The sequence below is a fragment of the Agelaius phoeniceus genome, chromosome 3 (genome assembly GCF_051311805.1).
Source record: "Agelaius phoeniceus isolate bAgePho1 chromosome 3, bAgePho1.hap1, whole genome shotgun sequence".
Taxonomy (NCBI): domain Eukaryota; kingdom Metazoa; phylum Chordata; class Aves; order Passeriformes; family Icteridae; genus Agelaius; species Agelaius phoeniceus.
The window spans coordinates 4120943-4403191 of NC_135267.1; the positions used below are offsets into that span (position 1 = coordinate 4120943).

The window sequence follows — 282249 nt, forward strand, 5'->3', positions numbered from 1 at the left end:
TGGGGATATTCCAGAATTGCCTGGACATTGTGAAAAATGCGCGTATTTTGTGATTGGCTTTTCGCAAATATTAAAATGAATATTGTATGTGTTGTGTTAGAAAGTAATGCTGGATTAATTCTCTTAAGTACTGTGTTAAATATAGTTTTAGGTTATAAAAAATGTTAAAATAGAAACTATGCTATGTAGGATACTTTTTTTAAAGAAAGGACTCGCACTGAGATAGCAGCCACAGGACACCTGAATCTTTCAGAGAAAAAGAATTTATTGCCCTCTTATCAGAAGAAAAGAACTTCTTCCCACCTGAAGGCGCTGTCAGGATTCAGAGGAAGAAGTTGAGGATGGCCAGACAGAATCCTGTGTTTGAATGGAATTTATGCATCATGTATGAAGAGTATGAATATGCAACAGGCTATTGCTTTTAAAGGTTAATCTTTTGTTAATGTGTGTCCTTTTTCAGGCTTGTGCTGCCCAGAAAAAGGTACCCGGACATCCATAACTCTTTGTCTCTATTGTCTCATATTGTCTTAATTCAAATTGTCCAAATTATTATTACTCTAATTGTATTACTATTTTTATAACCATTTTATTACTATTAAACTTTTAAAATTTTAAAAACAAATGATTGGCGTTTTTCACAGACATAACCCTGTGCTCTGGCATGACCCTTCTTGAGCAGGGAGATGGGACCAGATGGCCTCCATTGGTCCTTTCCAACCTGACCCATCCTGGGACTGTGGGAATTAGAAATTCTGGGATTTGGGAATCTGTGACCAGCCTGTGTTGTACAGCGGCTCAGCCGGTGAGTGCTGACCAACAGGAGAGATGGCGAGGGACTTGGAACAAGACCATGGAGTGGCAGGAAGAGGGGGAACCTTTCCCGCTGCCAGAGGGCAGGGTTAGATGAGATATTGGGAAGGAATCGTTCCCTGTGAGGCTGGGGAGGCCCTGGCACTGGGTGCCCAGAGAAGCTGTGGCTGCCCCATCGCTTGCAGTGTTCCAGGCCAGGTTGGACAGGGCTCGGAGCAACCAGGGATGGTGGAAGGTGTCCGTGCCCACGGCAGGGGATGGGATGAGCTTTAATGTCCCTTGTCCCCGTGGCCGGGCACCGCCCGCCCTCAGCTCCTGTGGGGCCGCCGCGCCCCGCCCGGCACCGCCGCCCCTCACGGCGCGTGACATCACGCCCGTGTGACGTCACCGCCCAATCCCCTGGGCGGCCGCCGGCTGACGTCAGGCCCCGGCTCTGGCGCGAGCGGCCCCGGCTGAGGGAACGGGGCGGCGGCAGCGGCGGGAGCGCGGCAGGAGCGGGGTGAGCGCGGGCATGGACCGGACCGGACCGGGGGCTGCGGGGCTTTGGGGGATTTGGGATGGCGGGGCCGCGCCGCTCCCGGCACGACAGAATGAATGGGGTGGGGGCGGGGCGGCTCTCCCCGGCACCGCGCTGTCCCCTCCTCTGGGGACACTCTCGGGACACTTCGGGACCGGGGTGCTTCGGGACCGGGTTTGGCGCCGGGTTTGGCGCTTTGGTGCCTCACCGCACACTCGCTGCGGGCGGGCGGGTTTTGTTCGTGCCCGTCACCCGCCCCGGCTCCGTGGTTTCATCAGCGGGGGCTGTAGCGCCAGGGAATCGGGGAATGGTTGGGGTGGAAGGGACTTTAAAGATCCTCCTGTTCCAACCCGTGCTGTGAGCAGGGACACCTTCCACAATCCCAGGCTGCTCCAAGTCCCGTCCAACCTGGCCTTGGACACTTCCAGGGGTCCGGGGCAGCTGCAGCTTCTCTGCAAGCTGTGCCAGCTCCTCTCCATGCTCACAGCCAAGAATTCCTTCCCAGTAGCCCATCTAAACCTACTTTTTTATGTTTAAAGCTGCTACCCCTTGTCCTGTTCCTCCGTGCCTCGTCCCTCTCCAGCTCTCCTGGAGCCCCTTTAGGCTCTGGAAGGGGCTCTGAGCTCTCCCTGGATCCTTCTCTTCTCCAGGTGAGCACCCCCAGCTCTCCCAGCCTGGCTCCAGAGCAGAGGGGCTCCAGCCCTTGGAGCATCTCTGTGGATTCCTCTGGACTCTCTCCAGCAGCTCCACATCCTTCTGCTGTTGGCCCCAGCTCTGCAGGTGGGATCTCACCCGAGAGGGGCGGAATCCCCCCCTCCCCTGCTGCCCACTCTGCCCAGGTTACACTGAACATTCTGGACCAATCTTCCTTACCTCTTCCAGGAGTTTCACATTTCACGCTGTTCAGCAGCTGCGTAATCTCCCTTTTTTCTTTTTTTTTTTCCTTTTGTTTATTTTTGGTGACTGAGGTCAGGTTCCCAGCAGGTCCCTCACGGCTCGAGCTGACGTCTCCTCTTGGAGAGGGGCTCGGCCTCATCCCCGGCCGTGCGTCACCCCTGGGACAGCAGCTGGGCGTGTGTGTCAAGGTTATTCCAGCTGAGCTTGGCCAGCAGCTCCCTGCCAGAGGGAACAGCTCCAGCCTGGACACCCTGGCACATCTCCCCTGCCAGGGGACACCGGCAGGGACGCAGCGTCCCAGCTTGAGGGGTCTCGGAAGCAGAGGAATTGCCAGCAGGGAATGTGAGGTGCATTTGGGTCCAACTATCCAGGCAGCAGTGGCTGGGGTTGAGCTGAGGTTATCCCTTACTTGTTGCAGCTTGAGTGCTCCCAAATGCAGGGATCTGATGGAGTTTCCACTTGGCAGCACTTGAGCACCATAGAGGCTCTCCTGTGAGCAGAGTGGCTTGTGCTTCATCTTCTGGATGCCCAAGGAAGGTGCTGTCTCACTCCTCAAGCTCTTGATACAGTTGGGAAAATTAGAGGAGGTTCCCAATGCATAAGCAAATCTGCAGATCTGAAGCAGAAGCTGTGGGGTTTGGAGCCAGTTGGGAGTTGAGAACTTGGAGCTCAGTGAGTTGGTGTGGACCATGTTCCCGAGGATGTTGCTGGGAATCTGTGAGATCCTGTGCCCTGCAGAGTCCCTTGATTTTCTTTGAAAGAAGAAAGTTCTGGATTCTTTGGTTTAGCTCCCTGGAGGGGCGTCCTGTGGCATCCCAGCAGCTGTGCAGCCCCAGAAGTCCTGTGGGACCTCTGGGGTTTGGTTTGACCTCTCTTTCCTCCCTCTCTCCCATTTTCTTTGAAGCTTGCAGTGGGACTTTCCAGACAAAGCCCATGACTTTCCTATCTTTCTTGTCACTGTGACATTCTATTAATAACTAATTCAAAAGAGCTGCTGGTTTCCATAAACATTTTTGACTTTTATGTGAGCAACAGGTGTTGCTGCTTATGTAACACCTTGGAAACCTCGCAGAGTATCAGCAACTGGCAGTTCACTCACTAAATGTCATTTTATGAATGTGTCTCTCTTTTTTTTTTTTTTTTCTTTATTCCCTCTTTTCCCTCTCCCAGTGCTTTAATCTTCTTACAAACCCCAGAAATTTCCTGCTATCCCAGGCTGATTATTGTTCATTGGGACACGTGTTTGCTTTCTACTAATCTTTTTGCATTGCCACTAATTAATTTAAACTCTGTCCTTCAGCCATGACCCGAGGCTGGCTGGTTCTGGGACTTGGAGAAGCTGCTTGTGCACCTTCAGAGCCCTTTCCCTGCCTCTTCCAAACTTCCAGGCATTTCAAAATCAAGCAGGAGAGAACAGTGAAATCCCTGGCTGCTGCTGCTGCTGCTCTCACACGCTTTTTTTTTTTTTTTTTTTTTTTTCCTTAAGGTGTGGGACAACTCCTACTCTCTGCCAGGTTTTGATTGGCTTTCCAAAGAGGCAGTGTCCTATAAATTGCCTTCTCTGCTCTGCTTCTGCCTTATCACCAGCTGAGGCCCAGGTGAGTACAGGAGAGGGAAAATTCCAGCTGCAATTCCATTGCCTAATCCTTGAAATTAGCTTTGGTTATTGGTTTAAATTACTGGGATGGGGGAAATAACTTTGATGTTTCAGAATAAAACTTCCTCATTTTGCTAATACTTTCTAATATCAGCTTGAGTTGATAAATGAGATCAGGGACTGAGAAACTATTCAGAAGGGGATGTGTGCAGGTGTTTGAAAATCTATTGTGGAATCATGGAATGGTTTGATTTGGAAGGGATCTTAAAGCTCATCCTGTTTCATGGGCAAGGACACCTTCCACTATTAATTATATCTATATATTATATAAGTAATTTTTTCCTCTTCAGTTCCCAAGGGAACAGAAAATATTCCCCTTTGGGATAGTAAAAAGGGAAGCCTATAAAAATATAAGTTATTTTACATCAGTTAAATTAATTTTTTGTATGTGTTCAGAGCTGTTAATAACTCCTGGAAGTTAATTAAGGTGAAAAATTTGGATCTAGGAGAATGGGCTTTCCTGTATGAGTTGCTTTTGCAAGTTAATCACTGTGTGGGGCTGACTTCAGCTATTTGGGGAAGTGTTTTTAAGGCATGATATTGATTTCTTTATATATCTGTGCATTTATGGCAACTTTAGTAGCCAGTCACACCTGTTTTTTCCCCCTTTGTATTTGAAATAGAAATAAATGCAATCAGTGGAGGTTTTTGCAGCAGCTCTGCTGCCTGGCTGTTTCAGTTCCTGGTATAAAATGCATTTACTGTTCTGACTCAGACCTGGGAGTAAATTCTAACCTAAGCCTTTGTGGTTTCACTCTAAATATGTTTGAAAACCAGTCCAGTCACTGGGAAACAAATTTTAGTCACAGCCAATTTTTTTTTTTTTTTGTACTTTGCAAAGCTCAAAATGCTTTTTCAGGTACTTGGAGTGGAAATTTTTTGTCACACAGACCAGTGAGTCTCTCTCAGTGCTGTAAGATTTTATTCTTCAATGCTGAAATAGGAAGGGATTATCATGAGAGCTGGTGCCTGGGTCTGTGTCCAGATGGAATTTGGATATTTCCAAGGATGGGCACTCCCATCTCCTCTCTGGGCATCTCAGACCAAGTCTTTTTGATCAGTTTAAATGTATTTTTTTTCAATAATGCAATTTTATGGGGCTGTCTTACTAGACAATATTTAGTAAATCTGTATTTAAATAGCATAACTCCCTCAAGTACCAGAACATTCTGTCAGATGACTGAGAAGTGAAAGGAACACCCACATTAATCACTTGTTTGCTTTTCTCTGCAACTGGAATTCATCTGCAGCAATGAACTGCTGCAGTTTCTTGTGGAGAGCTTCCATCTACCTGACTCTCCTTTTTAGAATATATGCCCCAAGAAAAGATTTGACAGGGTAACCTCATCAGGCAAGTTTGAAATATGCTTTCATCTGGGAATTTGCATATTCTAGATATTGGGAAATACTTAACAATTGTTCAGAGGGGATAAGGAAAAAATGACTGGCTGTGCCTTGAGGATTTTATTTGAGAGAATTAAATTTGCACCACAGAAACGACCAGTTGTGGCTGCAGGTGTCATTTATTTGGGGTACTTTGCATTTCCTTCTGCAATATGAAAGATTTGGAGAGCAAGAACCCAAACTTGAATGCAGCACAGAGTAAATTATAATTATGTGAAATAATTAGGACATTTTCCCGAGGCCTGGCTAAGCCCTGCCACTCCTCTGTTTGCTTTCTGGGTCCTGTCCATCTGAGTGTTAAATCAGAGTAAATGTCCCTTTTTTCCCAAGATATTTCCTGCTGCCTCCTTGGCTCAGCTGCTCTTGCTGATGCAATCCTGAGGAGTTTTGCTTACACACAGCAGCCTGCAAAACTTTCACTCCAAACGTGGCATCACAGCAGCTTTGTTCTATTCTGTATTTATCCTTAAAATCACACTTCCAGGTGAAGTTTTAAAAAAAGTTTAAAAAAGTTTAAATTAAGCTTTTCAGCGTTCTCCCATTTTTCTGGACTGTGGATATTTTCCTGAGCTCACTCCAGGGAATACATTACCTCTGCTCATGTTACATCCCAGGCTGCTTTCAGCCCTTGCTTGGCACAATCCCCCAGCCCTGGGATGGCATCAAATTCCTCTGGATCCCTGCAGAGTTTTCTCTTTTAGCAGAGTTTTAAAAGCCGTTTAATGGGATTGAATCACTCGTGACTCATCTTTTGTCTCTCTCCTTCACAGCACACCTGAAAGGGGAAGATGCCAATCGTCAGGAACCTGGGCAGAGCTGCCAGCCAGCTGCTGCAGAGCTCTGGCTGTGGCTGTGGGGTGTCCCTGGTGCCCGTCAGGGCCATTGGGGTGTCCCCACGCCAGGTGGCCTCCGACGCCAGCTTCCACTCGGTGACATTCTCCGAGTCGGATCATCCCCGGGTGCTAATCACAGGTCAGCACTCCTGGCACAGCTGGGTTCCTGCTTCTCAGCTGAGCTTTCCCTCTGCTCTCCTCCCTCCCCAAAGGGCACAGGTCTGGAAGCAAAAATACCCCAAACATCCTGGAATTGGGGTGATCTTTGCCATCAGAGTCCTGTGTGAACTTTCCTATTTTAATTCCAGAACTCCTCTAAAACCAGTTCCTTGAGAAAAAAAATGTAAAAGCTTCCTGACTCATTGAGAAAATCATACTAATTCTTGATGTGAAACAGATAATAATGGAATTCTGCATTCTGACCCCCCCCTTTTCCTCTGATTTTTGTCTCTTAGGTGGTCTTGGTCAGCTCGGGGTGGGACTTGCAAAGCTGCTGAGGTGGGTCACCATTCCCTGGCTTGCTGTGAGTGAGGAATTCCAGCAATAGTTGTCTGGAAAGTTGTTTATAAAAGAAATCCTATTTTTCAAATGCTGTTTTTGTCTCTTGGCTTTGTAAATAACATTAATGGCTAGACTTGATTATCTTAAAGGTCTTTTCCTTAATGATTCTTAATGATTCTATAATTAAATTTTCACCATCATTTTATTTGTCCCTCCAGTGCTTGCTGTGGGTTTCTGACGTATTTTCTGTGTGTCCATTGGTCACAATTCCCAAAATAGCAAGATTTTGTCTGAGGGACTGTCTGCTGAGTTGTTTGCTTCCAGTTAAATGGGAGTATTCGGAGTCTGAATCCTCAGATTTTTCCTTCTTTTTCCTTCTCCTTTTCCCTACCTCAAGCACAGTTACCTCCTTTTTTTATGACATCTTTTCAAGAAGTGTGAAATGCTCCAAGAGCTCTCCCTGATCCATGTCCTTGTCCATATCCAGCTCAGCTCCAGTTTATCATTTGCTCACAGTCTTTGCTGGAGGGAATTTAGACCAAGACTAAATGTGAACAGACTCACTGCACTCAACACTGTAGCAGTTTGAACATTTTCTACCATTTCTATGATATATTTTAAAATTACCCAAATAATGGAAGGCCAGAATGTGCTCCAATGCCCCCAGATCTGCTCTCTCCAACAGCCTTGTGTTGATTAGCACAAGGTCACAATTTCTTTCTTCTGTTTGCTTAGTTGATATAAAAGTAATTGCAGTTACAACAATCCCAGTGGCTTTTTGTTGTCTGCAGGGGAGTAAATTATCCCTGGGTAAAATTTTCAGTAAGAAAAGTGTAGGAAAGTCTCTTTTCCCAACATATTTTCACTTTCTAAGAAATTTCTCTGTCTTTAGGCAGAGCTTGGCTGCTACGAGATGTATTTGATCATTTTTCAAGATGCTGGGTTGATATTTAAAGGATCGTTGGGGTGTTTTTTTGTTTAGTGCAGTAACTGATTTTATTGTGGAAAATACTGTTCCTCTGCTATCACTCCTGCAAAACAAAATAACAACTGATGGATTATCTCAAAAAGCTGTGGACTCACTGTTCCCTGTGGGTGTTTTTACACAGGAAACGTTTTGGAAAGAACAATGTGATCTTGTCTGACATTAGAAAGCCTGCAGATAATATTTTTTATAGTGGTAAGTGACTGGGGAAGCACATGGAAAAAAAAAAAACCTTGACTTTACCTCAGATGTTCATAAACTAATTATCAAAGTGATAAGTGGATTACACTGACAAGCTGCTGTTGAAACCTTCTGCATAATGCCTCCCTGCTTTCAAATCTTGCCAAGATGTTGGTTTCTTCTCTTATTCCCTTTTCCTAAATATTTCTCTTTGCATTTTTTCACTTCAAAGAGAAATATTTAAGAAAATATTTCTCTTTGCAGTGAAAAAATGTGCCACTTTTACAACTTGAATAACTATTTGAGGCACCTTGTGCTCCTGCTGAAAAATAGGTGCTTTTATTCTCTTGGAGGGAGGAGGTTGGAAATGAAACTTGTGCTTTGTTTTTACATGCTCAGGGAATTTTTACTATGAGGTGGATATAGAGTAGGATTTAAGACACCTTGTGCTTCTGCTGAAAAAGAGGTGCTTTTATTCTTTTGGAGGGAGGAGGTTGGAAATGAAACTTGTGCTTTGTTTTTACATGCTCAGGGAGTTTTTCCTATGAGGTGGATATAGAGTAGGATTTAAGACTCTTTGATTTTCACTGGAAACTTACGAAAACTTTTCCTCAACCTCGATGTTTAGTGATGTATTTAGGTGGTAGAAACAGCAGCCTGAGCTTCATGTAGGACCTTCCTTCCATCCATTCCTGACATCCAATTTCCCACTGCTTCCACCTCCTCCAGGTCCTTTCATCTTCGCAGACATCTTGGACTACAAGAACCTGCGGGAGATCGTGGTGAACAATCGCATCACGTGGCTCTTCCACTACAGCGCCCTGCTCAGCGCCGTGGGAGAGGCCAACGTGCCCTTGGCCAGGGCTGTCAACATCACTGGTGAGTGCTGCCTTGGAGTGCTTAAAGCTGTGTCAGGGCAGGTTTGGAAAGGTTCTTCCCCAGAGGGTGTGGGGCATTGGAACAGCTCTCCTGTAGGAATGTGCTCCCTGTTGACGGAGACACAAAAGTGTCTTTTGTCCCCTCAAAAAGGAAAGAAGGCCAGAAGTTTCTTGTAGCCATGATATTTTTCTGAAAAATCCCTTTGCCAGGATTTTTCTCCTGAGAAGCTGAGAGGCCTCAGGAACAAAATGTTTACAAGAATTATCTGCTGCTGTGGAATGCAACAGGTGGATCTGTGATTGGTCTCATGTGGTTGATTCTAATTAATGGCCAATCACAGTCCAGCTGTCTCAGACTGTCTGGTCAGTCACAAGATTTTATTATCATCCTTTCCTTTTCCTCCTTTTCATTTTCCTCCTTTTCCTCTTTTCCTTTCCTTTCCTGCCTTCTGATGAAACCCTTTCTTCTATTCTTTTAGTATAGTTTTAATATTTCATTTACTTTAAATATAATATAAATATATGTATCATAAAATAATAAATCAGCCTTCTGAAACATGGAGTCAGCATTCTTTTCTCTTATCCTGGGACCCCTGTGAACACCACCATAGTTTCTCTCTTTGGTTAGGTGAAAAAGACACTTCATAGGACCTTAGGGACTTCACCTCAAACTTAAGGGTAGCTAACTGGACAGAAGCCAAAAAGTCCTGCTTGGGCAATTTATTAGAAAAAGAAGAGAACAAAGAAACTAATCACTTTTGTGAGGTGTTTTTCCAGGAGCAAGAACCTCTTGCACTTGGCTCAGTTTTTCTCTGTTTCTTATTTTGCCTTTTATTAAACCTTTTTCTTTCCAACACTGCAACAGAAGCCATCCTGCTGATTTTTATGCCTCTAAGGGTAGCTGAGTGATCTTAGGTGTGTTATAGACCTCCAAGAGCTTATGAGACCTAGCTCAAGGAGGCTCCTATAACACTCCCCAGTGAATGGTGACATTCCCAAGGCTGTCAGAGCTCCAGGAGTGTTTGGATAATGCTCCCAGGGTGGGATTATTGGGATATCTGTGCAGGGCCAGGAGTTGGACTGGATGATCTTGATGGGTGCCTTCCAGATGAGAATATTCTATAATTCCCACAATGGCTTGAGAAAGCAGAAATATTCTGATAAATCCTATTGTTTTGTGGTTTTTTTCCCAGGTTTACACAATGTTCTGGATATTGCAGCTGAACATAATTTGAGGCTCTTTGTTCCAAGCACCATTGGAGCCTTTGGACCCACCTCTCCTCGAGATCCAACTCCTGATCTCTGCATTCAGAGACCAAGGACAATCTATGGAGTCTCCAAAGTCCATGCTGAGCTCATGGGAGAAGTGAGAATTTTTTATTTTAGTCATTTCCTAAAAGGTCTGGGAGAACTTCACTGAAACAGGTTTCTCAAAGAAGCTGTGGCTGCCCCATCCATGGCAATGCCAGGTTGGACAGAGCTCAGAGCAGCCTGGGATGGTGGAAGTTGTCCCTGTCCTTGGCAGGGGTTGGAATGTTCTTTAAGGTCTCTTCCAACCCAAGCTATTCCATGATTCTATGATTGGAACGTCATTGCTTTTGTAAGATTCCCCACTCATTCTTTCCCCCATTTTTCCTTAATTCAGCCTTTACTACTCAGCAATAGTCTGAGGCAGCTCTGAAAGTCAAATATCTTTTGAGTTTTGTTGGGAAAAGCAAAAAACAAACATGGGAAGCTGGCAAACAGCTGACTTTGAGTGTCATTTCTTTCCTTGTTTTCCATGGCTTTGGCCTCTGTGCCAGTGTGAATGGCACTGCAGAAAGGACAGTGCACAAAGCCTTGTGACAGCAGATACACAATGATGACTTTTTGCTCCTCCTCTACAAAAAAAGACTAAAGTCTTGTGAGTCTGCACATGCACAACTTCTGTTTTGGCTTTGTAGTTACTTATAAAAAACATTTTTAAAGCTGGTATTTTTATATAGTTTCCAGGTCTGAGGTCTGTATTATCCTGGAAAGTCTCACAAACTTGGGAATGTTCAGTTTCTGAACATTGTAGACCCTACATGAGTAGCATGACAATCCATGTCAAAGATCCATGTTTTCTGATGTGGATGTGAGCTGGAAAAAGACAAGCAGGGAGATCAGCTGCCAGGCAGGGAATGGGCATTGTTCAATAATTCCATTCCTTTCAGCCCTGTCCTGGGACAGCTGAAGGTTCATCCTGTGTCAGATTTTTCCTGTGAAATGAGTGGGTGTGTGACCAACTCTTGGTGTGTAACTCTGTGTTTCTCCCCCCTCCCCAGTACTACCACTACCGCTATGGCCTGGACTTCCGCTGCCTCAGGTATCCAGGGATTATCTCTGCTGATTCCCAGCCTGGGGGGGGAACAACTGGTGAGTGACTGGTACATGACAAGAGGTCTGGGGAGGACTTTTCACAAGGACATGGAATGACAGGACAAGGGGGAATGGCTTCCCACTGCCAGAGAGCAGGGATGGATGGGATATTGGGAAGAAAATCTTCCCTGTGAGAGTGGTGAGGTTGCCCAGAGAAGCTGTGGCTGCCCCATCCCTGTAAATATTCAAGGCCAGGTTCAATGGGGCTTGGAGCACCCTGGGATAGTGAGTGGCATCCCTTCCCATGGCAGGGGATTGGAACTTGATGATCTTTAAGCTCCCTTCCAACCCAAACCACTTTGTGATTTCATGCTGAATATCTCACAATCCTGCCGCCAGATTTGAGACAGGAGACTTTGGGGTTGATCTGAGGTTTGTTGACTGTCATGAAGTGCACAACACAGATCATACACATCCATTATTCTCTTTCCCAGATTATGCTGTCCAGATTTTCCATGATGCCATAAAGACTGGCAAATTCAAGTGTTACCTGAGGCCGGACACCCGGCTGCCCATGATGTACATCGATGACTGCCTGAAGGCCACGCTGGAGGTCATGGAGGCCCCTGCAGAAGCCCTGACCATGAGGACCTACAACATCAGTGCCATGAGCTTCACTCCTGAGGAGCTGGCCCAGGAGGTGCAGAAGTATGTCCCTGAGCTCCAGATGACCTACAACGTGGATCAAGTCAGGCAGGCCATAGGTTAGTATGTTCCCTGGCAGCAGGTAAGGAAAAACATCACCAGAGCTGAAATAAAGTCTCTCTTCTTTTTAGGAACTGACAAATTGCTCCTGTGCAGTTCAAGTCTTATGGTTCAAAATTCAGCTTTAGTAGTGATGAAACATCTCAAAGTTCAGGGAGATTTTTTTCCTAAACCTCACCTTTCTTGGTTCTTTTTCTTTTTTTCTCCTGCAGCTGACAGCTGGCCCATGAACTTCGACGACAGCAACGCCCGCAGGGACTGGGGTTGGAAACACGACTATGACCTCCCTGAGCTGGTGACCACCATGTTTAGCTACCTTGGGTCTGACTCTAGGATTGCCCAAGCTAACTGAAATGCTTTCAGATGTTTCCAGATTTCCACAGAGGACCAGGAAGAAATGGCTGCATTTTAGTTTCTAATTTTCTGAGTCTTAGAGCATGTCAGTTACTAATTTTTGTAAGTAGTGACAGAGTTGGGCAGAAATGTCCTGTAGCTGGAATGTCCTTTAGATAAACAACAGCACTGGGTGCTGTCCCCAAACACAGCACTGCTGGCAAACACAGAGTTCTTGAACTTTCACACTTAGGGAAAAACACCAAAATAGCACTTACTCCTGGCTGATGGCTCTCCAATCATTCCTGCCTCTTCCTTGGCAAACAACGTGGGATAGCATTGTCCAACTTTTAGGCATATCCCAAAAAGCTAACAATAGGTTTTGCTTTTTGCTGGTGGAGGATGTTAGGTTGTAGCAAGAACCTTATTTTACTCTTTGCTTACAAAAGAGACATCAGAAGAGCTGTTTCATGTTTCCAAATTGCAGGGGGGTGTTGCAATTCTAGTTTGAAATCAAGCTTTGCTTGATAGCTCCTATTTATATCTCTCTTTAGTGCTGTCTAAGCATACACTTTTCTATACCTAGGGCATACAGAGTAGCATTCTTATGATGCTATTTATAAATGTGAAGTGGAATAGGACTTGAATTCTCATCATGCTTTAAAAAAAAACAGGGTTTACAAGCAAAGCTTTCTCCTGTTCTCTGCAAGTGCCGCTGCCTTCAGTGCAGCCTCGGAGGGAGAGCTGAAATCTGAAGAGCTGTTCCATGGATGTGAGTCTGGGTGAGATTTCAGGGAGGGCAAGGCTCTGGCTGGGGTTTCTAGCAGTACTTTTGGTTCTCCCAGTTGTTTGGAGTCCCTGCACAGTGTCATTGCCTGGAACAAATTTTAAAGGTAGGCTGAGGATGGAGCCTTACTGTAGAGTCTGGTCAGCCTTGGAAATCTTTCCTGTTCACCCCATTTTCCACATGCACTGTGTTTGTAGATGCTGTTTATATGTAACTCATACCCTTTTATTCTTCAGAGAGGGATCCAGAAGCTGAAGCCATCTTCTAGCTACAGCTAAGGGCTGTTCTGCTCGTTTAGTTTCAAGCACAGGAGAATTTTGGGATGAACAAGGGAGTTTTAGTAGATGTGTGAGAGGAAGAGGTGTCAGTTCAAAAGCTACTTAGGAGACTTCAGGAAATGACAAACTGGAGAGACAGGAAAGCCATTGTAGGTAAAATACCAGTTTCCATGGATGTGAGTCTGAGCTGTTAGCTACTCCAGCTGAGAAACAGCTTCTGGGAGCTTTGGACTTTTATTTTTTTCAAAGAAAAATACCTTTCATTTTCAAAATGACTGGAAATTCCCTACAGGAAGCTCTCTTTTTTTTTTTAATTTTTTTTTTTTATCTTGTATACTCCAGTAGTGTGTATAGGTAAAAACAAACATTCAAGTTTTTTTTTTTTTTTTTTTGCTTACAACTTGTTTGCTCTATTTTTTGTGACGGTGCTTTGGTGGTTGTGAGTCTGTTGTGTTCTCTGTAACCCTGCCATGATCAGACTTCTGTCTCTTTGTGCAGGAGTTCTCCTGCAGGGAATATGTTTCCTCACAAAAGTAACCTTCCAATGAAGATTCTTTGGTGAAACCCAGTTATTTGCAACATTTGTTACACTTGTATCTCTTGGTTTTGTATGTATTTTACCCTTTAATCTGTGGGCAAAGTAGGAATTTCCCCGGTATTTAAGCTCAAGGGTCGTGGCTGTTACTGAAACATTTTTATATTGTTTACATTGCTGAAAGGACAAATTTTTAAACTTTGGCCACTTTGTAACTCTCATGTAGCTCAATTGTAATTTTTGGCTCAATGGGCGGTGAAGTCGGCCCTCCCTTCCCACCCTCTCAGGAGAGACTGGCTGGGCTTTGTCCTCTGTCCAAAAGGATGGGATCCAGACTGGATTATCTCCCAGGGACCTGGAGCCAGCAGATGAAGGGCTGGAAAGGAGCTGAAGTGTCTTGTCCACTCCGCAGTGCCTCTGTTCCACTTTTGGGAAGTGTAAAATAAAGAGTTTTTGATGAGTCTCACTCCATGTCCTTACATCACTCAGAGTCCTGGGCTCTGATCCCCTCACCCTCATTTCCAGCTCCAGTTTCATTGGAGTCAGCAAGAGTGAGGAACAGGAATGTTCTTTCTTCTGAAACACTGTCCTTGGTGGTGGAATTACACAAAAGCCTTGGAACAGGTGTCATGGCAAAGGTGGAATTCAAACCTATGGCATTTTGAACAGTTTTGTTTTTCCTGCCAAGATGTTACTGGCCTCATTTAGGAGCAGTCATTTAAGCAACTTAATTTTTTTAAAATCTGAAATAAACCATGTTCCTATAAAGAGTGGTCTGAAGGAAACTGTGGTGACAATCAGGGAATGTTATTAAATGTGTCTGCAAGGTCTGCATCCTGTTTGAAATTCTCATTTTCAATCTCGCCAATGATCTGTAAATTTTTTCCCCCCATGTTTTCCACATTAATGATGTGTAATGATGTCACAATTTTTTTTTCTGTATTAAACCAACTTGATGTGGTGCAAAATATCTACCTTTTTCTACCAGCTGGAAGTTTGACTTCTGGGCAGAGATTTCCCTTATGACACTTGAGCACTGTGGCTGTTAAATTACTTATTCAGGACAAAAAACATTAAAAAAAAAAAGGTTGTTAAGAATATTTTTTCAACTATTGTTAGTTGTGGGTGATGCCTACTTTAATAAAATCCTTTGCAAATGGATCCTTGGTTTGTCATTGGTTGGAGCAGGTGGGAAAAGTGACACAGCCAGGAGGGAAGAGCCCTGCAGGCTGAGTCGGCAGCTGGGGTGTTAAATGTGGCATCGATGCTTGGAGTAAATGAAGTCACAGGGAGAGTTTGTAAAGTGAAAATCCACATGGAGCAGCTGGGGAGAGTCCAGAGGAGGCCATGGAGATGCTCCAAGGGCTGGAGCCAGGCTGGGAGAAGCTCCTGCAGGTGTTCACCTGGAGAAGAGAGGGATTCAGGAAGGCCTCAGAGCCTAAAGGGGCTCCAGGAGAGCTGGAGAGGGACTTGGGACAAGGGCTGGAGGGACAGGACACAGGGAATGGCTCCCACTGCCAGAGGGCAGGGATGGATGGGATATTGGAAAGGAATTCCTGGCTGTGAGGGTGGCGAGGCCCTGCTGGGTCCCTGTTTCTGTGTCTGAGCAGGTCCTGCCTCCAGGTGTTGCACAACCTGTGATGGGTCAGCAAGAGAAGCTTGGCTGAGGATATGACACCCATAACTCCCCCACAGCCCCACCCTGCCTCCTTAATCCATGGATAAACCCTCCCTGCAGGTGAAAGGAGGCCTTGCCCTCCTCCCACACCTCGGCTTTCCAGCGATGGGAACCTCTGGTGGAGAAAACATTGCTACTGATCATGGGAACCTCTGGTGGAGAGAACATTGCTCCTGACAATGGGAACCTCTGGTGAAGAGAACATTCCTCCAGACTGTGCTTTAATGGGAACCTCTGGTGGAGAGAACATTCCTCCTGATGATGGGAACCTGTGGTGGAGAGAACATTCCTCCTGACAGTGCTTTAATGGGAACCTCTGGTGGAGAGAACATTGCTCCTGAAAATGGGAACCTCTGGTGGAGAGAACATTCCTCCTGATGATGGGAACATCTGGTGGAGAGAACATTCCTCCTGACCACAGTACAATGACTAACGTGGCCATGGCGCTTCGGAGAGTGTTGCTCTTCCCAGCTACTCCTCTTTGATCCTTGGTCTGGGTCTTGTTGAGTCCTGTTTGATACAAGCCCAGCCTGGCTTTTAGAGGTGCCAGAGGTGAGGGTGCTGCCTCCAGAGGTGCTGCAGCTGGAGCCAGGCTGGGAGAGCTGGGGGTGCTCACCTGGAGAAGAGAAGGATCCAGGGAGAGCTCAGAGCCCCTTCCAGAGCCTAAAGCGGCTCCAGGAGAGCTGGAGAGGGACTTGGGAACAAAGCATGGAGGGACAGGACACAGGGAATGGCCTTAAACTGAAAGATAGTGGGTTTAGATGGGATATTAGGAGGAAATTCTTGGCTGTGAGGGTGGTGAGGCCCTGGCACAGGTTGCTCAGAAAATCTGTGGCTGCCCCTGGATCCCTGGAAGTGTCCAAGGCCAGGTCGGATGAAACTTGGAGCTGCTTTCTTCTTTTGGCTGTTTAAGACATCAGACAGGTGCAGAAAGAGGAGGAAGCTCCTTCCCTCAGTGGAAAGGTGTGTGGGATGTGGGGGATTAACCCCTGTGCTTTTGGAAAACCCCTCCTGCTGCTCCTCAGGTTGGAATCAAGTTCCCAACTGTTTGTCAGGAGCTCTGCATTCCTGCAGGGAAGAGAAGTGGAGCCCAGGGAGGTGAAGAGAGGAGAGCATCTGGGTTATCCAGAGGGAAATCCAGGGGCTGGGATCCCCACCTTGCAGCCCCCTCCCCACACTCTGTGTTTCAGCCAGGCCTGGTGGCTTTCCTGCCCTGCTGCAGGCAGGTTGTGTCTATTTTAGGGAACATCAGCTGACATTTGCCCTTCTCCTGGAGCCTCAGGCCAGACAGATGCTCTCCAGGCTATTTCTGGCTTCATACCATAACTGTATGTGATCCTAAATTCCCCGTGGGACTGAGTGCCTGTGGCATGCTGGGGCTGAGGGGCAGGGAGGGGGCAGCTCCTGGAACAAACCCAGGAAATTCAGGATGACTGGGATGACACAGAGCAGCTCAGAGCTGGCACACAGAGTTGTGGAGATGCAATTCAAAAGACATTCATGCCTCAGCAGCACCATTATGGAAGCTAAATCTCAACTAGGCATTGCTCAACCAGGAAAGAAAGTTGTCTCCTGCCCTTGTTTCTGCAACTGTGAGTAGTTCAGGAGGTTTTCCTGCCCCTAAAGTCCTTGTGCAGCCTCCTGGAGCTCCTGAGAAGGTACAGCACACAGGTTAATGTTCACTTTTGAGAGGATTTAAACTTTTTAACCAAAAATATAGACAGTCTTCTGCCCTCTCCCCCCATTTCATATGGACTCCCAGAGTAGAAAAGACCTAGGGTACAGGATAATACTTCTTTTGACCTCAAGCAGAGCTTTGATATCCCAGTTTGGAAAAGGGAAGGATCCAGAGAGAACTGAGAGCACCTTCCTGTGCCTAAAGGGACTCCAGGAGAGCTGGGGAGGGACTTGGGACAAGGGATGGAGAGAAAGCACAAGGGGGAATGGCTTCCCACTACCAGAAGGCAGGGATGGATGAGATATTGGGAAGGAATTCTCAGCTGTGAGAGTGGTGAGACCCTGGCCAGGTGCCCAGAGAAGCTGTGGCTGCCCCTGGATCCCTGGAAGTGTCCAAGGCCAGGTTGGACGGGGCTTGGAGCAACTTTGGATAGTGGAAGCTGTCCCTGCCCATGGCAGGGCGTGGAACTGAATCATCTCAAATTTCCTTTCAACACCAACCATTCCATGATTCCACAATTCTGTGAACCCTTCCACAGGTGAATGTGAAGCTGAATGGAAAACTGGGTTGGGAATGCATCCTCAGGAACTTCTCTGATGAGCTTTGGACCAATCCTAAAATAGAGGAGGTTCTTGGCAGGGCACAGCCGGCTCCAAGGACACCGATGGATTTTTGACACGGCAGGAGCGTTGCTGCCAGGGTGATGTCACCTCACCTGTGTGATGCAACAGATCACACACCTCTCCAGCCTTTCCACTATTCCAGGTTAAAGATCTGTCACCAGCAGAGCTGTTGCAAAAAGGATGAGTCAGAGGAGAGAAAGTAAAGTCCAGAGTTCATCCCCTTTGACCCAACGTGGCCCAAAAGTGCCCAGATTTGGGGCATTTTTAAAGTTCTTCTTCCTGGACCCTTGTAATGCTGAGAGGCTCCTAGGAGGTTTAGGAAAAATCTTTACCTTTCTAGTTCTTGTAATTTTAAGGAAAAAATTATCTTCTAGAAATTAATATGAACCATGTGAACTCCAAAATTTGTAATTAATTTTTAAGACAGTTGAGTTTTAATATTTTATCACTATTTTATTTATAAAAATTACTTATCTTATTATCATGCTTACTTTAGTGGGATCAGCTTTTCACTATATCCACAGCAATATTCCTTTGATAAATACAGGAATTTACATCATAATTGCTCAGATACAGCTTGGCAACATGTCCTAAATTGATAAAATGACATGTGATAAACTGCTAAAATGACATTTTTTGGTAGGATGTCTTGTAGGGAACTCATCACAGAGTGTCTGAGTGTGTTTGGCTGCACACAAACACCACCCCAAGGATGCTGTTTCATGGGATAAGTGGTTTACTGAGCTCCAGCTCTAGGGAAATTGATTTGGTGTGGATTCATGATTGGTGTGGGTGTCTAATATTGAAATAAAATATGTTCCTTTTGCCTGAGTCCAGCCCCCTCCTGGAGGCCACACATGTGCTTCCACACTTTTCCCAGCTGCACTTGCCTTTGGGGAAGGTAAAAGGAGGAAAGGTCCATAAATTGCCCATTTATTTTTTCATGTGTTTTTCCATGGTTAGATGTGGTTTAAGCAGGTCTGAAGTTGAGGCAGGGATGAAGAGATGTCACACTTGGCCTTGTTGGAGGGAAATATACATTGGAAACCAGGGATAACCCCAATTCCTCCTGCAATCTTTCCCCCACCTCAAGGTAGTGTGGAAGCTGACAGATAAAACAAACAAAAGTAATTCCAAGTTGGGTCAGAGCTGAATTTGCCAGAACAGAGAGTGGCAGGAGGAGGAGGAGGAGGAGGAGGGGTCAGTGAGGTGCAGATCCTGCTCATCCAAGCCCACGTTTGATCACAGAAACAGGGAATGGAATGTCAGCATTAAGGTGGGAACAAACCTCTCAGATCATCCAGTCCAGCCTTTGACTGGATCCCATAATTCCCACTAAATCACATTGTGAAGAACCTTCTGGTTCCCCCCACCACCTCTGCTCTCACTTCTCCATGAATTTTGCCACCTCCATGGAAAGCAGAGGCCTTGCAAAGCCCCAACTGGCACAGGGCCCACCTGGAAGTTTGTTGAGCTGTTTTTAATATGCTGTCTGGCTGAGGAGATGCCAAGAAAACAGCAACACCTCCATCCATCCATCCATCCATCCATCCATCCATCCATCCATCCATCCATCCATCCACCCATCCATCCATCCATCCACATCCATCCATCCATCATCCATCCATCCATTCATATCATCCATTCATATCCATCCATCCATCTATCCATCCATCCATCCATCATCCATCCATCCATCCATCCATTCATATCATCCATTCATATCCATCCATCCATCCACATCCATCCATCCATCCATCCATCCATCCATCCATCCATCCATTCATATCATCCATTCATATCCATCCATCCATCCACATCCATCCTTCCATCCATCCATCCATCCATCCATCCATCCTTCCATCCATCCATCCACCCACATCCATCCATCCATCCATCCATCCATCCATCCATCCATCCATCCATTCATATCATCCATTCATATCCATCCATCCATCCATCCATCCTTCCATCCATCATCCATCCATCCATCCATCCATCCATCCATCCATCCATCCATCCATCCTTCCAATCATCATCCATCCATCCATCCATCCATCCATCCATCCTTCCCTCCATCATCCATCCATCATCCATCCATCCATCCATCCATCCATCCATCCATCCATCCATCCTTCCATCCATCATCCATCCATCCATCCATCCATCCATCCATCCATCCATCATCCATCCATCCATCCATCCATCCATCCATCCATCCTTCCCTCCATCATCCATCCATCCATCCATCCATCCATCCATCCATCCATCCATCCTTCCATCCATCATCCATCCATCCATCCATCCATCCATCCATCCATCCATCCATCCTTCCATCCATCATCCATCCATCCATCCATCCATCCATCCATCCATCCATCCATCCTTCCCTCCATCATCCATCCATCCATCCATCCATCCATCCATCCATCCATCCATCCATCCATCATCCATCCATCATCCATCCATCCATCCATCCATCCATCCATCCATCCATCCATCCATCCACATCCATCCATCCATCCCTCAGCCCTCCTGGCTGGAAGAGCTGCTCCGTCCCTTGACCAGAACCAGCAAGGTCCCTCTGGGCACCCGTGGGTGACAGAGCAGACGTTTGGGTGCTGATGATCACAGGGCTGTTTGCTCTGTTGGCAGCATGTCCCAGGATCAGTGCCAGGAGCAGATTTCCCACCTCCAGCCTTCCTGCCTGGCAACAGCAGCCAAGCCCATTGGCCTGAGATAATCCTGAGCCTCTGGGGGACATTTCCCACCCATGCCTGGGCACATGGACCTGGCATTGTCCCCAGGGCCTCAGCTGGCAGGAGACTGAGGCCATCAGGGTCAGCATTCCATGGGAATGGTGGCACCTCAGTCCCTGGGGATACCCCACAGCCCTCTCAGGACAATGTCTCTGTGCAAGGGCCTGGGGAGCTTCGGGGAGGTTTTGTTTTTCCAGAGGTGACAGCCATGGTGTAAAGGGAGTTGTGATGGAGGAGGGCTGTGCACAGGAGGAAGAAGGCATTGCTAGGCTGGGATCCATGGAGGAACTGCAGTCCACAGCCCCCAAGCTGTTGGATGGAGGCAAATAAAATAAATTGTAATTTAATTATTTAAAAAACCCACATTAAAATAGTAGAACCATAGAATGGTTTATGTTGGAAGAGATCTTGAAGACCATCTCGTTCCACCCCCTGCCATGGCCAGGGACAATTCCCACTATCCCAGGATGCTCCAAGCCCCAATGTTCAGCTTGGCCTTGGACACTTCCAGGGATCCAGGGGCAGCCACAGCTTCTCTGGGCACCCTGTGCCAGGGCCTCACCACCCTCACAGCCAAGAATTCCTTCCCAATATCCCATCTATCCCTGCCCTCTGTCAGTTTGAAAGGCCTTATTTCAGTTTTCAGCCCTGATTCAGACTCTGAATGCAGTGATGATGATGATGATGATGATGATGATGCAGTGACAACAGAGCCGCTCACACTGAGCTCAAAGCCTGGATGCTCTTCCAACACTGTTCCATTACTGCCAAGAAGATTCCACTCACGGCTCCGGCTGATGCTTTTTAGTGATGGCTTTTTTTCCATGGCTGAGGATCAGATATTTGCTGGGCTGGAGGCTTGTGCCTCTCTCCTGCCAGTTCCCAAATCCCTCCCCATGGCAGCCACCTGCCACTCCACCAGAAGCTGCCTCTCCATCTCTTCCAAGACACTTGGAGCCAGACACAGCTTTACTTGTCTGGCCAGGGCAGGGGTCTCCATCCTGCTGAGGTGCCTGTTGAAGTGGAAAGTTTAATTTGAGGCTTAACTTGTCCTCTCCCCAGAAGCCATTAAATAACTGGAGCTGGTTTGGCTGGGAGGCTGGAGGGGAGGTGGTGGAGGTTGCTGTGCTGTGGGGCATTGAAGATGCAGCAGCTGCAGAAATTTGGGGTGTGCCTGGGGCAAGCAGCACTGCTGGGGCAGGAGAAGTCTTTGGAAAGAAGATGTTCCAAGGGCTGGAGCCCCTCTGCTCTGGAGAAAGTCTGGAAGAGCTGGGGTTGTTCACCTGGAGAAGGATCCAGGGAGAGCTCAGAGCCTCTTTCAGTGCCTAAAGAGGCTCCATGAGAGCTTGAGAGGGACTTGGGACAAGGTATGGAGGGACAGAACACACAAAATGGCTTTAAGTTGAAAGAGGACAAAGCTAGATGGGATATTGGGAAGGAATTCTTGGCTGTGAGGGTGGGGAGGCCCTGGCACAGGGTGCCCAGAGAAGCTGTGGCTGCCCCTGGATCCCTGGAAGTGTCCAAGGCCAGGCTGGATGGGGCTTGGAGCAGCCTGGGATAGTGGGAGGTGTCCCTGCCCATGGTAAGGGGTGGAACTGGGTCGTTTTTTAAGTTCTCTTCCAACCCAACCTGTTCTGGGATTCTATGAAAAGTTTTTTCCATGTCCAAGCTTGGTGTCAGAGAAACATCTGACCCAGGATTCTTCTTCAAACTTAAAGAAACTGCTCAAAGAATGATTTTGAAGAAGGGAGAAGGTGGAGGATTCTCCATCCTCACTCATTGAGCCCAGGCCAAAAATCTGCTTTGCTTTATCACATCCTCTCTCCCTTGCACCCTGGATTTTGAGGACCTTGTACATGACAACATCAGCAGGCAAGGTTTTGAATCATCAAAACTCTCCCGGTACAGGATTTTGTTTGGATATTTGATTGTTTAATATTTTCAAAAGAAAATGGTAGTTATGTACAATTGGGATACACTCATTTATGTGAAAGCAGCTCTCCCCTCCTCAAATGTGTTGTTATTTTAATGGAATCACAGAATCATGGAATCATAGAATAAACAGGAGGAATGGGAGACAGGAAAAGAGAGAGAGAGGAAAGAGTTTCTTGACATAAATCTCAATTAATTCCCAATAATGGGAATGGGAAGTGGTGGGATGGGAACCAAATCTCTCCCAAGAAGGTCAAATTCAGGCAGGGACCATAGCCAGGTGTTCTGCTGGGACAGGATCCATGGGACCAGCATTGCTTTTTAATTTTTTTTTCCTAAAGGTCTTGAAACCTGGCCATTCCCCTTTTTTCTCTCCCAACCTCCCATGCTACAAATATTTTCCAGCCTTCTTCCCATGGAAATGAAGCATTACACACCTGGGTGTTATTCCATTTGCCCACCAGCCCTTCCCTAGCAATGTTTGCACCCCAGGATTTACCTCACTGAGAGGTAGAGAAACAAAAAAATGCCAAATATATGGAAAATTTGAGGCAGTAGCAGCTGGAGGGAGTGAGAGAGATGCCCTGGGGTGAGCTGAACCCCATATGAGACACAAGAGGAGCCCCACTCTGGCACCAGTGGCTCCCACATTTCTCTCCCACTCGTGGTTACTTTAATCCCAAAATGTGGGCTCGTCTTGCCATCTGCTGGTGCAATCCTGAGCCTGTCAGAGGAGCAGGGCATGGGCACAGAGGACATCCAGGACAGGGACAAGGGCAGGACTGAGCTCTGGATTGTTGTTGTCACCCCCAGAGGGGACAAGCCTGGTCACGAAGAGACCAAACACTGCCTTGCAAGGTAATTTTTTGTTTTCCAGAGGATTTCCTTGCTCCTGGAGCCACTAATTCCTCTTTAAATGTATTTATCCCCATGATGCATGTCCCCCCTCCTAAATATCCTTCAGGATCCCTTTCCTGCACCCCAGGCTTGGCTCTGGGATGTTCCCTCCTCTGCCTCATTGCTGCTGCTGCTGCTGCTCTCCTGGTTCCACCTTCCCAAGGATGATCTGGAGGTGGCCTGGCACGGATTTTGTTGGAATTAGGAGGGCACGGAAGCCATCCCAGGATATGGGATGGACACCAGGGCTTGGAGAAGCAAAAAGGATCTGTCCCACATTAAAGCACAGGTACACTGGGAGGAGATGGACATGGGAGGCTCTCACTGTAGGTCTGGGGGATTTGTCCCAAAAATGCAAGGCTTGGCAAGGTGCTGGTGGTATTTTGATGTGGTCCAACAGGTTTAACAGGGTTTTTTGGAGGAGCTTTGGAAGCACATTGCACCCTGTTATTCCTTCAGAAACTTCAGTGGGTGAACCATCTCCACAACTGGATTTTGGGGACAGCTGAGCCACTCGGAGGTTTTGTTTGTGCCCCTGGCCTGGATCTGATGGGTGAAAAGCAATTCCAGTGCCTCCCCCACCAGCTTTTAGAGGATGGCTGGACCGGTAAAAGGAGTCAGGAGAGGGAGCCAGAGCCTCAGCTGAGAGCTGGGAGAGCTGCAGGGAACAGACCTCACTCCTGCAGGGACCCCCCAAATTACACAGCTACCCCTTTGGAGCTGGTCCCAGACACACTTGAGGATGTTCAGAGCATGTCAGGGCCCTAATTTTTGGAGACTGTCCTTGTTTCATAGAATCACAGCTTGGAAAAGCTCTAAGATCCTTGGTTCCAGCTGTTTTGGCTGGGATAGAGTTAATTTTCCTTCTAGCAGCTGGCAGAGTGGCTAAATCAGGATGGAGACACATCCCAGGGTGGTCAGGACAATAATTCTGAGCCCTGTGTGAGTTTTTCCTGGAGTTTTAACTGCATGGAGTGCTCTGTGCTGTGGCTGGGGTGTCCCCTTGTCCCTTCCCCTGTGGCATGAGGAACCCACATCCCATTTTTACCTGCCTCAACAAATGCAGTCCCTCTGTTTTGCTGAGTCCACACAGAAGCTCAGCCGATGGGAAATGCATCCAAGGATGGGTCGAACTCACAATTTAGCAAAATACACCCCATGTGATGTTTTAACTTCAGCTTCAGGCTTCTTCCTTCCAGTTTTCCTTCCTCTTGAATTTAAGGGATGCTCAGGAAGATGTGGCAGCCCCAGCCCAGTGTCTCAAGGATGGGAAGAGAGAAACATTTCTGGCCATATGGATACTCCAACCCCAACTCATGGATAAAACCCCGTTCTAACAAATTCAAAATCTCACCCAGGGCAGAGAGAAGTGCAGGGCTGAGTGTGGGAAGAGGTGGTGAATGGGACTTGTATCTTTTTTTGGGAGGAAACCTGGAGTTTGGTGGCTTGAAAACCAGAGAAAGGCAGGATCCTGCCAGCTTCACTTGCCAGTGAAGCAGGAGGAGGAATGGGGAGCCTGAATTTGGTGTCTGGCCCTGGAAATGCAGAGGTGGCAGAGCTGCATCCCACTAATTCCCAGTGATTTGGCCACCCTGACCCTGGGTGCTTCAGGCACTGAATGGGCCCTGTCCTGCCACTCCTCTCCAGCTCCATTTCAGCTCCCTGAATTATTGATGGCTCTGATGCAGGAGTTTATAATTAGCTCTCCAGACCTTCTCCCTGTGGGCTGGAGCTGGGAACACGCTTTCCTTTTCAGTGGTTTTGCTCAGAGTTGAGCAGATTGAGGAGGGAGGAGGGGAGTAAGGGGTGGATGGGGACCTTGGGGGACACTGAGGATGACTTTGAGTGCATGGGGTGGTGATTTAAGAGTGGCCACCTTCAGGGAAAGGGCTCTAGGGAGAGCCTGGGCTGTCTGAGGGGTCTTAAACCCAACTTGATCAGTGTGGAAGCTGTGCCAGGAGCTGGGAGAAGGCAAAGGGTCTTTGTGTCACCTTGAGGGAGCTCCTCAGCTACAGTGCTCATGGATTTACAGGTCACAGGGAGAAAAGCACTGAGCCCCAGCTGCTCAGGCAAAGCCAGGCTTCATCTGGAGGGGACAAAGAGCTGTGTTTGTGTGTGTCTGGATATAGAAAATGATGGGTTAGAAGCACAGCTGGGCAGAAAAGGGGCAGTTCAGTATCTCAAAGCTCTTCTTTAAGAGCCATTCATAGCCTAAAAATGGCTCCAGCGATTTCTATGAGGTCTGGGTGCAGCAGCACTCATTTCTTCAAACCCCAATCCCAATCAAAAAAGGAGCACAAATTCCCTGGCATTCTGAGGTCAGAGGCACCAGCCCTCAAATTTTAGTCTATGAATGGCTTTGTGAAAACCAAGCAGTTTGAGCTGAGTTTAACCCAGACTGAGCTGCAGCAGAGAGTGGCACCTGCAGAGTGCCTTGGCTCCCAGAACTCTAATTCTGAATTAGTTGTGCTGGGGATATTTTGTTTATACATTTATAAGACTTCCCTGGAAGTGTCCAAGGCCAGCTTGGAGCAACCTGGGATGGTGGAAGGTGTCCCTGCCCATGACAGGGGGTGGCACTGGATGATCTTTGAAGTCCCCTCCAACCCAAACCATTCCATGAGAGGCCTGGCCAAGGACTGCTGGAGACCAAAGGCCCTCTCCAGCCTGAGGTCTCCCTTTTTTTGCTGGTGGAAATCGCACTGCACAGTGCCAGTGGGAAAAACTGGCAGGTACAGGAGGGCAGGATGTTTTTGGTAGCCAGATGAACTGTGAGGTTGAGTCTGAGGACAATCCTCTCCCCCTGACCTCAGCTGAGCACAGAGCAGAGAGGAGAGCCAGGGCCAGCAGCAGGAAGGGCTCACAGTGAGATTTGTGCTGCCAATGCTCTTGTGGGTCTGGGGGTGATCAAAGCCCTGCCAGGAGAGCTCCCATTCCCAAATCCTTGTGTGGTTGTTTTCTGGGGTCCCCGTGGCAGGAAGGAAATGATGAATCCGACTCCATGTTCTTAGAAGGCTAATTTGTTACAATCTTGTGTTATATTGTGCTATATTGTGTTATGTATATTATATTATATTATATTATATTATATTATATTATATTATATTATATTATATTATATTATATTATATTATATTATATTATATTATATTATATTATATTATATTATATTATATTTATTACATTATATTACATTATGCTATACTAAACTGTACTAAAGAATAGAGAAAGGATACATACAGAAGGCTTAACAAGATACTAATTAAAAACTTGTGACTCTCCAGAGCTCTGACACAGCTGGATGGTGATTGGTCATTAAGTCAAAACAATTCACAGCAGACACCAATGAAACAATCATCTGTTGGATAAATAATGTCCAAAACACGTTACAAAGCAGAAAAACACACAAGAAGCAAATGAGATAATTATTGTTTTCCTTTTTCTCTGAGGTTTCTCTGCTTCCCAGGAGAAGAGTCCTGGGCAAGGGGATTTTTCAGAAAATATGATGGTGACATCCTTGCTCCAAGGTGGAATCACAGAATCACAGAACATTTTGGATTGTAGGAGACCATTAAAAACCACCTCATTCCAACCACTTGCCATGGGCAGGGGCACCTTCCACTACCCCAGGCTGCTCAAAGCCAACTAAACCTGGCAAGTAATTCTCTGGGCTACTTTAAAAAATGGATGGAGATTAAGGAATTCCCTTTCTTGGATAAGACAGGCACTTGACCTTTCATCAGGACTCTTCTTCCAGGGAGATGCAGCAAGTTAAAGGGAATAAAGACAGGGAATTATCACATCTCAGCAAGAAGGAGATGAGTTGTCTTCAATCCCAGAAAGACTTGGATTCCCCAGCACCATGGCAGGGGCTCTGCCTTGGGGAACAGCTGGTGCTGGGGTCACCTGGGCAGCACTGAGGGCCACTCTTGCCTGTTCCAGGTCACCCTCCACTTTCCTTGGGGACTCCAGCATCAAGATCTGGCTTGAAACAGCAGCAACCAGGCTCTAGCAGGAAACTGCATCTATTTATAGGGTATCTGCATAGTTTAGGGCAGAGCTGACCCGTGGCTGACCCTTGTGTCCCATTCACAGGACAGACGGAGCAGGGGACAAGTCACTTTCCCCCAGCACCACCAAAAGCCCATCCTGCTCCAATCCCAACCCCTTGGACAACCCTCATTCTGCTCTCAGATGTCTCACTATCCCCTGCTTGCTTCAAGGTGTTCATTAAATATATATATATTTAAGCACATTCCCTAGAAATTGTCCCTTTTTTGAGAAACCTGGCATAATTAAAGAGTTGATTTAATTTCAGGCTCAGGGCTGTGCTCCTGCTCTGTACCTGCTCACCCCAAGCTTTGGGCAGAGCTTTGGCCAGGATGAATCCCACTGACCCAAACACTCCCTGTACCTGTGCACAAGGGGGTGGTGGACTGAAAATAATGGGCTTTTTGGGGGGAAAAGGAGGATTTTCCTGATGCCACCTGCAGGGTTTGGGTGGAGAATTCTGATAAAGCCTGTGGCTACCCCATCCCTGGAGGTGTCCAAGGCCAGGTTGGATGGGCTTGGAGCAACCTGGATAGAGGAAGGTGTCCCTGTCCATGGCAGGGGGTGGAATCGGATGACCTTTAAGGTCCCTTCCAATCCAAACCATTCTGTGATCCTCGCTCCACAGCACAAGCATCATCCTGGGGTGGAAGGACAGAGATAAGGATGTGCAGCCATGGAACCAAGCAGGGATAAAAGGATTCTTCAGCCTGTGGCACAGGAACCCCAGGGCGGCTGGGGCAGAAGGTGATGGACACGATAGGGGTGTGGAACTTGAGACCCTCACGTGGATGCTGCCAGCTTGGATTTATGTGTAATTTCTGCTCCCTCAGGGCAGCGAAATAATTGGAAAAACCTCTCAAGGCACTTTGCAGATCTCCTTATCTGCATTTCTGAAGGGCCTGCCAACCCACAGCCTTCCACCCAGCCAGGAAAAACCCAGAGATGAGTGGATAAGGGAGCAGAGGGGGAGAAGTTCAGGGCACAGGTCATGGGAGCCCATAATAAATAAACAAGGCTTGTTTAGGAGATGATTTATGCTGCACTAACGTTGTCCCCAGTCTCCCACTCATCACTGAGAGCTAATTACCCTTCCTGGAGCCATCAGACTTCCCTTTGCATTTCCACACACTGGACATGACCTGGCAGCTGGAGGCTGGGGCTGACCTTTCTCTTTCGGTTCCTTTCAGCTTTTCTGCTGTAATTGGTCCTGCAATTCCACGCTAATGAACTGTGTCCTGCCCTCTGAGGAGCTCTGGGTCCTTGCCACGCTTCCTTCAGGGAATGTGGGGTTGATGGGAGGTGAAGTCCCATATAAATCTTATATAAAGCTCTGTGCAAATGGAGTGGGGGTCATTACTGTGTTTGTGTCAGCAGAGAGGGCTTCTGAAGGCTGGGAGATGGATGTGGCAGACCATGGACATCTCCAGCTGCGTTGTTTTCACTGTCACGTTTTCTGAAATATCTCTTTTCCCAGGATTTCTTCTCCTGGGAAGCTGGGAAGCCTCAGAAAAAAATGAAAACAGGAATGATCTGATTTGCTTCTCCTGTGTTTTTCTGCTTTGGAATGTGTTTGGACTTTGTTTGCCAACAGGTGACTGTTTCATTGGTGTCTGCCGTGAATTGTTTTGACTTAATGGCCAATCATGGCCAAGCTGTGTCTAGGCTCTGGAAAGAGTCACGAGTTTTTCATTATTATCTTTCTAGATTTCTGTCTGTATCCTTTCTCTATTCTTTAGTATAGTTTAGTGAAGTATTCTTTTATATAATATAGTATCTTAAAATAATAAATTAGCCTTCTAAGAACATGGAGTCAGATTCATTGTTTCCTTCCTTCATCTGGGAGCCTTAATCATTTTCCTTCCCACATCTGGGAACAAATACAACAGGTTGTGACACTTCCTCACATGGTTTTGATCCCACTGCACGCAAAACAAAGGGGTTTTGCCTCAAGTCTTGAAGGGAAGGATGGTAGGGAGTCTGGGAACCAGGACTGCTTCCCCATGGCTGGTCTGTGTGGGCTCTCAGATGTGGAGCTCCCTTGGCCAAGCCAGGCTCTCACAGAGCCCCAGCATGGCTTGGGTTGGAAGGGACCTTTAAAGGTCATTTACTCCAACCCCCTGCCATGAGCAGGGTCAGCCTCAATGAGATCAGGACCTGCCTGAGGACACATTTCATGGTGGAGAGCAGCAATCCCTCCTCTCTTTGCCCTTTAACTTGGTGGAAGGCCAAGGCTCCTCGGGCCACCTTTGCCGTGTGGTGTTGGTGGGGAAGGTGGGTCCCTGAGCAGGGAAGGGTTTGCTTCATGCCAGACTTACATCAGATGGGATCAGTGGGCCAAATTCCCTCCCAAAATCCATCCCATTGGAAAAGGTCCCCTTTTCTGACCTTAACAACACCCCATAGCTCCTAAAAGCTTAATTTCCACCAACCCACCGTGCTCCCAGGGCCAAAGACTCCTGAAAGTTTGCGGGAAAGACAAAATCCAAGGATTTCTTGTGTGTCTGCATCTGAAAGGGGTTGATTTGAGGTTTTAGAGGCTGAGGGGCAGCCCTGACCCACCTCACTGGTGTGGGTGCAGGGTCTGACTGGTGGAGAGGAGCCTGCACCAACCTGGAGAACATCCTTGCTAACCCCAGGGATTTATTTAGCCATCAGTGGAGGACATTTGGGAATTGCAAATGTAATCCCAACCTTGTTTTAGCTCCAGTGCAAAGAGCTACTTGGGCAGATGGAAATCAGGTGCATGGGAACAGGGATGGGACTGGTTTCCTCTGTGGTGGGAAACCAGGAGGAGGCACAGGAATCTCTGGAGCTGCATGAACTGATCTCACCACTCTCAGGAGCCAAGCACAGCTGAGAACATTCAGATGTCTCATTTGGGAGACATTATCCCTATAAAGACAAACCACAAAGCCTTGTTAATAGGAACAGACCAGGCAAGGCATACAGAGCTGGAGAATGGATTGCAGAGAATTGTGGAATCATGGAATAGTTTGGATTTGAAGGGATGACTCTTTTAAAGGTGATCCAGCCCAAAAACCCTGCCAGGGGCAGGGACATCTTCCACGTTGTTCTGTGCCCTGTCCAACCTGGCCTTGGACACTTCCAGGGATGGGGCAGCCACAGCTTCTCACCTTTGCCAGTGTTTTACAACCCTCATTGTAAAAAAATACCTAATCTAATCTAATTTAAATCAACCTTTTTCAGTTTAAACCCATCCCCCCTTGTTCTGTTACAACAGGAGGAGGCAAAGTTAAAATATTCTTCACCAGGAAGGATTTGGCTGTGCCTCAAAATATTCCTGAATTTATCTGTTGTTTCCTTCTGCTCATTCGCCAACACTGAATTTCACTGCCACAAAATAATCCAGCATCCCAACAATTTCATATCAGCCTTTAGCAGGAGCAGCACCTTGCAGCAGGGAGTTGCCCCGTTTCTGGGAAGTGAGTCCATTTTTAAGCACTTTCCCAGCTGAGTTGAGCCTGGGTGGAAAACAGGGTTCCAGTCAGTCTCTGGGAAATACCAACACCTCCTCCAGCTCCTGGACACAGCGTTGGCTCCTGTCCCTCCAAAATGCTGCCGCCTCTGAAGCAAGGATGGGGACACTGCCTCCTTTCATACTGCACAGGAGAAGGAAGGAGGGCCACAATGCAGAACACCCGGATTTTCCACTTTTCTGGGCCAGACAGGTGGAAAACAGGACTTCCTGCAAAGCAAGGAGGGAAACCCAAACACCTTGGGTGCAGCGTTTCATGGTGCTCCAGCCAAATTTGAAATTCTTGCCCCTGATGGTTTAAAATTGCTCTTCCTGAGGCAGGAGATTGATGGGTTCATTCTTTCCCTTGCCAAGTGTAATTTTTCTTATTCTGACCGTATTGTAGCAGCTCCAAGTGTTTAATGTCTGGGATATTTTCCAGGTAGTTTAAACATCAACTTCAGGGACTGACTTGAAGCTTCAGTTCATGCTGCAGTGGGATACAGGAATGGGTGCAGGTGATTTCTGTCTGGCTTTCTCCATAGACTAAGAGGTTTCCATGGAAAAATGTGAATTTGCCCCTCCTCAGAATTCACTTTACCCTTTCCACCTGTAACACCTGCTTTGCTTTTGCAAAATTGCTCAAATATGAAAATTGCTGAATCTGAGCAGCTCCCAAGAGATCCCATTCCCACCTTTGAAGAGCCTCCTGCAAGGCTTTGCCAGGACCTTTCTGTGTGAGTGGTTCCCATTTATTCCAGGTTTTGGTGTCACTGAGGCTCAAAAATGATCTGGAAAAGTTTATCTTAAAAAGAAACCAACCACCAGATGCAGCCCCCAGGGTGAGAGTTTGTTCCTGGCCTGGTGGCTGGTAGTAGTTATTTTATTAATACAAACCACAGCAGCAATTTAAACTTGTGGAATAATTCAGGTTGGAAGGAATTAACGGAGCTCATCTCATCCCATGCCTTGATCAGGGCAGGTCTAATTAAATCGGGTGTTCCAGATTGCAATGCAAGATGTATTCTATTGCCATCTGTATGGCAGATTATCTTTTGTCAAGTGGGCAGTTTTCCTTATCTCTCTCTGAGTGATCACAATCACTACTCCCTCAGGAGGGGACATCTGCTGATAACAGGCTATTGAATGTCACTGCATGGCTGATAAGAACTACAGCATCCCATTGGGAGAGGTGAGCCCAGAGGGAGGAGCCAAGCATTCCTACCTGGATATAATCTGGAGATCCTGGAACACCAGCACAGCTTCTCCACTGGATTCCCCAGAGGAACAGCAGCTGCCTCTTTCTTCCAGGGGATCTTCAGAGGAAGCCTACCCCTGTTCTACAGGATCCCTGCTCCAGCAGAACCACACCTGATACTCCAGGAGGGCTGCAGCCACAATTCCAATTGGACTGCTGCCAGCACCCTGACCAACAGGGTGTCAGGTTGTGTTCTGACTCTGTCAGTGTTGTCCTAGTGCACTGCATTGTTTATTTGATCCTTTTATTTTTTTCTTTTCCCTATTAAAGAACAGTTATTCCCTGCTCCCATATTTTTGCCTGAGAGCCCCCTTAATTTAAAATTTATAGCAGTTCAGAAGGGTGGGGAGGGTTTACATTCTCCATTTCAGGGGAGGCTCCTGCCTTCCTTAGCAGACTCCTGTCTTTCCAAACCAAGACATCAGGTCACTGAGGGCCATGTCCAGGTGTGTTTTAAACACCTGCAAGGCCATGAATGAGGATGAAGAAAGGCCTGACCATGTTGTGTGAGGTTTTGGGGAAGGAAGGATGCCTGTTCCCCAGGTCTGGCATAGTCTCCCTGGTCTAACAGAACCAGGCAGGGGCAGTGATGAATACATGCAGCTCTGGTACTCCAGAATTGGGTGGGGAAATGGTAATTTAAATGCTCTTCACAGTCCTGGGCTTTGGAAACTTGTCCTCAGAGAACTGGGGGTGTTCACCAGGAGAGGAGAAGGCTCCAGAGAGACCTCAGAGCTCCTTCCAGTGCTTAAAGGGGCTCCAGAAGAGCTGGAGAGGGACTGGGGACAAAGCATGGAGGGACAGGACACAGGGAATGGCTTCCCACTGCCAGAGGGCAGGAATAGATGGGATATTGGGAAGGAATTGCTGGCTGTGAGGGTGGGGAGGCCCTGGCACAGGGTGCCCAGAGAAGCTGTGGCTGTCCCTGGATCCCTGGCAGTGTCCAAGGCCAGGTTGAACAGGGCTTGGAGCAGCCTGGGATAGTGGAAGGTGTCCCTGCCCATGGCAGGGGTTGGAATGGGATGAGCTTTAAAGTCCTTCCCAACCCCAAACATTCTGGAGTCAGACTGCAAAGGCCTAATATCCCTGACAGGAAATATCCCCTGGGGTTTGTCCATCCAGGCCCCCTGGGGCTGGACAAGCTGTCCCAGAGCTCTCTCCCTGCAGGGTTGGTTTCCAAGGGCTGTGGCAGAGGGAGGGGTGTGAGTGGCATGTGCTGGATGGGAGCCACCAACCTCCAGCCAAGGGACGTGTTCTGCTCCACCAATCTGTTCCCTCTGTTTCCTCATTAATGCTCCTTCCACGCTCAGCAGTTGTGATTTGAATAATTTGGACTGATCGGTGTTTACACAGCAACACTGGGAGGAAATGAAACCACACCAGAGCCAGCAGCCAACTCCAGGCCCTGAGACACCATTTTTGGGGGTATTTTCTAGAGAAAACAGCCCACAAGACCTGAAGACCTTTATCACTTGCTTGCCTGCAGGTTTGGTCACCTGAAATAGGTGAGAAATCACAGCCAGGTCTGATCTGGGGGTGCAGCTCTCAAAGAGAGGCGGTTTTTGAAGGTTTTAAGTAAAACTAATTGCTGGCTGAAGGGCAGGAGATGTTTCAGTGTTGGCACTGAAGGAAGGGCAGGGTTGGCAGTGCCTGAGATGGTTTGTGTTCCTTAAAACACAGATCCAGCAGCCAGGGGGTGCCTCTGCCCACCTGCTCAGCACCTGGAACTTTCCAAATGAGGGCAGGATGGGGGATATTCACAGCCATGGGCAGCAGACAGGGTCAGAGGAGAGAAAGCAGTGAAAAATTGCACCTGGGAGATAAAAGGGACTGAAGCAGAAAAGATAAGGATTGTGTGGAATATCTTGGAGTCTTGTGTGAATGGGTAAAAGCAGCCTTGGAGCTGTGGGACACAAACATGAGCTCTGAAAAAATTCACCCATTTAATGGAGCTTCTTTGCCTTTCTTCCTGATCAGAGGTGATTTTTCAAAGGTTGCTGGGGATGCAGAAACCCTGTCAGTGAATCCTCTGCCTTCCTTCATCTCCGCAGGCAGAGAGGCCTTACAGACCTTTCCCTGGAAATGGATGTCCTGCCCCACCTCCAAAGGTGCTGCTGGAAACTGTGATCCTTGAAAATGTCGTGTGCAAGGCCAGGAAGGTTCCTCCTCCTCGCTCTGCTTTGGGCATTGACCACTTCTGCTTTTTCCTGGTCTTGCACTTTGTTTGAGCTGACTCAGGTGATCTCAGAAATGTCCTTTCAGATCCAAATTGGGGGTGTCCACTTAGAGAAGGCCCCAGAGAGACCTCAGAGCCCCTTCCAGAGCCTAAAGGGGCTCCAGGAGAGCTGGAGAGGGACTGGGGACAAGGGATGGAGGGACAGGACACAGGGAATGGCTTCCCAGTACCATAGGGCAGGGAGAGATGGGATATTGGGAAGGAATTCTTGGCTGTGAGGGTGGTGAGGCCCTGGCACAGGGTGCCCAGAGAAGCTGTGGCTGCCCCTGGATCCCTGGCAGTGCCCAAGGCCAGGCTGGATGGGGCTTGGAGCAGCCTGGGACAGTGGAAGGTGTCCCTGCCCATGGCAGGGGTGGCACTGGAGGAGATTTAAGGTCATTTCCAACCCAAACCATTCCATGGCTCTGTGAAACTCCCTCAAGGAACACTTGCAGGGGAGATATTTCAATTCAGGGGGAGAATCTGAATAACCTCAGTGGAGCTTTGGAGCTCCACCAGTTCACTCAGTTTGAGCTCTGGGTGCAGCAGCACTGGTGAGATTCCCTGCACAGGATTCCCCACCCCAGAGGGATGGGGATGGGGTGAACATGAAGATTTGGGGATCCTTCTGTGCTTTGATTCCTGTTGTATTTTCCCCTCTCCTCCAAATCCACCCTGCAAGCACTGACATTCACCTGATGAGAGCATTTCCAGCCACCCTCCCTCTCCTGTAAGCTCCAAGCAACCATGAAAACAAGGAGAGGATTGAACAGAAACTGAAATAATCAAACCCAAAGTCATACAAAGCTGATATTTCATCTGAGGAAAGGAGCAGCTCCCGAGGCCCCTCAGTGCCTGCTGGGAGTGTGATCCAAGCATTGACATTATCCAGGGGATGCTCTGATCTCTGTCAGTGAGCTGAGGGCAAAACCCTTGGAGAACTAAAGAAACCTCCCTGTATTTGTTTATTTATCTGGCACCGTGTGCGTGGGCAGGTTTGTTTGTGTGTGTAGGGATTTCTGAGGGAACAACAGCCTTGGGTTTCCTTGCTGGCTGGGTTTCTTGTTGATTTTATTTTTTTTTTCTGAAAAGATCAGACTTCAGCCCTCTAATTTAGGAAGATCTGAGTGTTGGCAGTGACCAGACCCCCCCAGCATCCCTGAGGATGGCTGAGCAGCCTCTGGCCATGGCTGCATGTCCAGGTTGTCTTTAAATGAGGGGAGAGCCCACACTCCTGCCTTTTCCTCTCCTGCCAGCACTCCATACTGCCAAGGAAATGCAAAATCATCCCTTGCTGGCTGCAAGGATTAATAACCAGCTCATGGAGACAAACAACACCAGGCTCTGCCTGTTCATGGCTCAGCGAATGCCGTGATGCACACGGAGCTGGAATCTGCTCCCGGGGGAAAATCTGATCCCATGAGCTCTCAGCCCCCTCAGTTTTCCAAGGTCTCTCCCTCCCTGCAGGATTTCTGAGCACTGTGAGACGTCTTTGTCCTCCCCCATCTGCCTCCCTGCTCCCCAAATGAGATGTGGGGTTGATGCTTCAGGTTTTAGCTTTTGTGTTTTTCAGATTCTGAGCTGCTTTAGTGTGAAATTCTGAGCTTCATATTAGGGGATGGTGAGCTCTCTGCACAGAGTAGGGAGAAAAAACAATTCCTTCTCTAGCTGGGGACCAAGGATAAATGATCCAAATTTCAGGCCCCAGAACATAACAACAGTGGAATGAAGAGAAAAAAACAGGAAGGATGGGACTTCATAACATAAAGCTGTAATTGGACAATTAACTCCAATATGCAAATGGACCAGAAATTATAAAAAAATGAGACATCCTGTGACTGGTCATCCGTTTTGTGACCATTTTGGTTCATTTTGGGTGCAGCCCTGTCTGGGCTCTTGTGCTGCCCAAGGTGTATCCATTGAGGCCTTCTAATAAATCCTTGCTTTATTCTTTACCTCCACCTAGTCTCTGTTCTAGCTTGGCCTTCTCAAGGCATCAGGGCCCCTCAGGATGTGATTGCAGACAATTGAGGAGGAAGAGCATCAGCCCCAAGAGGGACTGTGAGGATCAGAGTGCTACAGGCAGGAGTGGATGTAGAAAATCTCTCCAGGGTCACAGCACAGTCCCCCGAGCCCACACTGGCCAAAGAGATGCTTTTTAGGGAGAACTTGTTAATCCATGGGCAGGAGCTCCCCATGGGCCCATCTTTGAGTGCTTCCTTAGCATCCTCATCCCTGGAGAGGATGATTCCAGGAGTTAGGGATGCCAAAGAGGACACCCCAGCCTGGTCTTTAACATACATTTATGGCCTTGCTGTATTTCTCACCCTTTCCCCTGTGGTGATCACACATCCTCTGAACAGAGAGGGACACAGCTCTCTCCCAGGATTTCCTGGGAAGCTGTGAGAAAGCTCAGAAAAAAAGAATGAGAAACAATTCTTATCTCCACTTGCTGCACCTGTTGTTGTGCACATGTAGAATGTGTTGTGGAGGTTTGTTTACCAAAGGGTGATTTCTTAACTGGACACTGGTGGTGGTGTTTAGATTTCAATTGACCAATTGGATCTGTCTGTCTGTATCAGACTCTGAAAGGCCAATGTTCTTTTCTTAATAGTATAGTAAAATAAAGTAAAATAAAATTAATCAGCCTTCTGCAATCATAGAGTCAATGCTCATTATTCCCCATTCAGGGGCCCACTGCTACAATATTCTCCAACATCCTGATATTTTCTGATGCCCACTGTGCCAAGAGCCAATTCATGTTACTTGCCAAGAGCTAATTCATGTCACTTATTAACAGCTAATTCATGGTTTTAAACTGATTCCCTGAGGGTTTCATCCCTTGCTCTGAAGGATTTGGGGGAAGATGGGTCTGTAGTTGTTATACCCAGCTCCTCTGTGGCCACTTGACACATCCAGGGGCGAGGGGACAGGACCAGGCAGTGGTCATTTCACTGGTGTGGATGTAGTCAGTGTCCAGCACGTGTTAGATCCTGGAAATATGGAATATTTTGTGTTGGAAGGGAAAGTAAAGATTATCTTTATATAACCCCCCTGCCATGGGCAGGGGCACCTTCCACTATCCCAGGTTGCTCCAAGCCCTGTCCAACCTGGCCTTGGACACTTCCAGGGATCCAGGAGCAGCCACAGCTTCTCTGGGCACCCTGTGCCAGAGCCTCACCACTCTCACAGGGAACAATTCCTTCCCAATATCCCACCCAAATTTCCCCTTTTCCAGTTTGAACCCATTCCCCCTTGTCCTGTCCCTCCATCCCTTGTTCCAAGTCCCTCTCCAGCTCTCCTGGAGCCTCTTTTGGCTCTGGAAAGGGCTCTGAGATCCCTCTGAAGCCTTCTCCTCCCCAGGCTGGACAGCCCAACCCTCTCAGTCTCCTCTGGAAAACTGCATTGATGGAAAAGCACTTGAGAAACATTTGTGGGAATGTGACAGCTCTGAGCTTCACTGCTCCATCAAGTCTGGCTGGGGTGAGGAGGTTCCAGAGTGGTTCGGGGGGAAGAGGGGGTGGGCGACAGCAGGATACACAATCAGCATCATTCTCAAGTGCTGTAGGAATAAAACAAACACTCCAAAAGCAGCTTGTGCATCAGCAATCCAAACTGACACCAGGAGAAGGGAAACCAGGACGACTGGGAAATTTCTACAAGGCGCAATTAATCAGACCCAAAAAACAAACCACAGCTCTGCCTCTGAGGCAGCAGGAGAAGCAGAGAAGCAGAAAACGAGGCTGAGCCTCTCCCTCTCCCCACACCCAGCATGCAAATCCATCCTGAGCAATTTCTGGAGCAGCAGAAGGTCAGTAATTGATTTGGAGATCCGAATTTCTGACTGCATCACCATGCAGATGTGCTTCCCAGCCTGGCTGGCGGCTGTGCAGCTCCCACTGCAGCAAATGAGCTCAGAATACCAATGGAGAGAGGAAGGAGCACTCTCTTCCCTTGATGGAGGAGCAGTGGGGAGATGCTGGGGAAGGTGAAACAGGAAAGCCTTATAAATATGATTGTCTGGCAAAAGATTTTGAGAATATGGAAACTGTGAGATTGAAATGAAAGCTTTGAGATACCTCAGTTACTGAACAACTGGAAAACAATGGTGTGGCCAGCTGAACGTGATCCCCTTTTGATGAAACAATTCCCTCTGCTTGCAGACAGCTCCAAGGGTCAGAGCAGACCCTACTAGCTTGGCAGAAGGGTCCAAAGAGGAGTTTTTAGGGTTTAAAATGTAACACAGCATGGTAATGCAATGATTCTTATAGGCTGTATGTAAATGCTATAGGATTTGTATCTTGTACTAGATTGGCTAGTGAGAATTAGAATATTCAGCACAGAAGTTGTTTTATGGTATTGTAACGAGAACCTCGCTCTCTTACCTTTTTTACTCCCTTACCCTCTCATCCTCTCTCCCCCTCTCTTCTCTGGGGCCTGCTCTGAGCTGTGGCTGGCAGCTCCCAGCAGGGCCCTGCACCCAAGCCCTTTGCAATAAACCCCAGGATCCACCACCTGGCTGCAGAGATCTCTCCTCTCTCCACCATCCTACCCCCCAACGTTCCTACAGGGAGTCAAAAACCTTTCCATGCTGAATTAACCCAGTTTTGTTTGGGGTTGCAACCCCCCTTCCCTGCCTCCCTTAACTCTTCAGAGCAAAATGCTTGTTCAGGGTTCCCTTGCTGGGTGAAAGGGAACTGGGAATGCTGGAGGAGAAGGGGGAGGAGCAGGGAATTCACCTGGGGTTGTTTTTAACTTGGTTTGGGAGCTGCTGGCCTTGGAAATGATGCTGCTGTTACAAAACCCAGAGTGGCTCTGGTCCTTCCCTCTTCTCAGCCTCACAGCTCAGGCATCCTTTGGGAAGCACTGGGAGCACAGTGGGCCCCATTCCAGGGATGAATCCATGGTGTTGTGGTGGGGAATGGCTGCTCCTGGCTGGGGAGGCTGAGCACTGGCCCAAGGACCTCATCTCCCAGCCTGGATTTGAGCAAAAACCTTAAAAACCTCCTGGCTCCTGGAGTGCCGCATCCTCCCCAGGGGTTGTGGAGATTCAAGGAAGGGGTGAGAGAAATTAATGCAGGCTTGGTCTATCCATAGGAATTGAATGAAATCTCCCTCAGGAAAACCTCACAATGATGTCAGAAGCTTAAAAGTGGGGTCCAGGGTGAAGATGAGATCCTCCAGAAGGAGATCCTGAAGAGGCAGGATGCCTTCAGCCCTTCCCACTGAAATCCTTGGCTGTTGCCTTGATGAGGATTACCCCAGCTGAAGGGCAGCAAAGGCTTTGGGGTGCTGCCACTCATCCTGCAGGAGCTGGAAGGAGAACCATGGGTTTGTGCAGGGTGATCCCAACCTCTGGATTCTGGGCTCTGGCACCTTGAACTCCACAACCTCGAATTCTAAAGCAGCAGCCCATGGAGGTGATGGCATTGGGAGATTTTGCTGTGGTTTAAGAAGTTCAGGGGGCCTCTAAGCCCAGTTTTGTGGGTTTTAAGCCCAGCCTGGCTCCTTAGCAGTCCTGGATTTTGCTGCAGCGGATTTGGAGGAGCATCTCAGAAGCCATTATGGAAAATCCAGGAAGAAAAAGGAATGTGGTGCCCAGAAGAGCTTTGGGCACTGGAGTTTCCAACCCTCATCAGCCTTACAGTGTCAAAATCAGCTCCTGTCCTGCTGCAGGCTTAGAATTTACATGTCTGTGGTGCTCCAAACCCCACAGCAGCCAAGAGGGATTTCCTGGGATACAGCCAGTGCAGGATGAGCATTAAATGAAGCAGAGAAATAACTGGGAACACGACTCAACAGCAGAGTAAGACCAGCACAGTTATTCTTTATTTCTCCTTTAATTATGTCCTTTATTTTGAAGAGATCCACTGTGGACAGATGGGCTGGGTGAGCTGAGACCATTCCCCACTCCCCCTCATCCCTGTCTGTACAAAGAGATGCTGCAGGGAAAAGCAAATATTTGACTGTTTGGGGTGCTGAGGGAAAAGAAACCAGAACGTGAGCCAGCAAGCAGCTCCTTACTCAAGCAGAGCTTTCTGTGGCAGGGATTCAGCCCTCCAGAGGGGCTGGAGCAGGGGGTCCTGGAGGCAGCTGGAAGGCAGCATGGAGGGAGAACATCTGCATCCTTTTCAAGGATGTGCCTTTATCTGAGTCCCACAGCTGAGGGTGTTTCAGAGGAAAAATGGTGTTGGAGGAGAGGGGAGGAAACCTCCCTGGGAGGAAAGAGTGCAAGGAGTAGGCTTGGAATGCTGGTTAAAGGAGGAATTAAAGGAGGAAAAGGGGGTTTGGGAATGAAATATGCCACGAGGATCCATCTTCTGGCAGTTGTTTCAGTTCCAAGGAGATGCCCTTCACCTGCTGTCCCCAAGGACAGCCAGCACAGATCTCCTGCCTGCAGCCTGCCTGTGCTGGCACGGGCTGCCAGGAGCAGCAGGGCTGTCCCCTGGCCCTGGGCATCCCCTGTGGCCACAGAGGCTCCGTGCAGGTGGGGACAAGGTGGCTGAAGGTCACAGACACACGGGACAGCCCCACGGGGAACAGGTGCCCAGGGCTGGTGTGCAGCCCCACCCCAAGGAATGGGCATAAAATCAGAATATTTGGATAATTTAGGGTGGAGAAGAGCTTTGAAATAATGGGGTCCAACAGTTCCACCAGCACTACCAAACCCACCACTAACCCATGTCCCCAAATGTCACATATACAGGGCTTTTGAACACATCCAGGGGTGGTGATTCCACTCTTTCCCTGGCAAGTCTGTTCCAATCCTTCTCACAGAACCTCTGTGCACGTCAACATCTGTCCCAAAAAGTGTTCCAGGGAGAGAGGGAGGGCTACAGGCTACTGAGAATTTAATTTTAAGTATTTTTATATATATATTTATTTATAAAATAAAATATTTATTTATAAAATAAAAATTTTAAGTATTTTATTTTAATTTTATAAAATAAAATGTTTTATAAATATTTTATAAAATAAAATGTTTTATAAATATTTTATAATAATTTTATTTTATAAATATTTTATCATATTTTATATTTTTCAGGCTGCTGAGTAGTTTGTCTATTTGATGTTTTTCATGTTATCTGAATTTTAAGGGTTTGTTTGTTGTTTGTGTTTGGGTTTTTTTTTTTAATATATAAATCTAGGTTTAAGAGACTGCAAATATGAAAAGCCACTCTGAAGTGGAGGAATACTGGAAATAATTTATGTTGAAAAAGTGCTTTAAAATCCTTGAGTCCAACCATTCCTCCAGCACTGCCAAGCCCACCACTGACCCATGTCCCCAAGTGCCACATCCATCTTTTAAGTCCTTCCAGGGCTGGGGACATCAGCATTGCCCTGGGCAGCCTGTTCCAATGTCTGATCCCCATTTCAGTGAAGAAATTATTCCTAATATTCAAGATAAACCTCCCCTGGTTCATGTTCAGCTCCAGAGCCTGGCTCTGCCCCTCTGGTCTGCTCAAGGGAACGTCCTGAAAACAGCAATAAAATGTTGGGGGAGCCCCAGGCTCAGTGCCAGCCCCCACACAGGGGCACAGTGAGACACACGCAGGTTTCCATGTGTGCACCCTTACAGGAGAGCTTTGGAGGCTTTTCTGGGCTCTGCAGATGTCCCACAGCTCACACAGACACCCCAAAATCCCCAAATTTCCCCTTTCCAACACCCACACCCCAAACGTGGCAGGATCCAGGTGAGGTCTGAACCACAGCCAGGAACGAGGCAAAGGGACATCATTTCCCAAAATATCCCAAAGTACCAGCGAATTTTGGCGCTTTGCTCTGGCACATGCACTGGGCAGATGGTCACAGGACACGGCTCAGGTAGGGAGGCAGCTCCTGCACGCTCAAAATCCTCCCTTTTCCCTCTGCTTCCCGGCAAGAAAGGGGCTGATTAGCACAAAATCCATGGCAACCCGGCCAGCAGCCTCGGAGCCAGCCCCTCATTCCCTCCCCTGCTCGGGGAGCCTTTGTCTGCTGCTGGCACCTCCCTCAAACCCTCACGTTTTGCTCTCCTGGATTTTGGAGGGAGCAGATTTGCTCTTCTCAGCCCCTCTGGGCAGGGCTGGCTGGGGAACAGAAGATTCAGGTTTCCCCCTTACCTGTAAGGGACAATTTTACTCCTTTTTCTATTCCTGGGGAGTTTCTGAAGAAGCCTCAGGACTCAAGCTTGTCCTAGAGATGGGTAAATAGCCTGGACTGATTCCCCTAAGGAGATGATTTCCACCTGCAAACAGCACAGGGGAAAAAAGATCGGCCTGTGACTGCAAAAATCTTTGCAACAACCACCTGGCAATTACTGATCAGGGTTTTCCCTGAGGAAAAACCCTATGGTAACAGTCAGGTGTGGTCTCCTTTGGGGTTAAAGGCACTTCTGGAGTAATGAAGCAGCATTTTTTCCCTCTGGGATTCACAGAGCATCCTGGTTGAAACCAGCCTGGAGTCCAGTCCGTGCCTGGCCTGAAATCTGCAAGTGCAGCCTGCTAAGGGTAAATCAGTAGGAAGAGGGGAGTTTTCCTTTCCAAGCAAAGCCAGGTTAGAGGGAATCCCCCCAGAACCTCTGATCCCTCTCACCAAGCCCACTCCACACAGGAAAACCATTTTAAAAGCAGCCCTTGAGTCCACCCATGAGGATTTCCTTTCCTTCCCTGAGGGAATCAGCCCCTGCAGGGCGTGGAACCCGCCAGGTACCAGCACAGGGTGAATTGAACCTTTACATCCCATTTTGGCAGAAATTCCTGCAATTCCCCTGAACCTTTACATCCCATAAAGGCAGAGATTCCTGCCATTCCCCATAACATTTACATCCCATTTTGACAGAGATTCCTTCCATTCCCCCTGAACCTTTACATCCCACACTGGCAGCAATTCCTGCCATTCCCCCTGAACATTTACATCCCATATTGACACAGATACCTGCAATTCCCCTGAACCTTTACATCTCATTTTGACAGAGATTTCTGCCATTCCCCTGAACATTTACACCCCATTTTGGCAGAAATTCCTGCCATTCCCCCATAACCTTTACATCCCATGTTAAAAATAGGTCAGAAACTGTTGTAAAATGGTTGATAGATGGTTAAGCATGTACTGTTAGTTTGGTTATTATATTTTAAAAGGGGTTTAAAAGGGTAGTTATAAAAAATATGGTACTCAAAGTACAATAATACACTTAAATAAAGTGCACCACGAGCCTGCGTGGACAGAACTATAATGGGCCAATTAAGTGCCCTAAACCTTCCTGCAAATGAAGGATCCAAAAAGAAACCGAGTCAAAGGGACAAAAACCAGGATAAAAAGGGGCTTCTGACCCAGGGAAGCTGTGCCACTCCATCCCCTGCTCGGCCCGAGGGTCCCCTTGCTTTAGGCCTTGCTTTTTCATATAATAAATGCTGAAATCACTTGAGAGGAATAGCTGATTTGTGTTTACAAACAAGCTGTGGGTCTGCTGGTAGATAAAACTGGCACTGAGAGATAAAAGAAACAATGGGAAATATTCCACTGATGGATGAATGGAAAAAGATATTTGCTTTTACAAAGAAACTTTGGGTTTGTTGTTAAATGAAATTGGACATTGAAAGGTGAAAGAGACAATGGGGAAACCCCTTAAATTCAGTAAGAATTAAAAATTAAAAGGGAAGGTTATACATTAGAGGGAAATCTCTGGTATCAGGTGTATCGGGAAGTTTGTACCTCTCAAGTACCTCAGCCAATGGGGAAAGAGAGAAGGGAAATGTGGCCGGGAAATTGGGATAAAAAGGAGGCTGCATCCTCCAAAAATTTGAGCAATCCAAGCGAATGCCCCATAGCCTCTCCCTTTATTTGAGTAAAACCAGAAAGGACTCCTCTGTCTCCTTTTTGGACATAAACCTCTGGTGTTTGTGGATTAATCTTCCTAACACCAGGAAAATTTTTAATTTTCCCAACACCGGGAAAATTTTAGTCCTGGGAGCTTGCTCTCGTTTTATTGTCCCATCCTGGCAGAAATTCCTGCCATTCCCTCTGCTCCCCTTGGCAATCACTCTGGGAGACCGGGGCGAGCCCCCAAGGCATCCTGAGCTGGCCAGAGCTTCCCAAATCCTGCCCAGGCAGCCCAACATCCTCTGGCCGGTGCCAGGGAGGGGTGGCAGACCACCACAGCAGCAGGAGCATCTTTGAGTGAAAATGTGAAAAACAGGCAATGCTCAGCAGTGGGGGCTGGGGCAGGGAATTTTTTGAGTGCTGCAGGAGGACCTCGGATGCGACGCCGGCGCTGGGGCTGCTCAGCAGCGATGGCCCCGATGGAGTGGCGCAGGTTCAGTGGGTCAGAAGCCCCTTTTTATCCCGGTTTTTGTCCCTTTGGATTGGTTTCTTGTCGGATCCTTCATTTGCGCTTGATTGGCCCATTACAGTTCTGTCCGGGCTGGCTCGTTTCGCTGGGGGGTGATGCACTGCACTTAGGTGTATTATGGTACTTTGAGTATTTCTTATATTTCTTATAATGCCCTTTGAAACCCCTTTTACAATATAATAACCAAACTAACAGCACATGCTTAATGATCTATCAACTATTCTACAACAGTTTCTGACCTATTTTTAACATGGAATGTAAAGGTTCAGGGGGAATTGCAGGAATCTCTGACAATATGGGATGTAAAGGTTCAGGGGGGATGTAAAGGTTCAGGGGGAATCTCAGGAATCTCTGACAATATGGGATGTAAAGGTTCAGGGAAATGACAGGAATCCCTGCCAAAATGGGATGTAAAGGTTCAGGGAGGGGGTGTAAAGGATCTCTAGGACAAGCCTGAATCCTGAGGTCATATCCCTTGCCTGACTTCTTCAGAAGTTCCTCAGGAATTAGGAGTTACTCCTTAGGAAAAGGAGTAAAATTGTCCCTTACAGGTAAGGGGGAAACCTGAATCTTCTGTTCCCCAGCCAGCTCTGCCCAGAGGGGCTGAGAAGAGCAAATCTGCTCCCTCCAAAATCCAGGAGAGCAAAAAGTGAGGGTTTGAGGGAGGTGCCAGCAGCAAACAAAGGCTCCCCGAGCACCCCCGAGCCATGCCACGATCCGCTCAGTGGTTCTGCTGAAGGCTGTAAAGCTGGCTCTGCCTAAAGATAAGCTGAGCCTGCAGGCTGGGCTGGCTGGAGCCCAGACCAGCACAAAGAGGGCTTTGTGCGAGCGGGATGCTCAAGGGGATGGGGCAGAGCTGCTCCAGGCGGGTATTGAGAGCCCGGAGACAAAACGGGGAGAAACTGAAAGGGGACCTTTCTTTCTTTGCTCTCCGGGAGATGGGAGGGAGCTGCACACGGGGATGAAAAAGCCGCAGGTGATCAAAGCCCCGCGGTGCAAGGGGAACAAAGCAGCGCAGGGGGGAGCGGGAGAGGCAGAGTCAACATTCCACTGATGGGATCTGATGGGAAAGAAAGGAGCTGCGATGTGACCGTGTTCACAGGGGTCCCAGGATGAGGGAAGAGACGAGGATCTGACTCCATGTTTCAGAAGGCTTGATTTATTCTTTTATGATATAGATATTATATTAAAACTATACTAAAAGAATAGAAGAAAGGATTTCATCAGAAGGCTGGCTAAGAATAGCAAAAGAAAGAATGATAACAAAGGTTTGTGTCTTGGACAGAAAGTCTCAGCCAGCTGGACTGTGATTGGCCATTAATTAGAAACAACCACATGAGACCAATCAAAGATCCACCTGTTGCATTCCACAGCAGCAGATAACCATTGGCTACATTTTGTTCCTGAGGCCTCTCAGCTTTTCAGGAGGAAAAATCCTAAGGAAAGGATTTTTCATCAAAGATGCCTGTGACACTGCGAGGCTGAGCTGGAGATCATTAAAAGCCGCGTTTCATCTGGGCTGTGATGCCAGGGGTGAGGTGATGAAGGGTGGGAGGAAGGCAGGGAATGCAGGAAAAGCACATCCCTGTGTCCTGTACGGGCTGGGATGGGCACACACACACACTCAGGGGGATCTGGGATGTGCAGAGGGCCCATCTGAAATCCCCACGAGCAGCAGCTGAAGAATTGCAGCTGAACTTCTGGCAAGGGCAAGAGCTTGGCTTAGGGTCAGAGTCAGGTTTGGATTGGAAGGGACACTGGAGGTCACCTAGCCTGAGGTTTCCCTAGAGCAGGTTACTCAGGGTTGTGTCCAGATGGCTTTTAAAAATCTCCAGGGAAGGATAAATCCAGAAGCACAGAATGGTTTGGGTTGGAAGGGAGCTGAAAGTTCATCCCATTCTGTCCCAGGAAGTTCCACTATCCCAGGTTGCTCCAAGCCCTGTCCAACCTGGCCTTGGACACTTTCAGGGATCCAGCAGCAGCCTCAGCTTCTCTGGGCAGCCAGTGCCAGGGCCTCACCAACATCACACTGAAGATTTTCTTCCTAAAATCTAATCTAAATATCCCCTCTTCTAGTTTAGAACTGTTCCCATTGTCCTGTTACTCTCTGCCCATATAAAAAGTTGCTCATCCTCTTTTTTATAATCCCATTTAGGCACTGGAAGGGGCTCTGAGCTCTCCCTGGATCCTTCTCCAGGTGAGCACCCCCAGCTCTCCCAGCCTGGCTCCAGAGCAGAGGGGCTCCAGCCCTTGGAGCATCTCTGTGGCCTCCTCTGGACCTGCTCCAGTGATTCCATGTCCTTATCAGATACTCCAGGGGTGGATTCAGTGCTCCAGGCTGGATGAGTAGAGGGAGGGAGCCCTTGGTCAGTCCTGTCCACACCCACCAGAGTGTTTGACCTGCTGTTCATAAAGAAAAAGGGGTGGAGGACAATTGGGGTCAGGGGTGGCAGGTGGGGCTCTCAGAGCTGTGAAATAACTGAACTTGCACCTGGAGAGGCTTGAGAAGCTCTTGGCTGTGGAGTTGAGATTTCAGGAGAGTTGATTGCAGCTTTTTGGGCAACTCTGAGGTTGCTATGAAGGGGAGAAGGTGTCCAAGACAGCTGGCTGATTTATTTTTAAAGAAAACTCATTCAGAGCTTGGGAACAAACCCTGCCTTTGCTCATGAAAATCAGGAATTTCAGCACAAAGCCTCCTTGGCTAATTAAGACACTTCTTAGTGAGCTGAGCTTTTAAAAGGGAGCATACAAGAAATGGAAATAAGGAGGGGAAATGAAAGAAGAGTGCAAATGCAAGGCTGGGCTACTTAGGGATGAAAGCTGGAGGGCTGAGGACCAGCTGGAGCAGAAAGTGGCCAGGGATGCTGAGAGTGACAAAAAAAGGGGGTTGTAAGTGTTTTAACAGCACACTTCAGGGAAAATGTGCGTGGGTTGTTGGATGGGGGGACAGCCTCACAAAGGGTGATTATGGCAAAGGTTGGATTCCCTTCTTTTCCTCAGTTTCTATACGCCAGACTTGCTCCAAGATTCTGCACACAACAGCAATGTTTGGGAGGAAGAATAACCAGCAGCCAGGGAAATAAAATTTTAGGGGCTGTTTTAGTGGAATTAAATCTATTTACATCCATGGGACTGGATGAGAGTGCTCTAATGGAACTCTGTGGTGGAATTGTGGGGCTGCTGCCTGTCAACTACAAAAAACTCCTGGTGTCTGATCTCTGCCCACCCTCAGGTGCCTCCAAGATTTATACACACCTTAAAAAAGGAATAAAGGAGGATTTGGAGAGCTCTGGAGGTCAGCCCCACCTTAGACCCTGGAAAAATCATGGAGCATGTCCCCTGGGAATTAATTTCTGGACATGAGAACTCACAGATTCCAGAGAACTAAACTCTGGAGGCTGGTGCATAAGGAGCTCTGCAGAAATGGAATTCCAGGTGAGAGGAAGCACACAAAGCAATCAACCTTTCTTCTTCTTCTGTGCCAAGAGCTTTGACCTGGGCTCAGGAGGAAGGCTGGCATTTTGAGGGTGTGAAGAAATCCCTTAGGAGTCAAATCCTGGTGCTAAATCCTTTCTTTCCCTGCCAGAACTGGAAAGAAATAATGAACAACGAGGCAAATTTCACCTCACCCTGTGGCACGTGGTAAATCTCAAGATTTTTGCACCAACATCACTCCCTGCCCTTGCTTGTCCTGCAGGTGGGATGGGAAAATAGTAAAAAACTCCAAAAAAGGGCTTTTCCCAGGAAATGTGGCTGGGTATATACAGCCAGCCCCAAGCTTGAAATGTTCCTTTTAGCTCAGGGCAGGGGCTCAGCCTGGCTCTTGTGTGACACCCTGGCTTTTCCCACCCAGGAAGATTTTTTGGTGGCTGGACTTTTCGCCCAAAGGAAGGATTTCCAGGAGCACCACAGCTTGTGATCCTTCACAGAGGTGCTGGAGACTGAAGCTCCTCCCTGTAGAGCCCCTGGGACATCCTTCCTCTGCCATCCTCTCCTCCTGCATGGCACGGAGCTCTCTGATAAATAATTCCCTTTATTTTTTTTTTTTTTTTTGGCTGATTGCATGCTGTTACTAGGAAACCTCCTGGCATCCCTGGGACTGTAACTCAGAGCAGGCTGGCAGCTAATGGAGATAATTAAGATTTTATAGCCACCTTTCTGAAGGGGCTGGCCAGTGGGGGCCTCAGAGGGCTGGGGTCCTCTGTCTGTGCTTGGAAGAGACCCAGAGAAAAGAAAATAACTTCTTCAGGGCTTTGCTGGAGCTGTACTGGGGCTGGGAGCAAACCAAAAGCTGAGGAGCATTTCCAGGTGCTGGATTTCAATGGTCATCCCAGTCTCTGGCATGGGTTAGGCACAGGACAACAACTCCCAGGCAAAATTTGGGAGCTTTCATGGATCAGGGACATTCCTAAGATGTGGTTTGGTGTGGCTGCTGTTTTGTAATTAATAATATGGGCTTGATCAGATTGGGGACTTGGCTTCAGGCCCCAGGATGGGTCCTGGTTGTTGGTAAAGACACAGCTCCTGCTGTTCCCATCCAAATGAGTGATTCCACTGCTGGGGGAGAGGTTTGTGTGTCACAAGTCAAGAAAACTTCTGCTCTACAGCCTTGGCTTAAAAATGCACTGGGGAATTGTCCCTTTGCACACTGGAATTGTCCCTTTGCAAGATCCCTGAGAGGTTTGCGTGTCACAAGTCAAGAAAACCTCGCCTCTACAGCTTGGCTTAAAAATGCACTGGAATTGTCCCTTTGCACTGGAATTGTCCCTTTGCAAGGTCCCTGAGTCCTCAGTGATTTCTCTCTGTAGGAAAGGATTCTTGAACTCTGTCCTGGCTGGGTTTCCTTGGCTCTCTGAGTGAACTGAACAGCACCAGGGTCACTCCTGTGCCCAGCATTCCAGCTGGTGCAGCCCACACAGGTTGATATTGTGACAGATGAGTATTGTCATGATTGACTCTCACAATTAATGGGCAAATATCATGTATATAGGTTAAATAAAGTTTTACAGATTTATAGTTATGCTGTACCCCCCTCATGTGGTTATCAAGGGACAGCTGGGGTTGGGACATCTGGGAGGGCTGGCTTGTCACTTTGGTGACATCTGACCTCCAGTCAGGGTTTAGGAAGAGATCTCCACCACTGGACAGCAAAGAAGGGGTTGATGGACAGAACTTTGGGAGGGGTTAAAGGGTTAAAAAGGGAAAACCTCCACTGTGAGGGAGCTGAGCACATAGTGGGGGAAATCTTTTGCTCCCAGCGCTGTAACCTTTTTTCTTTATTGAATCTTCTGTTGTATTTTTGATAAGGTTTAATAAACCTTCCTAAACTATGAAAAGTGAGCAGCTATTTCTCTCAATATGGTTAAACCCTCATGCCCCCAAAGAGGATAGCAGCACCCAGGCTGGCAGTTTGGGATGATCCCTGGTTCCTACAACTCCTGAACACATCCTGCTGGTTGGGCTGGACCCACACCATGCCAGGAACCTCATGGAGCAGGCAGAGCCCACCCTTGGCAAGGCATTCAAGGCACCAAATCTTGGGCTGGAATTGGCAGCCTGGGAAGGCAACAGCACACTCTGAAAAGCTGCTGCCTTCACAGGATGAGTCTGAGAGAATTGAGAACTTGAGCTCTCTGATCTGGTTAGAAGCCTTGCAACAGGCTTTCAGTTATAATTCACCTGCAGGACAAGATTTTCTCCAAAGCCCCAGTCCCAGCAGCTCCCAGGGTGGTGCAGGATGTGCTGAGCCTGCCAAGGTGTTCACACCTGGGAGCCCGGGAGGGGCTCAGCTGCATCTCCAGCTGAGCACCCACAGCAGGGGCCATCCCATGTCAGGACCCCTGACATCCCTCTGGCCGTCCTGAGCAGCCAAGACCCCTGCCAGGGGGCTCAGAGACCCTGGCACGGAGCCCAAAATGCCTCTGGTTTTGATTATGACCCATGGAGCAAGTTACCAACCTTAGATGAAGATTATGTAGAATGATAGTGAGTTTATCACAAGGTGAAAAAGTAGATTTTGGGGTTTTTAGAATGGGGGTTCAGGGGGGCAAGATGGAGGGATCTGGCTGTGTCCAGCCTTTGTCCTTCTTCTTCTTGGCCTCCATCTTCTGCTGTGATGGTGGCACTTTTGGATTGGTTTAGAGTAGAAGCTCACTGTCTAACATAGGTGATAGGTATTGGAAAGTAATTGTAAATATTGTACACGTAATTTTTAGTATAAAGACATAACACCACCCTGGGGGCAGGCAGAGTGCCTGGACTGACTTGCAGGATGGACCTTGGCTGGACAGGAGAGAGAATTTTATAGATAAGATACAATAAACAACCTTGAGAACGAGAAATCAAGAGCTCTGACTCCTTCGAGCATTGGGCTGGGAAAAGAGACTTTCCAACCCTTCTCGGGGTCACTCTGACAAGCCAGAGACCCCAACAACCCCACATCTCATTTCCCACCTTATACTCACAGGATAATCCCTCCAGTCCTCTGCCTGGAGCTGACCTTTGCAGATCTCCATGGGGCACTGTCAGCAGCATTCCTGCTTCCCCCTGAGCTGCCTCCTTGGCTACCCAGGCCGGGAGCTGAAACAGTCGAGGGCAATTCCCTGTGTGCCCCCCCTGAGCAATCCCCACACAGGAGAGATCCCCTCAGAGCACATGGCATTTCTGGAGCAGCTCCTTCCTGCCCCCATTGTTCCTGGGAAAGGCAGACAATGATCTAAGAATGCAAAACTCCTGAAACCCCTCCAGAAAGCCGAAATTTATGAGCGGCCTGTTCCAACTGGCAGAGGGAAGCTGTCAGTGGAACAAAAACATTGTGTAATAACCTCCCTCCTCCCCCTCATCCCCCTCTGGGGGGAGCTGAGACAGCCACAAGGGAGAGGGGGGGTCGGGGAAGGAGCAGTGGTGAAGCCCTGATCATTCCTCACTGAGAATGGACTGGGTTGGGAGGGAAAATAAAGATTATCTCGTTCCAACCTCCACCTTCCACCATCCCAGGTTGCTCCAAGCCCTGTCCAGCCTGACCTTGGACATTTCCAGGGATGGGACAGCCACAACTTTGGCACTGCAGACCCCTCTCAGTGGCTGCCCCAGAGCATTTTAAAGCACATTTAGGTGCTGATGGCAACAGTGACCAGAATGGTTTGTCTGACCACAGGAGCTCTGTAATATCCACCTTTTCCAAGGATAGAGCCAGTCCAGGTCTTGGCTGCTCTGAATGATGGGTGAATGAAGGTGGTTTCTTGATCCTTCTCCATAAAATAGATTGAAAAGATGAAAGGCTGAAAGCAGGAGTTTGGCCCAAATTCAATTGTTGCTTACCTTAAATTCCACATTTCACTTTAACTTCCCAACCATTGGAACCTGGGGCTCCCAGGAGTGAGTGTGGTCATCCAGGAGTGTCCCAAGGAATGTCATCAGGAGAGTCCTGAGCCTGCAGAGGGGAGGGAAGTGCTGCCCTCAGCCTCCCAGATTTCCCAGGTCACACGGAGATGAGCGAGGATTTTTGGAGTGGTTTGCACATCTTTGGGTGCTGCATCTGGTTTGTGAGTGATGCCAGAGGGGTGGTTCCTGCTGGGTTTTGGGCTGTCTCACTCGCATCCCCTCAGACACAACACTTGGTTGTAAAACGTGCAGCAGGGGAAGCGAGCCTGGCTCCGGTCCTGGTGTGGAGCCTGCCACCTCCTCCTTGCAATCCCTTGTTTTTGCCTTCCCCCTCCTCCTGTCTGCCTTGATCTGAAGGAAAACCCACTCAGCAGAGAGTGCCAGGCTGTGAAATAAACCCACGAGGTGCTGGGAATACTCCAGCTGGGATTTGTTCCCATATGCATCCATATCTATATCATCTACATCTATAAAAAAGGTTAAACTGTGACAGTTGAAATCCTGTGTAGCAGAGCCAGTCTGAAAATTCAGTCTTTAAATCCTTAAATGTGTCATTCTTTGGCTTTCCTGGTGCAAGGGGACCCAGTGTGGCTTTCTGTGACAGAGTCTCCACTGAATTTAATTAAGGTTTTATGGGGGTAATTGTGAGAGACCCTGGATCACTCACTGATTATGAGAAAACACTTCTCATGCCAAAAGAGTGAGGAATGAGACACTTTGCTGGGAACAATGACCCTTTTAATCATTTCTGCTTTGGGGCTGTGGCAGAGGAGCAAGGTCCTGTCCATTACCAGGTCGTGGCAGCTCATGCCAGGGACAGCAGCCAGCTGAGAGTGAAGTAAAATGTGTAAAATTGCTTTGTGCTTCCTCTTAATTGACCCAAAGGAAGTAAAAAGAAAAAAGAAACCCGGGCCAATTAATTTTTAACTGATTTTTTTATGGTGAGAAATGTAGAGCTTTGGACTGACTAAAACTTCAGGGATTGGGTCTAGTTAAGAAAGAGAAAGTGGAAAAGTTTTATTAAGGCTCCTTCAAGGAAAATTTTTTAACAGTTAACAGCAAAACAGTGTTTGAATGAAAATGAAGTGTTAATGTCTCAGCTGTAATTTAAAATTTTTAGAACTATTTTTGCAGAATCCCAGAATGGTTTGGGTTGGAAGGGACCTTAAAGTTCATCCAGTTCCAGCACCCTGCCATGGTCAGGGACACCTCCCACTGTCCCAGGCTGCTCCAAACCCCATCCAGCCTGGCCTTGGACACTTCCAGGGATCCAGGGACAGCCACAGCTTCTCTGGGAAACCTGTGCCAGGGCCTCACCACCCTCACAGGGAACAACTTCCTCCTAAGCAAAGAATTTTAAGTGATGCATTTGAGTTTTGAGTAATAGCAAAGTTTATCTCATTAAAATGCTAGACCGATTCCTCCCCTTTAAAATTTGCGTTGAGATTTTAGGGGCAAGCAAAAATAATCTGAAATTTTATCTTCCAGTTAGCCTGGAGAAATCCATGGTCCTCCAGCCTGGCCACCTAAATTAAAACTGCAGTTAATTATTCCCATGGATTAATTCTCAAACTGGCTCTTCCATTTCACGAGCAACGTGTCTCACTGCTGGGTGGCTGAGGACAGCACTGGAATCAGTGCCCAGAAGATTCCTGCTTCCAAGAAATGGAGCAGCAGCCACTGGTGCTCCAGATGGAGATGCAGCTTTGATTTGTTGGTCTACAAAGAAGCATTTTTTGGATGGACTTCAGCAGAACCAACCTTGATCTCCACCAGCTTTTCTGTCCAGGCATCTGGGAAAGGGAATGTGGCTCTAAGAACAGGAGAGAAACCAGCACTCGAGGGTTTGAATCATCCCATTGTGGACAGCTGAGACCTGCAGGCTCCTGTCTGGGAATTTTGTGGTGGGAGCAATGACCTGTCCTCATGTTTCTCAAATCTGACCCAAAAATTGGGTGACTTTTAATTTTAAATAAAATTTAGCAAAAATCAGACCTATTTCTATTTATTTTTTCCTCCCTAGCCTGATATATTTGAAGTGCCTGGACCCACTTTTCACTCAGTGGCTAACTAACATAAAACATAATTATTTTTTTTTTGTCGTTGTTTTTTATTTCTTTCCCATAGGTTTTTGTCCAAACACACCATATGTGCTCCAACCTTATTTTCCTCCCATCTCTCCTGGACTGCCAGGTGGAGCTGATGGGCTTGAATGGATACAAAAACCTGCCAGGAAAAAGCCTGGCACACCTGTAACCCTGGAACACACCATCTTGGTGCTTCCCCAACGCAGTGAGAGACCAGAGGCAGAAATCAATACAGACAGAGGTTTTATAATTAAAAAATTGTGCATTTTGACAAACAGCTGGCAGTTACACTCATTCCTCTTCCCCCTTAATGCAGAAAATAAATGTCTGGAACCCAGACGTCTGATTTTCTACTGCCACGTGTAATGATCCACTAAGACTGTGCTTGAATTAACCCCTGCTTTTGGCTACCAGACAAGAGCCCAAAGGCAGGCCCACACTGTACTCCACTCCATTTGAACCTAGAGAGAACCAATCCCCCTTTCCAAGGCATTATTTTAATGGAAAAACCATAATGTCTTTCTTCTGATTGAAAACGCCTCTGAAAATCAGCATGTGGGACACAAAACTGATTTATTTTTATGAAAAAAGTAAACAAAGAAGAATTTTAATGAGGTGGGTTTTTTTTTTTTTTTCCAAGATGTCCATGGGGAAGTAAGGCTGTTCCTAGTAAACTGAATGGCACGGTGGCTGGTTGTCTTGTCCAGAGGCCAAGTGACAGTCTGGTCACAACCCAAAATAAACCTTCCTCACCTGGGGAGCACAAGAATCAGCACCCAGGCGTGGTGCTGATAAAGCTCTGGTGCCTAAAATTCCTTCTTCCTTAGCAGAAAGAAAAGATGCTCAGGGAGCTTTGGGGTGGATGGGGAGGCACCACCCAGGGGTTGTGGGGATGGAGGACTCAGCTCAGAGCCCATAGCCCCACAGGTCTGTGAACCCCTTAATTCATCCCTCCTGTGCAGACCTGTGGAGGAACACAAATTATCTGTCCTCTCTACACCAATCTGGAGCTCTTTGTGGAGCTCCAGGTGTGAAAACCTCCTTGCATCCCCCCAGGCACGTCGGATCCTCGCTGGATCGTGGTTCCCGTCGCGTTTCAGAACAAAGGCGTGAACCCAGCCCGGAGCCTCCCGGGAGAGGCATCCTGTGGGCTCAGATGGACACACAGCAACTGACACACACACACACAGAGCTCACAGACAGCTACAGGCACATCGACACAGCCACAGCTTCCAGAGCAGTGGGGTTGCTCCTCCTGCTCCTCCCCAGGCCTTGGGCACAGCCAGGTCTGCTCAGCCAAGAGCTGCTCCTGCTCGGGCACATGGGGAGGAGCAGAGTTGGGCTGAGATCCTAGAATGGTTTGGGTTGGACAGGACCATAAAGATCATCTCATTCCAACCTTCCTGCCATGGGTATGGGCACCATGAGCAGGATTGTTCCACTCTGACAGGGTCAGGAGCGGGGTGGGCACAGGAGGGAGAACCTGAAGGCATCCATGCTTGATCTGCACTGTCTTGGGTGCCAGGTGTCCCAAAATTGCCATGGCAAGACCTCTGGAGTCCCTTGCTGGGCAGCACCAGAGGTCTCTGCCCCCCGTGCCAGGTACAGGCAGCTGTGTGCACTGAAAGGCAAGAAAACACAGCATCCATCTCACATTCTGCTGGGCAGGGAGGGAACCCCCTGTGTTGCTGAAGGTCCAAAGCTCATCACAGCAATTTCTCCCTTTAATTTTAAGTCCCATTTTGAGTTTGTTACCCAAAAGTCACCTTTCTCCTCTTGAAGTCCCTCTCTCAGATGGATGGGTGCTGCTACAGAGGATCCAGGGTTTGCTGGTGCTGCTGTTGGGGGGCGTCAGCCTGGGGATTTCTCTGACAGGAAACATCTTGGGTACAACATTTCCTTGTTTGCAGGGTGAACCACAGCGTGCCTTGGGGCTGACAACAGGATCCAACAGGATCAATAATGTGTATTGCTCTGGGTATGACTTCCAGGGCACACAGGAGACTTCTGGTCAGCTGGAATGTCTGAATGTGCCCATGGTGAGTCCATCATCTATACCACAGGCAAAATGAAGCTGTAGTGCCCTGGACTCTATGGAGCAATCCAACAAAACATCTTCTCACCACTTCTTGAGGCTGGTACCATTTAACCCACAGTCCTCTGCTTGATGGGAGGGCTCCTTCCCACTGGAAATCAACTTCCCATCTGAAACAGCCCCATGGATCCCACACTTGGAGCAGCAGAGGCTGAGGGCTGGTGCCCAAGGGGACATCCATGGAGGAGAGCAATGTTGCTCCAGCCTGGGAGGAGGGGAAGGGGAAGAGGGATTTTGCTTTGTGGCTGATTTTTGACCCCTCCTTGGATTTTTGAGCACAACCACCCACACCGGGCTGCGTCCTGTGGGAGGAAGAGGAGGAGAAGGGGCTTGGCAAAGGAGCTGAGTGCGTGTGTTGGGTCTGGATGCTCTCCAGGCTTCTTCCACGCAGGTCCTGCCTTCCCCACGAGCATCCCCAGGCCGTTCCAGCGCCAATCTCCACTCTGCCACCAAGACCAGCTGCAGCTTCCCAGGGAAGCTCTCTCCTCATTGGCCTCTCCTCACCCAGCCATGAGGCAGAGAGAGCCCTCTCCCCTTTCCCATCCTTCCCTCTCCTTCCCCCTCCCCGTTCAGCACAGCGAGAACCGGCGGGAGTTGATGTTCATCTTGGTGACCCCGATGAGCTTGAGGGGCGTGGAGAGGCTGAAGGAGCTGACGAGGGGGAAGTCGCAGAAGAGGTCGGCGAGCTCGTCCCTCTCCTCCAGCTCGAAGGTGGCATCGTTGAGCATGCGCTGGTGCAGGTGGCACGTCTGCTCAATCTTCAGCTTGTTGATGTCGCTGCGCAGCCGCATCAGCTGCCTGGCCAGCTGCTGGTCCTGCAGGCGCATTTCTGCCTGGAAAGGGGAGGGGAGAGGAGTTTTAGTGGAGAATTTGCAGCCTCCCTGCTTGAGGCTTGTGCCAGATTGCAAGGCAATGTTGGAATATTACCAATATAGCTGGATGGGACATGCTAGAACTTGTCTGGCCCTTGGTGCTGAACCAAATAGTGGCACTGTGGTGTTTTCACCCCAGAGACGCTTTTGGCTAGCTGGATGCTGCAGCTGGGTGCGTGGAGACAAGTCCAGGTTTGCAGGAGCTCTGGTGGTGGCAGGATGGAGCCTCCTCCCTTAAGAGGGGCCACTCCTCAGGTTTACCTCTGACAGAGAAGCTTTAAGGCGATGGTGAAGGAAAGGAGTCGGTGGGTTTGGATCCAGAGCTTTATTCTGGCCTACAGGCCTCTGAATCCAGCAACAGCTCCAACAGAACTCCCCAAACTGAATGGTTGCTGTTCCTTTTAACCCCGGAGAGAAGGGGAGGGAAGGGGTAGGAAGCCACCAACCAGGTAGAGGAGAGGAGGTCTCAAGGGACAAAGGACACCTGGATGGCCCAATGGCCCCCCAGGGGTAGAGGGCATCCTTTGAATCTGCCAATCACTCGACAATGCCCTTCTGGAATGCCAGGATTGACAGACAGTGCTGGGAGGGGTCAGGGAGGGGAAAGGAGAGATGGCTGACACACCTGGGGGGGAATTATCAGGGGAGTGACCCGGTTTCTGAGGTAAACCCTAAAATCACACTGCAACAAGGCAAGATGTGTTCTATGTGCCATCTGTATGGCAGTTGTGTTTTGTTTATTGGGTAGTTTTCCTTATCTCTTCCACAGCCACTCCTCCCTCAGGAAGGGACATGTGCTGATAACAGGCCATTGAATGTCACTGCACAATTGATAAGAACTACAGCATCCCATTGGGAGATGTGAACCCAGAGGGAGGAGCCAAGCATTCCTACCCGGATAGAATCTGGAGATTCTGGAACACCAGCACAGCTTCTCCACTGGATTCCCCAGAGGAACAGCAGCTGCCTCTTTCTTCCACTGGATTTTCAGAGGAAACCTACACCCTTTTACAGGATCCATGCTCCAGCAGAACCACACCTGACACTCCAGGAGGGCTGCAGCCACATTTCCAATTGGACTGCTACCAACACCCTGACCAACAGGGTGTGAGGTTGGGTTCTGACTCTGGCAGTGTTGTTTTAGTTTACTGCATTATTTTTTTTATCCTTTTATTTTCTTCCCTATTAAAGAACTGTTATTTCCTGCTCCCATATTTTTTGCCTGAGAGCCCCTTAATTTAAAATTTATAGCAAGTCGGAGCTGGGGGGTTCACATTTTCCATTTCAGGGGAGGCTCCTGCCTTCCTTAGCAGGCACCTGTCTTTCCAAACCAAGACAAGTCTGCACAGGACTGTGGAGAATGGAAGGATGTTGAGGTGCTTGAATGTGTCCAGAAAAGGGTGACAAGGTTGGTGAAGGGTCTGGAGCACAAGCCCCTATAAGGAGGAGCTGAGGGGGGCTCAGCCTGGAGAAAAGGAGGCTCAGGGGAGACCTCATCACTCTGCACAGCTCCCTAACAGAAGGTGCAGCCAGGTGGGGGCCGGGTTCTTCTCCCAGGGAACTGGCAACAGGATGAGGGGACACAGCCTTAAGCTGCTCCAGAGGAAGTTTAGGCTGGACAGTAGGAAAAAGTTCTTCACAGAAAGAGTGATTGGGCATGGAATGGGCTTCCCAGGGTGGTGAGAGTCACCATCCTGGAGGTGTTTAAAAAAAATGTGCCATGGTCTGGTTGACAAGGCGGTTTTAGGTGTTAGGCTGGACTCAGTCTCAAAGGTCTTTTCCAACCTAGCTGATTCTGTGAACTCATCTAGAGGTGCTGGATCTGTGAGGGAGACAGGGATCTTCCAAGCCAGCAATGTATCCCAAAAAAATACCAGCTCAGGAGGGGGAATTTTTAACAATTGAGAAATTCTGTGCCTGCTCATGTTTTCAGGAGCACCGGGAAAATGGAATTAAAGCTGTGCCAAGGCTGTTGGCTTGGGTATCTGTCAGGCTTCAGAGCCTCCATCTCAACATTAAACAAAGCCCAAATTAATTTTGCTCATAAGGCAGCAGCCACAGAGAGACAGAGCAATTAGAGGTGGAAAGGACCAATTAAAAGAACACCAAATAACTGATCCCCAAATACTCAGCCTGGGTTTCCAGCCTGAATAAATCAGAGCTGGCCCATGACAGAGTCCACTTCCCCTGTGATTTATTTTATCTCAGTGATTTGAAGTGGCTCTCAGGATGGGATCTCCATAGTTTCCCACAGGACAGAGAACTACAACCTCCAAGCTAATGATCTAAGTGTTTTGGAGGTATTTTTTTCCTCCCCTGGCACCTGGCTTGGGAAGGTGGAAGATTCAGAAGTAATGAAGGAAAAAAGGTCTTTTATTAAAAAAAGAAATTCTAGCTCATAATTAAGAAAACTCATTGCCACAGGATGCTGTAGGTAGTGAAGGAAGGAGTGAACACTTGGTGTGGGAATCAGCCTGGCAAACAGGGGAAGGCAGGGCTGGAAAAGCAAAACAAGACAGTTCCCACTTCCCACCCCACTTCCCCCCTCACAGAAAAGCAACAAAACCACAAAAGCTACAAAGAAAAAAAGATGTGAAAGAAGCCAAACAGGCTCACCAGAAGAGGCTGGAACAGGATGATCTCAAAGGTCCCTTCCAATTCAGCCAGTTCTAGGACTCTATGATTCTACATTTTGGGATAAATTTTCCTTTCCTGGATTTTAGCAGCATGGATGTGATCAGACCATATCAGTTTCCCTCCAGGCCTGGAAATGAGCTGCTCAGTTTGTGGGTGCAGATGCAGCTCTGAGGAAAGGGAGTGAATTACTCCTGGCCTGGTGGGTTGTGCATGAAGATGCAGAAGGGAAGTGAGGAAGGAAAGTTCCCCTTGAGAGACCTCACAAAGACTCTGATATTCCCACATGAGACCTTTCCATGACCCTTTTCCAAGGGCTGCTGCAAGGATGGTGTGAACCAAAGCAGCCTCAGGGTTGCTTTAGCTTTTGCCATGATCCCTCCTCCTCCAGGCAAGCAGAGAATCCCAGAATGGTTTGGGCTGGAAGAGACCTTAAATCTCATCCAATCCCACCCGCTGCCATGGGCAGGGACACCTTCCACTATCCCAGGCTGCTCCAGACCCCATCCAGCCTGGCCTTGGACACTTCCAGGGATGAGAACCTGTGCCAGGGCCTCACCACTCTCACAGGGAAGAATTCTTTTCTAAGTTCTAAATCCCTTCAAACCCAAACCATTCTGTGATTCTCTGACACTACAGAGGTATCCTGGAGGACCTTGCCTGATGAAATAAGACTCCAGCTTGGCTGTCTGGAGAGGATTAAGTCACCTTTGTACCAATCTCTGAGTGAATCTCTCTCTCTCTCTCTCTCAGGAAATCTCTCTCAAATTGTTGTCATTTATCTTTATCAAAAAAACCCCCATTATTTCCTCTCAGACCTCATCACCTGTGCCCCCAGCAGAGCAATGCCACTTGGCAGTTTTTATTCTTCCACCTGAGTTACAATAAAAAAAACCAAACCTATTCTGTTGATATTTTGCCCTCACAACAAATGCTGACATTTTATCAGGAGGGGATCACAGGTGTTATTGAAGTGACCCTGGGTCATTCTTTCTTCTTGGTGTATCAAGTTACCTAAGAGATGCCAACAAAGGCTTCCATTGAATATTTGGAAGAATGTGGGATTAAAAAAGCCTCTGCTGCCAAAAGGCCATTGTGCAGAGAGCTGTGATTTATAGGTGCTTTTTTTTCTCTTGCAAACCAGCTTTACATTTTTTGACTGGCTCTTGTTTTCCCTCTTTTGAGGAATCCATTTGATTTCACACAAGCTGGAAGGCAAAGCCCTCTAGAACATAAAGAGATAAGGAACAAAGCCTGGCAGTGGTTGACTAAAACCATGGGAATGTGGCATTTGGGGACATGGTTTGGTGGCAGCCTTGGCAGTGCTGGGTTAAGAGCTGGACTCAATGATCTTTGAGGGCTTTTCCTTAAGAATTCCATGTTTCTATGAGGGGATGATGTGCACAAGGAGGGGATGGAAGATGGGATGAGGGCTGGCACTGCCTGGGCTCCTTGGAAGGCTGCCTTGTCTTCCCAAGGGCTTGGGAGTTCCTTGCTTGGTGACAGGTCCTGTGGAGGCAGCTGGGCAGAGGGTGGAGCACCAAAGTGGAGCTGCTCTGCAGGGCATGAACTCTCACTCCCCACACTCATCCCTGGGGCTTGGCTTGAGATACAAACCCCCTTCCTGCACCCATGTCTCATTAAACACTGCTCTGTTCAACCCCCCCCCCCAGAATATTTAGAGAAATTTCAGCCAGAACCCAGAAATCCTCATTCTCCTTCCCTTTCCCACAGGCTCTGCACAAATACTAAAGCCATTCCCCCCATCCCATGCTGAGGACCAAACAATCACTGGAAAGGATGAGTGATGTGCCTTTAAAAGCAGCAAAGTTGTCAGGCCAGCAGAGCTCCACAAAGCTGCCTGGCAATGAATAATGGGATTACAGGGGCCACACCACGGGGAGCTGTGGGGTTTTTGGTTTGCAGAGTTCACCCAGGAGGTAACTCCACACTCCAGTTTATCCATGTGAGGCAGCAGCAGGATCCCACACATGGGTGCAGCATCCTGGAGAAACCCATGGGGAGCATCCAGCAGAAGCCAGGCTTTGGATTTCCTTTGATCCTCTCATGGCCAGGGCAAGAAGAGCCTTAGGTGTGTCTTGCTGATGAAAACCAACATTTTAACACATTCTGCCCCTCTCTGCACACCCAGCTGTTTCTCACCAGCATGGGTGGGGAATGTTGTTGGAATGGACAGAATGCCAGGTTGAACTTCCCAGGATGGAAGGGGAACCAAACTCAGGTTCTTCCTGGCAGGGAAGCAATTGCTGGATTTAAATACAAAGCTTGACCACCAGATCTCAGGAGCCTAGGGAGGATTCTCTGCTTGGATTGAGCCTCAGAGTCTCCCAGGGTTGTTTAACAGGGGTAAGGGAGAGAAAGCTCTGGATGCATTCTTTCCTGATTTCCAGTCTAGGTGGCTCATCCTAAATAGCTACAAGCAATTGCCTTCAATTTTGCCTTCAGCAGACAGGAAGAGCAGTAATTTTCCCATTTCCAGCAGCCCATCTTTCCTCTGCATTGCTTTTGGCGGATTTTCAGCAGGTAGCACCTCGAGGCATGGAGATGAGGAGCTCTTTGAGATTTCCCTCTCTTCCCAAAAGAGAAGAATCCCATGGATAATCCCAGTCCCGGCCTGGTCCATGAAGCTCAGGGGGATGGTCTGTGGAGAGGCAGCTGCTCCCACAGGGCCAGCCCTTTTTTATTTCCAAAAGATCAAAAGAAACTGAAATGTCAATTGGCACTTTCCTGAGTGCAAAGGAAAGCACAAAGAAGCACAGGCCACTTGTCAGATCCTTGCCAAACCCTTCAGACAAGCCCACGTTGTCTGTGTTTTGGTTTGGGGCTTCTTCAGAGTGCTCAGATGCCACCCTGTCATGGCTAGTTTTAGGTGCTCACACCCTTATGGTGCAACCCACAGCCCCAGATGAGTTATCCCAGCTCCTTCTGGAGCGCCTGGGAGTTCTCCACCACCACCAGGAGAGCTTTCTTTGCCAGCTGGACCATGTTGTGGGTCCCAAATCTCACTCTTCCTCACTGCTGGCTCCCTCTCTCCCCAAAACAGAGTGGCTGCACCCAAACTGACCCTTGGGGACGGTCCTGTTCATAATAATAAATCCTAAACTCTTCCCTAGTTTCAGCAATTTAACAGTAGAGGTCACAGAGTCACACAATGGTTTGGGTGGGAAAGGACCTTAAAACTCATCCTGTTCCACCCCCTGCCATGGGCAGGGACACCTCCCACTATCCCAGGTTGCACCAAGCCCTGTCCAGACTGGCCTTGGACACTTCCAGGGGTGGGGACACCACAACTTCTCTGGGCATCCTGTGCCAGGCCCTCCCCATCCTCATAATGAGGAAATTTGGTGCTGCATTGTTGTTTAAATTCACTCAAGCACTTGTTCAGCCAATGTGAGTATCCCAAATGGAAATAACAGCACTTAATATTTAATTTTTAAAAATCTGACCAACAGGACACAGATGCTTTATGATTTCCCAGACATCTGTGTTCCTTTTCAGGTCTTTCCTACATTCTGGCTCACACCCCTCAGATTTCACTGCCAAACTGGTGAATTTGAGCTAGAAAACTGATTTTTCCTAAAAGGACAAAGTTAGAACTGTTCTGTCTCTGTTCACAGCGTTGTAATTTAGCCATACTTAGGAGGGAGAGGACTTTGAATGCTTAATTTTATAACTTGTAAAACCTGGCAAATTTCAAAAGCAAAGAGCAAAGTGTGACCCCTCCAGCCCTCGAGTCTGTCACCATCCCTGGGCTGGTGATGGTTTTGCTCTCAGCACAGACGAGGAGCTGCCACACTTGACAGTGCAAAGGCAAACACAAGGGCAGAGAAGAGGCAGGAGGAGCTGGGGAGGGAAACGCTCCAGCCCCGGGGCAGCTCAGCACATGCTGAGAGCTGCAATTTGCTCCTACACCTCCACAGAGCCTCTCAGCACAAAAAACAAGAGCAGTTTGCATGTCTGAATAAATCAGCTTCTCGGGGGCAGGTTCCCAGCAGGGCCCAGCTGAGGCTCTGTGGGTTTGTGTCAGTCCCACAAACCTGGCTCTGGCATGGGTCACCTGAGGTGACAGGCCCAGAAAAGCAGATTTTTGGGTTTGTTCTTGCTGGAATGGCTCTTGAGGTATTAAAAAGTCTTTTTTTCTCAGCTTTGTGCTTGAAGAAGAAGTCAGGATTCTCCGGCTCTGGTTTTTAAGGTTGTTTATTTTCTCTTATCTCATACATTTTCTTTTGGACTTGTGGAGGTCTGTCCAGCAGGTCAGGTTGAGGCACACTGACTGCTCTCAGGGTGGTGTTATCTTTTTATACTAAAAACTACATGTACTTTATTTACAATAATTTTTTTGGTACTTATTACCAAAGTTAGACAGTTTGTCTTTATCTGAAACTAATTTAAAAGTGTTACTGTCACAGCAGAAGATGGAGGACAAGAAGAAGAAAGATAGGACATGCTTAGATTCTTTGATATTGCTTTTTGAACTTCTATTCTAAAAACTTTAAAATTTTACTTTTTCACTTTGTGATAAATTTACTATCATTTTATTCAAATATTTGTGGCTTGTAACTTTTCCCATAAAGTTGGTAATTGTTTCTATGGGTTAAAATCAAAGGCACAGCTGTCTTTGACTCCATGCCAAGGTTTCTGAGCCCCCCTGACAGGTTTCATGTCTTTTAGGGCAGTTAGAGGAATGTCTTGGGTTCTGACAGCAGATGGACAATAAAACCTTGGGTTTTGTCTTTTGCTTCACTTCTTAACCTGAGCAGCCTGAACCTGGCTGAAGTCAAAGCAGATCAGACTCTGAAGACACAAAGGAAAATTCCTTGCAGTGTCAGATGATGGCTTTTGTGTGGATGGGGAGTGATGAGAGATAGGGCAAGAGGAAATGGCCTCAAATTGCACCAAGAGAGGTTTAAATTGGGTATTAAGAAAAAATTTCTTCAGCAAAAGGATTGTCCAGGGCAGTGGAGGAATCCCCATCCCTGGAGGGATTTGAAAGCTGTGTGGATGTGGCTTGGGGACACGGTTTAGTGCTGGCCTTGGCAGTGCTGGGGAGTGGTTGGACTCAATCTTAAAGGGCTTTCACAACCTAAACCCTTCTATGATAACACCAAATTTACTCTCCTGCCTCTGCTGCTTTTGGCTGGGATAGAGTTAAATCCAAAACTGGGTGGTCCTGTACCAGCTGCCTGATGGGAACAGTCATCAGCATGTGCAAACTCCTGAAGCTCCAAGTGCTTGGCAGGAGCTCCCTGGGACAAGCCAGAACCATTCCAGGGTGAAGCTGTTGAAACAACCCAGCCTGAACAGGCTGGGAGCTGTGCTGAGGGGTGATGGAGCTGCACACTCTGCATTTCCCTCCCTAAGGACAGGGCTGCTGCTCTTCCCTGCATGGGAAGAATCTCCACATTCACCAGCTTCTGCCTCTCCATTGGATAGGTGAATCCTACAGAGCCCACGTAACCGCTTTGTGGGATCACAGGATCATGGAATGGTTTGGGTGGGAATAGACCTTAAAGCTCATCTTGTTCCACCCTGTCATGGGCAGGGACACCTTCCACTATCCCAGGCCACTCCAAGCCCTGTCCAGCCTGGCCTTGGACACTTCCAGGGATCCAGGGGCAGCCACAGCTTCTCTGGGTGCCCTCCTCACCCTCACAGGAGGGAATTCCTTCCCAATATCCCATCTAACCCTGACATCTGGCAGTGGGCAGCCATTGCCCCTTGTCCTGTCCCTCCAGGTCCTTGTCTAAAGTCCCTCTCCATCTTTCTTGTAGGCTCCTTCAGGAACTGGAAGGCCACAATCAGCTCATCCCAAAGCCTTCTCCAGGCTGAACAATCCCAATTCTCTCAGCCTTTCCTCCCAGCAGAGCTGCTCCATCCCTCTGCTCATCCTGGTGCCTCCTCTGGACTCTCTCCAGCAGCTCCAGGTTCTTCCTGTGCTGGGTCAGCTCTGCAGCTGGGGTCTCACCTGAGAGGGGCAGAGAGGCAGAATTCCCCCTCCCCTGCTGCCCACACTGTGGGATCAGCCCAGGATCTGGTTGGTTTCTGGGCTTCACGCTGCTGTGGAGCCTCCCTGATGGCTCTGCTACCACAACATGAGGAAAAAATCTTGTCTTTGTTGGGATCTTTGGAAGCTTGTTTCTTTATTTGACAAGAAACTGCATTTCACTCTTGAAATGTAATGTGAAATGCACCTTTTGGTTCCAGCACCATGTGATGGGATGGCCTGGCTGTGCTCCCTCTGCCTGCTGGCAGCTCTTGCCCACACTCGTGCCTCCAGCTCAGCTATTTCACCCTGTGGTCAGTCAAAAAAATTGCTCTGTCTTTTGGGGAAATTGGTCTAAATTACCAGTCACATCCAGATGATACCAGACTGGTATAATTAAGTGGCTGGGAAATGGAGAGTGAGGAACAATTAGGGTTTGCTTGGCCTTTTCTCATCTTTAATTCAAACTTTCAGTTTTTGACAGATGGTGGTTTAGATACCACACCCCAGTCTAAGGGGTAGAGTCAGATTCTGAGACAATTTGTACTTCCATCATGGGCAGAGATTGAAAGAAAACCCCAAATCTTTTAAAATCCAGGGTTCTGAGAAGGAAAATCTGCTTCTTACTCTCTTCGATCATCTTGAGATTCAGGGTTTCCATCAAGTGTGAATTTAAGATTAGACCCAGATTCAGGTCACAGATCTGGAGCTGAGGTTCTCCAGAGCACTGAGGGGTTGTAGGGGATCATCTCAAAGCTGTTCCTAGTAGTCCTGAATTCCTGAAATCATGATCCTAAGAAACAAACTCACCAAAGTGTAATATCCAGAACCACCTCTGTAAATAAATCCTCAGGGGGCCGGTGGAGTTGGGAGAATGCAGCAACAGAAAGTTGACAAATCAACATTATCTGAAGCAAAAGTCACAGAGAAATCTTTAAAACTGCTATTCATTTTTGTCAGAAGCTTTCCTCAAAGATTTCAGTGCTTCTCAAAAACAAAGTGTCTGCACAGGAACATTTTCACAAGTGCTGGCCACAAGTGATGTCCCGGCCCCTGCTGCGAATATTCCTGCTGGGACTCACAGGCAAAATTCCAACTGGGCAAGAGAAACAAAGCCACGTGTCATGAGTCACTTCCAGTGATTTGGGCCAAATAATAAAGAATTTTCATGCCAGCGAAGAGAAGGGAAGTGTGGTTTTGGTGTCTGATTGCTTCTACTCTTGTGAAGAGCACCTGAGCTCAGCCTCCAGCTCTGACTTCAGCTGCCCTGACAGGGACATACCCATCCTATCAACCTCCAGAGAATCACAGAACACCCTAAAAGGGAAGGGACCCACAAGGATCATCAAGTCCAACTCCTGGCCCTGCACAAGGCAACCCCAGAATCACTGGATGTGCCTGAGAGTGTTTTCCAAACATTTCTTGAGCTCTGTCAGGATTGGTGCATCCACCTGGGAATTATCCCCAGGCTATGCTGACTCCTGAGCTCAGCTGGGAGCTGGGTCAGGCCCAGGATAAATTTGTGCCAAAAATCAGGATAGCAAAGTGACAGAGAAAAGGTGAATTCCAGCCCTGGCTCTGTGGATTTTCCTAGCACAGGTTCCTAGAAAATATAAAGGATTTTTGTCCTCTCCTTCTCTGTGAAATATCCAGCACATAAAAACCAGAAATAAACAGATGTGTGAGACAGGGCCCGGGGCTGGGATGGGGGGGATGACTGAAATGTGGACTGGGTTTGAATCTAGAAATAACAACAGAGGATGGGCCTGGAAGAGCCAGGTGTGGAAAACAAAATGAGTGATGGAAAATTCAACAAGTGATGGAAAACACAATGACTGATTGTTGCCTTTCCACCTGGGGCTGAAGGCAGGTAGCAACAAGGAGTTTCCCCACTCTTTCATTTTTATGCCTCTTGAAAATTTGTGCTAACAGGGACAGGCAATCACTCACCAGCTCCTTCCTGAGCCACGTCAGAGCTTCGTCGATGCTCTCAAAGCCACCTATCCTCCCCGAGGTGACAGTCCCCTTCTCCTGGCCAGGGCTCCCATTGAGGTGCAGCTGCACCTTCCTCATGGGCACAGTCTCCCCTGGGCTCTTTTTGGCCTTGGTGGCCTCGTCCTCCCTGTCTCCCTCGGCCTGGGGGCTCTTCCAAGCCTGCTCCTCCAGCTTTGCCTTCCATTCCAAGTAGGAAGGGCGCCTGGTCTCCAGTCTCAGCTTCTCTGTCAATGCCTTGAGGGTTCTCAGGTGATCATCTGGAGGAGGAACCCCCCCAGAGCCAGCATCCATGCTGTCCAGAGCCTCTTCTATTTGGATTTGGGGCACAGCCATCCTCTCTGGCAGTCCAAAGGCATAGAGGTGGGCTGGGAAGGACCAGGGATGGAGATGAGAACCCTCAAGGTTTGTCACGAGGTGCTCAGCACAGCTCCCTGGAGGACAGCTGAGGTGTGGGCCCCTCCTCAAGCACCAAACCAGCCTTGGATGAACACCTAGAAGAAAAAAAAAATGATTGATTTTGAGAAGGAAAAGGGAGTGAGGAAAGAGAGACAGCTCCTGTGAGGGTTTTGGGAGAGGCTCAGTGCCAAGGTGCTGCAGGGGAGGGTGACCTCACCTCGGTTATCTGAGTGCTCTGGGGCAGGAACAGACAGGCTCTGGCTTTTAGCAAAGCTCTGGTTACCTACACCTCCAATCTTAACTCAAGGGGCTACAGAAGGGTGGCCAAGGAGGCCAGGACACATTCCCAGAGCCCAAAGTCCTCTGGAGACAGCAGTGGCTGCTGCTGGATGTTGGGATGTCTGGTTTTGCTGATTTTCTGCCTGGCAAACCCACATTTCCCCATCTGGGCAAATCAGGTCCAGATGAAATAGGACAACCTGAAAGAGGGGAAGTTTGGATTAAATATTAGGGAGAAATCCTTCCCTGTGAGGGTGGGGAGGGCCTGGCACAGGTTGCCCAGAGAAGCTGTGGCTGCCCCTGGATCCCTGGAAGTGTCCAAGGTCAGGCTGGATGAGGCTTGGAGCAACCTGGGATCATGGGAGGTGTCCCTGCCCATTGTAGGGGGTGGAATCTTTAAGGTCCCTTCCAACACAAACCATTCTGGAAACTCAAACTTCTCCTAAGAGTTTGAGTCAAAAGGAGAACTGGGAAAAGGGATTTATTCTTCACCACACCACACTTTAGGATCCAGTTTAAGATCTGGGTTTGCCAAAGCTGCAGCCTGAGGACTCAGCTCCCTCCTGGCCCAGTGGCTCCAGTCAGGAATGTGGTCCCAGCCAGGTGAGGAACTAACCTGGGGTGCTGGCATGGTCTGGGCTCAGACACCCAGGGAGGCTTGGACTTGTGGTTTCCATCACTGGCCACGTCCAGTTTGTCCAGTGGGAATGGTCCCTTGTAAACACCCTTAGGAGCAGCAGCACAGAGATGCCAGGAGCTTCCTCCCCACTTCTCCTCCTGTCATGGGAGCTGTGCCCAAAGCTGGTCTGACAAACCCTGGGACCTGGAGGGGCAGAGAACTCCTCAAGAGTTAAGCTCAGGCAGCTTCTGTACTCGTTTGCCAGCAGGATCAGATAGGAGACATTCTCAAGGTCGTGTGCTCATCTATAGCTGAGCTAGGAATAGATCCAGAGCTCTCCTCTGAACGTCAGGCACAAAACAAAATACTTCTCTGCCTGCCTGGTGAGGTGCCTGGAAAACCAGGCAGGATGTGTGCAGCTTCCTAGAGTTACTCAGCCATTCTTGTCCCTGCCATTCCCCCAGGGGCACGTGCAGCTCTGAAATCCAGACCATAATTACGCCTCTCCAACCTTTTCAGTGAGAAGATTCAATTTGAAATAAACACTGAGTGAGAGCAAGACTTATCCCAACAATTGTGTGTGGGGGCACATGAGCTGAAGGAGGAGTTGAGAGCGTACACACAGACAGTGTGGGGGTGGAGGATTACTCATGTTGTGGTCTCCTTCCTGCTCTTATTTATGTTAATGAGAGTTTTACAGGGAGAGGGAGCACACACAGACACTCTGGCAGGTTGGAGCCAACAGCTCTCGTGCCTGGAGCAGCAACAATTTTCCTTTTTTCTGTTGAAAAAGAGAGGGGAGAGCAGTGAGCTGCCCTGGTGGAAGAGTTCTCTGCAGGGCTCCGGGCATGTCGATGAATTTACCTTTCCTCCTGCTCCAGCCTCCCCAAATCAATAAAGAAAAACAAGTAATGACTCTAAAGACCTCATTTCTGAGCTTTTTTCTCTATCCTATGAGACCTCTGTGCAGATTGCTGAGGGTGGCCCAAACCCAGCAGCCCCAGAGTCTGCTGCAGTTCCACACTGGATTTGCTAATCCCCAGCAAAGATCATATTTTTATCATTTTCTGAATGCCACAGCTCCAAAACAGAGCCCCACACAAACTCTTTTGTCCTGTTTTTCAGCGTGTATGGAATCCTCAGGGTGGCAATGGCCCCTGGTATTTGAGCCCTGGGCACAGCTCAGTTAACATTTAGAGCACTGGACCATGAAAACAGAACAGCAGCTTGGAGCATCCCCTTTGTCACAACCCTGCTGCCATCTCCCCCTCCCTGTCACCACAACTCCCAGCAGTTTTGGAGGGGATTTGGTTTTTCTGCCCTAAAAGCAGCATTGATTCAGCCCATCCTTCACTTTCTCTCCGGTGTAACATGAAAAGTCTCAATCCCTCTGCAGGGACACCCCCTAAATTGGCAGCATTCCCCAGCCTGTCCAAATTCCAAAGTGACAGAAGGGAGCCACCTCTAATTTCCTATCAATACCTTGGACTTGGATCAAAGACCTGCTGTGGAGAAAGAGATCTAAAAGTTGTAAGTGTGAGAAAAATGCCCTTGTGCTGTAACACAAACCCTGAGAGTTACCAAATTCCCAGGAACAAACCTGCCTCTGGCTCAAATCCACATCCTCCCAGTCTCCCTGCCCTAGGCTTGGCTCCCCCTAGGCTGGCCTGTGAGAGGGGATTTAAGTGATTAATCCTTGATTTGTCTCATTATCACACCTGCCACAGGGAGTTTGTGCCACTCTTAATTAGGGGTAAAGAGTTCAGCCCCAAAACAGGGGGAGGATGTGCTCACACCTCACTAAGAACTTCTGCTCAAGGATGAATCCTGAAAGCACAGAGCACAACAGGCCACTGAGACAATAACAAAAAACCCCTTTAACTTCTTTTTGGTGTTAGATTTCCACTGGAGAAGTCAACTGACCTACCCCAAGGGATCAGCAGAAGAACCAGCCTGGGATGGAGAAATAACAGGAATGTTAAACTGGGACTTCAACAATTAGCCAAGGAGGAGCTGTGGAAAGCAAATTATTCTTCTTCCTTCGCTGTTCCTGGTGGACTGTGGATTCTTGTAACACCATTTATTATTGCAGAGGAGCAGCAGTGGCTGCAGGAGTCTGTGTTAGAGGAATTCTGCTCCTCTGGAGGCTGGGAGGACAAAAAAGCCTCGATAGGAAACAAAACCTCAGCTGACAGAAGCCCTTTTGCCACACACACACACCATGGGTGACACTTCTGGCATGGAGCAAACAGGGCAGAGGCAATGCTTCAGCCTGTGAATGACCCTCAAACAGCACCTCAGCCCCTCTGTGCCTCAGTTTCCCTCTCACTGGGAAGTCAGCCTGTGCAACTGGCCTTCAGGAAAAATGCTCTGAGGGTTTTCAGAGATGTACAGAATTCACCTCTGATTTATCCAGGTCTCACCTGGGTGCTCATGCTCTCACTCCAGTGGGTGCAGGGACATCCCCCATGATCCATGGAGTTTGGGATGTGCTTCCCCTGGCCATTTGCTCTGAAGGTTTGCACAGGGATCACCCAGATAAGCCCTGGAGTAAATCTGAGCTGCCAGCATCACCATCCAGCTCTGCAGCTCCCAGCAGCAGAGGAGGACCCTGAGCCTGGAAAGGTGGGGTGGAGGAACACTGAGGTGGGGGACAGTGCCTGGTGTGCAGGGAGAGCTGTGTTTGCCTCCCTCCATGCACAGCAATGACACAGGGATGGGGTGGGGGTGACTGACCCCCCTGGGGGTCTCTGACCCCCCCCCGGGTTTCTGCTGCAGGTTGGGAGAGGGGCAGAGAGGAGGAGATGCCTGTGAGAAGGGGTTGCCATAGCAATGGAGTATGGCTGAGGGAGGATGGATGTTCCAGAGCATCCTCAGGGCAGCAGAGACTCAGAGGCCTCAGGAATGGGGTGAGGGAAGGAGAGACCCATCAGGATCAACACTGCAGCTCCCTGGAGCTGCTGGATCCCTTTCAGGGTGGTTGCACATCACTCATTCCCTTCCCCATGCCAGAATGAGCTCTGTCAGGAGAGGAGCTGCTGTGCTGTGTGGATTTGGTGAGCTGGGGGGTTCCTCACCCTGCCAGAGCCCCCCCATCCTGCTGGCTCTGCACAAGGGCTCTGCAGAGGTGGAGAACAAATCCCTGGGCACCCCGCTGACCCCGAGGAGAGCTGTTTTCCTTGGATTTTATTATTCAGTGTTTACCCACCCAATCCTTTTCTGTAGCAGCTGAAATCCTCTCCTGCAGAAAAGCAGCCTGGTCCCAAAGTGACCTTCAGCTTCCCTCCCTTCCAAAGGACAAAACCCCAGCGCCAGGAAGAGCTGTCTGATCCTGAGGAGCCAGGACACGCTCCAGGGCTGGAATTGGTGCTGTCAGGATCAGATGCTCTCTGCCTGCTCAGGATGGCTGGGACAGGATGGAAAGGGCTCTGCCCATGCTGGAGGAGCCATGGCAGAGCCCTCAGTGACACTGAGCACGGTGCCCATGGAGACCTTCTGGCCACGCTCCTGTCTGTGAGCTTGTTTCTTTCTCCATGGAAAAATGACAGCACTGATGGGACCAAAATGGGCATTACAAGCATAATGTGGCCATGGAATTCACAGAAAAATGGGGAAAAGGGAAAAAGATGGGCTTTCCATTCACATATGACCTGGAGCAAGATGAGGGTTTGCTCCAGCACATCCTTCTGCCCAAATGGCCTCCAGAAAGAGCCCTGAACACTGCAAGGGAGGAGGGGAGGGCAGTGGGGGCTGCAGAAAACCCATCAGAGGAGTGGAGGGATGCAGAGATGGCTGCCCCAGCCCTGGCAGCGTCCAAGGCCAGGCTGGACAGGGCTTGGAGCAACCTGGCATAGTGGAAGGTGGATGAGCTTTATGGAAGGGACCTCCCTCCCAGCCCAAACCATTTCATGATTCTGTGAGATTAGAGGGGACCAGTTTGCACTCCCTGCCCCAAGGCACTTCTCCCTGGCTGATTTCCAGCATCACAGGCAGAGTCAGAACCTGTTTCAGTAAACACATCTGCACCTTCCTGCCTGACTCCACCTCATCCCTCCTGCGTCCCCCACACAGCTTCTAGCAGGCTCCTGGTGAGGCAGCGGGGCCCTTGCAGCTCCATTTTCAGACCGGTTAGGCTCCCCTGGATCAGCAGATTTCCAGGCTTTGTGTGGAAATCCTTGGCATTCCAGCAAACCAGTCTTCTAGTCGGCTGGAAGTGGCTGCAAACTGGGGAGCTGAACGGGGTCAGTGCTTACAACCCACCAGCCCAAACCAGGTGGGATTCCTCTCGGGAGGAGAAGGATTAAGGAGCAGAAGCAAAGGCAAGTTTTCAGGCTCTTGGTGAAGTCACCATGTCCACCTTCAGTGTGTTCTGAGCTCTGTAGAGCCATGGATTATGGGCAAGGGTTTCATCTCCACTCTCTGCCCCAGGCTGCAGGCAGGTTTTGGAGCTAAATTTGGAGGTGGCACAGCCACCCTGTTCCCCGAGGTGCCCCCAAAGGATCTGTGGCTTGGCACAGCTGGTTGTTCCCCCTTTTTCCCCACTGCCACCCCAGGCACGGCCACGTTTCATTACCCTGCCCCTGTGCCCAGGGTTATGAAAGGGGCTGGGATTCCTTGGGAATGAGCCAGGGCAGGCTGAGAAATGCTCTCTTCCCAGGAGACTAGCACGGGGAGCTATTTTTTCCCCAGATGCAGCATGCAAGGGTGTGTTTTCAGAAAGAAAAAAAAAAAAAAACCAACCCAACCTTTTTGTTTTGTTTTGTTGATCTCCAATCTGCTCAGCACCCAGCTCAGCCCCTGCAGGGACAACACCAGGGTCACTGGAGACCCCCAGGCTCCAAGTTAACACGATCAGGGGAGTGGGGTCAGCCCCTTGGTGACCCCCTAATCCCCTTTACATGCCCCCTGTCCCATCCAATTATCCAAACCATGATCATCCAACCCCTGTCCCCAGACCTGTCTTCTCCCAGTGCTGAGCTGCTCTGTAGCATTTAATACCATTCAAGATCAGCTGGTTGCAAACAGACCCTCCTCTCCCTCCCCCCAGAAGGGCTACGCTGCTCTGAGGCTGATTATTTTTATTTTTTATTTTTTTTCTCTTTTCCCCTGCAGTGTCTCTGCTACATTTGCAAACACCTAATGGCTGCGGGGCTGTTGCAAGCCCAGAGCCCGGCAGAAGCCGGATTCCTCCCGTTCTGGTGGATTTTTGTGGTGTACAGACCCCCCCCTCCATGAAGGATGGGGGGTGGAATTTAATGGGCATTCGAAAGCAGAGAAGAGCTGGGATGCAGAAACCCAGCAGCATCTCCCGTGTGCTGAAATGATGGCTGGCACAGTGCAAACTCACGGCAGCCAAAACAAGCTCGTTCCCGCTGGAAAGTGGGGAATTCCTGGGATACAGGGGACGAGCAGACAAAGCCAGAGGAATCAGCTCCTCGCTGGAAGCCAGGAACTTGCTTTCCATCCATTCCCACCTCCCCTCCCGCCTCTGCTGAGATCTCCGATGTAGGAAAGCTCCGGATTGTGGAATAACAGGGGGAGCATCGCGGGGAAACAGGGAGGGATGTCCTTAAAGAGGTGCCTGTGGTGGGAGAGGTGCCAGCCCTGTGGCTGTGGGATGGGGATGCTGCACACCCCGGGGTGTTCGGGCACAAACACTCGTGCTGCAAGCTGGCGCTATTATTTTAACAATTAGCCCCAGGCTGTTATGAAGGGCTCTGAAGAAGTTCTGTCTGTTATTTTGTTGGGTTTTTTTCCCCCCTTCTCGGTGTAAACGTGAGCTGCGAGGGCCAGACCCGAGCAGGTGGAAACCTGCTCTGCTCAGCACAGAGGTATTTTTGATTTTTTTTGATTCAAAAACCAGAGGTAGCAGGTTTTTGTTGGGTTTTTTTTTTTTATTTATTCAAAAAACCAGAGGTAGCTACGCCCTGCGAGGCTCATCCCACCATGTCTGCACTGCACAACCCCACCAACCTTTCCAGGTTCGGGAAGGTTTGCAGGGCTCCCGAACATCTCAGGCTGGGGGCAGAGGGAGCAACAGGTGATGGTCCCGAAACCCGGGCAGCCTCTCCCCTGTCACACCTCACCCAGCGAGGAAAAATCCTCCTGGAGAGGGTGAGCAGCCCCACGCTGCTCCCAGCTGAGAGAAAAGCCACAAACATCACGGGGAAAGGAGGATTCAGACATTCCCAGTCAATGGGGAGCCATCTCCAGGGAATGTCGGCGGGGCAGGGGGGGACGCTTTGCAAACCCCACAGCAGAACCGGCTGGCCAGACCCCGCTGCGGTCCCCATCGCCCCTCTCTGCTGCTCCTGGGGTCCCCCGCAGCCCCCGTGCTGGGTGTCCCCAGGGTGGCTCTGTCCCCCCCAAGCCACCACCAGCACCAAAACTTACCGGGGCTGGAGTCAGGCTGGGGATTATTGCACGGACATCTCGGCTCCCTCCTTGCACCTCGGGTCCCCAACTTGGTGTTTGCAGAGCGGTGTCACCAGTGCCTCCTCCTGGAGTCTGTCTCATCCTCCTCCTCCTCTGTGTCTCGCTCCAGCAATCTGTGCGTGTGGTGGTTGGTTTGTTGTTTTTTGCTTTTTTTTTTTTTCATTTAGGGGACTCTTTTTTTTTTTTCTTTTTTTTTTTTCTTTCCCCAGCGGTTGCGTCAGGGCTGTTGCCTGGAGACAGGCGAGCTATTCCAGTTTGAGCTTTTCAGCGCCGATTTCCTCTCTCTCTCTCTCTTTCATTCATACCACCGAGCCCTGAACCTACCTCCCACCAAGCAATAACCCTGGAGAGACCTGGAAGGGAGGAGGAGCTGCACAGCCCGGGTCCTAAACATCCTCCGGCACCCAGGAGAGGGAGGAACATCCGCGATGCTTTCGGCGTGGAGAGCAGGGATGCAGCGGTCCGGAGGAGGGCAGGTACCCTCGAGTCTTGCAGGAGATGCCCGAAGGAATCTGTGGCTCTTCCCGACACCACCCTGCTGCTGTCCCCATGCTGATGGTGTTTCTTAGCACGGATATCAGCCCCACCACAAAGAGTTTGGGGTCTTCTGGCATTCGGGAGAGCTTTGGGATGATGTTTTCCAGGTTCCAACAGGGATTTTGCAAGGATGCATCAGCATCTCTGGGAAGCCCCAGGGAGGTGCTTCCCTGGCTGGTACCATCCATCCCCGGGCAGAAACAAGCTTAGGAACCAGCCTGTGCCTGAATTTTGTGCCGGGGAAGCTCCTGTTGCTCCCACAGCTGCCCCAGAGGGGCTGGGAACAATTTTAGCTGCTTCTGAGGAGGGACGGAGAGAGGCAGTGCCCCGGGACAGAGGGGGCTTCCTTCCTTCCTTCCTTCCTTCCTTCCTTCCTTCCTTCCTTCCTTCCTTCCTTCCTTCCTTCCTTCCTTCCTTCCTTCCTTCCTTCCTTCCTTCCTTCCTTCCTTCCTTCCTTCCTTCCTTCCTTCCTTCCTTCCTTCCGCCACTTCCGCCACTTCCGCCACTTCCGCCACTTCCGCCACTTCCGCCACTTCCGCCACTTCCTTCCGCCACTTCCTTCCTTCCTTCCGCCACTTCCTTCCTTCCTTCCTTCCTTCCTTCCTTCCTTCCTTCCTTCCTTCCTTCCTTCCTTCCTTCCTTCCTTCCTTCCTTCCTTCCTTCCTTCCTTCCTTCCTTCCTTCCTTCCTTCCTTCCTTCCTTCCTTCCTTCCTTCCTTCCTTCCTTCCTTCCTTCCGCCACTTCCTTCCTTCCTTCCGCCACTTCCTTCCTTCCTTCCGCCACTTCCTTCCGCCACTTCCTTCCGCCACTTCCTTCCGCCACTTCCTTCCTTCCGCCACTTCCTTCCTTCCGCCACTTCTTTCCGCCACTTCCTTCCTTCCGCCACTTCCTTCCGCCACTTCCTTCCTTCCTTCCGCCACTTCCTTCCGCCACTTCCTTCCTTCCTTCCGCCACTTCCTTCCTTCCTTCCTTCCTTCCTTCCTTCCTTCCTTCCTTCCTTCCTTCCTTCCTTCCTTCCTTCCTTCCTTCCTTCCTTCCTTCCTTCCTTCCTTCCTTCCTTCCTTCCTTCCTTCCTTCCTTCCTTCCTTCCTTCCTTCCTTCCTTCCTTCCGCCACTTCCTTCCTTCCGCCACTTCCTTCCTTCCGCCACTTCCTTCCTTCCGCCACTTCCTTCCTTCCGCCACTTCCTTCCGCCACTTCCTTCCGCCACTTCCTTCCTTCCTTCCTTCCTTCCTTCCTTCCTTCCTTCCTTCCTTCCTTCCTTCCTTCCTTCCTTCCTTCCTTCCTTCCTTCCTTCCTTCCTTCCTTCCGCCACTTCCTTCCGCCACTTCCTTCCGCCACTTCCTTCCGCCACTTCCTTCCTTCTGACACTTCCTTCCCTCACTTCCCTCCCTCCCTCCTCCTTTCCACCTTGGCCATCAACCCCCAACCACCCAGGCCCCTTCCCCCATTCCCAGATTCAGCTTTTTTTCTGAGAGAAACCCCTTCACAGCCTTTTTATTCCTTTTTTTTTTTACCCTTCCCTTTTGCTGTCTGATCCATCCCCCCTGACCCCCTAAGGGCAACGGGGAGATTTACAGCCCCCTCCTGAGCTCCAGCATGGGAGGGCTGGGATTTCCGACCTCACCTCCCTCCGAATGCCAGGGGTACCCCAGACCCCCACAGGAATTTAGAGGCTGTGCCTGCACAGGGTTTGGAAATCTGGAGTGCAGAGAAGGGGGGTGTCCTGGATGCAGCAATGCAGATTCAGAATGAACAGCAGCATTTCCACATTTCTGATGAAAATGCAAATTTTTTTGCAAATTTTTTTTTTTTTTTTTTTGCTTTGCCAGCATCTATTTTTTGTCAGATTTCAGATCTGCATATGCAAACTCAGCCTGGTGATCAGCTCTCGCTGTGCTGCAGGGAGGCACCTGAAGGCTGATGATGATGGAGAGGCACCAAGGGAGATGGAAGAGCTCTTGGCTGCCTGTTAAAACTGTCTGATAAAGACCTGCAGGAGCTTTTAGCAGCAAAAGGAATCCCAGAATCCCAAGAGGGGTCAGGTTGGAAGGGATCACAGTGGGTCAGCTGGTCCAGCCTCCCCATCCCAGGGCACAGGGTTGTGTCCAGATCATTCTGGAATATCCCCATTGAGGAGACTCCACTCCCTCTCTGGACTATCTGTCCAGTGCTCAGTCACTGCCCAGAAAAGTTATTCCTCATGTCCAGGTGGAACTTCCTGGGCATCAGTTCCTGCCCATTCCTGTTTTCCTGTTGCTGGGGCCCACAGAGCAGAGCCTGGTCCATCAAGCAGATGGAGGTTCAACATTTTCAGCAAGATCTCTTCCAAATCAAAACTGAGTCTGTGCCCATGAACCAAGCAGCGCCAGGGAACAGACAGGCACAGGGTGGAACAGCCCCTGGCCTGGTTTTGGTGTGGGATGAGCAATCCCAGGACATGGCTTGGGAATGACCACGACTGGGGCCCCTTCCTGACAAACAAGTTGGATTCAGCCACCCAGCTTTGATAGCCAGGAGCTTTGAATCACAGGGATGTGGCCAGACAGGTCAGCTGGCCTCAGGGCCAGCAGGTCTAGCAGGGGGAGTTCACAGCAGAGGTGTTGCTCCCAGGGCTGGGTGTCTGTCTGTCTTTCTCCTCACAGGAACAGACCACACACTGTCACCCGCTCCCTCTTCTGAAAATGTTTATTTTTAATTCAGTTGCATAATGGATTTCAAACGAGCTGCCATAAGATAGCAGTGAAAGGCTGCAGCCACATCCCTCTGAAGCCAGTCCATGGCTTTGAATGTTTTTTGGCCTGGATGTATCTTGGATAAATTGTCTTCATCCAAAAAACACCAGTGGCGAGCTGCTGAAGAAGAGTGGTGCTCCTGCTGGTGATGCTCTAACACCAACTACCTGCAATGGACACCTGAAATTAGTCAAAATAAACCTGTGAAACACCACTGCTGTCCACACCTATGGCTCAGCATTTTTGTTTCTTTTTCTCAGACACAAGGAATCCTTTCTGCTGCCCACAAGGATTCTGATTCCCCCAAGGAATCCTTTCTGCTCCAGAGACTGCCAATTCCAACAGCATCCCTGGGCACAGGAGCTTTCCCAGAGGACTCTTGAATCCTTGGGAACACACAGATCCAACCCTCAGTTTTGCTGGGATGAGGTTTTGCAAAGCCCAGGCTGGAAATTCCTTGCTGTAGTGGTAGTTTGTAGAATCATGGAAGGGTTTGGGTTGGAAGGGACCTTAAAAATCCTCTCATTCCACCCCCTGCCATGGGCAGGGACACCTTCCACTGTCCCAGGCTGCTCCAAGCCCCATCCAACCTGGCCTGGGACACTTCCAGGGATGGGGCAGCCAGACTTCCTTGGGATGCCCTGTGCTGATCTGAACACCACAAACTCTGTAAGGTGCCTTAGAGCCCCCTAAATCTTACCTGGACTTTCTGAGCTACCTCTCACCACCCAAAATGAGCAGAAATGGCCATTCCTTTATCACAACAGCAGCAGCTCAACTCAGTTTGGACTTGAACCTTCTTCTTCTTGCCCTTTCTGCTGGATTTGGGTGGTTTCTCCCTGCAGGTATCCTGCCAACAAAGCATGGAGGAGCTGGATCTCCTGGCAGGGTTGTGTGGCCATTCTGTGGGACCAGAGCTGGAATCTTGGAGAAGCATCAATGGTTTCTCCTCAGCTGGTCCTCCAATAAATGCTTTTCCTCTAAAGCAAAGTCCCTGTAGGGAAAAGTTCCTGAAGTACCTATAGGGAACATATAGGATAGCTGGGACAAGAACATGGAGTAACAGGACAAAGGGGAAAGGGTTCAAACTGGGAGAGAGTGTCTTTAGGTAAGATATTGGGAACATGTTGAGATATTAAGGGTGGGGAGGCCCTGGCTGTGGTTGCCCAGAGAAGCTGTGGCTGCCCCTGGATCCCTGGCAGTGTCCAAGGCCAGGTTGGACAGGGCTTGGAGCACCTTGGGATAGTGGAAGATGTCCCTGCCCATGGCAAGGGGTGGAATGAGGTAATCTTTAAAGTCCTTTCCAACCCAAACCATTCTGTGATCCTACAATTCCTTGGGACTCAGCTTTCCAAGCATGGGAAGAGGAGGCTGTGGTGCTCCCAACCATCATCATCCCATCCTGGGCAGGAGCAGCCTCCGTGTTCTCCACAGGGACTGGCACCAGGAAAGCCCTCTGGCATGGCTGGAGGATCACCTGGGAGCAAATCAACCTGGACACGTGGCAGAGGCACCTCCAGAGGGCAGCAGGTCCCCAGGTGATGCTGTCCCCTGGTGTCCCCATGGGCTGCAGAGGTCAGCTGTGCTCACCTGGCTGCTCATCTCCACGGATCACTGAGGGACCTGGCACTGGCCTGGGTCAGTCTTCACAGAATTGGTGAATGGTTTGGGTTGGAAGGGACCTTCAAAATCACCTAATTCCAGTCCCTTGCCATGTGCAGGGACACTTTCCACTAGATCAGGGTCCTTCCTTGGGTATCTACTTTATTTTCTCTATGGGTTTCTCTCAGGTGAGTCAAACATCAAAGACCTAACAAAGGACAATTGTGCCTGAAATCCTATCAAAATCATGGTGGGAATTTTCAGCCCATTTGGTTTTTTTTCAAAGGTAAAAGTAAATCCATTTGGTGATTCCATAACTAACTTTGTGTGTGTATTACTGAATAATTTCTCCCTCAAGTCAAAAAAGTTTCCCCAAGACCTGAAGAACTAGAAATAATTTCCAAATAAAAGCAAGACCCGTTCCAAAGATTTTGACTGATTTGTGATGGCTTTCCTTTGATAAACCTACTAACCCAATTCATTACAGCAATTCATAAATAAAAAGCTTTTAAAAATCTCAGGACTGATATATGTTTTTTCCACCTCTCTTCCTTGCTGGAAAAAAAAAGGGATTTCAGTTCTACTTTCACTCAAAATATTTCTTGTAAATTAATTCCAGGAGTGCTAATGAATAAAAATGCCTTTTCCGGTTTTACCTGTCCACCTAGTAAGGCTTCATCACCAGAACCCACAGGACTGGAGGGGTCTTTAAAAAGGCTGTGATTGCCCTGAACTTGTATCTTAGGCTTTGGGAGGAAGGGAAAGGTAAGAAAAGCCCATCTCAGACTCTTGCTTTAAGCTGGGGTGAATGAAGGGTGGAGTCCAAGCTGCAGCCTCCCTCCCTTGTCACCCCAGGATCACTTCCTGCAGCAAGAGCTGGGATGAATTCCCTGGATTTGGAACTGATGGTCAGGGAACACAGTTCTACTTCAGCAGCTGGTGCCTTGACAAACAGAATCTGGACAATCTCCTCAACCCAGGACAATAAAATGAAAGACCAATAAATGGATTTTTTTTTTCTCTCACCCCAGCTGTTGGAATTTTTTTCTATTTCTAAATAAAACTGAGTATTTTGGGGACCTTAAAATGTGAACAGCACTTAAAACGTGTTTGCCTGTTGGATTCCTCTGCTTTGCTGTTTGTTCAGAATGATGAATGAGCCATGAAATCAAATGTTTGCAACACTCCCAATGTCCCCTATTCCAGAGAGAGCCATGCTTTGGAATTTGCCTCCAGACAACTTCCTCTGCAGAAATTCATCACAAGAAGGGTGTTATCTCAGCCAGTGGTGATCCTTGAAACTGCAGGATCAAGAGTGAAGATCCAACCTTCTCTTAAATAATATTTTCATCCCTCATCTCAAAAAAAAAAAAAAAAGCTGATAAACCTCCCATTGCTCAGCCAGTCTCAGACAGGATCCTGTTGTCCTGTTTGATGAGGCTCTGCCTGGTTTTCCTTTCTCCTTGTCTCAACGGGCAGGGGTGTCACAGACATCTTTTATGAAAAATCCTTTCCTTAGGATTTTTCCTCCTGAGAAACTGAGAGGCCTCAGGAACAAAATGTAAACAATGATTATCTGCTGCTGTGGAATACAACAGGTGCGTCTGTGACTGGTCTCATGTGATTGTTTCTAATTAATGGCCAATCACAGCCCAGATGGCTCAGACTCTCTGTCCAAGACAGAAGCCTTTGTTATTCATTCCTTTTCTATCCTTAGCCAGCCTTCTGATGAAATCCTTTCTTCTATTCTTTTAGTATAGTTTTAATGTAATATATATGATAAAATAATAAATCAAGCCTTCTGAAACACGGAGTCACATCCTCGTCTCTTCCCTCATCCTCAGACCCCTGCGAACACGGTCACACAGGGGCTTTATCCAGAATCCAGCAGGATCTGGAGGTGATACTCAACATCTTCCTGGCCTTCAAATGAGTTGGTGGGGTCTGGAACCCTGGGGTGAGGGTGGAAATGAGGATGATGGAGCTTCACAGCATTGCATGGTGAAAACAGGAAGGATCTGGAGTGATTCCAGAGGAGGCCACAGAGATGCTCCAAGGGCTGGAGCCCCTCTGCTCTGGAGCCAGGCTGAGAGAAGCTCCTGGGGGTGCTCACCTGGAGAAGAGAAGGATCCAGGGAGAGCTCAGAGCCCCTTCCAAGGCCTAAAGGGGCTCCATGAGAGCTGGAGAGGGACTGGGGACAAGGGCTGGAGGGACAGGACACAGGGAATGGCTTCCCACTGCCAGAGGGCAGGGATAGATGGGATGTTGGGAAGGAATTCTTGGCTGTGAGGGTGGGGAGGCTGTGACACAGGTTTCCCAGAGAAGCTGTGGCTGCCCCTGGATCCCAGGCAGTGTCCAAGGCCAGGCTGGACAGGGCTTGGAGCAACCTGGGACAGTGGGAGGTGTCCCTGCCCATGGCATGGTGGAACATGATGATTACTTTCCCTTCCCACCCAAACCATTCTGTGATTCTCTGGTGCTCTCCTTGGGAATGGAAGGCACTGAAATGCCCCAGAGCAGTGAGGTTTGCGCTGGGCCTCACCCACAGCAGCTCCAGATGTGCTCTGGGTGCTCAGCACAGGCAGAGCTTTGTGCAGTACCACAGACAGTTAATGGCACAAAACAGAGGGAGGGCAGATCTCACAAAATCTCTCACACAAGCAGTAGAGAGATACCAGGATGTGCTGTCAGCTGTCTCCTGTGCTCTTCCCCCTGTGCCCTAAATGGCATCAGCTGTCTTGCACTCGTTGAAGAAAGGAGGAAGAACATGACCTGTCTCTTTAGGTGAGATCTGAAGCAGAAACAGAACCTCAAATGGAAAGTGAGTGAGGTTACAGCCCGTAACCCAGCTGATTACAAAAAAAGAAACTTCTCAGACTCGAACCTGACTGGTGATAAGCTCTCTGAAAGTCAAGTGCAATAAATAACCCCACCCCTTCCATTGGCTCAGACTGCTCTGAGCTGTGAATGGGCCAATTTACACAACCCTAGACCCATATTTCTCCTCCCATTTTCACGCCAGCTTTACACCCTGAGGCTCCAGGGCTTGACTTTCACATCACTCCAGCCTGAATGAGGGCAGCTCAGGGCCCTGTTTGCAGCAGGACTGCACTTCTTTCAGCCTGAGGAGCCTTTGCGGGTTCTTCTAAGGTAGACCCCATTCTAATATTAGTAGGGTGTGAGAAGTGTGGTCACACTGCCAGCCCTCCGCTGCTCTAAGTGTAACAAACCAGCTCCATTTGTAATTCAGCTGTTGGCAACAGGAAACCACCAACAGCAACTCAACACACGACAACAAGAAGAATTAGGGTTTTGTCTTTCTGCATGCTCCAAGGATTGAAACTCATCAGAAGGAGCTGATGGTCCCAAGCTGATGATCTGGAAGGGGGTTTTTCAACTCTGGTGGACAGCTAAGATTGAGTGGGATATGATTTAATCTGAACACAGGACTCTCAAGGTAAGTGCAAATGATTTTCCTAGCAGTCTGTTTGTTGTCTGGTGCTCCACTGGGCATATTCCTTTAGGATATTTAAAAATTTGGCCCAGTAATTACAGCCTTTAGGGTGGGATGTCCAATGAGCCAAACTGCTGCTGTGGACCAGGATAGGGGGTGTGTCTGTCTTTCCTTCTGGCAGCTTCCCAGTGCTGGAATTGGGAATGCTCTGAGGTGGGGCTGATGCTCCGAGTCGGATGTTCTCTCTCTCAGGCACGGGTCAACCTTCTTCCTCATAAAAATAGTGAAAGTAGATGATAGCCAGGAGTGAATGAGTTTCATCCAACTGAATTTCTTGGAGATGAGAGTGGCAGGAGAAGGTGAGATCAGGGACCCAGCTCTGAAGTTGAGCGGAGGTCGAAATTTGGGTACTCGGCTTCCAACACAGCAACCTCTGGGTGCTGCAGTCAGTGTGGGGAAGGGTCGAATCTTTAATTCACCATTTGTGGAGATGCACATTTGGGATTTTTGAGAGTTTTTGCTTTCTTCCACCCCACAGATGGTTTAAATGGTCTCACTGGATGCAATATTTTGTTTTCACCAGCTCCTCCGCTGAAGCTGGTAAAACCACTGCAAAGTTAATGCTGGTGGTAGACAAATCTTCTGGCAAAGTTGGAAATCTCCAGCAGAGCTGTAGGAAGAATGGACTTGCTGCTTCTATCCTGGTCATTTCCCAGAACCTGCACTAGGCCCATAACTTTCATTCCTGATTGAAATTTAGGTCAGGCTTAAAATTGCAGAGCTCTAAGTTGGAGCATGGATATTTCAGGATATCTGTGCTTGCTGTGGCACTTTTGGGAGGGAACAGCACTTGCTGTGTTGTGGAGTATTTGCATCTCAGACCTCCTCAGGTGTTTCCTCAGGGCTTTGTGGCCAATGATGCCCCACTGAACGCTCTTCAAAGTGTTTTAGTTACCCCATTCATGATTTGGGGCTATTTCTTGCCTCTCGTGACGGGCTGCTCTGATATTTAATTGATTATGAATCTTTAACAGTGCAAAACCAGGGCACTGCCAGCAGTGAGGGTTCCTGCTGCATGCAGAGCACACGCACATGGTCCCGGCTCGGGGACGTGCTGGAGATGGAGAAGGCTGATGGAAATGAGGAATAAGAAAAGGAAAGCTGCAGGGCAGCCCAGGCACCCTCATTAATATGCTCAGTCGGTCATTCTGTCAAGGTTTAAGTCATTTTTATCAGAAGATTTGGGGGCTGCAGAGCTTGTGGTTTCTCGTTCATATTCTGCTTTCTTCTCCCAGACCTCCTGCAGCATTTTCATTGTATTGGTACCCAAAAGTCAGTGAAAAAACCCTTCTGGCCCATTCTTGTTTTGTTCTGCCAATACAGGGCTATTGTGAGGATTGCAAAGTCAAACCCTGAATTTTCTGGTGGAGGAGGAAACACCCAAGGCATATTTAAGTGAAAATTTTGCAAAAGTGCTGCTGGTTATTCTTCATTTTCTCTTCCAACAAATTCCCATGTTTGATTTAATCAGCATGGAGTGTTCTGTGATGCTGTTATACCCTGGGCTTTCAGCTTAGATGGTGTGCTCCCAGCTCCTCATAACTAAACCCACAATATCCCAGGATGGGCATCCCCCTCCCTCATCATTTGGGCTGTGTGTCCCTTTCAAACACAGCTATCAGCTCCTTTATTTCTGCCTTGTGGCTTTCTTCCTGACCCATATTTCAACCTTTAATTCTCTGTGGCACCTTGATGGCCATATCAGCATCCGAAAATGACCTTGAGGATATTTTCAGAAACAGCCCAGGCTTTTTGTCATCTAAAGCAGGTGTGGAAAGGGGGGATTCACATGGATGGATTTCACAGGGATCACAGGGATGTGCTGAGCAGAGCAGGAGCTCCTGGGCACGCTGTTACTTCATCATTATTTGCCGTCCTTCCTTCCTTCCCCTCATTCTTTCCATTCCATCTGTGTTAAAAAAGGAGTTTCCTCACCGCTCCTCCACGGTTCACGAGCCTCTGGAGGCACCCAAGCATTGCCTCCATGTGGGTGAGCTCCCTTGTAGCCAATCATTTCCTGCGGGGGTTCTATCACAGGCAGAAAAATCTTTCGGGGCACTTGGGGCTAAATCCTGCTGGAATCCTTGCCAGCCCCAAAGTTTCCATCCATGTCTTAATTCCATGTGGTGCAAGTCAGCTTTTTTCATTAGGCTGACCCCACATTGCAAGATTAGAAATAGCTGCGGGGGGGGTAAAAAAGGATGAAATTCTCCCTTGAAGAGGTCTTGGCAACAAATTACAGCCCCAGGGTCCTGATGCTGCTTATGGAAGGAGCAGTTGCACCAATGGACATCACAAAACAGGCTGTGCAGGGTTATGGTTCTTGCTTAAACATAAATAGGAATGTAAACCAGAATTCCAATATTTCACGCTGGACGAGACATTTACTTCTCACAGGTCAGCCTGTTTTCCATACCAGGTTTAAATCCACCACAATATCCAACCAAAAATATCTCCCCCACCAAGCTCAAACCACAGCAGCTCCTTGTGTTGAAGTAAAAAAATGGGTTTCAATTATAATTTTTTTCCAAGAAAAAGCTGCAGCTGAGCAGGAGAACAATGTTCCTGTGGTTTTACAGAGCAATTTTGTCTTTGTTAATGCTGGTCAGTTTTAATTTCAAAAACATTGTGGCCTTGCCTATTCAAACGTCCAAATCCAGTGATAAATGCCTGGAGGAGAGGGACACGGTTGAGCAAAGGTGTGGGAAGTGTGAACCGTGTGGAATTACTGCAAGAAATGATGTTGCCTCATTTGCTGGAGACACAGCAAAGAGGGAGGGAATAAACTTGCTGTCCACCATGGAGTCATGGAATGGTTTGTGTTGGAAAGGAACCTTGAGGGTCAGCTTACTCCAACTCCCTGCAATGGGCAGGGACACCTTCTACCATCCCAAGTTTTTCCAAGCAATGTCCACCCTGGCCTTGGACACTTCCAGGGATGGGACATCCACCATGGGCAGGACAGGCAGTTGTCAGTCTTTCAGTGAAGGAAATTAGTGGTGGTAGTTAGGAAGTCACTTTAAGGGCTTTGGGAATTGGAGGGCTGGGATAGACTGATAGGAAGCAGTGGCAACTTCCATCACTGAGAGCTTTGAAGTACAAGTTAGGGGGTCTCTGAAATTAATGACCTTCATGGTGCCAGTCCCACATTTCTGCCATCCTGTGGAATACACGTGGCTTCTGAACTGAAATGCACTTTTCAAAATCACCCCCCTGCATTTCCCCCTCTTTATTTATTTATTTATTTACTTATAAAATAATTTTCCAAACTTGACCCAATCTCTCTGATGATTTCTGCTCCTCTGGAAGCTGTGGAATGCGTTACTGATCAAAAAGCAGCGAGCGGCACCCCTGGGGTCCTGTGTGTCAGGCACGTAGGAGACACAGCAGAAATAATAAACACATGGCTCACAAATGAATTCCTTGCTACTTAACGAGCAAAGAAGAATGAAAAATTTACTCAGTGTCCTCCAGGATGTCTGGTCTGTCTCGGTGATGGCAGAATCAGGAATGGTTTTGGTGGATGAAGGTCGGGTGAAAAACTCACTTGATAAAGGGACCTTACAGCCAAGAGGTAAAAGAGGTGCTTGGCTCCATGCCCAGGTCCCCATGGTCCCAATTTACTACAGGAGGGTGTTTCCTCATTTATGGATAGTCTCTCTTCTCCATGAAACCTGGGGTGGGAAAGAAAAACTGTAATTACAAAATGCTTGTGCAGAGGAACTGCCGGACTTCTTTCAGCCCAGACAGCTCCTTGCCCAACACCTGAGCCTTGGTGGCATCCAAGGTTATATGAACAACTTGGGACCATGAAATCTGGGGCAGAACCTCTCAAAACGTGTCTGTGGGAGGATGATGATTGAGAAGTGGGCTTTGAATAGAGGTTAAATTCGACCTGTGGAAAAATCAAGGCGTCACCAGTAATGCATGATGGAAAGAGGGAGAAGTGATGCCAATCTAAGCAGGCAGAGAAATTGATAGAAAAGCTTTAAATTGACTTTTATCTCGACTTTTTTTCCTGGCTGTCTCTTGCATATTTGGCCTTGACCATTTTAGAAGCAGAGGAAGAAGAGCACAGCTGCTTGAGACATTAATGCAGCAGACTTGCCCAATTATTATTCTTTTTTTCCAGTGAAAGGTGCCAATATTCGTGGGGTTTCTGTGACAGAACCTTTTGAGAGGTGGTGATTTCCCATGGAATGCTTTTTTTTCCCCCTGAAAATTGTGGCAAAAAAAAAGTTGGAAAAAGCATTCTGAAAGTCACTGAGTGGTCTGCCAAGGAATAATAACTGTGAGTGGAAGGGAATTGTGAATGTGGGACTGTACAAAACTGGTCCTAACCAGGTGAGAAGAAATCCTGGCTTAGTGCAGTACTGCTGGTGCCAGGCCGAGGATGGGCACTGGCAAAGCAAGAAACTTTAGGAAATAGATTTTCTTCCATCTCTGAGACAATAAATTCAGGCCAGATCAAATGTGAGGTGACCTGAGAGTGGATCAGCCCCATCAATTCAGTGCCATAAATGATGACTTTCTGTAACAAACCTGGTTGTGAGGTTTGGCTTTGTTCTGTCACATTTCTGTCTCTTTTGAGCACGTTTCAATATTATTTTAATTCTGAAAATCAAGTTAATCTTCTAATTTTGGGTAAGGTATTAAAAAGTAATGGATTTCTTCTTTCTTTACCAGCATCAGGAAGGAAATAATATTGAGACAAGGTCTTGGCTGCTGCAAGTAGTCAAGAATAGTCATGTTGTGAGTGTAGGACAAGCTTGGCAGGAAGGATGGCCTGGGCAGGAGTCACTTTCTCTTTCCAAAAAGGCTTTTCCTCATGGGATCCAGATAAAATCTCTTTGTGGCAATTACTAGCAGAATATCTCCCAACTGCCATCAAGCAAAACCTGCATTTTCACCCCAGTCCCTGGACATATCCCTGCAAAACCAATGGGATTTAATAATAAATAATGGTAGTGAAACAAGAGGGAGCCCATTTTCACCCTGCACTCAGGGTGGTGAAGGGTACCTGGTGCCTGTGTCTGAGTGTTATCCCAAACACAGGGATGGAATCAGGGAAAATCCTCTGTTTTCCTTCAAATCAGGGAAAAAGGGATAGCCTGTCTCTTGCAAAGTAGAGATCCAACAGGAGGGCCAGTGGAATCAGGATAGACTTTAAATAATCATAATAAACATACATGGATAATTATAATCTAGGGGCCACCACAGCTCCTGTAGAATGGGGATCACCAGGGGTTTGGATGCAGCCACCAAATTTTTAAGAGGAGGAGGAACCCCAATATTGCCTGTTTTAGTAGTTGAGATGCTGCCTCAGAGTTCAAAAAGTCCTCGGACAGCTCTGAAAATGAACTCTCAAAATGGAGTCTGGTGGGTTGGTTATAAGACATCAGCATCTTCCAAGACACTGTAAATAAGTGTCCTGCTGCTAGAGGAGTGGGAACAGGGAGGTTCTGATGGTAAAGGAGACTACTCATTCCTAAAAGGGAAGAGAAAAGCTTGGCCAGCCCATGAAAACAAAGTCTAGAGGAAATGAGCTGCCCATTTGCAGCAGCAGCATGGGGAAGCAGTCCTGGGAGCCAGCTGGGAAAGCAGAGGGACCTTCATCCTCTCAGTTCAAAGCTGGAGATGCCTCTGCAGCAGAAATCCCAACAAGAATGCCTTTGGTTCAGTGTGAAATGGATAAAATGCCATGGGGTGGGCACTGCTGCACAAGGAGGCTGTGCAGGGGCCACCATTACATGAGTCTGGCTGTGGGGTCATCCTGGTGGGCTCTGGGGTCATCCTGGTGGGCTCTGGGGTCATCTGCAGGGAGGCTTTCCCAGGAATGGCTTAAAACTGACAGAGAATAGGTTTAGGTTGGATATTAGGGAGAAATTCTTCCCTGTAGGGGGGGGAAGCCCTGGCACAGGGTGCCCAGAGAAGCTGTGGCTGCCTCTGGACCTCTGGAAGTGTCCAAGGTCAGGCTGGACAAGACTTGGAGCAACCTGGGATGGTGGAAGGTGTCCTTGTCCATGGGAGGGAGTGGCACTGGATGATCTTTAAGGTCCCTTCCAACCCAAACTGTTTTGTGATTCCATAATTCCATGATTTCACACTTGTGTCAGGGCCTGCAAAGACACTGGAGAACATCTGGGGACTGACTTATGAGAACAAGGTGGAAGCCACCACCAGAAGGACCCTGCTTGGCTGGGTGAGATCCCAGCCTGTGCTTTCAGGTCAGGGGAACAGGGACAGATGGAGCCCATCTGGAGTGACTGGGAGCTGCAAATGAGAGACTTTTTCCCTTTTTAGTGCCCCTTTTCACAAGCTTTCTCAGGGTTCCCCCTCCAGCTGCTTTCAGAGGACATCCCTGGGCTGAGGATGCAAATTTTCTGGGCTTCTGGATTCCAGAAACTCCATCTCATGGCTATGAGATCCCAGACTGGAAGAAACAGAGGAGGCCCAAGGATGAAGGGATGTGCTCCAGGTGACACGCAGGACACCTTAGATACCAGAAAAACCTCCCTGGGATGCAGCAGGGCAAACCACACCACATCCACCCCTTTTTATTTTGAATTCTTGCTTTTGAGCTGCGGCCATCCCTGGGAGAGCCTCTGCAGCAGGCGGCTGCAGCTGCCGGGTTTCCCCGCTGTCAGCAGTGGGAATGTGTGTCAGAGCAGGGGCAGGTTTCTGTCTGGAGCTGCCACGCTGTCACCCTGCTCCCAGGATGACTTGGCAGACACTACAGCAGAGCTCAGCCTCTGCTGCACCTCGTGGTAGCTCCTCCTTCCCACCTCAGCGGTGGATGACAGCAGCTTTCTAAAAGAGCAACTTCCCTTTTCATAGGGATAGGAAGTGAGGCTCATTTAGCAAAGAGAGGTCGCCCACCAAATGCTGAGGGCCTGTCCTAAAGCTCAAAGCACTCCATCTAACCTGACACTGCTTTTTTCTTCCCCAGACCCAAACCTGAGGAGCTCCACCTCCATCCCCTGCCCTTAGCTGGAGGAGAATTGGGAAGGGAAAATGGGAATTGGCAAGGGGGAAGTTTGGCAAATCTGCAAGGGCTTCCTCATTTCTGTGTCTCCAAGAGCAGGCACACCTGGCTGAGGCCTGCTGGGCTGGGTGTCTGTCCTGGTTGTCTTGAGTGTCACCCAGGCTTGGAGGGTGTCAGAGGATAGTGCCAGGCTCTTTTCAGTGGTGCCCAGCCACAGGATGAGCAGAAATGGACATAAAATAAACCACAAGAAGCTCCACCTCAACCATGATGAAGGAATTCTTTATGTGAAGAGTGTCAGAGCACTGAAACAGCTGCCCAGGGAGGGTGTGGGGTTTCTTCTTTGGAGACATTCCAAGCCCACCTGGTCGTGTTCCTGTGTCACCTGTTACAGGTGATCCTGCCTTAGCAAGAGGGTTGGACTGGGTGATCTCCAGAGGCCCCTTCCAATCCCAAACTATTCTGGGATTCTGGGATTCTAGGACTCTAGGATTCTGGGATTCTGGGATTCTGGGATTCTAGGACTCTAGGATTCTGGGATTCTGGTATTTAGAGATTCTGAGATTCTGTGCTGACCCTCCAGGGTGATGGGCTCAGTGTGACCCCCACAAAGGACCTGCAGACCCCTGTGTATGGCCCAGATAGCCTTGCAGCCCTCCATGGGGTTGTCTTCCTTTGTCAGGGGCACAGCTGCAGAGCCAAGGCTGATTCCCACCCCATGTTTCCAGAGGGGGCACCAGCCACATGAGCCCTGGAGCAGCTGCCCCCACCTCACACATCATCGTGTCCTCAGCCACCCTCTTGTTGTCCCTGTGTCCCGTGGCTGGTAAAGGTCCTCTGCCATGACCTCAGCTCAGATCTGCCCCGTGGAGCTTTTCCTCCTGTAAACACCATCACCAGCGTGGGGTGACCTTTAGCTTGTGCATCACTCCTGGCAGATGTTGGCTCGTGTTTGTCCTGCTCAGTGGGGGCAGCTGAAGTGTAAACGATGTGAGGTCATCCCAGCCTCGGGCTGGCTGAGACCAAGTGTCATTTTCCCCCCTGCTGCCTCTTACAACTCAAAGATGACGCCATGCAGTTACCCACAGAGGTCTACATGGTGGTTTTTTGGGGGCCTTGTGTTTGCAACAGCTTAAAAAAATACACTGGAAACACCACAGATGAGCCAACATTACACATCCACCATGGGAAGCCTCTGTAGAAACAAATTCTGCTTCTTATACAACATTTATCTCCCAGGACAGAGTTTCAATCTCTCAATTGAACATGCTGAGGCAAAGTGAGAAAGTCACTTCCTCCGAGCCACCCAGAAGTCCCTGACCAGGTCTTAATTCGTTAGACCACGCTGCTATGGTCGAGTAGGTTCATAGAGGGATGGAGCTGGCTGGAACAAGATGTGTTTCATCAGTAAAAGGTCCTTTTTTTTAGTGACAGAAAGGAAAGATCATTGCAAAGCCAGTTTGTTGGGTTGTTTCCTAAAATTTGGTGGTTTGCATAGTGGAAGTACAATCCATTCACAGTCATTTTCACTGCTTTTAACGACAGCTGTTAATAGCCTGTGGCATTTGCTGGGGTTTGTGTCTGGATTCGCTTTGTGTTTCTCGCCTTCCTCATTGTTATTTTCATTGGCCAGGTTGCCTGGGAAGTGCAACTCCCACCCCCTCCCAGGTGATCATTTTTATAAGCAAAATAGAGCAAAGAATCCTTAGGGGGGGAGAAAAGAGTCAGTTCTGACACAAAGACCTGATTAAAAAAAGAAATCCCATTAAAAGCATTTGCAAAAAACCAGGCTGCTCCTGCGGTCCGGGGGTGTAAAGCTGTTGGTCTCATGGATGGTGTGGATGTGGTGGAAGCCTGAGGCCTCTGAAAGAAAAATTTGGGAAGGGCCTTCAGCCCCATGGAGCATCTGTCATGGGTCCGGCCAGCGGCTCGCGCGTCCTCGGATCGTGTCCCCAGGAGCAGCAGCGTGGGAAGCAGGCAAGTCAGGAACATCCCACCCCCATCCACCTTCCCCTGAGGGTTTTTCTCTGTCTTCATCCACCCTCCCATCCCTCCTTGTCCTATTTTTTCTCCCCACAATCTGTGGGTTAAAGACATGATGGAGGCACTTCCCAGCTCCTGCTGGATCCGGCGCCGAGGGATGGTTTGCAGGGATGTTGTTCCCTCTGTCTGCTGCAAAAGAGGGGAGGACAAAGAAGTGCCAGGTGTGCACATCCTGGCACTCCCATCCCCCACATTCTCCCAGGGCCTGGAGGGGAAGAGAGGATTTATGTGTGGGGAAGGTTGACAGGAGCTGGACATGGCTGTAATGAGTAGGGAAGTGTTCTGACATCCCATTGCTATTCCTGACACGCAGCTGGAGGTGTTCAGGTGGGGAATTGGAGATATTCATCTCATGATGGAGGTGAACATCCTTCCCTATAGCCCTTTGCCTCTGCTGAGTGTGGTGGGAGGGAGCCTCATTCCCTCTGAGACTCAATCCAAGGAACTGAATTCCTGAGCTCCAGCCTGCCACCAGGTTCATTTCTCCTCCTGTCCTATAAAATGTTTTCTTCTTCCTAGGAAAAGTCATCCTCTGGGATGTAGGGCCTCCTGGAAGGGCCTTTCCCAGGGCAGAAGTTTTGGTGGTCTAATACAAAGGTGTAGAGCCCATCCATCTCCTCATGTTCTCTGGGCTGGGAGGACCAGGACCTCCCTACATCCCTCCAGATTCCTGATGTGTCCTCCAAGTGCTGTGGAATGGAGCATCAGGGATTCTGGCCAAGGGACCATGGCCTGTGCCCGCTTCCATAGGGTTTGGATGTCAGATAGGGGTGGCCTGCAGAGGGGATTTCTCTGTGCCCCTGCTCACCCAGGACCCATCCACAATTTGGCCAACACCAACATTGGGCAGAGAGAGGTTTGAGTTGAAATTTGGATTGGAATTCCAGGCTCTGCAGGAATGTGCAGTTTTGTCATTAAACCTGTCCCTCCTGAAGAACCCCAGAGTGGCTGCAGGTACCCAGAGGGATGTGCCTCATCCTCCTGGACCCATCCTCCTCCTTGCCCACTCCCACTGCCCCCAAGTCCTGCAGAGACATTCCCAGCAGAATCCCACCTCGCTGCCTGGGCTGAGCTCATGAGGGAAGCACGAAGGGAGGTGGGATAAGCAGTCTGCCCTCCTGCTTTTCCCCTCTCCAAGACCCTGATCCCTGGCTCTGTTTCCTGGCCCACAGCCTCCTGCAGCACAGCCGAGCATCCGTCGGCCTCCAGCGGGATGCAAAGCTCAATGTAAGCAGCCATTTTTCCTCCAGACAGATGTTTTGATTAGGGAATGACCACTCTGGCAACAGGAGGCTGTTTTCTTCTTCTGGAATGAGCAAGAAGCTTTTATTATCTTCTTCTCTTTATTTTTTTTTAATTCCCTGTCAAAAGACTTTCTGCATCTGCTTAAGCTCAAGGTTCTGGAAATCTGTGCTCTCCCACAGCCCCCCAGCCTCACATAGCCTTCTCCCAGAGATTGTCCCAGCTCTTCAGAAAGGCCTGGAATAGATGGATTTTCTGCTTGTTTCGCTTGCTTGGGCCAGGCTCACCTGCAAATCATGGCCTAAGAAAAATGGTAGATTTTGTGCAGATATAAATTGTAATAGAAATGGAAAGCTGGCTTGGATTGTGGCAGGAGATCCTAAAATAAGCTAGTGGGCTCCAGTCTCTTTCCTGAAATGTGTACCCCTCACTTAGGGATAAATCACAGGACCACAAAGATCCTGGATTTGTTCATCTGCCCTGGGCTGCTAGGGAACAGATATTTCCAAGGCAATTTGGCCACACTGGCTGTGCTCAAGTCTGGGGCCTGGACAGAATTCAAGCCAGGGAGATGGGATGCACTGGAATGGGGAAGGAGGAGGATGGGGCCAAGAGAAGGAGGCAGCTGCAGCTGCTTTGGGGTTCTTTGGGTGTGTGAGAAGGTTTTATGATGGCTCAGCCCCAGCATCAGCACCTCACCTCAGCAGGAGAGCCTGGCTGCTCCTGGGGGTTCTTCACCTTCCCTTCGAGGACCTTTGGCATGGACCAGAGTGTTTGACAGAGTCCTCATTGTAAAATAAAACCAGGTATCCATCAAAGATCAGGACTGGAATGGGGTCTGAACACTGTCAATAGGACATTCCCAGTTCTCCAGTGAGGATGCAACATGGAAACCCCACATCTGCTTCACTCCCCAGCAAGAACCAGGACGCTTCTTGCTCTGGGCTCTCCAGCTCTTCATGGGGACTTCCTGCAGTGCTGGAATCATGGAATCACAGAATGGCTTTGTTTGAATTGGGAAGGACCTTAAAGCCATGGGAAGGGACACCTTCCACTACCCCAGGCTGCTCCAAGACCCATCCACCCTGGCCTTGAACACTTCCAGAGATGGGGCAGCCAGATTTTGGCCACCACACCACAGAGGATGGCTGTAGCCTCCACCTTCTGCCTCTGAGAAAGACCTTGCTCATGGTTTCAGTGCTCTTTATAGCACAGCACGTTGGTTCAGAGTTGTCTTCTTACCTTCTCTTAGCAATGAAGCTGCAAATTATTTCAAAATATGAGCTAAAAAGGACTTGACTGAAACCCAGCAGAAGCAGAAAATGGTCATGGCAAAAACTGCTTCAGTAGCAAATCTTCCTTCTTATTTAAGGAGCTGATCCATCAAGATCTTCAGTAATTCTTCAATTTTATGTCTTGCAAAGCAATCTGAGGGTGCCAGGTCAGGAAATGTTCTGAAGAGCTATTTTATTGAAGGGAAAGAGAATTGAATACATCTGTGATGTGCTGAGAACTGGAGGAAAAATTTTTTTACTGAACTTTTTCGCTCCTCGCTGATGCAAAAATGCAAATCTGGAATACTTAAATTATTGCATCTGAAGTGAATTGATTTCAGCAATTCTTTCAGGAGAGGGGAGGACTTGCAAAGAGAAATCCAGCATTTAAAACCCTTCATAATAGGCTAGATCTGCATTTTCAAAGTAATTTTTTAGGGTTTTTTGAAGCCATTTCCTTTTTAAAATGTGTTCTTTAAAAAATAGACGTTCATAAGTTTTAAAATTAATTAACATATCTGATCTAGCTGAACTGTTAAAACACTTTGTTGCGCCCACCACAGAATTTGGATGGAAAGGGGGCTCATTTTGTGATTTCAGTAGGCTTAGGGGGTTTTTTTTGGAGCTGCCCTCAGAGTGAAACTCTATTGGCTTACTTGGGTATTAACCTCTTTTTCCATGGCAGTTTCATGGGGTTGAGGCAAATGGTGAGCCAAGACTTCTGCTTTTCTGCTCAATTTGGTCTTGTTTCCTTTCCTATACCCGCCCATGCAATCCCAAGGCTGCCTGTCAGTGTCCCCCACATCCCTCTTGCAGAAGGTGCTGGATTCTCATCAGAACTTACTTTAGATCTCTTTTGCCCTGGTAGAGCAAAGCAGCAAATGGCAGTAGGTGGTGCAGGGCTGCTCACTGTAAAATGAGATGGGCAAAGCTTTGAAATGACAGAACCTGAGGCAATGGTGTGAAGGTGGGTCCAGGGGGGTTTGGGTTGGATATTAAGGAAATTTCTTCCCTCAGAGGGTGGTCAGGCACTGGAACAGCTCCGCAGGGAATGGCCAAGGCTGCCAGAGCTCCAGGAGTGTTTGGACAATGCTCTCAGGGATGCACAAGGTGGGATTGTTGGGATGTCTTGGGTAGGGCCGGGAGCTGGCTCAATGATCCTTGTGGCTTCCTTCCAGCTTAGGATATTCTGTGATTCCATGATCTTCAAAGAGCTCCCTTTGACTCATTCCTGCAGAAACACTTGAACCTGCACCCACCTCTCTGTAGCCAAAATGCCACCTCAGCTATCTCTGTGAAGGCTGCTAAAATTGCATTCTATCATTCCCCAACGTGGGCACCCAGCTTGAACCCCAGTTTTAGAGGTTCTGCTCATACACCCAGTGCTCCTGTGACCTGCATGTCTGTCCCACAAATTCAGGGCTGGCTGCACCACAGAGCTCATTGTCCTGGTGTCTAATGGCTTCTTCAGCTTGGCTCTTCCAGGAACATCTAATACTCTTTACTCATGACCTAGCAGCAGCTAAGCTGGACTCCTAAAATTGTAGAATATCCTGAGTTGTAAGGGGCCCATAAGGATCGTCGAGTCCAGCTCCTGGACCTGCACAGGCCCGCCCCAAGAATTCCATCGTTCTGTTTCTGAAGCTGTTTTTTGCTAAATGTTTTTGTGCATATAGAATCATAAAATCCCGGAATGGTTTGGGTGGGAAGGGACCTTAAAGACCATCCCATTCCTCCCCTTGCCATGGGCAGAGACACCTTCCACTATCCCAGGGTGCTCCAAGCCCCATCCAGCCCAGCCTTGGACACTTCCAGAGTTCCAGGGGCAGCCACAGCTTCTCTGGGTACCCTGAGCCAGGGCCTGCCCACTCTCACAGGGAAGAATTTCTTCCATATATCAGACCTAAATTTCCCCTCCTTCAGTTTAAATTACTCCTTGTCTTATCACTCCATTCCCTGATGAAGAGCGATATGGAAAAAACTTCGTGTTGCCTTAAAACTTTTTATTCTGCTTGTTCCGCTTTGAATTTTGGTCACTTTAAAAAGAACTTGTTTTGGAAGCTTGAAGAAAAAAAGTTTCCCCGCTCATAGTTATTAAATAAAACCCACATTTTTAGATGAGGAACACTATAAATTCACAAAAGGAAATTTCTATGATTTTCTTAGTTATTGTGCCCTCCCCAGCACTCCTTTCCACTGGAAAAAAAAGTAAAAACAGGGTTGGACAACTACTCTAAGTAGCTTTTCTCATTTGTTTTTTCTTGTGAAGATAATTTCTAAAAGCATTAATCAGAAGTGAAACACATTGTCATGACACTCACTCAACTCAGCCGCTTTTATTTTTGAAAATAAAATTACTTTTTACCAATCCAAGGTTCCACCAGCTGTGAAATAGGAACCAGCAGCTCGCTGTATCCAGCAATATTTGCCTGCTATTTTGGGTTCTGTAAAACACATTTTGGGACTATTTTGGGTTTTGTAAAATGCCTGCTGGCCCAAAGGATGGTGGCGTTGTCTGCCAAAGGTGTTGGAGGCAACTGGGAGAGTGGGACCAGTGGATTTTGTAGGCACTGTTGAATCCCCAGAGCTGTTCAAACCCCCTCTGTGTGTGGGTGGGAGAGAGTGACCTTTGTGGGAGGCTTGACTCGAGGTGGGCTGTGTTGTTCCCCTCTCTGAGCTGCTTTTGCACGGCTGTGTCTCCAACACGTGCGTGGGGACAGAGCTGAGCCTGTGCAAGGCTGCAGAGAGGTGTTTCCATTCTCAGCAGGGTGCAGAACAGGCTGCAATGTCCCCATGGGGGGCACAGGTGGTCCCCACTCCTCTCAAACCCTGCCAGAGGAGCTGGGATGGCCCCAAGCCCCTGGCTGGACTTGCTGAGGTTGATGTTCCTCCAGGCCTTTCCCGTTCTGCCCCATCAATGCCACCACTGGGTACCAGAGTAGTAAAAAGAAGATTCTTGGCCCAGGGGGAGAAGAAGCACACAAGACTGGTGTGGATGTTTATGATTAGATTTATAAATAATACAACAAATATTGCCAATGGATATCTAAATAGTAGCTCCATCATCTCCTGCAGTGGTTATGGTGTCACCAGGTAGTTTCTCCTGTTGAACCATGAGACCTCCTCACTTTCTAAACTGCTCAAAGAAATCTAACTGTGGCTCACTCCACTTAGTGTCAGATTTGGCCAACAGCCTGTGACTAAAGCATCACAGTCTAAGCAAGCTCAGCTAGAAATGTACAGATTTTCAGTCTTTGGCCCTGCAGAATTCACAATTGCAAAGCACCTATGGAGCTACTTCAGAATTTATCTCTGTATTTTACCAGAACTGACAGCTTTTACTCACTCACCCAAAAGTTCCCCATCTTTGGGCTGGATGTGCTGCAGGTGTCCCTGCCAGGGTGAAGACCCATCCAGAAGCTGCCTTCCCTCTTGGAAGATCAGTTGGTCCAGAGGGTCCAATCTCCAACAGTATTTTATACCCTTTTGCAGGCCCCCAAATCATTGCAAACATTTATTATTATTATTATTATTATTATTATTATTATTATTATTATTATTATTATTATTATTATTATTATTATAATTATTATAAATTTTGTGAGCACTTGGTGTTCCTATGATTGGACAAATCACATTGCCTGACACAGAGCGGAAGGGGAGAGGGAGGATGTGTGTGGGAGGATATATTTGATGGCCAAAATATCTTTCGTTGCCATCACACATTGAGAGCAACTGAAAACCCCAAAAGCAGCATCCATGATCCTGTAGATGGTCTGTCAATCCTCCCATAAGATCATCATTGTGACACAGCTGGCAGTCAAAGCGAATTGCTGACTCGTGCTGCATCTCACATTCCCTAAATCTGCCAAAAAATATATGGCAGTTGCATGAATTATCTCTCATTTGGGAGCAGAGTATATCAGAGACCCCAGGATTTTCCAGGGAGACCATAACAAGGACAACAAATCAATGCCAAATATGTAGGTGGATTTTCTGTCTTTCACAGTTGGTAATGAGTGGTAGCTGAAACTTATCCATCGTCCAGCCTTGACTTTAAATGATACTTTGCTCTTTCCTGATGCTGGAAAAAAAAATGGAAAAAAAAAGAAAATTCCAGCCACTCTCGTGGCAGAAAACCCCCATGATCCAGAATCTGAAATCCTGGCACAAAGTTGAGAGTGGAAAAGCAGGAAAAGTTCCCCTAATAAATCATGTGCCATTGCACCACCAGATCTGCTAAGCAGAGCAAAGCTCTGGGTACAACCTGGAGGCTGCCAAATGAAAATAAAATTGCTGCAGGAACTGCTCTGGTTGATTTAATAGGTGAAACTCCCCCTCCAACTGTGCTGTCAGTGCCTGGAGCGGAGCTGAGGCCTGGGGACAGATGGATGGGCCATCTGTAAACCCAGGTCAAAGGAAATCTCAGAGATGAAAACTTTTGGATGGAGGGGGGGAAGTGTGCATCAGGCTATCCTGAAATATTTCACCAATTCCTTCTATTTTGCACACCTTATCAGTAATAATAGAAAACAAAGCAGAAGGGAGAAGACATTTAAAAATTAAAATATTGTGGTGGTTCCATTAGAAACCTCATTTTAGAGTCCCAGATTTTGAAATATTGGATCTGTGCTAGAAAGCAAAAGAAAAAAGTAGCTTTTACTGGACTATTTTTCCCTGTGAGTCTGGCTGACTGGGAGCTTTTCTGAACACACTGGTTGGAATCTGACTATCAAAAAACAGTGCCAGACTGACATTTGGGGGTGTCCCTGGACCTGTGGTCCCTGATCTTGCATGATCACTGCAGATCTTGAGATATTTTGGCAGAAATAGGAGTCACTGTGTCTCTGCACAGCTAAGAGTATTCAGGGTTTAATTTTTGGGGGGTTTTGGGCATGTAGCCCACACCTTCCAAAGCCTTTGGTTCAAAGCAGGAGTGGGGCAGACTTTGGCACTGGATGTTGCACTTCAGCAATGCTGGCTTCATCTGCTCCTTCATTTTTGAGGCTCCAAGAAGAGTTTGGCCATTTTGGCTACCCAGACCCATTATTATCCTTGAATTCCAGACTGGAGCTGAAATTACATTTCTAGGATGAAAGTCAAACAGTCCTCAAGCCCATGTTTGGAAACCTTAATGCAGACCAGATGATGATCCATGGAAAGGGTTTGATTCATTTGTGTCTAGTGATCCTTGGGGTGTCCAGGAGGTCTGCGACATCCGTAGGGTGTAGGGAAACCTAATCCATGATTTCTGGAAGAGCCACACCTTGTGAGGACCCAGAGCACATCAAAAAGTACCAGAGTGCTGCAGATGGATGAGACGAGCCCTCAGCTTGTCTTTACAGGCAGGATGGATGCAAGCTGCACCACATTCCTTGAACTTCTTGCACTATTCCAAAGGGCCAGAGAGGTCCTGTGGCTTCCTGGAGAGCCCAAGTGTGAGCCTGAGCTGCTGAAACGTGAGGAGCAGCAGGCCTGGTTCCGTGCATGGCGCGGCCACATCCGCGCGCTGGCCCTGCTGCGTGGGAGGGACAGGAGCTGCAGAAAGCCCTGAGCTTCCTGAGGTGACTCCTTCTCAGGCCAGGGACCCTGTGACTCTCCTGAGGCCCTGGTGCAGCTGAACAGCTCAGCACAGGGCTGTTGATAAATCCATCTTCATCCCTCTGGCATCACCCAGCTCTGGGTGTTCGATATCAGATGGAAATCTCTGAGTTGGAGAGGGGACATGTCCGAAGCAGTCACTTGAGCCTCTTTTTCTTGTTTTTCTGGTGACTTGTAGTGTCTGTTTGAACCTCTTATGCAAAGTGTGAAACACCAGAGTCATGTGGGAACAGAAACCATGGGGTGCACAAGGTCCAAGGCAGCAGAGGGCTGTAGACAGGATGGTTTTCGACTCCTCTCTTCACTGTCCCATCGTCCTGCATTCTGATCCTCTCCAGCTTGTTCTAAATGAATGGAAGGACTTTGTGCCTCAGTGCCTGCACCTTTCCCCAAAAGCTGTCTCATTAAAGACGATTTCTGCTCTTCCTTCCAGAATGGGGTTGTTTGGCAGCAAAAATCAGCTGATGCCCAATGAGAAACACACTTCTGGAGGCAACCCAAAAACCAAGGGCAAACCTCCTCCTGCCCCACCCAAGGTAAGCCTGCAGTTTTGTGTCCTTTTGGGATCCCTCCACAGCTCAGTTGGTATCTGGGGTGATGCAGGCAATATTTAGAATCATATAATCACAGAATTATTTGTGTTGGAAAGAACCTGAAAGCCCATCCAGTTCCACCCCCTAAAATGGGCAGGGTCACCTTCCTTTATCCCAGGTTGCTCCAAGCCCTGTCCAACCTGGCCTTGGACATTTCCAGGGATCCAGGGGCAGCCACAGCTTCTCTGGGAAACCTGGTCCTCCCAGCTGATCCCTTTTGGAGAGGGGTGGGAAGGGCTCCGAGGAACCTCTGTATATTTCAAACCCCTAAAATAGTGTGTATTGAAATATCTTCTCATCAGCACTTTGAAACCCAAGCTGATATTGCTGACTTGCAAGATGGGTCAGATTCAGGCTAAGATTCAGAGCTGCAAACCACAGTGGAAACTTCACCACTGTGAGTCCTCAGCGGGTTCAGTGAAGAGGGTCTGCAGCCAGTCTGTGTTGGGCTGAGCTGAAAATCAGAAATCCTGGGCACCTGCTGCTCCCTTTGCATTCCCTCAGCCTCTGCTGCCATGGACACAGAACAGGAAGGAACTGGGGAAGGATTTAGGAGACCTCAAATGACAAACTTGTTTAAACTTTGTAAGTCACTTCGCCTCTGTTGCTGTCCTAAGGAGGTGAAGTTGTTTTGTCTTTCCTTGCCCCTGCCAGCACTGCAGCCAGCACAAGAAAAACTCGAGGTGCAGCTCTCATGTGAAGACCATCTTGAGCCCTGGGAGAGGGGAGGAATTGCAAATCATTGCTTTTTATGACAGCTGGAGATGTTTTTCACTCCTTTACTTTCATTTCTGAGTTCTCCCACGGCTATTCAGTCCAGTTTTCATGACATCAGATTGACCAAGAAGATGTTATTTTCCTAAATTTCATCCTCTCCAGCTCACTGGAGAGGAGCCACTATCAGTATAAATACAGTATCACTGGCCACCTTCTGCCATTCATTATTTTGTGCCACAGGCACTCAGCTCTCACATGTCAGGGGAAATCCAAATTTCTTCCACTTAAATGAGAAATGGCAGCAGATGAGCAGCTCTCCCACCCCACACTGCTGCTGAGCTGGGGTGAAAGGATGGTGCAGGCAGAAAACACGAGGTGCTTTTAGTTCTGTTGTCTGTATTTCACCACTTTTGCACGTGTATAAAAATACCCAGTGTGGTCAAACACCCACCATGGGAGCTGTGAGGTGGTTGAAGGCCAGTTTCAAACTGTTATCCCCCAAAACAAGGTGGTTCCATCCCAGCTCGCTTGGAATGATCTATGGACAATTTGCCGGTTCCAGCAGCAGGGCCAAACCAAACCAGGAGCAAAGTAAACATTTTTAAATTGTGCCCAGATGAGCTGCAGCAACTTGTTGCTATTTAATTTCACAGTCTGCAATTTCCTCCTGAGGGACAGTGGAGGGGCAGCTGCAATCTCTGCTCCCTGTGACCAGTGACAGAACCCAAGGGAACAGCTGGAGCTGTGTCAGAGGAGATTTAGTCCCAGCTGGGATTTGGGACTAATTCCCAAATTGGGAATTTTTCCCAGTTTGGATATTGGGAAAAGGTTCTTCCCCAGAGGGTGTTGGGCACTGAGCAGGGTCCCCAGGGAATCTCCCAAGGCTGCTAGAGCTCCAGGAGCATTTGGACAATGTTCCAAGGCACAGGGTGGGATTTTTGGGGTCTCTCTGCAGGGCCCAGAGCTGGATCAATGATCCTTGTGGGCCCCTTCCATCTCAGGAATCATGGAATCATTGGATCATAGAATATCCTGAGTGGATATCCACAAGGACCATTGAATATTCTATGATTTCTACAGTTGTCTGATTAATTAGCTGTTGCAGCCACTGCCTCTGTTTTTTTTAATGTAATCTTGAGCAAAGGATATACACCCATGATCCTTGGGACAATTATGGCAGACAGTGTCTCTGGTTTTCTGCTTCAAACAACTCTGCAATTGCCATTTCTCAATTGGACCATTCATCTCTCACCCCTCATTGATCCTAAATCTGGCATCAGTGGACAGGGGTTGGATGGAGCAGGCTCCAAATGAGGGGGCAGCAGATTTCTGCTTTAACTCAGAGGGAAGCCAAGGCTTATTGCAGCTTTTCTGTGAAGACAGCTGCGAACACCTCACGGCAAAAATGTGCTAAAGCCATCACAGCTGTGCAGCCAGGCACAGGGGCTGCAGTGGTCTCTGGACCAGACTCCCACTCGTCTGTGAAGCTGAAATAAGTTCTTCCTGAAACACAGCAAAGTGATAAATATCTCCTTTTTCCTTTCTATTTCTATCACAGGGGAGACAAGTTATCAACAGCCCTCATCTAAACCAGGCCTCTGCACAAGGTAAGGCTCTGTTTTCTTTGCCTCCCCATGGGGTTTTGCAGGGTGGTGGTCCCCAAATGTCAGGGTTTGAGGACAAGCCATCACATCGCATCACAGGCATGTGGTTTCTGTATTTGCAGCCATGCCAGGCAGGGAGTTTATCAGAGTGGTTCAGAAAACTCAGTTTACATCACCAAGTCCTTGCAGCTGCCAATTCTCCCCTTGCTCATCAAAGAAATCCAGAGGGAAAAGCACTCCCTCTCCTTTGGAAGCCAGGTGATCTTTAAGGTCTCTTCCAATCCTGTGATTCCATGATTGCTGGAGCAAAGGGAGATCTGAGCCTGGAGCTGTGTGAGATTTCTCTGCCCTGTCTGCAGTGTGACAAGTCATGGATGCTTTATCCAGCCAGCTGAAAATTTCAGAGGAAATAGCAGGCATCAGAGAGCCCAGAGAGGCTACAAAGAGAAGAAGAAGAAAGGGAGGAGAATAAAATAAGGGTACACAGAGCCCCTGCCTGGAGATGGGCTGTTGGCTTCATCCACCTCTGCAATTATCTGTGGGTCACAGATGGTGTTTGGAGATTATTGCCTTTTATCAGGGAGCCCTCAGCTCCCTCTGCCCAGCCTCCAGCACCAGCTCATGTGAGTTTTTGTCAAAGAAATTCTGCAGATTAAGGACAGAGGGAGAGATAATTAGAAGAGGGGGTGAAATAGAGGAAGCTTGGAAGAGGGCAGTTAGCAAAACATGAAAGTTCTACATGTGGATGAAAGGGTAGGATTAGGGGAGATGGTGTGAGGGAAGAGAAAAGGGGGATGGTGGATAAATGGGATGGGTGGAATAACAGTGTTAGGTCTTCTTAGGTCTTATGAATGGTGATGGAGGGTCCCTACCAAGGGCCAAGCACAGGAACTCCTGCAACATCAAAATGTCCTTCAAATTTGGCTTTTGTTATGGAGATCAAATTTGTGGGAGGTGAATATCTTCAACAACGTGATCTGGGGTGTGTTTTCATGGAAATGCCATTTTTCCAGAGACTGTTTTCTTTTGCAGAATTGTTTTCATGGCACGTTTCCAAGTGGCCATGCTCTCCCACCTCCCCAGCTGAGCAGGGACCGACAGTTTGTCACACAATTTTTATCACAGAGTTTTTTTCACAGGGTTTTTATCACAGGATTTTTATCACAAGGTTTTTTCCACTCTGGTCAGAGTCAGAGCAGAAATTGTGATCAAGGAGGCGGATTTTACTTCTCCTTCATGCCCAAAGGCAGAAGTTGAAAGATGCTAAAAAATGGATTAAGTACAATATTAGCCATTTTCAGCTCTCAAAACTAATTTTGTTCATTAGATTCAGTTCCAGTTCTGGAAGAATATTCACACTGACAGTCTGGAAAACTTCCTATTTTTCTCTGCCAGTGTCTGAGTTTCCTGAAATGATGGTACATCTGACTGTGCCCTGTATGGCAAAACAGGCTGATAAGAACCAAGCAAGATATTTGAGATACCAGAGATCTTCTCCTAAGTGACAGCAATTCAAGTAAATTGAAAGAGAAAGCACAAAATCCAGGCACTCACATCATATAAAAAAATTAAATTCAGAGACATAAATTAAATCCTGTGGGAGCACTTTAAATTCAATCAGGGAAAATTATTGGCTATGGAAGTGTGGCACATGATGTAAAATCAACCCTTTCTTTTCCTGTTTTTTTTTTTTTTTATTTTTGTGAGTTTTTTGGTTTTGCTCTCCTTGAGTTTTGAATGATTTTTCGTTGTTTTTTTTCCTGATCTGAGTTTTTGAAATTGTCTCACACTTTCCAGCTTTCACACCTCTGTCTCAGAAATAATTCCTTTATTTATTTTTAACAGAAACCTAATTCCTCCTGACATTATTTATCCTCATGGAAATAACACAAAGGCAGGCAAGGGGTGCAGATCTCTGGATTCAGTGTGGTGCACGTGGCATCACCAATCCTTTTTTCACTTTGGTGATTCTCCCGTGGTGTGAGTCTCCCATTCGTTTTAACACCATTCCCTGAGCAATCACAAAGTTTTTAAGGCTGGTTTTAAGTCTCTGTGGAGTCAAAATTTTAATTCTGAGCCCCCAAAGCCCCCAACACTGCAAAGTCCTGGCCCCTGGTGGGCCCCAAATCTAAGGATCCCATGGTAGGGCTGCTGTCTGCTTGCATTGGATAGATAAGACATAAAAAATAGGTAGAATAACCCCTGCGCTTGCCCTGCCAGCTGCTCACAGCTGGATTTAAATCCCACTGATGGAAAGGGCTGGTGGGTTTGGTGCTTGTCCTCAGGCATTTCAATAACCTGCAACATCCCGAGGAGTCGAAGTCCCTGCAAGGTCATTTCTTCTGGTGAGGAACCACCACTTCTTCCACCTCTTCACTTGCTTCTTGCTGACCAAAATATGAACAGGACTGAGTTTCAGGGTGTGGAAGTTTAGCATGGTCTTGAACTCGAGATCTTCTGTGGCATCTCAAAGTTAAAGCCGAAATTCTTGGTTGTTTTTGTTGTTGTTACTTGAATGTGGATTTGAGTTTGAAAGGAATGCTGTCAGAAACGTGAGTTTGAGCTGAAGTGGGAGAAGGAAGGGTTGTTTCTACTGGAAAAAAAGGGCTGAGTTTTCTGTGAGAAATTAAAAAACTTCTAACCAAAAATGTTTGCATTGATGTGGAGCATGTCTGAGGATGGGGGACTGGGGGACTCAGCCAGGAGAAAAGGAGGCTCATGGGGACCTTCTGGCTCTGCACAACTCCCTGAAAACAAATTGTAGCCAGGTAGGGGTTGGGCTCTTTTTCCTGGTAAAAAAATGAAAGGACAAGAGGAGATGGCTTAAAGTTGCACCAGGGGAGGGTTAAATTGGATACTAGGAAAGAAATTTTCACAAAAAAGTGTTACCAATCTTCAGATCAGGCTGCCCAGGCAATGGAATCACCATCCCTGGAGGGATTTAAAAGCCACAGGAATGTGGCACTTGGGGACATGGTTTAGGGGTTGCCTTGGCAGTGCTGCATTAAATGGTTGAACTGGATGACTTTAGAGATCTTTTCCCATTTAGGATTCAGTGATTCCAACCAGCCCATGCTAGGCTGAAACAGAAAGCTGAGCTCATTTCCAGTAGCAGTAAGCCATAACTCAGTGCACCCAGCTGGCCAACATGTCCTGCAAGTTGTCACTCACACCCTGACCATCCCAAAATGGCCCCAAACCAATGGATGATCCTATGGGACACCCTGGCACAGTCTCAGCCTTGCTTTGGGGTTGCCTTGGCAGTGCTGGGTTGATGGTTGGACTTGATGACTTTAGAGATCTTTTCCCAGTTTAGAATTCAGTGATTCCAACCAGTCCATGCCAGGCTGAAACAGAAAGCTGAGCTCATTTCCAGTAGCAGCAAACCATAGTTCAGTGCACCCAGCTGGCCAACGTGTCCTGCAAGTTGTCACTCACACCATGACCATCCCAAAATGGCCCCAAACCAATGGATGATCCTCTGGGACACCCTGGCACAGTCTGAGCCCTGCTTTGTGGCCATGAGGTGGTTGCAAAGACTTTCCATTCAGGACAAGCCAGCAGTGGGAGGACGGGTTGAATCATTCCTATTGAGCCACCAAACTGGCACTGAGCCTCTGCAAACCCTGCTGGTATCAGAGTTTGCTGACAGCAGCTCTGAGCCAGGATGTGTTTGGCTCCCAATCAAAGTCCTGGGGCTGGCAGCTTTATCTGAGAGCTCCTCACAGCCCCAGTGAGCCTTTCATGGCCTGAGTGGATCAAACTGGTCCAAGGCGGTGTAATCCACGTGTTTCTCATGGGGTGATGGACGCAGGAACAGGAAGAGCCCCTTTCATCATGAGATGGCAACTCCTGCTAGCTCAGGCAGAGAGAGCTTTTCTTCTGGCTCATTTCAGTGTGCCTGTTGTGGGATAAGAGGTGATAAAGTATTTTTTCAGCATACAAACCCTTTTTGTCCTTGTTGTATTCTCTCTTTTTAATTTCACTTATTTTCACTTATGTCAGTTGCTTCGAGATCAAAACTCCATTTTCATTTTCTGGAGTACACAGCCACTCTGGGCTTGGATATATTTACACACTTGCTCCTATTTTTCTGAGCACAAGTGTGATCGCTGCATTATTTCCCTTTCAAGAGGACCAGGAGGGTGTGTGTGTGTGTGGATGGCAGGCTGGTTGTGGACACCTCATGCCCCAAACCCTTTCATGTCTGAGCAGATGTGTGATAACAACTTTCTCAAGGAGGCAGACAGAGTTTGGGTGCATTGCTAATTCGAGCTGCCTCAAGGGGAAGCCCCCAACCGTGCCAGCTATTTTCAGACTTCAAAGCATTCTCCCTCCTGACTGATCATCCTTTTCCCATCCTGGGAGAGAGGCTCTGCTGGAACCTCTCATGGATCTCCGATTTCCTTCTCAAAAGCCTGAAGGGAGCTGCTCAGGGCTCTGCTTTCCAAAGCTGCCTTTCCTCCCACGCTGACCCTTTCTCCTCCCTAACAAATTGCCATCGGAGCAGCAGCCAGCCTTGCACAGACACAAACCCCAAGTCACCCCAGAGACACGGTTATCTTGCAGTGACAAAGGGCCAGTCTGGCTCTCTTGCTGGTGGCATTATTTGAAAAGGTCACCCAAAGACAGTGGCTTGACAGGCTGTTTTGAAAAATGCTAATAATAGGCTGTCCATCGGTCTCAGTGCATTAATTAGGCTGAGCACAAGCTGAAGCCTTCCTGCAGCACAGTTAAAATTCTCTTTTTCTTTTTCTTTTTCTTTTTCTTTTTCTTTTTCTTTTTCTTTTTCTTTTTCTTTTTCTTTTTCAGTTTTCTTTAAAATTTTCTTTAAAATTTTCTTTAAATTTTTCTTTAAATTTTTCTTTGTCTTTTTCTTTTTCTTTTTATATAATTTTTTCTTTTTATTTAAATTTTTATTTAAATTTTTCTTTTTCTTTAAACTTTTATTTAAACTTTTATTTAAATTTTTATTTATCTTTACATTTTTCTTTTTCTTTTTCTTTTCCTTTTTATTTTTATTTAATTTTTTCTTTTTATTTAAATTTTTATATAAATTCTTCTTTTTCTTTTAACTTCTATTTAAATTTTTATTTAAATTTTTATTTATCTTTACATTTTTCTTTTTCTTCTTCTTCTTCTTCTTTTTTCTTTAAGTTTTTCTTCCAATTTTTCTTCCAATTTTCCTTTAAATTTTTCTTTTTTTTCTTTTTCTTTAAATTTTTGTTTCTCTTTAAATTTTTATTTTTCTTAATTTTTTAAATTCTGTTTTTGCCCTTCTCCTTCTTCTTCTTCTTCTCCTCCTTTCCCTCCTTCTCCTTTCTTTTTCTTTTTCACCCTGGCATTTTGGTTTGATTTCTGTGATCCTGCGCATGTGCTGATTCTTTTTATAAACTTTGATTTGCCCCAGAATAGCTGCTCTTTTCTGCTTCAGCAGCTCCGAGCGTGCAGAGCACAGGGGAAAGGTTGCAGCGCTTCCCCGAGAGCAGCCCCGGCACCTCTGGGGTTTGCAAACCAAGAGATTCAGCTCCAGCACACAGGGACCAGCCTGGGCTGGGCCAGAGCATCCTGGCACGTGGACAGGGCTCATAAAAATGAGAAAGAGAGGGATTTTTTATATGGGCAGAAAGTGACAGCACAAGGGGCAGCATTTTAAACTGGCACAACTCAGGTTTGGGTAAGATGTGAGGAAGGAATTGTTCCTTGCGAGGGTGGGGAGGTCCTGGCACAGGGTGCCCAGAGAAGCTGTGGCTGCCCCTTGGAAGTGTCCAAGGCCAGGTTGGAAAGGGCTTGGACCAACCTGGGATAGTGGCAGGTGTCCCTGTCCATGGCAGAGGGTGGCACTGGATGAGTTTTAAGGTCCCTCTCAACCCAAACCATTCTGTGATTCATTCACTGCAAGGAAAAGTGTTCAAGAGGGAGGGATGACAAGATATCAGATGAGCTCAAAGCACAGGCCATGAGCCCAAGGAGGGCTAAATCCTAGAAACAGCCTCAACAGAAACTGCAATGACTTTATGCTTTTTTCAATTGAAGAACCCCACATCATTTTGAGTCAAATTCCACAGCCGCCATGAGAAATGTTGCAGTTTTCATTTACCACTATGTAAAACTCAGGCTGAACTCTGACAGGTTATTTATAACCCTTCTAATTCCACACAAACCCCTTTTTCTTGTTGACACTCTGGGTTTTGTGGACTGGGGGGTGGTTCTGTAGTGTTTTAAAAATACATACACAGGAAATGCTTTGTTGAATCAGTGTTAATCCCTGAGCAGAGGTTGTGTTGATCAGGAAAGCTGGGTTGGTGGAAAGGTTGGATTTGGGGGTGGGAGGATGACAGAGCCCCATGTTTAGGGGCTGAAATGCCCCACCACACACCCAGGTGTGCATCAAGCCACTCAAGGAACAGTCTGGATGCAAAGGAGTTAATTCTTCTTTCAGATCACTTGTTTGTGGTTGCACTGTACGATTTTCCTGCCTCAAGTGACCGTGACCTGGAACTGGTCAAAGGGGAGAAACTCCAGGTCCTCTCCAAGTAAGTGACCCAGGAGGAAGTTCAAAGATGAGCACAGGGAGGCTGGGAAAGGGGAAACCTTGGGGTCAGCCACCACTTTGCAGCTGACCAGAGCTGATCCTGTGCCTTGGCTGTGCTCCAGAGCGTGGATGTGGGTACCCTCTTCTCTCTGCAGGGTGACATTTCCGTGGGTCACAGAAATGTCTGGGGCTGGGGACTGTCCCTGCCTGGGTGGTACTGGCACCCTCTTTGCTGTCAGTGCCTGTGGGTGCAGAAGTAGCATAAATAACAACAACAACAAAAAAACAAAACAAAACAAAACAAAACAAAACAAAAAAACCCAAAAAAACCAGCTCCTGTCCTGTGTTTGTGCTGATTCTGCTTCTGCAAAGGATGTGGGTTGGGTGTAGTCAGAGGAAAGGACAGAACTGAGCCAGACATTTGTGAGGTTTCATTTCAACTTCTCAAAGTCACTACAGAAGAGGCCCAGTCCATAACAGGGCAGAGGTGAGCTTGGGGCCCCCAGGCCTTGGAGGGCTGCTCCATCCTTGACTGCTGGAGGTTTGAGGTGGCCCCCAGAGGTGACATTTCTCACCCACATGCCAGGGGCTGGGACCTGTGGGACAAGGAAGTGGAGAACCCCCTGCATGGGGATGGCTTTGGGTCATGGCTGGTGGCTCAGTCAGCAGTGGGACAGCAAGGTGGGGTGTCTGGAACACAAAGGAAGGAGCAGAAAGGACCCCAATGCATTGTTCAGGAGACAAAATAAACCCCGTGACCACTCGAGGTGTGTGGCAAAGATTTGGGTCTGTGGTTGCTCCACATTCATGGCAAGAGATTGTCACCTCCACAAGTCCCTGAAACACCAACAGCCACCAACCTGGTTTTGGTGCTTGGGAACCCAGAGGGAACTGCAGAGGGGATTATGGAGTCCTGGTCTATCTGCAGTGCTCAAACCCCACAATCCACATCCCCACAGCCTCAGCTTGTCACAAAACCTCCTCTGGGCACTCACACCTTCTCCTCTGCTCCCTTTGCAGAGAGGGGGACTGGTGGCTGGCAAAGTCCCTCAGCACTGGGAGGAAAGGATACATCCCCAGCAACTTCGTGGCACAAGTGGACAGTTTGGAAGAGGAAAAGTAAGTGGGAAAGCTTTTGAGAGGTCAGCATGGATGCTGTGCCCTGGATCTCAACGAGCTCCAGGAGGAGCTTTATTGATGGCAGGAAGATGTCACTGCTGGGCTGGATGGCAGGAGGTCTTTCCTCATGCCCAACAATGCTGACCAAAAGCTCAGGACAAGTTTTTGATCATCATATTGGTGTGGAAAGGGAGGATGAGGTTGTTTTGGGGAAAGTGGGCAAAGGTTCCTGTCCCATTGATTGCGCCCACTGTGGCAAACAAGGATTTGGGGAGAAAGGTTATGGTGGCAGTGCCAGGGACCATCCTCTGGTCCCACTGGGCCAGTCCACCCACACAAATGGCTTCAAACCTCTTCACCTTCCACGAGAATATCCATAAGTAAACTGGAAACCTCTGGATGGGGTGCACTGATCCAGGTCTTGGATCTGCCAGGGACCACGCCAACAATTGAACAAGACAGAAAACTGGGTGCCAGCACCCAGACCCACAGAGCTGTTTTTCACATGAGCCCAGATGCAGCCTCCCTGAAAGCAAAATTGAATGAAAGACTGGAGTCCAAAGAGTTTATTTTGCTATAATACAAACAGGAGGAGATTTTTTTTCCATGAGTTATCCTCCTCTATGGCATTCAGCTCTAAATGATCAGTCCTGCCTGCAATCTCTTCTTGGAGGGACCCAACCATCACTGAGTTCAGCAAATATTTAGCAGGGCACAGAAATGTGGCTGAGACATAAAGGCTCTTTGTGTGGGATACTGCACATCCCATCTACTCCCCACACTATCCGAATTTCCAGGCTGTGAAACAAGTCCAAAGTGATCCAAATCTGGTGTTAATCTACCCAAAACAGTCTATTACTGCCACTTTCCAGTAGATAAAAAGCTACTTGCTAATAAAAACAACCCTCAGTTTCACGGTGTAATGATTAATTAAAAAAAAAAAAAAGAACTAACTGGGAAGAATTCCATTTTTTGTAGAGTTTTTCCTTTTCAAGCCATGCTTTTGCCTTTTCTGTCTCCCAGGTGGTATTTTAGAACTCTGAGCAGAAAAGATGCTGAACGGCTGCTGCTGTCTTCTGGGAACAAAGTTGGCTCCTTCCTCGTCAGGGAGAGTGAAACCACCAAAGGTGAGATCCATGGAGCAAAGGTAATTCCTCATTGTTGCCCAGGCTTGGAAAACCTTCAGCAGGGCTTTAGGAGTGAGCTGGGGGTTTGGAGGGCAAAGATTTGCTCATGATCTACTCATTTGTGCAGCTCTGGCTGTGGTAAGAGTGGCTCTTCCACCAGAGTTCATGGCAGAGACACAGGAACACAAATAAGCGGATTTTCTAAAATAGTTTAGGGGGTTTTCTTTTTCTTTTCTTCCCAAGGAAATGTCTCTCCCTCTTTTTTTTTTTTTTAAGATATTTGTGCACACTCTCGAAGGACTATTTCTCCTGTTTGCAACAGAAACTTGCACATTTGGAAAAAAGCCATTTTCCTAGGGAAAACATGTTTTTCCTGATAGTCTGATAGGGGAACTCATACAAACCAGAACTTTTGGAAGGAGAGTGACTGGAGCAGGATAGATGGATTTCATCCACTTTCCTTCCATATGAACATGTCTGATTTTTGAAGAAATTATTCAGTGAGGATGGAAAGGCCAGAGAATGCTCCAACTCCTCTTGGGCAGTGGATATAGTTATTAATATAACTATAAATAATAAAAACCCCATGCAATTTCAATTTCTTTATTCCATGCTATTAATTGATAGAGTCTGGAAGTTAGTTTAGGTTTTCCCATGGGAATTCCTTCTTGTTTCTTTCCTACTTTTTTCTCCTTGCTTCCTCTGGGCCATCATGTGTGTTTACAGCATGGAGATGCTCGTGGTTCTGCTCTGAACCAGATCCATGGAGTAGTTCAGGAAAGTGTTTCAGTCTTGCTGTCATTTGGTTCCTTTCCTTCCAAATGGATGCAGGAGTCTTTCCTTGACATGTGGGAAAAGGTGCTTTGTGTCTTCCCAATAGAATCAAGGAATTGTTTAGTTTGGAAAGCCTCTAAGGTTGTGGTGTCCAACTGTGACATGATCAGTAGAGAGTTGGATCATCCATCTGAAATCATATGGAACCTTCTTTTCCTTGACTTGTTTCCCAAACACTTCCAAAGTCCCAGGCCAAACCGTAAGAGAGGGAACAGTCTGGTTCCTCCATCCTACAAATGACTCTTGCCTACTGCAACATCTCCTTCTTCCTTCCTTGTCTCTTTTTTTCTCATATTCGCAAGGGAGATCTCCAAGCCAGCACCTGTTCCTTCCACCATGGAGATGCTCCTTCCACCATTGCCAGAAAATCAAACAGTGCCAGGGTCTGGATGCAGCAGCTGGAATCTCATCCTCCTGTAGCTGTCTCCCTCAGCCCCCAAGCAGTGGGGCTGTGTCAGACTGTAACATCCTACTCTGAATTTCCCCCTCTGCCCCATGCCTGGACTCACCTCCACACATCCCTGCTGAGCTGATGCTAAGCAGGAGGGCTGCTATCCATAAGAATTTTCAGCTTCCAGAATTTTTAGGGAACATTCAGCTCAGGAAACATTTCAGATATTTGTTTCTAAGCATTTCACTTTATAAGTCACTTTTTCTGCTGTATATCAGTTTCCCTCCTACTTTTGTGGTGCTTTTGCAGTGATCAGGCTTGGACTTAAAACCACGTGCTGCTCTTCTGTTTATCCCATTCCCACTCTCCCTTTGTTTGTTGGGATATTTGGGGTGTTCATTGCACGCAGGAAGGGCAGGGAGCGCCACAAAGCAGACACTCATGTGCTGTGTCTGAAGCTCTGTCCACACATGATCCTGGTCTTTGTGGCATCTCTAGGTGCCACACATGCATGGGATCAGACCTTTCCCTACACTTGTTCAGGACAATTGTCCCCAACTTCTGCAATTATCTGGAGTGTGGTTGGGTCTTAGTCACACAGGGCTCTAGCAGAGGTGCTGGAGTCCTGAAATCCAAGGAGAAATCACCAGATCCTCAGTTCCCTGTCTCTGCTGTCAGAAGAAGAATGAGGTGTGGGATATCCTGCATTAGCAGATGTGGGTTCCACTCCATGGAAGCCCCATGTGAGTCCTGAATGCTCAGATGTGTCTCTGCCCTGTGACTTTTCTGATATTTAGGATAAAATACGGGTGTTATTCCTTCGAACACCTCATCCTCTGAATCATCCAGCTGCTGCCTGAGCACTCTGTGCTTTGGGCTGCCTGAATGGCCATGTTTGATCCATCTTAGCCACAGCTTCCTCCTCCCTAAAGAGAAAGGGAAAAGACAAAGCCAGGTATCTCCAAATGTGCCATGAGGCTGAATTCCCTGATGTGAAGCACCCTGTGGCTCACCAAGAGATGTGCAGAGCAATGCCATGGAATTAACCCTGCCCTTAGACCCCCACCGTTTTTTCCTGGTTTTCCATCCCCATGACGTGTGTTTTCATTCACTTGGCACATCACCAGCAAAATTTGACCATCAGGGACAAATTTTAGTCACTGGGCTGAGCTAAATCCCATTAATGACTTAAACTGGGAGGTGGTTGCCTCATACTGGGATGTCTCAGGCACAGTGGGATGGGTTCTGCACCCTGACTTGGAGTAGCACCTATTCCCAGCCCATCCTGAGAAGAGTCTCATTTTCCTCACGGTTTGAGATGCAGAAATTCTGCAAATCTTCAGAGCCAATATTTCTCAGAGTCCCCAAAAGGCACATTCAGCATCCTGGGAAGACAGGGACAGTGTGGGAAGCACCGAAATCATCGAGAGAGCACTGTCCTTGCTGAAGCTGCTGCAAATAAACAAAGTCCCCCTGAAGTACCAATCATTCCAAAAGCTGCAGGAGCACATTTGCCCAGCTGTGCTGAGCCACGGGCTCCTGGCTACCAGCACCATTCCTGCATCTCTGCTGCCAGCAGGAGGGACCTCACTGAGCTCAGCCTCTGCATCCAGCTCAGGTCCTGCCCTTCCCTTGGGAAGGATTTTAGGGGCTGGTGAGAGCTGTAGGAGCAGGAAATGGACTAAACACATGTCCCCAGGTACCACATCTACATGGCTTTTAAACCCTTCCAGGGATGGGGGCTCCATCACTGCCCTGCAGCTGTGCCAGGACTGGCCAACTTTTTGACGAGGAAATCGTTCCATAAATTTTGTACTCTGGACTCTTTACCAGTCCAGGTGTGTGCCAGGATGCAGAACAGGTGAATGTCCCTTGAGGCTGAGGAGCAAGAACTCCTTTTGGCTATCCTGGATATCATCAGAGGGAATTAGCAGCCAATGATTTTTATTTTCTGCTGTCACTGGGAGCAGGGACCAGGTTGGATGGGGCTTGGAGCAATCTGGTTTAGTGGAAGGTGTCTCTGTCCAGGGAACAAGATGAGTTCTAAGGACCCTCCCAACCCAAACCATTCTGTGATTCTGTGAAGGAAGAATTGAATCTTTCCCTTCAGTGCCCTTGCCTCTGCACTGCAGCTCCCAAGGGAGGAGGACAGGGAAGCTCCACCATGCTCCCTGCAGCAAATTCAACTGTGGCTGGGGCTGAGATGCAGTCATTAGCTTAATGACAGGGTAAGAATTGACTCTGGCACCTGAGAGATTGGCCCTGACTCTGTCTGAAAAATGTAGGAGAGTTTAAAGGGTTGGTGGGGCCTGGAAAGGAGATCCTGTGGGAGAAGAGTGTTTTGGGTGCAACCACTGGCAAACAGGGCAGGTCTCCATTCCCTGCTGACTCTCAGCCCCCGGACACCCCCTTGCAGAGGTGTTTGTCATCAATTCCTGGATTTCCTTCTGCAGAATCATTTGGCCTCAGTGCAGCTGCCTTCACACCAAGTTTGGCTCCTTCCTTGAGCAGTCCTCACCCTGTAAAAATCCCACACAAACCCTAAGCTGTGTCCCAGGCACACCAAACACCCTCCTGGTGCCACAGGAGCCCAACTCTCCTGCGCTGCAGCCTGGCCTGGGCAGTATTTCAGTCTCTTTGAAATTAAAACAATGTCATCACCCTCAACAGCAATAATGAAAGATAATAACAGTTAATAGCAATAATAGAAATAATAAAATAATAGCTATAGTAATAATAGAAATAATAGAGATAATAGAAATAATAATAGAAATAATAATAGAATGATGATGATGATGATGATGATAATAATAATGATGATGATGATGATGATGATGATGATAATAATAATAATAATAATAATAATAATAATAATAATAATAATAATAATAATAATACTAGTGTTGTGTGGTCATCAATGTCATATTCTTCTTCACAGAATCACAGAATCATTTAGGTTAAAAAAGATCTCTTAAGATTATCAGGTCCAGCCTTGGGCCTTGATGATTATTATCATTATTTTGGAGTTTAGGGCCACATAGGTACCACAGAGGAGCCAGCAGAGCCATTTCTTTGCTTTTCCCTCGAGGTTTTATTGCCCCACTGAAGGTGTTTCAGGGCTGTTTCTCAGCTGTTCAGCTGCAGGACTGATCAAATCAAAAAGGCTTGTTAATTTGTCTTCTGCCTGACATTCATGGTGAAGGAAAGAAAACCAGAAGAGCTTCCTCTGCTGAGGAGACCACCATGTCAAATCGAGGTTCTCTGGCTCTGCATTTAAACCACCAGGTTTTTCCATGAATTTTACACCATCAGATCTGGTCTCTGCAGGAAGGGAGTCCCCTCAAAATGATTGCTGGCGCTTGGGAAAACTTCAGACTCTTCCAAACTCTGCTTGTAAAGATTTATGATCGCTCCAACAGAGCAAATATCCACAGAAGTGGGGAGTTTTTGCTGCTTTTTATAAATGCAAATGGGTTTCAGGCACAGTGTAGGGAAAACTGCTGGTGCCGGGATGGAGAAACACCAGGCAGTGAGGATTTTATGTTAATAAATTTTCCCCTCACGTGCAGGATTAGGGTTTCAGAGTTGCTGTTGCTTCTTTTTATGATCCTGCATGAACAGATACACCCTTTTAAACATGTATAGCCTTGCCTTTTCATTAAAAAAAACATCAAAAATGGGCAGTTTATCAGACCAGGTGATATATTAGACTTAGAACAGCCCAGCAGGCTTGTAACAACTCACTCCAGAAATACAATCCAGACAAAGGGGGGAAAACACCACTGCTAAGCTGCCTTGAACCACACTGACACAGGTTGGAAGTTCTGCTCTGCAGCAACATCTAGTGATGCTTTTGTGCACTGAAAACCAGCCTTGGTTTAGATTCTCATGGAGGGAATAGCAGGTTGGAGTGGTGGAGGGCTGAGCAGCTCCCTTGAGGCCCAAAAGGGACAAGATTCTAGATGGGAATTCCTGGATCTGGTTTAGCCATGGTCACAAGTTTGTGGCTGAACAAGACAATTCTCCTGAACTCACTTTCTGTTCTCCTCCTCAGCTGAACCACTGACCTTGGCACAAGGTTTAATAATGTTTAATCCAGAGGAAGAAGGCTTTAAATGGCTTTAAGTTAAAAGAGGGCAGGTTTAGATTGGATGTTGGGAAGAAATTCTTCACTGTGAGGGTGGTGAGGTCCTGGCACAGGGTGCCCAGAGAAGCTATGGCTGCCTCTGGATCCCTGGAAGTGTCCAAGGCCAGGCTGGACAGGGCTTGGAGCAACCTGGGTTGGTGGAAGGTGTCCCTGCTCATGGATGGGCAGGGCTGGATGAAATTTAAGTTCCTTTCCAACCCAAACCATTCTGATTTCATGATGCTGAGGTTGGCAGAGCTCAGACGGGAACATGGAGCTGTGGAAAAACCATCCTGACCTGGGGAACATCTGACTGCTCTGCCTGCAGAGGTGCTGCTGGTCCCCACAGGGCTTCCAGGGGGCTGTTGGCCACAGCACAGGCAGGGGTGTTACTCCTGGAAACCTCACTGGATCAATTAAGCTTCGATGAACTTTTATCCTGTCCCCTTGCCTTGCAGAGAGGGAAGCTGTAAATTCTGGGGGATTTGCCCTGGAAAGGCACCAGCCAGGGCTGGTTTGGAGCTGTTGATGGAAAGAGGAGGCAGCTGGTCCCTGGCTGGGGTGCAATTTGTCCTCACAGCTCCTTCTGCTCCTTCTCCAGATGCCTATTCCCTGTCTGTGAGGGACAACACCTCTGCTCACGGGGACATCATCAAACACTACAGGATCCGCTCCCTGGATGGAGGGGGGTACTACATCTCCCCCAGGATGACTTTCTCCAGCCTGCCAGAGCTCATCCATCATTACAGCCGTGAGTTGCCTGCCTTCCCTCGTGGGTTTGTGCCCTGGAAGAGGGTGGGGACAGAGGGAGGATAGGTTTGGGGGACACCACAGCTGCTCACAGGGCGGGTGTGATCCTACAACCAGCACCCATGCCCTGGTTTCCATCTTAGGGAATTGCAAGGGTGAGCTCTGCCCCCAGCCCTAAAGTCAGGGAGTGTCTCCCATCAGGAAAGGAAGGAGGTGAATGTTGCCAGGATATGCAGGAGGGGTGCATGGGAAGCAAGGTTTGGAATAACTGGGCAGGATAATTTGTTCCTCTATGTCTCCCTTTGAGCTTTCCTCTTTGATTGGGGCCATTCTGGGTGCCTTGACCCCTGTGGCTGAAGCTTTTCATGAACTCATAGAATTATAAACATTGGGAAAACCCTCTAAGAGCACTGAATTCCCCCTGAACTGCCAAGGCCACCACTAACCCATGTCCCCAGGTGCCACATCCACACAGCTTTAAACCCCTCCAGGGCTGGGGGCTCCACCACTTCCCTGTGTGGTTGTGGAGGTTTCCATGGGTTGATTTCTCCTGGATGGAGGAGGAGGAGGTTTTCTCTGCCATCCCACTGAACTCTCCTGTGCTTTGTCCTCCTCCAGAGAAAGGGGATGGGCTGTGCCAGCGCCTCACAGCTCCCTGCACATCCCTGGTTCCCCAGAGACCCTGGGCCCGGGACGAGTGGGAGATCCCTCGGGAGGCCCTGAAGCTTGTCAAGAAGCTGGGCAGTGGGCAGTTTGGGGAAGTGTGGATGGGTAAGTGGAATTCCTTCCATTCCAGGAAAAAAAGACATAAAGAGAGGAGATGGAAAACCCTTTAATTTCCCTGAGGCAAGACTATTCCAGGAGTGGGGATCCTTAAGGACAAACACATATTTATGGACACACACACTCACACACACACACACAGAGGATTCCTATGGACAGCTCATATTGCAAAGATCAGGGATTGAGCAAGGGTTTCACAGGGGATGGGTGTCAAACTCATTATTTACTCATCTCTTGGGATATGCACTCATTCTTCCTGGGAATCCTGGGCACAGCTGCAGTGATGCCAGTGATCCTAAGTCACACCCAGTAAGGTACCTGGGTGACATTTTCCCACTTTTTCTGCCTCTCTGTTCCACTTTTCAGCCCAGATCTCCATCCCTGATGCCCTCCCACCTACTGCTAATCAGCAGGAGAGGAAGTGGGGGGAGCTCAGCTTCCTTTGCCACCCTCTTTGTGGTTGCAGGTTGCCTTAGAAATGGAGATTGTGGACAGGACCAGGCTGAGTTCATGTGCTGACTGCTCAGTCCTGCCCTTTTGGCTGCATTTGGGTGATTTGAGAGCCCAGCTGGTGGGAGGCCCCAGGGGTTTCACCCAGAAAGGGTCTGGGAGGGCTGTGTGAGGATGGGCTCACTGCAAGGACCATCCCTGATGCAGCCTCATGGGTGACAGCTGTGACACGAGCGTCCCTTCTTCTCTCACACCTGCTGGCACTGGGATTTGCCACATGTTCCTTCATGAGGGATTCAAGCTGTTCCTGTGGTTTTCTGCCCCATAGAGCCTGCAGATAGCCCAAAATTCCTCAAAACACCATCATCTCCCTGCAGGCTACTACAAGAACAACGTCAAGGTGGCTGTGAAGACCATGAAGGAGGGCAGCATGGATCCTGATGCCTTCCTGGCAGAGGCAAACCTGATGAAGAAGCTGCAGCACAACAAACTGGTCCGGCTGTACGCCGTGGTCACCAAGCAGCCCATCTACATTGTGACAGAGTACATGGCCAATGGTAAGAACCCTCCTGGAGCTCTGTGCTGGGCTTCTGCACAAACAATTTGGTGGTCTGGCCAGTGCTCCTGTGCAGAATGAGGGTGGGCAGGAGGGGTTGTACCAAATCTGCAAGCAAGTGACCCAAAAGTTTGATTCTAATACAGAAGGAGACTTTCTGGGTGATGAAAAAACTTTGGTGATGCTCCATTTGATGAGTGTTTAAAGTTCCCCTCCCCACTGTTCTCGCTGGAAGTTTCTTTCAGGTTTTTACTCCCCTCATGGTGAAATTATCCTTTCTTTTGTCCCCTGTTGTTTGTAACAGTTCAAACTATGAATGCCCAGCAGTTTGCAACAGATCTGTGCAAAAAAATGAAGGGAATTTGGGCTGTTAGGGAGCTTTCCTAATGAAAGATACTCCAGTGGACACCCATTCTGGCTCCTCAGATTTCCCTTAGCATGGAGGCAGATTTGCTGCATATATTCAGAGAAGCACCAGGGAAAACAAATTTGTAAATTATTCAGAAGAGTGACAGCAGTCTCTCCTCTCCTCTCCTGCAGGGTGTTTGCTGGATTTCCTGAAGACAGAAGAAGGAAGCCAACTGAATCTCCCCAAACTCATTGATATCTCTGCTCAGGTCAGTGAACATTCAGTGGGAAAAGGATCCAAGTTATTTGTTATAACTCAGTGAAATTCCTGCAAGTCTGCAGTCAGTCAAAGCAAAGGTTTCCTGGAGAAGAACAGCTCCTCCTGCTGTGCTCTCTTAGGGATTCTCCTCATCCTTCTCTGTCCATGTGCACATCAGTTCTGTCCTTAGAGCAACACTCTGATAACTTAGTGCAGAGCTAGAGATCTGGAGTTCGGGGTTTTTTGGGGGGTGGTTGGATTTGTTTTGGTCTGATTTTTTTTTTTTTCTTCTTCCTTGCTGAGCAAGAAAAAAAATGTTTCTTTTTCTTTTTACCAAAAAAGGAGAAAAAGCTCAACAAAGAGATTTCCAATGCAGGACCAGCAGTTCTGCCCTTCTGAGGATGAGGCATAAAGGATGTTCTGATCCTCAAATCTGGGAATATTGCTCTTTAGGAAAACAAACTTTTAGCCTTTAAGCATCTCCAGGCTGCAAATCCTCATAGCTGAAGCTGCAGCTTAAAATTTTAGTCCAGAAGTGCCTCTAAACACAAATAGGGAAAAATTAGGGAAAGCACATGAAGAATGAGAATGGCTAAATCACTGCACTTTGGTCCCAGACAGCTGTTGACAGAATTTGGCTCATCCAGAGCAGAGTCAGGCTAATAAGGAAATATTAGAAAAAAAAAATAAAATACCCTGAAGCATGAGGCTGAATATGGGATTTATCCATAAAATCACTCAGCTTCTCTTGTCAAAGTGGACTTGAGGAAACAATGTGCAACATTTGCTGGTTCCAGCCCTTATATAGAGTTGCTTTTTAATAAATTAACAACTGGAAAATCTTAATATTTGAGGGGGTGGTTTATTATAGTGAAATATTTTAATTCTTGCTTTAACCAGAATGAAAAGATTTAAATGCTTTAAAGCAGTGCCACCTTCTGTCATTTTTATTTTGAACTTTCCATAGAGGTGCAGAGGAACCTCTTTCTGTTCCTTCCCTCTTCACTACTGATAAATTTTTCATATCTGCAGCTTCATCATTGATGTCTGTGAGATGTTATGGAGACAAATGCACGCTCCCTGTTTAGGGTATTTGACTTAATTACTCCCCTCCTTCCCTCCTCTCCTGAAAGCTCCACTTCCCTCCCTCCATCTTTCATTGTTTCATTCCCTCTCTTGAAAATTACAGCCTGTGGTTTGTGTTACATTCCTGAGGATAAGGAATTAATTAATTCCTTTAATTAATTAATTAATTCCTCATTCCAATTAATCCATAGTACAGAGCCCTTGGGGTTGGTGGGAGCATTCCCCAGAAATTGGCAAGATGCATTTCTGTGCAGGACCAGAACAATCTCTGGGTGACTCAGAGCAAAGATTTTGGTCAATGTTACAGAGTTATGGAATCATGGAATGGGTTGGGTGGGGAGGACCTGAGAAATCATCTCGTTCCAACCCCCTGCCATGGGCAGGGACACCTCCCACTATCCCAGGTTGCTCCAAGCCCTGTCCAACCTGGCCTTGGACACTGCCAGGGGTGGTGGGGCACCCACAGCTTCTCTGGGCAAATTTCACCACACAGCAGGACCAGGATGATTGAACACAGACCAAACCCCCACACCCCAATCGTGCAAAACCCACAGAAATCACCCTCAGCATGGGGTAGAAAGGATTTTACCCTTCCCTGAGGCATTGGCATCAACTGGAAGAACAACTTTCAATCCTTCCCTCTCCCAGCCCAGCGCCACCTCCCCAGGGCAGGCACTCAGACATTCCCTGGGTATCTCTGGGAGGAGCAGCAGGAGGAAAGGGCAGTCTCATGAGCTGTTTTGCAATCTGCTTATCTGTGGTGTTGGGGTGACATCACAGCTCAGCAGGCGCCCAACCCTCTGGAGCGCATTTTTTGATCCAATGACATCCGCGTGAGTTAAAATTAGAACAGTCTGGGCTGATACGCTCGGTCCTGTGGTCAGTCTTGAGGGTAAATGCTTGAAAACACTCTGGGCTGGAACAGGCTGAGCACCAGGTCCTATCTCATTAACATCAGGACAGGAAATTACATCAATTCTTCCATTTTCCACTGCAGAAATCAGCCCTTGCACTAGAGGGGTGTTGACACAGGTTAGAAATGCAGCATTGGAAAGTATGTGTGAGTATCCTGTTTGAAACCACATGTGAGTGCAGAGGCTCATGTGAATCTGCATGGAGTGGAAAATTGCTCTGCCCTCACCCACAGGCACTTAAAACCTTTAATAGCTGCTACCCCTTGCTGGCAGGGGCTGCACACGTCCACTCACCTTCCCAATAAATGCCCAGTCCAAATCTGAGACTCAACCTGGCAACTCTGTCTTCTATCAATCTCCCTTTTCAACCCCCAGCACTCATCAGTGAAATATTGCTGCTGGCATTGATAGAGGCTCATCACATACCAGCTGCCTCAATTAGATTTTAGGAATAAATTCTTCCCCATGAGGGTGGTGAGGCCCTGGCACAGGGTGCCCAGAGAAGCTGTGGCTGCCCCTGGATCCCTGGAAGTGTCCAAGGCCAGGTTAGGTGGGGTTTGGAGCAACCTGGGATAGTGGGAGGTGTCCCTGCCTATAGCAGGAGGTTGGAATGAGAAGATCTTTAAGGTCCTAAGGTCTCTTCCAACCATTCTATAATTCTGTGATTTGCTAGTTTGATTTTTTGTGAGTTTTTTTTTCCTTTTCCTAATTCACATATTTAATGGAATGTTTATGACTAAAATGCCCACTGGAGAAGAGAGACTTTGTGGCAGAAACTGGGAATCCAGTGATGTGGTTTCAGCTCTCGCTGCAGACACGACTCAGGGCAAAACAGAGAGTGGTGCTTCTGTTCTGCTTCTGCTTGGCTGCTCAGGATGGTAAAGCTGAATATCTGCACCTGTATAAGTGCAGTATCTATTTATTTACCTGTCTGCTGATCCACCTGTCCATCCATCCATCCATCCATCCATCCATCCATCCATCCATCCATCCATCCATCCATCCATCCGTCCATGAGCAACGTAGGCACATCCATGCTCACGGAGAGACAACAGCAACCCTGTAAAAATGCTGTGCTTTGCAAAGGTGGGTGAAAACCACCCAAGATCCCATGGGGAGGTGATGATGAAGGTGGGCTCTTCCTCCCCTCCCAGGTGGCAGAGGGCATGGCCTACATCGAGCGCATGAACTTCATCCACCGGGACCTGAGGGCCGCCAACATCCTCGTGTCAGAGACGCTCTGCTGCAAAATCGCCGATTTCGGCCTGGCCAGGCTCATCGAGAACGAGTACCTGGCACAGGAAGGTGGGTGTCCCTCCCAGTACTGCCCTTATCTTCCACCCTGCTACTGAAGGGGTTTCTGGCGTCGAGATGGCCCCGAGGTGTCAGAAAGTCTCTTTTTCCCAGCCCCAAGACTGAAGAAGAAGGCAGAATTCCTTGGCTCTGGTTCTCAGGGTTGTTTATTTACTCTTAGCTAATACATTCTTTCTCTGACCTGCTGAGATCTGTCCAGCAGGTTGGTTCATGGCACACTGACCACCTTGGGTTATCTTTTTATACTAAAAACTACGTGTACATTATTTACAATAACTTCCCAATACCTATCACCTATGTTAGACAGTGAGCTTCTACTCTAAACCAATCCAAAAGTGCCAGCATCACAGCAGAAGATGGAGGCCAAGAAGAAGAAGGAGAAAGGCTGGACACGCCCAGATTCCTCCATCTTGCCCCCTGAACCTCCATTCTAAAAATCCCAAAAATCTATTTTTCACCCCGTGACAAACTAACTATTATTCTACTTAAACTCTCTTGACTTGTAATTCTTCATATAAAGGTGGTAATTGTTTTTTCCATGGGTCAAGATCAAAGGCACAGGGGTCTTGGGCTCTGTGCCAAGGTTTCTGAGCCCTTTGGCAGGGTCTTGAGTCCTCCAGGGCAGCCAGAGGAATTTCCTGGGTTCCAACAAATACCTATCACCTATGTTAGACAGTTCCTCTCTACTCTAAACCAATCCAAAAGTGCCACCATCACAGCAGAAGATGGAGGCCAAGAAGAAGGAGAAAGACAGGACATGCCCAGATTCCTCCATCTTGCCTCCTGAACCCCCATTCTAAAAACCCCAAAATTCTACTTTTTCACCCTGTGACAAATTCATGAACATTCTATTCAAACTCTTGTGGCTTGTAACTCCTTGCACAAAGTTGGTAATTGTTTCCATGGGGTAAAATCGAAGGCACAGGTGTCTTTGACTCCATGCCAAGGTCTCTGAGGCCCCTGCCAGAGTCTCAAGTCCTCCAGGGCAGCCAGAGGAATATCCTGGATTCCAAATCCTACTTCCAGGAATGCCAGGATACAAGGCTGGCATCAGGCAGAGGGCAGGAGAAACAAAAACACCCAAACATCCAGTCCTGGGAGAGGCAGCAAGGCTTGGGGGCTATAAAACCAACTGAAAACTGCAGGGGGAAATGGGAAAAAACTCTTTCTATTCTCTTTGTGGGAGTCCCCAGAGGAGGATTAATTTGACCTCTGCTAATGAAGGCTGCTGCCTGTGGCCAGGGTTCTGCAGGGATTCAGTCCAGAGGGAAGGATACAACAGAGCTGGAGCCACAAATCTGGATCCAGCAGCAGCTTCCAGGTGTGCCAGGCAAACCAAGCCCTGACCACATCAGGTCCCTTCCGCAGCAGAGGGACCACATAGAAAACAATAAATCACAGAATCTTTTGGTTTGGAAAAGACTTCTGAGATCATCCCCGTACTGAGATCTGAGCCCGAGGTCAGGCATGAGATCAAATCACTCAGATTGCAAAGGGACTCCACAGAGCATCAGGAAAAGCAGCAGAAGTGACTGAAATGAAACAATTCAGTCAGGCATAAGTGGCACTTACCAGAACATTTTCAAATTTTGGAAACCTGTCCACTTCTAGAGTTGGGATGAGATAAAATTCCCCTTAAAATATACTCTGAGGAAAGGAAATTTAATAGTTTTTATGGGTTTTTTAAATAAGATAAGAAACATTTCTTTCAATTTCCTGTCCCCAAAATCCTTTTTGATGCAAAGCGTACCCATTTCAACATGCAGAACTATTTCAGACTAGTAAAAGATCCCAAATGTAATTTGGAAACTGCCATGAAGGGAAATTTTGACTTTTCTGCAAAATTTTAAGGCAGTTTTATCCTTAAGAGAAGCTTTGATGAAATCAGTATAATTCAGTTAATAACCAAAGGAGCTGCTTCCCCAGCAGAAAGCAGCTCCCACCAGCCTTTTTCCAGCTAGCTTTGCTCTGGAATAACACCTCCCCTCTATCTGCTTTGAACAATTCTCACTTCATATATTGCATTTCCCAGCCTTGTCACTCAGAGTGTGATGTGCAACAACTGAGGTGCTTATTTCACACCCTGCAGTTGGATTTCCAGTCCTGGGAGGATGTGTATAAATAAAAATGTGGTTTCCTCTGCAGTGTAACATGATCAGTTCCCACTTATCAAGGTGGTTTTGCTGTTGGCTTTTTGGTTTTTTTTTTAGCTAAACTGAAATTGCAACCTTTTGGTCATTGCTGTCTACAGTGGGTTAAGCAAGAACTTGGTGGACAAAATAAAAAGGGACTTATTTTGGTTTTAATAAAACTATGCAGCTTTAAGGACTGGGGAATTTATATTTGCTGTTATATTTATGCACTTTTGCTAAAACAACCCCCTTCTAATAAGTGATTTCACAGAATCATAGAGTACCACGTTGGAAAGAGACCTCAAGGATCATCTGGTACAATTTTCCTTGGCAAAAGCCAAAGAAATTTTATACAGAATAAAATCCTACTGTTGTTGTCCCATAATAAATCTGCCAAATTGGTTTTGAATATTCCATCCAGCTCTGGGATGGAGCAGGTGCAGAGGAGGACATGCAGATAATCAAAGGGCTGGAGCCCCTCCTAGGAAAAACCACAGAATGATAATCAAGAGCCCAAAGGAACCAGGGCTCAGGCTGGGGGAATTCTTGTGCCTGTGACAGGTGAGGGAGATGCTCTAACTCCAGGACTTATTTCCCTTTGTTTCCTTTGGGACAGGTGCCAAATTTCCCATCAAATGGACAGCTCCAGAGGCCATTAACTATGGGGTTTTCACCATCAAATCTGACGTGTGGTCATTTGGGATCCTCCTGACAGAGATCATCACCTTTGGCAGGATCCCTTATCCAGGTACAGGATCCCTTTTCTGGGTACAGGATTATTTATCCAGGTACAGGGTCCCTTTTCTGTGATCAGGATCCCTTATCTAAGTACAGGATTATTTATCCAGGTACAGGATCCCTTATCCAGGTACAGGATCCCTTATCCAGATACAGGGTCCCTTTTCTGTGATCAGGATCCCTTATCTAAGTACAAGATTATTTATCCAGGTATAGGATCCCTTATCCAGGTACAGGATCCCTTATCCAGGCAGGACCCCTTATCCAGGTACAGGATTATTTATCCAGGTATAGGACCCCTTATCCAGGTACAGGATCCCTTATCCAGGTATGGGATCCCTTATCCAGATACAGGATTATTTATCCAGATACAGCATTCCTTATCCAGGTACAGGATTATTTATCCATGTACAGGATTCCTTATCCAAGTACAGGATCCCTTATCAGGGTACAGGCTCCCTTATCCAGGTACAGGATGATTTATCCAGGTACAGGACCCCTTATCAGGGTACAGGCTCCCTTATCCAGGTACAAAATCCTTTATCCAGGTACGGGATCCTGAATCCAGGTACAGGATCCTTTTTCCAGGTACAGGATCCCTTCTCAGGTACAGGATCCCTTATATAGGTGCAGGGTGCTGGGAATGCAGGATGAGTGTCCAGGCACTTCCACACCCAGCTGTCTCTCCAATCACAGAATTGTTTCAGTTGCAAAGGCCTCTAAATTGAATTAACCCAGCACTGCCAAGGCCACCACTGCCCCACGTCCCCAAGTGCCACATTTACACATCTGGTAAATCCCTGCAGGGATGGGGACTCCACCACTGCTCTGGGCAGCTGTGCCAGGGCTGGACAGCCTTTTCCATTAAGAAATTGTTTTTAATACCTGATCAAAACATCCCTTGGTACAACTTGAGGTCATTTCCTCTTTTTTATCTGAGAGAAGAGCCCAAGGCCCCTGGCTGTCCCCTCCTGTCAGGGAGTTGTGCAGAGCCACAAGGGCCCCTCTGACCCTCCTTTTCTGCAGGCTGAGCCCCTTTCCCAGCTCCCTCAGCCCCTCCTGGTGCTCCAGCCCCTTCCCCAGCTCCATTCCCTGCCCAGGACACCCTCCAGCCTCTCAATGTCCCTCTTGCCACAAGAGCTCCTTCAAGCTGGCTTTCCTTCCCTCAGTTATCCCTGCACAAAGCCAAACTCAGAGAGGGGAATCAGGGAGGGAACAGAGGCATGGAGAGGAAGCAAACCCTGAAGAAAAGTTTCCAGAATTCAGGAATTCCAGATTCAGGAACCACCTCAGCCCCTCCAGCCCTGCCTGGGTGTGAACTTCGGGAAGCACCGACCTTTCCCCACCCTGGGTGCTGCATAACTCCTGCTGGGCTCTGTTTCCCCCCCAGGAATGACCAACCCCGAGGTGATTCGCAACCTGGAGCGGGGTTACCGCATGCCCTGCCCGGAGTCGTGTCCCGGGGAGCTCTACAGCATCATCCTCAAGTGCTGGCGCAGCAACCCCGAGGAGCGCCCCACCTTCGAGTACCTGCAGTCGGTGCTCGAGGATTTCTACACCTCCACGGAGAAGCAGTACGAGCCCGAGCCGCAGCAGTGAGCAGCCCCTGCGGGGACAGCGCTGCGCGACAGCCACCACCCGCCGGTGGCTCGGCGGCTCGGGTTTCCCTTCCTCCCATCCGCGCGTGGAGATGGGGAATGAGGAGAGACGGGAGGGAGGAGGATGCTGCCGGCTCTGTGGCTGTCGCAAAGACTGAAGAGGTGGCTGAGAGGTGGCACAGCTGTGCCCACCTGGCAGGCATCGCCTCTGGCACTAAGGACAGAAAACTCCTTTGTGACCCGCCTGGATAGAGAAAAGCCCCTCAGCCCCACAGCTGCAGCTCTGGGAAGAGGGGTCCGTGGCCAGGGTGGTGTTATGGGGGTGAAGAATCACTGCTGGTGATGCTGCACCCCCTCCGTGCTGCGGGCAGGGCTGCGAGCGTGTCCTGTCCGCACCTCCTCGGGCCACACCTGCAGGGTGATGCCGCCTCCCTGCCTCAAATCGGTAATAAACAACTGGATACGAGGATTTCTCACTTCTTTATTGAAGAGTCAGGGTGGTGGTTTGGGGGTGAAGAATCACTGCCCTACTCTGCTGGAGATGCTGCACCCCCTCCGTGCCGCGGGTGTCCTATCCGCACCTCCTCAGGCCACGCCTGCAGGGTGGTGCCCCCTCTCTGCCTCAAATCAGTAATAAACAACTGGAAACGAGGATTTCCCATTTCTTTATTGAGGTGTCAGGGTGTGAGCGAGCCCCTGGAGGAGGAGGGAGAGGCCGGGGCCTCCCCGGGCAGAGCGGGGGGATGCTGGGGTGGTACCCGGGGAGGGAATGCGGGGATGCCCAAGGAGAGATGTTCGTGGTGTGGCCACGAGATGTCCCTCCTTCCCAGCGAATCTGGGCGGCTCTTGGGAAGTAAAAACCCATGTAAAAAAAAAAAAAAAAAACCAAAAAAACCCAAAACCTTCAGAAATAAAATCCTTCCTCGCTTGGCCGAGCCTTCGCTGCACAAGCTCCCGGTGCAAGAGCACAGCAGGTGCTGCTCCGCACCCAGCCCGAGAGGGTTCAAATGCCATTTCCCCGGTTTCTGGTGAATCTCCAACCCGGGGGGGATGCCCAAAAGAGGCTTCAGGCTGGTCTCCAGTCCGGAGTCTCACTGGGCTGAGGTGTGGAGGGCAAAGAAAAAGGGCACAGGTGGCACATGGGAGGAGTGTGAGGAGCGCAGGGGTGAGCTCCAGGCTGGGGCATGGGGGAACGCTCCAGAACCATCTCCCCAGGGAGTTTCATCTGCTGTTCTCTCCTCCACAAAGCAGATTTTGAGTCCAGCTGCAGAGGGTGCACTTCACAGTGGAAAAGGGAAGATATGGGAAAGAAACAGCAGAGATGGAAAGAGAAATCTTAAAATACTCAAATGGGGTTTGTAAGAAAGATAGGGACAGACTTTTTACCAGGATCTGTTGTGACAGAACAAGAGGTGATTTTTCTAAACTAAAATAGGGTAGATTTAGACCAGATATTAGGAAGATTTTAGAATGAAGGTGGTGAGGCCCTGGCACAGATTGCCCAGAGAAGCTGTGGCTGCCCCTGCATCCCTGGAAATGTCCCAGACCAGGTTGGACAGGGCTTGGAGCAACCTGGGATAGTGGAAGATGTCCCTGCCCATGGCAGGGGGCTTAGAATGAGATGATCCTTAAGATCCCTTCCAACCTAAACCATTCCATGATTCTATGTCATGTGTGTCAGAAAAAGCACCCAACCAAGCCCAAGCCATGACACAGAATTATTGTTCATGCCACTGCTGCACAAGGGCCTAGGAGAAAAAGGAGTTGTCCTCCTGAGTGGGAAAGGAGGATTTAATAACAATTTTAAATGATCTCCCAGACTGAGAAAGAAGGGAACTGTCTGAGATGAGCCAGTCTCAGAAATGTTAGTTCTAGTGCAGAAACCCTAAGATATCTGGGATTTTTCCATAGGGATGATGGACGGAGGTCTATGGAAGACCTGCATCCCTCTAGGACTACACTGGACCTGGGTGGAAAGCCTTGGGCTGTGAAAAGATCTCCATCCTCCCAACCTGAACCCTGTGAACTCAAGGCCAGTGAGGCCTAGAAACAATTTAAGATTAATCAGGGTCGGTCCAGTTCCTTTGTGGTTCCCAAGGGACAAGTCACATGTGCTATAATTACAAAAATCCCTTTTTAAACCACAGGGGGGAAAAAGCCATTTATTTCAGTAACTTCATTGGAGTTGAAGTAAGTCTTTCCCCTTGTTTGAACTCCAGCTTGGTCTCTACCAGACACCAGGAACTCCATGCAGAACCTACAGATTCCTGTTAATGAGATGATAGTCAGGAAATAAATACAGATGAAAGCTGTTTGACTCCTTGGCTGTTAATATTTTATTGAAGTGAATACTGTGTATTATTTGTGCTGGAGCAAAGCAGGAAGAAGGGCTGCAGGGTGTCTGCTGAGCACTTGTACATTGCATTATCACCCAAGGCCAAAGTGTCAAGTGTTGTGGCTCAAATTAGAAAGGAAATGGATATTTTTATGGCCAGTTGCAGCACGTGGCCAAGCCCAGGGTGAACATAACAAGAGGCTGTGGGCTGAGCTTCCTCTGCACTGGACACCACGGTCCTTTTTGTTCCTGCTGAACAATCAGGTTAAATTTGTTCCCTGGGGCAGACCTGGCTCCATGAAGCCACTGGAAACTCTTCCCTTGTTTTGGGGAGCAGGCTGGGGCTTGTGACACCAAGCTGAGCCTCTCCAGGGGATGGAGGGAGAGCGTGAGCTCCATGAGCAGCCATGGTTTTACAAAACATCCATAGTTTTACAAAACACACACCAAAACCTCTGGGAAATGGGTCCTGCAGCTCCTCCACCACTGCTGGGCAGAAAAGGACCAGAATGGACATCAGGGGGTGCAGCCACAATCCCAGGTGAGGAGTGGGGTGCTGTCATCTGTGACCTCCAGCCCAGGATGTCTCCAGTGTCATCAGAAAGCTCTGGAAAAACCCTTTCACCCCCATACCAACCTGGCTGCCTAAGAGGTGCCTCTTCACATGGGTGAACTCCAGCCAGAGGCTCAAAGGGGAATCCTGGAGCAGGAGAAAGGTGATAAAAGTGATCCAGGCTGTCAAACTCAACCTGCCCAAGAAGAACTTGTCGGGCTGTGCAAAGGTATTTCACAAGACATGAGTCAACTCCTGCCACAGACAGAGCATGAACCCCTGAATGGCCCAGACAAGGATTAAAAGCGTTATCAAGTGATGTGCATCCTGCATAATATCCAAGATCATCCTTTCATTTCTTCCCTGGGTGCCACTGGAATGGTATTGCCAACTCTCACACTGAAAGATTCAGGCCTCCACTGTTGGTGTTTGCTTTCCTGTGCAGCCTTGGTCCTGTCACTGCATCCCCACCTTCCGTCTGAAATTTCTTCTCTGTGGGTAATGTCTGGTCTTGTGCTGAGTTCCTTGTCATTAACACCCTGTTTGCAAGTGGTTTGAGGCTTTGGAGAGAAGGTTTTTGTGGTATTTCTCAGTTCTTCACCTTGCAGATGTAGAAATAGCTCTGTCTGCAATGTAAAACCTTCCCTGAGCAACGGCTGTGCCCTGTGGCACCTTGGCAAAGTGGGGAGTGCATCTGGAAGCTCGGAACCAGGGCCAGCAGGGGAGATTGGCATGGAAAAATCAGCAGGTGCTGAGGGGAGAGAGGAGGGAGAGCAAAGGAAAAGCAGTGAGAGGGCAGGGCTGTGGGGAGCTGCAGCACTGGGTGGTTTTGCTGCTGTCTGTATGAAAGGTGTGAGCCCCAGCTTTCCTCAGAACCTGGGCGCTCCCAGCAGTGTGGATTTTCTCATGTCTAATCAAAGATTCAGCACAGCAAACACTCCACCTGCAGCTGGACCCTGGAGCTGTGGGATGGGCTTGGTCAGCTGGGGTAAAACAAGAGCAAAGCAGCATCAAAGTCATGTCACAGAGCCATGGAATCACAGAATGCTTTGGGATGGAGGGAACCTTAAAGTTAATCTTGATCCAACCCCCTGCCATGGGCAGGGACACCTTCCACTATCCCAGGTTGCTCCCAGCCCTGTCCAGCCTGGCCTTGGACATTTCCAGGATCCAGGGGCAGCCACAGCTTCTTCACAGACAAGGATTTCTTCCTAATACCTAATTGAAATCTATCCTCCTTCAGTTTAAAGCCATTGTCCCACCTCCTGAGAAATGGGATTTTATTTCAATGCCATCCCATGCTGGGCTCTTGTTTGGAGCAGCACAGCACTGGCTGTTCACCCACAGGCACACTGCCACATTCCAGGAGCTCTCCCAAGGGAATAAAAGGAGGATCCAAGTGTCTCCACCTGCTCTGTGCAGAGCAGGCTGCCTTGAGCTTGCCTTGCTGGAGGCTGCCAGGGAAGGGAGGTGGTGAGGAGCCCTCACCTTGCTCTGTTTTACCTCCACCCACACACAGCGGGGTAAATATTCCCTGGCAAACACTGCAGAGCAAACAAGGGCATCAGTGCCCTGCCAGGCTGGGCTCTGGGCTCTGAGCTGCTCCACCAAAGGGAACAAGGATCACTTTTTCCACAAGGGCCCCCTCCCTGGCCAGACTGCTCACTAGCCAAGGGAGAATTCGCTGAGCTTGCTTCTCTGAGGGGTCTTGGTTCAGAGCATCCCCAAGGGTGGTGACACTCCAGGTTGGCTGTGAAAAGCATTTGTGGCCATCCCTGCCCAAGGAGAAGCTGGGTCTGTGTGCCACAGCCAGGCTGTGAGGGTGGCAGAGAGCACAGATATGTTCCTGGTGGGAAGCAGAGACAGAACCTGCAACAAATCAGCCCAAGGAAAGTCCTCTCCATCGCCACTGGCTGCTCAGGGCAACATTCCATCTCTGCCAGCAGCCAGGAAATCCCTCCAGGGATAACAGGGCTCATTTTCCTTGGTCACTCAGCTGCCCCAAAGAGGTTTGTGTTGGGCTGCAGGCAGAGGGCTGGGGCTGTTTCTGGAGGATTGCTCATCTCTCAGGGGGCTGAGCCAGGTGTTACAGCACCATCCCTGGCTTGGAAAGTCTCTAAACCACTGATTTCCTTGTTCTGCTCTCCCAGGGCTCATGCTGCACCCTTCCCCATGACATTTGGGGTTGCCCACCACTGCAGATAGGCTGTGACCTGCTGTGGGTTCTCCTTTCCTAGGCTGCTTCCTTTCTCCAGGGTTTCCTCCTCCCTTAATCTGTCCAAGGTCACTCCCAGCTAAAATTAGCAGTTTATCCAGTGTTGGAGAGAAGGGAAGGCCAGCTGCTCTGGCCTGCTCACCATCCTGGGAGCTGGCAACAGACATCCAGCTCTGACTCCTCTTGGAGGTGAGGATGGCCTTGCCATCCTCATGGTCAGCAAAAAAAGATTTGTAGCCAGCTTGTCCTCTTGCCTTAAACCTGAGCTGCAGGTCTCTGCCAGCAAAGCAGGAGGAAGGAAGATCTCCCTGGAGCCACCAATCTCTGCCACCATCCTCTAAATGCCAGATGTCACCCTGATTGTACCAGAGCCAGGCATCATTGTCTCTGTGAGAGATTCCCCAGGAATCTCTGTGAGAGATTCCCCTCAGCCTTTCAAGTGTGTATTTAACTCATCCTCACCTGAACCTTCTTTCTGACCTTATCTTTCCTCTTTTCTTTCAAGGGCAGGCTGAAGCCACAGGGTGGAGACAGTGGGAAGGCAGCTGTGGCAGGGTGGTGGGAGTTTTCTGTGGTCAGCCCACTGCCCTGGGCTGGGGGTGCTCAGGATCATGATCAGAAATGGGAGTTTAAACCATCTTGATGTCTGGGAATGAGGACACTGCTGGAAATGAGGTAACAGCTTGCCCGGGGCGGTGGCTGAATCACCATCCCTGGAGGGATGAAAAGACATGTGGATGTGGCACTTCGGGACATGGGTGAGCGGTGGCCTTGGCAGTGCTGAGGGATGGTTGGACTTGATGATCCCAGAGGGCTTTTCCAGCCTAAATGATTCCATAACCACAGGAAGCCTCCAAGCCTTGACTGGGGATTGTGCTCTGGCAAGCAGGGGGATCTTCAGCTGCTTTGAACAGGTGAATGTGAGAGGCTTTACCCCTGGTTTCTTATCCGATGAAACCTCCAGAAGAACTGGTCTGTCCCGTCCAGGAGATCAGAAATTAATATCACACCTTGACTCTCCATCTGCATCTGACCAACTTCCATAAAATCACAGAATCACAGAATGGTTTGGGTTGGAAGACCAAAAGATCCTAAAGATCATCCAGTTCCATCCTCCCTAGACAGGGACACCTTCACTAGACCTTGTCACCTTCAAACAAGGATCTTAGAGGCCTTCCTTTGGCAGGACAAACACTGCCAAGGCTGCTCTGTCTGGTGTTGACCATTCAGTACCTTAAACTTTGGCACTTGGTACGGCTGTGCTTGTAAACAGAAAATCACCCGTTCTTTCCCCTGGTCCTGAGGCCAGTTGGTCTGCTCTGGCCATGTCCATGCTATTAAACTCTCTTAACCATCCAAAACAGTGTGGACAGATCCAAAATATATTCTGGGAGTTGTTCTTGATGTGTGCTGTCTCCAGTCTCATGCCCAGGGATTGATTGTTTGGGTTCTTAATACTTTCTGTGAGGAACAGGTTTAGAGTTTAGCAGTGCAGATGTTCAGATTCCTGGCTGGGTTGAATTTAATACCCCAGACACAACCAATAAACACAAATTTGCCTAAAATCACCAGCGCTGTTGGACAGAGCCACCTCTCTCCATGGGCCAACCCCACAGAGGACGTCAATCAACCCAACAGGTCAGACTGGAAAAAGCCACCTCTGCCATCCATGGGCTGGCAAATGTTTATCCCAGGTGTTTAGATGCTCCTGTAGGTCCCCAGCCCTGTCTCTACACGGCCCAGGAGCCCTCTGTATCTGCAGATCTCCTCCCCTTGGGCTGTGCAGCATCTCCCCACAGCTCCCCTGGCACCGTAGGTGGTCCTCCAGCCTCACCGCACGGTCGCTTCCCCCTGATAACTCCAGGGTCTCCAGGGTCACCCCAAGGGCACTGAGGGGACATGTATCAACCAGCCCCGACACGCTGCACTCCAGGAGTAGCTGTGTTTAGAGCCAGGGACTCTCTGATCTTCAATAACCTGGCAGCAGCTTGTAAACAGAGCGTTTGACGTGATAGCATCCTCCGCGAGCAATTTACACCCTTCCCCCCCAGCCCCCTGCCCTCTCCTCACTCCCACTTTGGCTCCCAAATTGCAGGGAGAGGCTCAGCCTGTGGCTGAGTGTTGGATGCAGTGGGCTGGGGAGTCAGGGAAGGCTGCAGGAGTGGGAGCGCTGGTTTGTGTGTGTGCTCACCATGCACAGTTTGGGTGTGTGGTGCTACAGAAGGTGTGTCTAAAATATTGCCTTGCTTTGTCTCTTATGGATTTGAGCTAAAAAGAGTGGGACACTGGAACACTGCAAAGCCTTTGGTATGGACCAACAAGATCCCAGCCCCAAGTGAGGCATAAAAATGTAAAGCCATTTGTTGGGAATAAAGCAACACCCAGCAGGCTCGTGATCTAAATTCACCTCCAGTTTCATAGAATACTTGAATGGTTTGGGTTGGAAGGGACCATAAAGATCAACTTGTTCCACTGTCCCAGGTTGCTCCAAGCAACCAACCTGGCCTTGGACATTTCCAGGGATCCAGAGGCAGCCACAGCTTCTCTGGGCACCCTGTGCCAGGGCCTCACCAGCCTCACAGGGGACAATTCCTTCGCAATATCCCATATATCCCTGCCCTCTGGCAGTGGGAAGCCATTCCCTGTATCCTGCCCCTCCATGTCTTGCCCTAAGCTCCTCTCCAGCTTCTCACCCTCAGCTCCTTGTACACAAGTAAGGAAGGCCTGAGCCCTGGGGATGGACTGTTTTACTCAGAGGGGCTCTCTTGGCCTTGTCCCACTTGGATGCAAAAGGAAGGAACATTGGGATAATTCATTTCAGGGGAAATACCCAACCAATGTCTGCTCTGAAGCAGGAGGAGGCCAAAAAGATGGATGAAGGGAAAGGGGATGACCCCATTTCTCTGTCTCTCCTAGAAACATGGAAAAACCCCTTTGAAGTTCCTTCTCCAAACTCTCCATCCTGCTTAGTCTGGCACAGGTCTGGCTTGGCCTGGGTAGCACTGATCAAGGTGAGTCCCAGGAACAGTTTTGGGATTTTTATGAGCCAGACGACCATTCCTAAATTCCCAATAATCATTGTGAGCATTGCCAATAATCATTGTGAGCCTGGCCATCCTTTTCTGAAGGTGAAGAGAGCTTAACAGGATGGACCCAACCCGTGCTGCAGGACCAGAGGGTCCTTCCATCTGGGGAGAAAACAAAACATGAAAGCAGGAGAAACCAAAGAGCTCTACAGCACATCTCTCCTCTCTTCCTCCCCTGGCAAAGCAGCAGGTGAAGGCCATGGGACAGAGCCCAGCTGCCTCCTCCTCCTCCTCCTCCTCCTCTTGCTTGGAGCAGGACGGCAAAACAACCCTGCCGCATCCCTGCTGGCCATGGAGCCTCTCAAGGTGACAGTCCCTGCACATCTGTGCCAGTCCCCCCGGGCACCCCTGGCCTCCCTGGGGAATGTTCTGTCCCCAGCAGCAGCGGGAGCGTCACGGGGGAGCGCCTGCGTCAGGCTCTGCTGCCACCAAGGCCTTGACTCCTGCTGGGAACAGGAAGGGCTGTGCTGGCAGAGCAGTGTGGAATAACGGGGTTTGCTGGGGGAGATGAAACAGGGGAGCTTTATATTATTTATATTATTTGTATTAACTATATTATTTCTATTATTTCTATTATTTCTATTATTTCTATTTGTTGGGGAAGATGAAACAGGGGAGCTTTATATTATTTCTATTATTTCTATTATTTCTATTATTTGTAATATCTATATTATTTATATTCATTATATTTTTAAATTTTTATATTATTTATATTATTTATATTAGTTATATTATTTATATTATTTATATTATTTATATTATTTATATTTGTTGGGGAAGATGAAACAGGAAAGCTTTATAAATATGATTGCCTGGCAAAAGATTTTGAGAATATAGAAACTATAAGTGAAATTGAAATGAAAGCAAGCTTTGAGATACCTCAGTTACCAAACAACTGGAAAACAATGGTGTGGCCAGCTGAAGGTGATCCCCTTTTGATGAAACAATTCCCTCTGCTTGCAGACAGCTCCAAGGGTCAGAGCAGACCCTACTAGCTTGGCAGAAGGGTCCAAAGAGGAGTTTTTAGGGTTCAAAATGTAACACAGCATGGTAATGTAATGATTCTTATAGGCTGTATGTAAATGCTATAGGATTTGTATCTTGTACTAGATTGGCTAGTGAGAATTAGAATATTCAGCACAGAAGAAGATTTATTGTATTATTATGGGAACTTTGCTCTCTTTATTCTTCCTTGCTCTCTTATCCTCTTTTACTCTCTCTCTCTCATCCTCTTTACCAGACTTTTGCCTTCTCTCTCTTTACCACTCTCTTTACTCCTCTCAGTCCTGCTCCAAGCTGTGCCTGGCAGCTCCCAGCAGGGCCCTGGACCCAGGCCCTTTGCAATAAACCCCAAATTCCACCACCTGGCTTCAGAGATCTCTCATCTCCTTCCCAACTGTCCTACCCCCTTTGCTCCTACAGGGGCTGGGGTATGGGATGCTCCAGTCCATGTCCCTGAGCTGGTGGCTCCAGGGTGGAGCAGGACCTTGGTGGCAGGACCTTGGTGGTCACCAAGAGAAATCTGAGCCTCCCAAAACCCCTCAGTGCCCTGTGCATCCAGCAGAGGAAAGGTCCAAACCCACCTACGAACACCCCACATCTGACAGTCAGCCCTCTAAGGCTCTTCACACAACCCCCAGCCCACACTCAGCAAGAAAACAACAGAATTTGGGTGAAATACAAAGTCCAGTCTGCCCAGAAATATTTCTTCCTGCTTCAATAGAAAGTGCTGGATACCCCCAGCAGCAGGCTGAACACCTCCCATGGGATATTTTTTAGATCCCATTCCCCATGTCCCTGAGAAGAAAACTCAGCACCAGAAAGTGCCACAAGATCTCAAAGATAAGGTGATGCCATTTTGGTTTTTTGCCTTTTTTTCCTTTATATATTTTCTGTATTCTTTTCACATATTTTTAATGTGGCAGGACCTTGGTGGTCGCCAAGACAAATCTGAGCCTCCCAAAATCCCTCACTGCCTTGTGCATCCATCCAGAAAGGAGAGGTCCAAACCCTCTAAGGCTCTTCACACAACCCCCAGCCCACAATCAGCAAGAAAACAACAGAATTTGGGTGAAATGCAAAGTCCAGTCTGCCCAGAAATGTTTCTTCCTGCTCCTTCACCTCCTGCTGCTGTTTCAGGAGACATCTCCATATCTGTCTGGTTTTTAGCTGCCTTTTTTCAGCACAAGCCAAGAGCAAGAGAGGTTGGCTGCCACTCTGCTGCTGCTGCTGAGGAGATTTGGGTAGGCAAGAAACTGTTTGGCACCAGGGTTGACATGAACAGCTCAGGCTATTTAAAAAGGGTGATTTAATCAGCAGAGGTATTTCTGCCCAGCTCCCTGCACAGTACATTTGGCATTTTGCTGGAATCAGACCAAGGTGCTTTATCAGGAGCAGCGAGGAAGGGAAGGAAAGGGCAAAGCAGATGTGGGTGCAGGTGAAGGAAAAAAGAGAGGCTTCCAAGGCTCTTCCATAAAGAAAAGCAAGGAAGAGAAAACAGAGTTAAAAATAATATCATGGCATGTTCTGGGCAGAGATACCAGCATCCTAGGAAAAATATACGCCTTTATTTTTTGCCAAGAGGGAAATAAAAGGGAGGATGAGGGAGGATGCTGAGGCTGTTCTTTGATTTGAAAACGAAACAAGGCCAAGGAGTAGAGACAGTCACTGGCATTTGTCAACAGAATCTGCATTTCACTGCTAAATCTAAAGCAAACTGGGCTTGAAATATGCCAAGTGCAGGAATTTGCTCAGAGGAAATAGGGTCAGTTCCAATCCTGTGCCACTAAACGTTGCCTTCATAGTCCTGTAGGAAATCTGTGCAAAGCCTTGGATAGGGTGAATGGAATTAATGTGAATTCTGCTTTTTGCTTTCAGTGGTTGTTGGTTCAGTCCCTCCTGCTGTCAAGAACAGCCATCATCATCTAAGCGTGAAGGGCCAAAGTCATCCAAGAATTAAGTAGTGACTCTCCATCATTTGAGAGGGAGTTAGGTACATGCATTCCTTTAAGGAGCTAACCATAAAGGCTTGTCTGGAAAGACTTTTGCACCATTTTAACTTTATCTCTTCAAGACAGCTCTGGGTTTTGTCTCAGCTGGCTGAAATTTTTCATGACCATCATTAATTCACTCAAAAATGCAGGTTTTGGCAGATCAAGTCTCTTTGCAAGTTCAGGCCAAATTTGGCAAGTTCAGCCAAAAAAAAAACAAAACAAAACAAAACCAAAACCAAAAACGGAGAAAACTTTGATGGATTTTTCCCTGGGTTTCAAAATTGCTGAACAATGCCAATCATGTCAGCCTTTCTTCTAATGATTTTCATGGCTTCCCATTTCTTTCCCGCTGCAATCATAGGAGGAAGCATTGCAGCCAGAACAGCTAAAACTCTGGCTCTGTATCCCACTGCCATGTAGAAAACAGGGAACACAGAGCATTTCTCTCTCTGCTTGGCAGCTTCTCCCCAAGCAGCTCTTTGGAAGAGGGGTCCCATTTTCTGGTGCCTTTCCCAGACTGAACTTGCTCATTATGGCTTTGAAAACGAGGAACAAGTACAGGCATGGACTGAATAGCACAGCTTGGAGAAGCTGAAAGTCTCTGAAAATCTGGGAGAAATGAGCAGGGCAGGTGCGCAAGGTAATTTCTGGTTTGGCCCAGAATAAGAAATAAAGGATGTGGCTGCACCACAACTAAAGACAACGTTTGAAAATTTCTTCAGGAGAAGTTGTAACGAATATTTCTTTCCCTGGTGAATTGGATCACTCAGCTCAGTTCACTGATACAACATTGGCTCCCATTGTAAAATTCCAGGTTGGGAAGTGCTGAGCCACTGGGTCTGCACAAACTACTGGCTGTCTTTCACGAAAACCTGCACACCCTGAGGTCCTAAATAGCTGCAGAAATTAGGGAAAAGCCATTAAAGGTGGTCCCACAGGGATTCTTCATTAATTTCAGCCTTCAATAGCTGTGTGGACAGCCCCATATCAGGTCTTTGGTCCATAAATGTTGATTCTGGTCCATTCTCAAGCATCCTTTGCTGCAGAGACACAAAAGCTGCCACGCCAACTCATGGATCTACATGAATTTTCAGAGTGTTCCTCCAAAGGATGATCAGAAGACAGGCTGGGTCACATGAATGGGCTTTGTTGGACAGCACAAATATCACTCCCAGATAAATGGGAGCGCAGCACTCAGCACGCAGCATCAGAGCCAAAGGATCCCACGAAATTATCAAAAATGTTTTTCGGCATCTGAATTCATTGTAGTCCCCAGGCTCCACAGTCAGAGGAGCTTGGAGAGCTGGATGGAGGTGTCTAACATGAGCTGAACCCTTCCAGGGTCTGCTGAGGGTCTGGGTGACACCTCCAGTGACCATCACAGGACATATTCGACAGCCAAAAAGAAGCTGAAAAATCACTTTGCTGAGATATTTTCCAAAAGCAATAAATTATTAAATCTTATCCTTTGGCTGGAGTCTGATCTGGGGGAGGTGTTGAGATGTGTAGGAGCCTTGAGATTTGAGAGAATCTTTGCAGCACTGGGTTTCACTTGGAGGAAATGGAAAACCCTGGTGGAAGTTTCTGTGGTCATTACACGGTTGTGGCATAGAACAACTTGTGACAACACAGGAACAAAAATCCCTGCTGAAATCTTCACCTTTTGTTCCCTCCACCCTGCAAACTCTATTTCTGACTGCCACAGGGTTTGGGGAGAATTCCTTGGTTTGGGTGGATTTCTGTGCTCCAGGAGGGTTAAAGCGACAATCAGCTCCTGGTTTGCTCTGGAGGAGCAGCGTCCATTGCAATCAACCCTCGGTCACAAGACACAGGAAGAGCACTGAACCCTGGGGTAAATGAGGAAAATTTGGATGTTAAAAATGCAGAGGGACTGCCAGGAAACACTGGGAGGATATCTGAAAGGCGGCAGGGGAAATGAGATGGAAGCAAGGTCTAATTTAGGGATAAACTCTCCAATTTGCATTTATTATCCTCATCCCTCACCCTGCCTTTGCTTTGGCCATTTTTAGATCCAGAACCTTTTTTTAGGCTCCCAGATATTCAGGATTACTTTCATATTTACTCCAGCCATGCAGAGGTAAATGATCCTGTGGGATTTGCTGCCTGTCCAGACACCAGAGGTAAATGAAATCTGCACAACAGATACATACACAGCTCCATTGCTTCCAAATCCACACCTAGGGACTTCCTCCAGCTGGGGGACAGCTGACTTTCTCCTGACATATCCCTGGACCAAAGTCCCAAAGGCAAGGAATATGCAAAACACACAGTTGAGCCCAAAAAATGATTTTCAAGATGTTTTTTTAAGATGTTCCTTCAGGTCAGGATTTGCTAATCACAAATACCTTGCACGAGTGGTGACAAAATTTTAGTAGGGCCTGTTGCAATGTAGAGTGATGATTTTAAACTAAAAGAGGCTGTGTTTTGACTAGACATAAGGAAGAAATTTTTTACAGTGAGGGTGGTGAGGCCCTGGCACGGGGTGCCCAGAGAAGCTGTGGCTGCCCCTGGATCCCTGGAAGTGCCCAAGGCCAGGTTGGACAAGGCTTGGAGCAACCTGGGATAGTGGAAGGTGTCCCAGTTTACTGCAAGCAGACTGGACTAGCTGACCATCAAATGTCCCTTCCAACCCAAACTTTTCCATGATTCTTTGTGCAAATCCCAGAAGATCACAAGAGAGGGGAGTCTGTGCCTATAAATCAGACTCCAGCTCCATCCCCACCCTGTCACTGCATCAAGGCAAAAGCAGAGACAGCACAGCCACCTGTGCAGGGGAGCAGCCTGAGGATGAAAGCCACAGCCTTCCCTCCCTTCCATTACCTTCACGCTCTGCAAGTCACTTATTTTTTGTTACAGACTCAGCCACCTTCAGCAAGAGGGCTGAAGGGAAGGTCATGGCTCCTCTCTGGAAGCCAGATGATTTCAGTTTCGTTTTCCTGAGCCCAAGAGAGGCTGTGAGCTGAAATCTCTTCTTTTTTCCTGAAAAACTCAACCATGAGGCTCCCCTGCCCCTTCCCTGCTGTGTCACAGTGAGGGTGTCCACACTGGGACATGGCAGGGATGGGGACCCAAACCTCTCTCATTAGGAAGTCCCTCAGTTGCCTTTCCAGAGGGAATGTGTTCACTTGCAACCAAACCATGAAGGATTTACATTTTTCAGCCACTCCTTCTGGTGGTAGTCATTTCTACTGCAAAAGAAGCATAAGAAGACATACCACAAAAAAAGTATTAAGCAGAAGAGCATTAGGAGGAAAACCAAATTCTCAGTCCCTCACCCCCTTTCCCCTTTCAAACACATTTCAAGTGAATAATTTCTGACTGCTGCCACTGCAGTGCCGTGGGCAGAGTGAATGGAAGCAGCTGAGTCTGGCCAACTCAGTGCATGCAGGATTCCAGTTGGGAAGAACCACTGGGCACTGGGTCACGGATCCCTGATCACTCATCAGCAGGCCCTGAAAAGAGATGCAAGTCACTGCAAAGAGTTCCACTGACTGGGGGGGGGGCAGGGGATGGGGCCAAATCAGTGTTTTCTCATAAATCTGGACAACGTGTATATCACTCTAATTGATGTCAAACTTTCAGCTTGACATGCTTTATAAACCCTGGGCAGCTTTGATCTCCTTGTCTTTGCCTATAAATGCAAGGATTACAAAAACATTCCGAAAAAAACCGTCACCAAAAAATGTCTTTCACCGAGGTACTTTGCTCCAGCAGATAAGGCTAATAAGCAAAGAAACCCCAGGTATTAGGAAACGAGGCTTTTCAGGAACATACTCTGGGGTGGAGGGGGGGGGGGAGAAGCAGCTGAAGGATATTGATGCTTATGCTCCCCCTGTCATTATTCCAGGATATTGTTTATATCCCTGGGATGTGGATAAAGGTAGCTGTCACTTCTGGCACCGCTCTCCCCCCGGGAGATTACAGCGAACTGTGGCTGACACTGCCCAAGGTTGCTCTGACTGACAGCCCCCGTGGCATGGTTACTGTCAGAGCCCTCCCAGGGCTGGGGGTGCCCGGCTCTGAGAGCCATGGAAAAGGGAAGGGGGGTTTCCATGAAGGAATGGGCTCTGCTCAGCCTCCGGCACATCCCCAGGCAGGAGGAGACAGCTCCTCTCCAGGCAAAGCTCAGCAGTGAGAGGGGAGTTCAGGGATGATGTTTTAGCATCCCTTTCCTCTGCACAAGGCTCAAATCCCAAGGGTTGGGGTCCCTCTCTGGTGTTCAGTGCTCTGCTCCCGGGGGATGCTCAGGGATGGAGAGGGAAGGGGTCCTGCAATGCCTCCACGGAGCAGGGAAAGGGGAAAAGTGATGGGAGTGGAGAAGGGAGACGTGAAACAGCAAGGGAGGCTGTGAGACTTGGCATGGCAAGTCAGGACTTGGTTGTGGATTAAGACTAATAAATTTCCCCAGGCCAGTGTCTTTGAGTGATCTGGATGTCTCAATTCCCTTTATATTCCCTTTATTCCCTTTATATTTCCTTTATTCCCTTAGATATGATTCAGTTGGCCAAACAGAGGCACTGGGAAAGTCTGAAAGCACCTGAGATGTCAACAGAAGGCCAAATGGCAGCAGGACCTCTGACTAAAATGACCTGAGACACCCCTGTGGCACCCAAATCCCACCCCAGTATTGATGGAGCCACCACAGCTCCTCTCTCCCCTCAGCAGCAGAACCCCAGGCTTGGCCAGGTGGATGTGGACACCAAAATTTGGATGTCTAAGATCTGCCTTCCCCAGCCTCCTTTCATAATGGGAACTCCTCTTCCCAACCTCTGGGAAGCTGGGAAGTGTCTGAACCATCGGGAAGCTCCGTGGGGTTAGGGCATTATCTTTGAAGTCAGCTCTGGAGTTATCTCCTTGGTGCTGGGAAGGTCTCAGCTGGAGCACTGGGCCCCCCTCCAGGCTCCAAGGGAAAGAGGGGTCAGACTGGGGACAGCCCAGAAAAATGCCAAGAGAATGAGTAAAGGAGCAAGAAAGTCAGATTAAGGCGGGAGCAGTGAAATTGGTTAGTCTGCAGGGACACTTGAGGAGTGACATTCCTTCATGAGAGGTAAAAGAGGAGAGGGAAGGGACTTGGAATGGCAAGGACAGGGAAGTGTGGGAAGGAGAAACTGCCTGGGAAACTCAGCATCGTTCAGAACAGCCCTGGCAAGGGTAAGCAGGGTGGTACTGACTCCTTGGGGCAGGAGGAGGGGGGAGATGCCCTCAAGGAGCCCCTTCACTCCTGGGATTCTTTGATCCTTGGCTGGGGCTGTGGCAGCTGCCATGGGATGGGACTTGCCCCAAGCATCTTGGGACTTTTGGAACAAGACCTATTTCTGGAGGCACCCACAGAAGTGTTTGGCTGCAGGGTCACCCCCTGTGTGCCTGCATCTGTCAAAGGAGCTGATTAAAACCTCAGGAAAAGCAAAACCCAGGGGCTGGGACTGGTTTGTGAGGGCATCACTTGGGTCACACGGGGTGAACTCCAGGAGATTCCATCAATGAAAAAGGGAGCAGGGATTTCCAGCCCTGGCTGTACCATTCCAGTCTTGGATATATTTCTCCAGGACATTTTTCCCTTTCTCACTTTGTAGGCTTTTATTTGTACAAACAACCCCCCTACAAGGTAAATTTCCTTTCCATCAGGCTAAGGAATGCAACTGAACTGCCTACATGATGGGTTTTGATGGCATTATGGGGGGGAAAAAAGGGAATCAGGCATTTCTATGAATTAAATGATATTGTTAATTAACATGATTTAAGATGGCAGGACGTGTAGAACACACATTAACTCTCCTGCTTTGGGGTTGAAAGCAAACTCCACTTTTTGCAAGTCCAGATAAGTCTTCTTTGAGAAATGGGAATTTGGCTCCTAAATCAATTAGGCCTGACAGCTCTACAAAGGGAAATTTAAAATAGAGCACAGAATTAACCCTTGGACTTTGCAAACTGTCAGAGCTGCTGGGCTCTGCCTCTCGCCTCTTCCCCTGCCGAAGTCGCACGGCCCAAAGAGAGAAATTACTTTGCAGTAGTGCTGTCAGAGACCAAAGCAAATCTGATGCTCCCAGACATGTGGAGGGCACAGGCCTTGACCTGGGACTGCAACCCTCTGCAAAAAATAAAAGGATTCACCCCTCTGAGCACGGCAGGAAGCCAAAGCGTGCGGCATCACCGGTTTTCCGTGGAATGCCTCTTGGCTGGACCTCAGTTGGGTGTGTGAGGAGCCCTGGAAAAGTCCTGGGTTTTTCTAAGATCCACCAGCACTGTCCTGAACTCAGCTCCACACACATAAAAACATTGAATGGTTTGGGTTGGAAGGGACTTTAAAGCTCATCTTGCTCCAACCCCCTGCCATGGGACACCTTCCATTTGCCCAGGTTGCTCCAAGCCCCGTGGACCAGCCTGGCCCACACCATCCATCCATCTTCATGAAAGGTACAGTTGGGACCCTTCAAGGAAGTGAGCTTCACCACTTTGTCTGTCAGACATCATGAGCACAAAGACTGATGAAGGTGGAGTTCATGCCTAAACAATCTTGTAAATATGCCTTTGAGTTTGTTTTAAAGGATTTGGTGATCTCTCTTTTACAACAAACAGGTCACTCAACAGAAATCATGGATCGCCAGTCAATCTGACCCCAAGCCTGACTTTGGTGCCACTTCTTAACCTGCTCTAGTGGGAGGTCTCCCTCTTTATGGCAGGAGGATTGGAATGGATGATTTTTAAGGTCCCTTCCAACCCAGATCATTATATGATTCCTTGATTCTTCACAACTCTCAGTACAAGACACGGCCTCTCAATAAGGCCAGAGCCCGAGTCATCCTCAGTGGCTTTGTCAGATTGATCCATTGCCCATTGATCCAAGTGCCATTTTAGATGCCCTCATCCTCCAAGACCTGCACAGGCCTCCCAACAGATCTGTTGTCACATCTGTGTGACGCTTGATAAATGTAAACATCCTGAGGAAAAAACGCCTTGGAGCTGGCACTAGATGGTTTTTAAGGTCCCTTCCATCCCAAGCCATTCTGTGATTCCAACCCAAACCATTCTATTCTTCCTTTCCAGTCACTCCAGGCCTGAATCATTTGACTTCTTTCAGATCCTGCCTTAGCCTGACTCAATTGTCCCTCAGAGAGTGCGTGTCTCACTTACACTGACTACAAAGTGAGCTTGGGGTGATTAGCTTGGCTCTGGATGTTTACAGTGCATGCAGCAAAATTTGACCAGCAGACTCTCACCCTCAGGCCTTTGCTGCTCTGTGTATCCCAGTGTCCCTTCCAAAGCTGAGTTTCCACCAGAAAAAAGGAAAAAAGAAAACCAATGGGGCCCTCCCACTCTGACTCTGCTTACGTCGTCCTTACACTAAATGGAGAGGATCCTAATAGGATATTTAGAAGAGGTTAACTCTTCAGAAGCCTCCGGCCCTGCCCTACATCCTGGACGCCTGCCAGAGCAAAGCCAAGGATAACAAACCAGCTTTCGTTCAAGTATTCTGAGCCAATTAAAAAAGACAAATTAGTTTGGCCTTATCTCTTCCCTCCTCCTCCCCCTTCCCACCCGAGAGACAAGAGGGGATTCGCGGAGGAATGTTTCTCCTCTGTGATGGCTCTGCCTCGCTGAACTCTTCAAGGTCTGTGATGGATGAAAGCTCTCTCTTCCATTACGCTTCCGACAGCCCATGGGTCCTAATGGGACGGGGGCAGTGCTGGGGGGACCAGAGTGGCAAAGTGGGGGGAAAGCTTTACATGGAAAATCAAGGAGAAGGAGCTAATGGACATCTCCTCCCCATCCAAGCTCAGCCTGAGGGTCTCTGCAACCTTGCAAGCCCCAGTGCAAGATAAACAAGAGCTGCCTTGTGCAATCTGCCCTTTTATTCTGTAGTTCTTTATTCCTTGCAATTTTTTTGACATGCAACTGCTGCACTTTCTACGTGCTGCAAGCAGAAACTCTGGCATGACCTGAGTATGGCAGGAATGGAAAAAAGAACTGGCAAAGAAGGCTTTTGAGAAGAGCTATCTGGTTCAGCTCTGGGCTTTTTAAAGATATCCTGTGCTGGTTTGACCTCTGCCATGGTCTAAGCTCATCTGCATGAAAAGCAGGGCAGAAACATCTGAGCAGCCGCACAGAGTCAGAGCAGAGCCCTATCTGCTCATGGGCTCTTTCCCAACCCTGGCCACTTGCAAATGTTTATGTAAAGGGTCTAAGAAGCAGCACAAGAGGAGTGATGCATCAACAGGCTCAGCTGTGCTTTCCCACATGCTCCTTGCACCCAGAGGGGGTTCATACAGAGCACCCCAAAAGTCTGGATGTTCCACCAGGATTTTGTCTGGGTGAAGCAGCATCCCTGTGCTCTGCCCTGTGCAGATTTAGGGTGGCTGGCTAGAGCCAAAACTGTGCCAAGCACCATGTCAACGACAGAGACAATCAAGTTCCACTGTTTGTGTTTGGCACTGTTTTATTTATTAGTGGAGTTGTGTCCTGTGACGGAAAAGATCATCTCATCCCCAAGATTAGAAATCCACTTGTTCTTGTTATTTGTGATAACACAGAGCTCTCTTCATCCCACTCTTGCACTGCCTCTGTCTCACAGCTGGGGAGAAGCATGATGAGACACTCGAGGAGGAGAATTTAAATCCCACCTCACTTCCCAGACCATCACTCTACCCAGTGGAGAACTAAATCTGTCTCACTTGGGAAACAACACACACACTGGACAACCCTAAGATACTCTGTCCCCACTTCATGGACCTTGGGATGAGGAAAGCCAAAACATCCAAGCAATTCTGGTGAACAAGACTCTTCAATTTCCATCCAGTCTCAGTCTCCCAGAATCTTCAGGGATTTTGCAACATCCTGCTTTTGCAATCCAAGAGAAACACTCCAGGATGACTTCACTGAAACGCTGTGTCCTTACAGAAGGAGCAGAAAGGACTTCATAGGAAGGCGAATCCCCTTTGTGAAATACCTGTTGGGAAGGAGTTGCATTCACTTGACTTTATTGTCCAGTGGTTGGAAATGTGGAGAAACAGCAGCAGGCTGGGATGCATAAGGACAACCAGAGGATGGCTCCCAGAGACAGAAACAGAATGGAAATCACAGCTCCATCAGAATGGATGTCACAGGTCCACAGAGAGAAGATGCTGCTCATTTGTGCTTTGATATTTCTGTGTGATTTAGGCTGAAAGTTGGGTTCAAAAGGCTGGGAAAGCAGCATGAAGTGATGTCCTCCCTTCTCCCTATTTAATCCTCCTGACCAGATATTGCTATCAACTACTAGGACACCAAAAAGGCCCAGATTTCCTAAAGCACAGGCACCTCCCAGACACTAAAAGTGCAGGATTTGTCTTCTCAACCCATCCCTCGCCTCTTCCCCACCAGCACTCCTGCTCTGGTAGGAGATCATTGCAGGGAGGGTGGCTCCTGATCTGCATCCCAACATCTGCCCTGGCATGGGCAAAACCTCTGCTGAGGAAAAGGGTTCCTGGATTCTCTAGGAAGTGGTAGGAATAGAGCTCCTGGAAACAGGAGAGGTGCACAACTGGGCAGAGAATCACCAAACCATTCAGGCTGGAAAAGCCCTCTAAGGTCGAGTCCAACCACAAACCCAGCACTGCCGAGCCCAGCACTAAACCATGTCTCTAAGCCATAATGTGAATTTTTTAAGGACCTAGTCTCTATGAATAGTGTCTGCAGCAGCAGGGACTTTGCAGAGACACAGGCCAGCACCAGCACAGTGACTGTAGCCTGTGGGCAAAGTGCCAGGAGGGTTTTCTAGGAACCACTTAGAGGACCTGCAGGGCCTGAGGTCAACGCTGCGGCACTTTCACGCCAGTCCCGGGGACAGAGGGTATAAAAGAGGCACAAGAGCAGCCCCTCAGAGGGGCTCTGGCCAGGCTATAAAAGGAGCTGGTCTCTCCTGAATTCCACAGGGAGGGAACGTGCTGTAATTACACTGGTGCTGTCTCGATCGACAGTGGCACAAACCAGAACCTTCCAGTTCTGCGGTGAAACAACAGCCGCAAAAAACGCCGGGTGCCCTTGAGAGAGGGAGCGTGCAAATTAAAGTTTAGTCTGAAGCTTCACTCCTCTGCAGGCTCAGCCCTGGCCTTGGGAAGGGGGTGTGCATGTGGGCTGCTGGGAGAGAGAGAAACAGTGGGAGAAAAAGCAGGAAAGGGAGAGGTGGACGGGGGAGACACGAAAAGGAGAAAAGAAAGATTTAGGATAAACATATCTCAGCTGATAAGCAATCAGGGTCAAGAAGGGAGGGGCTGGAAAACCTGCTCAGAATGAATGGAAAGGGGTTTTTTTTTCCTCTCCTGCCATGCAATGAAAGGTATTAGGGCCTTGCTCTGTGTAAGGGGCTGCAGCCCCTCCCTGCTGGGCTGAGGGCTGTGTACACAGGGGATGAAATCCTTGATGCCCCAGGGGGTTGGGAGCCCACCTCATCTCACATGGATGGGACTGGTCTGGCCTCCCAAAGGTTTGGATCACCACTGGTTGTGTGGGAGTGTGGGAAATTTGTCAGGGAGAGAGCACAGTGTCCCCATATTGGTACAAAAACCCCTGAAAGCAGAATGTTTGTAAGAGTACGGGGTAATCTCCATGAACAAAATTTTGTGGGGAAAAGGTGGATTTAGGAAAGAGATCCTGCATGCAGTAGGATGGGATTGATGGTGACCAACCACAGGGCAGCAGAGCAGGAGCAGAAGGGGATCTGCATTGCAGATCAGAGGCTGAGCATCAATCAGCTGGAGCAAAGGGCTTTTATTCCACACTGAGATGCTTAAATTGGTCCAAAGCCTGGGACTGAGTTGGTCCAGCTCAGGCACCACATGGAGCTACAGGAGGAAGTGGGGGAAATGCAGGAAACAGCAACAAGGATGAGGAGAAGAGTGAAAAACACAGACAATGAGGAGCAGCTGAAGGACATGGAGTGTTCAGTTCTAGATAAGGCATGGGGTAAATGTGATATGCCCCTCATTTCCCTGTCTGGGGAGAGAGGAAGAACAGCGTCTCCATCACCAGTGGTTTACAAGAATAGACTGCACAAGGAGGAAAGGTTATAAAGGTTTGATCCAGTGTTTGGACTGAGTTTTTCAAGGTCCCCTACCTGTCACGATATCCTTCAGTCCTGTTCACTTTTTATTCCTCCACTGCTGAAGATTTGCTCAGAATTCACTGAAGAAACCTTCTTGATGCTCACACCTTGCAGCCTGTGGTCTAAAAGGGGTTTTTAGACCCCTTTTAGCTGCTGCTGGCTCTCCCCAACAGAGACCCCTGCTCAGAATGGCAGGCAGAACTCAGGAAAAGCATTTTCCCACCAACATATTTGTTGAAAGTCTCTCCTGTAAATTCTGCCCAGTGAGAAAATTGAACACTGATAGTGAAGCAGCTGTGAGTGAATGATGCCATCAAAAAGAAAAACAAACGACCAAAAGAAGGAGGAACAGGAGAAGTATTAAAGAAAGGACAACTCCATTTTGAAGAAGTGAAGTACTAAATCCATCAGCCTCCCTGTTTGCTTATGACCTGCACACCCAGAAGGACAAAGGGTGTAAAAACACCAGCAGAAAATCACAAAAAACATAGAGTGTGAGAATTATTTGGGTTGGAAAGGACCTTACATGTCACCTAATTCCAACCCTCTGCCATGGGCAGGGACACCTTCCACCATCCCAGGTTGCTCCAAGCCCTGTCCAGCCTGGCCTTGGACATTTTCAGGGATCCAGGGGCAGCCACAGCTTCTCTGGGCACCCTGTGCCAGGGCCTCACCACCCTCACAGGGAAGGATTCCAATATCCCATATATCCCTGCTCTCTGGCCACTGGAAACCATTTCCCCTTATCCCGTGTTCCAGGCCCTTGCTCAAAGTCTCTCTCCAGCTCTCCTGGAACCCCTTTAGGCACTGGAAGGGGCTCTGAGGTCTCCCCTAGAGCCTTTTCTTCTCCAGGCAGAGCACCCACAGCTCTTCCAGCCTGTCTTTATAAGCAGAAACATCCCCTGGACTACTCCAGGATTTCCCAGTGGAAATTCTAATTGATTGAAAGTCTCTTCCAACCCTGATGATTCCGTGATTCTTGCTCTGGTTTCCCCATCCCCTTGATTTGCTGAGCCATTGCCTTACCCCAGTCAGAAGCTCTGGGGCAGGAATAAGGGCTGTGTCCTCAAACCAGGAAGAAATCTCATAACTCTCATAAACCAGTAAGCAAGGAGGTGCCAGATCTCCCTTTGCAGTCCTTCCAGAGCTGCTGAAGCTAATCCACCCATCAGAGCTCATCCCATCTCTTTTCAGCACTGTCACTGTGATATTCAGGTGTAGCTCCTGCCTGTTACTCAGCAGTTTGCACCTGACTGAAGCTTTGCTTCCAGGAACACATCTGCTCCCAGTTTAGATATCCAGGGATGAAGAACCTGGGTTAACCAAGTGTTTAATTTCCCATTGCAGCAACCACAAGCCTGTGTGGTTTGGCTCTGCTTTGCAGCCAAGGAAGGCCTTTTTTTGCTAGATTAAAGACGCTTTTATCACCAGGTATTTTTTCTCCCCAAGAAGTTCTTCTCCGGTTACTTCTCCATCTCCTTTTCTGATAAGCCAACCAAACCAAGCTTTCTGAGTCTGCCATGCCAAGGTTTCCTCTTCACTCTTCAGATAATGTCTGCAGCACTTTTTCCACACCCTTTCTCATTTTTCAGGATCTTCTCTAAAGCAGCAATGTGGCTTTCTCAGTGCCTAACCACAAGGTAACTATCCCAGCATCCACTGAGAGATGATCCTTCTGGTCTCAGCCATGTGGCCTGGTTAGAAATGACAGGAAAAGAGTCAGGGTGTTTTCTAGAGGTAAAGAAATAAGGATGTTTTCATCTTTCCTTTCTACATTCTGGGATTTGGCCTCTTCTCCCAGGAAACAAGAAGACAGGAAAAGGGGAAATGGCCTCAAGCTATGTTAGGAGATGTTCAGGTTGGTTATCAGGAAAAATTTCTTTGCTGAAAGAGAGGTAAAGTGTTGGAACAGGCTGCCCAGGGAAGTGTTGGAGTCACCATCCCTGGAAATGTTCTAAAAACAGGCAGACATGACCCTTCATGACATGATTCAGTGGGCATAGTGGTGGTGGGTGAAAGGTTGAATTTGGTGATGCTTGAGGTCTTTTCCAACCTTAATTATTCTATGTCCTGTTCCTTTCTATTTACAGTGAAAATTGGTAATAAAAAAATCATTGCAGAATCTGTACTTGGGGAAATTCATCTATCTGAGATGTGTGGGTGTGTCTTGTTTTTCACCTTCATTTTCTGAAAAGAGAGGGAAAGTTTCAGACCTGGGATCACTCCCTGCAGATTCTTGTCTTTCCCCCAGTCAGGGAAATGGGGCAGGAACAGCCACTGGCCCTGACCCACATCACCCACACCAGTGACACCAAATCTTTGCCACCGGCCTTTGCCCTTGGCCAACCTGCAGATGAGTTCCCCAAAAAGCAGCTGAGCTTCCCATGACCTGACTCCTACCTGGAAGACACAACCAAGCCCACAGCAGTGCTGACCCTGGGCTGCAGGGATCTCTGAAAATCGGGCTCCTAGGAAAAGCTGGCGAATTAACAGGAGAGCCAAAGTGCAGCGCTGCTGGGTGGTGGGGAGAGGTGAAGGAGAGGGAGGCGTGCTCAGATGGTGTGGGTGTTTCTGGGCAGCCTTCTTTACAGGTACTAAATACTCCTACCCTAACCAGGTCCAGGAAGGACCAGGATGACCGGGCTTAGAAGCAGAACTCCACTGAATGTTGGATGTGGGAGCCAACATTGGCTTGGAACAGCAAATGTGAAACGTCACCGGAGGTTAAGGAGTGCTGGGCTTCACAGGCAGAGCTTTGCCCCATCTTGTTCTAGAGGTGAAACAGAACCCGTGGAGTGCACAGAGGTGAGCATCCCACCTCTCCTTCAGGAATGCCATGGAGAAATACAAAATGAGGGCAAGGACAGAGCAATGTTTCCCCAACACCCTCTTCCAGCTTTAGCGTGTCCCTGCCCCGTGACATCCTGAGCTGGATAAGCTGATCTTATGTTTAATCACCCTGTGTAGAACATTTTTCCTCCACCCAACTGTCCAGTTGCTTTTCTGAACCCTCATGAACCTCCAGCTTGGCCTGGAGTTGATCCCGTGCCCCGGTGTCAGGAGGCCAAGCTCCTTGCAGACAAGTCTGAGGACGCAGTGGGAGCCAGAGGAGCCCTATCAGCCTTACCCACTGCTGAACTCCTGCTGACTCTGAGAGGAGCCAGCCAGACTCCCCGGGATGCTGAGCACATCCCAAACAAACAGGAGGGAAAAGGCAGAAATTGGCCCGTGTGAAAAATGAGAGGGGGAAATAAGGGGCGAAGCGAGAAGGGAAACGTCTGATTCATTATGCACTTGTTTTTGCTTTTGTCTTCTCCAAGGAGGAAGAGGATGGAGCGCCGTCGTCGAAGACAGAGACAGAAGGATGTTTCCTGGCCTGGCCTGGCCTGGGAGAGGATCAGATAATGGGCAGATTACAATAGAAAATGATGACTGAGACGAAACCACAGCCACTTGCTGTGCAGAGAGAGCAGCCGGCCCACCTCGGGCAGGGGAGGCTGAGGAGCAAGAGCAAAACAGCTTCAGTGCATGAGGTGGCTGGTCCAGGTAGGAGCTCTGCAAGCTCAGACCCTCCAGGATTTGTTTACCCCATTGCATGAACCTTTCCACACATTTATTTGAGGTCTGAGGATGCAGCAGTCCCACAAACGTGGCTGGGGATGGGCAGTAACCATTTATCATGATTCTGCCCACCACAGTTTCTGTTTCTGCTCCTGCAGTCCTTTCAACAGCACTTCAGAGCTGCCACCCAAGCACTCCAACTGAACTCTGTTGAGTCCCCATCATGTGGGATTCTCACTAATCTGATGGGTGCAGAGGAAGAAGAGCAGTAAATGAAGGAGCAAGAAGTGAAATTAGCTCTGGAGGTCTTCTCAGAAAGGCCTGTTTTAGTTTCTCTGCTGCAAATAAAACATGTTGTGGTCTTCACTCATCTCCAGGGTTCAACATGCAAATAGTCCCCAGGATATGCAAACACTGATGCAAAAGTGCTGGTAGGCAAACACCAAAGCCCAGGCTGCTGGAGATGGATGAAAAGTCCAATTGTTCCTCCAGCACTGTCAGGGCCACCACTAACCCATGTCCCCAAGTTCCTCATCCACAGGACTTTTAAATCCCTCCAGGAATGTGACTCCAGCACCACCTGGGCAGCTCATGTAGGTACCACCCACCCTCTCCTCTGGGGAGAGCAGAGAGGATGAACCTCACATGTGTACATGGGATTTTCCTGAGGCTCTTATTTGCAGTACTGTAAATTCCTTTGGTCTCAAGGATGAATTTTGAAGGGATGCAGATGGGTCCTGATTGGCTTTTTTGGGCTCCATGGACCCCAGAAAAGCCTGAAGTCTGACTGTTGCTATTAAACAACAATGTAGGGACCTTTAGCAAGACATGTGATTGCTTGTTCTTCCACATCAAACAAACCTGCTGAGCTCACCAGAGCTCCCAGGGAGACAGATTTGCAGCAGCCTCTTATCCACAGTGAGCCACCCAGCAGCTGAACCCAAAGTCCATAATCAATGTTATCCTCTGCTTGGTCACCCTGTGAATTGGGCACCAGTGAAACAGCAAAGTAGGAGTCAGACTGGGTCATTATAAATGACACAGTGGCAAAGAGGCTCTAGAGAGACCTTTAAAGGGTTTATGAAAAGGAGAAAGAGGGATTTTTCTATGGGCAGACAGTGATGGGCCAAGGGGGAATGGGTTTGCCTGAGAGAGGACAGGTTTAGATTAGAAATCAGGAAGAAATTCTTTACTCACAGGGTGGGGAAGTCCTGGCACAGGTTTTCCAGAGAAGCTGTGGCTGCCCCATCCCTGGAAGTATTCAAGGACAGGTTGGGTGGGCTTGGAGGAACCTGGGGTAGTGAAATGTGTCCCTGCCCATGGCAGGGGGTTGGAATAAGACGATATTTAAGGTCCTTTTCCACCCAAACCATTCTGTGATTCTGTGATTCTAATTCACATATGGCTTCTACAAGTGGCTCTATGTGCTTTATGAGGGGGTGCCTTGGCAGCAGCATCTTTACCAGGCCACTGGGTTTGAGTGGAGCAAAATAAGAAATTAATAACTTCATTAAAAGAACAGGAAACATCAAAACATCTTCTGGTCCTACCTTCACACACAGAGCCAGGAGGAAAGGACAAGCATGAAATCCCAACAAGGAAGGAGCAGAGAGTCCCTGATGAGGCCCAACCCACTCCCACCAGAGACTGCTCCAAGAGGGGGTCACAATGGGCTTGAAAACACTGATTGTGGTCCGAATTTGTTGCTGCTGACTTTGGCCAAAGCATGGGTGCCACATGGGCTGGGGGAGCTGAGTGAAACCAGGCCATGATGGTCACAGATGATGCTCAGATATTCTGTGCCCTGCCTTGACAACCTCATTGCTGCTCTTTCCACTGCTGAATAAGCCAAATCTGACATTTGATCCTACCTGGCCATAAACTTCATGTTGCTGCAGTAACAGAAATCCAATGTGCTCCTCTCTTCCTCTGTAACACCTGTAGTGACTCTGTCCCTGCTGCTGTCATGGAGGGCTTAAAATTAAAATATCCTGAGTTGGAAAGGACCCACAAGGATCACCAGGAAGCAAAGCTGATGAGGCCACACCATTATGTTATTACTTCATGCATGAGGATTCATTTGTCCTTTCCATTTAACCCCAGATTTTTTTTAAGTCATTTTAAGGATGCTCAGTTGCTGGCGGGATTTTGAAAATTGGTGTTTAGAGATGTAAAAAATCTGGGGGGGGAAAGGGCCCTGAGTGTAACAGCCAGTGAAAACCTGCATAGGAAAATGCTGTTAGGGATGACCCATACTACAGAACATGACAGGGCTCAAGCTGCCACCAGCAGCTGGGCCAGTCCTGCTGCAGAAAACCAGGTCTGCACCTCCTGGGGCTTGCAGAAGGACAATTAAAAATATTGTCTGGATGGGAGGAGCAGGAATTATGCTCATTAGATTGCTGCTTGGAAAAAAAAAAAAAAAAAAGTCTGCTCAATTTGGGCTGGTAGCCCCCCTTCACCACCCAGCCAGCCCTCCCTCCCTGCTCCATGCAGGAGAAGGGCTCCTATCTCCTGAGAATCCCGATAAACCCTCCTCTCGCACCCTCCCCTTCCCCCCCGAAATAAAAGTGAGCTGTCTTAGTGCTAGGATGCAGAAACCACTTCCAAGCCAGCATTACATCAACATTGCAGCTGATAAAGGGATGCACAATGGAGTGTTAGACTAATAGAAAAACACAGCTCAGATAAGGCAGGCTCCTGATAGCCTGGGCTGATGTAAAATGCCATTGTCTCCCTTTCTGTCAGCTGAGTCACTGCAGCGATAGGGAATTCCAGTGGCAACGGGCAAGTCAGGGGTCAGAAACCACAAACCCTGGGCATGGCAAAGCCCCTGGTGTGGGCACTGCTGGGCAGATGGAGCTGGGGGTGCAGCTGCTGCCAAATTCCCCGTGGCTGAAGGGACAGGATGAAGGATGGAAAGGGTCCAGCCTGCAGGACTGTGCCAGGCTCTGTGTGCAAGCAACAGAGATCCCTCAGCACCACCACTCCTGGCACGGGACCCACGGCTTTCCATGGCTTTTCCTTGCTGTTTCACCTCCCTCCCACTGCCTCACCCATCTCCTGTGTTTTCTGAAGTCAAGGGAGAGTGGGAAATCCGCTGGAGAATGCAGGGGAGGGGATGCTGGTGGCACTGCAGCCTCTTTTGGGTCCAGAACATCCCTTCCACGGCACAAGAGGAGCCAAATCTTGTCTCCAGCTGCTGTCCCACGCTGGTCTGAAAGATAAACTGGGAGAGGCACGGAGAAGGACAGCCTGCCCGCACCCAGCTGGTGCCAGGGGCCGGAGGATGTCTGTCTGTCTGTCTGTCTGTCTGTCTCCATCCCTCCTGTGAACGGGAACTCCCAGAGCCCGCCAGGGGCTGTGATAGTGCCCTGCCTGCAGGGTGAGGGTGTTTTTCCCTCTGTGGGCTCTGCTCTCCTTTTCCTGTGCTGCCCTTTGATCTCCTCTCACACAGCCCCAGCTCGAGGCTGCCCCAGAGGAGGAACTCCAGATTATGTGGTGGGGTTATGTCATTTTTCCAGCGGACGTGCTGGCCTGGCTCACGGTGGAGAAAAGCTTTTTTTAGTGCCAATGCTGCACTCAGTGGGAAGGCAGGTCCTAGAGAAAGGCTGGAGTGGGGATGCTGCAAAGGCCTCGTGTCACAGGGAAAATCTGGGACCCAACACAGGCTCAGGAACCAGCCCTGGTCTGCGTGTGCTTGCTCACACCTCAGTGGGAACATGAAGAGTTCAGAGCCTGCCACAAGGTAGTGAGTGCAAGATCAGGCCTGGCTGAAAATTCAGTGTAAAGGCAGGAAATGGGGTTTATGTTAGAAATGGGTGATATTTTACCCAGATCCTCAAAGGTGGAGTAGATCTATGAGGACATTGTACATTACAGGGGTAGAAAACACGAAACTCCACTGATGTAGAATGAAATCTGGCTGAAAAGCTTCAAAGATTGCTCTTCTGCTCCATCAGAAGTAAAGATTTACAAACAAATAATAAAAATAAATTATTTTTCTTACAATGCTTTCTTACATGTTTTTCTTCTGAAAAACTTCTGAGTAAGACCCCTCTCTTTTTCCCAAACTAGTGGACTTTGTCACACAACTTGGGGACCATTTTCTTATTATACAAAGATAGAAGCAAACCCCAAAATGTTGAAGAGTGCAAAATAAGAGGATGGAAGCCCATCATTTATATTTGTGAAGAAGCCAAGTTGCCCAGGGAAAGCTGCTGAAGGTGGAAGTTTGTGGAGGAGGCCCTGACACATAAGAAGCTCTGACCTTTGCATCTCCATCTCTATTCTCTTTGTTTCAATAAACTGATGCTGACCAGAAATACCCCATGACAATCCAAATGAACCTCTTGTGAGTGTGGAAGGAGATCCAGTCTGGATCTGGTTTCTAACACCAGCTAAATGGTTGGAGTGCAATTTCTTGTCATAATGCCTGGATTTAGTGCTGAGGTGGACCAGGAAGGAGAGAAGGTTGTCTCTGTTTGGAAAAAGGCAGGGATGAAGGCTCAAACCCCCATGTTCATCAGGACTTCTGGGGGTACAGTTTGTGCCCTGGGTTGCGTTGGTTTGTACAGGTCTCTGGATCATAGAACCATGGAAAAGTTCGTGTTGGAAGAGACCTTAAAAATCCTCTCATTGCACCCCCTTGATATGGACAGAAACTTTCTTCTAGACCAGGTTGCTCCAAGCCCCATCCAACCTGGCCTCAAGGCAATCAATATTTCAGAGGTTGACCTCTGTTTTCTCAATATCCTGCTGGAAATCCCCATTCCCTGAGGGAATTGCCTGAGGCAGACATGGGCCACACTCTGCACACACGGGCATGGATGAGGGATTGCAGTCTGCCTGCACTGATCAGCTCTGGGACAGAGCAGGAGGAGAGGACTGGGTTTGCATGGAAACTCCAGGGAGATGCTCATGGCAGAAATTAATTTTCTGCTCTGGGACACCAATGAGCACCTCAGTTCCCACAGGAAATCTTTAATGACCACAGATTGTGACATTTTCTAAGGAGAAAACACCATTCCACACGATGAAATGCATCATTTCATTATGACCACAGATTGTGACATTTTCTAAAGAGAAAACACCATTCCACACGATGAAATGCATCATTTCTTCAGGAGAGAAGGAATCCCTGGAAAAGCCACTCCCTTCCAGAAGAATCCATGATCCCTTTGACTCAAAACTGCTTGAAGAAGAGCTCTACAGTGTTAAAGTACAGCCCACAAGAGGAGGGTGATCAAAGCTGCTCGAGGATTAAAAATCCAGTTTATAAAACCTCAGTGCTGGCCCATTTCCCTCTCTACCTTCCTGGTTCTAGATCTGGCTCTGAAAGGTGGAAGTTGTGTTGTGTTAACTGGAGAAGTGCTTGGGGAAGAGGCTTCAGAAGCTCAGGGAGAAGGGATGTGTGAGATAGATTTGGGGTTTCAGGGAGGAGAAGAGCCTGGGCCTGGCCTCAAATTCCTTCAGATGTCTCATGGTTGTCTTTTTTCATGGAAACACAGAACCAGTAAGGTTTGGAAAAGACCTCCAAGATCAATAAGTCCCACCTTCCATTTTGATGGGAATAGTAACAAAACACAAGAGTCTCCAGACCAGATCCTCAAGGACCTTCTTACACCAGTGGGATTTCCTAATTGATGTGGCTGTGGGGATACTGGGGTCCTCATGAAACACCCTTACCTCCCACAGTACAAAACCTCTGGGGAGACTCTTTAACGCAGTCAAATGCACATTTTTTTCTCTTCCTGGATTTTTCATCCTAAAATGTTGGGATGGGTTTCAACTGTAAGTCACAGGAGCCTAAACTCAGGGTTTAAGAAGGTTTTCCTCACTGAAAATGCACCAGAGCGGCCAAGATGCCCTCATGGGGCTGGGAGGCAAAGGGAACACAAGTGACTCACACTTTTCTGTCCAGCAACTGGAGATTGAGTGGAATATGGACTTAATGATCCCTGTCTCTTCCAACATGGAATATTCCACGTTTCCATGATGCCCTGAGGCTGGGAAATGTGTTGTGAGAGGAGCTGTGAGGATAAACCCCGGAGAGGGCAGCTGGGCTGCTGCAGACAGTTTGGATCTGGGGAGGCAGGATCCCACCCTTATGGGATCCTCACCCTTTTCCAGGAGAGACAGAGACTGCTGAGTTTCTGCTGGGGAAGAAAAATACAGTCTGGCACTGAACCCTTGAAAGGTTTCCGGCCCTTGGATTAGATGACCTCAGTATGCCTTTTCCATATCTGCTACCTCAGATATAAGGCTTACTTGAGTCTGCTGGGAATTCTTGGACAGAACTGCTCTCTTTTTTTCTTTTTTTTTTTTTTTTTACTGGGGAAAACCTATTTGTTGAGTTATTATTATTGTTATTGTTGCTGTTGTTGTTGTTGTTGCTACTCATTTCTATGGAAACGTACTCATTTCAGTGAATCCTGTAAAAATTATCAGTGCTAAATGGAATTTCTGCTAAAAATTATCACGTTTCTCACCCAATAGCTTTGAAGACATTTACAGTCCCAATCAGGCATTTAATTCTCTGTTTCTCAGTACAGGATCAGTTTTGACTCTTTGGACATCTCATTTTAGTGTTTCTCCATGACAATCCAGGGTTAGGCACAGGGCTTGTGGCTTGTTGCTTATAATCAAACATTAAATTATCTTGTCTCTTTTCTCCAAACCCTTTGTAGATCAGTGGTCCTGTGCACCACCACAGCCTCTGAAGGAGATATGGGAAAGGAGGACAGCTGTGGTTTGGATCAAACTCTGGTGTGATCCCAACCTCTCTCCTCAGTGATTTAAAAATGATTCCGATGTGAATCAATTTTCTTCAGGGCAAAGGTGCTGTGACTTGCAGGTGGTTCCTTTCCATGAGTTCTGCCTGCTTGGGTGGGAACACAGGTCTGTTGTGACGCTCTGCAATGTCAGAAGGGCTCCATAATATTTGTGAAATCTGGAATTGGATATGGAAAACAGGCTGGCTTAAAAAGCTGACTTTTTTTGGAAGTGATCAGCTTGGCATGCCCTGAAAACATCTTGTTTTCATACAGTGCCAAACACATTCATGGAATTGCGGAATCATGGAATGGTTTGGGTTGGAAGGAAACTTAAAGCTCATCCCATTTCACCCCATGCCAGAGGCAGGGACACCTTCCACTATCCCAGGTTGCTCCAAGCCCTGTCCAACCTGGCCTTGAACATTTCCAGGGATGGGGCATCCACAGCTTCTCTGGGCAATCTGTGCCAGGGCCTCACCACCCTCATCATAAAATATTTTTTCTTACATGTAACCTAAATCAGCCCTCCTTTAGTTTAAAACCATTAACCCTGATTCTACCTCCTGCTCTGAGACTGGAAAATTGTAAATTATAAAGTGGCCTGGAGTCCAATCTTCCCAAAACCATTACCAAATGTCTTGGCTCGTCTCAAGAAACTGATTTTCCTGAAGGAGACACCTCCTGGTCTAATCATTGCCACCACCAACCTCCAGAGAGCAGCTGAGGGGTTAGGAGAGATGTTAGCAATCAGAAATCTACTTTTTGGCCCCAAACTGTGGCATGGAAAAATCCTCCATGCACCAACACTGCCACTAAGAATACACCCTTGTGAAAGCAGGTGTGCAAGGATGCCAATGTTGTATCTGAACCAGCAGATTGAAAGGTCCAGGCTGATTCAGTTTGTTTTGCTTCTCAGGGAAGGGAAAGGAGTTTCGTTTTCAATTGCGTCTTCATGCCAAAGTTTGGACTTGCAATTACCATACGGGGCTTGAATCAATTTGCAACTGAGGGAAAAGGAAATTTTTCAGCTAAAGAAATTCTGAATCAGGTGTGTTTGTTTTATAAATGTATTTTGAAGAAAAGCAATGACTCTCAGAGCATCTTTCCATGGGAGCAGAAGAGTTTGTATGCTCTTGGGAAATACTACTACTGAATTCCCCTTTTTTGGTCCTGAAAATTCCATCTCCAATGCATAATAAAACAGGGGGGACACAGGATGGGACAACTACAGCATCATTTTGGGTTGCTCCATCATTCCTAATGGGAATATCATCCTCCCCTTCCCATGCTACCCATGGGAAAGGGTCCCAGAGCTGGAGGTGCTGGCATGGAATGAGACCAGGGCAAGCACAAAAAAGGAGGGGGGATGAGGATGGAAAGGGCAAAAGAAGGAGGAACGGGGATGAAAAGGGCAAGGGGAGAGGTGAGTTGTATCGATTGGTGTGTGAAAGGCTTCCCGGGAGCCCCGTTGCTGAGAGACAGCCCTGGGAGATGCAAGGCTGGAATTAATAACTGCTCCATTGGGGCCCTGTTTGCTCTCCTTGCCCAGAGCCCGAGGACTTTGGTCGCAGCTTATCGCCCCGCCGAAAGCCCCAGGAATGCAGTCACAGGCAAATGTGCTCGTTCACACGACATCTATTAATCAAACGACTCCCCCACCCTTTAACCCTTCGCAGCTCAGGCAGGGGGAGGAGGTGAGCATGGCCCTGCTTTGTCCAAAATCAGGGTCCCAGGAGTCTCTTCAGAGATAGGGGTAAGTTATTCCAGTTAGGATACCGTCCCCTTACTCTACATCCAGGGTTTTCCCGAATTCTTATGGGATTTGTTTTGGTGCTTGCACCTGAAGACATCCTATTCCAGCTGGTGGCCAAGCACCAAGCTACTTTAAAATACCTTGAAAGCCCCAGATGTTGTCACTGAAAAACTACCCCAGACTTTTCTTCCTCTTCACTCTGTTCCACACTTCAGGTGCTGCTGGCACTCACGCCACGGTGGTTCTGCAGCTCTCCTGAGCTGGGGCTCCCCTGCAGCCGTGCACATCTGCACTGGGGTTCTCTCTGCTCTGAGCAGCACAGAGCCCATCAGACACACCCTGGGGACACAAAACCACACAGGCAAATGTCTCTGCTGCTGCTTGGAACGGGTAGGATTTACCCCAACCTCACAGAATCATAGAATATCCTGAGATGGAGCTTGGCGCCTCCCTGGCAACACCAACCAGCCTGGGATTACGGAATCGTGGAATCATTAAGGTTGGAGAAGATCTCTGAGATCACGGAGCCCAACCATTAGCCCAGCAAGGCCAGGTGCACCTCTAAACCATGTCCTGAAGTGCTGTGTCCCTCTTGTCTTGCTGCTGGGTGTTTTAGGCTCTGAAATGTGCAGAGAACACATTCCTGCCTTCAGATTAAGGAAGATTTTCAGGCTCTTGACCTGTAAGCAGTTATTTAGCCAGTTCAATTAACCAGAGAGGCTCTGTAGGCCCTCCATGTTGAGGGAAGAGGCAGTGGCACTTCTTGAGGACAATTCAGCACACCAAAATTAGGCTCCTGCTCTGTAACACCCCCTGGAAATCATCACCTGCTGCATGAAGTGTTGTAAACTGGCCAGGATGAACACTGCCGCATTGGTTACCCTGAGATGTCACCTCATCCTTGTCCACACCCTGAAATCCATGAGTTGGGTCAACAAGTCAATCAAAAACACGCTTCAGGAAGGTAGCAGGGATACCCCAGTGCTGTAAGACACCTGTGAGCCTGGGAAATGCCACTTGGGCACTAGGAGATGGCTCCTACAGAGGCTCTGGAATGACATCCCAGGAGGAGCAGCTGGCACAAGAATCCCACCCATCCTACCAATGGACTCTGAGCAGCCTCTGGCGTGGTGACCCGGAGTGGAGGCTGATGCTGCTCCTCCCTGTCCTCTGTCCCCTGTTCCTGGATAAACAGAGCCCAGTGATAAGGTCACCATTTGTGAAAGGGGTGGGGACTCAGCAGCCTCAACAAGCCTGCTCAGTTCCCCAGCACCTCAAGTTTTCCACCCTGGCTGGCATTCTCCTTGCCCAGTGCCACCCCAGGAGCCCTGATGGGTGACAGGGTGAGGCCCTGGCTTTTGCCCCAGGCCAGACCAGGCTGGAGGATGGGGTGGGTGACTTTCAGCCTTCCCACACCAGGAAGGAAGGATGGATTTTTTTGTGCGTCATGTCCTGAGAAGTTTTTAGCTCTGGGTCCCGTCTTGTTGGCCTCGTATCAAGGAGGAGGAGCCACGAGCTCCAGGAATTTGAAGGAAGGCAGAAGGCACCATGCCAGAGGTGGGATCTGGGACATTTTTACCTGCTTTTGGGTTCTTTGCCTGATTAATGAATTCTCACAAGGTGGAGGTGCCAGCATCCCAACCTCCTTCTTGTCAGGGCAGGTTTCACCTGTTCATGACAGTAAAAGAGAAAGGACATTTTTATTATCTGGCATTTTCAGGCAGGCAAAGTTTGGGGTTTTTTTCTAGCTGTCAAAGAATGAAGCACATCATTTGGGATTGAGCCAGTTCATTTCTGAAGCATCACCACAGTCCAACCTCTGCTTTGAGCCTTCAACATTTTCCCCTCCAGATCCAACTGTGCCTGAAATCACAGATTTCTTTTGGATTAAATCAATCCAAAAGATGCACTACAGCTCACCATGGGTCAGTTTTCTATGGGATCAGATTAAACCACTTCTGAACCATCTGCACTGGGGACATCACATGCTCAAGGCCAATATTTTGTCTGCTTTGTCCTACTCCTACATGGCCACCTTTCCTTCTGCTTTTCCACAAGTTATTGAGTAGGATTTGCCACATATCTGTGCAGCAAAGGGACCTGGTGGGATCCCTGCACGAAAGACAAGCACTAATCAGAACTAACTGATTCCTCATCCCATTCCCTATTTCTGATGGCTCAATGAACAGACAAAAAGAAATATAAGCAGATAAAATAAAATTATTATGAGTTCTGCAGCTCAAACAACCTGCAGCAAACCAGGTATTGAGAGGGAAGAGGGAGAAAAAATAACACACAAAGCAATTTGACACTTTCACATGTAAATAATTATTTATCCAAACTCCAGTGATAAGGACATGACACTCTCCAAGCAGATTAGGACCTCACTGGAGAGGAAAACCCTTCTTGTTACCCCTCTTCCCATATTGTTCCCAAAGAGTTAACAGCAAAGCAGGTCTGCAATTACCCGGGAATAATGGGGTGTGATTGGGGCACTAAAGAGGTGGAATTGATTTTTTTTTTTTTCCCCAGGCTTTCAGGTCTAGAAGCCCCTCCCTGACTTCCTGGTAACTCATGACCAGCAGGGTCAATAGAGCAGAAATCCTTCTAAAGGGCCAATCTGTATTTGAATTATTTAAACAATGTAGTACAGCCAAGTTAAATGGGGCTTATCAAACGTTACACCTCTCCAGGCACAATTGGAGACAGAAGGATATTAACTGCTGAACACTCCACCGATGGCATGGAGAGAGCTGGAAAAAAAAGGGGAATAAAAATGGGGAAGAAAGGGGACCAAGGCAGGCTGATTTAAGCAAGGGGGAGAAGCAGGAGCCTGCCCAGAGACCCAATTTTCTGGTCTTTTCTCCCATTTGGAGACCCTCCATTCCTAGCCTGGAGATTGGCTTTACCATCCTAATAAATCCCCCAATTTGGGGGAATTTAACTCCTTGACCTGCATCATCTCCTCCCCTTAGGATGAGAGCAGCTGGAGGGATCTGGAGGATACAGGTCTTTTCTTCACCCTTCTGGAAAGGAAAATAAGGAAGGAGTTGTTTCCATGTCACATAGGTTGGGGTTTATTATCCCCAAGTGTGAACTTTGCCTGGGGAGGGCTGGGACATGGAGCTGCCTGCAGGGCACAGTGGAAAAAGAAACAGAAAAATAGTAATAGTGATAGTAATAGTAGCAGTAGTAGTAGTAGTAGTAATAACAGCAATAGTAATAATAGTAATAACCATAATAGCATTAGTAATAATTATAATACATATATAATTACAATTACAATACATAATAATAATACATTATATATTATATTGAATATCTTATATAGTATATAGTATCTATTACATATTATTATTATTATTATTATTATTATTATTATTATTATTATTATTATTATTATTATTATATATTTTTAAAATTTTATTTTATTTTCCTGCAAATTTGAGAGCCAGACAACAAAATTTTGTCAGCTGAGAGAAGTTAAGGACCTTGCCCAGCATCCCCAAAAGGTGGCTGAGAGTATTTTTTTTCCCATAAAAATATTGAGTTTGCTTAGGTTTGGGAGCTGAGAATACATCCACGAAAACACCTTTTGATTTTCTTATGAATGTGAAAGTAAACAAGAATCCACCTGGGTGTTTTCTTGGCCATTTGTCCTGCTTTACTCAAAAAGTTTCTTGGCGTTTCAGGTGACCGGATGTGCATTGGGAAGCTCAGGGGGTCCCAGGTGGGATGCAGGGGGTAAATAGTTCACAGGTAATTCATGCACTGACATTTTCACATGACTTATTTGACCTGGAGAGAAAACAAATGTGTTTGCAAGTAAGAAACAAACTGCAAACAGACCCCAAAGGAGCCTAAATTCACCAGATGATGTATGGATGGGTGAGAAATAATTCACCCACATAGAGCTCTGTGGTAAGGATAGAGGGGGAAAGGATTTGTAAGGATTCATGGATCAAAAATGCATAAATATTGGTTAAGTGAGCCACAAAGGTTTCAGCAGAAAGCCTCAAGTTTAAAGCAATTGAGAAAAGAGGGGGAAAAAAAGATTAATAACACTGGCTTAAGGACACACATCCTTCACTTACACAGCTACTGTGCTGCCTCTGAGCTAATTAACCCCGTTAATTAATGGGGGTTCAGGTATCAATCCCCTGAGAGTGGATTTTTGTGGGGGTAGGGGATCTTTGCCCACGCTGATCTGAGCTGTCATGCCCAGGCTGGACCTTCAGCTGGAACGTGCAGCCAGAGCTGGCCAGGAAAACCCAGAGGGAAACATTTCCTGCTGTGAAAGGCTCTCCCATCCAAACTGGAACATTTCAGGAGACGTTGCTGATTTCACTGAGGTTGGGTTTTTTTGGGTTTGTTTTTTTTTTTTTTTAAAGAAAAATAATGAGGGGAAGGAGAGGAAAGTTTTCCTGACTCTGTTCCATCCTTTTTATCAGAAGTTAGGACTATAAGAAGGTGCCTCGCGGCTCAAATCCAGGCCGGTGCTATCTCACTATTTGACATTATTTGTCATTTGGGGAAGAATTTCAAAATGTTTAGATTTCGTTACGGTTCAAAATGAAGCCCCAAACTCGACTTTTCCTCCCCCTCCTCATCAAGCAGCATTTGCCACCCTTCCCCAGCCGCATTTTCAGGGAATGCAAAAATCCCCAAAACGGGTTTTTTTTTGGGGACAACGTCTGAAACGCAACCAGGCGCTGCGTTTGCTCACTCGGCTCGGTCGGATCCAGCCCCAGGCAGCCTCTGCCTCCCCTCCACGGGGGAGTCCTGTCCCTGCCAGCCCTGGACGTCACATCTCCAGCGGGTTCTTCCACCTTGGACGTTTTGCTGAAGGTCAGCGCGGCCAGCAGCCCCTGCTTTCGCACGCTGCCTTCGCCGCGCGATGCTGGGAGGGGACGGGATGGTCACAATATTGGGAAAGCTCAGCCCAAGCAAGAGCAGGGTTTATAAACTCCTGGCCTACCCTGCAGGCTTGCAAGGTCGCCCCTTATCTGAGTTTGCAGAGGGTTTGCAAAGTGCTGGCGGCCCTCCAAATATGTTTGGGAGTTTTTTTTTTTTACTCGAACCTAAGGCTGCCGGACTCCCACGTTTGACATTTTCCAAGTGCCGCGGGACGGGCGAGGGAACAATGTGTGATTCTGGCAGCTGGCTGGGATCTGCAGAGCTGCTGGCTGAGGCTTTCCTAGAGCCAGAGCAAGTGTGAAGGCTCAGCAGCCCTGCAGGAGCCACCTTCCTCAGGGATGCTGCAGGATGGGCAAAGCCAGTGCTCACCCCTTGGAAGCCTTTAAATTGCAGATGGAATAATGAAGTTTTGCAGAGGGGGGGGGAAATATCTTCATCTCTGCCTGGTTACCGCTGTTTTTCCTGCACTGTCCTGTTGAAAGACCTACAAGACCCCATGTGCTGCCCAGCCCTATTTCACAAAGAAATGAGACAAAAAGTGGCCACATGGATAATCTGGAGTCCTAAAGGAGCTCATGGACTCGAACCAGGGTTTCTCCAGGTCTACTTTAACCCCTGCATTGACTCTTTTTCCCTTTTGTGTCTTAATTAATCTATTAGTAGCAAGGGTTCACCATAATTAAAGAGCTGGATTGTGGTCAATATTGCACAATGATTTAAATGAGCTGAGGTGCCCTAATTCTCAGCTAGGAATATTTCCATCATTTGAGGGGGAAAAGGGAAGAGAGGAAAACCACACTGAAGACAGATAAATATGCAGACTCACTTGTTGTTTTATTTCCCCTTTTTCTTCCTTTTATCTCACTGGAAAACTGAGTGTGCAGGACAGGGAGTAAAAGAAAACAAAAGAAAGAGGAAGGAAAACCAAAAAACAAAAGTGAGTGTTTCTCCTTCTTTCTCAAGAAAACAAGTCCAGTAAACTTCTTCCAAAACTGTTTTTCACCCAACGGCCGCTTGCACTGAAAAATAACTTTTTTTTTGGAGGAGGAATGAAAGGAGAGGAATGGCTGGGAAGAAATGGGATGTGCTTAAATACAAATTGCACTGGAAGTGCAAAGGGGGTTATTAGTCAGATAGGGAGGATTATTTTACATCTCAACCACCTCCACAACCACGCGTGCAAGCGCTGCATGAAATGTTGCCTTAATCATCCTGGTCAAAGTCCTTTGGCTACAAGCAAGGCCTTGTTGTACTGGGGATTAACAGCAGGGAGAAATAATAAGGGATTCTATATATACAATTTTCTGGCTTTGGTTGGAAACCCCAGGGTCAGAGCAAAGCTCTGATTTCAAACAACTGTATTTTGAGTGATCCTGTTTATCCCAAGTGTCTGCTGAGGCTTTGACTCCGAGCTATTAATACAAAATAAATAATTTTCACATGAGCTGTTTTTACCTCCCTTGCCAGAAAAACGAAGCAGAAGCGACACGTGTGAACAGCACAGAGGCAGAGGTGGGGCCTTGGGCTTCTGGGATTTTTTTTTGGCTGCTGGATGACACATGGAGCACTGCTGGCTGAGGATGCTGAGGAAGACCATCAGCCAGCCCAGTTAAAGATGCTTCTGCAGCACGCATGGGATGGCTGGGGGTTCCCAAGGTCTTTTATGGCATTTTAACTGCTGCTGTTTGAGGGCAGGTCTGACCTGACCCTCTGTGTGCAGTGTGTGAGCCCAGATGATGCAGATGTGCTGGTACAATGCCTGGGGTGTTGCAGATGCATCCACAGGACTGTCTTTCTGTGGGGCTCAGTGAAAATTTGGGTTTTTTTGGGAAGCAGCATCCCTCCACAGGGATCCCTTGAAGAGTCTCATTACCTGTGCTGTGGGATCCAGGCTGGCTGAAATGCACTTGGACCCAGTGCATTTGGATGCTCAGGGCAGGGAGCAGGAGGTCAGGAGATAAAGGCAGCAGCAAATCCCTGCTCAGCTGTGTTCCCAGCAGATGCCAGGGATGAGCTGTGTTTGCACACCTGGGGCTGAGCCCCCTCCCATGCCAATGGCTGTGCAATCACTGCCCATTTCCCTTCTCCAGCAGCTTCCCTGCTCCCCTTTTTCCAGGTTGATGTCTTGAGCTCACCAGGTGTCTGCACCTTGGTGCAGGATTTCAGGCCTGGTGATGGAGTGAAATGGGAGGGAAGTTCAAATGGTGCCAGGCACTCCAGGAATGAGGGCCTCAGGGACAGGAAATAATCCTGCAAAGCCTCTGCAGAGGCCACTTGGCTTCCTGAGGTGTACCTGAAGGGCAGTCTCCAGCTATTGTTCTCCAAAAAGCACTTTAAGGTCTTTACCACTTGTTGTGCACCTCATAAAGAAGGGGCTCCATGAGGGTTTAGGGGTTCAGAAGTGAGGGTGGGCTTGGGGGCACCAGCGAGGTGAGGAGAAGGCAGCTGGTGAACGTGCCAAGCGATTGCCTTTCAAAATTCCAGCCCTCAAGAACAAATTCTGCCCTGTGAGGGTGGGCAGGCCCTGGCGCAGGTTGCACAGAGAAGCTGTGGCTGCCCCTGGATCCCTGGAAGTGTCCAAGGCCAGGCTGGATGGGGTTTGGAGCAACCTGGAACAGTGGGAGTTGTCCCTGACCAAAGCAGGAGGTTGAAACTGGGTGACCTTTAAGTCCCTCCCAACCCAAACCATTCTGTGATTAACCCCTGAATTCCATGTCAGGAATTCAAATCAGCCTGGGAAAAGAGGGAATCCCTGCTCCCACCATGGCCCCTCCACCCAAATAAGCACCAGATCTCTCCCATCCCTGCTGGATGTGGGTCAGGCAGGGATGCAGCTGACCCCGGGGTGTTTTCCATGCTCAGACTCACACAGGTACAAGGAAAGACCTTCAAAGCTGCTGCCCCAAGGACCTGGAGCCCAAGGCTCCCTGCAGGGCAGGCGGGGGAAGTGGCTGCTGCAGGGACTGGGGAGGCACTCGCTGGAGTCTGGGAGTCTGCAGGGAGAGCAGGCAGCTGGAAAAGTGCCTGGCATTCATGTCTGGGCCCTTTGGTGCTGGGTTTGAAGGATCTATTGAACTCTGGACTGATCAACAGAGAAAACTGTTAATTATCAGGTTATAGAAATAAATTATCAGGTTATAGAAAAATTATCAGGTTATAGAAATTAAATTATCAGCTTATAGAAAAATATAATTTTTTTTAAGCTGTAAGGTCTCCAAGACAGGACTGTGTCCCACAGTGGTGTAAAATCTCTGTTAAACTACTGGGATGCAGAAGCACTCAAGGCTTTAGATACCCAGGTGCTTCTTAAGGGAAAAAAAATTGAAGATAAGGATTTAAACACACCCATGTTGATTCTGGTTCTGGATATCCATTGCTTGTAATCTTCCATATTCTTTTATATTCTTATATATAAGTATATATATATTATATTATTATATATAAATATGAGAATATAATATTTTATATTCTTTCAGATAAATCTATTATATTTATAAATCACTGCAAGATCAACTCCATCTCATCTTTTTCCACCAATACCTCTTTCCAGTTTGGAGGAAGGAAGTGTGAGCACAGTTCATCACTGTCACAAGTTACACATTTCAGTTTTCCGTGTTTGACAAAGTCAGGGCTCAGCTCAACCCTAGTGCAAAGCACCAGCTTGATTTCATTGTCACCCTTGGAGATCCCAGCTGCCATGTTAATAAAGCCTGGATCTCAAACACAGCAACTGGACACACTGTAATGCAATTAAATACCAATAAAAACGTGTGGATCCTGCCCATCATTCCTGACACAGCTCAGGATTTCCAAAGGAAACTTAGGAATAACCCAAACCTGTGGTCCCACCAGTGCCCAGGCAGGAGAGCAGAGGGGCCAGCTGGCTTTCCATGAGCCACAGGCATCCATTAACAACCAGCTCTTGGGCTACTCTAAGTGTGCTCAGCCTGACTTGGTTTTATTGGCATCACCCATCTCCCAGTAAATGTGATAAGAGAGGCTGATTAGCCATGGCCATCAGACTGGGCTCAGAACAAGTCTCCAGCTGGGCTGTCCTGGCCACATGTGCTTTCCTTGCTACGCTTCCAGGCCCAGGAGGCTCCAATGAAGATTGTCCCTAGACCTCATTGTTTACTTTAAGGCCAGCATCAGAATTAAGACCAATTTAGCTGCCCCTTCTTTTCCTTTTGTTTCTTCTCCCGGCTCAGTCTAAACATGCATCTTCAGAAAGAGACTTTTTTTATTGCCAAGACAATGTGTGATAAGGAAAGATCATCTGTCTGCAGGAAAATGACTTCTGTGGGGTTCAGAAAGTGGTCCCAAGGGGCTGATTCCAGCACAGGAACAGCCCCTGGGGGACATTAAGGAATTAAAACCCTCACGATAAGGCACTTTTCTTTTATAGTTTTTTATTTCATAGCAATAGTCACAGCTTAAAGATAAGGGCAACATACATTTGGTTTAACTAGGCTCTTGTTCCTTGGTGTGGGGCTCAGAGTGAACTGGCATCCATCAAACTCTTTTGTGATTTACATGAATACCTGATCCTTCTGATAACAGAAAGTGTAAGTCAACACAGTTCTGTTGTAATTGGGTGTTACCTGTGCAGATACTGAGCTGCTATCTCGGCATCAGCTCACAGCCAGCTCCACTTTACCTTTCCTTGCTAGGTGCTCAGAGAATGCCTCCTGCTTCTGCACTGGCCCCAGGTGTTGCAAGAAGCTGCCCTGGGTGCTTTCAGTCTCATCCACAGGATGCTGGGGATGCTAAAAGTCCATGAGCATTCAAACAGTGACCAGAAAAAATGACAGAATTGAAATCCCCATTTAAACCCCAAATCCCCACTTCTGGTTCAGCACAACCCTTGGCACCTCTCTGTGTGTTCTACCAAAGATGTGCTACCATATTCTTATTTTTCTGATATAATTGTTTACCTTAGTGAGCAATATTTCATGTTTATGGTACAAAATAAATATTCCTGAAGTTTGTATGACTGCAGCAATCTCTGCCCCTCAGCATACCAGGACTCCTTTGCAGTAGATGACAGGGATACTAAGACAACTCAAATCTTGAGAAGTTTGCAGCCTAAAATCAAACCAGAAACAGAACCCAATAAAGGATTTGATGGCTTCCACAAGCCAGGACTTCTCAAAGGAGAGACTGTAGCTCCTGCTACCTTTAATGAGATATCAGTGCCCCAGGAGAAAACTGCTTTACTTCTAAAAGCACCTGGACTTCCATAACAACAATAACTTGAAACAAAAAAACAAGGAAGGAAAGACCACAATCAGCCTGAATCTGAGCCTCTGAGGACCAGAGGATTAAAGAAATTAAATGTAAATCACTAATCAAACCCACTCATTTTGGATGAGGAACAACCCAGGGTTTTCTTTCTGCCTGACATCTTCAGGAGAGCTGAGCTCAGGAACCTGAAATGGAGAAACAGAGTGGAATTGGGCCAGGTTTAAATACCAGCCTGCCACAATTCTGATCTCCCTGGCCCAAGTGACACAAAGCTGCAGGGTCCTCTCAGCAGCTGCTGGTGGAGGAGTCAGGAAACCACATCCCAGTGAGATGCACACTGGGAAGACCCCCAAGGGATATGGATATGGCATATGGGAATGGATATTTGGATATATCTCCCTCCTCAAATCCAAAAATGAATTGGAGCAATTTGCCAGCTCTGAGCTGGGACAATACAGGAACACCCAAAGGTTTTTTATTAAACCAAATTATCCTCTTGATGTGGCATCACCTCCTTGCCATGAATGGGCTGCTCATGGCAGATGTCCCCAAATCCCAGGGATATTCCTTGTGCTGATCCTTCATGGAAGATCTCCCAAAACCCCAGGGATATTCCTTGTGCTGATCCTTCATGTCAGATCTCCCAAAACCCCAGGGATATTCCTTGTGCTGTGCAGGATTTTATGGCAGTACTGAGAAAGGCAGATGTGTAGGCATGCATTTATACAAAATGCATATTTAATATGTTAATATGCAAGTTTAAGAGGCAATTTCCTGGCTTAGTCTAATTCTCCTATTCGATGTTTTTCTTCACACTCCTCCTTCATGGCAAATGTCCCCAAACCCCATTGACATCCCTGTGTCAATCCTACACCACTGCCCACATGGAAGAAATGTTGTTGTCTGCCAGCAAACACTCAGGGCTGGATAAATGAGAGCAGAGGCAGAGCAGATGCAGCCTCCTTCTTCCCTGATGTGGGACCCAGGTCTCCAACAAGAGTCAGACTCAAAGCCTGATCCCTCCTCAGCCTCCCCAAAAGCTTCTGCTCAGTGCAAAGCCTTGATGGTGCCTCCTCATTTGGGGTATGCATCACTTAAAACACCATTGTGGCCACACCTGGAGCTGAAAATGGGTTGGGTGGGCACCTCTGGGCAGGGGGAGATCATGGCTCTGTTGGCTTCAGGTGCCCTCGGAGGCTGGGAATATTTGAAACTGGGAGAAACCTGGAAAAATGCTCCAGCCCATGTGGTTGAAAAGGCTGTGTTGGCTTGGGTTTATGAGTTTAAAAGAATTTCTCAGCCACTTTGCTAAGAGCAGGGTTTTATGGTGGTTCTGAGAAAGGCAGATGTGTAGATATGTATTTATATAAAATGCTGACTGTGCCAGCACAGGAGAGCTCAGGTTTAAGAGGCAATTTCCTGGCTTAGTCTAATTCTCCTATTAGATGCTTTCCTTCACACTAAGTGAAATTCTGACTGAATTAAAGACCTGCTTTTCCTCTTATCTGCTGCTGCTCTTATCTAACTCTGAGGAAAGGCTGGGAGCAGAGACAGCCTGGGCTTGCCATTTTACAGCTCTCCTTCCCACTTTTCCCCTGGGCTCACATCAAATGCCTGGAAGATTTGTTAAAAACCAGCCTGTTATGCTCAACACAACCATACAAAGGGAACAGCAATGGAAAAGCCACAAAGTAGATCCATTTCCTGAATATATATATTTTTATTTTTTTTTCCTAGGGGGATCTCCCAAAATCTCCTACAAACCCCAGTGAAATTGTCTCCTTGGAGCGGGGACCATCCTTTAATTAAAAGATCCAGGTATATTCAGTTGTGTGAGTCTCCAAGGGTGTCATGAAAAGGGAAAGAGCAAAAAAAAAAATCAATCCTGCTCATTATTTATTGTCACTGCTCCTTTCTGGGTCCTGAGCCAGGTGAGTACAACCAGCAGGAGCCAAGACACCTCAGCCCCCTCCCTGACTCCACCACTGAATCAATGCTTAGCCCTGGGCAAGTCCCTTCACTTATTTCCATAAAATCACAAAATAATTTGGGTGGGAAGGGACTTCTTAGAGGTTTTACCTCTTTCTCAGCAAAGTCTCTGCCTTGATTACAGAGTTTGTCAGTTTTAAGGGAGCGGGATTTGTTGGTCCAGCACCAAACTGCTTCCAGCTGATCCTCTTCATGCCATGGTGAAGCAATGCTAAGAACCACTTGTCCCACTGTGTTTGAGTTTTATCCAATTTTTCTCTGAGCCCTCCCTTGTCCCAAGCCTCTGCCACCCTCTGTGTTTGAGTGTCCCAGACTTTGCAATGGAGTTGGCTCTGCCAAGAGCTGCACTTCTCACTCAGCCCAGCTTTATCAGGGCCACATTTCCACCCTGTGATATCTCTGTTCCCTAAATTCCCAGCACACTTCCAAGCACAGAGGCGTTCAGAGCCCTTGAAACCAAATTAGCCACTCTCCATTTTGCTCACATGCAGGTTTTTTTATATTTATATATATATAAATATATAAATTTTTATATTTATAATTCAGGGCACTGGCAGCCCAACTCCCTGCAGCATCCTGCTGTCTCTGGCAACGTCAAACAGAAAAAAAAAGCCCAAAATGGGTCCTTTCTCACTGGATTTGGGCATCCTTCCAGGAAGGGCCCTGCTCTGTGGTCAGCTGGGAATTGCAGCAATCTTTGGAAGAGAAGGCCCTGGGGAGAGCTCAGAGCCCCTTCCAGGGCCTAAAGGGGCTCCAGGAGATCTGGAGAGGGACTTGGAACAAGGAATGGAGGGACAGGACACAGGGAATGGAGTGATTGGATATTCTGCTTGTCCTCCCAGCCTCTTCCCTCATCTCTTGGCAAATTTTGGGAAAGTATCCTGCTTTGATTCCCCCCCCGCCCCCAATAAAACCCAAGAGAAATCTGCTTCCCCTGAGACTGCAGTGAAAAGGGATGTACAACAGGATGAAATGATGGCTGCTGGATGGACATGCCTCTTCCCACTTGGAACAGATACAGATCTGGCCCAAAAATTCCACACAAAAAAAAAAAAAAAAAAAAGTAAGGCTGAATATCTTTAATACACTGGTCTGATTTAAAAAGCAACAGAAACCTGGAGTCAAAAAGCAGGTGGGTTTTATCACCTCTTTCATTATATAATTTGGCTGGAATGTCCTTCTCTTTTAAGATGAATGAACTTTCTTGCTGATAGCAACTCCCTTACTTTCTGCTTGCAAACCAAAATTGATGGGATTTTAGGGGGTTTTCTTCTAGGAAAAAATAAAACACCTTCCTCATTGGAAAGGGTGCTCACCTGAGGTTATGAAAAGCTCTGGAAAACCAGAGTACCCTTCTGGGGAAGCTACACCATTTTGAGTAGAATCATGGAATGGGTTGGACTGGAAAAGAGCTTAAAGATCATTTTGTTCCAATCTCCTGCCAGGGGCAGGGACACCTTCCACACTTCCAGGTTGCTCAGAGCTCCACCCAAAATGGCCTTGAGCACTTCCAGGGATGGGGCATCCACAGCCCAGGACATTTCTGGTGTCTCCTGCTCCAGGTTTGGATAGCCAGTCCCTATAAATTGGGCCATCCAAAGGACAGTTTTAGGGGTCCTGGGATCAGGTGAGCATCCCTGCAGCTACATCAGGGCTTGGACCTCTTCAAAGTTCAGATGGATCAGATTTTGGGCACTTTGGTCAGTGCCACCCAAGTGTGCATGAGTCCCATGTTGGATCATCACAAGCATCACTTCAGTGACAGCTGAGCAGGGATGAACCTCTGGATTCCTGGTATTTGCTTAGTAAAGTTCTTTTTTTAGCAGGAAATTTGTGGCCTAACCCCTACACAAATATCCTTCCAAGAACAGGTATGAGGGCTCAAAGTCCTCCATCCAGCACAGCATAAAGTAGAGATCTTTAGAACTTTCCTGAACAACCATAGATTCTTTTATTATTCTTTTATTAGAAAATAAAATTTTCATTTTTTCTACTTCATCACATGGGCCTGAATAAAAAAATACAGAAGCCAGCTACGTATTTTCTTTAGACAAGGCTTATCCCAGACAGCTGGAGCCTGGACTTTGCTTCTTCCCATCCTGTGGATTATGAAGGTTTTTTCTTGCTCCAGCAATAGAGTGTGCTGCTAGAAGCCACCTCTGCATTTCAAGGGCTCTGCCAAGAGGACAGGAAATTAATGAAGTTTAAATGAAGAGCTGCTCCCTCTTCCAGCCGTTTGATCCTTTCTTGTGATTCAGTAAAACCCTGGCAGAGGACTCCTGATCTAATCACGGGAGCTTGCACTTGGTGATCCAATTACTGCCAAGTTTCTGGACATTTGTTTCTCCTCTGATGAGAACATTTAAAGGTGTGAACTTTTCAGGGGCTGTCTGGGCTCTGGGATCTCATTTGGGAAAGGCAGGAATAAAATGCTGTGATTTTCTACAGATTTGAGCTGTCTTCAGCCAGTCTGTGAACCCTGATAGCCGGTGCTTATTTCTGATCTTACCTACAGGTCTCCACCCCTCTGCCAAGCCTGGCTTGAACAAATCAGTCAATGCAAATCTCATCTGGAGGGACGTGCAGCCAGCAAATTCACCCAAGCTCATTTTTAAAGGGGAGGTTACAGATAACACAGAGACTCTTTTCCAACAGCCCTTCTGCAGCCCAGATATGTACAAGTTTAAAAGAAGCAGTGGCCATAAACTGAAATACAAGAAGTTCCACCTCAATATGAGGAAGAAATTCTTCATGTTGAGGGTGGGAGAGCACAGAAACAGCTGCCCAAAGAGGGTGTGGACTCTCCCTCTCTGGACATGTTCCTGTGTTGCCTGCTCCAGGTGACCGTGCCCTGGCTGGATGTTGGACTAATGATCTCCAGAGGTCTCTTCCAAACCTAAAAATTCTGTGTTTCTGTGCAAGTTGGGCTGAGAACTGATGATTTCTCTTCATGAGAGAGTGCAAGACTTCTGCTCTGCCCACTGATTTCCCAGCATTGCTGCCCAAACACATTGCACCCTCAGTCTTTCATGTCCGAAGGTTGCCGCAGTCACTGATCCCTCTTTTTAGGGGAAAGAGGCTCCCAGGGTCTGCCCTGTGAGATAACATCACCCCAGTGACTCCCAGAGTCTTTCTTGAGGTGCCACTGCCCAGTGTTTGCTCATGTCCTGCATTGTCCCCAGCCCTGATAACTCCTCTGGTCAAGGCTATCAACTCATCAGCGCAGCGGCATCAGCTCCCCACGCTTGGACACCAAACCCTCTCTGCTGATAGACTTATCCCTAATCCCATTCAGGACCTTTTTGATCAATGGATAAATCTCTGTTTGTGTGGCCAAATCCCTCCTGCCTTGTCTGTGGGCTGGGTGTGGGGATAAATGTCCTCAATGTCCCCCTGGGCTCGTGCCACCCCAGATCCTGACGATGTGGAGAGCACGTCGCAGTCAAGGCTTAACCCCATGGGGCTTTTTTACCTTTATTTGAGCAGATGGACAGCTGAGGTCCCAAAAAGGGTGATGTGGCCTCTGCAGAATCCCAGGACAATTAAAGTTGATCTGGGAATTCCTAAAGTTTAAGGACATCCTTCTCTTCCAACAGCACTGCACCAACTCAGGGTGTTTTTGTGCTGGCAGTTGAACACAGAAGCCTTGGCCAGAGACACTTTTCCATCTAAATTCCCAATATCTTTTTAAAGACGTGACCATTTGCTAAGCTTTATTTGCCCAGCAGCCCTCTTCCAGTCACTGGGGAGGAGATAAGGACATATGAGGAGACCTTGATCAGATCAGGACCCACCTGAGAGGACAACAATGGGGTGGAAAAGAAGAAAGAACAAAAAAGTAAAAATAAAAGCTCTTGATGATCCAGGCTCAAAGAGAGGCCAAATATGAAGGGAAGAGTTCTCCCTTAAATAATTCTCTTTTATTTCTTTCACAAGTGTCAGTATAAGGCATTTGGCCTCCAGCATCAAAGCAGCAGCAGAGAGAAAAAAAAAATCAGAGAAGGGGGAAAGATAAATCAGAAAAAAAAAGAGAAAAATAGGAAAAAAATCTATATACATTTTCCTTCCTTTTTTAACCCAAAATGAAATTGGCCCAGAATTACAAAAAAAAAAAAAAATGTCCCATCACCAACCGAAGATGTTTTCACCACATGGTCAATATTGGTGGTCAACTACAAGGGAAGGAGACGAAGAGTATCTCACAAAAGGTTCTGCCCTGGAGGCTCAGCTGGACCCTCTTCAGATGCTTCCCAGTGGTGTCCAAGTCATTGTCAGTAACTGGGGGAGAGGGACAATCCTTGGACAATCCAAGGAATGACTGGATGTGGCACTCAGTGCTCTGGGCTGGTGACAAGGTGGGGATCAGTCACAGGTTGGACTTGATGGTCTTGGAGATCTTTTCCAGCCTGAATGATCCTGTGATTCCGTAATCCTCTGATGTGAACTCATGGAAATGTAACTCCCATCACCTCTGATCTGGTGATGAAATCCCAAGGACAGACAAAGGGCAGGAAATGAGGCAGGTGCAGATGAGGCCCAAAGATGTTCTTCACACAACCAACGACTGGGAAATGGAGGATTCTGGGGTGTCATAAAAAAACCCCTGTGATTTGATCCAAATGGGATATGAAATGTGGAAATCCAAGAACCACAGAGCCATGAAATCATAGAATGGTCTGGGTTGGAAGGGACCTCAGAATTCATCCAGTCCCACCCCAGCCATGGGCAGGGACACCTTCCACCATCCCAGGCTCCTCCAGGCCCCAACCTGGCCTTGGACACTTCCAGGGAGCAAATCCCCTGTTCTTCCTAAGAGTTCCTTGCCTGCAACCTCAAGGAACAATGTGACCCCTCTGTGATGCTGGGATTTGCTCAAAGAAGAGGTGAGTACAAGAAACATCTGCAAGGGGCGATGGTAGAAACAGGAATGTGATGCCAAAATAAAAAAAAAGCATTGGGGCTTTTTATATATCCCGGTGTTTGTGGTGGAGGTCTGTGATTTTCATATTTTTAATTTTCCATGTAAGAGGAAAAGCGAGGAAGAAAGAGTTAAACACAAACAGCCCCGTTGTTTTTTGGCTTTTTTTTTTCCCCTTTGTGTATTTTGGTTTTGCTTGAAATTATATAAAATGTAACAACTTTTGCCCCTGATGTGGTTTTCCCACTGCACACTGTGAACAGTCAAGGCTTTTTTAAGGTTGAATTCTGAAAATGTTCTTTATTCTCTCTACAAACCACCCTCCCCCAAAACAACAAGCAGAAGAATTCAGATTTTTTCATCTATAATTAGTAAAATTATTAGAGACATTTAAACTTCTTGCTTAGAGCAGTTCAAGCCCAGTTTTTCTTTTTATTGAGTTGAAACAGCAATTCATCCAGAAAGGTTTTAGAATTTTCTTAAAACAAGCAAACCAATCAAAACCAAACAAAAAAAAAAAAAAAAAAAAAAAAACAACAAAGTGAAAGTAAAATTCAATTCAATTAAATTAAAAAGAAAATTTAAAAAAACCCGACTATTAAACTTTGGAATTTTGTCCAGCCAGAAACAACCAATATTGAGCGTTCCAGTTTGTGGTTTTGTATTTCCACCTCTTCCAGATGGAACACAAATAACATTTTCTTTGATTTTGGGAGGACTTTCCACTAAAAACAACAACAACAACAACAACAAACAACAATGCCCCCCCCCCCCCAAAAAAAAAGGTGTTCCTTAATGAGTTCTACTTCTTTCAGCAAGAGCAGATACTTTGGGAAGGAGCCCTCTGTGGGATTCCTGCTACCATTTATCCATGCAGGTTTAGGTATCGTTGGGTGTTAACAACTGGAATATGCTCCAATGCCTCCGGTGTCCTGCTGGAATTACAGTGAGATTTCACAGCTGTTCTGCCAAAAATCCATAATCCTGCGAAAAGGCACGGGACTAAGTGCTCTGGGAGGGACAGGTCCTGTCCTGGATCTGCTGTCCCCCACAAGGCCTTTAATCCCCCTTCCCCTTGTCCTCCCAGATAATAAGATCCACCCACCCTGCAGTGCTGTTGGGAGGCTTCACGTGGTAATTTTTATAAAGTGCCATGGGATCTTTTGGAAAAGAGAAAATAAAAAGGAAATAAGAAAACTGTAGGATCCAGCCCGATTTTGGTGTCACACAGCAAGGAGTGACTCCCAGGGAGATACAGATGATCTGTAAGTTCCCTTCCAACCCAAACCATTCTGCGATTCCATGGTTTTGTGGCAAAGGCAAGCTCAGGATCAGTTATCACTGCAGAGCCCAGCAGCCGCCCTTCATTTATCTCCTGGCTGCCAGCGAGGGTGACACTGCAGGGACATTTCTCCAGCCCATGGAAAGAGCTGCCCCTTTGAGGTGTCTTTGCCTTCCTGCACTGAACCAAATCTGCTTTGTCCACCCTGTCCCTGGTGAGTAGGACAGGATGGAGCCAAGCCCAAGTTGCTCTGTCATGCAAGCCAAAAGCCAATTTCTGGAGAAAGGAATTCTCTGGGGAGATCTTAGAACACCTTCCAGAAGCTAAAGCAGCTCCAGGAGAGCTGGAGAGGGACTTAGGACAAGGGATGGAAGGACAGGACACAGGGAATGGCTTCCCACTGCCAGGCAGGGATAGATGGGATATTGGGAACGAATTTTTGGCTAGGAGGGTGGGGAGGCCCTGGCACAGGGTGCCCAGAGAAGCTGTGGCTGCCCCTGGATCCCTGGAAGTGTCCAAGGCCAGGTTGGACAGGGCTTGGAGCAGCCTGGGACAGTGGAAGGTGTTCCTGCCCATGGCCAGGGTGTGGAACTGGATGATCTTTAAGGTCCCAGTCCAAACCTTTCCATGATTCCCTGATTTTGTACAACAGCCAGAACTACACATTCAAGCCCAAAATCCTCCTGTCTCTGACTGGTTTGGTGGAATTTTTGTTTATTTCAACCAAAACCCTCCTAAACTTAAACCATTGTCTGGGATTCCACCTCTCTCCTGCTGCACTGCAAGTCTTGGAATCACATCATTCCTGACTTGTTCAGTGCATGAAAACTCAGAGGTGCATCAGCTGCCCAACAGATACCACAGTTTATTAATTATATCAACACTGCAATAATGATCCAAGAACGAGGGATAATTACACATAAATTTGGCAACATGCCTGAGTATTCTTTCTCCAGGTACTGCACTGGAGTTTTGCCTGATGTTATTATCATTTTCTGATAAAATGAACTTTCATGTCATTGTGCCTTTTACACATGACAGTCTGTGGTGTATTTTCTTGCTTTTCCCCATGGATGACAAAATGCCAGCTTCACCCAGGGTTTCCCATCCTGGACAGCATTCCTAGGTGGGTGTGAAGCTGCAGGATGGGTCCAAAAGCCAAAGGCAGACTGGATCTCAGCAGATTTAAGGGAGCATCAACTCTGCTTCTCTCTGGTAGCACTGGTGCATCAAAAATATTACATCAGTGGTATTTTTCTTTACAAACCCAAAAGAGAAGAAGAAGAAGGAGCAGGATATTCCTGATGGTAGAAGGAAACTGGGATCTTTATTTGTGCAGCCATAAGAATCCCAGTGGCATAGTCTGAATTCCTGCTGCCCTGAGTGATGCTGGAGAGGCCTGCAATGTTCACTTGGCTGGAGAACAGCAGTGCAAGGGGGATTTTGGTGGGATATTTCTGGAAAAGTGGGTGGATGTTAACTAGGAAATGAAAAAAAATCCCAAGTTGCTGCCTCAGCTCCAGAAGTTGTTGTGTAGATGACGTGGAAATTAAATATAATCTGAAGGAACTCTGGCAGCACTTAACAGATCCATGGAATTGCTTAGGTCAGAAAAGCCCTCTAAGATCACTGAGTCCAAGCATTCCCCCAAAACTGCCAAGGCCACCACTGAACCCTGTCCCAGAGTTCCCCACCCACCCACCTTTTAAATCCCTCCTGGGATGGAGATGCCACCACTGTCCTGGGCAGCTGTGCCAGGGCTGGGCAGCCCTTTGAATCCTCCTTTCCTTTGCAAAGTTGAGGGGATCTGGGAGAGGCTGAATTGCAGCCCAGTGTCCAAAGTTCAGGGAATTCATCTTCTCAGGGAATTCAACCATTTGCAAATCTAGATGAAGAGAGGAAGATTCCCAGAAATTCCCATCTGTCCCCAGTGTCCCTTGCTGGAGGACATTGCCAACCTCAGGTTACAAATTCACCCTGCACCAGGGAATTTTTTCCTTTATGGAAAAGACCAGACATTTTTTCCACCTTTTTTTTTCAAACTTTCCTTTTAAAATTGTCAATATTTTGGTTTTTTTTGATTGGCATCTTGTCCAAGGTCAAACCATCCTCCTGCTTTACCACTCAGTCCCGCCAGCACTGCCTGCTTGTCCTTTGCTCATGTGAGCACATTTCACATGGATTTCGGCTTGGAAATTCAGTGCTTGGACTTTTTGGCATGAAAAACTATTCTGGCTTTGTGGCTTTACTTTTATGTGAAATCTACCTCTTTTATTTTTGTTTTCCTCTCCAGAATAAATGAATTAATTCAACCACTGTGCAATTCAACAACCATCGGTGCAGAGAGAGAAACAATTTTTTATCAGTGCAGAAAGAACTTAGCCACAAAACCTCTTTCCTCACCCAGAGGGCATAAGATTTGGGTCAGGACTGGCTTTTTTTTTATTTTTCCATCACCACATCCAACCTCGGCTCTGCATCTCCCGGCATGGGGTGCGCGATGCTCGGAGGGAGCGCAGGGGCATCGGAGGGAGCGCAGGGGCATCGGAGGGAGCGCAGGGGCATCGGGCTCCGGCCCTGCAGCCCTTCCCTTCCCTTGCTTTCCCTTCCCTTCCCGGCGGCGCTGCCCGGGGCACTGACCCCAGCGCCGGGGAGTCTGGAGCGGAGCCGGCGGCCGCCGCTCGCCGCCGTCAGCCCACACCTCATCAATAGGGGCTGACAGCCCCGGCCCCGCCGCCCCGACGGCACCGCCGCCGGCACGGCACGGCTTGGCACGGCCCGGAGCGCGGGCTGCGAGCAGGGAGAGCCCCCAAGGTGGGGTTGGAGGCAGCGCCGTGAAGCCGGGATGTATCTGGGGAGAGAAGTCGGGGTGCAGAACCTCACGGGGGTCAGGCTGCAGCAACCCCACAGGATTATCCAGGGATCCCGGCATTCCCACCATGGGCTTGGGATAGACGCAGCATCATTGTGAGGGGCTACGAACATCCCAGTGGGGCAGATTGAGGGGGTCAAGGGAGCTGGAAGGGGGGTACAGGGGTGTAGGGGACCCCACAGTGGCAGGTAAGGGCACTCAGTGAGTGGTACAGGCGAGTAGGAACATAAAACACGTTGGTGAGAGAGATACAGACACGTGGATAAATAGATGGATGAAAAAATGGATGTTCTGGCAAAGCAGATGGGTACAAAAAAGCAAATAAGACGTAGGAATGAGTTACAGAGATGTATGGATATAGGGATATATGGCTAGATGATGGATATAGGGATATATAGATAAATGATGGATAAACAGATGTATGGATAGATGATTAACAAATGGATATACGGACAGACTAGGGATATAGGGATTAAGAGATAAATGATGGACAAATGGATATATGAATAGATGATGAATAAATGGATATACGGACAGATTAGGGATATAGGGATATAGAGATATATGGCTAGATGATGGATATAGGGATATATGCATAGATGATGGATAAATGGATAAATGATGGATATAGGGATATATGCATAGATGATGGATATAGAGATATATAGATAAACGATGGATAAATGGATTTATGCATAGATGATGGATAAATGGATATAGATAAATGATGGATAAATGGATTTATGCATAGATGATGGGTGGTGATGCTGGCTGGGATTCGGCATTCCCAGGGCTCCATCCCAGGCACTTCCAGGCACAGCAGCCTTCCCCGCCTGACGCAGGAGCCTTTTCCAGCCTCCCCAAGGACGGGAAGGGGTTTTCCATCACCGCTGCTGCTCCTGCCAGACCCGCGGGGCTCTGTCGGGGCCGGTCAGTGCCCGGCAGCCGGGATGTCACAGCAGGTGCGCTCCGCGCGGGTGGTTTCGCTGTCACTGCGTCAAAGGGCGGTGACAATGATGACAGCAGAACCCACGCGTGTGCAGGGCGCTGCGAGTGGGCGACAGGAGCCCGGCTGGGGGGTGACGCTCCCCCTTCGTCCCCAGAGGGTTCCCCGACACCGCAGGTGATGTTTCCCCGTGCTGGTGGCCCCGGGGGATCCCCCATCCGCGGCTGACGTGTGTCCGCAGATGCCACGCACAGCGCCGTGGCACAGCCCCTGTCCCCGCGGGGAAGGTCCCTCTGAGCTGGGCTTTCACGTCTCGCCACCAATCCAGAGAATCCCAGACTGGGAAATTCAAAGCCCTGACGTTTTAGGCTCAATTCACTCGGTTTTGGCAGTAAAACTGACGGGAATGCAGCGCACTGATCCACGGTGAATTTTCAGTGTTCTCGGGGACACATCTGCGCCCCCCACGCACACACAGGGGCACAGACACGCAGCGCATCATAAGTCCTGTGCTTCCCGTATCCTAGAGATCCCCGTTTCCTAAAAATCCCCGTTCCAGATGGATTCTGGATTTTGTCTGTCCCCCGATTTCCACAGCACTGACTCTCACTTCTCAGCCTCTCCCCTCCTGCTGCACCAGAGCACGGATCGCTGCTCCACGCACCTCTGCATCCCAGGAATTTGTTCCTGAGGAAGTCACCTGTACTTATTTCTTATTTCTACTGGGGGTAAAAAAAAGGGGGAACATACAGGAAAAAGCGATAATATAGCATAGAGGGTAGAAGGAGTCGTCAGAAAGGATTTAGAAATTCCCCCGAAGCTCCGCTGAGCCGCGATGATGCTCGGCCACCCTCCTGCGAAGGGCAGTACCTGGCCTTTGGGACGGGGGAGGAGGAGGTGGAGGGGTTTGGTGGCATTTTGGGACCACTGCCGTGCCGTAAACAGACGTGACGTTTGTTTGGGAAAATGTCTCTGAAAGAGCTTCGGTTCAGCCGGGGCGGGGGTGGCAGCCACAGCGGGGTCCCCCTGTGCGGGGCTGTCCCTCTGTCCTTCCAGCTGAGCTCTCCACAGCGTCCCGTGGGTTTTCCTTGCGCTGGGGTGTCCTGAGAGGTGTCTGCGGGCAGGGGGGCGCGGAGGGGTCCCAGAGAGGCGACTCCAAGGCTCCCCAGAGAGGAGGGTCCAGGATCTGCCCCTCAGGAGGGTGGGGGATCCATCCGTCCCCCCGCACAGCTCCAGGAGGGGCTGGCGCTCGGCATTTCCCCCCTTTTGCTGGATCTGGAGAGGGCTGGAGGGGCAGCACCCCCCTGTCCATCCCCAGCCCCCCCAGACGGGTGGGAAGGGGGCGGGAGGAGGCGATGCCGTCCCGAGACGTCTCCTGGCTCGCAGGGAGCCTCGTCCCCCACTCCCGGCCATCCCTGACTCCCGAACCACCCCGGTCCTGCCGCACAGCCCCAAAAATTCGGGCATACAGCCGTGCCTTGCCCCCACTTTCCCTTCCCAGTGGCACCGGCTGCTCTAACACAAGCCAGGGACAGCCTAGAGACACCCGCAGATAGATACCTATGGATAGATACCTATCGATACCTATAGATAGATACCTACAGCTGATCCATACCGCCCGCAGATGCCACCCAGCCGTAGGCACGGGATTTTTTGGAGCCGATTTTTCCCCTCTCCGCTGTCCCGGCGTGGCCGATCCCCTCCCAGAGTCTGTAACTCTCAGATTCTCCCCAGCCCCCTCCTCCAGACCCTTCCCGGCTGTAGCCAGAGCAAGGAATAAATAAAAGAATTAACGTAATACTAATAAAAACCCCAAATAATCCCAAATGTCCAATAGGCAGAAGCCGCCGGCCCCATTTATCCCTTTTGCTCTGCTAAAATCACATTTCCCCCGCTGTTTTTTGTCCCTTATTTTTAACCACTTTTCTTCATGATTGTTTTAAAAATTCAACTTTTAGCACAGATAAAAATTTAAATTAATTTTCTCCCCTCTTCCCCTCCGCCCCCTGCCCCCCTCCAGTTCCTAAGGTGTTTTTGAGTGATTTTTTTTTTGTTTGTTTGGGTTTTTTTGGAGGGGAAGTTTGGTTTTTTTCCCTCATGCATCAAACCGGGAGCTTTAACTCTAAAACCACGGCGGAACTAAGTTTGATACGGGAAAATAAAAAAAAAAAAAAAAAAAACAAAACAAAACAAAAAAAACCTTTAAAAATAGGCATCGTGTAGATTTTTTTCCTGGCTAGGGCAGAACTGGAGGCTTGAAAGGAGAGGACCAAGGCCAAAATTTGCTCCCCTGGGTTATTTTCACACAGATTTCGTTAATCGCAAGGTAAAAAATAAGCTCCGCCGCGTGCAGAACAGATTTTGGGTTTGGTTTAGAGTTTTTTGTTTTTGTTTTGTCGCTGCTCTTTGCTGTGTCCCATCTGCTTTTTCCAGGAGAAATTGTGTTCTAAATCCTGTCGGGTCACGCCAGGCTGGGCTCGGTGCAGTTCCTCACCTCTCCGAATTTCGGGATGAGAGTTCCCGCGATTCCCGGCTCCGCCGACCGATAATTCCCCGAAAAAAAGAAAGAGGCTGGATCCGGCCGCACGCACGGGAAACGACCCACGGGAATTGCTTTCGTACCTTTTTTCCTGCAAGTAGCAAAGCCAAAACACGTCCTTGAAATCTTCTCTGCTCCTGGTATTGCTGCTTTGCTGCTTGGGCGGGTTTAATCAGTTTGAATTGCATTTTCGCTTTTTGTGACTTTTTAAAAAATGTTTTTATTTCTTTTTAGTGAGGAAAGAGCTTCCTTTCTGTAGGAATTCAACGAATCTTTAGGAAATCTCTGCTTTGGGAGAGAAAACCGTCAGGGATTTTGCAAAGGAAGGAAAGATGAGTGTCGCGAACCTGGCACATCTGGATAGGCACTGCTTCGGAGAACGGGAATCAAAAGAGACATCAATATATTTAATTCTCTTTTCATTCCCTGCTAGTGTTCATAAGTGTATTTTTATATATACCTGTATTCATACATATTTTTAAATATACGCATTTACATGTTTATATATTATATATGAGTTATTAAACATTATAGTTTATACGTTATATGTCTATTTTTAATATATTTCATAATTTACATATTTACAAAAACAATACCACAGGGCGTTATAAATTATAAACAATAAATTATTTTGGTATGACAGTACACCTATGTTTGCATGTAACACACATTCCTGTGAATTATAACATATATTAAGTCCCGTTTACACTTAATTTTTCTATCGATCTGCATAAAATTACACACCTCTTATTAATTACATATTTTCCCCCGTGTGCTGAAATCACAAATATGCACAGAGACACCGTTGCCGATGTTAATTTCTTATGTATTTCTGTGCCTATAATTTGATTTCTATACGGGACTATAAATATTTTCATCCCGATATTTGGGGTTATCTCCAACTGTGTTTTCTCATTTTTGGGGATTTGGGGAGTCCCTGTGCCCCCTGGGTATTGCAGAATAACGTGAGGGCAGAGGATGAGAGGATCCCACATCCCCGGGGATTCATTCCCAACCCTGAAGCACCCCCCAAGTGCTCTCCTCACCTTCCATCCCCCTTCAATAAATCGATTTCCCCATTCCCTCTTCCCCCCCATCCCGTGTCTTTCATACGGAGATTTGAAATTTTAATTCAACATTTTTATTTCCAAGCACCAAAATCCGCTGACATCTCCCCCCCCCCCCACACACAGACTTAGGGTAGGAACCCCAAATTTCCACGGGAAGCTCCGGAGTGTGGGAAATGTTAACGGTGTGAGAGTTATCCCCGGAAACAGAGCAGGGGGACCCCCGGATGTCTGGAGAGGGCGAAATGAGCCCCTGGGGAGGGGGGGCTGTGGATGTGGGGTTAAACTCCACGTGGGGCTGGGACCCCAAATTGCAGAGGGGTGCAGCACCCCCGCTGCACTTCATCATTAACCTTGAACCCATCAGAGCATGGAGGGACAGGAAAGGGGTGTCCAGCTTGGAGGGAGCACCCCAAAACTGGCTGGAACATAGAGGAGAGCAGCTGCCACCTCCCCTCTCTACAATTTGGGATCGCGATTTGGGGCAGAAGCACGGAAAAATCTCCCTTGAGCAATATCGCCAACGAAGGGAGTTGACTCCAGCGGGATTTGGGGGCTGGGGGGTGTCTGTACCCCTCAGAAAAAATCCCCGATTTTTCTGGGAATCAGTCACGGGCATCCCTGAGGTGCGCAGGGACGCGAGGCTGCCCAGCTGGTGGGGCCATGCCCATGGGGCTGGTTTGATTTCGTTATTTTATTTTATCCCTTTTTCATTGTTTTTTTTTTTTTTTTCCCCCTCTCTCCTCCACAGCCATGAAACCTGGCGCCCGGCTGATGGTGCAACAGATACCGGCCACCCCCTTCACCCCCCCTTCCCTCCCATCGCCGCCCACTTCCACGTGACGTGGGAAAACCAGTCAGCGAGTGGGACTGGGCAGCCGGGCCATACTGGGGAGCCTGGGGGGGGGCAGCGCTGCCCCTAATTCCCCCCCTCCCAAGGAAGCAGGAGCCGGGGGCATCTCTGAGCCCTCTGCCTGCCCCACAGCGAGGGGAGGGGGTTCCCGCCCCTCGGCCTCGCCCCCCTCCACCCCTGCGCCCCCCCAGCACTGAAGGTGGGTAGCGCTTCTCTGTCCCCTCGCTCCTCTTCCTCGCTGTCACGCCGGGACCCCAGCGACCTCCCCGAAAGCTTCCTCCTATTGTCTCCTCGGACTCGATTTTGCTAATTTTTTTTTTGGTTAATTTTTTTTTATTATCACCACTGCTATTTGTAAAGCAAGAGGGGGAACTCGCTCCTTGTTCCCCTCCTGTGAATCCTGCTCCTCGTTAGGGAATCCTGTGGAAAAGCTCCATCCTAGGCTGGTTACACGCCAACCATTCCCTGGGGGTCTGGGGGACACGGATCTCCCTTAAAGCCCCTTCTTCCCGGCTCGCTTCCATCCTTACCCCTTCCCAGCGCTGCCTCCGGCTTCTCTCCCCTTCCTCGGCCGCCTGCCCGTCTCCCGCTGTCCTCCCAGGGTATCAGCCCTTATCTGCTGGTTATCTCTTCTGCTGCTAAATTCAGCCCAGCGGAGGGGTTCAGCCGGGGGAATCTGTTGGTTAAACCTGAAGCAGTCCCAAGAGCCAACTCTCCGGCCGTAATTCCCCCCACCCCGTGCCCCATCCAGCTCTTCTCCCGGTGTGAGGTGCTTTTCATGGAATCCTACAATTCCAGAATGGCTTGGGTTAAAAAAATACCTAAAGGCTCACCCGGTTCCGACCCCCCTGCCCTGGGAAGGGACACTTTCCACCAGATTGGGTTGTTCCAAGCCCTGTCCAAGAGGCTCCCTTCATGATTTGTAGAGAACTTCACATCTCAACTCATCTCACCCCCCCCTCCCGGACCCTCCTTGGGCAAGGGGTTTCACCCTGACCCCTTCCCACAAGTGGGTTTTGGGGTCTTGCCATTGCAAGCCACGCACAAGGCCCCAGTGGCATCCCAAGGCCCAACCCCACTCCAAATTCCCCCAAATTCCCCCAAATTCCAAACCAACCCAACATGAGGTAAAGCACCCCTTTCCCCCACCTTTGTCCCACGACTCTGGGATGTTCCTCCCCACCCAGACCTACGGCATTCCCAGTCCCCAGTGGGTCACCCCACAGGGGAAAAACGGGGGAGAGGGATAGAAAACACCTGGAAAAGGGAGTTTTGTGGGCGCTGCCTGGGGTCGGCTCCCCACTTTGGGCAGCACTAATGGGGCTGCAACGGGTAATGTCCCCCCCCTCTCCTTGAAGTCCCCTCGGTCCCGTCTGGCCGGGCTTTAGGGGGTGCGGACACGCGTGGGGCAGGCGAGGGGTGGGATGGTCGAGCCCTCCTTCCTCCTTTCCCTCTTTCCCCCCCTACTTTTCCCTAATTTAACTCCCCCCCACCCCAGCCCTCCCGCCGCCCACATCAAACGCCGGCCCCGGGGGCCATTAACAGCTTAAAGCACCGATCGTACCTGCGGGACAAAGGTTTTTGCTGCGGGCCACAGGAGAGAGCATCGCTGTCTCTCACCTTCCCGGCTGTGTCCCCCTTCCTTTCACCTCCCCCCCCTTCTCTAACCTCCTTATCTCCCCGCCCGGGGGGGTCCCGGCCCGGCCGCCGCCGCCGCATCCCGCATCCCATCCCGGCAGCATCTCCCCCTGCTCCCCCGGGGGTGTTGGAAGGGGAGGGCGGGAGGGGAGGGAGGAGGAGACTGAGCGAGGGTTTTAAACAGCCCAGCCTGATGGTGGAGGGCGGGGGGGTGGGGGGGCGGGAGGTGATGGATGGAGCCCGGTGGGAGCAGCTAAATCCAGGCGGGAGCTAAATTTCCCCTCCGGAGGGACCCGGACTTGTTGCTCGGGGTCTGCAAGAGGCGGCGGGACCTGCTCGAAGGTGGGGAAGGTGGGCGGTGGGGAAGAGAGGTGGGGGGGGTGGGTCGGAGGAAAAAAATCGCATCGCTGGTGGTGTTTTGGTTTTGGCTGGAAGGCTTGCGCCCACGCGGGACCGCTCCGGGGGAAAAAAAAAGTGGAGCCGAGGGTTTTCCAGGCGCTCCCCATCGCTCTGGATCGCGGCTGGGCTTTGGGGAGGCCCCGCACGACATGTACCAGAGCTTAGCCATGGCAGCCAACCCCGGCCCTCCGGCGTACGAGGGGGCAGGTGGCTTCATGCACAGCGCGGCCGCAGCGTCCCCGGTCTATGTGCCCACCACGAGGGTCACCTCCATGCTCCCCAGCCTGCCCTACCTGCAGAGCAGCGCCTCTTCCCAGCAAGGCAGCCCCGTCCACTCCAGCCACTCCATCTGGACTCAACCCGGAGCCGAAAGCGCCGCTTACAACCCTGGATCTTCTCACCCTCCCGTGTCACCTCGGTTCTCCTTCTCCACCAGCACCCCCATCCCGGCCACCTCTTCCCGGGAAGCGGCGGCGGCTTACAGCAGCTCCTTGAACCTTTCTGCTAACGGGAGGGAGCAGTACGGCAGGGGCTTCGGCAGCTCCTATTCCAGCCCCTACCCGGCCTACATGAGCCCCGAAATGGCCACGACCTGGACTTCCTCGCCCTTTGACAGCCCCATGCTGCACAACCTGCAGAGCCGAGGGACGCCCGCGGCCGCCCGCCACGCCAACATCGGTGAGCACGGGGCTGGGAAATAGGAGGGATGGGAGGGGAGGTTTCACCCCGTTACCCCCCACCCGCCCCCAGATTTTGGGGCACGCACCCCTCTGCGAGTAGGTTTTGGTTTTTGGAGGGAGGAATTTGGAGTGTTGGGGTTGGCGCTGTCTGAGTGGTCTCTCTGTCTGGAAAGCATCGGGGTCCTTATTCTTATTTTATTCTGCAAAATCACCATCCCAAAACATCCTCAAAGTTTCCAAAAAGTAAACGGAATTTAGGGCAGGCCCGGAGCGGCAAGGAGTGATGAGCCGAGATCTGGAGCGAGGGCCTGCTGGCTCCTCGAACAGCTCAGAGGGGATTTAGGGACTCTGATTGTGATAATTTTGGGGTGCAGGACCACGAAGTTCCATGGACACGCAGGCAGACCCTTCCTGAGCTGGCTTTAGGTGTTAAACTGGGAGCATTGAGAAAGCAAAGTTGGGTCCATGAATTCCAAATCTTCCCTTCGGGCTGTTTTACGTTCTGATCTTTTAAAAAATTCTTTTGGAAAGGTCAGTTGGGCTACAAAAAGGCAGAGCAGAGAGAAATTTAGAGCTGAGGTGAGAGAGATGATGGAGAAGGATTAAAAGAAATGCATCCACATTTATAATGGTGCTTTTTGGGGAACTCAGGCACATGTGAACAACACAACCCTGGTATTTCAGAGTCTCCTTGCCCCAAAAAGCCTCACCCTGATCTCTTGTGCTGAGTCCAGTCTCGGAGCCTTTCATTTCATTAAATTCCTCTGGTTCCTACAACGAAGAATTGGTCCAAATGGCTTAAAGTACTGCTTTTATATTTTGTGAGGTGGAAGAGGGATAAAAGGAGAGAGAAATGCAGGCACATCTTTGCATGGTGGTTTCGTAAACCCTTTTTTCCTTCCCGCCTCCTCTCCATGAAGGTATTTCTGTCGGCTTTGGGGTCGGGGTTAACAAAGAAAATACCTCAAATTTGTCTGTAGATCCATTTTACGATTGTGTTTTCTCTGACCCGAATTTTGGAGGATGGTTTTTCCATCGTGTCCAGCGGGATTTGCGCTGTCTTTAGCACTATTTTAAGATGTTAAAAGAAGGAAAGTTGGGCGTCGGTGAAGGCTTGGCCTTGCCAACATCTTGTGCTTTTCTTTAGGTACTAGAAAATTTCTCAAGATGAGGAACAGATTAAGGATAAAATTTTAGCCAATCAGGCAAATTTTTTTTTTTGAAGCCATGAGAAGGGAGATCGTAGAGGAAAAAATCAGGATGAATTAAACAGTCAAGTATTAATTGAATATGAGGGAGCACATACGAATATTTGTATTTTACCATGGTGCCATCTCTTCCTTGGGGGGAAAAAAATATCACCTTTTTGCGGTGATTTCAGAAGGGCTCTTAATAATAAAAATACCCTAAACCCAAAATAATGCAAATGAAGAATTGCAGTTGCAGAAACACCCATCAGCTTTTAAAGCGCAAGGGCATTTGGAGGCTTTGAGCGTGGTGGTTTGTGCTGCAGCTCCGCATTTTGATGGCAAAAAAAAAAATAAATATAGGGTTTTAAATAGCACTGGGAAGAAGGGATGAGTTGAGCCAGTTCAGAAAATGGTTTTTAATGAAGGAGGAAGGAGCCGGGACTCCAGGGCCAGGTCCTGATTTTCGGCAGCGGATGAATCGGGTGCCGGATTCTCGGCAGCGCGGCCGAATCCGCGGGATTCATTAGCATGGGGCTAATTACGCCTCTGCCTTGGATATGGGAAAGCGTTCGAATTTTAAAGCAAAAGTGCTTGAGTTTTGGTTAAAAAAAAAATAATCAAACCAAAACCAAAACCAAAAAACCAAAACCAAATAAAATAAAATACTGCCTGAGAGCTGTTGAGTTTTAAAAGGATTTTTGGAAGGCGGCTCCTCCGGGAAGTAGTTGAAGGTCCAGACCTGCCCCGTTCCCACTTCTCCCTGAGTCGGGACGCGGCCGCTGCCGGGTCCCTCCTTGAAGCCGAGCGACGCTTTGGGCATCAAGGGGGGTTGAGTAAAGCACGTAGAGGCTGGCTGTGGGGCTCTGAGCTGGGAAAGGGTTTTATTTTAATGATTTTAAGGGTAATAAACACTGAAAAACAGAAGGCACCGAAAGATGTAGTGGGGGGGGGGGACACCGCTGTGGATTATTCCCATCACAGACCCACTTTAATTCCACATCCGAGCCTGGTCAGCACCTGAGAAATCCCCGGAAGGGTGGAGTTGACTCTTTCTTTGCCTTTTCTTAGGGCTAAAAGTAATTTTATTCTCTGCACAGCGAGGAATCTCAAGGTGGAAACGCAATCCTTTTAAATGCGTGAAATATAAATATTTTCAGCGCTCTCATTTTCTTTTCCCAGAGAAATAACGACCACCTTCGGGTAGCGCTAAATGCAGAGCACCCCTGGGGTCATCAAAATTTTAATTACTACGATTTTTTTTAAAAAAAGATCAAGTATAGGCAACTATATGCAGAAACGAATTCCCTGTCTATACAATTGGGCAAGACGTTTTCCTCCCTGTTTTATAGAAATACATCCCTGTAACAATAAAGCAACACATAGAGAAGATTAGTGAAAACGTATTCGAAGAAAATAACACTAAAAGAAATACAAATCTTCTTGTTTTTCCCTGAATTAAGGAATTTTTGCCTGGGTTTGCCTGGTATGAAGCACTGGGAAGGATGGGTAAAACGCATGGGCCCGTTTGGAAAACTTTCCCAGGTGTGAGTTCGAAATGCCAAATTTGGGCTTTTCAGGATAAGTTTGGTGACTGATTTCATTACCCTGAAGAGCAGGATCAGACCCTGTGGTCGAGGCAGTGAACTTGCCCCAGGCGTTGCCTGGGATGGAGTTACTGCGAATTCCCGACTTAATGAGGCATGAAAAGGACCAGCTGCAGAATCCCCTCTCAAAAGACTTCCCCGCCAGCACCAAAAATCTCTTGAAATCGCTCCCAAAATTACCCTAGATGGGCAGTTTGGCCCTTGCCCCTTCCCCAGGCGGAGGGGAGAGGGGATGGAGGGCGGGCACGGGGTCCGAGCGCATCCATCCCGCAGCTCCTCGCTGCCTCCTGGATCTTTCCAGGCTGGGGAAGGACGCTCCGATCCCATTTCATTTTGCTCACAGCGGGGATTTTACTTTCGCTGTGGCATCGCGCAGGTATTGCTGTGGTTGGGGATAAATCGGGGCTGTGGGCATTCCTGGCGGGCGCTTTTTGGGGTTTTTTTGGCCAAATCGAAGTCAGGGCTCCTCAAGCAGGCGCTGCTGGAACACAGCAGCAGCATCTGGGAAGATCAAAGCCTGGAGCAGACGCTGGGTTGGAAAATGTCCTTTCTGCTGCTGGTGGGGGAGAGATTGGGAACCAGATCTTAAGCTTTCCCACAGGGATGCTAAGAGATCTGCCCTGTCGCATCCCGGGGCTGACATTTCCAGTGATTCATTGGCATTTGTTACAACCCTCTGCCCTACAAGCAGCCCCTGACCTTCCCCAGGCACCAAGGGACAAGGTGGCTGGTCCCTGTGGGGTGGCAGGCGGTGAGGGGGGCCCAGCATCGTCCTGTCCCTGATCCTGGAGGGATGGGGCCATAGGACAGAGGGATGTGAGTGCAGGATGGCAGAAAAGGCTGTGGGACATCGGGATGGGGCTGTGGGACATCGGGAAGGGGCTGTTGGACGTGTCTGCCTTTTCCTCCATCCCCCGTTTCGCAAGCAGCCGCATTTCTCACCCCAGCCCCGCCGGCGGGGAAGGTTCGCCCAAGGCTTTGTTCCCCCCGTCCGGGTCTGAATCCACCTTCTGCTCTCCCTCCTAATTTAATTGTCACCCGTCAGTCTGGGATTTGGGATGAAACCCACAGAATGAGGGTTTCTAATCTCTGAGCAAGATCAAGCTTGAACGCACAAGTGTTTATTCCCCTCTCCAAGCCCCCCCAAGCAGTAGAATTTAAATTTCAAATAAATCAGTGATAATAACAAAAATAACACCATCACGGGCACTCTGTCACCGCTATTAATAATTCAATTATTTGCTTAAAAATTGTACTGTATTACCAGGCACAACTTACTTTGCACTGAACAGCCATGGGGCAGTATATAATAGAAAAGTTCACAAATTTTTGTAGAGCAGTAAAACTTAAGGCAGTGGATGGTGGTGCTTAATATAAGACTTTATTAAACCAGGATCAATTATTTTTCATCTATCCATGTGGATTTCTTTATCCCTATAACAATAACAGCAATATTTTTTTAAGAGACAACTTATATTTTCCTCTCTACTTTTTTTATTTTTTTTTGCCAGAAACTTTAAGGGAAAGAGGTGAAATTCTTGGAAACAGATGAGGGTTTATCAGGCAGAGTATTCTAAAGGAAACCAGGCCCAATCCTGACACCACTGTGCTCTTCTGATGATGGGAAAACCTTGGCTTGGCTGGCAGAAAGGGGCTCCCCAAAACTGGTTCTGCCAAATACAGAGGGGTATTTTGAAAGGGTAAAGCATTTCTCTCTGAAAATTTAAGGATGTACGGAAAAAACCACCAACAAAGCGCCAAGTACCAAATAAAATTCCAAACTGGGTGAAAAAGTGGCTTTTTACGTGCCTGAAGGTTGGCAGCCCATTGTTTCTGAGGGACGATATTAAAATAAAGGTGCAATTTTAAAGAAAATTCAATTTAAAAAAATTGATTGTATTGTCCCAAAACCTTCAGAAGTTTTGTTTCTCATCAGTGTGGGGCTCTGGGCTGAAACTTTTGCTCCTTGAGCCCTGCGGAGCTTTGCAAGCGTACAGAAAAAATGGAATGCAAATATATCAACTTTGAGAGGTTCTATTCCCAAATCTGCCCACCAGCCTGGTGTTTCCTTCCCTCCCTGCAATTTCCTTATTGGAAAGAAGGTACAGAAGTGGGATTTTCAGGGATCTCCCCCTGCTCAGTGATGCTCCTGGGGATTCAAGGGGCAGAGGAAGCCAGAATCTTGGGTTCTTCAAGGCTTTTGCAACTGAACTACAAAAAACTTGACAAAGAGTCTACTTCCCTTTTGAGGCTCAAAACCAGGTGGGAATTTACCTCAAGAGCTCAGTCCCTAGGCTTAGGAAAGAAAGTTTTGCTGATGCTGGGAGGGAAAGGCAGAAATGCAGATTTTTGCTGCTCCAGCCGCACGTTTTGGGGACGTGGGATCCCGAAAAATGCGATTACGCTGCCAAAACCCTTCGGTAGTAATGGCCAGGTTGGGTTGTTACAGGTCCAAGTTGCTTTGGAGTGGGGAATGTGTGTAATTATGCCTGCAGGATTGCAAAAAGAGAGATGGGAATATCTGGAAATGACAAATATTCACCTTGCCGGCGGGTCGGAATCTGCGCTGCCGTCTGGCAGGAAGGTGTAAATTCGCCTTTGGTGTGCGAGTGTGAAACGCTGCTTAAATAACCAGGGAAATAGGTGAGAATTTGCTTTGACCTCCCAAATTAACCCAAATTATAGAAGCAAATTTCATTATAAGGTCAGATTGAGGGTTTTTTTTTCATTTTAAGAAAAACTGGTCTTTCTGCTTCATGGCACAGAACTCTTGCAGCTGTCTACGATCACATACCACATTATGGCAAAATATGAAAACTTCTCCTGCCTTTCCAAGGCTTCTCCACATCATCGGTCATGGTGACCGAGTCTGAGCTGTAAATACATCTGTAATGACAAATTAAACCCAATTATCTGCCAGGCCTGAGCACTGAGGTCTCCCCACACACTGGTGCTTGCACTTGCGTGACAGCGCTCGAAAATAATCCCAGCACCGTTGGCACGAGTAGCATGAAAGGCTCTTTTGAAAACACCCGTGTTTTCAAACCTACTCCAAAATATCAGGGTTTTTTCCATTTTTTTCCCTTTTTTCCCCTTTTTTTTCCTTTTTTTCCAAGAGCTCCTTGCTGCAGGGTGCGTTGAGTTTGCAGCATTCCCCGCGCTCTTGCACCTTTCTAAACGCTCGCGGTGCTCGGCGGCGATTTCTTTTTCAATACGATAAGCTCAGGCTGGATTTTCTCATCCCCCAAAAAAAGAACTGGCGGGTGCTGGGTGTGCTCCAAAAGAAGAGCCAGGCAGAGATTTTCCAAGTTGGATGCAGATCTGACTCCATCGTCAGCGCTGAAATGTTTCAGCTTTGGGGTTTTGGCAAGACCTGGGTTTTAAAGCCAAATCTGGGGCAGCGTCAACTGGAAGCAAAAATAATTTTTTCTTTTCCAAGAAGTGCCCAGTGATTAATTTTTTTCTCAATTATTTGCTGGCACAGAGGGGTTTTTTTGCTTAATGAGGTGGATACCTAATTGTAGAATGAAGTCTTTGCAGGGGGGGACAAGTTGGGTATTTCCAATCTCTTTTTGCTTTCTCTGTCTTTTTAAGGCCAAACCTGCTCAGGTTTTAGGATCAGCCGCCCCCTAAAAAATCAGAAAAAACAGTGACAAAATAAAAAACAACCTCAAAAATACCCACGTTCCTTGCTCAGAGCTGAATCTATCCCTGAATTAAAGCACAGGGCAGCTCACTGGGAGCTGGTGCAGGATCAGGCCCATGCAAATAGATTCCATAGGGAAGAAACTCAGCCCACTGCAAATTCCATGGGAATTTACATGTGTTCTCAGGGAGGTGAAACCCTAAAATCCAGTGGGAGCTTCCTTTTTTTCCTGAGAAGTGGTGACTTCGTTTATATGCTGCAGCATGAAGGAATTCAGGATTTTTTTTGATTATTTTTAGTCACCCCTAAAGCTTGTGAGACCCTTATCAGAGCCAGCTGGGCTCGAACCACTCACACCAGACTTGGGAGAGACTCGGAAATTAATTTTGTTTGTGAAAGAGGAAAAGAAATAACTCCTGGAAAGCCAAAAATTAATAATTTTTCCAGCAGAGGTGGGGTGAGGGCAGCCGGATGAGGGATCCCGCAGGGCTGAGCTCCCGTCTCCACCAGGGACTGGTACTGGATTGCTTCTGAATCTGGGATAACAAAATTGCTGCCTGGAAATGCTTCCTCCTAATCCCTGGGAATTAAGTTGGTGTCTGCTGGGGGAGCATTTCAGGAGAGGTCCCGTGGTGGGACGCCGCTCACTGTTCCTGTTCTCCTTCCCAGGGCTCAGCCCTTTGCTGCTGGACAATGCTTCCAGCACAGTGGATTTACAGGGAGCTGGGATGGGGCTGGGTTCCCATTGCCATCAGACTCTCCTAAAGGTTAAAACCCAAATTTGGGGGCAGAGCTGAAGCAGGGTGGGAGAACGAGGCCACACCAGTCCCTCCAAGCAAGATTTTGTCAATTCTTCCTGGTTTTTCCACATGGAGCTCCCTGTGTTCATAATATTTAAGCAAATTCCAGGCTGTCCTCTGACCTGGAGAGCCTCCTTTGGCTCTGCAAACACCTCCAGACAGTTCAGGGGACATCTCCCTCTTGCTGGATTCCCAGCTGCCCACCCCTGGCTGTTGCCAGCCTTTGTGCTTTGGTGCACCTCAATTTTCCTTCAAGCTCCAGCTTCCGGAGTCTTGTTATCATATGTCAGGCTCTGCTCTTTCAGAAAGGGAAAGAAAAGCTTTCCTGGGCAAGGGAGAGGCTGGAAAACCCTGATTCCTTCATGCTGAAATCCTAGACGAGGCAAAAAAACCAAACCAAACCAAAACAAAAAACAACCTAATATTTATTATTCAAACTCCAATGACTTTCCAAGCCAGACTCTTGGATTTGCAAGCCAGGGAGCCACTATTATTCAACATCCAGGGCTCGCAGTGCTGGAGCTGTAAAAAAAAAAAAATCAGTGAGGCCCTGAGCCCCAGACATCAGGACTCCTCCAAATGACGTGTGGTCCCAGATGTCTGAGATTATTTTGGGAAGGGAGTGCTGGCCCCAGGGGCTGCCTGCCTGCGGGGCTGGCCGCTGGGAAGGACTCTAGGTTGGGACATGCCTGGGTGGTGTGGAGCATGAGAGGGGCAGCTGGTTTGGGGGTGGGATGTCTCTTCCTCACACTCCCCTGGGCTGGGATGATGCTCTGGATCCTGGGCATGACTTTTCCCATGTTTCAGTCCTTCATTATTTCCTTGGGACAGATGAGTGATGCTGTAATTTATCCTGCCCCTCTGGACAAGAAGATCTGGGCTTGAGGGTCTTTTCACTTCCCAAAATAAGTAGGACCACAAGCAGGAGGGGGATTTCACCCTGTTCCCTTTGCCTTGAGCCAGGGAAGGGTCTCGCTCTTGCCTGCTCTCCCTGAGCACTTCTCTTCCCAAACCCACATCCCAGTCAGGCTCTGGCACCTCCCTCCACACAAATCAATAACAACGGGTGGGCAGGTTAATTATAATCACAGAATAAACGCCGCGGTCTCAAAGTTCACCCGACTTCAGCAGCATTTCAAAACGAGCGGACGGCGCCAAGAAACTTTCATTGATTCCTCTGGGGCAGGTGTGGGAGTTTGAACCTGTCCCCAGGCTGATCTTGATTCGAGGCTACTCAATTTTCCTCCTTATCTCGACTTTCGCCTATCTTATAATGCCTGTTATTTTAGATAAAAAGTCCAATCAATTGAGTTAGAAAAACTGCAAGTTATATGTGGCCCTGATAAGTTCAGTACCTGCCGTTTTATTGGCCTGGGCTGCTGAAGTGACCTTTGCAGATGCTTTATCATCCCCTCCTCCCTCCCCGCTCGGGGGCTGAGTTGACTTAACATCAGAATAACTAATAAAAAAGGAAAAGAGAAGGGCCAGGGGTTAGACAAACTCACTGTCCCCTCTAACGTGATGAGCCCTAGTAAACACCTTTTTGTTTGTCCCTGGCTGGAGTCCTGCTGGGAGGCCGGGATCTGGCCTGGCTTGTGCTGGTGCAGCTCCTCTGAGTGGGATTTGTCAGTGGAACAACTCTGAACTGGAGGCAGAGCCTGTGTCTAAATCAGTGAAATGAGAACAAAACTGGGACAGGGGTTTGGAGTTTGGATGTGTCAGTATTGGTTGGTGCTGTCGTGCTCAGGGAGGGATTGGATGTGTGGAGCAGTCCTACATATTTCATATATTCCTACACATGGTATAGACATGTTTTATATTTATAAAGTGAGGTGTTTTAATATATCATATGTTTTACACATATAAAATGAGTTTTTTAAAAATATATACGTGTGCACTTGTGCACCTATATATAAATATATGTTCACACACTATTCTATATAGCTAAGTTCTATATGGTCACAGAATAATAATAATTTTAATAGCAAAACCAGAAAGAATTGATTGGAGGTGATTCCTAACTTGCTACAGTGGCATTCTCAAGGACATCCCAGGCATCCCTGCCCATGGAAGAGGGTCTGGAACTAAATGATGTTTAAGATCCTTTCCAACCCAAACCATTCTGTGATTCTAGGACATGTTATGTGTATATATACAAATATATATGTTTATATATATGTATACCACATGCCTACAAATATAATAAGAATAATTCAATTGTATTATTGTATTTCTACAAGAAAGATTTTGCCCATTTGCTTTAGATAAATGTCTATCATTTTGATCTGGAGGAAAAAAAAACCCCAAACACCACAAATGTGGAGTTTCTGGAGTTGTAGGACTGTAGAAATGCACATTTTAAGATCCCTAGCAGGACAACCAACTCAGCAGTGGCTGAGGGCATGTGGATGAGGCTTTGGTAAGCGCAAGGATGGACATTCCCCCATCTCCTAATGAAAACCCAACAGACCATAATCTTCAGTCACTGGTGAAGAACCATCTTGGGGCTGTCCTGTGCAGAGGCAGGGGTCGGACTCAATGTTCCCTGTGGATCCCTTCTAGCTCAGGATATTCTGTGATTCTGTGGTAATTGTTAGCCCCTGGCATGGTCCAAGCACAGACCATCTCAGGCTGAGCCCAGCCTCTCCTGGTGCAGCTCCTGGGAGGAAGTTTGGGTGGGATTGGGGTCTCAGAACATTTGAACATGGCCGGACTCTGCTGGCAGGGCTTAGGGTCAGGTTTCACCACCTCCCCAGTGGCTGGCCCTGGCTCACTGGGTACCCTGCAGCCATAAGGCCAATTCCCATGGCTCAGCCACGGAGCAGCAGCCTGGCAGGACTCCACAGCACACCTGCTTGTGGTCCCCTGTGGGGACACCAGGAATGGCTGCACATGATCCATTACCTGCTCCCAACTCAGAGACAGCTGCCCAGGAGGGATCATGGCACTGCAAATCCCAAGCTTTTCTGATCCTCTTCATTTTTTCCCCACTGTCCCTTCCCTGAGGCCATCAAAGAAGAGTCTCAACGGGCACATCCACTTGGAGATGGGCCAGATTTCAAGGATTTCAAGGCTGTGGCTCTTTTTTCTTTGTCAAAAGAGAGAAAGACCATTTCCAGGTGCCTCCTGCCAAGCAGACCCCAGGCTGTGGCTGACCCCATCTCGCCCATTCCCTGGGCTCTCCATGCTAATCTGAGATTTGTTAAAAAATATTTGGACAGTCGATAAGCGGAGGAATCTTCTGTTTATCAGAGGAGCCTCGGATATTTACAAGCGTAAGAACTGCAAGGAGGAGTAAGGAAGGGGAGGTCACCTTGGTGGGTGGGAGTTCACTCAGGCACAACTTGACAGTCAGCAGAAGCTGCTGTTGGACACCAGGTTGGTCTCTAAAAGGTGGCCAGGAGGCTCTCACCAAAAGACCCTCAGGGATGTCTGCATTCCTGTCTCCTTCAGAGCAGGCCGTGCACCTTTGGGCTGTGGGATACATACACAGAACATGGTCCTTCAGTGTGTGTGTGTGGACTCTCTCTCCACTCAGCTCTGGGATAACCACGGGGCTGGATGGTCTGGGCTTTGGTGGTTTTTATGTGCTGAAGAGCTGTCAGTGCTTTTGCAAGCAACCAGGCTGGCCATCCTCCCAGCTCCTGCCCCTTCTCAAAGTACTCTTTAGATCTGATTTAGAGGAATCCAGCTTGTTTCCACCCATCCTTCTTCCATCCATTTCTTTTCTCCAGCTGTGGCTTTTGAAAGCTGTCCTCTTGCTCGCCTCCAGTGTCACTCATTGTCATGGGGAAAGGACAGCGTCACCACGAGGTGAAAAGCCTTGCTCAAGGGCATCCTAATGCAGAGCCAAAACTCAGCTCCAAGCCAGGCCCAGAATTTGCCCAACCTTCCCATCGTGGCCCTCCTGCACATGATCTCAGCTGGTCCTTTGGCTGCTTCCACCTCCACCGTCCTTCAAAGCACAGAAAACATATCCATGAAGGAAAAGGAGTACTCCTGGCTGCTGGCAATGGTGTGTGCCACAGACCTTGGCTTGCTGCAGGCAGAGCAGGGAGTGCTGCAGGGGAGGGACACAATGTTCCCTTTGCCTTGACGTGAAACATTTGGCCTGGGAAGGGTTGCACGGGAAATGTCTCGCCGTGGTGTTTCGCGAAGCCGGGGAAAAAGCAGATTTCTTTGCCTTCTGGAAAGCCAGACTGCAGGGTGAATGTTTCCTCAGCAATAAGTAGGGTCTTTATGTTTTCAGAGGGAAAACTGTTTGGCCCAGGCAGCTAACTGGGTACACAGCCACCATTTTCTCCACCACAGATGTGGCAGATAAACCCTAAAACTTTCTGGGATGGCACCAAGCCATTTCTGTGAGGCTGCACAATGATGCTTTTTGCTTGGAACCATGTTTCTGGCAAAGTGTGGGGAATTTACTTGGTTCCCCACTTCTGCAGATCCTCAATCACGTGGATGATGCCTTCTGTTAACACAGAGCAGGGGAGAGCAGGGAGCCACATTCCCACAGCTCCCAGCCCAGAGACGGGCACTGCTCAGACAGGCACTGTCCTGCTCTCCCTGTGTTTAGATCCCATTAATCTCTAAAACCCTGGGTGAATTTTCCCCAAATTCTGTCTTAGAGGAAACAGGAAGAGAAGAGAAGAGGGACCAGAGGGGGAAAAGCCAATGAGCAAAACCTGCTTTTATAGAAATACCCTTGGCTCCCTCAGCTCCTTCCTCACTTTCTGATCCCAGCCTGTGTGCCACGATGGTGATGTCCTCATGGACAAAGGAAAGGCTCAATGGCTCAATGACAGCTTTCCTTTGGCTACAGAGCTCCACCATGCATAAATTTGGGATTTTAAAATTTTCCTGGTCACTCCCTGCCCATTCCCCTTTTGTCTCCTTTTTTTTTTTCCTTCTGTGCCACAATCCTGGATCAACCAGCCCTTTTAGCTGGGATGTGATCTGACCAGAAACCTTTTGATGGGTTTTTCCCCTTGAAATTTCCACTTCTGGAATCATGCAATTCATGGAAACCCATCCCAAAGAAAAAGAAGATGTGACTTTCAGCTCCTCTAGCTGAAGCAAAATGCTGGTTTAAAGGACCCCAAAAGGCTTGAAGAATAGGAAGGATTTCCAAACTGCCACTTTTTAATGGGAACAATTTTGGGATTTGGGACAGAGTGGCTGGGAATGGTAAATCCTGTATCCCCTGGCATGCTGTTGTGGCTGTCCCTTGAAGCAGGAGGTGAGGGTGTCCTGGGTGGGATTCCAGGGTGTCCATGTCCTTTGCCTCAGCTGCGAGTGCCCCCGAGAGTCCATTTGGGGTTTGTGTATACACAGGATCGTGGCTCTCACCTCTTATCATAACAAATTGTTTTAGGAAACTGCTTCTCTGCTGGGAAAACTGCTCTCAGGCTGTGTTTAGAGCCTCTAAGTGGCCTGGCTGTGTTTGAAGGACAGTTCCTCCTTTGCTGAGTTGCTTCATTGGGTTGAGGAGACACTTCTGCAGGGGGAACTGTTGATATCAAATATCTCTCCAGCTGTAAACAAAACTCCAGTGCTATATTAATGGAAGCCTCTTTCCATCCAGAGAGGGTGAAAGCAGGAGGGGGTTGGAGTGAAGTAGAAGACAACCTTGTTGTTTCTCATGCAGGAGGGTCTGACTCAAACCAGGGTAGGGAGGGCTCTTTGTCCCTTTCCACAGGATAATGTGGGAAGAGAAATTCATAAATTGGATGCTGGCTCTGAACTGAAGGATTCAAAATCCTTCCTTTTTCTGTTATGATTCCTTAGGTGCCTGATCCATCAGGTTTATGCATTCAAGATGATCTCCCCTGTGCAAAGAGATTTAATCACAGAATCCCAGAATGGTTTGGGTTGGAAGGGACATTAAAGCTCATCCAGTCCCACCCCCTGCCATGGACAGGGACTCCTTCAACTATCCCAGGTTGCTCCAAGCCCCATCCAACCTGGCCTGGACCACTTCCAGGGATGGGTTGCTAAAGAAAGCCCAAAGGTCTGGACTCAGGAATGGATGTAGTGCCAGGCTGGCAGAGTTGGGGTTTGCAGAGATGGTGGAAAGAAGTTGCTTCAAGCCACGCTCCAGGCTCAAGCCTTGGGTTGAGTTGCAAGTGGATATCTGGTTCTCCTGTTTGGGAAGGCAAAATTCCTCAGACTTTTGGTGAGCCAGAGGTGTTGGAGGTGTGGGCTGGCAGGACCAGCTCCAATTTTCCTTTTTGATGACCTCAGCATTGTCCGATCTCAGTGGATGTGATGGATCCCTCCCAATGACCCAGTGTCACAAAGGGCCACATCCAAGAATTCTTTTTTCCCTACCAGACTCCTGTGTCCCACTCAGGAGTCACTCCTGGCTCCCTGGGGACTGGATATCCCATTGTGGAAAGTATTTCTGACATGAGCATACTCAAGGCCTCACCCAAGATTAGCAGACTGTTGTGCAACACACAAATGACATTTCCTGCCCTGGGGACCTTGCAGTGCTCATAAACAGTAGATGTGAGGGGGGAAAAAAAATCTCATTTTACACAGCAAGTTGATGACCAGGATGGGGATGGGACACAATCCATCCTCTGCACTGGTCATTCAGTGAGATTTCATGATCTGCTTTCATGTGAGAAGCTCCTTCATTGACTAAAGGCAGGGTTTTATGAAGAATTAAGCAGAAGGCCATCAGGATTAGCCAACACCAGGGACCCAGCCCATAAAAAGGACTGAATGATCCCAAGATACAAGATAAGGGCTTGGCAAAGGCACGTGGGGAAGCTGAACATTCAAAGAGGAAGATGAGGCCACTCAGCACACATGAGGCTCCCCCAGCCGTGGGCTGACGTCCTTCTCGGCCTGATCAGCAAATCCTTCCCTCAACCCTGTCCCAGTCCTGGCTGTACCTGGCTTCAGGAGAGGGAGTAAATCTTTCCCGCAGAAAGGCCATTCCAGAGGTCACCGGATGGACCCATAAATCTCCATTATCAGGCAGCGGCTCCTGTGCCACAGAACGGAAATTATTGCCCTGAGTGTGACTGGGGGAGCCTTTCCTTCCCCCCTCATTGTTCAGGGCCCTCCGGGAGCCGCTCGGGCCATTTGCTGCCTGAATAAACGTTTCCTTTCCCGGCTGCAAAGTACAAGGAATAAGTGTCAGGGGATCTCATAATGCCAGGATTTAGAGCTCCAGCCCCTGAGCCAGAAGCCAAGGAAACACTTTGCTGCCTTTTCCTGGGGAGTCTCCATAATCCCCATTATTAATAACAGTGACAAATTAAACAATTAGTGCATTTGAAGCCCAGTGACCTCCATGCCCAATTCAGCTCAGCCTGATTGGAGATCCCAGCTCCTATGGGCTCTGAGCCCTGGGAACATTTTGGTTTCCTGGGTCCTGAACACCCACCCATATCAAACTGCACAGGCTGCAGGTCTTCAGGTGATGATTTTTCATTATTTTGTAGATCTTCAGGGTTCTTCAGAGCAGCGGGGATGTATGGCCAGAAGGACAGCTCAGAAAGCTCCCCTTGGCAACTTCATCCTGGAGCACACTGATGCTGTGAAATTATATATATAATTGTATATATACAAAATAACAATTATAAAAATATAATTTCTTCTAGAAAGAAATCCAGTCCCTTGTTTCCCACTTCCTTAGGGCCCAAACACCCTTTGTTCAATAAATGACACGCACCAATCCCATATCATCATCTCTAAACCAACTTCCAGCAGTGTTCAAGACACCTCCTGTGCCATCCCAAAGCATTCTTTGAAGCAGGTGAGGATATCTCTCCTCCAGGTGATATCTCCCGAGGTCAAGGAGCTCTCCTTGCTCTGTCAGGGCTGCAGGAATATTCTTAATGAGGTTGCACTTGGCAGGTGTCATCTGACTCAGCACTGGGTGGTGCCCAGGGACACACCCATCTGATAGGGGCTGTGATTAGGGAGAGCCGCCCATTGCTGGAGCCTCGGCGGCCCCTGGGAACAAAGTCTGTCCCTTCCCTGACTCAAACACCAATGATTCCTTTTATGAACGTTCACAAGGATCACCTTTGCCTGCAGCTGAGAGGGGAGAGTCTCACAAATGTTATTGTCACGGAAGAAAAAGGGGAGTTTTGGAAACTTCAACCAATGAAAGTTTGGATGGGGCTTGGAGCAAGCTGGGATAGTTTAAGGTGTTGCTGCCCATGGCAGGGGGGTGAAATGAGATGGGCTTTAAGGTCCCTTCCTACCCAAACCGTTCTGTGATTCTATGGAAGTCCCTTGAGAGAGATGCTCCAGTCCAAATCCCATGGAAATGGGAAAAACCCCAAAGCCCCACCCAAAGGCACCAAAGAAATAGGAAGAATATCAGCCAAATACAGATGGGAAAAGAGAGCAGGTCTCAAGGAGGGTTTGCACTGGTGTTTTGGGTGTTGATGAGAAGCCAACACTTAAAATAACGTGGCATTGGAGCTGGGTGTCCCACTCTTGGGAAATAACACTCAACTATTGGCAACAAATTATTTATTGCCAGCAGGTAGGACACATTTTTCTAAAAGCAGAAATATATCCATACTTGACATTTTTTTGAGGGACTTTCTTATTCAAGAACTAGTCAAATTCTTAACATTTCTGAGGGACTGTTAGGAATTTTCTCCTTTGTCTTCTATGAAAAACTTTTGTATTTTGGTTTCCTGGTGGAAAAATTTCCAAGAAAGACCATATTTTGTAATTAGTCACAGACACAACTCAAATCACTCAAGTTTTAACTGTTACCTTTTGATTACCTCTGCTTTGCTAAATTCTCCCTGGATTATGTCCACAACCTTGTACTGAATTATTTTCGAAGAAGAAGGCATTTTTTACAGGAAAAAAAATTACTGCAAAAATACTTTGGCTTTTTCTTTGGAAAATTATAATCAAAAACCTCAACAGCTTCTAAGATGAAAAAAAAAAAAGTGAAATGTTTTCCTTTCTTGAGATTTTTCAAGGAAACGAGTTCTTTCCTGACCAGCTGTTTCAATCCCTTCTCTTTTCAAAGGAAGTTTATTTGATCTACATTTTGGCTGTGACTCAATTGTCATTTTAAGGGTGAAAGTGAGGGTTATGGTATCACTGAATCCATGTGGACAAAAATCACCTGGAGGGATTCCCATCTTTTTGAAACCACCAGAATTGCCCCAGGGTAGTGAGATTTTCCTAAACTGCTGGGAAGACACTGGATTCCTGCTTTTCTGGATCCAGAGCTGCTTGGGTACAATAAATTAGTGTTCTCTACCATTTCCCCTTGGGCACACGGTGTAATCTCCTGCCATTTTTAGCCAGATTTCCTACGGAGAATTAGGCTCACGTGAATATTTGTCTCTGCTAACTGGCGCCACTTCATTAATTTTTTTTTTGTCCTTTGGCCGCTTCACAGTTATGCAGTTTCCTGCAGATTTTCCAAAAATAGTCTGGGGAAAAGAGAAAATAAGGCCACGTCTGAACATAACCCTTGCTAGACATCAGAGAATCCACACGGGACTGAGGCACAACTCAGCCAGAAGCCAAATTTTGTTGGTTTGCTCCTTGGGGAGCAATTGTCTTCCAGCAGGAAGCTGAGATTTTTGTGTAAAAAGCAGGTGGACAAGCAAAAAATACAGTGAAGTTCTTGGTTTCTGGAAGGATTTGTATGGAACGGGGAGGGAGCTGTGTCTTTCCAAAGGATGATGCAGTTGAGCTGCGTTGTGCTGACCTTGGAACCTCCTGGTCCTGCCACAGCCAGAGGGACTGGACTGGCCCAGCCCAGGGCAGTTCAGAGAATGGCTTGGGTTGGAAGGGACCTTAGAGTTCATCTCATTCCACACCCCCTGCCATGGGCAGGGACACCTTCCACCCTCCCAGGTTGCTCCAAGCCCGGTCCAGCCTGGTGTTGGACACTTCCAGGGATGGAACTGCCACAGCTTCTCTGTGAAACCTGTACCAGGGACTCCCCACTCTCACAGGGAAGAATTTCTTCCTAACATCCAACCTAACCCTGCCCTCTGTCAGTTTAAATGCATTCCCCCTTCTCCCATCACTCCATTCCCAGTTGTCCCTCAAATCCCAGCTGCAGCCAAGCCTCAGTGCAGGATGTACCAGGAATGCAGTGGGTGGATGCAGCAAGCCCTGGAGTGTGGCACCAAACACAATACAGATTCCATCAAAAGCTGAGCCTCTAACACACATAAATTCCCAACAATCCCTGTTAGCTGTCAGCCTGAGCTGGGGTTTGAATGCCAGAACCATGGAATTGTTTGGGTTGGGAGGGACCTTAAAGACCATCCATTTCCAACCCCCTTCCATGGGCAGGGAACCTTCAAGTTGTACATGTGGATTCCTGCACCTCAGGAGATGTTTTCCATGCAGAGAATGGGGTGAAGGCACATGAACCTCCCCTTGGAGGTTCCTCCCCTGCAGCCATTCCCCCAGCAGAGGGGCTGGGTGAGGAGCATTCCCATGGGGAGCAGAGTGCCTGGAATGGTTTTCCCTGTCCAGCTGAGATGCAGCTGCCTGACCTCTGGGCAGTTCTGCTCTGTGGGGTTTGTGTTTATTTGGGGTCTCAGGAATCTGCCTTGATTGTAACCAGGGTTGTTCACCTGCCCCGATCTGCTTCTCCTGGCTATGGCCTATCTTGAAAATTGGATAACATCAGAGCAGAAGGGAAAATTGGATAACATCAGAGCCTCCTTGTATCTGTGTCCCAGCCCATCCCTGCTGCCACAGAAGTCCTGCAGCCATGGCAAGAAAAGGAGTCTCTCTTCCCAATAATCCCAGGGGGGCTTCCTTGGGAAATAAAGAGCTGTTTCTTGCAAAAGATTTCTATAAAATCTCTTTCTTGCAACCTATAAAATCTGAATATTTGTGATTTTTTGAAATATCCCTTCTGGGCTAAACTGAGAAGCAGAGCATCAATTACAGGTACAGCCACCTAATTAACAGAGTCTTTTTCCCCTTCTCTCCCATCCTGGCAGCAGAATTTTTTGATGATTATTCCGAGGGGCGAGAATGTGTCAACTGTGGGGCCATGTCCACCCCGCTGTGGAGGAGGGACGGCACGGGGCACTACCTCTGCAACGCCTGCGGGCTCTACCACAAGATGAACGGCATCAACCGGCCCCTGTTCAAACCCCAGAGGAGGCTGGTAAGTCCAGATCACACATGTGGGAGGAGGAGGCACAGAAATCTCGGCCAGCTGGAGATGCCAGGGGTGTTTTAACTCCCATCTGCCCAGCTGAGGTCCAGATTTTCAAAACAAGCCGGATTTTCTCATGCTTGGGATACTCCAAGCCCTGGTACTGCCCAGAGCAGTTCTCCAGACACTCAGCCAGGCAGTGGAAGGGGCTGTAGGACACAGGGTGATTTTGGGATATTTGGAGGAATAGCAACTCTTTCCAGTTCCAGCACAGCACCAGTCCATCTTCTCTTACCCACAGGGGTCCCTGGTCACTGCTGGTTGAGCCCCTCACTTCATGGTGACTTTTCTGGATATGTTTTTTGGATATTCTGCTCCCAGATCTGTTGAGTGAGGTGAAGCCCCCATTGTAAGGCAGGTCAGGGCATCCCAAAGCCTTTGGGGACAGGGTGGGGTGTGCACAAGGAACCTGGGGGACAGGAACAGGATTGGTCAACCTGGAAAAGAGAAAAATTTGGGTTGACCTAATTGCAGCTTTCCTGAAGGAAGCCTATAGGAAAGATGGAGAGACACCATTTACAAGGATGACAGGACAACAGGGAATGGTTTCAAACTGATAGACCAGGTTTAGATGAGATATTAGGAAGAAGTTCCTCCCTGTGGGGTGCTGAGACCCTGGCACAGGTTGTCCAGAGAAGCTGTGACTGCCTCTGGATCCCTGGAAGTGTCCAAGGCAAGTCTGGATGGGGCTTGGAGCAACCTGGGATAGTGGAAGGTGTCCTTACTCATGGCAGGGGGTGAAACTTGATGATCTTTAAGGTCCCTCCCAACCCAAACCATTCCATGATCCTGTGAGCTCAGTGTTGATATCTGCTGCTCCCTGCATGCTTTGGTGAGGGATTTTGGGAAGGTCTCTGTGTCCCCAATGACACGAGTCCATCACGACAGGCTGAGAAGGCTGGGACTGTTCAGCCTGGAGAAGAGAAGGTCTTGCGGAGACCTCACAGCCCCCTCCAGTATCTGAGGGGTCCTACAGGGAACCTGTGACTCTTCATCAGGAACTGGAGTGACAGGAAAGGAGCAATGGGTACAACTTTAAAGAGGGGAAATTTAGGTTTGGTATTAGGAAGAATTTTTCTCTGTGAGGGTGGTGAATAGGTTACCCAGGGAAGCTGTGGATGCTCCAGCCCTGAGAGTGTTCAAAGCCAGGCTGGATAAGGCCTTGAGCAACCTGGTCTAGTGAAGGTGTCCCTGCCCATGGCAGGGGACTGGGGCTAGATAAGCTTTAAGATCCCTTCTACCCCCTTAAAATTCTATGATCCTACAACATTCTATGATTCCATAACACTCTCTGATCATGAGCCCTAGCTAAAAGCCACCGGAAAGCCAGATTTCCACACTCCTTGTTTTCCTCGAGGCTCCATCCCCACACTGCCCTGCCCTTTGCATTGCTCAGCCCTGTCTGTGCCCAAACCCGGCCGTCCCTGCGAGTGACAAAAGTGACACCGGCAGCCTGAGCGCTGCCAGCAGCCACGGGCACCGAGCGCCCTCTTGTGAAACGCCTTTCCAGAGTCCCAATGATCCGGGCAGGATCTCACCCCGGCACCCAGGACCCTCCCTCTCTCATTTACTGGCCTCTAGGGCCTGAGATTTGAAGGATGATGGCAAAAGTCAGGCAGGTGTGGAGGATTTCTTCCTCCACCTCCCACTGTTTCCCAGATCAAAACTTGTATTTTATATGGCTTCAAGCCTGTTGCTTTCTCCTGTTGCCTTCTGAGCCTGACTAAACCAGTTCACCCAGAAAATGAACTTTGGGTCTGCTCCCTGCACTAATTCATTAGTCAGACTTCCTATTAATTATCTCTCTTTATCAAGAGGAGGAAAACACTGCTGGAAGCTTCTCTTTTTTTATCTTCCCCTTGAGCTCTATAAACAGCACAGCATAAAGCCAGCAAGGAATATGTAACATTTATGGTATTGAGAACTTTTCATTGGGATAGCCACGATGCCTGGAAAGGGTTGGGAGCTGGGAAAGGCAGGATGGTCTGGGATCCAGACACCTTAGGGTAGGTGTGAACATGTGCAGGGGGTCTCTAAGCTGACACTAGAGCTGCTGGAGATCTGGGGCTCTGTTCAGGTGCTGTGGGATTCTGGAGAAAGGAGGCTCAGAGGGACCTTCTGGCCCTCCACAACTCCCTGACAGGAGAGGGCAGCCAGGTGGGGCTTGGGCTCTGCTGCCGGGAAACAGGGACAGGATGAGAGGACAGGATGAGAACCTCAGGCTGTGCCAGGAGAAGTTCACTTTGGACATCCAGAAGAATTTCCTCACTGAAACAGTGGTCAGGCACTGGCAGGGGCTGCCCAGGGAGGTGCAGGAGTCCCCATCCCTGGAGGCGTCCAAGGAACAACTGGATGTGGCCCCCAGTGCACTGGGGAGGGTCACAGGGTGGTGATCGGTCACAGGCTGGACTCGATGGTCTTGGAGGTCTTTTCCAATGATTCTATTTCATGTCTCTGGTGCCATCTGAGATGGCCCAGGAGAGCTGAGACCTCCTGGAGTCAGTGGAAAGGCAAGAGGGGCAGAATGAGGCAGCCGGACAACTGCAAAGGGGCAAAAAGATAAAAAGCCAGAGAAAAACGAGAGGCAAGAGGAGAGGGAACCCTGAGGCGTGGTGGAGTGAGCTGGTTGGGCTGCAGCTGGTGAGGGCACTGCAGGGCTCACTCTTTGCTTGCTCTGCTGTCCCCACAGTCAGCATCCCGCCGCGTTGGGCTCTCCTGTGCCAACTGCCACACGACGACCACCACGCTGTGGCGCAGGAACGCCGAGGGGGAGCCCGTCTGCAACGCCTGCGGGCTCTACATGAAGCTGCACGGGGTAAATCCTTGCTGGGGGAGGCTGCTCATGGTGCCAGGCTGGGGGCTGGGGTCTTTACATAGCTCTGTGCTCTCCCAGAACTGCTTTTCCTGCTGTCCTTTTGGGTTTAATCCCCCTCAAGGTTATGTTGTGTTTATACCTGCAAGGGGGTGAACATGCTGCGTATTTCTCACTTACTAATTAGGTCCCCTTTGCAAATAAGTCTTAAAACCTAATAAAACTAAGCCCAGATTCTTCCCACATAAATTCAGGCATTTTAGTAAAAAAGCCAAGTCTGAAGCACAAACACATGAGCTGTAGTTCCCTTCTGGCCCTAAAACACTCAATACCATGGTGTGATCTTCTTATTCCCATTTGGATGCACATCTTGAATCTCCCTTGACCAGGGAATTTGGGCTCCATCTTGTTGTTGCTTTCATTTAAACCAGCTCAACCACAAGTTAGAACTGGATTCATGTTCTCTTAGATGACCTTAAGGACATTCAGAAACCAATGTGCTGTTCTATTTGGACTCACAGGTGCCAAGGCCTTTAGCCATGAGAAAAGAGGGAATTCAGACGAGGAAACGCAAGCCTAAGAACCTTAACAAAACAAAGGCACCAGCAGGTAAGTGTTAAATGAAGGAATTTATTTTATTATGTGTATTTGTGTGTGCACTTGTATTTCTAACCACAGTGCCCTCGAACTATAGAGATCCAATGACAAAACAGGCCAATTTTTAAAAAAATGGGGAATGTCTAAATACCTGAATACCCTTCCAACTATTTTAAAATTTATTTTTACCACACACTTCTGGGTGAGTGAGCACAACTCTGTGCTGAAAGGTCTTTGAAAAGAGCCTGTTTTACCCTGTGGTTTTACCCCAGGCCCATCCAGCAGCGAGAGTCTTACCCCGACCACCAGCTCCACCAGCAGCAGCAGCAGCAGCACCACGACCACCGAGGAAATGCGCCCCATCAAAACAGAACCTGGGCTCTCATCTCACTATGGGCACCCCAGCCCCGTTTCTCAGGTACTGAGGGGAGGTGTTAGCAGTGGGAAAAAAAAAAGGGAAATAGGGTGGTAGACATGGGGAGAATGTCCTCATAACTTTACTTAGGTACTTAAAGACAAGCACCGGAAGGGAGGCCGCGGGAAAAGATGGAGAGAGACTGTTTACAAGGGTCTGGAGTGATTGGACAAAGGGAAATGGCTTCAAACTGAAAGAGAGAGGTTTAGATTGGATATTGGGAAGCAATTCTTCCCTGTGAGGGTGGTGAGGTCCTGGCACAGTATGCCCAGAGGAGCTGTGGGTGTTCCATCCCTGGAAGTGTCCAAGGTCAGGCTAGACAGGGCTTGGAGCAACCTGAGAAGGTGGAAGGTGTCCCTACCCATGGCAGGGTTTGGGAAGGAGATGATCATTAAGGCCTCTTCAAACCCAAATCCTTCTGTGTTTCTAGAATTAGAAAGGGAGACAGGAAGAAAGAGCCTGGCCAAAGTATCCCACATGGGGCGCAATCTCCAGCCCTGCAGCAAATCCAGACACATTTTAACAACAGCATCAGCCCACACTAAAGGGATTCACATGGCTCTCTAAGGTTTTGAAGCTTTTTTCACAGCATTCTCCTTCTTCCATAGGCATTCTCAGTCTCTGCCATGTCCGGACATGGATCATCCATCCACCCTGCGATCTCAGCTCTGAAGCTTTCCCCCCAGGCTTACCAGTCAGCCATGAGCCAGTCTCCCCAAACCAGCTCCAAACAGGACTCCTGGAACAGCCTGGTGCTGGCTGAGAACCATGGGGATATCATAACTGCATAACCTGGCCCTTTCCCTATGAACTCCAGGCTGATCTGCTTGAGAGATGAAGATGCCCCATAATCATCAAGTCAATGTTGTCTCCACCTCCCCTGCTCTCCTGCCTTCTCTCCCCTTGTGAGATGTTCCGGCAAAGAGGTAAAGAGAACTTATCTGAGGTGTAGGGGAGATCTTATGAAATGAACAGAGAAGACTCAAATCTCAGAGTAACTCAAGGATTTGAAGCCTTTTTTTCCCCACTTTAAATGAGCCTCTCTATTTGACTGTCACCACTTACTATGAAACAGCCAGAAACGCAGAGACGGACACAGTTCTTGAGTTTTATTTAACAATTAAATATATGGCATTTTAAGACTCAGACAGTGGTGGAACAGAGACACTTCTTCTGCCACCACCCATTCTTTTCCTGAACAGAAGAAAATGCCATTGTCTTCTCATGACCCAAATTCAGTGATCTTCCACCAAATGGAGCCAGTTCCAGGACAGTTTGCTGAACAGACTTCACTAGAGATTCTTTAGTGGCTTTAGTGGACTTGATATGATGTAGGGCAGAGAAAAAAAGAGACATCCCCCTTCCTCCTCAGCTCACACATGCAGAGCATTGTCTTCATTTTTCTAGATGGTCTGGAAAGCTCATGAATGTCTGTATTTAATAGTAACTCCTTTCCTATTTATCACTACAAAATCATGCGACTGTGTTTCCGAAAGGTTGCTGGCTGAGCCTGGAGTAGGTCTGTCCAAAGTCAAAGGAGGATTTTGGAAGAAGGAACCTTCTGGAGGAAGGTAGATGGAGACCCATGCTGGTCATCAAATCCTGGAGGAAATGGCTGGGCTCTTCCCTGATGGATAGCGACAACCCAGGTTTAGAGATGATTCAAGAGCACAGCAAGTGAAAGATGCTCTTCTAACACTGCTGGGCCACTGCTTTTCAGACAGATAATTTAATTATTTTGCCTATTTTGATGTTGGTTTGGATGCCACTGATGAAATCTGACTGTCACTTATTTTTGGCTGTACTGTGAGTGCCCACTTTCCCCCTAACAGCTGGCTCATGACCATTTCCCACATCTAATCCTTTAGGATTTCACTTTTTGCAACAAGCAGTTGCTTCAGCCCCTGCTGGAGGTGGCAGGGGCTGTTTTCCTTATCAAACATGTGCACAGACTTGCTTGCCTGCAAGAGAAGCACAACTCCATTAAACAAGACTCGACTGTTTGCTTGCCCATAAGGCTCTCAGCTACCAGGGAATCCTGGCAAATGGAGTTGGAAGAGATGCTAAGAGCAGGACTCATTCCCTTTTCCCAAAGGGATCAATCTTTGCCTAATCCAGCCCTGACTGCTCTGCTTCTGGTTTAACAAACTCAAACTCCAGCAGGGCAGACGCCACAGCTCCCCTGGGCAGCCCAAGTGCTTCACCAGATGCTTCCCATGACGTTTACATCAACATTTCCAAGGAAGAACAGCTTTGCCTGTCCACGCAGAGAGCTCCTGGGAGACCTCATCCTGCAAGATTCTTCACTCTGGTTTCTGTCTGCTCCCAAGCTCTGTTACCCTTCTTGCCTTCCCAGCTCCTCTCTTTTCCTCCCCACATCCAGAACTCAAGTACAGAACTACCAAGTGAAAAATCTCTAAAGGGGATTGTGCAACCCTCCCATCCTCTGCCTCCCACTGTTTAACACTCCCACAAGGAGTGTTCTTCCACACAAACTAAGGCACGTGACTTGGTGAAGAGGAGAGCCACGGACAGGTTTGAAGCAAAAGAATGGCATTGTGCTGTCTTTGCTTGAACTCACCCTTTTCCTCCCTATGGTGTAAAAGCTTCTCTATGGAGAAGGATTCAACTGGACTGGTCATGACTGGAGAGTCCTGAACCCTCCCACATTCCCTGTTCTCTCCATAGCTCAGCTTTGCAGCGTTTTGTAGGGGTGACAGAGCCTCCACACTCCCTAGAGAAAAGCACCATGGCAATGGTGCCATGGGAACAGCTGGGTGGTGTTTGCACCAGTTCCCACTGTTTTGTGGAGCTAATGCAATGTTTAGCCTCATTAGTGCTAATTACAGATGAGGGAAAGACATTCATGAAACATGAATACAAAGAAATTAAGTTCTGTGATTTTGTTCCGACCTGCTAGGCTTTAGAGAAGAGGCCAGAAATAGCCCCGAAAAAAAGAATTTTTGGTGAAAACACAAAGGTGTTTCTCCATTGGCAGAAAGATCTTCAGCCAAACTCCTCCTGAAGTAAATCCCTTTGCAAATGGCAGTCCAGCTCTCCTGGGAGCTGGCTGTGAATTCCTGGCCATAACACAGCAGCCTGCACCACAAAATGCCACGTGGCTCATGCCAACTTTTGAGAGATCCAGAACTACCCTGGAAAGCCCCAAGAGGAAGTGGAGCCTCCTGATAAGGATTAAAAGTCCAGACCAACCACAGCCCTATTTCTCCTTCCATCTGGAGGCTCACACTGGTTCTACCTTCCGTTCCTGATTGCTGTGCTCCTCCTCTTTCCCTCAAAGCCAAATTCCCCGGTGGAATTTTTCTCCTGCCCTTAAATCCCACTCAGAGATGCCAGAAAGAGCTCTGCTTATAATGCCAGAAGGAAAAAAATAATCCCTGCAGAACATATCTGCCTTATGTCCCCTTGGTAGAGATCTATTAACTGGATTTTAGCCTCCCTCAAAGCCTGAAAAACTATTTTTGAAACAGAGTGAGGAGCATTTACAAGTCCCTGCTAACAGAACAAGATATCTGATTTCAAAAGGTGAAACTCTGGGGGCTGTGAGGACAGCTTTAGGGGTAGAGGACAACTCTTTAGGGGTAGAAATTAGTTATTTTGTCCCCCTTTCTGCACCAGAAGCAGAAGTTTGGATACACCAGGTTCTGTGGTTCTTTTCAATCACCCAAAACTGTTGTAGAGCTGCTGTTGGCCCAGGAGATTTTGTATTTTTCAAGCCAGTTCTGGTATCAGGATGGTGAGAGACTGATCTCAGATGAGCATCACCATTTCAGGTAGGGTACAAACACACCATAATTGATGGGTCCCCTTCCTCAGGGCTTCTAATGATCAAATTACAGAATAATTTAACTCAGAAGGGATGAGATCAAGTCTCTCAAGGCCTTGTTCAGGCAACTTTTGAATATTCCCAAGGATGGAAATCCCAGCACCTCTCTGGGTTCCTGTTCCAGTGTTTGCTCTCATGCTGGAAATGTTTTCCCAAGGATCACTGGCAAATTAATTACTCACATTTGGGGATTCCCATGTAAGGAGTCATTGTGGGAGGGAGGCTGAACATGGTTTCCAAGGCCAAGAATCACTCAGAGCCACGTCTTGCAGGGATGGCCAATGCAGGATGACAAACTTCAGAGGTGACAGACCAAGGGATACTCACAGGACAAGAGGATTAAAGTGCTGCCACTGTCAGTTCACTCAGCTCCTTCCAACAAGAGGAGCAATTACAAAATTACAGGTTCCACCTGAGCTCTGCTTCCCTGACTGTGATGGGGGAGGCAGTTAGAGCCTGCTTTGGTAATGAATTAGATACAATTATTAGAGACCCATTAAGGCAAAGTAATTATTGGTTTTATTATTGCTTTTATTGCTAGAGAACCTCATGAGATCCATACCAGGTCCTACACAAATACAGGACCGAGAACTATCCCTTCTCTGAGGAGCAAGAGGGAAGGGCCCACTCCTGCAAAACACCTCAGCACATTTAAAACTGCATTTGTGGGATTTGCTCCACTTGAGATCATCCCTAATCAGGAAAATGTTGATGCTGAAGGGTTTACAGCACAAGATTTGGGTGTGTCAAACCAGACCTTGGCAATGGCCCAGTGGCCACCAAAGTGAGATGGGCAGATGAGAACCAGGACAAGGGAGCCAAGAAAGGTCATTTAACCACTTCTAAATGTCTTTGCTCTTTGTGGAAGTGCAGTATCTTGATTCACTTCAGTTATTCTTTGTAAATTGATCAGACAAGATGCACAGATCACTTGCAATCTTATGGGCTTGGATGGAGAGGGTGCAATCAGGAGGAGCTCAGGAATAATGCAAGGGAGCTTTAAAACCAATCAACAACTCTCAATGTAACATTGAAGCTGTGACTATGTCAGGGGTGGTGTTTTGTTTTGCCTTTTTTTTTTCTCCCCATGTATAAAGTTTGCAGCTTCCCAGGTCATCTGGGAAGGTCTCATGGAAACAGACGCTTATTTGTAAAGGGGAGAGGGAAACCAACCAACTGAACAAGCTGTAATTATTTAAAGATGTAAAAAAATATCTATTATGAAGTAGTATGGCTACCAATCCACGTAACTTCTACACCTTTAGAACTAATGGAAATAAAACAATGATAATAAAACCAGAAGGTTTCTGCTTGATTCTGTCTACCCTCATAGGCTTCTTGGAGAGGGCAGGGGGTAAATGATGAAATACTGAAAACATGAAATGTACCTGGACAAGAAATGGTGAAGTGGGTCCTGTCCCAGAGAGCTCACAATGAAAAAATTACAGGGAATTTCAAGTCAGAAAAGATGAGATCAGGTTTCTCAGAGCCCTGTTCAGTCAAGTTTTGAACATACCCCAAGATGGAAATCTCACCACCTCTCTGGGCTCCTGTTCAGTGTCTGACCACCCTCACGGTGGAAATGTTTTCCCAAATCATAGAATGTGAAGGTGTTGGAAGAAACCTTAAAGCTCACCTAGTCCCACCCCCTGCCATGAGCAGGGACAACTTCCACTAGACCAGTCTGTTCAAGGCCTTGCTGAACCTGGCCTTTGACACTTCCAGGGATGGGGCAGCCACAACCACCCTTGGCAACCTGCTCCAGTGTCTCAAAGTTAATAATTTCTGACCACCCTCAAAGTTAATAATTTCTTCCTAATATCTAATCTAAATTTCCCCTCCTTCAAGTTGCACCCATTACTCCTTGTTCTATATAAAATTCCTATTTAATAAATATTAATTATTAATGAGAACAAAAATCTTTGGTAAATTAATTGCCTAGACCTGGGAATTCCCAAGTAATGAGTCATTGCAGGAAAATCAATGTTGAGTCACACAGAGCCCCTTCCTATATGCAGGATTTGGAATGGCCAACACAGAATGAAGAACTCAGAGGTGACAGACCCAGCTTGAAGCAACTGAAAGCCAGGCTGGGCAGGGCTTGGAGCAACCTGGTCTAGTAGAAGGTGTCCTTGCCCATGGCAGAGAGGTAGAACTGGATGATCTCTAAGGTTCCTTCCAACCCAAACCAGTTTGTGACTGTGATTTTAATATAAATAAGGAAAAGCTCTTGAACACAGCAGAGAGGGGAAAAACCCTTGGGGACACTTAAAAACCATAACGACTCAGATTTTTGGTCTTCTCACTGAGTTTTACTCAGGCCTTGTTCAGCCTGAATGCTTCCAGCTGAACTCAGAGACAACAGCCCGGAGCCCAAATCAGGCTGTCAGCCAGGGCTGTGCTGTGAAAAACACCAATCACCTGTTTTTAAAATGTGCTGAGCCACCTCCCACTCTGCAGGGGCACGGCCCTGCTCTGAGCACTCAATCGCCCTGCCAGGTACTGCCCAGCTTCCTCCCCAGCCCAACCAGTTTACAAACCGGTACAGCGGGTGGGGTGAGTGAGATCAGCACCTGGAACCCGCCCATCGCTCCCCCAGCAGCCAACTGGGGAGCTCCTCTGCTCTTTGGGGAGAGGAGGGAGGGTCTTCCTCCCTTATAAAGCGGTGGGTGGAAGGGGGTTGGCTGTGCTCAGTCCTCAGTTGAGGGTGGGTGGAGGCAGAGGAAGGGCTGTGAGGAGAGGTAATGAAGTAGGAGGGTCAGGCTGCCCATCCTGCTCCCCAAATGGATGCGTGGGGAGAGCAGTGGATGAGAGCTGGATGCAGGAATGTGAGGCTTGGGGGAAAAGCAGTGGGTGCCCTCACTGCCCTGCAGTGATGTGGGTGAGAATGGGGTAGGAACTCAGTGCCTGTTCTCTGAGGATGGCTGTAAATTGATGTTTGGTTGAATGTGAGAAGATGGACAGCTCTGCACCCCCTGACTGCATGTGGAGGGTCAGGGCTGTGCCTTCAAGTCCCTGTAGGAGCCTTGCCCAGGGGTGTAAGGTCACAGGGAGCCTTCCTGCAATCCCTGGGTGCAGGCAGAGCTGGGGTGAGCAGCATGAGCCTTGTCCTTGCTCTGTTCTTCTGTGGGTGCTGGGCCTTTGTCTGGGCACAAGGGCTGGCAATGAGCCTATACAGGGGAGGGTTTGTCCTGGAGGCCTGGCTCCCTGCCCCAGACCTGCAGAGGTACCAGCTCAGGGGCCATGCTCATGGTGAGATGGGTGTCATGCCCTGCACAGGGTTGGGGATGGTTTTCCTCCTCTTCCTCCTTGGAGAGGGGAGTACTGTGAATGAGACTGAAGTGGATCTAGAGTAAAAATGTGAAGTAAGGAGGTACATGGGATAAGGATGGCAGATGCTGGTGGTTCTGATGTGGTGGGGAACAGGGCAGTTTTTCCTCTTGAGGAGGAGTGTTCCTTTGCTGTGAGACAGGCTACAGCTGGGGCAGTGTGAACATTAACACCTTACAGAGCTCCCAGCACTTCCAGTCTCTCACAAGGAGCTGTGGAGAACTGACTTAGCAGCAGTCAGAGCTCTGCAAGTGATGAACTTCCCTGGGATGTGAGCTCTGGGCTCACAGGGCTGTCCTGGCACTCCATCTGTGGAGCCAGTGCCTGGATAGTCAGGGCAGACTCCTTGGATAACCTGTGCCCAGCTTTTTACAGGGATCCAAACTGCTGGTCATGCCTTTGGAAGCATTTCTTTAGCTGTCTCTTGATCAATGTGCAGATTTTTTGGGTAAAACTGGAGCAGGCCTGTGAATAATCATTAAATGCCCTTGAAGGCAGAGGACTAAAGCTCAGTCTTTTACCCTTGCTAAATCTAGTTTTGATGACCAGTTAATATCTGTACCTTGATCTTAAGACATTAAATTAATGTTCCCTAACATGTTTTCCTCTTGAGCCCTTCCAAAAGGGATTTGGTTTGTGCTGCAGCACAGGAATGGCTGGCATGAGGTGGGAATGGCTCTTGTGGTGGGGGGCCCTAGGATTGCTGTTGATTTTCTCATCAAGCTGTCTCAGAGCTGTGCCAGGTGCCTCAGAGCCCTGTACTGAGTGCTGTGGAGCTTGAAGCTGAGCCTCTGATCAGTGCTGGTCTCTGGGTTTAGTCTGCAGGCAGAACTGGCACTGTGGGATGAAAGCCAAGCTGAGCTCTCCTTGTACACCCACAGCCAGCACAAGTCCTCAGAAGAACTGCAAGTAACTGCGGCTTCATGCCAGGAATAACTCCTTATGTATTGGTGTGACTTCCTGGAAGGAGCTGCAGGATGGTGCTGCCTCATCTCCCCCTCACCCAGAGCCTTCTGCTCCCAGATGCTGCTAGCAGAGTGCAGGAATGCTCCCCAACTGGTTCCATGCCATTGCAGTCAGTGGGGCCAGCAGTGGGTAAAGCCAGGGGTGGGGATGTTCTAATTCCAGGGCTCATCTTTCCATGGGAGCAGCACTTCCCATGGTGTATAGGGAAAAAGATGGGTCACTGGCCTGTGCTGATTGTGGGTCACTAATCATAAAATTACAGAGTGGAATGGGTTAAAGGGAACTTAAAGATCATCTACTTCCAACCCCAGTGATGTGGGCAGGGAAACCTCCCACTGCCCCAGGAAAAAAGGGACTTTGGGAGATTCCCCAGGCCAAATTCCCACTTGTAGCATGAAAACTGCCATTGGAATATGTTATTCAGGGCTGTGTTAGATTAAATTATATATATCTGCTAGGATGGAAACTCCTCTACCTCCCTGGTCCTATTTATCTTCATGGTCTTTACCACAGGAACTTAAGGAGGGAAATTAGGAGAATGTTTTGTGTATTTCTGAGTTGCAGCTTCCCTTCAAGTCTAGGGCAGAGTGTGACAAGGACCTGCTAATCCCTCTGCAGCTGCTGGAGATGCCAGAGGGCCCTTCAGTGAGGAAGTTCCAGCTGCTGACCTCCCCTTTTGTGGGACAAGTGGTGGCCAAGGTGGGGGGAAGCAGCCGGAAGCTCAGCGTGAATGACCTGAATGCCCTGAGGCTCCAGGACTCCCAGGTGAGTTGAATTTACAGATCCATGACAAGTCTGAGGGCAGAAATCACCATTGCCCCACACCTGGGTGACAGAAGGTGCAGAACCTGTGAATGTTTGCCTGAGGGTTTCACCTGGCTAAGTTGAGATGTCTGTGCTGTGGGTACTTGTCAGAAGTCACACTGGGTCGCTCCTGCTGGAGCTTCACTGGCCTGACACCTCCAGATGATGATTTGGACTTGACTGGTCAAACCCTGGTGCAGCCTCACCTCTGATTAAAGGTGCAGAGCAAAATCAAAAGCACAAAATGGGCCCAGCACAAAGTGGGAAGAGAAATCAGAAGTGATGATGACAAATTTCAAACCCCTGAGTGTCTCTCTTGGTGGGCCTGATGGGAATCCCTGTGAGGGATTCAGAATTGAGTGGCATCTAAACATCTTATGCTTCAGGCAGGCAAAGAAAGGAATCTGCAAGGATGACCCCAGCTCTGATGGGAATGGCTTGGATGCTGATGAATCCCATGTTCAAGTTGGGCTGATGTGCCCTCTAACAGAGGTTGTAGAAAATAAGTCACTTGTATGGAAACAGCCAGAGGTTTTATCCCTGGAATTGTTCAAAATCAGGTTGGATGAGGGCTGAGCAACCTGGTCTAGTGGAGGTTGTCCCTGCCCGTGGGTGGGGGCTTGGAATGAGATGAGCTTTAAGGTCCATTCAAACCCAGGTCTTTCTAGAATGCTCTGATCCTTTATGGATCATCAGCACATGCCACCTCTTTTCTCAGGTTCATGGGAAGAACTTGTACCTGGCATTTGTGGCAGCTGAAGGTCCCGTTGGACCAACTGCTGAAGACACAGCGCTGCAAAGAGAGGCTGCTTGTGGGGCACACTGTCCTGCCCAGGGACAGCAAGGACAGGATGGTGTTCCACACCCCCGTTCCCAGGATGAGGAGCTGCAGGAAGCCCAGCACCCAAGATCTGAAGCCCCAGAGGCAGCAGAGGGTCGGGGCAATTGGCTGCGCATCCACTTTGGCATGTTCGGCAGCGTCCGCGCAAATGAGTTCTCGAGGGCAAGCAGAGCCAATAAAAGGGGGGACTGGAAGGATCCTGTGCCCAGGTATGTCCTCTTTTCTCCCAAACTAAATCTGTGTGGGAATGCTCTTAGCCTTGATTTTCTCTGATAATTTTTAAGGCATGACTGAATGTGGGGTGTGTTCAACCAGAGAATCCACAGTGGAATTGTAGGATGCATTGTGGGGATTTTAGTACCAGCTCTGCTAAGATTTTGATCTTGATGAGAGAATTTTTAGGATGCCAGGCTGAATCATGCCGTAAAATTGCCAGTTTCTCCCTGTTATGTGTTTTTTAAAAAGCCTTGGATAAATAACAAACATCTCATATACCTGGAATCACAGGCTGGAGTGATGCTGTAAAAGGTAGCAGTGAATTGAAAACATGGCTAAGGTTTGTGTCCTGTATCCCACTGGAATTGTACAGAGCAAGGGGAAACCGCTTCCCAGAGAAGCTATGGCTGCCCTGGAAGTGTCCAAGGCCAGGCTGGATAGGGCTTGGAGCAACATGGGGTGGGGGAAGGTGTCCCTGCCCATGGCAGGGTGGCCCAAGATGATCTTTGGGTTCTCTTCCAACCCAAACCATTCTACGGTTCTATGATTATTTTGAATTATGACTTTATTTCTACACAAGTTTTTTTTAGACACAGTTTTTTGTGCTACTTTTAACATCCATTTCTCTGATTTGTGGGCTGTCCTGCTGAAGGCTTTGTCAACCAGAGTCACAGGGCAGCTGAAGGAAAAGCTTTCCCCCAGCTGTGTGGGTTCACCACCAAGCTTCATGGCTGCAGTCATTTAAGATGCCACCTTGCCTTGAGACAGTGGCCAGCTGCAGAGTATAACAAGTAGTTCAGAGATGTTTTTGATGAGAGACTCCAACTTCTCTGCTTCTCCCAGGCTGGTTCTGCACTTTGAGAGCGGAGGCTTCCTTGTTTTCTACAACTGCCGGATGCTCTGGTGCTCCTCTCCCAGGGCTGATCCTGCTTCTGACATCCTGGCTGTGGAATTCCACCGAGGCCGGGCGCTGCGTGCCCTCTGTGCACCCGATCCCATCTGCTACACCCTCCTAGACCAAAGATATTTTTCAGGGCTGGGTGAGTTCCAGGGAATAGGGGCAGAAGGAGAAATGGAGGAAGGTGGGTGGGATGTCTACAGATGCAGAAGTGCATGTCTGGGCAGTTTGCTCTTTAGTTTAAGAGCTTCTGGTTGATCTTCAAGGTCTGTAACAACAGTAGAGGGAAGAGAACCTCTTCCAGTCCAATCCCAGCTCTAAGTCTACTCTCTGGATGCCAACTCTGTACAGGGAGTGGTGTTGCTGGCTGTACTCTTGAGGCAGAAATCACAAGTTAGAGCCAGCAGCCTGTATTACCTTGATTAGAAATATCCTTGCTGTCTCCTTGTTTCTGACCCCTTCCAGGGAACATCATCAAGAACGAGATCTTGTACCTGGCCGGGATCCACCCGTTAACACCAGGCTCCCTCTTGGCTCTCTCAGACCTGGAGCGTTTGCTGGACTGCGCCATTCAGTTCAGCTCTGAGTGGCTGCACCACAAACTGCGTGGCCAAGGGCTGCACCCCCAGGTGTACCAGAAGGAGCAGTGTCCCCTGGGGCATCCCCTGATGAAGGGCACTTTTGGACCCTCGGGTGGCTTCAAGAGACTGACGTGGTGGTGCCCTCAGTGCCAGCCTGCGGTGCTGCCAGGGGATGGGGACCCTTCCTCAGTCACTGGGTGATCTGTCCTGCAGGGTGCTGGGTGGTCTCTGATCCGTGCTCCTCCTTGTCCTAGAAGGTTTCTGTGGTTTCTTTTAGGCTGTTGAGTTTGGCCCTTAGGGAGCTGGCGCAGTTAAATGCTCAGTGGAGGTCCCAGGTTCCCTGAGTGGCTGCAGAAAGGAAAAAGTGGCTGTCCATGGTTTTTTTGTTTTGTTTTTTTGTTTTTTTTGTCACAGTGGCACCACAGTGTAAAGAGTTTGACCAGGTCTGAGGTGCACTGTCACCCCATTCAGGTGGCAGTGGATGGGAAGTGTGAAGGGTTAAGCACGGGATTGCTGTTGTCTGGTGACCCTGTCCCTTGACCCCGGAGGAGTCAGCAAAACAGAGGATATCCCTCTGTCTAAGCAGCTTGATTAATTAGGAATTAAATAATCCTGCCTCTGTTTGGAGCTGAATACCTGTGTGCTGGGCTGTGACTGGGTGTGGTTAAACATGAGGGGCTGTTCCCATGTAATCTGACAGGAACAGCTCCCTCCTCCTTCCACATCAACATGCACAAAATATACGTCAGCAGTGCTTGGTGGAGCTCATCTCTGCACCCACAGGTTTCAGCTTTGTGGCAAACTGCCAATTCCAGATCTTGCTGTAAAAATTAAAAAAAAAATTACAGTGTGTGGCAGCATTGCATAAAACTCAGGATCTCCAAGGAAACCTGAAAACAGAAAGGTTTGGAAATAGAGCTGTGTCTCTGTACACCAGGTGGGAACTGCTGCTGTCCTCCCTCCCTGGATTTGAGTTTATTTTAGTAATAAGTTGTTGACTTGAGCAAAAAAAATAAAAGCTGGAATTAGAATCAGTGATGTTCATCTCAAGTGTGTCCTTTCTGGCAGTTTCTTGGTTAAAAACTGGGGTGTACATGGAAATTCCAGCTGCCTGGAATTGGTTAACAGCTGCCTGTTGAGGATGGTAGCAGTGACTTTCCTTAGCTGTGTAAGTGGTCTCATCAATGGGAGCTGGATTTAAAGATAGATTGCAAATCAGCTGGGAATACTGGAGATAAACACCTCTGCTGTAGGCAGCTGCTTCCTAGGCAAGACTTGCACAGCCTCTCCCTTGGGAACTGCAACACCTTTGAGTGGTTGCACGTTATGGGATTGCTGAATAAATGAATTAATGGGGTTATGGGGCCAAAGAAGGTGGTTAATGTCCCTTCTGCAGGCCAAATGCCTGTCCAAAACAAAGAATCATAGAATATCCTGAGTTGGAAGGGACCCACAATGATGATCAAAGCCCAGCTTCTAGAAGAAAACAACTCACAAAAAGAACCCCAAGAGCTGAATCTTGCACTTTGAAGGATGGGGATGGAGCTGGGCATGTGTTGGGTTCTCAGCACAGGAAGGGTGTGGACTGTGGAAGCGAGTCCATAAAAGCACCATGGAGGTGCTCTAAGGGCTGGAGCCTCTCTGCTATGGAGGCAGGCTCAGACCTGGGGCTGTCCAGCTTGGAGAAGGCTCCAGGGAGATCTCAGAGCCTCTTTCAGTGTCTGGAGGGGCTCAGGAGGGCTGGAAAGGGACTTTGGACAAGGGGGAACGGCTTCATACTGCCTGAGCACGGGGTTAGATGGGGTACGGGGAAGGAATTGTTCCCTGTGATGAGCAGGTGCGGGCTGGGATGGAATTCCCAGAGAAGCTGTGGCTTCTCCACCCCTGAAAGTGTCCAAGGCCAGGCTGGACGGTGCTTGGAGCAGCCTGGGATAGTGGAAGGTGTCCCTGCCATGGCAGGGAGTTGGAACTGGAAGGTTTTCACGCCCCCTTCCTACGCCAACCCTCCCGCACCTCCATGGCGGCTCCGCTCCCCTCACGCTCACACGAGGGGGTTCGGGGCCACCGACTCCTTCCCGCTCCGCCTGTGCCGACGCGCGCCTCAGCCAATCAGCGCCCGCCTCCGGCCGTCACACCAGCCGCGCCGCCTTCCTATTGGTTGTCGCGGCCCTGGTGCGAGCGCACCTTCGCCAATCGGCGCCGTGCCCGCCCCACCGAGCGATGTGCCGAGCGCTGTGATTGGCTGCGGGGCGGGGCTGGAGCGGCCCCGCCCGTGCCCGGTTAAGCGGCGGGTTGGGGGGGCGGCGGGAGCGCGCGGCGGCGGCGGGGTCTGAGCGCGGCCCCCATGGAGCTGCTACGGAAATGGCTGGGCCACCCCGAGGACATCTACAACCTGCTCCGCTTCAAGATGGGCGGCTACCGCGCCGTCATGCCGCGGATGGACACGGTGAGCGGCGAGGGATGCGCGGGCGGCGGGAAGCGCTTCGCTGTCGCCGGTGCGCGGTGCTCCCGGTGTGGAGCGGGGCATGGGAGGGGGAGGAGGAGGAGGAGGAGGAGGTGGGGGGCACTGTCATGTCTGGGCGCAGATACGGTGTTGCCGTGGGTGACCATCTCATATCCAGCGTGTATAGGACTTTGCCCGGCTTTGTGCGCCTTGTGTGCGCCTCGGTGCTTCCCGGTGGTACCGGCTCCGGGCATCCTATTGCATTGCTCGTACCATGTGTGCATCCTACCGGTTCCGGGCATCCTGTGCATTGGTGCATCCCACCGGCTCCAAGCATCCCTGCTTTGCCCGGTGCCGGTACCCTGCGAGCTTCCCACCGGCTCCGGGCATCCCTTGCATTGCTCGGTGCCGGTACCAATGCTGGACATCGCAGAGCCCCGGTGCTACCGGAGCATCCCGCAGCTCCAGGCATCCCTTGTATTGCTCAGTGCCGGTATCCTGCGAGCATCCCACTGACTCCGATCATCTCACGCTTCCCATGCATTTCCCGGTGCCCATACCCGCATTCATCCCCCCACCTCCGAGCATCCCTTGCATTGCTCGGTGCCGGTACCCTGCGCGTATCCCCGGCGCTCCGGACATCGCACGGCCCCGGCGCTGTCCGTACATGGCAGCGTCTCCGGCCACGGCACGGGGCGGGTTAAGGGGCGGGTTTCGGGCCGGGGCGGAGCGGAGCGGCCGCAGCCCCCCAGCGCTGCCGCCCCCATGGCGGCCGGCTCCCGGGCCGTGTCCGTGCTGCGGCGGACACTGACGCTGTCCCCGCCGCGGAAGCCCCCGCGGGCAGCGGGCCGGCGGCGGGGACAGCAGCAGCCACAGCAGCAGCGGCAGCGGTGCGGAGCCCCCCCGGCCCCGCCGCCCGCCGCCCCCCGGCTCCAACCCGCGGCCCCCGGCCCGCTCTGCCCGCAGGACTCGCTGGGATGTGGCCTCCGGACCTGCTACCGATACCTCAACCAGACCAGCCGCAGCTTCGCCGCCGTCATCCAGGCTCTGGATGGAGAGCTGCGGTGAGCGGGGGACACCGGGGGACACGGGGGAGGGGTGCGGTGACCACCGGCACTGGGGGTTTTTGGGGGGCGGTGGGTAGGGTGACAACCCAACAATGGGGATCCTCGGGAGGGAGTGGGTGCAGCTGTCCCCTGGAACCCCCTGGTGATGGTGGGGGTAAATTTCCTCCCTGGGAGGTGGTGATGGTGGGGGTAAATTTCCCTGGGAAATGGTGATGGAGGTGGTGATGGTGGGGGTAAATAGCCTCCCTGGGAAGTGGTGATGGAGGTGGTGATGGTGGGGGTAAATCTCCTCCCTGGGTGGTACAATGCCACCCCAACACTGGGCATCCCAGGGAACTTAGTGGCCCCCCAGTTTCAGGTGTCCCCAGGAGCTGGTGGGTGTGATGCCCCCCCAGTACCAGAGCTGGGCCCATGCAGTACCTACCCCCAAACTCTGTTTTTCTCTAGTGGAGCTGCTGGGACACGCTCCCTCTCCCATCAGGAGCTGACTGGGCTCGCTCAGCTCAGCCCCACCCCCGTGCAGCAGGACGTGGGGATTTTCACGTCCCAGCTGGCTGTACCACATCCCCCCTGTGCATCACATCCCTCCCCAAACTGGGTCTCTGGGCTGAGCAGGCTGTTAGACACAGGGCCTGGCACTCTGCCCCGTGTGACACCCTGGGAATGTGTCCTGGCGCTGCCAAGCCTGGCGCTGGACAAAGGCTGGAGGGAGGAGGTGAGGAAAAACCTGGGGCTGACCAAGGGTCTGGGCCGTGCCTGGGAGGTGCTTTTGGAACCAAATGGTGCAGTTGTCACAGGGGGTTTGTTGCACACCCGTTTTTTGCTGTGCAGATTTTGCTGCCCTGTGCAGAAAAGCTTCAGACAGGAATAGTAACAGAGGATGTCAATAAAGCTCAGCTGGCCAAGGGGCCTCATGCCATGTAATTATTCTCCATATAATTCCCTATATTCATTTGACAATTACTGATTTCAGTTTTTAAATCCCCAGTTAATTCCAAGATGGGTTGATGATCAAATTTAGGGGTTCTGGCAGTTGTTGCAGACACATCTGATGGCTCTGATCTGAGCAGTTGCAGGCACCAGCCCGAACACTGGGTGGTCTGTGGGGTTTCTGAGCCCTGGTTTGGCATTTTGGATGGTGCCCCATAGCTGTGTCCAGTGTTTATGAAATGGTATTTGCAGCCTGGTTGACAGGAAAGGCAGAGAAGTTCAGTGGTTTGGCTCAAATTGCATGGAAAAGTACGAGTAGGGCCAAGAATTAAGCTTTGTATTTTCCATGCTTTTTCTGTGCAGGAATTAAGAAAAAAAATTAAGAAAACACTATGAAACCTGTTAGCAATGTGTCTGCCCTGTGCTTGCCTCAGACTTCCTGCAGTTTTCTTTGTGTTTTTTGTCCTTTAATCCTTGCCCTACAGCCGTGCAGGAGGATCACCCCTTCAGGGCACAGAATTTCTGCCTGGCATCCTAAAAATGCTCTTGCCTGATCTTTGTAACCCAGGTTGGGCAGGGATGGTGGTTGGATTACAGCTGGCTCAGTAGTGCATCAGGAGAGACTCATTTTCAAAGCCCAGGAGTTCTGTTGGAGAATTTAGGGATGAACAAGGGAAATACAAAATAGTGAGGATAGAGAAATAGGTAGAGCCACAGCCTTACAGAAGGAATTAATTTTGCTGGACCAAAAAAAGTGCTTGCATTGATGTTGACCCCTTCAGGGAGTTCAGCTGAGCCCCTGTGGTTACAGACAGGCATCCCAGAAGGGCTGCTGGAAAATGGGGAACTTCTGGAGGAGTGCTTGGGGCAGTGGCCAGACAGGGTGTTGGTAGTTGAGCTGAAATGTCTGGTTCCTCCTTTCTGTTTTTTTTTTGTCCCCATGGACCATCTGTTTTGCTGGCCAGAGCCCTGTCCATCTCATTAGTCCATGGTTGGGGCATTTTCTGGGAAGGTGGGAGGCTCAAAACTGCAGCTTCATCTACAGCTGAGCCAACAGCATCATAACTGCTGCTGGTGGTGGGAAGGAGTTCTGATCCAAGCTCACAGCTCCTCTCCTGGTGATGGAGAGGAGAGGAGGGATGCTCCTGCCTCTCTGCTGCCAGTTCCATGCTCCTGCCTGTCTCTGGAACTCCTCAGGATCTATTCCTGAGGGTCCAGCACAGGCTGTATGTCCTGGCAAGGAGGATGGAGACCTCCTCACCTGGGCAGGAGGGAGCTGCAGCTGACAGGGCTGAGCTTGAGCTCTGAGAGATCCAGACTTGTACTTTGCAGCTGTTTGCTTCCATTTGTGTCACAGATCTAAATTCAGTGTGTGATGGAAGCTGGGGAGGCAGGGTACCCTTCCCTGGCCAGGCAGGGTTTTGGTAGTTGAGCTGAAATCTCTGATTCTTCCTTCCTGGCTTTTTTTGTCCCCATGAACCATCTGTTTTGCTGGCCAGAGCCCTGTCCAGCTCATTGCTCCATGGTTGGGGCATTTCTGGGAAGGTGGGAGGCTCAAAACTGCAGCTTCATCCACAGCTGAGCCAACAGCATCATAACTGCTGCTGGTGGAGGAAAGGAGTTCTGATCCAAGCTCACAGCTCCTCTCCTGGTGATGGAGAGGAGAGGAGGGATGCTCCTGCCTCTCTGCTGCCAGTTCCATGCTCCTGCCTGTCTCTGGAACTCCTCAGGATCTGTTCCTGAGGGTCCAGCACAGGCTGTATGTCCTAGCAAGGAGGAAGGAGACCTCCTCACCTGGGCAGGAGGGAGCTGCACCCAGGACAGGGATGAGCTTGAGCTCTGGAAGATCCAGACTTGTTCTTTGCTTCCATTTGTGCCATGGGTCTAAATTCAGTATGTGATGGAAGTTTGGGAGGCACATAAGGTCTGGATGCAGAATTGAGGTTAAATAAGTGTTTTAACTCTGCTGGGTTCTGGAATTACTGCTGGCTCTTCCTGGGCATGATGCCCATGTGAGAGCTGCCTCTGGGATGGCATTTCCAGGTTCTGCTCTGCCTTTCTTGGTGGCTCCTGGAAGCAGATTGGAGCCTTGGGCACTTGCATCCTGTTGGATGAACATTTACAGCCTGGCTGGAATGGAAAAACTCAGTCATGCAAAGGAACAAGAGCACGAGAGCTGCTCATGTGGTTTAACAGAGGTGTTAAATACCCTTCTAATCAAGGAAAAAAAGCCAAATTTAACAGAATTATTGGCTCTAAGAGCAAGTCAGTTTTCCCTGGGTGATTGTCATTCCAGGAATGCAGCACTGTCACCTGGTAATTAGCATTTAAGCAGACCAAGCTGCTTTCCATTTGTTAAACAATTAATAAATGCCTCCTCTCCTTGGCATATATCCCTGTGCTCATGGAGATCTGGGGATTATTTTATATAAATCCTGGAGTTGCAAAGAGCATTTCTTGCCATCAGGACTTGGTTTTTTGTGTTGGGTTTTTGTTTGTTTGTTTGTTTGTTTGTTTTTGTTGTTGTTTTTTGTTGGTTTTGTTGTTGTTGTTGGGTTTTTTTCTTGGTGGTTTTTTTTGTTTGTTTGTGGGTTTTTTTGGTGTTTTTTTTTTTATTGTTTTTTTCTTTAGCTGGAGAAATGTGGAGGCAGGGATGGGGAAGGAAGCAGGGATAGGGAAGGCAGGGGTGGTGGCTCTCCAGCAGCTTCCTGCTGGGATGCTGGGACACATAGGCTGTCTCCAGTGTCTTGCTCCTGGACATATAAAATACAGGGTGATTTTGGCTCTTTCTGCCAGTCCTAATGTTCCTGTTGCACAGTGTGACCCCTTTATTTCCCCCCAGCGTTGGGGGGGGGAAATATTTTACCCCAACAGGGTAAAAAGTGTGCAGAGAAGAGGGAATGATGGGGAAAACTTACCTGTTTCCTCCCTTCCCTATTTGACATTTGCATTTCCAAATAAGCTGACCTTGGGCTCTGTCCTCTGGGTCCAGGTGAGCGCTGGCCTTGCTTGCAGGGTTGGATCTTCCCTGCTCAGGGAGCTCACAGGCCTGACCCTTCCCTGATACACATCTCAGAAACCCCAAAAATCATGCTGTACTTCCCTGATACACATCTCAGAAACCCCAAAAATCATGCTGTAGTTCCCTGATACACATCTTAGAAACCCAAAAATCATGCTGTAGTTCTCCTCATGAGGGAAAATCCTGGATTTCCTATGGATTCCTATGGATGACATGAGCATCCCCTTGGATGTCAAGGTCCCGATGCTGCACGAGTTCCACTCTCATCTCTATCAGCCAGACTGGAAGTACACATCTGAGAAACACATCTTAGAAACCCCAAAATCATGCTGTAGTTCCCTGATACACATCTTAGAAACCCCCAAATCATGCTGTAGTTCTCCTCATGAGGGAAAATCCTGGATTTCCTGCCCTGGCTGGTGTCTTCCAAAGGCACCTGGCAGTGCCAGTGTGTGACACACTGAGCTCAAAGTGCCTCTGCTGAAGGCAGCTGCTTGTCCTGCCTCCTAGGCACCCCCAAGTAAAAGTTTACTGGTTTTTCTCCCTTTCCAGCCATGCAGTCTGCATCTTCTACCTGGTTCTCCGTGCCCTGGACACTGTAGAGGATGACATGAGCATCCCTTTGGATGTCAAGGTCCCGATGCTGCACGAGTTCCACTCCCACCTGTACCAGCCAGACTGGAAGTACACAGAGAGCAAGGAGAGGGACAGGCAGGTGCTGGAGGACTTCCCAACGGTAAGGCAGCCTCCTCCCTGCTCCTGGTGGCACCTCTGGGTGCCTGGCTGTCTCCACGTGGTGCCTGCAGAGCTTGTTCAGTGCCGCAGAGCTTCCCAAGGGCCCCATCACCTGCCTGTGGGGCTGGGTGCCAGGCTGGGGTGAGAAATTCAAACATTGTGCAATGCTGTGGGGCACAGGGGATCTGGCTGTGGAAAAATTCCAGCTCTGGAAAGTGTCTTTTTGCCTCCTCTGCTGGAAGAGCAGATGACCATTGTCTTGTGGAGAGAGGTTTGGGGTTGTTACAGTGAATTGTATTTGTGGGGTGTTCTGATGAAGGAAGGAATGATGAATTTGACTTAATGTTTTTAGAAAGATTATATTATATTATATTATATTATATTATATTATATTATATTATATTATATTATATTATATTATATTATATGGATATTTATAGAATGCTAAAAAGATAATAATGAAAACTCGTGGCTCTTTTCAGACTCTCGACACAACTTAGCACTGATTGACCAATGATCAAAACAACTCACACCAGGAACCAGTGAAACAATTACTTGTAAATAGTTTTTAAACACATCTCATATAAACAAAACAAAAGTTAATAAGAGAATTATTGTTTTGTTTTTTTTTTTTTTTTTCTCTGAGGCTTCTCAGCTTCTCAAGAGAAAGCTCTTAGGCAAAGAGATTTTTCAAAAAATGTAAATGTGATACCTGTGTGCACAGTGGGAGGTGTCCCTGCCCTCTGGTAGGGCACAGGGTGGAATGAGATGAGTGTTAAGGTCCCTTCCCACCCAAACCATTCCACAACTCTGTGATAAAAAACAAAAAGCAGCCTCACTGTAATTAGTAACAATATTGTGTTGATTTTTTTATTATTGAGCTGATTTTTAGGGTTTTTTTTCATCGCTCTGTTTAAGAAAAAAATGTAATAGTTCTGGTGAGGAACATCTAATTTTCAGAGGATGTTCTGTTTTGTTCAGGTTTTTACCATTTTTAATTTATTCTGCCCTTTTCAGGCTTTCCCTAGCAGTGGGAATGGGGTAGTTGTTTGGAGAACTGAGGTGTGTTGGGAGTTCTGATGCTCAGGTTTGGAGTGTGGAGTGCTATAGGGGGTGTCTGTGTTGGGAATCTGGGTAATAAGAATGTGGGTAGGGATACAGTAGGTAAGGCTGTGGCTTGGCTTTAGAGGAGCTTTTGAGAAGGTGTTTGTGGCACTTTGCTGTTCTCTCTTGGTGTATATGTTATTTATTGTGGCAATCCATGCTCAGGTATGATTTTAATAATTTTTAATATTTTAAAAGAATATTTTAATAATTATTCTAGTAAGGATAATTTTACTTAATATTTTGATGACTATTTTTTAAATATTTTAAATAAATTTTTAATATTTTAATAAATCAATGCTCAGGTATGATTTTATTAATTTTAATAATCATAAAATTGTAGAATCATGGAATTGTTGGGTTGACTGGGACCATAAAGCTCATCCCATTTCATCCCCTGCCAAGGCAGGGACACCTTCCACTAGACCAGGTTGCTCCAAGCCCTATCCACCCTGACCCTGAATTTTTTGGGGGGCATTCACAGCTTCTCTGGGCATGCTCTGCCAGTGCCTCACCACCCTTACAGTGAAAAACTTCTAATAATATTTCCTAGAGGTGCATTTGCAGGCTGTGCTCCTCTTTGAAGGGGACTGAAGCCACAGAGGCAGAAGCAGAATGAATACACTTATTTTACAGACAAACCTTTATTGCACAAAACCCCTGGGCTGGCTGCAGTCCCCCACTGATGGAGAATAAAGCTCAGCACAGTAAAACATGATGCTCCACAGTTTTGGGAAAAGGAGGATGCACTTTTTAATATTTTTTTTTTTCAGTCTGAGAGTGATGGAGACAGTGCAGGTCTCCCTGCCCATAGCAGGGGGTTGGAACTAGAAGACCTTCAAGGTCATTTCCAACCCAACCCACTCTGAGATTCCATGGTCACGTTACTGGACATGCAGTAGGAAGATTTCACACTTCCCTCACTGCTTGATGCCTTTCCAGTTGTGCCAAATGTGTGAAGCTTGAGCCGGAGAGGCTGGGGAGAGCAGAGCACCAGAAACCTCCCACGGCTCTTTTCCCGTGGCTGGTGTGATGGAATGCTCTCAAATTACAGAGGAAAACAGCTCTGTGTACCAAGTGCAGTCAGTTTTGTCCTGCAGCTCCCAGATGATACCAGTCCAAGGCCACAGAGCCTTCCCAAAGATTCTGCTGTGTCTGATCTCCTGCCAGAGACCATCCTGTTTAGACTGGGAACAGGCTAAGCCTGAGCTCCAAGGACCTTGAAACAGCTCAGGTTGAGGGAGTTGTCCCAGATCTCCAGCCAGGGCAGGATTAGAGCCTGGTAAACAGTATTTTTCTGATTTGTTAGTAAATGTTGAGCTGTGCTGTTTTTTTTTTTCCTTCCCGAACACTCTCTTTCTGTTTTTACCACGCTACAGATCTCCATGGAGTTCAGAAAACTGTCCAAGGTCTACCAGGATGTGATTTCAGATATTTGTCACAAGATGGGTGTTGGGATGGCAGAGTTCTTGGAGAAAAAGGTGGATTCTCAGCATGAGTGGGACAAGGTGAGTCAGCCCAGACAGAGGAATGGAGTCAGGGTTGGAAAAGCCCTCTGAGATCATCAAGCCCAACCATTCCACCAGCACTGCCAAGGCCACCACAGAACCGTGTCCCCAAGTGCCATATCCACAGGTTTTTTTGAACATTTCCAGGTAGGGCCCACCTTGTCTCTATGGAAGGAGTAGACAGACCATCCCTGTTGGGAAAAAGTGTTTTCATTGGAAAGCTGAGACATCCCAGGGAGAGCTTGCATCAAATGAACTGTCAATTGCTTTTTGTAAAACTCACTGTGGCAAACAGGCAGCTCTTTGTAACTGCTCCTTTTATCTTGTTTTTTTTTCCCCCTCCTTTCCCAACTTGGCACCTCCTTGGCAGTATTGTCACTACGTTGCTGGGCTGGTGGGGATTGGCCTTTCCCGTCTCTTCTCTGCATCAGAGCTGGAAGATTCCATCGTGGGGCAGGACACAGACCTGGCAAACTCCATGGGCCTCTTCCTGCAGAAAACCAACATCATCCGTGACTACCTGGAGGACCAGATGGAGGGAAGGGAGTTCTGGCCCAGAGAGGTGAGGAAAAACCTCATAATATTGTTGCTGTTGGCTGTACATCTTCTTGGCAATGACACTTCTGATGACAGCTGGCTGCAGCTCTCTGGGTACAGATGTGGGGACAAGGTCACCACACACTGCCAAGAGCTACTTAGGCAGCTCTTTCTCCTCTCTGCTAGGTTTTCTGTAGGAATGAGGGAGGATGAGACTGCTTGAGATCCCAGGAGGGTACCCAAGATCTCCCAAAAAGCAGGATCAGCTTTGCCTGTGCCTGACATGACATCCAAAAATTTTTCTCCCTTTTTTGTGGCTCAGCTGTCTCACAGAGCATTTCTTGATGTGTGACTCACCTTTTCCTTGCCCTCCCTAGGAAAGATGTGGAGATGAGTTTCACCTTCCTCCTTTACCATCTCTTTGTGTGCGCCAAGGCCACTGTCACGTCCCCACAGCCCACCCTTCCTGCTTTTCTTTACCCCAGCAATGCTCCAAGGCTGTTGTGTGGGGGTTTTTTGGTGTCTCTTGTTGCTCTCCCAAGACCTGCTGTCTCTCTGATGACATCAATGCACCCTCCAGCTCAGGAACACTTATCTTGGTGTTTAGGTTTGGAGCAGATATGCCAAGAAGCTCTCAGACCTTGCCAAGCCAGAGAACATCGACGCGGCCGTGCAGTGCCTCAATGAGCTCATCACCAACGCCCTCCACCACGTCCCCGATGTCCTCACCTACCTGTCCCGCCTCAAAAACCAAAGTGTCTTCAACTTCTGTGCTATCCCCCAGGTGAGCCGAGCTTCCAAGTGGTTCCTCACCCTCTGCAGCCCAGCTGGTGAGGAGCTGGAGGTGGAGGAAGTCCCGTGTTGTTGGTTTTTTGCTTGTTTCTTGGCTCCTGCCGTTTCTGCTGTTGTTGAGGTTGTGGCTCCACTCCATGGATGTCGCTGTGGACAGGGTGAATCTTTGGCAAGTTCCTTGCAGTGCAAGTTTGCTGTCTCTCCTCAGGTGATGGCCATTGCCACGCTGGCTGCCTGCTACAACAACCAGCAGGTGTTCAAGGGGGTGGTGAAGATCCGCAAGGGCCAGGCCGTCACCCTCATGATGGATGCCACCAACATCCAAGCTGTCAAAGCCATCATGTACCAGTATGTGGAAGAGGTAGGCTCAGCAGTTTGTTTTCAGCCATTTCTGGCTCTTCCTGTCCCTGTTTTTGGGGTGGAGTTTGGAATACATTGGGATCTGTTAATTTTATCCTTGGCTCGGTGGTGGTGGGGAGTGGTGATCATGATGTGGTTTTGGCTTGGACCAAACTGTGCTTGATGTGTTCCCTTGAATGTTCCCTGGGTCTGGGTGTGTGTCTGGACTGGGGCCAGTGGCATCCTGGCCTGGACCAGCAGTAATGTGTGACCAGGGCAGGTCCCATCCCCTTGACCCAATTCTGGGGTCAGTTCTGGGCCACTCACAACACAAAGGACATTGAGGGGCTGGAGCATGTCCAGAGAAGGGAATGGAGTTGGGGAAGGGGCTGGAGCACCAGGAGTGGTTGAGGGAGCTGGGAAAGGGGCTCAGCCTGGAGAAAAGGAGTCTCAGGGGGGACCTTATGACTTCCTGCTGACTTCAAGGTCCTGTGGAGATTAAAATTTCACATGGAAAGTCAACTGGTGGGGGGTTTTATGGGAAAAAAACACCCCTCTCCCCAAAACCCAATTCCAGTGAAGGCTATTAAATAAAAATACTTCACTTCTGCAGCAGGGAGACCCCAAACCATGGGTTATTAGAGCTGCCCTTGTGAACTGGCCAATCTCATGTCCCACGGCAAGGGACAGTGACACTGCAGGGCTTTAACCCAGGAGAGGGTCTCTGCTTGAGCCCACCTTGCTCAGGCTCCTGCAGAGGAGTATCTCAGAAAGCCATGAGAAGAAAACCCCAAATGCCCCAGAATCAGGTGATGATGTGGCTGTTCCAGGCAGGAATGTTCCCACCGGTGTCCGGTGGGCCAGACAGCGAGTGAGGATTGCAGGATGGGAACCCCTGATCCCAGTAACACCACTGGTCCCAGTAACACCACTGGGACTCGAGGGATCATGTCCAAGGCCATGTGGTCCATGTCCCATCATGGGGTGCCCTCAAGAGGCAGCTTGGCTTAGTGCACTTCCCGAGGGAAGTGGGAAAGGGATGGACCCCTGTGACCCTGTTCAGGGGGAAGAGAAAAGGAGCTGACTCCATGTTTCAGAAGGCTTGATTTATTATTTTATGATATATATTTTATTAAAATGACACTAAAAGAATAGAAGAAAGGGTTTCATCAGAAGGCTGGCTAAGAATAGGAAAAGAAGGAATGAATAACAAAGGCTTGTGGCTCGGACAGAGAGTCCGAGGCAGCTCACTGTGATTGGCCATTAATTAGAAACAACCACATGAGACCAGTCACAGATGCACCTGTTGCATTCCACAGCAGCAGATAATCATTGTTTACATTTTGTCCCTGAGGCCTCTCAGCTTCTCAGGAGGAAAAATCCTAAGGAAAGGATTTTTCATAAAAGATGTCTGTGACATCTGGCCCCATCCAGCTGTCCCTTGCTTCATGGAGCTCCACCACCGACATCACTCTTGGCCCTCAAAACTTCAACCTCCTCCCATTTTCCTCCCTTAAACTCCCTGTGCCACCTTGAAATTTGATATCATGTGCTGGCAGCACAGCCTGGCTGAGAAGGAGAAGGAGGGAGTGCAGCAGGGGCACGGTGAGAAGTCGTGGGAGTTCTGGGCAGGCAGAGCCTGAGATTTTAACCCTTTTCTTGAATAATGGAAACCTTACAAATACTGATCTGCCTGGATCTGAATGAGAAGAGAGATAGAGATGAAACGGAGGAGGAAATGGGCAAGTGTGATGAAAGTTCATGCAGGTGAAAGATGTTGGAAGAGTGAAGAAGAATCTTAGGTGGGAGTGGCCTTTGTTTGGACTTTTCTTGTATAGCCACAGACAGAACCATGTTTCCTGTGACACAGAGACTGCATTTAGGGGGAGGCAATGGCTTGGAGCTGAGAGAGTGCAGTGATGTTATGGGAGTGAACAGAGACAACGGGTGAGGAGGGTGGTGGTTGGTGCCCTCAGTCTTCAGTGGAGGAGAAGATCTCTGTTCTTGAGACCCCTCGGCCCCAGGGGGTGAAATTTAGGCAGGACAGGTGTCCCAAAAGTGAGAGACTGTGCTCTTTTTGGAATGAGACAAAGCATCCTTAAAAGACGACCCTAGAAGCAGCTCTGGTCCATGTGCAGTGGTGAGAGCACTGGGCATGGAAGGAAAAGGTCACAGTGGCAAATGATCTCTGGGCAGTGCCACGAGTGACAGGGAAACACAGGAGGTTTCAACTGTGTTTCCAGGGGCAGCCTATGGCACAAGGGGGACTCCTCACTCCTTGATGAACTTAGAATTGATTATCTAAAGGGTGGTGATGGACTGAGAGTTGGTGATCTGAGGGATGGATGTATTGGAAATTTGGCGGGGGGAGGAAGAAATGTTTTTGGAAGGTTTTCATTTTTCCCGTGTGTTCCTTTTTACATCTAGCTGTAGTTTAGTTAATAAACTTTTCTTTATTTCTAAGCGGGGAGCCTGCTTTGCTTATTCCTGGTCACATCTCACAGCAGACACCAGGGAGAGAGTGTGTTTTCATGGGGGCACTGGCATTGCACCAGCATCAGGCCGTGACAGAGCCCTAACTCCTCCTCCCTCCTCCCTCCAGATCTACCAGAAGATCCCGAGCACGGACCCCTCGTGCCACAAGACGCAGCAGGCGATCGCCGCCATCCGCGCCGCCAGCCTGCCCGGCGGCCCCATGGCCTCCCGCCACCACTACTCCCCCATCTACCTGTCCTGTGCCATGCTGCTGGCAGCCCTGAGCTGGCAGTACCTCAGCACCCTCTCCAAGGCCACCGAGGAGTACGTGCAGGCAGGGGACAACTGAAGGGCCCTGGCCGGGCGGGGGGAGAATGGTGGCAGGTGGGCGGCAGAAGGTCCCCTGCTGTGGGAGTGGCCCAGCACTGGGATGGTGACATGGATGGGACACTGGGGAGCTGCAGCCCCCTGGGGTGACAGTGTGGCACTGCTGGACTCCATCCTCGCTGCCCTTGCTGGCTGCAAACGCTGACTGGAGTCTTAGTGTTTGGGGTTGAGTGGTTTTTTTCCCCCCTTCTTTCCTGTTTACCTGAATATTTTTGGTGATTTATTTTTTGTTTGTTTTGTTTTGTTTGTTTTTTTTTTCCATTAGGATGGTTTGAAATAGAAACTCCAGTTGTTTCTTTTCTTCCTTGAGATTTGAGGCATCTTTCCAGGTCAGAGCTGAGCAAAACCCCTGAAGGTTTTGCCTCCCTTTCTTAGGCAGCCTCTTCTCCCTCACCTCTGGTGCCTGCTCCATGCTGGAAAGATGCTGCTTCAGCTGGGAGAGGAATGTGCTTCCTTATCCAAGGAAAAAGCTCTGGCCACTTTCTGGCCCTCAGTGATTGGCATCCTGCAGCCTGGAAGCAGGCAGATTGTAGCCACATTTCTGTTGTGCTGAAGGATGCTGAAATGAGCCCTTTTCATGTTAAATATATGAGAGGTGAGGTACTCTGTCCACCTGAATGTGCCCCCAGCTGAAAAGCAGCTGTGCAGCTGGGACATGTGGCCCCTGCAGTGACACAGATCTCGTTTCAGCAGTGGGGAAATGGTTAAAATGGGAAAGGAGCTGCCAGCACAGCCCTGAGCTCATAACCCCAGGCCTGACCCCACAGCAGGCTCTGGGCTCTGCAGGGACCCAGCCCCAGGGCATGGGTGGCAGAGCAAGGCAGGGGAGTGAGGGTTTGCACCCTGCTGTCCCTCATGGGATGCTTTTTGAGGGGGGCATTGCTCACCCTGGAAGGGAGGAATGATCCCTGCCAGGAGCTGGGAAGGCTGGAGCCACCAGGGGGTGACCAGGGCAGGTTTCCCTGACCCACTTGGCTCTGGCTCTGGTTGATGTGTGAGCTGCAAGAGGCTCCCACTGCTGTCTGCAAACACATCAGGCTGGACTCACAAGAGGAAACAGCACTCTGAAGGCAAGTCCTGTTCTCCTGGGGTGGATTGTTGGTTGCAAGGTCCCTACCCACCCCTTTCAAATGCTGCTTTGCTGTCCTGAAGGGAAGGAGAGCCCATGTCCTGGTCTAGGACAGAGCTGCCAGGTGCAGGGTGGTGGCCTTTGCAAGGCCAAGCCCCTGTGGCCAGGCTGTTACTCAGAAGGAGAGCCCCTACTCCACAGTTCCTGGTGTAGATTTAAGCTGTTGTTCTAAAGAAACTCGTGGTAGCTCTATTTGTGCAGCTTCCAGTCTTGTTGAAATAAAAAGTTTTCTTTGGAAAAAAAAAAAAGTGCTGGGTCATCTTTTTCTTTTTTTTTTCCAGCTGTCATTTCTTTTACAACAGTAATTTCCTCACAAGCCCTCCAGCTCAAAAAAAAAAAAGTGCTGGATCCTCTTTTTTATTTTTATTTCTTTTTCAGCTGTCATTTCTTTTACAACAGTAATTTCCCCACAAGTTACAAGCCCTCAGCTCATGAAATTCCAGTGCTCCCTTGGTGACAACTCTTGAGTATCAAAGTACAGCCCAGTGTGACAGACCTGGGGGAAGAATTTTAACCAGAGGGACAGCTGAGAGCCCATAAATTCACCTTTAAGGGAGTGGTGGCACAGCCCTGGGCTGCAGGCACGTGCTCCAGGGCCCTGGTGCATCCTCGGGGATGCTGGGGACAGGTCCTGGCTGCTCTCTGCTCAGGGTGGAAGCACCTTCCCCATCCCAAGGGGTGGCTCTCACCAGCAGGGCCACAGGACAGGGCTGGCAGTGACCACATCTGAACAAGGGAGGGGATTCTGCCCCTCTCAGGTCAGACCCCACCTGCAGAGCTGCCTCCAGACTGGGGCCAACAGCAGAAGGACCTGGAGCTGCTGGAGAGGGTCCAGAGGAGGCCACGGAGATGCTCCAAGTGCTGGAGCCCCTCTGCTCTGGAGCCAGGCTGGGAGAGCTGGGGGTGCTCACCTGGAGAAGAGAAGGATCCAGGGAGAGCTCAGAGCCCCTTCCAGAGCCTAAAGGGGCTCCAGGAGGGCTGGAGAGGGACTTGGGACAAGGGATGGAGGGACAGGACACAGAGAATGGCTTCCCACTGCCAGAGGGCAGGGAGAGATGGGATATTGGAGGAGGAAATCCTTCCCTGTGAGGGTGAGCATGCCCTGGCACAGGGTGCCCAGAGAAGCTGTGGGTGCCCCTGGAGCCCCGGAAGTGTCCAAGGCCAGGCTGGACAGGGCTTGGAACAACCTGGGATAGTGAGAATTGTCCCTGTCCATGGCAGGGGGTGGGACTGGATGATCTTTAAGGTCCCTCCCAACCCAAACCATTCTCTGAAGACAGAAGGGTCTCACTTGGCTTCCACTCCAACCATCTGAGGTGGCAGAAGCCAAGCAGAAGCAACCAAGAGCCAAGACACTGGAGAAATCATTTATTGGCACAGGTGTTCCAGCCAAATACAGCACAGCTCTGCCTCACTGGTGCCTGAGCAAGCAGAGGTAAGAGGGGCTATTTTACAGTGCATGGAGAGCCTGCTTCACACATCTCAGACCCATAGCCTCAGGTCACTAATATATTTTGTGCTTTAAAATTAAAAAAAAAAAAAAAGCTCTTTGCTATATTAGTGTTGGCAAATCGCATGATTCCTCCTGTACACAACCTATTGCCTCCCCCCAGTAACAAAAATAAGGGTTTTTACCTTCCTTAATGCCTGTGGCTCAAGGATAAAAAGCTTTAATCGTGTCCAAGTTAGTGAGACACCTCCAAGCATCTGCTCCCTGCAGCAGACTTGGGAACCATCCCTCAGCTCAGCATCCAGCACCTGCAGCCCCAAAGCACCCCAAATTTGGGCCCTGCACCCTTGCCCAGGCATGACCTGCACACACCAAGCTGCTCAGCCATGCAGGAGAAAGGCTTTGCTCTTTCCCAGCTCCCTCCCAGATGCTTGCAGGATATTTGATCAAAGGCCCTTCCCCAGCATCAATAACCCCAGAGTACAGCAGATAAAAAAGTCAGTGAACAGCTGAGGAAGAAGTGGTTTGAAAAGCCAGAAGGATGGAGCAGAGCAGGCGATGCACGAGGGACTTGGTGCAGGCAGCTCTGGCCAGAGCCACTCCTACAGCAAGTTCATCAGTATTTTGTTCATTAATAGGTCTAAAATTAGCCAATTCAAGGCACAGACTCACAGGAAATTCCTCCCTGCTTGTTTTGGGTGCTAACAGTCAGATCAACCCATCTGGGGGTGCACAAATCCCCCCTGGCCATGGCTTTCCTGCAGCATCCACCTCTGCTGCCCCACCAAGTCCCTAATCCCAGCACAAAGCTGCTGTTTCCTGCCCTCCCAGTAGCAAACTGGGCTGGAAGGGGTCCAGGCTAACCAAATTCCAAGAGGCCAGCGAGCTCTCCAGCAGTCCTCTGAGCAGGGAATGCCCCAGTGTCCTGCTGTGACCCTCCAGAAGCAGGAGGTTGGCAGAAAGCAGCTCCCCCTCCAGCTCCAACGTACAATTTTAAAAACAAAAACCCAAAAAATTTTAAAAAGGAAAAAAAAACAAAAAAACCACGAACAAAAAAAATTTGGAAAAAAAAAAAAGATAAAAAGCTTTAATAAAGTAACCTGAACTAGAGTCTCTTTTAGAAGGGAGGGTCTCTGCACCCAACCCACTATCAGTTAAAAGCATCAGGGATTCAGGATTATTTGTGGTTTGATCAGAGTTACATCCTCTTCCAGTACTGCTCCGTCCTGGGGATGCCGGCCACAACCTCGGACTCGATGCCACAGTGGTCCTCTCCCCGCAGGATTTTGAAGAAACCTGGGAGAGCACCAAAAAAAAAAGTCACCCTCTCCATCCATCTGAGGGGAATGGGGCGGGAAATGGGGCGGGAATTGCCGGTGGAAGGGAAAGGGGCGGGAAAATGGGGCGAGAATTGCCAGTGGAAGGGAATGGGGCGGAAAAATGTGGCGGGAATTGCCGGTGGAGAGGAATGGGGTGGGGAAATGGGGCGGGGATTGCCGGTGGAGGGGAATGGGGTGGGGAAATGGGGCGGGGATTGCCGGTGGAGGGGAATGGGGCGGGAATTGCCGGTGGAAGGGGAATGGAGTGGGGAAATGGGGCGGAGATTGCCGGTGGAAGGGAATGGGACGGGAAATGGGGTGGGGAAATGGGGCGGGGATTGCCGGTGGAGGGGAATGGGGTGGGGAAATGGGGCGGGAATTGCCGGTGGAAGGGAATGGGGCGGGAATTGCCGGTGGAAGGGAATGGGACGGGGAAATGGGGCGGGAATTGCCGGTGGAAGGGAATGGGGTGGGGAAATGGGGTGGGAATTGCCGGTGGAAGGGAATGGGGCGGGGAAGATTCCCGGAGGCTCTCACCGTTCTCCCCCCAGTCGGTGTTCCAGGAGTTGGCCACCAGCCAGTAGGGAGTGTCGTTCTCCACGCCCCAGCCCAGGATGCGGATGGCGTGGCCTCCCACCTGCTCCCCAGACACGTGCTGGTAGACCCCTGCAAGGGAAAAAAACCCAAAATGTCAACAGGGCACTGCCTGTCCCACACCACAGAGTGCTCACAGCCTGGTATCACAAAGCTCAGAGTGGCTGAGATTACTAAAATATATAAAATTTGGCTGAGATTACTAAAATATATAAAATTATATAATTATAATAAAATTATATAAACAATAAAATTTATTATAGAAATATATAATGATTACACAATTATAAATAATAAAATTTATTATTAAATTATATAATTATTAAATATTATTAATTTGGGGGTTTTGGTTAAATATGAAACTGAAACAGTGCAGAGTCTGGAGGAAGGAGTTTTGCACAGGGAGATAGCTACAGGACAGAAGGGAAAGGTTTTAAACTAAAAGGTGGGAGATTTAGGTTGGGTGTTAGGAGGAAATTCTTCCCTGTGAGGGTGGGGAGCCCTGGCACAGGGTGCCCAGAGAAGCTGTGGCTGCCCCTGGATCCCTGGAAGTGACCAAGGCCAAGCCGGACAGGGCTTGGAGCAACCTGGGATAGTGGGAGGTGTCCCTGCCCATGGCAGGGATTGGAATGAGATGATTTTTTAATCATGATCTTCCCACCCAAACCATTCCATGATTCTATGACCAATGTTTAGCACCAGCTGAGCACACAGAACACCCAGAGACATCTCCCAAGGGGCTCAAAGGCAGTTCACAGCAAGAATTTTCAGGTTCTAAAATCTGAGCTGTTGCTGCCAGCTGGAATTCGGGGTGCTTCCCATTAGGGCTCCTTCCCTGAACCAATCCCAAGAATTTATTCCCTTTGCTATGGATACAGGAGGTGGCATCTGCCCACGTCCTTGTCACAGCAGATACTCAAGTGTGAGGTTGAGATCTCCAAGACTTTGAGAAGACAGACCAGGGCCACAAAAGAGGGAGCCCAGGTTGAAGCTCTCCCCCCCCAGCCCCAGTGGTGCTGCTCACCAGATTTGTACATCAGGAAATCCTCGTAGACAATGAAGGCTCCTTCCACTGGGCCGTTCTTGTAGATCTCAGCCATGATTTCCTTCTCACTGCGAGGGACTCCGTAGGATGTGATACCTAAAAGGGAAATAATTCCCACCATTAGGATGGCTCAGTGTGACCCTGCAGGAGGCCTCTTGCTCTTAAATTCAGGTTAAATCCTAACCTGGCAGCTCCAGAGGGACTGACAGAGCCAAGCAGGAAAAGTGGGCTCCACACCTTCCTCTTCCAGAGGGAATTATTTAATCTGAGTCCTATTCTGTACCCAAAGACCTACTGCAGACAGCTTTAGTGGGAAGGGACATTTTTCCCTTGTACATTCTCCTTTTCAAAACCCAAAAGACTCAAGGTGAAGACAGATCTTCAAGAAACAGCCGGATTATCCTAAATGTGCAGGGCTGCCAAGGAGACTTGGAGGTGGCTTTGACACCACACTCCTCAAGCCAGCCACGTGCACCATGAGGACTCAAACCAGTTCCACCAATTCCCTCTTCCCAGCTGAGTCTCAGCAAACACAAACTGTGCATCTGCCACATTCAGCTTTGCTCCAGGACCAGCAGGGACAGGGCACAGGAGAAAAACCCATCAGGAACTGTGGTGGTGTTCACAGGGGTCCCAGATGAGGGAAGAGACAAGAATGTTGATTCCGTGTTTCAGAAGGCCTGATTTATTATTTTATGATATATATTATATTAAAACTATACTAAAAGAATAGAAGAAAGGATTTCATCAGAAGGCTGGCTAAGAATAGAAAAGGAATGATAACAAAAGCTTGTGACTCAGACAGTCTGGACAGCTGACTGTGATTGGCCATTAATTAGAAACAACCACAAAGACCAATCACAGATCCACCTGCTGCATTCCACAGCAGCAGATAACCATTGTTTACATTTTGTTCCTGAAGCCTCTCAGCTTCTCAGGAGAAAAAAATCCTAAGGAAAGGATTTTTCATAAAACACATCTGTGACAAGGAACGGGTTCAATCCTGCCCACCCCTCCCAGCTACCACGAGGAGCAGCTCTGGAGGCCACCTCCCTTACCATAGTGCTTGTCCTCCTTGTATGAGGGTGAGTAGCCGGGCTCACAGTGCCTGCTGCACCTGGGGGTGCTCCCTCCCTCCCCGGTGCAGGGGGGGCGGCTGCCGTTCACGTGGTGCTCGCAGGGTGGGATGGAGTAGGGCCGGCAGCCTGTCCAGGACAGAGGTGACATCAACTGGTTGTCCCCAAAGATCCCAACAGCCACGCTGGAGAAAGCACCAGAAGCCCCAGGAATCCCACAAATTAGTGGGGTGCAGGTCTTCCTTCCATGAGCAATGTGTTTCCCAACAAACCCGCTTCCCACCACCTCCCTCTCCAAATGGCGATGGAAAAGGTGGAAACGTGAACCAGCTGATGGTCATGACAGGGGGAGGCAGAGGGTTCCAGTCTGGAAGTTATTTTTTGAAGGGGGAACACGTCAGGACCTCATCCAAAGCGTAGTGAACAGGTTCAAAACCAGCAACAGCACAAAATTCACAGCCTGAATCATTCCTGCTATGGAAACAGGAGCCTTGGGGGGTGTGCTGAGGGATGGAGTAGGGCTGACAGCCTGTCCATAACAGAGGTGACATCAGCTGGTTGTCCCCAAAGATCCCAATAGCCATGCTGGAAAAAGCAGCAGAAGCCCCAGGGAAGAGCCTTTCTGCTCCAGGAACCCCATAAATTAATGGGGTGTAGGTCTTCCTTCCATGAGCAAGGTGTTTCCCACCACCTCCCTCTCCAAATGGTGATGGAAAAGGTGGAAATGTGAACCAGCTGGTGGTCATGACAGGGGGAGGCAGAGGGTTCCAGTCTGGAAGTTATTTTTTGGAGGGGGAACACATCAGGAACACTCCTGACCTCATCCAAAGCATAGTGAACTGGTTCAAAACCAGCAACAGCACAAAATTCACAGCCTGATTCATTCCTGCTATGGAAACAGGAGCCTTGGGGGGTGTGTTGAGGGCTCCTGGCTCCCTTCCCAGATGGGCCTCCTGCCTCTGGGTGCTGCTCAAGGACCTTTGTCCCAAAGGAAGGAGCCATGGGGGCAGGGGCAGCCAGCTGGGACTGCAGAGGTGCTTGAGCTGAAGGGGGGAGCAGCCACAAGGATGCAGACCAGGAGAGAAAGGTCCCAAAAAACATGGACTTTAAGCAAGCAGAGATGCTCCTCCCTGCTTCCCCAAGGGCATCTGCCAGGACTTACCCACGTGGGAATCGTAGAGACCCCCGGACACGAGGCCCCTCTCTGTCCAGTACCTCCAAGCACCAGAGGGGTAACCACCATTGCACCTGGGGGGAGAGGCACCAGCTCCAGCCCCAGCCATCCCATTCTGGGAGAGGCAAGGGAATGGGGCCAGCCTGACATGGTTCCAAGGAAGGTTTGGGCATATTAAACCTTTTTTTAGTCTGTTCTTTTCTTCCCCAGGATCTGCCTTGAGACACCAAGGTCTCGGGTGAGGAGGTAAGAGCACTCAAATCCCAAAGTGCCTCATTACCAGGTCCCTGACCAGCTTCTGCTGCCAGCAGCAACAGGACTTGGAGACTCAACTCCCTACCCTGTGCTTAACAACTGGGAAAGCCACAGGCAAAAGGCTCGTGCCTGAAAACCAAGGATCTGGGACTAAGAAAAGATCCTTCCTTTGGCTTTGGCAGCTGCCAGCTCTGTGCTGGAGAGCATCACTATGTGCTTACAGCCATCACCACCCACTGTGCTGGGGGCAGGATGTGTCCCAGTGCCTGGAATCACCTTTATGTTCCCACCAAACTCCCTCATCCACAGCACAAACCTCTGGAGGAGCTTCGTGCTCCTAAAGGAGGTAACAAAGGCACCTCCAGGGTGTGCCCCTGCTCCTCCCAACCACCTTCCAGGAGCACAAGGACCAGGAGCAGCTCACCCCATGCCGCACTCGAAGCCACAGCACGACAGCAGGTCCTCAGCTGAGACCTCCACGCTGACCTTGGCGTTGGTGTGGACACAGATCCGGTCCGAAATCGCTTCCACGGCGCCAAAAGCCTGAGGGCAACCCCAAAACACCCATTAGAGCTCATCCAGGGGAGAGAAACCAGGAAACTTCCTGGAAATGAGAGCAGCATGCATGGCCTGGCTGGGAGAAGCCACCCATGAGCTCAGACACTGCAGGATCTCACAGTGTACCCTCAAAAAGGGCAACAAAGATGCTCCAAGGTTGGAGCCCCTCTGCTCTGGGGCCAGGCTGGGAGAGCTGGGGGTGTTCACCTGGACAAGAGAAGGATCCAGGGAGAGCTCAGAGCCCCTTCCAGGGCCTAAAAGGGCTCCAGGAGAGCTGGAGAGGGACTGGGGACAAGGGATGGAGTACAAGGCCAAGGGGGAATTGCTTCCCACTGCCGAGGGCAGGGATAGATGGGATATTGGGAAGGAATTGTTCCCTGTGAGGGTTGTGAGGCCCTGGCACAGGTTCCCCAGAGGAGCTGTGGCTGCCCCTGGATCCCTGGAAGTGTCCAAGGCCAGGCTGGACAGGGCTTGGAACAACCTGGGACAGTGGAAGGTGTCCCTGCCCATGGCAGGGGGTTCAGCAGCAAATACAAAGGCCTGGGTTTTGCCCAGTAAATTTTATCAACACAACACTAAATTTCCCCTGTCCTCACCCAGCAGGAGCCACAGGAGCCCTGGTCTCTTATCTCACTGATGGTGGGACAGTTGGGCCACTGCGTCCGCGAGTCGAAGTTATCGGGCAGCTCCACATCTGCAGCAAAATCCACCCTGTGAGGAGAGGGCAATCCTGTCTCAGGAACACCAGTCAGCCACGACAGGGGGCACTGCACTCTCCAACCTCCTCTGAAGGTGGCCTGGAGGATGTTGGTGCTGTTTACTGAAGGAGCACAAATACTTCTGCTGTCCTCAGAGCAGGTCAGCAGCTCCCCTGGCGCGCTCATTTTCAAGGAGAACAAACCGCGCAACCGGCCAAGGGTCTGGCAGGACACAGGATGGACTTTCCCCTCATGTGTGCTCCATGCTTAATTCCATGGACAGTGTCCACCCTGCCAGGAGGGCCCCTCACCCACTCCAGATGCTCATGACAACTTTTACTGGAGCTTCACCTTCTCCTCCCTGCACTCACCTCTCAGGGAGCTTGGGCCCACCCAGGAAGGTGCCACAGAGCTTCTTCACATAGCTCATGTCAGCATTGTGGAAGTTGTGCCCTGCCTGGGGAGAGAGACACAGAGAATTGGGACAGGAGTCTCCAGAGCCACCAAGAGCATCTCTGGGATTACAGCTTGGTGCTCCAGAGCTCCCTGAACCCCAACCAGAGTCGGACACTTGCTGCAAAAGCCCAGGGGCCAAGAGCCAAGCACCTCCAGACACAGAACAGAGCCCAGGATCAGCCCATCAGGACCAGTAAGGTCCAGCTCAAGGCTCTGGACACAGCAAACTGGCCAAGAAGGGTCAGGTCACCAATAACTGGACACTCCCTGCTTCCTTCCAGCCTCCTGCAGTTTCCTCCTTTTACATTATTCCTCCTCCTCCTCTACTTCAGTGTATCCAACAGAGGTTTGACAAAGCTGTCAGAGCAGTGATTATGGTTCAGACAATAGGGGAAGGAGATGTTGGAACCTTGGATGCTGAAAATTTCAGACTTTCTGTGCTGACAGACTCTGACCCCCAGGAGAACACTGCATTTGACCTGAGGCTGTGGAGAAAGCTTCCAAAATGGAATGACAGAACTGGGATTATGGGTGTGGAGTTTGATAAGAACTGTGTAATATCACATGGTAGAAAATATAGAGTTTAATGTTTTAGAATATAATAATGGATGTGAAGCAAGACAGAGGTTTTAAGGCAGAGGCTAATCCTTCTTCATGTGTTTGAGTGGCATTTTGTAATTAGACAGAAAAGTCTGCATTTCCAGCCTCCTGCAGAGTTTCCTCCTTGCACATTATTCCTCCTCCTCTATTTCACTGTATCCAACAGAAGTTTGACAAAGCTGTCAAAGCAGTGATTATGGTTCAGACAAGAGGGGAAGGAGATGTTGGAACCTTGGATGCTGAAAATTTCAGACTTTCTGTGCTGACAGATCTGACCTCCAGGAGAACACTGCATTTGACCTGAGGCCATGGAAGAAGCTTCCAGAATTGAATGATAGAACTGGGATTGTGGGTGTGTAGTTTGATTAGAAGTGTGTAATATCACATGGGGGAAAACTTAAAAATTTAATGTTTTAGAATATAATAATAGATGTGAAGCAAGATAGAGGTTTTAAGGCAAAGGCTAATCATTTTTCTTCACCTTCTTCTTCATGGGTTTAAGTAGTATTTTGTAATTAGACAGAAAAGTTCTCATTGCGGGACATGAGTCATTAGTTACTGAGTTAAAAGTGAAAATAATTTAAGTGTCATTTCTTAATTAGATAGCTTTTCCTTAAAAGACCTTATAGATATAGATACAGGGCCATTTTGTAGCTTGTTAAGTGAAATGCTGTAGAACAGCTTGTGAGACTGTGATATAGAGAAGAAATAATAAACACCTGAGTCTGAACACAAAATACCATCTCAAACACTTTCAATCTCAGCCTTGGAAAGAAAAATAAAGCAAAGAACCAGCAGCTCCTATTCCACAAATTCATCCTGCTCTGCTCCAAGGAGGAGCTCCACATTTCCTGTCACTGCAGGAACCCCTGACAGCGTCACCTCACTGGAGAAGCCAGCTGGGACCAAGGCTGGATCTATGTCACCACCACGGTGACATTCCCAAATCCCAGCCACTGAATCCCACAAAGAGACTGTCAGCAATGCCTCCCCCCCAAAAAAACCACCCCAAAACAGCCCAGTACTCACCTTCCAGGTGGTGTTGAGCTTGTTTATGTGGTTGACCAGGTCATCAGAGAGAGGAGGGAAGTAAGGAATGCTGCGAGCGCTGGCAAAGGCCACCAGGACACACAGGAGGGACACGGGCGGCCACATCTTGGCTGCTGAACAGGACACCCCACCTGCAGCCACATTGGAGCAGTGTTGAGACATTGCAGGGAGGGCTCAGCTGCAGCAACACGTGGGAGGATAAAATGTGTGGCTGCACCAGATCCCCAGTTGCCCCAAAGGTCAGGAGAGAGACACAGGAACAGAGCAAGAACCCCCCCACTGCAGCTCAGGAGAAATCAGACAAGGCAACCTTGTTTGTTGACCACTGCAGGATTAGCAGCAGCAGGAAAATACCTTTTGAAGCAGATCCAAGGGATTTAGAGGGCATTAAAACCTGTGTTTACTTCCACAACAACGGAGAATAAGGAGCAGGAGAAGGAACAAGTGACATCCCATCTCCACACCAAACTTCAGGCATGGGATTTGATAAGCCCTGCTCTTCCCTTTAAAGATATTACTCCAAAATACATTATTAGAGACTCATTTTGGCCACCCCCCTGCCCTGGGGGTGTCACAGCCCCTGGTGTGACCCCCTGTCCATGCACAAGGGGGTCAGCATGCACCAGAGCTGCTCCTGTCCTCTGCTCCCCTCCCACTGGGGCTTTTCCCCAGGGAGGTGCAGGGAATGAGCAAAGCCCCAGTTTGGGGGTCAGAGACAAAGAGGAAGAGCAGGAAAGAAAGAACCACAGCCTCCCATGCAGGAGCACAAGCACCATGCAGCCCAGAGACACCCCAGGGCTCTGTGATTTCCCTGCTCCCCTTTAACCTAATTCACACCAAACTGCACAACTTCAAATTTACCCCCAGCGCCAGCAGCCACTTGTTCCACATCCCCAAGCCTCATTCAGACACGACACGAGCTCCTTTATCTCTGCAAACACACCAGGGCACCCTCCTCCTCCCTCCTCCAAACCCTCCCAGCAGCCCCACATCCACCCCAAGCCTGGTGAGCACCCCAAGACCTCAGATCCTCCCCAGCAGAGACATTCAGGCTTTAATTCCTGCTCAGCTCAGCCAGCTGAAGGTGTAATCACCTTTGCAAGGCTGGGTTTAAACCGGACACACAGCTCCTGCTGGATGAGCAGGGGATGGGGATGGAGCCACACGCTCACACCTCCCTGCTGGCTGCTTCCACCCACTCCCAGCCAAGTTTAGCCTTTCCAGAGAAGAAAAGCCAGCAGGAGTGTCCTACTTTCTGCCAGCAGCGAGCCCAGGAGGCTGCAGATCGCTGTATAAAGGGGCTTTTTTCTCCTTTCCCACTCCTCCTTCCACCATTTATTTATTTTGTTCCCCCTGCTTTGTGCTTTCAGCAGGGCACCCAAAAAAAAAAAAAGCTGAGTTTCAGCAGCACTTGGGTCCTCCCACTCCTAAATATCAACTCTTTGAAAGGGTTTTATGCATATTTTTCAGGGGTTTCATGGATATTTTCTTGCTTACAGGTTTCTGCAGACAAGGGACTTGCTGGCTGTGCTCCCCTCCTTACACAGGAGGTTACACCCAGGAAAATAAATATACACTTATAATACAGCTGTGCTCTTTGCCCACAACAGGCCACAGAAAGCCTGCAGGTAACCAGCCTGAGCTGAGGCACCTTTTAAATGAAAAATCTCATAAAAAATAAAACATCAAACCCCACAGCCCTCTGTACTTCCTGCAGTCAACTCGGTGTTTTCCCATAGCAGAGGCAGGAGGTGTTTTTGAGGCCAGAAGTCACATGATTACATTTTTTTTCTTCCAGCAGGACGTTTGTAAATCTGCTGACAGGCTGAAAACCGCCCTGCCAGGCACTGATGTGCTGCTCACACCCAGCTTTTGAGGGACAGGCACGGGGACATCTCCCAGCCTCGGGTTACCAGACCACACTCTCCAGGCAACCCGAAACCAAAGTGAAAATAGATCCCAGCAGTTTCCCCTGAAAGAGGCAGAGTTTCAGCTCTGCTGCTTGGCATCTGCACCATGGACATGGCCCAGGGCCAGCAATCCCAGCAAAGCAAATAGCTGGGAGCCAGATGGCTATGGAGGCAAAAAAAACACCCCAGAAAACTCTCTAAACTCTCTTACCAAGTCTCTTGTGGGTCATGAGAGAGCTGGGGGTGTCCAGCCTGGGGAAGAGAAGGTTCCAGAGAAACCTTTGAGCCCTTTCTAGTGCCTTAAAAGGGCTCCAGGAGAGCTGGAGAGGAACTTGGGACAAGGGATGGAGGGACAGGATACAGGGAATGACTTCCCACTGCCAGAGGGCAGGGAGAGATGGGATGTTGGGAAGGAATTGTTCCCTGTGAGGAATGTGAGGATGCCCTATCCCAAAAAACAATCAATGTCAGGTTGGACAGGGCTCTGAGCAACCTGACATAAGTTAAAATATATAGTTAAATGTTCTGAAGATGGCCCTGCCCATGGCAGAGAGGTTGGAATTAAATGCCCTTTAAACACCCCTTTCCACCCCACATCTTTCTATTATTCTACAAGGCCTCCTGTGGCTGTGAAGTTTAGGGTGGTGGGAGCTGACAGCCAAGATCAGGTGTCTAGAAAAGGAAGGGGAAATCTTCACCCCCGTGGGATTTCTTCCTCCCTAGCCCCCCCTTCTCCCTGGCTTTATCCCGTGTACAGCAGGGCTATAAATAGGGCACAGGCACGGGACTGGCAGGACGGATTCCCACCGGCCATGGGTCACATGCAGCACAAAAACAACAACCCCAGGAACCCTACAGCGACAAAAAGCTGCTGCTTTCCTCCCTCACCCCCTCTACCCCAGCTGATCTGAGCAGCAAAACCTCCCCTGGCAGCATTATCACACTGCTGCTTCCTTCCCCCAGCACCGCTATTATCTCCTCCTCACACTAAAACCTCAGGGCCGTTTAAGCCCCACAGCAGCAGCCCCAAAAACCAAAATTTCATCACAGCTGCTGCAGCCCAACATCTGCCCCCCAGTTCATGCACAGCACACAGGGCAGAGGAGCTTCCCCAGGAACCCCAGCAGATCCTTGCACTTTGCACCCCAAACATGTCCAGAGGTGCCTCAGCTTCAGGATAACCCTGGCTAAGGTTGATCCTCACACAGCTCCCATCCCACCAGCCTGGAAACAGGAGCAAGGCTGTTGGGCTCGTCAGCTTCACCCTGCAGGATTCCCCAGGTGGCAGGAGGATGTTTGGGGCTCACAAAGAGCCCCTCAGGTTGCCCCACCTTCCCCTGGACTGAGAGCAGGGAATAATTTGAGCTCCAAAGCATCTGCTCGTGCCATTTCTTGAAGGATGAGCAAGAAATAAACAAGAAATAAACACCCACCAGCACACCTGCCCCTGGGTGGGACAGGACACTCACAATTCAGCCAGCCGGTCGCTCAGAAAGAGGAAATTTGGGGCAGCGAGGAGGAGGCAGCGAGGCCGAAGGCTCTGCAGGAGCTGCTCAGAGCAGCTGCAGCCTGCGAGGGAGGAGAGCAGCCCAAGGGCTGTGGCTGTGCTGGTGCTGCAGCATCCACCCCCAGCCCTCTGTGCTGCCGCAGAGGAGGAGGAGACACCAGCCCAGAGCCATCTCCATCCCTCCTGAGCAGATCGGGCAGCCCCCCTAAACTGATACATCATGAAATTATTATTATTATTATTATTATTATTATTATTATTATTATTATTATTATTATTATTATTATTATTATTATTATTATTTAAAATGTTAACAATTCCAATTGCAATAAACAGAAGTTTTTTAACCTTTTTGGTCTTGTAATGAAAGGATGAAGTTGTCATTATCTGCTATTATTATTATCATCATCATCATATATGTTTTTAAATTCCTTTATTTTTTTAACGGTATCAACTGTTTCCTCCTGGACAGAGCTCTTTGATAATCAAATCCTGATATCCCAGCCTGTCAGGACCCAGGACATCTCTCTGGCTGTCTTGGATGGCTCAAGACCCTGCCAAGGGGCTCAGAGACCTTGGCACAGAGCCCAAGACACCTGTGCCTTTGATTTTGACCCATGGAGCAAATTACCACCTTTATATGAAGGACTACAAGTTAAGGGAATTTTAAGTAGAATAATAGTTAGTTTGTCACGAGGTGAAAAATACATTTTTGGGGTTTTAGAATGGGGGCTCAGGGTCCTAAGATGGAGGAATTTGGGCGTACCCTGTCCTTCTTCTTTCCTCTTCCTGGCCTCTGTGTTCTGGGTGATGGTGGCACTTTTGGATTGGTTTAAGGTAGAAGCTCACTGTCTAACATAGGTAATAGGTATTGGGAAGTTATGGTAAATAATGCACACATAGTTTTTAGTATAAAAAGATAACACGAGGGCAGGCAGTGTGCCCCAACCTGACCTGCCAGACAGACCTCAGCAGGCCAGAGAAAGAATGTTATAAATAAGAAATAATAAACAACCTTGAGAACGAGAACAGAAGAATCCTGACTCCTTCTTTGACAGCTGGGCTGGGAAAAAGAGACTTGTACACATCTCAGAGTCACTCTGACCAGCAGAGATTCTGAGACCAGCCCTCAGCAGGATCCCACATCACCCTCCAGGAGCCAAGGCTGACACACATTCAGTGCCCACAGCAGCAAATCCCTTCACCTTTGCACCACAAAGCTCTCCTTCCCCAAAACAAGGCCCACAAGTCCCATTTAACTTTATTAAAGGAAAAAAAGGCACCAACCCAACCCCCAAACCGGCTGTTGCGAGCCCAGCTCACATGACTCAGCCCAGGCAGGTCAGACCACAGATAAGTCACAGCCCTGAAGCATCTCCCAGCTCCTGCAGTGTCTGGGCCAACCCCCTGCAGGCACAGACGGAGGCATCCACACCTCCAAGGAGGAGCCATCCACACCTTCCTGCTCCAAGGAGCCATCCACACCTTCTCCAAGGAGGCATCCACACCTCCAAGGAGGCATCCACACCTTCTCCAAGGCTCTGAGGAAGGTAAAAGCTGTCCCCACCCTCCTTTCAACAACGCCCCCCAGCCCTCCAGGGCCAGGGATGCCCAGCACAGCCCAAATCATGTGTCCTGCTCAGCACCAGCCCTTAGCCCGGGCCCAGCTTTGTCCTTTGTTCTCTTTGCCAGGGCTTGTGACTCCAAGCCACAACAAAGCCAGCCCAGAAAGGCTCAGCTCCAGCTCCAGCCTGCTGTGTCACCAGGTGAGCTCGGCAGCACCAAACCTGCACTTCATTACAGCTCTCTCTGCATTACCAGAGCTGGAATTATATTTTCATCAAGGAAAAAACAACACGAGCCGCTCTTCCCTGTGTTTATTCCCTTCTAGCAAAGCCAGATCGCTAACACAGGTCAGGTAACAGAATACTAGAGAGGTTTGGGTTGGAAGAGATCCTAAAGGTCATCTTATTTCAACCCTACTAGACCGGGCTGTTTTGTATATCTGACAAAATAATTCCCTCCTGAGCCAAGCTGCAGCACTCACCTCTGCAGCTTCCATGCACAGAAAGCACAAGATTCCTCCCAAACGAAGCTGCACTGATTTTTCTTTCTTTTTTTTTTTTTTCCTGTTATTCTTGCAAACCAATCCCTTAACCGGAGTCTTGCACAAGCCCTCAGACACCCCGTGCTACGGCAGGACAGGACATTTCGAGGGAAATGCCAGAAGGAAGCGATCTTTGCTACATCACTGTGCAAAGAGCATCCCTGGGAGTGGGACACGGGGATGAGGGATTCATTCCAGGCCGGAGGGACCCATGGCAGCTTCTCCAGCGCCATTCCCAAGCCATGGTCCCGGTCCAAACCCAGGCTGGGCTGTGCATCACGGGATGCTACCAGCGTGCCAAACCGAGCTCAGCTGACGAGCAGGGCTGCGCTGTTTTTCCTGTCTCTACCATAAAAACAAGGCTTCCTCTCTCCTCCCGTGACCTTTCTTGAAGGTTTTGATGCCTTTCGAGCGCTCATTTTCCCTGCCACAACCTCCGCCGCAGCGCATCCCCCCTCCCTCACCCCGCATTGCGCATCCCGGACAAAAATCCCCCAAAAACGCCGCTGGAAAAAGCGGGGGACGCTGCTGCTGCCGTCCCTGCGGGTTTTCCGTGGCCCTCACGGAGTCCTGTAAGGGGGTACCCCATTTTCCGTGCCCCCTGTCCCTAAGCACCCCCTCCCTCCCTTACCGCTCCTCGCCGCTCCTTGTGCGCGTCCCCGGCTCCCCCCGGGACTCACCGGCGCTCACGGCCCCCGCTCGGTGACCACGGCCGGGGCAGCTCCCGGAGGCTGAGTCATCCCCGCCGGCCCGCCCCCGGTGTGACAGCATCCTGCCGGCTGCCCGCCCCCAGAGCCCGCCTCCCTCCTGCTTCCATCCACCCGTCCCTGCTTCCATCCATCATCCCTGCTTCCATCCATCCATCCATCCATCCCTGCTTCCATCCATCCCTCCCTGCTTCCATCCATCCCTCCCTGCTTCCATCCCTCCATCCCTGCTTCCATCCTTCCCTCCCTGCTTCCATCCATCCCTGCTTCCATCCATCCATCCCTGCTTCCATCCCTCCATCCCTGCTTCCATCCTTCCCTCCCTGCTTCCATCCATCCCTGCTTCCATCCATCCATCCCTGCTATCATCCATCCATCCCTGCATCCATCCATCCCTCCCTGATTCCATCCATCCCTCCCTCCCTGCATCCATCCATCCATCCATCCATCCATCCATCCATCCATCCATCCATCCATCCATCCATCCCTCCCTGCATCCATCCATCCCTCCCTCCCTGCATCCATCCATCCATCCATCCATCCACCCATCCCTGCTTCCATCCATCCCTCCCTGATTCCATCCATCCCTCCCTCCTTCCATCCATCCCTTCCGCCTTCCATCCATCCCTCCGTGCATCCCGTGTATTTCCTCTCATTGCTGCTCCTCGCTGCTCCTCTCCTTCCTCCTGCCTGCATCCCTCCTTCCCTCCCTCCTTCCTCCTCTCCTTCCTCCCTTTCTTCCTCCCGCCTGCTTCCCTTCTGCCTCCATCCCTGCCCCTCTTCCTGCAGGCTTCCACCATCCTGCCTGCACCCCTGCTCTGCTTCCATGCCTCCTCCTCCACCCCACCTGGTTTTTGTACCTCCACCCTGCCTGCCTCCTTCCTCAATTCTGCCTCCAGCCCACCTGTGTCCCTCCTCCAGCCTGCCTCTGGCCTTCCTCAATCCCACAGGTCTTCCTCCCTCTGCCATCCCATCCTGCATCCTTCCTCCTGCCTTTCTCCCTTCCTGCCGTGCTCCATCCCATTTTGTTTTCAGCTTCCAATCTGCCAGCATTCCTCCTCAATCCCATCTTTATCCCTGCTTAATCCCATCCACATCCTTCCTGCTTCCTTCTTCCATCCTCTCTCTATCCCATCTGGTTTTCCTCCAGCAACCTGTCTGGATTTTTCCTGAATCCCACCTTTGCTATCCATCTCAATCCTGCCTCTATACCTTTTCCTTCCTGTTTTTCTCCTCCAGCTGGCCTCTCTCCCACCTGGTTTTCCTCCTCCAACCTGCCTGTATCCTTCCTAAACCCTCCTGCATCCCACACCCATCCCTTTTCAACTCCATGTGCGTCACACAGGGTGCCCAGAGCAGCTGTGGCTGCCCCTGGATCCCTGGAAGTGTCCAAGGCCAGGCTGGATGGGGCTTGGAGCAGCCTGGGATAGTGGAAGATGTCCCTGCCCATGGCAGGGGGTGGAATGGGATGAGCTTTAAGGTCCCTTCCCACCCAAACCATTCTGGGGTTCTGTGATCCTCCTGCTTCCCTTCTCCAGCCTGCCTCTATCCCATCTAATTTTCCTGCTCCACCCTCCTTGCACCCCACCACTATCCTGTCTCCATTACATTTCTGTCCTGTCAGCATCTCTTGAAGTTTTCATCTGGAAATGCAGAAATGTGTTGCTGGGCTGACTGACTCTTTTCCCCTCATTTTGGCCAATTTTCAGGAGTATGAACAACAGAAAAGTCATCTCAGGGACCAGTTTCAAGCCCTGTTCTAAACAACAATGACAATAAAACTTCTTTTTAATGATAAAACACCCATCTTTTTTTATTGTTTTCTAATGCTTCTCTGCAAGGAGGAGGTAAAAGCTATACTCCCCACCATTCTCAGAAATAAAAAGACCATGTGGCCTAGAACTAAAAAAAAAAAAAAAGATCAAAAACAGTGAGTATATTCCTTTCCCCCCCTGTTTCAATTTATATCAATTAATTTTTGGTCACACTCACAATTTTAAAGATTGATTTTGGTTTGAGAAGATTTCCTAGTGAAGGGATGAGAAAAATCAGAGTAACATTTAATACACTTGACTGCACAACCCAGTATTTAGGCAGTAAAATGGGAGATGTTTCTGATGTGTAAATGTTTTTATTCTTCAGTGCTCTATGTGCAATGGCCCTTGGACCAGTGCATGCCTTTGCATGTAATATTTAACCACCCCTTCACTATGTTTTTATTTGTGCTTTAACAATTAAAATATTTTTTTTAAAAAATCACTTGTAATTTGCCTAACTTCCCTCTGACTCCACAGGATTTCTTCGCTCTCCTTGTGAAGGTTGATTTCAATTTTCCACATTGTCTGCGAGGTTTTATTGGCATAAAAAACAGGAGAAATAGCCTGGATTTCATCCTGCCCTTTGAACAATCCAGCCCCAAAAGCCTCAGTGCCTCCAGTCCTGTGGAGCTGCAGTCAGGACATCACTTAATATTGATTTATTCCAGTAACTTGATAATTTCCCTCTGAATTCCCCACACCTCCTTATTTCCAGCTAGGTTTTCACCCAGAAGCCACAGAAGAGCAATTTAAAACCTGTGCAGTCCCATAAAACACATTTTATTTTGCCCTGCTCTGTGTCACCATCCTTCACCATCCTTCAGGCTCTGCTGGTGTCCCCTGTGGGTTGTTCAGGAGGGAGCAGCCACCTGTTTCTCCTGCAAATATTTGGTGTCTTTTTCAAGAAACGAAAGCATGAACTAAAACTTTGCACAGGCTGCTGAGTTTCTGCCCTTTTTGGGGAAGTGTCAAAGTTGCTGCCCTTATTGCAGTTGGTTTGGACTGAGAACATGTCAGCTTTTGTGATAAGCTGTTCATTTTTGAGATAAGCTGTTCATTTTGGAGATAAGATGCTCCAAGGGCTGGAGCCCCTCTGCTCTGGAGCCAGGCTGGGAGAGCTGGGGGTGCTCACCTGGAGAAGAGAAGGATCCAGGGAGAGCTCAGAGCCCCTTCCAGGGTCTAAAAGGGCTCCAGAAGAGCTGGAGAGGGATTTGGGACAAGGGATGGAGGGACAGGACACAGGGAATGGCTTCCCAGTGCCAGGGGACAGGGTTGGGTGGGATATTTGGAAGGAATTGTTCCCTGTGAGGGTGGGCAGGCCCTGGCACTGGGTGCCCAGAGAAGTTGTTGCTTCCCTGGAGGTGTCCAAGGCCAGGTTGGATGAAACCTGTGATGGTGGAAGGTGTCCCTGCCCATGGCAGGGGTGGAATGGGATGAACTTTTAAGGTCATTCCAACCCAAACCATTCTGTGGTTCAGTGCTAAGTTGTTTTTATATATCTGATGCTGAATGCAGCCAGGAAAGTTTCCCCATTTGAGACTTCCCAGAGAGTTCAAAAATCCCTTGTGTGCCCAAACCAGGCATGAAACAAACCCCCTCTTTTCTCATTGTATTTTTTAAGCATATCAGAAAAAATGAATGGTGTTTGCTGAGGCTTTGGCCTTTAGAGCAAAATCCAACACTACAGGAACAAGATAAGGAAATGGGTCAGGAGGCCTTGGGCAAACTTCACTTATCACTTGTTAAATCAGTGTTGATTGAATCATGGTGTGCCTGCTTCAGCACTGAACAGCAAATAGCTCTTAAGGCGGCCACTGCAGGGCCAACACCTATAGAAGAAAAAAAACAAGTTCCTATGTAAATTCATCTCCTACCATAATTTTTTTTATTGTCTAATTTATGCAGGTATGGCTTTTTTCATCTCCAGGGCTTAAAACCATCATTGCTTAGAAAAAGGGTATGAAATGCATGTTTATTTAATAACCAACTAGATCTGCTTTGCTTGGGGTAGCAGTGAATTGTGCTCCTCCCTGAACCTAAACCCTGTCCTGCTGGGCTGCCAGATCTCCTTTAGGGAATATCCACCCTGATTTTTCCTGATTCATCATTTTCAGATGCTTTAAAACACTATAATTTCACCGCTGAAGCAGCATTACAACATTTGCCTCTGAAGTTCTTTTATTCCTGGCTTTATTTCCCTCTTTGAGCATCATCCCTGGAAGTGTCCAAGGCCAGGTTGGATGGGGCTTGGAGCAACCTGGAATACTGGAAGGAATCCCTGCCCATGGCAGGGGTTGGAATGAAATGAGCTTTAAAGTTCCTTCCAGCCCAAGTATTTCTATGATTTTAAGATTTCTGTGACATGATTTTGCAGCTGACTCGCTCTCCTTGGCAGCAGCAGAGCATCTGTGAGGCCTTGATGATGGTTATTACATGGCTGCATCAGCTGCCAAGGTAAAATACTCACCCAGAGCAACTAAAACAGGATTTTGTAAAGCCTGAGAAATCCTTGCTGGAAGGGTTGGGCCCTGATGAAATCCTCACCTCTCCATGGGAGCTGGGACATCCTGAGCCCCAGTCCTCACACCACAAGCATTCAGTGTCTGCCAGAGTCACTGCATCCTTCCTCAATTCTGCCTCCAGCCCACCTGTGCCCCTCCTTCAGCCTGCCTCTGGCTTTCCTCGATCCCACAGGTGCTAAAGACTTATAAATTATCTGTAAAGCATGAAGAATTCACCAACTGAAGAGCAGCCTCTCAGATTTACACTGGAATTACCCCGAAGGGGGATGTGAGGCCATCTCCAGGACCTGGAGCACGTGGCTTTAAAAACCTCACTGGAACAGGCCTCAGGTGGGTTGTTGGCTAATTCTGAGGGATTTAGGCTTGTCTGGTGGAAGTTTGTTGACCAGATTTTTTTCCGTCCAGACAGAAAATCAGCTTTGCTGCCTCCTTGAGCAAGAGAGGCTGTCCTGGCTGGTGGGGGCTGTTTGCTTTTGGTGGGGATGGGAGATAATTTAAGGCATCAGGAGGCTCTTGGTGTCCTACACCCCCTGAACATCCATCAGCATCACCTTTAGCCTTGTGCTACTGATGCTGCTGAAGAGGCTGAAGGTTTCTTCCAGATCTGGAGGATCCTGCAAAATCCTCCCCCCTGCTTTCGGGAAATCCTTGAGAGCAGGGAGCTCTGAGTCCCCGAAAATTCAGCTCAGACAGGGAACTCCGGTTGCACAACGCCTCGGGCGCGGTGACTCAGCAGGGCTGGCTCACGAGGAGCCCTGTGACCGCAGGGAGGTGGCTCGGGAACAGATGACAGCAGCAAAAAGCTCCTTCCCACCCTGGCAGGGACACATCGAGACCTCCAGGGCTGAGCTGGCTGGCCCTGGATGGGTGTGGGGAGGCAAGGACAGGGATATTATCAATTCCTGCAAAGTTTACGTCCCTTTGCAGGGTGGCAAAATTGATCCTCAGTACCAGCATAAGGTAGAGTCCTTGTCTAGATTAAGCATTAATAGTTTGATGTATTTTTATTGAGAATTTCTTCTTGCTTCCCATGCTCCATCCATCCTGTCTTCCTGGGGTGTCTCCCCTCCTAATTCTTCAAGGAAACATCACCAGCTGTGCCCAAGGACTGCTCCCATCCTAAGGTGGAAAAGTTTTTCTTCATACGTGGCACATCAGAGAGGCAGAGAACAAGCTTGTTCTGTGTCTTGCTTGAGACAGAGCTTAGTAGACCTGTGTGAATGTCACTGCTCAGCATGGCCAGACCTCTGTCCCCACTCTCCCAGCAATTTTTGGCTGCAGCACTCCTGGAGTCAAAGGTGGAACTTGATCAGACCTGAATTTTCCTCCATGAATCTGACAGATTTTTGAATCTATGGGAACTTGTTTCATATTCTCTCTCTGCCCTGGCAAGGGATTGTGTTTTTCAGCTTTTGGGGCTGGGGCAGCTCCCCAGAGCTGTCTCCCCATTAATGTGGGGCTGGTTGGGGCAGCTGCTCCAGCCCCAGATAGTCCAGGAGGTTCCTTTTGGAAATGCCTTAACTCCAGGGCACTTCTGCCATGTGCTTTCCATACAAGGTGTCCTAGAATAATTTAGTTTGGAAAAGCTCTCTGAGATCAGTGAGTCCAACCATTCCCAGCACTGCCAAGGCCACCACTGACCCATGTCCCCAAGTGCCACATCCTCATGGCTTTTAAATCCATCCAGATGTGGGGACTCCACCACTGCCTTGGGCAGCTGTGCCAGGCTTGGAGAACATTTCTGATTGAATTATTCTTAATATCCAATCTAAACCTCTCCAGGTACAACTTGATGTCACTTTCTCTCATCCTGTCCCTGTTCCCTGGGAGCAGAGCCCAACCCCCCTGGCTGTCCCCTCCTGTCAGGGAGTTGTGCAGAGCCACAAGGGCCCCCCTGAGTCTCCTTTTCTCCAGGCTGAGCCCCTTTCCCAGCTCCCTCAGCCCCTCCTGGTGCTCCAGACCCTTCCCCAGCTCTGTTCCCTTCCCTGGATACGCTCCAGCCCCTCCAGGTCTCTCTTGTCATGAGGGTCCCAGAGCTGTCCCCATGGCTGGAGGTGCCCCAGCAGTGCCAGCACAGGGGCCAGCACTGCCCTGGTCCTGCTGCCACCCCAGAGCTGGGACAGCCCAGGTGCCTTTGTCCTTTTGCCCACCTGGGCACACCTGGCTCATGTCCAGCTGGGTCAGGTGTGCTCAGACACTTTGGAGCAGCCACTGTGATCTCTGTTCCCTTTGTGGCTCACGCCTGACTCTGCTCTTGCTCCTGCCATGCCCCAGCCTCCAGGGAATTCAGGAGTTCTGGGAAGTGCTCAGGACTCAGCTGCTCTGCCTGGTCACCTGATCCTGACCTCATCCTTCCCCTTCTTGCTGAGGTTGTGCGTTTGAGCCACCCAGCTGCAGTCTGTGTCCATCCATCCTGGCTTGTGACAGAAAGTGGGACCTGACTTCCCCTATGGGTCACCCACTGCCCAGATGACAGATGTAAGATGGGAACATCTAAGGATGAGGACCTTATGCTTCAAAAAGAAACTCCCAGCTGGCTCCAGAGGAGAAAATCCACTGAAAAGAAGAAGTGAGAGAGCAGTGGGGACAGTGACATGTGAGAATTTGCATCCAAAGTACAGAGGGAAAGCAAAACCCCTGTTCTGTGACCTTTGCTCTTCTGCATGACCAGTGTGTCAGTCCCTTCCAACCACAGCAACTTTGCCATCCTGGCTTTACTGGGAGAGCTCTGGGCACAGCTTTTTGAGGAAGTGTTTCACAATTTGGCTTTTCTCTGCAAGCTCAGAGATTTGCCATGGCCCAGATCAGAGCCTGAACTAGGAGATCACCTGAGCTCTTGGCTCCTCCTGCACTCACCTGAGTCTTCCTTCCAACACAGAGTTGGGAAGGTGTTTTCCCAACATTTCTGGCCAAGGAATGGGGCTGTGTTTGCCTTTGTCTGTTCCAGGAGATCCCCAGGTTCTCATTTGTGTCTGTGGCTTCATCTCTTGATGTCTCCTGCTCACGGCATGAAACACCCATGGGGTGGGAGGGTTCCTTAGGCCCAAACATTTGTTCTGTGTTGTTTTTGGATTGGAAAGGTGATACAGGGATGGAGGCTGTGTCTGGTACAGGCAGAATTTGGCTTTGGGGAGAGACCATTTCCTCTGCAGGGAGATTTTTGGTTTCCTCCTGGCAGAAGGGAAACTGAGGCAGGAAGGCTCCATCCCATGGTGAGCCCAGCTGGAGAAACCCACAGTGGTGGCCCATGGAGAGCCTTGCTGCAATGATTTCAATTTCATTGTGCTGCTGGCACCCTCTGACTGCCTGCAGAGCCAGAGGAGCTGCTGGCTCCCAGCAGGAAGGGAAACCTCCCAGGATTCTTCAGAAAAGGGCGTTTTTGGTGCTCCAGTGAAAGGTTATCTCAGCAGGCTCCGTGCCAGGCTCTGGTGACGTGGGAGGGTCTGTCACATGCCACCAGCCAGTAGGGACCCATTTTCTCCTGGTAACCCTGCTTTTCCCTGTTCTCTGCTTTGTTTATACATGAGCCTCAGGGGGGAAATGGAAATAGGAGGAGAACTGGTGGGACTGGAAATCGGGGTCATTCCTAAGGAGCTGGGGCAGGAAGGGCAAAGTGCCAGGAGGGTTTTCTGATGTCAGCAGCAAGGGACCCGTGAGATGAGTACCTGGACCTCTTTGGGATGTGGAAGAAACTGGAAGTATATTGGATTTAATTTTAATTTTAATTAAATTAGAATTAAATTTTAATTCTTCATTTTAATTTTCGATTTTATTTTAACTTTTATTTTAATTTAAATTTATTGTAATTTTAATTTTGATTTTCATTAAATTAGAATTAAATTTTAATTCTTAATTTTAATTTTCGATTTTATTTTTATTTTTATTTTTATCTTTATTTTTATTTTTATTTTATTTATTTTATTTTAATTTAATTTTAATTAAATTAGAATTAATTTTTTAATTTTTAATTTTAATTTTAATTTTCGAATTAATTTTTATTTTATTTTATTTTATTTTAATTTAATTTAATTTTAACTTTAACTTTAATTTTATTTATTTAGAAAAAAAAAATTGCAGGACAAGGGAGCCAACAGGGAGTTTCCTGGGGCAGAAGTGACTTTCCTGTAAGAAGAGACATGCTATGCCATTCATCCCAGCAAGATGAACCTTAGAAAGTCTGGGTTTGCTGGAGAAGGCCAGACCAGAGGGAAAACCTGTCTGGTTCAGGCTGCTCTGGTTTTTGATGCCATCTCGTGGTCTGGGAAGGTTTTACAGAGGGATGTGTGGAGCATATTTCCTTGGCTGAGCAGAAAACTGTGGACTTGGGCAGCTCCTGCTGTCACTTCCCTGGCAGAATGGTGCAATCTGCCCCTAGCCCTGTCACTTTGAGCAGGTTTCATTCCTGGAGGATGATTTCCATCACCTTATCCCATGTCTGTTTGGGAATTGCCATCCTGAGTACCTCGAGGGAGCTGGGCTGTCTCATCCCATCTCATTTTAAGCTCCAAGGGCTGGAGCCCCTCTGCTCTGGAGCCAGGCTGGGAGAGCTGGGGGTGCTCACCTGGGGAAATGAAGGATCCAGGGAGAGCTCAGAGCCTAAAGGGGCTCCAGCAGAGCTGGAGAGGGACTTGGGACAAGGGATGGAGTACAAGGCCAAGGGGTAATGGCTTCCCAGTGCCAGAGGGCAGGGATAGATGGGATATTGGGAAGGAATTGCTCCCTGGGAGGATGGTGAGGCCCTGGCACAGGGTGCCCAGAGAAGTACCCAGCACAAAAAGACAAAACACATTCAAAACCCAAAATTCCAGAGGCGAGTACTCCAAGAGTAAAGAGGAAGCTGAGCACCATAAAACCCCCACGTCCATGAGGTTTTGTCCTGTGTTGCTGCAAGGCTTTGATTGCCCAAGAGCAGCCCACGTGCTGTGGTGTGCAGCAGGAATCTCTGCACAGCTTGCTCAACATCTGCAGTTGCAGGGATTGGAGGGAGTGCCTCCAGGCTGGCACAGGCAAAGCTTCCAGCTACAAGCAGATCTTCCCAGGGATGCAGAAAAGTGAGGAGCAAACGCTGTCCTGAATGATTCTGGAGGTTTGGGGGAGGTTTTGTGCGCTGTTCTCCTCTGGTCTCACTGATACAGGAGAGTGTGGGGGTGACAAAGATTTTTTAGGTACTCAAATGAGCCAATCTCACTGGTATCTGTAAGAGTTCCCAGTTTAGGGTGACAATCCTTGTGGGTTTAGAGAGACAGGTGACAAAAAAATTGATTTGAACATCTCCTGGATAGAAAAAAAAGTGGCAGCATCTCTCCCTGGAAATCTCTTTTTGGAGATGAGGATTGTAAAGGTTCCAGAGAGGAGCAAGACCCCAGCACAGGGACAAGCACAAAGGTGCTAAAGACTTATAAATTATCTGTAAAGCATAAAGAATTCACCAACTGGAGAGCAGCCTCCCAAATTTGCACTGGAATTACCCCGAGGGGGCATGTGAGACCATCTCAAAGCAGCCACACAGGGCTGGAGCCGGGCTCCAGGTTTTCTCCCATGGCTGATCTCCAAGGTGGCTCCACCCCTGCTGCCTCCCCAAGCACTTTCCGACCTGCCAAATCCTTCTGATAAATATAGCAGGAGGAAGGCAGCAGGTTTGGCTGGGGACAGGCAGAGGGAACTGGTTCTGGGACAGCTTTGTGGTCATTGCAACAGAGTCACGTGTACGTGCTTAAACCAAGACCTAAGCCTAAAGTTATGCTGTCCTGGGACTTTGGAGAGGTCTTGGGGTTTGGAGGGGAAGTTGGCAGCTGGGTGTTTTTCTCAGCTGATGGGGTAACAAGTCAGCTGGATTGGAATGGGCTTTTTTTAGCTTTGAGGTGATTTTTCTCTCCAGGGAACGGGGTGGCAGATGTCCCAGCACACGGCCGTGGTCATGGCACAGTCACGGAACCATGAATCATTAGAATGAATTTAATGGAATGGAATGGAATGGAATGGAATAGAATAGAATAGAATAGAATAGAATAGAATAGAATAGAATAGAATAGAATAGGAGTAGAATGTCACTATCTCCAGCTACACCTGTGCTGAAGGAGTAGCTGTGATCTTCGTTTCCCTCCTACCCCCCATTTTTCCTCAATATTCCATTATTCCTCAATATTCCTCTTCCAGGGTCTTTTATTTATCTGCCAAGGCATCACTTGGCTGCAGGAAGTTCCTGGCATGGGGAAAGAGGTGGTGACTCCTGACTGCAGCCTCCACTGTGCCGAGTCCCCTGGTCACCTGCACTTGGGATGTACCTCAGGGTCTGAGGGCTGACAAAACACCATGGGGTCTTCCAAGAAGGGCCTTGCTGCATTTTCCAAGTATCTGCAGCCTCTCCAAGGACTTGTACCTGGCAAACTCTATTTGCTGGTAATTCCAAGGGCCATGAGCTCCTGGGACTGCCCCACTAAGGGTGGACATCACCCATGGAAGTCCCCACACAGCAGGCAGCTGTCCCATGGGATGGGCTGAGACACCAAGTGCCTCTTGTCCCATCTCAGGGGTAAAGGATAGCCCTGAGTCTGTCCAACACTAGGCACAGGGAGGTCCTAACCCTGAACTGGCACACACCCAAGGCAACAAACACCACAAAAAGAGGGGATCCTCTCCTAGGAATTGCTGTGACTCTCCCAGCATTGTCTCCCCATGGCCTTGAGCATCTCCCTGGCCGCTGTGGTGCTGAGCTGCACGTTCCAAGGTGAGCGAGGCTGGACAAACAATTGCCCCCCAAAACAGCACTGGCGCCTGCTGGGGAAGCCCAGACTGCTGTTTGTGCCAGAAGACACACAAACATCTCAGAAAACAGCCCTGACCTCCTCCTCCTTCCCCCTTTTTCTGCTTATCTCTGCATCCCTGGGGTAACCCAGAGCAGAGATATTCTGGGAGCCCAGCACTGCCGTTTCCTCCCGGCGCCGTTTCCTTCGGCGCGGGGTCAGCGCCGCCACCCTCTCCTGACAGGACCCCATGGGATGCCCATGGTCCCCTGGGATGCTCAGGGCTATCTCTGGGAGGACATCAGCCAGAGGAGGAGGAAACCCTTCGACAGGAGCTGATGGTCCAGGAGCCGGGCAGGCTGGAGGGTGCTGAGCGAGGAAGAAAAACAGGAAAGTGGCTGCAGATAAGGAAAAGGACCTGGAAGAGGAATACTGAGGAATAATGGAGGGTAGAGAGGGAAATGAGGATCACAGCAGACGTCGTGCTGCGAGAGGAAGCTGCTGAAAGGGAAGCAGACCAGAAATATCCTTCTCATTGTAATGGGGAAAGGGTCTCAGCCTCCCAGCACAAGGGTGCTCAGCAGGTCTGTGTGCAGGGGTTGTCACACGCCCACAGGTCATACCTGAATGGGAAACTCCGAAAACAGCCCTGTGAGAAAATGGTAATTAGCCTGTTGTGAAGACTGCTGATTAATCTGTTAGTGGCCTGTTTCCCATTGTTCTCAAGCTACGTCAGGGAAGGTATAGGTTGGAAATTAGGAAGAAATTTTTCACCTAAAGAATAATAAAGTACTGGAATGTTCTTTCCAGGGAGGTGGTAGAATCACCATCTCTGGATGTGTTTAAAAAAAGACTGGACATGGCACTTGGTGCTATGCTCTAGTTGAGGTGTTAGGGCATAGGTTGGACTTGGTGATCTTAGAGGTCTCTTCCAACCTCATTATTCTGTGATTCTGTGATTCTGTTGTGAGACTGAACCTCGTGTATGCTGTCCCTAACGAGAGACAGTCCTGGGGACAGGGACAGTTCTGGAGGCTGGATGGGGCTCTGAGCAGCCTGGCCTAGTGGAAGGTGTCCCTGCCCATGGCAGGGGTTTGGAACCAGATCATCTTTAAGGTCCCTCCCAACCCAACCCATTCCATGACTGTATGATTCTATGATTCCATGTTTCTATGACCGGGTGTGAACCAGTCCCTTGGATCCTGCTGGGCTGGAACAAACCAGAGAGAGGAGCTTGTGTCCATATCCCAGGTGTGTCCTGCCTCAGGTTCCCTGTGCAGGTGCCCTGCTGTTTAATCTCAATGTGGCAGAACACAACAACTGCATTTCCTGGCTGGTTTCTGCAGTCACCACCACTTTCTGCTGATCCCTCGGGCACTGATCACTTCCACATTCTCACTTTGGAGCAGGTCACACTTGTGGCACATGGAAATCTCATCATTACTCCAAGACTCTGCCTTTCTTCTCCATTTACATGGATAAAACCTCAATCCACATCCATCCTGATCAGCCATAACCTGTGGAGGAACCCTCCCCAAAACACAGATGGGTGCAATGGAGGCAACACCCAACCTGGTGTTCCTTCAGAATCATTTCTCTGGGACCTCTTCCCCACAGGAGCCTGCTGGGAATGTCCTGATGGCCAGACTGTGCTGAGGGCTTGTTCAGCTCTGTGCTCACTGGTCAGTGTTAAAAGCAACGAGTGGCTAATTTAAAAGTGCAGACAAATTTAATTCCCTCCTGGATGGGAAGGATTATCCCTGTCTTGCCAAGGTAACTTGGCAGCAGTGAGGGTCTGGTAGATGATAACCCCAGAAGGGAAGAGGTCAATCCTCCAGACACAGCAGAGGTTGAGGAGACCTCCACAATACCAGCATCCCCCGGATGAGATGACATGCAGAACACCAACTCTGCTGGCAGACAAGAGGTGTGTGAGCAGAGGAGCCTGAGCAGAATCATCCCAGTGACCTGATCCAGGAGCCACCCCTGACAGTGCTGGGGATGGAAGCTGAAATTCCAGCCTCAGAGTCACATGCCCACAGGGAACTTGACCAGGATGTGGTTGGTGACACATCCTGGATATGAGAAAGTGGTGCCTGGGACAACTGTGATACAAAACTGCCACTAATTAGGGAAAAAAAGAAGCACTCAGCGAGTTTTTGTGCATGGGCTGCAGAGAGGAGCAGCCCCTCTTTCTCTCTCCAACATAAAAAGAATGAAGTGAGAGATATATGTTGAATCCATGTCCCCTCTGGAGTCATCAGCACAGAAGAGACATGGACCTGTTGGAGTGAGCCCAGAGGAAACCATGGAGATGCTCCAAGGGCTGGAGCCCCTCTGCTCTGGAGCCAGGCTGGGAGAGCTGGGGGTGCTCACCTGGGGAAATGAAGGATCCAGGGAGAGCTCAGAGCCCCTTCCAGGGTCTAAAAGGTCTCCAGAAGAGCTGGAGAGGAATTTGGGACAAGGGATGGAGGGACAGGACACAGGGAATGGCTTCCCAGTGCCAGGGGACAGGGTTGGGTGGGATATTTGGAAGGAATTGTTCCCTGTGAGGGTGGGCAGGCCCTGGCACTGGGTGCCCAGAGAAGCTGTGGCTGCCCCTGGATCCCTGGAAGTGTCCAAGGCCAGGCTGGATGGGGCTTGGATCAGCCTGGGATAGTGGAAGGTGTCCCTGCCCATGGCAGGGAGGTGGAACTGGATGAGCTTTTAGGTCCCTTCCAACCCAATTCAGTCCTGAAAAAACTGATTTGAACAGAACCTGACCTTGAACACTCCCAGAGATGGGGCAGCCACAGCAACCTGTTCCAGGGCCTCACCACCTGCATTGCAAAAACTTTTTCTCATATCTAATCTTAATTGACTCCCCTTTAGTTTAAAATCATCACCCCTTGTCCTGTCACAGCAGGCTCTGCTAAAAAGCTTCTCCCCATCTTTTATTCCACCTCCTTCACCCACAAACCAAATTTCTTGCTCTAAGGCTGATGAGAGAGTCACTGCTGCAGATCATCCATGAGAAACCCACTCATCTCTGCCCCATGCCCAAGTTACAGAAACTCCCTGCACATATTTTGGGATCCACTTTTACCTCAGGATTGTCCAGCTGGTGACTGACGATGCCTGGTGGGATGACTTCCCCTCTCTGAAGACATTTTTGCAGTGTTCCACCACGTGACTCTGGTGAGTGACAGGGCTGTTGTGGGGGCTGATAACTGGATTAGCTGGAGCCAGAATTGCTTCTGCCTACAGTCAGCGGTGTCGGAACTCAGTGCATCCCTCTGGGTGTCCAGAGTTGCTGAGGACCCCGCCGGGGGGCTCGGAGACCCTGGCATGCTGCCCAGAACACCTGGGGATTTGATTTTGACCCCTGGAGCAAGTTGCCAGCTTTGTATGAGGACGTGAAAGTCACACAGGTTTGAATGGTGTAATAACAAAATGATCACAGGGTGAAAATGTAGATTTTAGGATTTTTGGTGTGGGGGTTATGGGGACAAGATGGAGGAATCTGGGCATGTCCAGCCTTTCTTCTTCTTCTTCTTCTTCTTCTTCTTCTTCTTCTTCTTCTTCTTCTTCTTCTTCTTCTTCTTCTTCTTCTTCTTCTTCTTCTTCTTCTTCTTCTTCTTCTTCGTCTTCTTCTTCTTCTTCATCTTCTTCTTTTTCTTCTTCTTCTTCTTCTCCATTTTCTGCAGTGAAGTTGGCACTTTGGGATTGGTTTAGAGTAGAAGTGCACTGTTTAACATAGGTGATAGGTACTGGGAATTAAGTGTAAATATGATATACGTAGTTTGTAGTATGAAAGGACAACACCGCCTCGGGGGCGGTCAGAGTGCCTGTGGCTGCCCTGCAGAGCAGATCTTGGCTGGGCAGAAAGAAAATTTTATAGATAAGAATTAATAAACAACCTCAAGACTGAAAAGTGAAGAGTCCAGACTCGTTCTTCAGTTGTGCGGGCCGAAGCAGAGACATCCTGCACATCTCTCAGCAATTATCAACAGCAACCCAAGAAGCAGGACCTCGGATCATCCCCCACCGTGTCAGCTCACAAAACCCAAAAACCCCTTTTGCAGCCTGTGCTGAGCCCACCGCAGTCTGTCAGCCCCCAGGGGACCCTGCTAATGAGCTGTGCTTGAAGAGCAGCCTCTCCCAGCAGATAGCAGCTCCTGAGGGAACAGGCAGCCTGGGAGCCACGATGATGATGGTGAAACCTCCCATTAATCACAGGAGCACAGCCACCACCTCCCCATCCCAGCTACCAGAACCAGTCACAGCCCCAGGCAGACAAAACATCCACGTTCTCCCCCTCCCATGTGTTTTCCCTCCATGTGCTCTGTGTCAGGAGTTGTCTGGTGCTCAGATAGGGCTGCCCCCGGGCCGTGGATCATACATTGAAGGATTGTGTTGTCATCCAGCCTCATCCTTGGAAGCATCAGCCTGGAGGGTCCATAAATCCGTAACTGTTCATGGGGCAGAGAGTCCATTGTGCAGATCCTAACAGGCAAATCCATAACTGTCCTCCTCGGGGAGATAAAGCTGTTCCCATGCCAGCAAGGGGGACCTCAGCTTCACCTTTGCTTCCAGAGCTGGTTCCTTTGGGCCATCACCTCCCCATGGTCTCAAGACAGCACTGCCAGACTCCTCACCTTGAAGTAAAACCAGGGCAGCATCTTCTTGGGCTTTCCTTGAAAGCAGCAGCCTGGAGGGAGGGATTATTTAATTTCTGTGTTTTTCACGCCAACACAAATGAAATGTGCTTCATTTGAAGTGGCTGCTATGGGCCAAGCAGACACCCAGATCTTTGGGAGAAAAGGGGCTACGGGCAAACTTGGGATATGCATGAACTTGGAATAAATGTAGTGATTTCCAGAGCAAATGTACAGAGCCTTTGAAATTAGGAAGAAATTCTTTACTATAGGGGTGATGAGGCTGCCTAGGGAAGCTGTGGCCTCCCCTGTCCCTGGAAGTGATCCAGGCCAGGCTGGATGGGACTTGGAGCAACCTGGGATAGTGGAAGGTGTCCCTGCCCATGGGAGGGGGGTGGAATGAGATGGTCTTTCAGGTCACTCCCAACCTAAAACAATCCATGATTCTGTGAGATCACATCTGTATCTTTAGTTTGACCTGCAGACCTCACTGGGGCGTGTTGCCCTGGCAAGGGCTGCCAGCTCCACATCTCTATTGCCAAGTTTTGTACTTTCCTAAAATCTTCCCATCACCCAGCTGCAGGTTTGGTTTTGCCCCCACACCTCCTGCAGCACAAACTTTGCTGTTTCTTGGTGCCTCAGGACCACGGCATCAGATCTTCCAGTCTTAGAAAAATCATCCCCTACTTCTGCTCCCTCCACCTCCTTCAGATGAAGACAGGAATGGGCTGGCTTCAGGTTTTACCCTAAAAACCTGGGTTGTAGGCCCAGAACTTGAGAAAAGTGGCAACAGCAGAAACCCAGTGAGATGCAGCACACAGCTCACAACCACAGATGCAGTGCTGGGGTCCCAGTAGCTCTGTTGTGGTCTGACACAGCCGAGATGTTTTCCACATTAATGTCTTTCCTGCTGGCTGGAGCTTCCCCCTGCCCTGGGAAGGATCTGCCTGACACCAAGGAGGGGTCAGACCCCTTGGGGTCCTGCTAGCCCAGCCAACATCCTTGCAGAGGCTCCGCTCGTTTGTACATACACCCATATGAATTAAGAGATGCTTTTGCAGGAAGGATGTTTTCGGATCTTCCCCAAGGAATTTAGGACTGGCTCTACTGGGTCAGGAGGCCTTGGGTCTGGCACAACTGCTTTGACAACACAAAACCCTCATTTTCCTCTCCTTCCCCCATAGATATGGGATCATGGGGTGGGTGGAGGATGGGCTGGGTGGGCCTTCATGCCCATGCACCTCCCCTCCCTCCCTCCCTCCTCCTCCTCCCACTCCCCATCACCCTCCCCTACCCCTTCCACTCCTCTCAGCCATGATAAGCTCGCTGATGGAAAAAATGTTGTCACACATATCTCACTTCCAGTGTGTGGGAGTTGCTGATAACAGCTCAAAGATCTGGACAATAAAGACTCCTGACAGCTTTCGTGTCCATCCCAGGCATGGGGGGATAGTCCTGGATGACGACCTGAATGATTGTGGGATTTGGGGAAGGGTCCTGCAAGCTGTGATGCTGGGGAGGAGGCTGGAGAGGGAAAAGGGCTCATCCACCCTCCCCATTGGGGGTGCAAAGCCATTCCCCTGCACATTCCCCAAATTCCACCCTGCTCTGGGGCATCTCCAAACTGAGAGCCATGAGATTTTGGCTTCAGGTGGCTTTGCTGTTGTGCTGGGGAGCAGCCCAGCAGCTGCTCAGCACCGTGTTTGTTTTGGAGCCTCCCCACCAGCCAGTGCTCCCTCGGTGGGGAGAGGGGGCTGCGCTGCTCCAGTGCTGCCGTTCTTCCACGTGGAGCTGCTGAAAGAGCCCAGAGCAGCTCGCCAGGAGGGTGAAGTCATTTATTTATGCCTAGAAAAAACGTGTACTTCATTGCACAGCCCCTGAGATGAGCCACTGAGCCACTGCCAGGTTTTTGTGCTGATGTGGACAGCCGAGGTCAGCACAGGGCAGTGCCAGGGGCTGCGTTTATTCCCAGTCCCCTTTTCGGGATGTACAAACAGGGCACCAATTTATTCATGGAAAAAAAGCGCCAGGGTTTGGTGGCAGAGTTTCATTTGACACAGAATCACACAATCATTTAGGCTGGAAAGGATTTCCAAGACCATTGAGTCCAGCCTGTGACTGATCCTTACCTTGTCACCAGCCCAGAGCACTGAGTGCCACATTCAGCCATTTCTTAGACACCTCCAGGAATGGGGACTCCAAACCATCCTGGGCATTCCCTTCCAAAGCCTGACCACCTTTACCACAGAGAAATTCCTCCTGGTGCCCAACCTGAACCTCCCCTGGCACGGCTTGAGGCCATTCTCTCTGATTTTATAGCATTCCTAGCTTTTTGGTATCTATTTTCTTACTCTAGTTACAACAACTGAGAATGACTTTTGCAGAAAACTTTATTTATTACAAGCAGAAGAAAATCAATTCTATACATTTTCCAGCTGGAAGGAGACCCACCAGTTGTTTAGATTTCTGTTCCAATCCTCAGGGGCTGTAGATGCTCTCCCCAAAATTTCCCTTTCCCTCCAGAGCACTGGTCTCCAAAGTGAGCATGATGATCCATCAGAACAGGAGAAAAATATTCTTTCTAACATTAATAAATAGTACAAAATTGAATTTATTTGAAGACCATTGCTGTGGGAAACTGTCTCTGTCCTTGGGCGCCCATGTCTCACAAAGCTTTTCCCTTCAGAAGGCTGTGTTTAAAAGACAGGAAGCCCAGTTTTCCCTGGATTTAGCCTAAAATATTTCACTTTTCTGATCAAACCTTCATCTGATCAAATCTTTCTGGGGGAGAGAAGAAAAGAGGTGGTGGTGTTAGCATTTTAAAAAGAATGAAGGTTTTGCATTCCACCTTGGAGAAAGGTGCCAAAACAAGAGAAGTACACAAAAGTCCATCCCAAAACCATTTCCATGGTAAGTTTGTACCCAGCTCTGCTTGAGAGCACTCCAGACCCTGAGCTTTGGGTATGGGACAAATTAATTTATCTCCCTCCATCTGCCCTGACCTTTGATGGCAAGGGGCATCTTCTAGCCTTTTTCAGATGGATTTTCCAGGTTGTCTGCCTGGACATGAAAGGTTAAACTCCCCCAGTGTCAGAATTCAGGACATCCCTCTGGCTGTCCTGGATTGCCAGGACTCCTGCCAGGGGGCTCAGAGACCCTGGCACAGAGCCCAAGGCACCTGTGACTTTGATTATGACCCATGGAAAAAGTTACCAACCTTATATGAAGATCTGCAAGCCACGAAATTCTAAGTAGAATAATAATTAGTTTGTCATGGGGTGAAAAATAGATTTTTTGGGGTTTGTAGAATGGGGGTTCAGGAGGCAAGATGGAGGAATCTGGGCGTGTCCAGTCTTTTTCCTTCTTCTTCTCATCCTCCATCATCTGCTGTGATGTTGGCACTTTTGAATTGGTTTAGAGTAGAAGCTCACTGTCTAACATAGGTGATAGGGATTGGGAAGTTATTGTAAATAATGTACACGTAGTTTTTAGTATAAAAAGATAACCCAAGGTGGTCAGTGTGCCATGAACCAACCTGCTGAACAAATCTCAGCGGGTCAGAAAGACAATGTGTTAGATAAGAGCAAATAAGCAAACTTGAGAACAAAAATAAAAGAGTTCTGACTCCTTCTTCAACTGCTGGGCTGGGAAAAGAGACTTTCTAACATATCTCAGGGTCATTCTGACCAGCTAAAGCCCCAAGACCCCAGGAGCAGATCTGGGTGACAGCATCACCCTTGACTTGGCTGGGCTTTAGCACAGAGGTGCTTTCCCCTTCTCCTGCGGCTGATAGCTGGCTCCATCCTGCTGGGAGCCACTTCCCTGCAGCCAGCGAGCTCAGACACACACACAGACACATCCCTGTGCACACAGCCTCTCACAGGGCTCAGTTCAGGGGCTCCCCACCTCCTTTCCCTCGCAGCTCTGGCATCCCAGCCCCGGGATGTCACCCTGCCCCTGATAAGGCACAGAGGCAGCTGCCAGAGGAAGGCTCCCAGTTGCTCCCGGCGCCAGGCTGGGTAGAGGCAGACGTGTCTAACCCTCTGAAGGGCCAAAAACAGATGACATCACCCCCTGGTCGTGTCCATCCTCCCCCCAGAATCCCTATCACGCTTGGAGGAGTGAGGAGGAAGAGGGAAGGCGAAGGGGGAGGAGGCCGGGGAAAAGGAGGGAAGGCAAAGGCTGGAGCTGGAAGTTGGTTACTTTGGCAAAAAGACAAAGTTCTGCAAAACTTCACCGGCCAGACTTCAAAAAGGTGGAAAAACTGGAGGCTCAGTTCTGGCAGGTCCTGTTATCAAGGGGAGCCTTATCTCTCGATGGGGCTGATGGCGCATGCGAGCCGCAGTGGCTGCTAACCTCTGGCTGAGCTTCCCGAGGCCCCAGAGTGTCACTCGACAATGGAGAGGAGAAGCATCCAGGAGAGGGGACTGCCTGAAAGCATTGCCACCGTGTTTGCAGCCTGCAGAGCCACACGAGCACGGATGGGGTATCCCAGCATGGAGCTCAGCAGGCCCTCACGGCCTCAGTTCATGGTGGGGAGGAGTGAGGGGATCTTTCCCTGCTCACAGTCCAGCCAGAGACGGGGCAGATCTCCACTGGGGTCACTGGTTTTACTGGTTTCCTCCAGGGCAAGGCTGGTGCTTCTGGGATGGATAGCAGAGTGGGTTTAGGTTGAAGCCAGGTGTGTAGCTGGGGGTGGGAATTTTGCCCACCTCATTTCTTCCATGTCCTAGGTACCACACTGGGTGTTTTCCAGAGATAAATCTCCTAGCTTTTCTCTTGATGAGATTTTCATAATCTTTCAAGTCAACTCTCTACTTACACCTCCTTCATCTCTATTTCTGCTCCTCCTACACCAACTCATTTCGACATCACCGCATCCAAGGTGAGGAATTTTTGGGGGGTCCTGCTCCAGAGCACAACACAGTGGGCAATTCCCAAATTCCTTCAGTAAACAACAGTCCACAGCCAACAACTCTCACTCCCTGGTGAGGAGCTCCTGGAAGTGAACTTGGCCTTGGCTCATTCCCACTCTTAATTCTACTCAATAAATCAGCCTATGCAGGACTAGAGGCAGCGATACCCCTCGGGTGATGTTGGGATAGAGTTTGGAATCACTTGCACTATGGGAGTAAGATTTCACTTGGGAATGGCTCCATGCAGGGCAGATGCAGAGCCCACCACACTCCCTGTGAGACCAAGTGAATTTTTTGAATTGTTCTCCCCACAGGGATTTCTCAGCCTTACCCACCTTTACCTCCTCACAGAGGTGGATCACAGAATCTGGGAATGGTTTGGGTTGGAAGGAAGCTTTAAGGGTCATCTATTCCAGCATTCCTGCAATGAGCAGGGACACCTTCCAGGGTTCCTTCCACCTCCTCATCCAGGAGATCCGGTTGGATAACCTGAGTCACCCACCCAGGTTCACCTTGTTGCTATAGGAGAGGAAGAGAAGAAGAGGTTTTACAGTGACTCCTGTGAGAAGTTTGATAAGAGGGTCCATGTTTACCCCTGAAAGAATTTTCTACCAAGGTCATTGACATAGAAACCAAGAAAGAAAAAAGGATAAATAAGAGAAACCTGCATCTGCCCATTCCAATGAGCACTTTGTCATTCATGACCAATGAGTAAAGTGAAAACTTAAGAGTTTTGTAAGAATGTAGAAAAAGCATGCATGCTATAATAAAATAATTTTGAAACCTTCTGAAAATGGAGTGTGTTGCTTTGTATTATCTCCATCTCAACTGCAACAAGGAAGAGGAACTTCTGGAGGGAAAATCATACCTCTGTGTTGGATCCATCCCCTTGAAGAGCATGAATGCTGCCATGGCCTCTTCTAGAGCTAGAAATTGAGGTTGTTAAAGGCAGTGACTGAGACAGAGGTGGAGGAATGGGTCCAAAGAGAGGTTTCAGAACTGCTTGGACCAGCCCAGCAGATCCTTCTCTTGCTGCCACTCTGGAAGGACACCCCTTGCCCCTACACCACCGTCACAGACATCTTTTATGAAAAATCCTTTCCTTAGGATTTTTCCTCCTGAGAAGCTGAGAGGCCTCAGGAACAAAATGTGAACAATGGTTATCTGCTGCTGTGGAATGCAACAGGTGCATCTGTGACTGGTCTCATAGAGTTATTTCTAATTAATGGCCAATCACAGTCAGCTGGCTCAGACTCTGTCTGAGAAGTTTTTGTTATCATTCCTTCTTTTTCTATTCTTAGCTAGCCTTCTGACGAAATCCTTTCTTCTATTCTTTTAGTATAATTTTAATATATATATCATAAAATAATAAATCAAGCCTTCTGAAACATGGAGTCAGTTCCTTGTCTCTTCCCTCATGCTAAGACCCCTGTGAACACGGTCACACACACCACATCTGCCACCTTTGTGCAGACAATTTGGATCCCCCAGTGCACCTCCAGCACCACCAACCCCTCAGTAGCAGGCAGGGTGCTCCATCTGAGGGGGAAGCACGGACCCAGCAGGACACAGCAAACCCAGAGGTTTATTGGTGGCGGACAAACCGAGCTGCCCGTGGAGGCACTGGGGTGCCTGAGGGCAGGTCCTGTGTATGGTTCTGGCTGCAGGATGGCTGTGCTGGCTCTCCTGGGGCTGTCACAGCACCCTGGGGTGGCTGCTGTCACCGGCAGCAGCGCAGGCGGCCGTTGCTGCAGCTCCCTTCCCAGCGCTCCATGTGGAAGCAGAGCCTCCGGCAGTGGCCACGGTTGTTTCTGCACTGCTGGGTGTCTGAAAGGCCTCTGGCTGCTGGGCAAAGAGGAGAGAACTGGTTAGGAGAACTGGTTAGGAGAGCTGGAACCTACTCAGAGCCCCACATCCTACTGGGAACTTCACTGGTGTTGGTGGCTGAGCATGGGATGCTCTCAGCTGGCAGCAGGGAAATTCAGGTGGTTCCACGGTGAGGATCAGATGTGCTTGGGAGGAGCTTCTCCATCCAGCAAGCACTGGGAGTCTCCTAATGACTGGCCTGGGTGAGACAGCCAGGTTTGGGTTGGCTGTGTTAGGCTGGATGAGTTAGGTGAGGCTGGACAGCATCAAAAGACAGAGAAGTGCCTCTTGGAACAGGTGTTTCACCTATTGTTTCCTTTTGAGATTTTTTGGCTTCTTGGTGTTTGGGGGTTTTTGTTTGCTTGGGTTTTTCAAATCTTTTGCTGTTTTGATTAAAAGGGCCTGTGCTGCTTCTCTTTAGA

At 48.8% G+C, this 282249-nt stretch overlaps 7 protein-coding genes and 2 long non-coding RNA genes across 15 annotated transcripts; 7 read left to right on the forward strand and 2 right to left on the reverse strand.

The window, feature by feature from the left end:
- The first annotated feature begins 1209 nt into the window (after positions 1-1209).
- LOC129118977 (L-threonine 3-dehydrogenase, mitochondrial-like) lies at positions 1210-14861 on the forward strand. 2 transcript variants are annotated; one of them, XM_054630647.2, is made up of 10 exons: positions 1210-1309; positions 3711-3822; positions 6056-6257; positions 6574-6616; positions 7729-7799; positions 8514-8663; positions 9856-10028; positions 10969-11059; positions 11497-11766; positions 11980-14861. In XM_054630647.2, the coding sequence occupies exons 3-10, from the start codon at positions 6074-6076 to the stop codon at positions 12117-12119; spliced, it is 1122 nt and encodes a 373-aa protein (XP_054486622.1). In that variant the 5' UTR covers positions 1210-1309; positions 3711-3822; positions 6056-6073; the 3' UTR covers positions 12120-14861. The 2 variants fall into 2 exon arrangements, with proteins under 2 accessions (XP_054486622.1, XP_054486621.1); XM_054630646.2 differs by lacking the exon at positions 1210-1309 and adding an exon at positions 2036-2107.
- Positions 14862-44401: 29540 nt separating this feature from the next.
- On the forward strand, positions 44402-53973 carry LOC143693772 (uncharacterized). Its single transcript, XR_013181717.1, has 3 exons — positions 44402-44571; positions 47831-48033; positions 53470-53973. It is a non-coding gene; the product is annotated as an uncharacterized LOC143693772 (long non-coding RNA).
- A 321-nt stretch (positions 53974-54294) lies between these two features.
- On the reverse strand, positions 54295-75902 carry FAM167A (family with sequence similarity 167 member A). Its single transcript, XM_054629732.2, has 3 exons — positions 75356-75902; positions 67624-68159; positions 54295-56996 (listed from the first exon to the last, which is right to left on the reverse strand). The coding sequence occupies exons 2-3, from the start codon at positions 67999-68001 to the stop codon at positions 56733-56735; spliced, it is 642 nt and encodes a 213-aa protein (XP_054485707.2). The 5' UTR covers positions 68002-68159; positions 75356-75902; the 3' UTR covers positions 54295-56732.
- A 16696-nt stretch (positions 75903-92598) lies between these two features.
- Positions 92599-129359, forward strand: BLK (BLK proto-oncogene, Src family tyrosine kinase). Of its 2 annotated transcripts, XM_054629057.2 has the most exons (13): positions 92599-92746; positions 101363-101465; positions 103798-103846; positions 110286-110379; positions 111399-111497; positions 112521-112624; positions 118577-118726; positions 119344-119496; positions 120336-120515; positions 121055-121131; positions 124276-124426; positions 127184-127315; positions 128696-129359. In XM_054629057.2, exons 1-13 carry the CDS (start codon positions 92667-92669, stop codon positions 128902-128904), a joined length of 1581 nt encoding a protein of 526 aa, XP_054485032.1. In that variant the 5' UTR covers positions 92599-92666; the 3' UTR covers positions 128905-129359. The 2 variants fall into 2 exon arrangements, with proteins under 2 accessions (XP_054485032.1, XP_077032447.1); XM_077176332.1 differs by lacking the exon at positions 92599-92746 and having other exon boundaries at positions 101364-101465.
- Positions 129360-192086: 62727 nt separating this feature from the next.
- On the forward strand, positions 192087-215660 carry GATA4 (GATA binding protein 4). 2 transcript variants are annotated; one of them, XM_054630030.2, is made up of 6 exons: positions 192087-192615; positions 210825-210994; positions 213735-213860; positions 214379-214466; positions 214727-214872; positions 215478-215660. In XM_054630030.2, the coding sequence occupies exons 1-6, from the start codon at positions 192087-192089 to the stop codon at positions 215658-215660; spliced, it is 1242 nt and encodes a 413-aa protein (XP_054486005.1). The 2 variants fall into 2 exon arrangements, with proteins under 2 accessions (XP_054486005.1, XP_054486006.1); XM_054630031.2 differs by having other exon boundaries at positions 210828-210994.
- Positions 215661-222718: 7058 nt separating this feature from the next.
- Positions 222719-226559, forward strand: NEIL2 (nei like DNA glycosylase 2). Its single transcript, XM_054630637.2, is given in 5 exon segments — positions 222719-222951; positions 223594-223777; positions 224535-224866; positions 225717-225913; positions 226237-226559. Coding segments are annotated over 5 exon segments (1263 nt in total). The 3' UTR covers positions 226554-226559.
- A 2075-nt stretch (positions 226560-228634) lies between these two features.
- Positions 228635-242000, forward strand: FDFT1 (farnesyl-diphosphate farnesyltransferase 1). Its single transcript, XM_054629505.2, has 8 exons — positions 228635-228798; positions 229762-229859; positions 234367-234550; positions 237033-237161; positions 237532-237723; positions 238306-238482; positions 238699-238851; positions 241432-242000. The coding sequence occupies exons 1-8, from the start codon at positions 228697-228699 to the stop codon at positions 241651-241653; spliced, it is 1257 nt and encodes a 418-aa protein (XP_054485480.1). The 5' UTR covers positions 228635-228696; the 3' UTR covers positions 241654-242000.
- Positions 242001-244173: 2173 nt separating this feature from the next.
- CTSB (cathepsin B) lies at positions 244174-259414 on the reverse strand. 4 transcript variants are annotated; one of them, XM_054629236.2, is made up of 10 exons: positions 259300-259414; positions 253075-253226; positions 251361-251446; positions 250888-251002; positions 250158-250276; positions 249467-249552; positions 248287-248433; positions 247208-247324; positions 246127-246255; positions 244174-245566 (listed from the first exon to the last, which is right to left on the reverse strand). In XM_054629236.2, the coding sequence occupies exons 1-10, from the start codon at positions 259388-259390 to the stop codon at positions 245469-245471; spliced, it is 1140 nt and encodes a 379-aa protein (XP_054485211.2). In that variant the 5' UTR covers positions 259391-259414; the 3' UTR covers positions 244174-245468. The 4 variants fall into 4 exon arrangements, with proteins under 4 accessions (XP_054485211.2, XP_054485210.1, XP_077032604.1 ...); XM_054629235.2 differs by having other exon boundaries at positions 259251-259383; XM_077176489.1 differs by lacking the exon at positions 259300-259414 and adding an exon at positions 256475-256618.
- On the forward strand, positions 257944-261518 carry LOC129118354 (uncharacterized). Its single transcript, XR_013181718.1, has 3 exons — positions 257944-258062; positions 258205-258278; positions 261036-261518. It is a non-coding gene; the product is annotated as an uncharacterized LOC129118354 (long non-coding RNA).
- The last annotated feature ends 20731 nt before the right edge of the window (positions 261519-282249 follow it).

Excerpts from the sequence above, each read along its gene's own strand:
- LOC129118977 (XM_054630647.2), top strand. The coding sequence starts at position 6,074 with ATGCCAATCGTCAGGAACCTGGGCAGAGCTGCCAGCCAGCTGCTGCAG. Across the intron at positions 6,617-7,728 it reads GGACTTGCAAAGCTGCTGAG|GAAACGTTTTGGAAAGAACA; the intron begins GTGGGTCACCAT and ends GTTTTTACACAG. Across the intron at positions 7,800-8,513 it reads AGATAATATTTTTTATAGTG|GTCCTTTCATCTTCGCAGAC; the intron begins GTAAGTGACTGG and ends CACCTCCTCCAG.
- FAM167A (XM_054629732.2), bottom strand. The coding sequence starts at position 68,001 with ATGGCTGTGCCCCAAATCCAAATAGAAGAGGCTCTGGACAGCATGGAT. Across the intron at positions 56,997-67,623 it reads CGTGGCTCAGGAAGGAGCTG|GCAGAAATGCGCCTGCAGGA; the intron begins GTGAGTGATTGC and ends TCCCCTTTCCAG.
- BLK (XM_054629057.2), top strand. The coding sequence starts at position 92,667 with ATGGAGCATCTGTCATGGGTCCGGCCAGCGGCTCGCGCGTCCTCGGAT. Across the intron at positions 110,380-111,398 it reads AAACTCCAGGTCCTCTCCAA|AGAGGGGGACTGGTGGCTGG; the intron begins GTAAGTGACCCA and ends CTCCCTTTGCAG. Across the intron at positions 124,427-127,183 it reads CGAGTACCTGGCACAGGAAG|GTGCCAAATTTCCCATCAAA; the intron begins GTGGGTGTCCCT and ends CCTTTGGGACAG.
- GATA4 (XM_054630030.2), top strand. The coding sequence starts at position 192,087 with ATGTACCAGAGCTTAGCCATGGCAGCCAACCCCGGCCCTCCGGCGTAC. Across the intron at positions 210,995-213,734 it reads TCAAACCCCAGAGGAGGCTG|TCAGCATCCCGCCGCGTTGG; the intron begins GTAAGTCCAGAT and ends CTGTCCCCACAG. Across the intron at positions 214,873-215,477 it reads ACCCCAGCCCCGTTTCTCAG|GCATTCTCAGTCTCTGCCAT; the intron begins GTACTGAGGGGA and ends CTTCTTCCATAG.
- FDFT1 (XM_054629505.2), top strand. The coding sequence starts at position 228,697 with ATGGAGCTGCTACGGAAATGGCTGGGCCACCCCGAGGACATCTACAAC. Across the intron at positions 229,860-234,366 it reads GCTCTGGATGGAGAGCTGCG|CCATGCAGTCTGCATCTTCT; the intron begins GTGAGCGGGGGA and ends CTCCCTTTCCAG. Across the intron at positions 234,551-237,032 it reads TGCTGGAGGACTTCCCAACG|ATCTCCATGGAGTTCAGAAA; the intron begins GTAAGGCAGCCT and ends ACCACGCTACAG.
- CTSB (XM_054629236.2), bottom strand. The coding sequence starts at position 259,390 with ATGCTGTCACACCGGGGGCGGGCCGGCGGGGATGACTCAGCCTCCGGG. Across the intron at positions 251,447-253,074 it reads AGCTCAACACCACCTGGAAG|GCAGGGCACAACTTCCACAA; the intron begins GTGAGTACTGGG and ends CTCTCTCCCCAG. Across the intron at positions 245,567-246,126 it reads CACCGACTGGGGGGAGAACG|GTTTCTTCAAAATCCTGCGG; the intron begins GTGAGAGCCTCC and ends GTGCTCTCCCAG.